We start from the raw sequence: 262,074 nt of genomic DNA, 5'->3' as shown, positions 1-262,074 counted from the left end.
CTTCTTTCCTGTGGCCTTTATTTCACCACTAAGTCATCACCAAAGGAGAGTCATCCTGGATGCCTTGCTGTTCCTCACCCACAACCAAGTCCTTTAGATTCTCTTATCCATCTCATCTTCATTTCATCTAAGTAATTTAGGGCCTCACCATTTTTTATCACATTATTAAGTAGCCTTCTAATTTCTGCCTTACTTGTGACACAGGATTTTTTTTTTTTTTTTTTTTTTCACGTTGCTTTGCCAACCGGAGACCTCCGCAGCCAGAGACCTACCCAGGCCTTTCTTGGGCTGGCATTGCCACAGGAGGTGCCCTGCACAACTGGCCCACTGGGCCACTCCTGGCTTGCATGCAGGCATGGATCCTGTGGCCACCTGACTGTGGGCTCAGCCCCTGGCAGGAGAGGGTGTCTGAGCTAGCGAGTGCAGAGTTGTGTGGCGTCCAGCTGGTTGCTCCAAGTGCCGGCACAGGAGCTGGCTCCATGCACGGTTTGCGACTGGACCAGGCATGTCACAAGTGACTCCCACAGTGGACTCTGGAGTCCAGACTAGGGGAAGGTGGTGGTGACCAAATGGGTCAGAAGCCCCAGAGGTGGGTGTTACAGCATGCTAACAGCTCTTTTAGACCTGCCATCTGCAGCCTGATGAACAGGGGCGTGTTAACAGCCCTATCAGTCTTGTTACCCCACTCCAGCCCACGGCTCTGGGGCTGACCTGGCCACCTGCTCTGCTTCTTGTTGCATGGGGTGGCCACCAGGTGCTGCTGGTGGGGCAGAGAGCTACTGTGTTACTGTCTTCTTCCTACCCATGTTTGGTGGCATTCTGAGCTCTTGTCCCATGTCCAAGAATGAGATTACACTAACAACTGGAGGGTGAGAAGGACAGAGAAGACTTTCATTGAGCAACTGAACAACTCTTGATGCAGGATTTTTGCTCTCAGCTAAGCTAGGTCTGAGTTTTTGTCTCACATCCAGGAAGAATTAGATGTGTGGACCCCAGAGAGTGAGTGGAGTAGAATTTATTTAGTGAAAGGAAAGCTCTCAGTAAAGAAAGGGGTCCTGAAAGCAGGTTGCTGGTTGCCCCCTTTACAGTTGAATACCTGGGCTTAACGTGCAAATTTCTGGAAGCTCCACCTCATCCTTCCAGTGTGCTTATGGGCCCTTAGTCTGAGCTACTCCATATTGATTATTTCCCTTACTGCGCATGTGTTAGGGAATGGAATTTTCTACTGTGGGCATGTTTAGGCAACCCCTCTGTGCAAGTTCCCTTATCTGCACTAAACATCTGGTGTAAGCACTTTTGAGGCAGGTTGTAGGTTCTTCATGGACCCTTCCCTTACTGTCTGCCTAAAGCAAGCTGGTTAACTCCTTTTATTCTCAGCCAAGGGGGGACGCAAGGGTGGTCCCCCACCCAAAGTAGGGTGGCCTCTTTGCCAGCATGGCTGGGTCTGGGGCTTTTATGGGCTCAGAATAGGGAAGTGCCAGGTGATTGATTTGTGAGTATGCAAAAGAGGCTAAAACAAAGGCACCACTCAAAGGTGGGCACAACAGTATGAAAAAACAAATGAGAGAAGGGTGGGTATCAATCAGAGGAAAGTGTGCCAAATGGGAAGAGAGGTTCTCGATCTGGTCCTTAGATTTATTCAGGACATGTAGCTAGGCTTTAAACTGTCTTCAGCTTAAAGGTCAGGTTTCACTGGGGACCCGCCCCCATCTGCCTAGGATTTGTCTGCCTCCTGCTGCTATCATTTGGGTACTTTTAATTCCAGCCCTCCTCCATACAGGTGCCAGAGTGATTTTCCTAAAGCACAACCTGTCACTTGCCTGTTGCATTGTTTCAGTGGCTGCAAACACCCATAGCAGAATTTCTTATATATTTATTTATTTATATTACACTGTAAGTTCTGGGGTACATGTGTAGAATGTGCAGTTTTGTTACATAGGTATACACGTGCCATGGTGATTTGCTGCACCCATCAACCTGTCACCTACATTAGGTATTTCTCCTAATGCTATCCCTCCCCTAGTCCCTAGACAGGCCCCTTTTTTGTTGCTGTTTTTGTTTTTAGTTTTTGAGATGGAGTCTTGCTCTGTCGCCCAGGCTGGAGTACAGTGAGGCGATCTCAGCTCACTGCAGTCTCCACCTCCCAGGTTCAAGTGATTCTCCTGCCTCAGCCTCCCCGGTTGCTGGGATTGCAGGTGTGCACCCCCACACTTGGCTAATTTTAATATTTTTAGTAAAGACGGGGTTTTGCCATGTTGACCAGGCTGGTCATGAACTCCTGACCTCAGATGATCCCCCCAGCTTGGCCTCCCAAAGTGGTGGGATTACAGGCATAAGCTACCACTCCTGGCCCATAGCAGAATTTCTTTCTCTTTTTTTTTTTTTGAGATGGAGTTTTTTGCTCTTGTTACCCAGACTGGAGTGCAATGGCATGATCTCGGCTCACTGCAACCTCTGCTTCCCGGGTTAAAGTGATTCTCCTGTCTCAGCCTCCCAAGTAGCTGGGATTACAGGCGCATACCACCACACCCGGTTAATTTTTGTATTTTTAGTAGAGATGGGGTTTCATCATATTGGTCGGGCTGGTCTCAAACTCCTGACCTCAGGTGATCCGCCCGCTTCTGCCTCCCAAAGTACTGGGATTACAGGCATGAGCCACCACACCCAGCCGAGCAGTATTTCTTATACCCAAATAAGATACCCAGGATCTTCCATTGTTAACTTAAAACCTTTTTTAGTATGTCACATATATGCAAAGATAAAACTAGGTATAAACTCTTCGTGTTGTCTCTTTCTTTTTTTTTGTCTTTTTAATTTGTGTGTGTATGTGTTGTATCTTTTATACACCGATAACACCCAAACATCTACAAGGTAAATGAAACAAAGCTATAAAACCAGTAAATTCAAATGATTGTGAGCAATGAGACTTTAGTTGGACCTAAAAAGCTCTAATCATGAATGTCCTCTGTGGCGTACCTTCCTTAAAGAAAGGTCTGCCCATGTTGCTCTTGTGTTGAGAGATTACTTGATGCCTTCACCTCTTTTCTTTATTTAAATCACCACAAAACCTTCCTTTGTTCAATATGTCATGGCTTCATTTGTCCTTCACTTGACAAACAACATTATTTACATATAGTAGTCCCCATTTCATTCTCGTTAACATGCACCAATGACAAACAGCACCACTTGTTTAGCAATACACTCCTAAACACACATGTGTGAATTCAAATCTTGTGACAGCACTCAATTAAAAGTGCTCATTCAGATGATCCAGTGTCCTTTTGTTAATATTCTTTTTTTAAAAGATTTTTATCAAATTGAAAATGAAAGGTTTCTCCTACAGAAATCTCATAGCCTTGAAGATATGTGTACAAAATCCCTAGGGGTTCACATAAGGTATACCTTATAGTACAAAATCTGAATCTCTTTGGGTAGAGTAGCGGGCACTTCATTATCTTCCCACATTTTCATGATCTTGCCCATATTTTCAGCTTCATTTCTTTGGCCATCCCTCATGTTTGCTTTTGTGGTTCTGACATGTTTGCCGACTTTCTCAAGCCCATGTGCCTTTATATTTGAGATTTTTTTTTTTTTTTATCTGAAGCTTCCTTTCCTCTCCTCTTATCAGTTTATCTCAAGACTCATCCCAGGTATCCGAGCTCCACTGAGACCCTTCCCCTAACTCCTCCAGCTTACTTAGTAGCCTTTTCTGTGCTTCCATGTTACTGTCTACACTGTTGTGGCACTATATTAGAATTGTCATTTGTCTGTCTTCCCAACTAACCTGGGCAGAAACTGAGTAGTAATATAATTCTCCCTGCTTTACACTACCTAAAATGTGGTTAATGCATATGTATGTTGAATGAATGAATGGACTATAAAAAACAGTATGTTTGTATATAATCTATTATCAGCAGCTAAGTATCTTTTTTTTTTTACTTTATTTTATTTTCTTGGGAATAAATCTCAAAGGCTGGTCCTGAACTCCTGGGCTTAAGCAATCATCCTGCCTCAGCCTTCCGAGTAGCTGGGATGTATAGTGGGATTATAGGCATATACCACAATACCTGGCAATAGCAGCTACTTTTAGCTTAGATGCAGATATAGTCTCCACTTATTCTTTGAATCAGTAGGAAGTCACAATATTATTAAATAACTTTCAAAAAAACTTAAATCCTTAAGACTTCTACCTATAAAGTAGATATTTTCCATTTGTTGAAGGTAAAATGGCATAAATAGATACAGTTTTATGACTGGAAAATGACTTCTCTTGGTTTTGGGCATAGAACAAATATTGGTTCTTCTTTTTTTTTTTTCTATTCTTTGTCTGTGTTATGTTTACAGAATACTTAACCATCCTAGTCATGATATTTTAAAGACAAGAAAGAAGAAATACTAATTCAAAAGTTAATAAAATGCTTTTTGTTCATATACTTTGTTTAAAGAAGCATAATATAACTGAATAAATGTATAAAATACTCAGGTTATTAAACTTGAACATTTATTCAGAGACAAATTTTAACCAAGCTATAGGAAGTCATTTATTCAACATGTTTTTGTTTTTCATCCATAATGTGCAGGAAAAAAATTTTGGCTTAGCGTATAGCTGTAAACAGGATAGACAAGGTCCCTACATGTGGGAGGAGATAGACAATAAATAAATAGATGAAAAAAATAAGATTTTCAGGTAGCGATAAGTGCTGTGAAGAAAATAAAACAGAGTGATGTGCTGGAGGGTGGTTGAACACCCTGCTTTAGCCAGAGTGGAAGAGAATACTTGTAAGCTGAGCCCTGAATGATGAGGAGGAGCTGATCTGCAACAGTCCAGAGTAGTAGTCCAGGCAAAGGGATGCTTGAGTTCAGGATCCCTAAGGCTTATAATAAGAAGTCAAAAACTCTCAGAAGGCCAGTGTGACTCTTTAGTGTGCAGGAGGGAGGTAAATTTGGAGCAGTCGAATGGGACCAAGACATGTCAAGCTTTGTAGGCCATGGTATGGAATTTTGGATTTTATTCTGTTATGATAGGAGGCTTTGAAGAGGGGAGTGACGTGATCTATTTTGTGTTACAAAAAGGTCATTATGGCTATAGAGTGGAAAAAATATTGTGGAGGGAAAGAATAGTTAGAAGGAGACAGGTGGCTATTGTGTTCATCCAGGTAAGAGATTATAGTGTTTTGGACTAGAGTGGTAACAGGAGAGATGGAAAGAAGTGAACAAGATTCAAGATAAATTTTGGAAGTAGAGTTGACAGGACTTCTGATATAGTGGATATTAAGGATGAGGAAAAGAAAAGAATCAAGTGAAATCCTAATAAAACAGAAACACAATAAAAATTCCCAAACTCCTCAAAACAAATTGGAAACATGATGTGATGCCAAAGAAACAATGCCTGGATTTTATTAAAGGTGTACATCAGCATTATACATTAGTGCTAAGGAATGTTAGGATTTGTTATGTGGCTAGGGCATGTGGGAAAGGGGAATAAAATCGGATCCTAAAAGTACGTAGGGGTCAGACCATGTGGAACTATGGAAATGTGATGAAAAACCATTAGAGTGATATGACATTCTTTTTAAACAGATACTTGGCTGCAGCATCAAGAACAAGGGTAAAATATGAGAGACCACTTAGCAGGTAATTGTAGTAGTCCAGGTGCAAGTCACTTTTGGAAATTTATTTTGAAGTTATTGAACCTTTTGACCACAAGTTTGGTTCTTATGTTTTCTTTCCTCTCTATATTTTAATGATGTGTGTCTGAACACACAGTGTATTAATGCATATACGAAGTTTTCAGAAAGATTTAGGTTTAAAGGATTGATAGTAAAGCTTGCAGACTCACCCTCTTATTTTAAACAATATTTATTCAAAAGAATATCAATCCTTTTATGCTATGTTACAGATAACATAGCATAATATACAAATAACAGTTATAAAATGAACACCCGTATACTTATCATCAACTTAAAAAGAAACAGAATATTACCTAAAACTTTGACATCTCTTATGTGCCCTGCTGGTTCCCAGATCCCTCTTTCTTCTTTAGATAAATAAAAAATTGTTTTAAATGTTTTTGAACATCATTCAAATGTGTACTCTTCTATAGCTTGTCTGTATTTTTCTCAACATTACATTTTACGATGTTCATTCATTTTTACTACTGTATTGTATTTCCTTGTATGAATTTGTTATAATTAATTTATCCCCTTTCTACTAGCTAGGCTTTTTGTTTCTTTCAGGTTTTTTGTTTTTCTTTCTGTGTTTTTTGAAATAGAATCTCACTCTGTTGCCCAGGCTGGAGTACAGTGGCGCAATCTCAGCTCACTGCAACCTCTGCCTTCTGGGTTCAAGCAGTTCTCCTGCCTCAGCCTCCCGAGTTGCTGGGATTACTAGTGCCTGCCACCATGCCTGGCTAATTTTTATATTTTTAGGAGACATGAGGTTTCACTATGTTGGCTAGGCTGGTCTCGAACACCTGACCTCATGATCCGCCTGCCTCGGCCCCCCAAAGTGCTGGGATTACAGACGTGAGGCACCGTGCCTGGCCTCTTTCGGGTTTTTTATTTCTAGAAAAGTGCTGTTATAGACATTCTTATCCCTGTCTCCTGGCACACATGTTAAAGAATGCATTAGTTTTCTTTTGCTGTGTAACAAATTACTACAGTTTTAGTAACTTAAATTAACACCCATTAATTACCTCAAAGTCCTTTAGAAGTCCTAAAACAGCATAGCCTAATTCTCTGCTCAGGATCTCACCAGGCTGAAATTGTGGTGTCAGCCTGGGCTGTGGTCTCATCTGCGACTCACAGTCCTGTTCTACCCTCACTGGATATTGACACAATTCCATTCCTAGCAGCTATAGGACTGAAGCCCTCAGCTCTGAGACTAATGTATAACTATTCCCTGCCACATGGCCCTTTTCACAACCTGGCAGTCTGCTTCTTCAAGGCAAATAAGAGAATGTCTCTCTGGCCTCCTCTGCTAAGATGAGGTCTTACATAAAAGTAACCTATGAAGGAGATGACTGTCCATCATTTTCACAGGTCCCATCCACACTGGTGGACTATGCAGAGGATGAGGGGTTGAGTATCTTGGGGACTGTGCTATAATTCTGCTGCCACAAAGAGTTGCTCCAGAGTATATACCTAGGTACTTAATTGCTGAATTATGTGGTATATGCATTGTATTAGTCCGTTCTCACACTGCTAATAAAGATACCTGAGACTGGGTAATTTATAAAGGGAAGAGGTTTAATTGACTCACAATTCCTCATGGCTGGGGAGGCCTCAGGAAATTTACAGTCATGGCAGAAGGAGAAGCAAACATGTCCAGAAGCAGCAAGAAGTGCAGAGCAAAGTGGAGGAAAAGCCTTTTATAAAACCATCAGATCTCGTGAGAGCACACTCACTATCATGAGAACAGCATGAGGGTAACCACCCCCATGATTCAGTTACCTCCCACTGGGTCCCTCCCACAACATGTGGAGATTATGAGAACTACAATTCAAGATGAGATTTGGGTGGGGACACAGCCAAACCATATTCTGCCCCTGGCCCCTCCCAGAGCTCATGTCCTCACATTTCAAAACACAATTATGTCCTTCCAACTGTCCCCCAAAGTCTTATTCCAGCATTTACTCAAAAATGTAAGTCCAACATCTCATCTGAGACAAGGCAAGTCCCTTATGCCTATGAGCCTGTAAAATCAAAAGCAAGCTATTTATTTCCTAGATACAATGGGGGTACAGGCATTGGGTAAATACACCTAATCCAAATGGGAGAAATTGGCCAAAACAAAGGGGCTACAAGCCCTATGCAAGTCTGAAATCCAATAGAGCAGTCATTAAACCTTAAAGTTCCAAAATGATCTCCTTTGACTCCATGTCTCATATCCAGGGCATGCTGATACAAGAGGTGGGCTCCTATGGCCTTGGGCAGCTCCACACCTGTGGCTTTGCAGGGCACAGCTTCTGTCCTGGCTGCTTTCATGGGCTGGTGTTGAGTGTCTGAGGCTTTTCCAGGCACACGGTGCAAGCTGTCGGTGGATCTACCATTCTGGGGTCTGGAGGACAGGGGCCCTCTTCTCACATTTCCACTAGGCAGTGCCCCAGTAGGGACTCTGTGTGGGGGCTCCATCCCACATTTCCCTTCAACACTGCCATAGCAGAGGTTCTCCATGAGGGCTCCACCCATGCAGCAAACTTCTGCTTGGACATCCAGACATTTCTATACTTCTTCTGAAATCTAGGCAGAGGTTCCCCAAACTCAATTCTTGACTTCTGTGCACCCACAGGCCCAATACCATGTGGAAGCTGCCAAGGCTTGGGGCTTGCCCCCTCTGAAGCCATGGCCTGAGCTGTGCCTTGGCCCCTTTTAGCCACAGTTGGAGCAGCTGGGGTGCAGGGCACCAAGTCCTGAGGCTGCACACAGTAGGGGGTCCCTGCACCCAGCCTCAGAAACCATTTTTCCCTGCTAGACCTCTGGGCCTGTGATGGGAGGAGCTGCCTCAAAATTCTCTGACATGCCCTGGAGACATTTTCCCCATTGTCTTGGTGATTAGCATTTGGCTCTTCGTTACTTATGCAAATTTCTGCAGCTGGCTTGAATTTCTCCCCAGAATATGGGTTTTTCATTTCTACTGCATTATCAGGCTGCACATTTTTCAAACTTTTATGCTCTGCTTCCTCTTGAGCACTTTGCTGCTTAGAAATTTCTTTCTACAGATACCCTAAATCATCTCTTTCAAAAGTTCAAAGTTCCACAGATCTCTAGGGCGGGGGCAAAATGCCTCCAGTATCTTTGTATAGCAAGAATGACTTTTAGCCCAGTTCCCAACAAGTTCCTCATTTCCATCTGAGACGACCTCAGGTAGGACTTTATTGTCCATATCACTATCAATATTTTGGTCAAAGCCATTCAGCAGGTCTGTAGGAAGTTCCAAACTTTCCCACATCTTCCTGTCTTCTGAGCCCTACACGTCTCTAGGAAGTTCCAAACTTTCTCACATTTTCCTGTCTTTTGAGCCCTCCAAACAGTTCCACCCTTTGCCTGTTACCCAATTCTTTTTTTTTTTTTTTTTTTGAGACGAAGTCTCACTCTGTTGCCCAGGCTGGAGTGCAGTGGCCGGATCTCAGTTCACTGCAAGCTCCGCCTCCTGGGTTCATGCCATTCTCCTGCCTCAGCCTCCCGTGTAGCTGGGACTACAGGCGCCCGCCACCGCGCCCGGCTAGTTTTTTGTATTTTTAGTAGAGATGGGGTTTCACCATGTCAGCCAGGATGGTCTCGATCTCCTGACCTCGTGATCCACCCGTCTCGGCCTCCCAAAGTGCTGGGATTACAGGCTTGAGCCACCGCGCCTGGCCCTGTTACCCAATTTTATTACTTCCACATTTTTGGGTATCTTTATAGCAGCACCCCATTCCTGGTACCAATTCACTATATTAGTCTGTTCTCATGCTACTGTTCTCATAGTACAGTTCTCATGCTACAGTTCTCATACCTGAGACTGGGTAATTTATAAAGGGAAGAGGTTTAATTGTCTCACAGTTCCACAGGACTCAAGAGGCTTCAAGAAACTTACAATCAGAAGGGGAAGCAAACATGTCCTTCTTCACATGGCAGCAGCAAGGAGACATGCTGAGTGAAGCAGGGGAGAAGTCCCTTATAAACCCTCAGATCTCATGAGAACTCACTATCATGAGATCAGCATGAGTATAACCACCCCCCATAATTCAGTTACCTCCCACTGGGTCCCTCCCATGACATGTGGAGATTATGGGAACCACAATTCAAGATGAGATGTGGCTGAGGACACAGCCAAACCATATCACGCACATTCAGCTTTATTAGGTGATACCATGTTGACTCTATATGTCATTATAGTAATTTCTATCCTATTAGCTGACTTCCCATTACTTTACATCCTTGCCTGCATTTGTATTGTCAGACTTAAGTTTTTGGCAATGTGGTGAATGTAAGACTCTATCATGTTATGATTTTTAATGCATTTTCCGTATTATAAATACAGTTGAGCATCTTTTTTAATGTTACTAGGCATTCCTTTTTTCATTCTTGTGCAAAGCCTGATCTTGACTTTTGCCCATTTTCTATTAGATTGTGTGTCTTTTTCTTCTTAATGTTTACAATGTTTCTGCATGTTGGCCAGGTGTGGTGGCTCACACCTGTAATCCCAGCACTTTGGGAGGCCAAGGTGGGTGGATCACGAGACCAGGAGATCGAGACCATCCTGGCTAACACAGTGAAACCCTGTCTCTACTAAAAATATAAAAACTTAGCTGGGCGTGGTGGCAGGCGTCTGTAGTCCCAGCTACTCTGGAGGCTGAGGCAGGAGAATGGTGTGAACCCGGGAGGCAGAGGTTGCAGTGAGCCGAGATCGCGTCACTGCATTCCAGCCTGGGCAACAGAGCAAGACTCTGTCTCAAAAAAAAAGAATGTTTCGAATGTTTCTGCATGTTTCTCCATACCAATCCTTCATCATAATATGTGTCACAAATATCTTCTCCCAATTTGTGGCTTATTTGATACTATATCAAAAAAGAAGCTCACATTAAATGTGGTAAAAGTAATTAGTATTTCCTTTTATGGTTATAATTTTACTCTTGTTTAAGAATTGCTTAATTTGAGGTTATAAAGATATCCTCTTATTCTTTTTCTAGGTTTTAAAGTTTTAACTTTCCCACTTAAGTCTTCAATCAGTAATGAAATTGATTTGAGATATGGTATAAATTAGAGATCCTTTCATTATTATTATTTTTTAAATATGAATAATCACTTGTTCCAGACCCACTTATTGAATAGTCCCTTCATTTCTTCACAGATCTGCGGTGCTAGTTCTGTTGTAGATAAGTTACCTATCTGGTCAAGTCTATTTCTATGCTCTGTTTTCTGTTCCATTATCCTATTTTTCTTTCCCCAGTGGTGATAAGTCACCACTTATTCACTGCGGTTTTATCATAAGGCTTGAGAGCTGGTAGGGGAAGTGTTCCATCTTACTCCTCTTCTTTAGGAGTGTCTTATTTCTTTTTTGCCATTGGCACTTTCATATACCTTTTAAAATCAGCTTGGGCTTCCCCAAAACCTTATTGAAATTTTGATTGGGATGGCATTAAATCTGTGTATCAGTTTGAAGAGAACTGACGTCTTTACCATATCAAATAATCCTATCTATGAAGACTATAGAGTCTTTCCTCAGATTACTAGGGAGTTTGGTTCCAGGATGCCCCATATAGCAAAATCCACAAATCCTCAAGTCTTTCAATTGACCCTGTGGAACCCAAGTATATGAAAAGTTGGCCCTCCTTATATGCAGATTTCACATCCCCCAAATACTGTATTTCCAATCCGAGTTTGGTTAAAAAAATCCTCATATAAGTGGACCCATGAAGTTTAAACCCATTGTATTCAAGAGTCACTATGTAACTCTCCATTTATTTAGTTAGATCTTCATGAGTGGCTTAGTGAAGTTTTATAATTTTTTCTTTAAAGGACTTGCATATTTTACAACTTCCTAAGTATATTTTTCATCATTGTTATAAATATGTGTTTGTGTGTGTATATATGTGTGTATGTATTTTTTTTAGAAGTAGGGTCTCACTGTGCTGCCCAGGCTGGAGTGCAGTGGCTATTCACAGGTGTGATCATCATGCATTACGATCTCAAACTCCTAGGCTCAAGTGATCCTCCTGCCTCGGCCTCCTGAGTAGCTGGGACTACAAGTGGTACCACTGTGTCCTGCTAAATAGTATATTTTAAAATTAGGTTTTCTAACTATATGTTTGCTAGTATATGAAAATATAATTGTCTATTTGTATATTGATCTTTTATTTGGCAATCTTGCCAAACTTTCCATTTAATAGTAATAATTGTCATTTGTAGGGTTTAGGGGATTTTTTTCTGTGTAGATAATCATATCCTTAGGAAATTGTGACAGTTTGTTACTTCCTTCTCTACCTTTTACTTTTTATTTTTCTTTCCTTTCTTACTGTCCTGGCCAGGACCTCCAGTGCAGTGTTGAGTAGGACCATTGATAATGGACATCCTTGTCTTATTCATGTTTATAAAGGGAATACTTCTAATATTTCACCATTAAGGATGACATTGTAAGTTTTTGGCAGCTACCCTCTATCAAGTTAATGAAATTGTCTTCCATTTCACAGTAACTAAAAGTTTTGATTTTTAATCATGAGTGAATGTTGAATTTTATCAGATGCCTTTTCTGTATCTGCTGAGGTCATTATACGATCTTTTATTTTAATCTGGTAATGTGGCACATTACATTGATATACTTTCTATTGTTAAACCAAACTTGGGTTTATTTAGATCAATTTTTGTGACATATTTTGTTTTTTATACATCGTAAGCTTTGGGTGGCTGCTAACCTCAGTGCTCATTCAGCTCTGGACTTTTGCTAGCTTTTGGTCTCTGAGGATTTCTCTTTCTTGCTGGCTCAGGGGTATGTTTAACAGGATTTCTTTTTAAAACATATTAATCCAGCCATTTAGGGGTGGTTGATAGCAGAAAGGAGTTTGGAGTGTCAAGTTCACCTAATTTGCGGAACTAAAATTCCACTTTATTATACTTTTAGTTTAAAAGCTTCTGTTAATATAAGATATGCTTTAAATAATCACTTACCACCTTGTCTGCCTCCTCTTCTTTTTCTTCCTCTTGTCTCTCTGCATAACCACGCCACTCTCTACTGAAAAGACAAAAGAATAGTCTAGCGGGAAGAGCATCATACCAGGAGTCAAAAGCTACAAGTTCTAGTGCCAGCACCATCACTTCCTGAGATCTTGACCAAGCCGCTTTCTTTTGCTGTTTTTAAATAAAATTATTGTATTTTTTGTAGAGACAGGGTTTCACCACGTTGCCCAGGCTGGTCTTGAACTCCTGAGTTCAAGTGATCCGCCCACCTTGGCCTCCCAAAGTGCTGGGATTATAGGTGTGAGCCACAGCGCCCGGCCAACACTTTCTTTCTCTAAGTTTTACTCAGTCATCCGCTTGGTGGAAACACTCAGGATTGAAGTGAGATCACATATTTATAAATGTGAACATGTTGTAAGGGGAAAGGATGAGAAGCAATGATATACAGTACATTCTCTGTTTAGAAATGTAACAGAAACAGAGTTTGAGGAAAGGAGAGGTTTAAATCAGTCACATGGGAACTATTTTGTCTGAGACTATAATGGTGGGTACATGACACCATGCTTGTCTTAAAACCCATAGAGCTTTAAAGCACAGAGTGAAATTTAATATATTCAAAAATTTTAAAATAATATCAGGAGTGTGGGGATTCCAGGATGGAATGCAGAGTGACAAAAATAATCTAGCTGTATTACAAATGTGTGCAATAACCTCACTGAAAGGGGCCAGAGAAAAGGTGTTGGCCTGAGTAACTTTGGAAATGAGACTGTAAGACTAAAGGCAATGGGAACTGTACATAAGCACCGTACTGCAGTTGATAAAGTTTCCTGTGGTGATATGGGGTAATAATTCTGAAACCACTATACAAGTGTACTGGAATTGAACAATTAATAACTGGATGGTGATTAAACCAGGTTTCTTACTGTTAGAGTAGAAGGCTATAGACAAGCAAGAAGGAAAGGTTGGAGTGATCTGCGTGGTAATGGATTAGAGTTGGAGATACTAGTATGAACTCGTTTAATATAGATACAGATGGATGCATATAGAAACACATTATATATATAGATATGTGTATATACTTGGTTTATTATGCACACCTATATTTCCTTGCTTTGTCCCTTGAGAGGACTGAGAAGCAAGGACAACCTAGTAGCAAGGAACACACCTGGTACCCAGACCATTCTCTAATAAAAGGGACAAAGATTCTTTGGAGAAATGGCTGTTTCTAGGACTAGATCAAGGAATACACAAAATGAGTGCCAGAAAGTAAGGAAGTGCTGAAAACAAAAACACAGTGATGGAACTATGTCAAAAGGAATATAGGAGCCAACTGAAAGGATTTTCCTTTTTTTTTTTTTTTTTTTTTTTGAGACAGGGTCTCACTCTGTCATGCTGGAGTCCAGTATGAGGGTAGTCACCCAGGCTGGAGAGCAGTGGCATGATCTCAGCTCACTGCAGCCGCCGCCTCCAGGGGTCAAGCAGTCTTCCCACCTCAGCCTCCCAAGTAGCTGGGGCCACAGGCATAAAAAATTATGCCTGGCTAATTTTTTGTATTTTGGGTAGAGATGGGGTTTCACCATGTTGCCCAGGCTGGTCTTGAACTCCTGAGCTTAGGTGATCCTCCAGCTTCAGCTTCCCGAAGTGCTGGGATTATAGGCATAAGCCACCATGCCTGGCCTGAATGCCTGGCCTGAAAGAGCTCTTACTGGCCAAAGCTCAAAACAATTTGAGCAGCAAAATAACTAAGTTAGTATTTAGTTATAACCTGAAGTGTAACATAAATATCCCTGGTCTGTACTGATATAAATAAAGGATTGAATAAATAAATGAATGGGAGAGAAGAGACAAATCATCCATACAAAAGAATTCCAAGCATTTTGTGTAGATATTCTGCCCTTAAGGAGGTAGAGCTTAACTGCCCGTTTCTTAAATGTGGGCTCTGCATAGTGATTTCCTTCCAAAGAGTACACTATGTAAAAGGGGCATATACCTTAACAGTGGAGAGAAACCTGTTAAACCCTGACCAGTATACCTCAAAATTCTTCATAAACAAGGAAAATCTGAGATACTGTCAGAATAAATAGGAGGCTAAGAAGACATGATGACATGGCTGGGCGTGGTGGCTCACACCTGTAATCCCAGCACTTTGGGAGGCCAAGGCGGGTGGATCATGAGATCAGGATATCGAGACTCCTGGTTAACACGGTGAAACCCTGTCTCTACTAAAAATACAAAAAATTAGCCAGGTGTGGTGGCAGGCACCTGTAATCCCAGCTACTCGGGAGGCTGAGGCAGGAGAATGGCATGAACCCAGGAGGTGGAGGTTGCAGTGAGCTGAGATTGCGCCACTGTACTCCAGCCTGGATGACAGAGTGAGACTCTGTCTCAAAAAAAAAAAAAAAAAAAAGACACGATCTCATGTAATAAGGGATCCCGGAACAGAAAAAGGACATTAGGTAAAAATTAAGGAAATGGAATAAAGTATGGACTTAAGTTTATAATAATATACTACTATGGAGTTGTTAATTATGATAAATATACCATAATAATGTAAGATTTAATAGTGGGGGAAACTATATCAGAAATATGGAAACTCTCTATACTATCTGTAACATTTTTGTAAATCTGAAATTAAAATTTACTTTAAAAATGCAACAAGAATATGGTAGACACCACTGTATAGGGGTAGCACAACTTAGTAATTAAGAAGATGAACTCATGTACCAGCCTGCCTGGCTTCAGATCTCAGCCTCACTGCTTACTATCTGTGTAACCCTAGTTACCTTAAGTAACTAGAACTACTTAACTTCTCTGTGCCTCAATTTCTTTATCTATTAGTGAAGATTCTCGGAAGGTCTAAATGAATTTGTGTGTGTGTGCATGTGTATGACTTAGAGTAGTGCCTAGCACAAAGCAAACCCTATACAATTGTTTGAATCTATTTATTATTACTACTTTTTTTCTTTAGTTTTGGGGATTATGGCTAAATTTCGCTGCATCTCTCTTCTTCAGCGTACTGATTTTTAGCTTGGCAGTCCAACAGAACAGTATCCATAATGCTTTGTTCTCATGGGGAAAATCATCGAGATTATAAAGATTCAAGGGAAAGCAGGACCAGAACTTGAGAATCCCCAACCCAGTTTCATGCTTCATATATAGCACTGACTTAGTGAACACTACAAAGCCTGACAGGATCTACTTTTTATGGGCATAGACATGCCACACATAGAAATTCCGAGTTAACTTTATTTGGTTTTCAGTAGATTCCTTACTAAGATATCCACTTGCCTTGTTAAGCTGATGTTCTTTTTGGGAAAAGCACTGCCTGCAATGCAAACCCCTCATATGTAGGGTTCAGCATCTAAAATTTAGATGACATTTGAAGCAAAAATGGGATGTATTATGGAAACATGCATTTCAGGTCTTTTACCTCTCTGCTAAAATAGATGCCAACTCTTTAGAAAACCTCTTACGGATCAGCAGCTCAGATGGAATAGCGTACTGAGTAGAACATAGAATTTGGAGTCAGGAGCCTGCTTGGAGAGTGGGCTTTTGTGGCTGTGTGACCAAGTGCTCGAGCCTCAGCTCCTGCATCTGTACAACAGTGATAACAGAAATGCTTTTCCCACCTTTGTCCCTCACTTACAGGATAGTTGAAGATCAGTTGTGAAAATGAATGTGAGAGCTTTTGTAAGTTATAAAATCTATACAAATATGATCTGTTAGAGTGGTTCTCAGATTTTTCAACTAGAGTAAATGCTAATGGAGCTTTATAGCCTTATTAAGTGTTGCAGCCATCTGGACACCTTTAATTATTAAGGAATAAGGTGAAATCATTGAACTTAAAATGCTCTTGATGGAAAATTTTCTCACAGCACTTTAGTTTTTAGGATATTTCTCTTTGGCATAACAAAGGAAGGCATTGTTTTAGTCTGGAATTGTCTGTTTGAGGTGGCAGTTTGAGGAAATGGTTCCCAAAGTCTTCACTGAAATTAGCTGGAGAATACAAAGGTAAATCCCTGTGATATGGGAAGCTACCTACCTCCTTTGGACACAGATCCTCTTGTCCTGGTGTAGAGATGACCAGCAGAGGGTGCACGAGCTTTCCTAGGAGCTGACTCCAGCTTCAGCAGCAAGGCTAGGCAGACCTGACTGGTACCATCTGTGTTTGCTGTCTGATGATTAACAAGTACTATAAATGAAACGATCCTGGTGCGTCAGAAACACAGTCACCAAATGGAAAGAGAGAGCAGCCATAATGTCAAACGACAGTGTAGCAAGTGCCTGCTATAGTTGATGAATAGGAAGTTTCTCGATAACTGGAATTCAGCATTCTAGCATGGGCTGTTTGTTTCTCACATTCTCCTGTTACCCTTTTCCATTTCTAATAATTTCTTTCTACTTCCTGTTTCTTTGCTCCACCATAATCAGCATCCATAATCATCTGCTTTACCTGTTCGGACAATTCGGGGTCTTTTAAGCAACCCTTCTCTGGGCATTGACCCTTGGGTATTTGGGTCCGGAATCCAGCATTCTAGTGTGGCTGTCACCTACTGCCTATTATACCATCTTTTATTCCCTAGAATGGATCCTCTACTCATAAATATTATATAGAATTTGTATACTTAATGATTTAAAAATATTTTTATATTTTCAAATTATAAAGGTAATTTCGGTTTACATAGAAAAAAGAATATTTTAGGCCAGGCATGGTGGCTAATGCCTATAATCCCAGCACTTTGGGAGGCCGAGGCGGGTGGATCACAAGGTCAGGAGTTCAAGACCAGCCTGGCCAACATGGTGAAACCCTGTCTCTACTAAAAATACAAAAATTAGTGGAGCGTGGTGGCAGGTGCCTATAATCCCAGCTACTTGGGAGGCTGAGGCAGAGAATTGCTTGAACTTAGGTGGCGGAGGTTGCAGTGAGCCAAGAATGCGCCACTGCGCTCCAGCCTGGGCAACAGAGTGAGACTCTGTCTTAAAAAAAAAAGAAGATTTTGAGATATATTAAGAAAATGTAAGGAAGATCTGTGAGCCTTTCAATCAGTGATAACTGCTATAAATTCTACTAGACTTTCCCTATGCATATGCATGTTTCTTGGTATACAGACATTAATTTTTTAAGATGAGACCATGCTATAAATACTATTTTGTACCTGACTTTTTTTTCTACCTAATAAATCATGGACATCTTTTCACACTGTGTTACTTCATTTTCATGCTGCTGATAAAGACATACCCAAGACTAGGTAATTTATAAGGAAAAAGAGGTTTAATAGACTCACAGTTCCATGTGGCTGGGGAGGCCTCACAATCATGGCAGAAGGCAAAAGGCATGTCTTACATGACAGCAGGCAAGAGAGAATGAGACCCAAGTGAAAGGGGTTTCCCCTTATAAAACCACCAGATCTCGTGAGACTTATTCACTACCACGAGAACAGTATGGGAGAAGCCGCCCCACATGATTCATTTATCTCCCACCAGATCCCTCCCACACCATGTGGGAATTATGAGAGCTGCAATTCAAGATAAGATTTGGGTAGAGACACAGCCAAACCGTATCACATACCAATAAATTTAGGGTTTTAGCAACCTTTTTTTTTTTTTTTTTTTTTTTTTTTTTTAAGAAACAGAGCCTTACTCTGTCACCTAGGCTAGAGTGCAGTGGTGTGCTTATGGCTTACTGCAGTTTCAACCTCCCAGATTCCTGTCATCCTCCTGCCTCAGCCTCCCAAGAAGCTGGGACCACAGGTACACACCACCATGCACAGCTAATTTTTTTTATTTTTTGTAGAGATGGGGGTCTCACTATGTTTCCCAGGCTGGTCTTTAACTCCTGGCCTCAAATGAACTGCCTGTCTTGGCCTCCCAAAGTGCTGGGATTACAGGTGTGAAGCCACTGGGGTCAGACTTCAGCAAGATTTTATTATTATTATTTTTTTTTGAGACGGAGTTTCACTCTTGTTGCCCAGGCTGCAGTGCAGTGGTGCGATCTCAGCTCCCCGCAACCCCCGCCTCCTGGGTTCAAGCGATTCTCCTCCCTCTGCCTCCCAAGTAACTGGGATTATGGGCATGCACCACCACACCTGGCTAATTTTGTATTTTTAGTAGAGAAGAGGTTTCTCCATGTTGGTCAGGCTGGTCTCAAACTCCTGACCTCAGGTGATCCACCCGCCTCGGCCTCCCAAAGGGCTGGGATTAGAGGCATGAGCCACTGTGCCTGGCTTTAGCAACATTTTTAAGCAGCTACGTAATTTTCCTTTCTATGGATGTACAATAATTTAGTCAGTCTTCTGAAGATTAATATTTGCATTGTAGTTTTTCAGTATAATGTACAAATAATGCTGTGACAAATACTTAATATATTCTTCTGATTATATCAATAGGATATAGTTTTAGAAATGAAATTTTCTGTCTAATTTTTTCTTTAAAATTTTCATATGTATTACCAAAGCCCCCTCAGGAAAGGTCTCTCAGTTCACAGCCCCCTCAGTTTGCGAGAATGCCTGTTCCTGCACACCATTTATCACAGTGTTTTCACCTTTACCAAAATGACAGAAGATTATTTTACTGTTTTCTGGGTGATGGGCTTTCTGCTATCCATATCACCCAGAAAATTAATCTAAGGCAGTGAGTCTCCAGCTTTTTGGTCTCAGGACCTCTTGACACTGAAAAATTATAAAGGCTCCAAAGAATATTTGTTTATGTGGCTTGTAGCTATGGATATTTACCACATTTGAAACGTAACCTAAGAAAATATTAATTGTTTAAATATGTATTAAGTCTTTTATCACACCACCTATAAAAACTGCATTATTAAGTGATTTTAAAAATAAGACTAATAAACCCATTGCGTGTTAGTATGGCATTTTTTATAAAGAATATTTTCCAAAAGAAAAAAATTAGAAGAGTGTCATTGTTTTACATTTTTTGCAAATCTTAATGTCTGGCCTAAGAGATGACTGGATTCTTACATCTGTTTCTGCATTAAGTCTGTTGTGATATGTTGTTCTGGTTGATATATGTGAAGAAATCTGATCTCACACAGATAATATAAGTGGTTAGAAAGGGGAGGAGTGCTTTGTCTCTTCAGATGAGTATGGGTATTCTACTTTGATACCACACCAAATTCCAGTAAGTGGTAGTATCTTAAAGGTTAATTGCAATATACAATTTGAAGCCTTGTCAGTGAATTTTTCATATTCTCCTACATTTAAATCCATTGGTCTCTCTTGTATTATACTTTGACTGGATCTTTAACCCTTGCGTGATTTTGTAACACTATATGTTGGTCATCTGGAAAATATTGACTCATTGAGTTGTATAGGTCTTCCAAATGTTGACATATTTCATTTTATAGTATCAAAAATATCTTATTCTTATCTGAACAGTGTTAAAGAATTAGAAAGCTGATAGGTTCATAGTGGTGGACACAGGTTTTCCAGAATTCTAATTTTTGCTTAAAAGCTTAAATTTTATCAAAGGCAACAAATGCTGTCAGTTTTTTGACAGTCTTACTTCATTTATTTTTGAGAAGATACCAAAGTTAAAATGATGCTCCGTGAAAACAATTTTTATTGCTTCATCAAGGAAATGCTTACATGAATCTGCCTTTTTTTTTCTTTGAGTCCATAGTTGGTGAAGAAGACAGTGATCTTCTGTATAGTTTGATGCCACTGTTTTGATTCAGGCAAAGGTGCTAATGCTTTTATCCACATGGCTGTGCACCATCAGTGCAAATGGCACTACAGTTGTTGTTGTTTTTTTTAAGGCAAATAATATGTTGATATTATCATGAAAATAATTGTAACCTTTTGAAGACCACCTAAAGCGGGGTAGGGGTCCCCAGGAATTCATGGCCCATACTCTGAGAACTTCTAGCTTAAGATTCCCTTACCAGACAGAGATTGATGTGGGAATAGTTTGTGACCAAATTCTGGCCAGTGAAATCTGAGAGCAAGTCTGGCTAGGAAGTTGTGGATAAGTTTCCTCCTCCCTAAAAAGAGACACAAGAGATGGTCCTTTTCTTTTGCTGGATGTTGCCATGTCTGTGTGATGCTTGGAACTGCTGCAGCCATTTTATAACTGACAAAGGGACTTAGCCTTAGGATGAAGGTGATGCTGCAGAGAGGAAGATTGAGAAATGGCAGGAACCTGGATCCTTGACGACATTGTAGAATGGCAGATGAAACCTTACCTGGAACTTGCCCAACCTTTGGGCTTCCAGTTATGACAGATATTATTTCCTTATCATTTAAGCCACTTTGAGTAGTGCCTTCTGTTATTTGCAGTCAAAAGAATCCTAAAGAGACATTTATTATTAGTGTGATGAACAGTTTCAAGTGTCTAGTGGCCATCTGCATTTCTTTAGTAAATGCTTATTCATAGCATTAGCACATTTCCTACTGAGGTCATTTCTACTTTTTATTTTCTAAGCATTCCTTATAAATTAACACATTGTAATATTTTGTAGGTTATTTCTACCAGTGTCTTTTATAGCATATTTTCCCATACATTTAAATGTAAGCAATCTATGTGTCGTGTTCTCTTTTTTTAAATAGTTCATGGTTTTGGTGTCATGTTTAAGAGTCTTTTTTATCCCATTTTTTGGGTAAATATTCACTTTTTGTCTAGACTTACAAAGATGTAATTTTTTGCATTTAAAAGTTTAACTCATCTGGAATTTATTTTGATGTTAGATATGGAGTAGCGATGTACCTTTTTTTCCCAAATGGGTGGCCCATTTTCTTAATATGCATCTTTTAATAGGCCAGCTCTAACCCACTAATTTGAAATACTAGCTTTATTACAAATGGAATCTTATATATGTATTCTAACTCATTTCTGGACTTTCTGTTCTGTTCCATTTGCTTTGACTATATCTCCTGCATTAGAGGTATGCCCAGGACTTATTTGTTTGACAGTGTGTTGTAATGTCTGGAAGAACAAGTATACACCATCCCCCAGCTCCACCCAACACAATCACATCACTCTTTCTCCCTCTAGTATTTATCTGGTGCTTCCTGCATGTTTATTTGTCCAGGTGAACTTTTAAATTATTTGTTAAAAGTTCCCCCAAAACATTTTTGGAATTTCTATTGGAATTAATTTAATTTCATAGATGATTTGGTGAGAATTTATATTTTTACAGTATTGAATCTTCAGCCCCAGAAACCCATGTAAACTGTCTTCCTACTTAATAAAATTGTCTTCCGTGTCCCTCTGTACAGTTGTATAGCTTTCTTCATGTTGATCTTATACATTTCTGGCTAGGTTTATTCCTAGGTATTTCACATTATTTTGTGTTGAATTTGTAGAGGGATCTTTCCCACTGTATATGTCCCATTTAAATAAAAACACTTTTTAAAAACATCAGCTCATATTTCCAGATAACTTTGGTTCTTAGAAAAGAGTAATATCTAAGGCTATTATCTAAGTAATATCTAAAGATACTATCATTTGTGGTATTACAGTATGGACTATGTGAACTGGATTTATGAGGTATGACTGCTTAAGACTGTTCAAGGAAACAACATACCAGAAGCTGTATCTTAATGAGTATTATTCCAAGCTGTTTATGTTGGGAGTTTATACATTTATGGCAACAAGAACAACACCTTACTCTGAAAGCAAAATATATTCTTCTAAAGTAAAGAGTTTGCCATCATTGAGGATATGAAAAAGAACAATAGCTTGCTATGAGGACATTATCTGAAAATGGAATTTCAAAAGTGTTTTGCTATTATTGGAATAAATAGTAATCTCTTAAAGTGACTTATTTGAAGGGACAACACTTATTTTGAGGTACAGGTCTAGTTTTTAACTAAACAACACTAGTACCTTCTAGACATATCTTATGTTGTCAGGTGGCAAGGAGATGGTTGACAGGTTTTATGTGTTTTGTTGTTGATTGGAAAGAATCATATTTAATCAGATTGTTTTTGTATTAAATAAGATTCAAGTTGCCCCAGGCAGTGTGGATTGGCAATGTTTCAGCTATTTGGGAAAATAGGATTTGCCAGTTTTCTAAGACCATTTAAAATAAACAAGCACATTTCTTTTCATCTACATTATGGATTTAAAAAGCATGTGTGGACTGGCCTGGTTTCTTAATCACCATTTAAAATGTTCCTATAGAAAATGTGGTTCTGAGCTCTTAACAGCTGTCTTACAAATGAGCGTGGGAGTAAGACCTTTCATAGGTGAAAGATTACTAAGGTTTCTCTATATGATGTGTTCCTTGGAGATTAAGAACAAAATTAATATTCTCAATTATTCTTCAGCTGCTTGCTGTGACATTATTATTCATGGACTTTTCTAAACCTTTCTTAAATTTATTGATTTTTTTAAAGTTTATATAGTTTCCTGGGATAAAGTTTACTTCTTTGCGGGTGAGGAGTCTGGCTGTAGGTCGAAATTCCACATGTGATCTTTCCAGCCTGACCATAGACAATTACAAGGCTCTGCCTGGAGGACCTCATGGGGAGAAGCTGCCTTCCCTACACCGTAGTTGGTGCACAGCTAGAACATTGCAGTTTCCTGGAGGGACTGTAGTCTAGGAATCAGCCCCCTGCATTCCTAACCCAGATGCCTCCATTCAGAGGACTTCCTTCCATTCCAGGCTCCCTCCTCTGCCCTCCTACGTCCCTGACCACCTTCACCCCAGGGGTCCATTTAGAAAAGTGAGAGCCTTCTCCCACCCCTCCTTGACAGGAAGACAGTTTCCCCATCTATGCCGTGTCTACTTGATCCTCACCTAGTGCTACCATTCAGTGGGGGAGAATGGAAAGCTGGGGAGCTAGCACTTCTTTTTGCCTCCTGCTTAGACTGTTGCAGAAAGTAAGACTTGATTGTTACTTTCATTTTAGCTTGTGGTCCTAACTGACTGCCTCAGCACTTGATTGCCAGACAGTGGGAGGTGGGATGGTGTTCCTATTTATTAATTTTATTTTGTGGGGTTTTTTTTTTTTTTTTTTCTGTTTTAGGTTTTAAGAGGTGCGCCTTAGAAATGTTTCCGGAATTTGTTGAATAATAATTTGACTTTACATTTGTAAGGCACTATGTAGTTTATAATTTTCTTTGTAAGAACTTTGTGACTTAAGAATTCTTTCCGTTTTACAAATGCACTGATAGGCTTAAGCAGAGTGACTTTCCCTAAAAAATCATGAACTGACGACAGACTTAATCTCAACTTCAAGTCCTGGCTCAGCCACCTATTAAGTGACTTGAACTTGAGACTAAGCCTGTTGTCGGTTCAGCCCTCTACTATACCATCCTGCTTCATTGGTAAATTAGTCTTTTGCCTTCTTGAAAAGTTGGGACTACCTAGGGCTGTTCAAACTAAGCAGCATCTTAGTGGAAGGCTTGATCCTGTGGTATTCACAAAGTCCTTTGGAAATCGTGAGGAGAGGCAGACTAGTGATAACAGCAAATGAGTTAACACTGATTGAATACTCACCACGCACCCAGCACTAAGCTACATGTGTTACCTCCCAGAAGCTTCCTATCTTTGGAAATAACCTTATTAGCCACATTTTATTACAGAAATTGAGACTAGCAAAGTTAAATATCATGCCAGAGGTTGTAAAACTAAGACAACCTCTGGTAGTGATACAGCCTGTGGTAGTAAGTGGCAGATCCTGAATCAACCTAGTCCAAACCCTTCAGCGCCACCTGAAATTGCTTTCTGTGGAGAATTGAGGTGACTCTGCCCTACTTAGGGATATTTCTGCTATTAAGGAGGAGTAAGAGTAGAATTCCCAGCGGCTGGGCATGGTGGCTCACGCCTGTAATCCCAGCACTTTAGGAGGCCGAGGTGGGTGGATCACCTGAGATTGGGAGTTCCAGACCATTCTGATCAACATGGAGAAACCACCTCTCTACTAAAAATACAAAATTAGCCAGGCGTGGTGGTGCATGCCTATAATCCCAGCTACTCTGGAGGCTGAGGCAGGAGAATCACTTGAACCCGGTAGGCAGAGGTTGCGGTGAGCCAAGATCGTGCCCTTGCACTCCAGCCTGGGGAACAAGAGCGAAACTCCATCTCAAAAAAAAAAAAAAAATTCTGGAACAGAATTTTCTAATACTATTTCTAAATGCTGAGAAATAAATCTCTGTTTAAAGGAAAAATATTTTCAGTTCCCTCAGTTGACTTACAATATTCTTACTGTGTTGTTTATGAACACAAATCTAGGTATAAGCTCCTTATGCATAGAGCTCCTATTCAGCCACAAAATCAAAATAAGTAGAAGTACAACCACAAAACCAATAAAACTCAAATTAACAGCAGTATAGTGTGACTGCTGATGTTTTACTGAAAATAAATTGCAACTCTCATTGTAAAGAAGCTACTGACCATCATCACACAGGTTCTTTTGACTTCAGCCAATCTGTGCTGTTGTGTGCTATGTGTCTTCCCAGTTCCCTCACCACTTTTCTCTATCCAAAATACTGCAGAATCTTTTTACAGTGTGCTGTATACTCAGATGCATCATTATGTGTTACATCTGTGCTGCTTATTGCCAACAAGATCATAAATGCAAACAGACACTGAAATCAAGTAGCAGTTATACATGGCTCCTATTGAATTTTGGATTATTATCATAATAAAAACACAATTTAAATAATTGTCATAAGACCTTGGTTTGACAAACCCTTTTTTAGCAGATGTGTCCAGTGGGGGACTGTTTCTGAAGGGCAAGGGAGGGAGATCTATTATAATGACTTTTCAGAAGATTAGCATAAGATGGTGGATGGGAGTCCATGTTTTAGCTTTTGTCAATACTGAAAGCATTCTCTTTCATAGGCATTTGTGGCCTTGTGGTTTTGGCCACACTGTAAGAGCCTCTTGTTCAAAGCAGTAGTTCCTTCTCATTGTTACAGTGTTTACTGTTTTTGTTACTAAGTGACATGGGTTAACAAAAAAACTTAGAAGGTGTCATTCCTAACCAGTACCTCCTATCTGTCTTCTCCATCCCCTGTTTCTTTCCATTTCCCCCTCCTTTTAGAGTCGGGGTCTTGCCCTGTCGCCTAGCCATGATCATGGTTCACTGCAGCCTCCAAATCCTGGGCTCAGGCGATCCTCCCACCTCAGTCTCCCAAGTTGCTGGGTCCCTCCCCTTGTTTCTTTTAAACCCAGACTCCAGCCACTTCAAGTCCATCAGCTCCTCCAATTCCTTCTACCCTCCTCTTCTCTTTTTATTATTTTTTTCCCAGTCAGCGTGGGCTTACTCTGTGGTTACTAGTTATATTTTCCTTCACTTCCACCATCTTAAATCACCATTGCTTTCCATACTACAAGCCTAAATAGTCCTAATCCAGATCAAATCAAATATTTTGCCCCACAAACTAGGTAGTAGAGGAAATCAGTAACTGCCCTATCAGTGATGTTACTTTTGGTTGCAGATAACAGAAAACTCAGACTGGCTTAAATAATTAAGAAATATATTGGCTCAATAACTAAAAAAAAACCAGAGGAATTTAATCCAACTAGTTAACAGTGGGACTTATTAACCTCTTTTTAGCTTCCCAGTTTTCTTGCCTCATAGTTGGCTTCATCCTACATTTGTACCATGCATTCCTAACGCTAGGCCCACTCATGGCTCCAAGGTGGCTTTTGTTATGGACTGCATTGTGTCCCCCTAAATTCATATGCTGAAGGCCTACTCCGCAATGTGACTATATTTAGAAATGGGCCTTTATGGAGGTAATAAAGGTTAAGTGAGGTTTTAGGGGTGAGGCCCTAATTCAATAGAACTGGTGTCCTTATAAAGAGGAGAAGATATCAAAGATCTCTCTCTCTCTCTCTCTGCGAATGTACAGAGGCCACTGGAGGACACAATGAGAAGGTGGCTGTTTACAAGGAACCAAATCGGCCAGCACTTTGGTATGGGACTTCTAGCCTCCAGATCTGTGAGAAAATAAAATTTCTGTTGTTTAAGCAACCCAGTCTATGATATTTTCTGTGGCAGCCCAAGCTGACTAATATAGCTTTCAACAGCTTTGGGGCTGTTGAAAAAGCCCCTCTTTCATCATAACAGGTGCTTCCTTTTTCATACCTAATAGGTATTAGAAATTATCTTTGTTCCCAGATCTCTAGCAGTAAAACAGAAAGGTACTCTGTTGGACAGGTTTGGCCACATGCCCACTTCCTAACCAATCACTATGCCCAGAGGTATAGAATGTGCCGATTGGCTTAGCATAGGGTATAAGTTCCCCTCTGGCTTCAATCAGATCCACTCTGGCCTCTCAGAAAATGTACAGATTTCAAGTCCATGAGCTATGGGAAGTAGGGAGTGAATACTTGAGAGACAACCAATAAATAACCACTAATTTGAGCTGCATCCTTAGATAGGTAACTTATGTTCATTGGCATTCCTTTATTCAAATGTTGTTAGTATCCTTTCCCATTTTTTTCTGTTCCTCCTTTTCTTGTGCCCCCTACCTTACAGCCTCTTACTTCATGAAGAAGAGCGCGTTGGGAAAGGACTGTCTTAGCCATCTTCTCTTCCACTACAAACTCACCTGTTCTTACTCTTCAGAGCATGAAGTTGTTCTAGATACCTCACATAGCTGATGTGTTTTCTGTGTACTTATTTCCTCTTTCTTTGGCCTACTTATTCTCAAAACTTGTTTTGTCAGCAATTTTCTCTTTTCAGTATCTTCAGTCTGTGTGTGTGTTTTCTCTCATCCTACAATGATACTCAAGATGCTTTGCAGCTTAACAAATACCCTTCTTTGACCTACATGATCCCTCAAAAGACAGCCCAACTTCTCTCCTTTTCTCTCCTCTGCCTATCAGTCATCTACATTCATTACCTCCTTTACTCCAATGACTTATATATTCATTAAACTGTATTCTGCTGGCAAAGCCAGGGTTCAAATCACCTTGATAAAGGTCATCACTGATCTCCTATATTTCCAAAAGTAATTGTTAATTTTTGGCTTCTTTTAGTATTCAGTCCCATAAACTAACTCCTCTTCTTCCTAAATGTCAGTATTACCATTAGTTCCATCTGCCCTATTTTTTTTTTTCTTGATCAGTTCCTCTTGACTTCATCCACCACCTGTAAACCCAGGACTTGACTCCCAGATACACATCTTTAGCACCTACCACTCACATGGATTGTTTCTAACTACTTATTGGGGATATCCATTTGAATATATTGTAGGATCCTTAAAGTTCATCATGTGCAAATTGAACTCATTATCTTCCCTTCCCTACCTTCATCCCACCATTATCCAGCCTTTGTGTGTGTGTGTGAACTCTGTTTTGAATACCATCAACATCTACTCAGCTAGTAAGCCAGAAACCTTGTCTCCTATTTCACTGTAGGCAACTTTTACATCTAGTCACTGCAAGAAATTCATTGATTCTGTCTCTGAAATGTGACTTGAATGTGTGCCCTGGTTGATACTCATGGCCACTGTTTTCTTTAGCTCTCATGATCTGATAGACTTAGTGTGTAGCCCTGGGCCTCTTTCTCTTCTCATTAATTCTGTGTCTGAGTGGTTCTCAATCCTCAGTGTACACCAAGATTGTATGTGGAGATTTTAAATGCTATGCATGTCCTGGTCCCAGAACTTTGATTTTCACTGATCAGTCATTGGTAGTTTTAAGGCCATTATAATTGATATAAATACATTTTATAAATCTTTATAATCTTTATAAATAATGTCCCTCATTGTCCATGGTTTCACTTTCCATGGTTGATTTACCCACTGTCAACCATGGTCTGAAAATATTACATGGAAAATTCCAGAAGTAAACAAGGCAGAAGTTTTAGACTGCATGCCATTCTGAGTAGCATGATGAAATATCACACCATCTCACTCTGTCCTGCCCAGGAAGTGAATCACTCTTTTGTCCAGTGTATCTACTCTGTAAATTCTAACTCCCCGGTAGTCATCATCTGCTCCTGACAGCCAACCATTGACACCGTATGGCTTCATGATCCAGGATTACCTGAAGCAGCTGATCCTCCTTCAGATGTAGGTCAATTGTAGCTTAACACTATGTCACGATGCCTGCATCATTCACCTCACTACATCTTATCATGCAAGCATTTTATCATCTCACATCAACACAGGAAGGGTTAATACAATATAATAAGCTATTTTGAGAGAGAGGGAGAGACTACATTCACATAACTTATTGTATATTGTTATAACTGTTCTATTTTATTAGTTGTTAATCTCTTATGCCTAATTTGTAAAGTATCATATATATATATATATATGAAAAACCACAATATATATAGGGTTTGTTACTATTCACAGTTTCACGCATCCACTAGGGATCTTGGAACCTATCCCCTGCAGACAGGATGGGGGGGGACTACTGAACAGATCTCATCACCTTGCTCTCTTATTTAAAATTCTGTTTGTTGCATTGCCTACGAGAAAATATTCAAACTGCTTAATTTGGTATACATAAAGATTCCTATCTGGCCTCTGCCTAACTTTCCAGCCTTATAACTACCTCCCCACTCCACCTGTCTGCCCCTTACATCATGGTCTGTAGTCATACAAAATTATTTTGTTTTATTTTAATTTTAGAACACTTTTAGATTTATGAAGAAACTGTGAAGTTAGTATAGAGAGTTTCCATATAGTCCATACCCCGTCTCCCTTATTAGTAACAGATTCCTGTGGTACATTTGTTACAGTTAATGAACCAATATTGATACATTATTGTTAACCAAAGTCTATATTTTATTCAGATTTCCTTACTTTTTACCTAATGACTTTTTTGAGTTCCAGGATTCCATCCAGGACACCACATTACATGTAGTTATCATGTCTCCTTATTTTGCTTGGCTCTGGCAGTCTCTCAGACTTTGTTTTTGATGACCTTGACAGTTTGGGGAGTATTAGTCATATTTTATAGAATGTCTGTCAACTGGGGTTTATCTGATAGTTTTCTTATGATTAGACTGAAGTTATGGGGGTTGGGGAGAAAGAACACAGAGGTAAAGTGCTGTTTTTATCACATCAAAGCAAGAATACATACTATCAGCACTATCACTGTTTTTGTTAACCTTGATCACCTGGCTGAGGAAGTCTTTGTCAAGTTACTCCGCTGCAGAGTTATTTTTTCCCCCTTTCCACACTGAACTCTTTAGAAAGAAGTCACTATGTGCTGCCCACACTTAATGAGGAGTTATGTTCCACCTCCTTAAGGGAAGAGTGTTTATTTACATAAATTATTTAGTAACTGTTTGCATGGACGATTTCTCTCTTCTCCCTCATTTATTTGTTTAATCATTTATATGAGTATGGATACCTGGATATTTATTTTATTCTTTGGGTTGTAATCCAAAACTACTTTTTATTTTGTTGGTCAGAGTGTTCTAGCTTTGGCCATTGGGTGCACGTTCAGTTGGCTCCCGTGTCCTTTTGACAATACCCTCAGCACTGTAGGTTTTTTGTTTTTTGGGGTGTGTGTGTGCACTTCCTTACTTTCTGGCACTATAAGACGCTCTTGGCTCATCTTATATTCTCTGCCTCAATCCTAGAATCAGCCATTTCTCCAAGGAGCCATGGTTCTGTTTTATTAGAGAATGGTTAGAAATGAAGATCTGGGTACTGGGTGTGCTTGTTGCCACCGGGATGTGGTGACTTCTAGGCCCTCTCAGATGACAGAGTAAGGAAATATATGTGTGTATACTAATCAATGTATACATACATATCTACAAATATTTCTATATGTAACCTATGTATATTAAGCTAAATAAGAGGGCATACAAATGACTCACATTCTAAGCCATCACCATATAGATTATTCTAGCCTTTTCTTCCCTTTGTTTGTAACCTCCCACTCCAACAATGAGAAACCTGGCTTCTACCAAGTATCACCTACTTACTAATTGTTCAATTCTGATTTCCTTGTGTACTGATTTCAGAATTGTTAACCCTTTTTCAACTAGAGTACAGTGCTTATTACCATTCCTATTGCCTTTAGTTTTATAGACACTATTAATATCCAGAATTATTTAGGTCAGCACCTTTTTCTATATTACTTTTTATTCTCTGAATATTCCATGTTTTCATACCTGTTTAATCTTTATCTGTGCTAATCATCCTGCCTGAAATTCCCTGGCTTTTACCCTTTTCTCCGTGGAATGTTACTCATTTTTCTATACCCAGCACAAATATTGCCTCCACCAGAAAGCTTCTCAGAGCCACCACTAGTAGACTTAATCATTCACTCCTCTGTGCTCCAATAGCATTTTGTACTTACCTTTACTATATATAATGTCAGGACTCTTTGTTTGCATCTCTTTCTTCTTCACTTAATGGTAATTCTTGAGAGCAGAAAACAGATGGATTTGTCTCTGAAATCCCAGGACTTAACAATAATACATATTACATAACAGAAAATCTAATAGTGGCTAAAATACAAAAGGATTTACTTTTTTCACCTAGCAAGAAGTCCAGAGATAGACTATCACTGGTTTACCTGTTCAATGATGCCATCAAGAATCCAGGCTTTTTTCCTCTTCTGTACACAGAAGTCTAAATGTGAAATGCCAGGTAAATAAGTTAAAACCAATTTCATTCTGGCCCAGTATAACGTGTTTAGAAACAATGTCCAGAGAAATAAGAATAGTTCAGATATTTTAGATTGAGATGGCTTTGAGATGAGCTTACATTAAATCCCTTAGAGAGTTAACTTCTGAGTCCCAGTTGCCTCTTTTTGTGTGAGTGAGTGTATCATGTAGCCACCATTCAGGGCAGTCATGGAGAACAAATACTAAGCATGAGATTCCCATTTTGAAGCTGCAGAGTTACTGACGTCATAGTGTGATCAAAGTGCTCTGCAAATACTTACTGTAATTATTGTTGTTGTTCTGTTCTTGCTAATAACCTTATTTATACCCTGAAATTATAATCATCCAAAGAAAGATTAAAACAAGATGCATGAGTTGCCTAAGCTGTTTGCCTGGCAGATGGTCACCCTCTGAGTTCTCTGAAATTGCCAGGGTTAATTGAAGCTTCAGTTTTCACTGCAGTGTAGTTGATACTTAAGTGTTTCTTACCTGTCAGCTTTCACTCTCCAAAAAAGTACAGCAGTAGCGCTTAATTTGTTCTCATTAATGCTAGCCTCTCAGGTAATGTTTAGTGCAACTTAATTTTAGATGATGTTTGCTCCTCTGAATGAAAACCTTTGTACCAGCTTCCCCGATGAGAAGAAATGCTAAACAGTTACAGAGGTGAAAACATGAATGTCTCACTTATTTATTTAAAGGATACTCAGAAGTCAGGAAACATTGAAGGGAAGTTAACTTTTAAATGGTGGACTGGCATTTAGTGTATGGTTAATAGCAGTTCCTCTCCCTGGGGTTGCAGCAAGCTGAGACAACTGGGAATCATCCTTGGGGAATTTTACAAATAGTTTATCTTAGAGCTAGCTAAGTGCCCCAAGGATAATTGTTATAGATTCATACAAACAGCAGTACGATTTGCTCTATTTCTTTGGTGTTCCTCTAGTAGTATTAAAATGCAAGAAAGCAGTCTTAGGAACCAGCTTAAAAAGCAAGGGAACTAAGAAGTCGTTCTTTGTCTCTACTGCTCAGCTCTGCAAAATCAAACCAGTGAAAAGACCTGGGTGTTAAAATGTTACATTATTTAGGTGATGCAAGAGCCCTTTGTCTGCACCTTGAGATTTGAGTACATATTATACATATTGTTATATATGGGTTCAGCATTTATAGTAATGTGACAAGCCAAATAAGAGAATGACTGTGCTCTCCTAAATCTGGGGACTGCTGGCTACCAATGGCATTGCTTGCTTGCTATTCGATTAAGGCCCAAGAGAAAAACAGTTGAGAGAGATGAAGGGAGAGAAGGAATTCTGGGCCTCCCGAAATCAGTTACAACAAATTAGCAACCCCATTAAAGACTGGGGAATCAGTAACATGATCCTTCTTGTATATGTGGTATACAAAAGTAGAAGGCAAATGGGGTATATGTATGTGAATAATAATGCTGTTCAAAAAAGCAAAAACAAAAAATCCAAAAAGGTAGAATGTGGATTCTTTAATAAGATGCTTGGACTGGAATTGAATCTCTGTCAATTTTTAGCTGGGTGATTTTAGGCCTGTTAGTTTACTTCGTCCTTTATAGGCTTTTTCCTTAAAACAGTACCCCTTGATAGGGAATGGAAGCTAAATAAGATAATATACTCTATATAAGTGCTGAGGATAGGTCATCACACATGGTACCTATTTAACTTTTCTAAAAAAAAAATGAAATTTACATGGAAGATATATTGGAATTGATGCTTTATTTCCTTTTATTTATTTATTTTTATTTTGAGATGAGGTCTGTCTATGTTGCCCAGGCTAATCTTAAACTCCTGGGCTTAAGCAGTCCTCCTGCCTTGGCCTCCAAAAGTGCTGAGATTACAGACATGAGCCACTGTGTTCAGCCTTTACTTTCTAAAGTATTTTTTCAATTTGCAAAATATACTATGGAGTCTTTCCTTTTATTAAAATCCTTCTTTAAAAAAAAACAGTATTACTCAAAACTGTTGCTCCCCAAAAGCAAAATTTGCAGTTAAGAGGTATTTTGTCATGTGCATTACACACATTTTACCTATTCCTGTAGCATATGTTATAGTTTGTTGATATGGTCAGGCAGATGTATGAATCATTGTGAAAAGGACTCCATTTTAGTGGTAGGCAAAGCATCTAGCCAAAATTTGTAGCTGGGGAGAGAGCTGCTCCCCACACGTTGGCCTTCTGTATCAAGGCTGCTGCTTTTGCCCCTGTGCTCATTGTGGTGGTAGTCTGCTCAGGAAACTGGAACCTATTAAAACCACCTTCCCCTTGGCTTGTCAGATTACTATGTATGCTGAACCCAAGTCCTTTTATACATTTGTTCTTTTCCTTACATTCTAAAATAGGCACATACCTACCTACACCTAGAGCTGGCAGGAAGTCTGTCAGCTTTTCTTGGTATGCTTTATATTTGGTAGCGTAATAAATGCGATTTTTAACGACACTGTCAATCTAATACTTGAATGAGTTTCGTTTTCTTTCTTGTCTGTTCCTTAGTGATTGCTTTAGCCATTGCCTATTCATGACTGAACCTTAGCGTTAAGATCTCACGCGGCATGCCCCTAAAGTCATGCTTTTTCTGTTTCATTTTGGCCTTCTTAGGATTCAAGAGGAAGGAGCTTCATAGGATGGTGAGCTGAAAATGGGAACCTGTGGGCAAAGTTGGTACAATGTATGCCTTTTATGTGACATTAGTTTGAGTTAAGTGAAGGGTCAGGACCACGTTCTCAGATTTTTCACATAGTAAATTTAAAAAAACTGAAACACCTTATCAGGAATTGTGGAAATTTCTGTTGCCTTCTATATACTGTTTTGTTTTTCGTTTTTTTTTTTTTTTTTGTGACGGAGTCTCACTCTGTCACCCAGGCTGGAGTGCAATGGCGCCATCTCAGCTTACTGCAAGTTCTGCCTTCCGGGGTTCACGCCGTTCTCCTGCCTCAGCCTCCCGAGTAGCTGGAACTACAGGCGCCCGCCACCACGCCGGGCTAATTTTTTTTTCGTATTTTTTAGTAGAGACGGGGTTTCACCGAGTCAGCCAGGATGGTCTCCATCTCCTGACCTCGTGATCCTGCCGCCTCGGCCTCCCAAAGTGCTGGGATTATAGGCTTGAGCCACCGCGCCTGGCCGCCTTCTTCATACTCTTAGACTTCATCCATCTCCAGAACTTTTTCATCTTCCCTAAATGAAACTCTTTATTTATTTTTTACTTTTTTGGTGTCTAGCGTCTCTTCTTTAATTGTATATATCAGGTATACAAGAAGATGTTTTAATACATATATACACAGTGAAGTGGTTGCCATAGGCAAGTAGATTAACAAATATATCATCTCACATAGTTATCTTTGTGTGTATGTGTGGCAAGTGTACCTAAAATCTACTCTTTCAGCAAAAATCCCAAATATAATAAAATATTGACTGTAACCCTCGCATTGTACATTAGATCTCTGGACATGTTCATCCTACTTATCTGCAACTTTGTATCCTTTGATCTGCATCTCCCCATTTCCTCTCGCCCCTTCCCATATCCATTAGAAACTTAATTCTCCATTCCCCAGCCTCTGCCAAACATCACTCCACTTCCTGTCTCTGTCAGTTTGACTACTCTAGGAACCTTATACAAGAGGAATCATACAATATATGTCCTTTTATGACTGGCTTATTTCACTTATCATAATATCTTTAAGATTCATCCATGGTTGTAGCATGTGTCAAAATTTCCTTTCAAGGCTGGATAACGTTCCATTGTACATATATATATGTATGTATGTATGTATCACATTTTGTTCATTTATCTTCAGTGACACGTGGGTTGCTTCTACCTTTTGTCTATTGTGAATGATGTTGCTATGAATATGGGTGTACATATATCTCTTTGGTCTCTGCTTTCACTTCTTTTGGGTATATACCCAGAAGTAGAATTGCTGAATTGTATGGTAATTCTATGTTAATTTTTGAGGATTCACCATAATGTTTTTTCATAGCAGCTGTATCATCTTATATTTCAATAGCAATGAGTAAGGGCTCGAATTTCCCAATTTCTCCACATCCTCACCAATACTTGTTATATTCTGGGCTGTTGCTGCTGTTTTTAAATACCAGCCATCCTATTAGGTGTGTTGTTTGTTTCGATTTTAATTACAAATGTAATTAATAAATTTAGGGCTATTCAGATTTTCTCTTGTGTTATTTTGTTATTATTAGTAAGTTATGGTTTTCAAGGACTTTGTCCCATCTAATGAATGCAATAAAATTGTCCATAATATCCCAGTATTAGATTTTCAATGTCTGTAAGGTCTGTGGTGATATCTCATTTCTCATTCCTATTATTGGAAGTTTGTGTTTTGTGAAATGCATGTTTGATATCAGTCTTGCCAGAAGTTTATCAGTTTTATTAATCTTTCCAAAGAACTAACTTTTGACTGATTTTTCCCTGCTTTGCTCATTTTCCCTCCTTCCCTCCCTCCCTCTCTCTCTTTTTTTTTTTTTTTTTTTTTTTTGAGATAGGGTATTGCTCTGTCGCCCAGGATGCAGTGCAATAGCATGATCATAGCTCACTGCAGCCTTGAACTCCTGAACTCAAGTGATCCTCCCTCGTTGGCCTCCCAAGTAGCTGGGACTACAGACAATGGCTAATTTTGTTTGTTTGAAGTTTTTGTTTGTTTGTTTTTTTGTTTTTTTAGAGATAAGGTCTCACTATTTTGCCTAGGCTAGTCTCAAAGTCTTGGCCTCAAGTGATCTGCCCACCTTGACCTCTCTTCCACAGCTCTGAGATTACAGGCATGAACCACCATGCCTGGCCCCATTTTCTATTTCATTGCTTTCTGTTTTATTATTTCCTTCTCTCTACTTACTTTGGGTCTAATTTATTCTTATTTTTCTAGCTTGCGAAGCTAGAAGCTGAGGCCAGGCAAGGTGGCTGATGCTTGTAAATCTCAGCACTTTGGGAGGCCGAGGTGGGAGGATCCCTTGAGCCCAAGAGTTCAAGACTAGCTTGAGCAACATAGGCAGACCTTGTCTCTTAAAAAAAAAAAAAAAAAAAAGAAAAGTAGCTAGGTGTGGGTGGCACATGAGTGTAGTCCTAGCTACTTGGGAGGCCAAAGCAGGAGGATCACTTGACCCCAGGAATTCAAGGCTGCAGTGAGCTATGATCGTGCCATTGTACTCTAGTCTGGGTGATAGAGCAAGACCTTGTCAAAAAAAAAAAAAAAAAAAAAAAAAAGCTGAGATTAATGGTTTGACATCTTTCTCCTTTCTAATAAAAATGTTTAAAACTATAAATTTCTCTCTATACACTGCTTTAGTTGCATCCCATAAATTTTGATATTTTGAAATTTTGTTATTCAGTTCAAAATATATTCTAATTTCAGATTTGTTCTTTTACTCATAGGTTATTTATAGCTGTGTTGCTTAGTTCCTTAACATTTGGAAACTTTTGTAGCTATCATTATTATTTTGAATTTGGATAAAAAAGCAAGGATTGACAATATGCTGCCTATCAGAAAAGCACTTTAAATGTAAACATACAAATAAGGCCGGGTGTGATGGTTCACCCCTGTAATCCCAGCACTTTGCAAGGCCGAGACGAGCAGATCACAGGGTCGGGAGATCGAGACCATGCTGGCTAACACGGTGAAACCCCGTCTCCACTAAAAATACACACACACAAAAAAATTAGCCAGGCGTGGTGGCAGGTGCCTGTAGTCCCAGCTACTCGGGAGGCTGAGGCAGGAGAATGGCGTGAACCCGGGAGGCAGAGCTTGCAGTGAGCCGAGATCGCACCACTGCACTCCACTCCAGCCTGGGCGATACAGCAAGACTCTGTCTCAAAAAATAAAATTAAATTAAAAATAAAATAAAAAATAAAAACACACAAATAGACTAAAATTTTTTTAAAAGATACACAACATGCCATACACAACATTACATTAGACACCTGGTAGGCCTGTGTTAATATCAGACAAAGTAGACCTCAAGAAAATGACTATTACCAGAGATAAGAAGGGACATTTATTAATACAAGTTAGTTCATCAAGATATTAACATTTAATATTATTGTAGCCAAAAAGCACACTGTATGATTTAATACTTTGGGATTTATTTTTATTTATTTATCTATTTTTTGAGACAGAGTCCCACTCTGTCGCACAGGCTGAAGTGCAGTGGCGCGATCTCGGCTCACTGCAACCTCCGCCTCCCGGGTTCAAGTGATTCTTGTGCCTCAGCCAATTGTAGGCACCCACCACCATACTCAGCTAATTTTTTTTTTTTTTTTTTTTTTGTATTTTTAGTAGAGACAGTTTTTCACCATGTTGGCCAGGCTGGTCTCAAACTCCTGACCACAGGTGATCCACCCTCCTCAGCCTCCCAAAGTGCTAGGATTACAGGCATAAGCCACTGTGCCTAGCCAGCCAAATTTATCTATTTATTGAGACTTGTTTTATAGCCCAGCATATGGTCTACCTTGGTGAATACTCCATGTTCATTTGAAAAGAATGTGTATTCTTGCTATTGCTACATATGATGTTCTTTCTATAAATATCATCTAGGTCAAGTTAATAATGTTCAAATCTTCTTTATCCTTTTTGATTTTTTGATAGCTCGTTGCTGATTATTTTTGTATTTATTACTGAAAAAGGGTTGTTAAAATCTCCAAGTATTACTGTGAATTTGTTAAGTTCTCCTTTTAGAAAGTTCTGTCTTTTTGCTTCATTTATTTTACAGCTTTGTTATTAGGTACATGCATATTTAAGACTGCTATGTTGTCTTGATGAATTGGCTTATTATCATTATTAAATGTCCCTCTTTTTCTCTGTAATAGTCTTTTCATTGAAGTCTACTTTGTCTGTTAATATAGCCCCACCAGCTTTCTTATGCAGTGTTTGCATGGTATACCTTTTTTTTATGCTGATCTGTTTGTTTCTTTATATTTAAAGTGCTTGCCTTATAAACAGTATATTGCTGGGTCTTACTTTTTTTAATCCAAGTTCATAATCTGCTTTTTAATTAGAACCCATTTACATTTATTGTAAGTATTGATATGGTTGGGTTTAAACATGCCATCTTGGTATTTGTTTTCTATTTGTCCTATTTGTTTTTATTTGTTGTATTTGTTTCTATTTGTCCTATTTGTTTTTCATTCCTCTGTTCTTCCTTTCTTGCCGTTTTTTGGATGAATGGAATATTTTAACTGTACCTCTTTGTGTTGTTTCAAATAAAAATACTACTTATTCACACAGTTTTGTGTGAATAAGATATTATGCAAATAATATCTGAGTTAAACTGGTATTCAAATTAGAGTATGCCAAAAAAGAGCTAAGAGAAGGTACATAAAGGGATTGGGTCATTCTGGTGGCAGAAACCTACTTTTTCTACCAGAATTTTATTTGGGGCTGGCCCTGCCCTTCTTTTCCCACAAAATTGAACCATGACCTAGCAAACCTTAGGCTAACATGGTAGTAATAATACAAAGCACATATTTGTTAATCATTGTAGTTAATATAATTGGATAGCTACCTGTATATTGTCACATTCTTGTGTCACTTCCTTCGCACTGCAAGGATCTTAGTTAGGATCCACCCTGGAAAATATGAAGTAACTTCCATCCAATGAGATTTATGTCAGACAAATACCATTTTTATGTAATCAGTCAAACAATTCATGAGCAGCTTGGTGCTGCCTCTAGAAGCTTGCAATTTAAGTAAGAAGGCATTTATATAATTTTATTATGTGTTTATATTATATAGTCTCCTATATATGTTTATTATATATTTATGTAATAAGATAAATAGCAATGCAAGGCTATGCATAACTGTTATGGATAAGTAAATGAAATATAGGTGTTTGTGTGGTTAATTAAAGAAACAGCTGCCTAAGTAGGGAAATTGCCACATATTTAGACCCTGGTCACACTATGCTTTCTCCCCAGACTAGCAGCCTGCAAGATTCACATTTCTCTGACACTTTCCTGAATTGCCTAATAATCCAATCTGGTTGTATCTTTTTGTCTCTGTCTACAGAGGCTCTTGGTCATTTATAGTGAGAGAAATTCTTACTTTTTTTTCCTTCCCTCTTCTGTATATAGATGGGTATAGATAAGTATCACGTGATTATTTAAAAGATTGAAATTCCATTTTGATTTGCCTTTCCTGGGTAGGAAACGTTTATATCATTTTATACTTTTGAGCATGAATTGCCTCTCTTTCTAGGTGTAATCAATTTCTACTCTTCAGCATACAGAAGATTTTGTGAATACTATTCACTGCAGAAAGAGCTCTAAAAATAATTTTGCAGGTAGGGTTTTATAGAACACTGATAGTCTTATGTGGAACATTGGCAGGCAAAAAGAACAAAGGCACATCAGGGTAAAGGTGGTAGTAGGTGGAGCATTTCATTTCATTTGCCTCCACCAAAGAGCTGCATTTACTGGAGAAGGAAAACAAATAAGAAACAGGAGCATCTGCACTTGCTGTTGAAGGTTTCATTTCTCATCACTGTTAAGTCACATTTGAATGGAACCATTACAGTCTTGTTGGTATGTGTAACTATGCCCCCACTTTTTTTTTTCCAAAAGGAAAATCTTGAATTTTATGTTTAAAAGTACAAAGAGCTGTTTTTGACATTCTGCAGTTCATTTTGGAATTCACAGTCTTAAACCTATTCATTTTCAGTAGGGTGGTAAAGAGTGCACAGTATATGGCATTTTTACGCCTAATAGCACCTCCAATAATCTGTGATGCATATTACATACACACACCTTTTAGCATCTGTTTCCACCTGACAGCTGATAGCATTAGGCTGAACGTTGTGATGAACAACTGAAATGTCAAGCAGTATTACAATGGTTTCTTATTGGAAAAAGTAAGCTCCTTAGAGCTTCTTTTTAATACTTTTCCATAAAGATTTTAAAGTGACACATTTACAAGTATGTAATTAAGATGACATATTCTTTAAATGTTTGTTATTCTTCCAGAAATGGAGATGGATTTGGGCTAATCAGCAGATGATTCTCCTCTCGAGCTAGGGTGTAAACATGCTTTTTTTTTTTTTCCTTTTTTTAAGACAGGGTCTTGCTCTATGACGCAAGCCAGAATGCAGTGGCACAATCATGGCTCACTACAGCCTCATCCTCTAGGCTCGGCCTCTCATGTAGCTGGAACCACAGACGTGCACCACCACCCTCGAGTAATTTTTTTTTTTTTTTTTTTTTTTTTGTGGAGACAGGGTGTCACTATGTTGCCCAGGCTGGTCTCGAACTCTTGGATTCAAGTAACTCTCTCGCCTTGGGCTCCCAAAATGTTGGGATTACAGGCGTGAGGCACTGCACCTGGCCTTAAGCATGCATTTTTGTTTTGTTTTGTTTTGAGACAGAGTCTTGTTCTGTTGTCCAGGTGGGAGTGCAGTGACACAATCTCGGCTCACTGCAGTCTCTGCCTCCTGGGTTCAAGCGATTTTCTTGCCTCAGCCTCCAAGTGGCTGGGATTACAGGAGCATACCATCACTCCTTGATAATTTTTTCTTTTTTTTGTGTGTGTTTTCAGTAGAGATGGGGTTTTCCTATGTTGGCCAGGCTGGTCTCAAACTCCTGACCTCAAGTGATCCACCCTCCTTGGCCTCCCAAACTGCTGGGATTACAGGCATGAGCCACCGTGCCCAGCAAAGCATGCATTTTGTTCAGGGAAATCTATTTTGCATCCATATTGCTGACTATTCTTAAAAATATATGTATATAGTATTGTTAGAATTAAGAATTGCTGTGATTCTGTCTTAATATTTATTTATTTGACTGATTTTCATATTATTCATTTCAGCACAGAGAATGAGAGTTACAGGTTTGCTTTTTTATTCTTCTACCATACTTGGGATTTTTGTCTAGTGGTCACAGAATATTTCCTAGAAATATGTTTTCCTAGAATTACCCCCCCAAAAATAAAATTACTTAAAAAAAAAAAAAACTGTCTTTAGTATACAGATTCAGATTTTGGACTTACATGCTTTGGTCATGCACTAAAAATTAAATGAACAAATAAAATGTCTAACAAAACAAAGTTGGTTAAGGCTATGGCTTTCACAAAAAAGCCAGCCAGTGTTGCCCACCCTAAATATTTCTTTCCCATCTCTTGGCCTGAATATACTTCAGGAGAGAAGCTATTATGCTCATCTTTCATTAAAAAGTTTCTAGTTTTCCTGTGCTTTCTCAGATTGAAAACCTTTAGAACCAGGTTTTGGGTGTTAGGTAAACAATACACTGTTTAATCTATGTTTACTAATTAATCATTTGTAACTTTTTAGGTACTGCTTAGGATGAACATGATTTGGAGAAATTCCATTTCCTGTCTAAGGCTAGGAAAGGTGCCACACAGATACCAAAGTGGTTACCACCCAGTGGCCCCTCTGGGATCAAGGATTTTAACTGACCCAGCCAAAGTTTTTGAACACAACATGTGGTGAGTTTTCTTTTTAAGTCTGATACTATGTGTATTTCTTAAATATCACCAGTGGTATTATTTTCATTTAGAACTAAGAAAGGGTTTTTTTTTTTTTTTTTTTTTTGGAGACGGAGTCTCGCTCTGTCACCCAGGCTGGAGTGCAGTGGCCGGATCTCAGCTCACTGCAAGCTCCGCCTCCCGGGTTCACGCCATTCTCCTGCCTCAGCCTCCCGAGTAGCTGGGACTACAGGCGCCTGCCACCTCGCCCGGCTAAGTTTTCGTATTTTTAGTAGAGACGGGGTTTCACTGTGTTACCCAGGATGGTCTCGATCTCCTGACCTCGTGATCCGCCCGTCTCGGCCTCCCAAAGTGCTGGGATTACAGGCTTGAGCCACCGCGCCCGGCCAAGAAAGGGTTTTTAAAGCTCATGACCTAACTCATATTGTAGAGGTCCAAAAGCTAGGGTAACCAATCCTGACGTAAGTGTTGCCGAGTCTGAATTTCATTGCAAATGGAATTGGAAAAGTGAAACTTCCCATGTGCTTTTAGTAGCCTTGAAGTTCTTGCAGGCCCTTCCTGCTTACCTCTGATCCTGATTTGCCTGCTGTCACTGGGTGGGGGTGAGGATTCTTTCCTAGGTGGGGCCCTCCTGCAGCTCCACAGTCCCTTCCCTCTTTTTCATACTTGTCATCCGGCAAATGCGTATCAGTACCTGCGGCTTACTGAACACCAGGGAGATCACATTGATATGATTCTCGCCCATGCTTTCAGGGAATCCACACTATTTGGAAAGATAGATATTTACAGAAAAAGCTGATAATTACCCATACAAGGCAGTAAATTGTGAGAGCTCAATGAGTGTTACAGACTATGTGCCGTATGAGAACAACTCTGTAATGCAAAACCACTCCTGTTTGGGCATAGTCAGAAAGTCTTAAAGTGAGGGAAACTGAGGTTAGGATTACAGGCATACCTCAAAAATGTTGTAAGTTTGGTTGAGACCACTGCAGTAAAGCAAATATTGCAATAAAGTGAGTCACACAATTTTTTTGGTTTCCCAGTGCATATAAAACTCATGTTTACACCATACTGTAGTCTCTTAAGTATACAATAGCATTATGTCTAAGAAACCAATGTACAAACCTAATTAAGTAATTTCTTGCTAAAAAATGCTAACAGTCATCTGAGCCTTCAGTGAGTCATAATCTTTTTGTTGGCAGAGGGTCTTACCTCAATGTTGATGGCTGCTGACTGATCAGGGTGGTGGTTGGAGTGGCTGTAGCAGTTTCTTAAAATAAGACAACAATGCAGTTTGCCTCATCAGCTGACTCTTCCTTTCATGGAAGATTTCTCTGTAGCATGTGATGCTGTTTGATAAGATTTTACCTACAGTAGAACTTTCAAAATAAGTCCTCACAGATTCTGCCACTGTTTTATCAACTAAGTATATGTAATATTCTAAATATTTTTTTTAATATTTAGAATTATGTCTAAATTCTTTGTTGTCTAAATTATGTCTAAATTCTATTGGGGGAACCCACCCCCAATAATTCCACATAAGTTGTTTTTTATTTCCCTAAATGTTGGCCGGTCTGAGAAATAAAGGGAAAGAGTACAAAAGAAAGAAATTTTAAAGCTGGGTTTCCAGGGGAGACGTCACATGTCGGCAGATTCTGTGATGCCCCGCAAGCCGCAAAACCAGCAAGTTTTTATTAGTGATTTTCAAAGGGGAGGGAGTGTAAGAATAGGGTATGGGTCATAGAGATCACTTGCTTTACAAGGCAATAAAATATCACAAGGCAAATGGGCGCAGAGTGAGATCACAGGATCGGGGCGAAATTAAAATTGCTAATGAAGTTTTGGGCACGCATTGTCATTGATAACATCTTATCAGGAGACAGGGTTTGAGAGCAGACAACCAGTCTGACTAAAATTTACTAGGCGGGAATTTCCTCATCTTAATAGGCCTGGGAGCGCTATGGAAGACCGGAGCTTATTTCATCCCTTATCTGCAACCGTGTAAGACAGACATTCCCAGAGCAACCATTTTAGAGACCTACCCCTAGGAAAGCATTCTCTTTCTCAGGGCTGTTCCTTGCTGAGAAAAAGAATTCAGTGATATTTCTCCTATTTGGTTTTGTAAGAAGAGAAATATGACTCTGTTCTGCCCGGCTCTCAGGCAATCACACCTGATGGTTATCTCCCTTGTTCTCTGAACATCACTGTTATCCTTTTCTTTTTTCAAGGTGCCCAGATTTCATGTTGTTTAAACACACATGCTTTACGAACAATTTGTGCAGTTAACGCAATCATCACAGGGTCCTGAGGCCACATACATCCTCAGCTTACGAAGATGATGGGGTTAAGAGATTAAAGTAAAGACAGGCATAGGAAATTACAAGAGTATTGATTAGGGAAGTGATAAATGTCCATGAAATCTTCACAATTTATGTTCAGAGATTGCAGTAAAGACAGGCATAAAAAATTATAAAAGTATTAATTTGGGGAACTAATATATGTCCATGAAATCTTCACAATTTATGTTCTTCTGCCATGGCTTCAGCCGGTCCCTCTGTTCAGGGTCCCTGACTTCCCGCAACATAATTCTTTGTTGTAATTTCCACAGTGTTCACAGTGTCTTCACCCCAAGTAGATTCTATCTCAAGAAGCTACTTTAATTTGCTCATCCCTACAAAGGAACTCCTCATCTGTTCAAGTTTTATCATGAGATTGCAGCAATTCAGCCTAAATCTTTAGGCCCCACTTTTAATTCTAGTTCTCTTGCTGTTTCCACCATATCTGCTGTTACTTTTTCCACTGAAGTCTTGAACCCCTCAGAATCATCCATTAGAATCAACTTCTTCCAAACTCCTATTGATGTTGTTATTTTGACCTCCTCCCATGAATCACAAATGTTCTTAATGGCGTGTAGATTAGTGAATCCTTTCCAGAATGTTTTCAGTTTACTTTGCCCAGATCCACTAGAGGAATTACTATTTATGGCAGCTGTAGCTTTACGAAATGTAGTTCTTAAGTAAGTCTTGAAAGTTGAAATTACTCCTTGATCCATGGGCTGCAGAATGGATATTGTATTAGTTGGCATGAAAACAACATTAATATCCTTGTACATTTCCATCAGAACTGTGGGGTGACAAGGCATATTGTCAGTGAGCAGTAATATTTTTCAAGGAATTCTTTCTTCTGAGCATTAGGTCTCAACAGTGGGCTTAAAACATTCAGTAAACCATGCTATAAACAGATATGTTGTCATCTAGGCTTTGTTGTTTCATTTATAGAGTATAGGCAGAGTAGATTCAGCATCATTTTTCAGGGCCCTAGGATTTTTGGAATAGTAAATAAGCACTGGCTTCAACTTAAAGTCACCAGCTGCCTTAGCCCTTAACGAGAGAGTCAGCCTGTCCTTTGAAGCTTTGAAGCCAGGCATTGACTTATCCTTTCTGACTATGAAAGTCTTAGATGGCATCTGGCCGGGTACGGTGGCTCACGCCTGTAATCCCAACACTTTGGGAGGCCAAGGCAGGCAGATCACGAGGTCAGGAGATCAAGACCATCCTGGCTAACATGGTGAAACCCCGTCTCTACTAAAAATTAAAAAAAAATTAGCCAGGCATGGTGGCGGGCGCCTGTAGTCCCAGCTACTCTGGAGGCTGAGGCAGGAGAATGGCTTGAACCCAGGAGACAAAGCCTGCAATGAGCCGAGATTGCGCCACTGCACTCCAGCCTGGGCAACAGAGTGAGACTCCGTCTCAAAAAAAAAAAAAAGAAAGTCTTAGATGGCGTCTTCTTCCAATAGAAAACTGTTTTATTTACATTGAAAATTTGTTTTTTAGTGTAACCACCTTCATCAGTGATCTTAGCTGGATCTTTTGGATAACTTGATGCTACAGCTTCTCCATCAGCACTTACTGCTTTGCTTTGCACTTTTATGCTATGGAGATGGCTTGTTTCCTTAAACCTCATGAACCAACCTCCACTAGCTTCACTTTTCTTCTGCAGCTACCTCATCTCTCTGAGCCTTCATAGAATCAAAGAAAGTTAGGGCCTTGCTCTGGATTAGGCTTTGGCTTATGGGAATATTGTGACTGGTTTTATCTTTTATGCATACCACTAAACCTTTATTCATATCAGTAATGCTATTTCATGAGAAATAGCATGTGTTCATTCATGTATTCACTGGAGTAGCATCTTTTCATTTTTTATTTTATTTTATTTTTTTCAGACAGGGAGACTCTGTCACCCAAGCTGGAGTGCAGTGGTGCAGTGGTGTGGTCACAGTTCACTGCAGCCTCAACCTCCTCCGGGGTCAAGTGATTCTCTGGCCTCAGCCTCCCAAGTAGCTGGGACTATAGGCATTCACTGCCATGCCTGGCTAATTTTTGTATTTTTTGTAGAGATGGGGTTTCACCATGTTGCCCAGGCTGGTCTTGAACTCCTGAGCTCAAGTGATCTTCCCAACTCAGCCTCCCAAAGTGCTGGAATTACAGGTGTGAGCCATAGCACTCAACCTGGAGCAGCATCTTTAATTTCCTTTAAGAACATTTCCTTTGCATGTCACAAGTTGACTAGGGCTAGAGACCTAGGTTTTGGCCTATCTCAGCTTGCAATAGGCCTTCCTCACTAAGCTTAGTCTTTTCTAGCTTTTGATTTAAAGTGAGAGACATGTAACTCTTCCTTTCACTTGAACATGTAGAGGCTACTGTAGGTAATCAACTGGACTCATTTCATATTGTTTTGTCTCAGGGAATAGGGGAGCCTGAAGAGAGGGAAAGAGACAGGCAAAGCCGGGTCAGTGGAGCAGTCAGAACACACATAATATTTATCAATTAAATTCGCTGTTTTATATGGGGATGGTTCATGGTGCTCTAAAACAATTACAATAGTAACATCAAAGATCACTGATGACAGCTCATAACAGATATAATAATAATGAAATAGTTTGAAATATTGCAAGAATTACCAAAGTGTAACAGAGACATGAGGTGAGCACATGCTGTTGGAGAAATGGTGCCAATAGACTTGCTCAATGCAGGGTTGCCACAAACCTTCAATTTGTAAAAAATGCAGTAACTGTAAAATGTGATAAAGCAAAGCATAATTATACAAGATATGCCCCTATTTATATTGCCTCCAGTACATAGCACAATGCCTGACACACAAATATTTGTTGAATTAATGCTTTGAATAGGTAAACTGAAATAAGGGCATTCTAGTTGGATAGAAAATCATAAAGCACTGAGATGAGGAAATATAAGGCATTTTTAGGAGAGAGAGCATAGGATAGTTTGCCTTAACAAAGGCTTTCCCAGGAGATTGGTGAAAGATAAAGTCAGAATGACATAGGCCAGATGAGGGGGTAGGTTTACGATTGTGCATGGTCCTGAATTCATAGCTGAAGTATAAGGCATTACAGAGCCACTGAAGATAAATGACATTATAGCTAGTGTATTAAGTGTATATATTTGGTAACACTATACTAGACTGATCAGCAGGAAGAATTAGAAGCAGGAAAGGTCCAGTGAGCAAGAGATCATGACAGAAGAATAAATAGAACTTGGTGCTTGTGCAGAGTAAAGAAAAAGGAAGAAGTTGACTCTGAAGTTTTGATCTTAAGTAACTAATAGAAATAGGAAAATCAAGAGGTAAATGTATTTGTTTTATTTTGGAAGAAAGATGGTGAATTTGGTTTTAGACATTTTGAATAGGCTTTGTGAGCAGGACATTCAGGTGTAAATGTCCAGCACGCAGACACTGCTGCTGGGAAGAGGGAGAGTGGTCAGAGCTGAAAAAGTCAAGTCGAGTATGATATCTGCAGACAAAATTGTTATCAGACTAGCCTCTGGAACAGCATCTCTGGGGCTAGGAAAGTGATTCACGGGCCTTTTATGTTTTGATTGCAACTGAATCTCAATTTTGAAAGGGAATATATTGATTTTTTAATTAATTAGTTCTACACTGTACAATATGGTAGCCACTAGCCACATGTGGTTATTGAGCACTTGAAATATATTAATAACAGGGCTGAATTGAGATGTACTGTAAGATTTTTAAAACTTAGTACAAAAAATGGTAAAGAATCTCATTAATAATTTTTATATTGAATTATATGTTAAAAATGAATGAAAATTTGGATATATGCAGTTAAATTATATATACACACATACGTACATATATACACATATGTACATATATATTATATATACACATACGTACATGTATATTTTTTAATATATATATATATTTTTTTTTTAATAAGACAGTTTCACTCTGTCGCCCCGGATGGAGTGCAGTGATGGAATCTCAGCTCACTGCAACCTCTGCCTCCCAGGTTCAAGCAATTCTCCTGCCTCAGCCTTCTGAGTATCTGGGATTATAAACATGCACCACTGAAACGGGAAAAGCTCCCATGTCCCCCTCGCAGGATGTGCGATGGGGGTGTGGCTCACTTCCTCAGTGACCCACTGCTCAAACCTCTAGGGGAGCATACAGATGGGCAGGCTGTGGGGCTCTGACCCCCTGACAGTGTTTAGGGGTGAGTGTTTACAGCTCCTGAAGCCCCAGCGGGCGTGTGTTACAGGGTGCTCTTTTAGTTTAGCCATCCATAGGCAGCTTGTGTTAGCTCAATTATACCCCTGCCTTGTCGTAAAGACAGAGGACTTTCTGTATCCCTGGGTTCTTGCCTTGTTGTACAGGAAGAATCAGATCACTTACGAGCTTGGAGAATGAGTGCAAGGTTTTACTGAGTGGAAGTAGCTCTCAGCAGATGGGGGAGCCAGAAGGGAGATGGTTTTCCCCTGGAGTCGGACCGCTCGTTGGACTGGGCTCTCCTCTGGCTGCCCTGGCCAAATGTCGTTCTGCTGGTTGGTGGCCTGCTGGTGTGCTGGTTCCTGCTGATGTGCTTCTCGCGATGTCCAGCCACCTATGTGTCTGCCTGCTAGGGTCTGGGGGATAGGGGGTGTTTATAGGCATAGGATGGGGATGTGGCGGGCCAGGGCGGTCTGGGGAAAATACAACATTTGGGCAGGAAATGCCTGTCCTCACCTAGGTTTGTGTGGGTGAAGCCCTAGCCAGGGACCATGTTCTCCTCTAGCTAGCACTTCCCTTCCCCGCTTCTGTATCATTTAAAGGGACCACGCTCTTCTCTTCCATATCGCCACCATGCCCAGCTAATTTTTGTATTTTTTGTAGAGACAAGGTTTCACTGTGTTGGCCAGGCTGGTCTCAAACTCCTGACCTCAGGTGAACTGCCCACCTCGGACTCCCAAAGTGCTGGGATTACAGGCGTGAGCCACTGTGCCTGGCCTAAATAAAATGTATTTTTAAAATTGGTTTCACCTCTTTATTTTCACTTTTCTTTACCATGGCTACTAGAAATTTTAAAACTACATATGTGGTTCACATTATACTTTTTTGGACAGCTGCTCCATTAAACCATTTTGACTACCATCACCAATATGGATAGTTATCACAGGCTATGAGTTGAAATGGGCCCTTTGCCAGGCAATTAAATCTCCAGAGCAACTTCTGATCTTAGGCAAGCTCCTCATTTACCAATTTTTTTGTTTTCTTCATTAGACCCTAGTGATTTAGCTATCTATATTCTCTTTTTCCATCTGCTACCATGTGCTCTCTTGCCTGAGATTCTTGCCTACTGATTTAAGTCGTTTTGTCATAGACTCAGGAAAGCAAAGATCATCTGGTCCCGCGCTTCTCAAACACATGGGCTAGCTTTGGGCTGGCTGCACAAGAATCCTTCAGGGAGTTACTATTTCAGTAGGTCTAGAGGTATGACCCAGGAATTCCTAACTTGAAAAGGCTCTTTTAGTAATTCTGTTGAGGAGCCAGGTTTGGGAACCCTTGATCCAGTCCAATGGTTTTTATAATTTTCTTTAGCAACAGAACTATTTTCAAGTGAAGCTTTAACATGGAATCCTAGGATTTAAAAGATAAAAGCAAACCTGCCCTGAATGAAGTTGGCATAGAGGCCTGGAGCATCAACAGCACAACTTCCTTTTCCCTCTCACTTCTCTTCACTTACTCTAGCAGCCTAAAGGACCCTTAGGGCTCTGTTACTCAGTTTGAAAAACATTGATCTAGTCTAGACAGCCATCTGTCTTCATAGCATACCCCCCAAGGGGTTGGCCAGTCTGCACCTGACACCTGTGGTGAACTCTCTACCAACACAAATACACACTGTAAGAGCAGTAATAAAAATTGTTTCACCCAGGGAAGAGGAAGGTAGTTGATTCACATTATCTTCCCACACACCTTTTTTACATATTTGTCTTCTTGAAGAGAAGATTTGTAAATTAAACGAAATGTGGTTTTGTCTCCCCATCCTTCAAGTCCAAAATTCTGTTCAAAAGTTTTTGTTTTCTTCCTTATTTTCTCCTTTATATTTAAGAATAGTATTTCCTCTCTTGCGGAATTTGATTTTTTTTGTTTGTTTGTTTGAGACAGGGTCTTGCTTTGTCACCCAAGCTGAAGTACAATGGCACCATAGTGGCTAATTTTTTATTTTGTCTTATTTTATTTTTTTTAGAGAGGGGTCTTGCCATGTTACCCAGGCTGATCTTGAACTCCTGGCCTCAAGCAGTCCTCCTGCCTTGGCCTCCCAAAATGCTGGGATTATAGGCACGAGCCACCACACCCAGCCTGAATTTGGTTTTTTAAAGATGTTTCTAGAAAAGTACATGTCAATTTTCTCTTAGAGGTGTTGCTCAGAATTATCTACAATTCATTTTTCCATTTAGCCTTTGGTTTGTAAGGATGATTTACTCTCCGTATGACAATATTTTTTTTTTAATTTTAAGAAAAAATAAAGATACTCTTTTTTATTTAGTTTCTAATATCCTGAGAAAGATTTGCCTTCCAGATTCTGGGTGTTTATATTACTAGTACTTATAACTGCCTATAGTCTTTTACTTTCTTACTTACTTAATTAATTTAAAGACAGCATCTCGCTCTGTCACCCAGACTGGAGTGCAGTGGCACAGTCACAGCTCATTGCAGTTTTGACCTCCTGGGCTCAAGTGATCTTCCTGCCTCAGCCCCCCAGGTAGCTGAGATTACAAGTGTGTGCTACCACACCTGGCTAATTTTTTATTTTTTATAGAGATGGGGTCTCACTATGTTGCCCGGACTGGTCTTGAACTCCTGGGCTGAAGTAATCCTCCTGCCTCAGCCTCCTAAAGTGCTGAAAGTACAGGAATGAGCCACCACAGTTGGTCTAGTCTTTCATTTTTTGTCTGTCTGTTTGCTTATTTGAGACAGGTTCTTGCCCTGTCACCCAGACTGGAGTGCAGTGGCATGGTAACAGCTTACTGCAGCCTCGACCACCTGGACTTAAGTGATCCTCCCACCTCAGCCTCCCAAGTAACTGGGACTACAGGCGTGTGCCACCATGGCTGCCTAATTTTTTGTATTTTTAGTATAGACGGGGTTTTACCATGTTGCCCATGCTGGTCTTGAACTCCTAGGCTCAAGTGATCCACTTGCCTCAGCCTCCAGTGTGCTGGGATTATAGACGTAAGCCTCTGCACCCAGTCATTCTGGATGTTTCATAGACATGGAATCATACAATGTGACCTTTTATGTCTGACATCTTTCACTTAGCATAATATCTTGGAGGGTCATATACCTTGTAGCATGTATTGGCCCTTCGTTCTTTTTATGGCTGAATGATATTCCATCATTTGTATACATCACAGTTGGTTTATTCATTCATCTACCAATGGACATTTGGGCTGTTCCACTGTTTTGCCTCTTGTGAATAGTGCTGCTATGAACATGGGTGAACTATGTTCTTGTTTGGGTCCTTGCTTTCATTTCTTTGGAATATATACCTAAGAGTGGAATTGCAGGGTCATGTTTTAATTCTGTGTTTAATTAAGTTTTTGAGAAACTCAGATTGTTTTCCACAGTGACTGAACCATTTTACATTCTGCCTATTGTCTTTTAGTTATACTTAGTACATTTATCAATTTTGGAGGGTGGTGACAGGAAACGATATTCAAAATGCTTTTGAGACATGGCCCTGAGATCTGTCTATATTAAGGAACTTACACGGTTACTTGGAAAAATCATTCCTTATTCCACAATGTTCTTGGTTTAAGCATATAGAAACTTTTCAAGGGATCTCAGCCATTTATAAGGAAGCACTAAGCACTTGTATTACGTGACTACATCAGCTAGGCCATTGGCATGCTCCCAGTAAGGAACACACTTTCCATCATGGACCAGCACATGTGTACATAACATATACACATATATCAAACAGGAACAAAAGTTTCCAGTACAGTTTTTACCATGTGAGGTGTGTACACAGTATTTTCCATTTATTTTATTCTACTCTGTTTCTGTTTCTTTCTTCACGGGTTGCTTAGAGTAACTAAATTGATTTCAGGACTCACCAAGGTTTATGACCTTTAGTTTAAAAACACTGAGCTAAGCCTTTTTTTTGTAGATCCAAGGTAAGACTGTGTGTTGCAACATGATTTCTATTATGTAACCCACTTAAATAATAGACAGTTTCCAGAATCTTAATGGGGTTCAGATCCCAAGAATTCTTCATTATATAATTTTTCTTATATAAAAATTTTACTTATCATCTGATTCCTCTTACCCTGTTTCTTACATAGTTCTTTTTGTTTTTTACATGTTCAGTACACATGTGTGTGTTTTGGGGTTTTTGTGTTTGTTTGTTTTTTTCAGACAGAGTCTCGCTCTGTTGCCCAGGCTGGAGTACAATGGCTCGATCTCAGCTCACTGCAAACTCTGCCTCTCAGATTCAAGTGATTCTCCTGCCTCAGCCTCCCAAGTAGCTGGGATTACAGGCGCCCGCCACCACACCCGGCTAATTTTTTGTATTTTTATTAGAGATGAGGTTTCACCATGTTGGCCAGGATGGTCTTGAACTGCTGACGTCAGGTGATCCACCCTCCTCAGCCTCCCAAAATGCTGGGATTACAGGCGTGAGCCACTGCGCCTGGCCCAAATATGTGTGTGTGTGTGTGTATTTTTTTTTTCTTGTAGTCTTCTTTTCTTTTTTTCTTCTTTTTTTTTTTTTAATTTTACTTTGAGTTCTGGGATACATGTGCAGAATGTGCAGGTTTGTTACATAGGTATACATGTGCCATGTGATTTGCTGCACCTATCACATGCTGCACCTGCATCTAGGTTTTAGGCCCTGCATGCATTAGGGATTTGTCCTAATGCTGTCTCTCCCCTTGCCCTCCACCCGCCGACAGGCCCCTGTGTATGTTGTTCCCCTCCCTGTGTCCATGTGTTCTCATTGTTCAACTCCTACTTATGAGGGAGAACATGCAGTGTCTGGTTTTCTTGTCCTGTGTTAGTTTGCTGAGGATGATGGCTTCCAACTTCATCCATGTCCCTGCAACGGACATGATCTCATTCTTTTTTATGACTGCATAGTATTCCATGGTGTATATGTACCACATTTTCTTTATCCAGTCTATCATTGATTGACATTTGGGTTGGTTCCATGCCTTTGCTATTGTAAATAATGCTGCAGTAAGCACATATGTGCATGTGTCTTTATAGTAGAATGATTTATATTCCTTTGGGTGTATACCCAGTAATGGGATTACTGGGTCAAATGATATTTCTGGTTCTAGATCCTTGAGGAATCGCCACACTGTCTTCCACAATGGTTGAACTAATTTACATGCCCACCAACAGTGTAAAAGCATTCCTAGCTGGGCGTGGTGGCTCATGCATGTAATCCCAGCACTTTGGGAGGCCAAGGTGGGCGGATCATAAGGTCAGGAGATGGAGACCATCCTGGCCAACATGGTGAAACTCTGTCTCTACTAAAAATACAAAAAAATGAACTGGGTGTGGTGGTGTGTGCCTATAGTCCTAGCTACTCAGAAGGCCGAGGCAGGAGAATCACTTGAACCTGGGAGGTGGAGGTTACAGTGAGCCAAGATCATGCTGCTGCACTCCAGCCTGGCAACAGAGCAAGACTCCATGTCAAAAAAAAAAAAAAAAAAAGAAAAAAGTGTTCCTATTTCTCCACAGCCTTGTCAGCATCTATTGTTTCCTTTTTAATACTCGCCATTCTGACTGGCGTGAGATACCTCATTGCAGTTTTGATTTGCATTTCTCTAATGATCAGTGATTATGAGCTTTTTTTCATATGTTTATTGGCTGCATAAATGTCTTCTTTTGAGAAGTGTCTGCTCATATCCTTTGCCCACTTTTTGATTTTTTTTTCTTGTAAATTTGTTTAAATACCTTGTAGATTCTGGATATTAGACCTTTGTCAGATGGGTAGATTGCAAAAATTTTCTCCCATTCTGTAGGTTCCCTGTTCACTCTGATGCTAGTTTCTTTGGCTGTGCAAGAAGCCCTTTAGTTTAATTAGATCCCATTTGTCGACTTTGGCTTTTGTTGCAGTTGCTTTTGGTGTTTTGTCATGAAGTCTTTGCCCATGCTATGTCCTGAATGGTATTGCCTAGGTTTTCTTCTAGGGTTTTTATGGTTTTTGGTTTTACATTTAAGTCTTAAATCCACCTTGAGTTAATTTTTGAATAAGGTGTAAGGAAGGAGTCCGGTTTCAGTTTTCTGCATATGGCTGGCCAGTTTTCCCAGCACCATTTATGAAGTAGGGAATCCTTTCCCCATTGCTTGTTTTTGTCAGTTTTGTTGAAGATCAGATGGTTGTAGACGTGTGGAATTATTTCTCTGTTTAACAGAGGTCTCTGTTCTGTTCCATTGGTCTATATGTCTGTTTTGATACCAGTACCATGCTGTTTTGGTTACTGTAGCCCTGTTGTATAGTTTGAAGTCAGGTAGCATGATGCCTCCAGCTTTGTTCTTTTTGCTTAGGATTGTCTTCACTATGTGGGCTCTTTTTTAGTTCCATATGAAATTTAAAGTAGTTTTTTCTAATTCTGTGAAGAAAGTCAACAGTAGTTTGATGGGAATAACATAGAATCAATCTATAAATTACTTTGGGCAGTATGGCCATTTTCATGATGTTGATTCTTCCTATCTGTGAGCATGGAATGTTCTTCCATTTGTTTGTGTCCTCTCTTATTTCTTTGAACAGTGGTTTGTAGTTCATCTTGAAGAGGTCCTTCATGTCCCTTATTAGCTGTATTCCTAGGTATTTTATTCACTTTGTAGCAATTGTGAATGGGGGTTCATTCATGATTTGGCTCTCTGCTAGTCTGTTGTTGATGTGTAGGAACGCTTGTGATTTTTGCACATTGATTTTGTATCCCAAGACTTTGCTGAAGTCGTTTATCAGCTAAAGGAGTTTTTGGGCTGAGACGATGGGGTTTTCTAAATATAGGATCATGTCATCTGCAAACAGAGACAATTTGGCTTGCTCTTTTCCTATTTGAATACTCTTTATTTCTTTCTCTTGCCTTATTGCCCTGGTCAGCACTTCCAATACTATGTTGAATAGGAGTGGTGAGAGAGGGCATCCTTGTCTTACGCCAGTTTTCAAAGGGAATGCTTTCAGCTTTTGCCTATTCAGTATGATATTGGCCATGGATTTGTCATAAATAGCTCTTATTATTCTGAGATACATCCCATCAATACCTAGTTCATTGAGAGTTTTTAACATGAAGTGATGTTGAATTTTATTGAAGGCCTTTTCTGCATCTATTGAAATAATCATGTAATTTTTGTCATTGGTTCTGTTTATGTGATGGATTACGCTTATTAATTTGCATACGTTGAACCAGCCTTGCATCCCAGACATGAAGCCAACTTAATTGGTGGATAAGCTTTTTGATGTGCTGCTGGATTCAGTTTGCCGGTATTTTATTGAGGATTTTTGCATCGATGTTCATCAGGGATATTGGCCTGAAGTTTTCTTTTTTTTGTTGTGTTTCTGCCAAGTTTTGGTATCAGGATGATGCTGGCCTCATAAAATGACTCAGGGAGGAGTCCCTCCTTTTCAATTGTTTGGAATAGTTTCAGAAGGAATGGTACCAGCTCCTCTTTGTACCTCTGGTAGAATTTAGCTGTGAATCTACCTGGTCCTGGGCTTTTTTTGGTTGGTAGGCTATTACTACCTCAATTTCAGAACTTGTTATTGGTCTATTCAAGGATTGAACTTCTTCCTGGTTTAGTGTTGGGAGGGTGTATGTGTCTAGGAATTTATCAGTTTCTTTAGATTTTCTAGTTTATTTGCCTAGAAGTGTTTATAGTACTGTCTGATGGTAGTTTGTATTTCCATGGGTCAGTGGCAATATCCCCTTTATCATTTTTTGTCTATTTGATTCTTCTCTCTTTTCTTCTTAGTCTAGTTAGCAGTCTATCTGTTTTATCAGTTTTTTTCAAAAAACTGGCTCCTGGATTCATTGATTTTTTTTTTGAAAGATTTTTTGTGTCTCTATCTCCTTCGGTTCTGCTCTGGTCTTAGTTATTTCTTGTCTTCCTCTAGCTTTTAGATTTGTTTGCTCTTGCTTCTCTAGTTCTTTTAATTGTGATGTTAGGGTTTTGATTTGAAATCTTTCTAGCTTTCCAATGTGGGCATTTAGTGTTATAAATTTCCCTCTTAACACTGCTTTAGCTGCATCCCAGAAATTCTGGTACATTGTCACTTTGTTCTTATTGGTTTTAAAGAACTTTTTGATTTCTGTCTTAATTTCATTATTTACCCAGGAGTCATTCAGGAGCAGATTGTTCAATTTCCATGTAGTTGTATGGTTATGAGAGAGTTTTTAAATCTCGAGTTCTAATTTGATTGTACTGCGGTCTGAGAGACCATTCGTTATGATTTCAATTCTTTTGCATTTGCTGAGGAATGTTGTATTTCTAATTATGTGGTCTATTTTAGAGGAATGTGTATATTCTGTTGTCTTGGGGTGGAGAGTTCTGTAGATATCCATCAGGTCCACTTGATCCAGAGCTGAGTTCAAGTCTTGAATATCCTTGTTCATTTTCTGTCTTGTTGATCTGTCCAGTATTGACACTGGGGTGTTAAAACTGCCACCACTATTGTGTGGCAGTTTAAGTCTCCTTGTAGGTCTCTAAGAACTTGTTTTATGGATCTGGGTCCTCCCGTATTGGGTTTATATATATATATTCTGGGGATTCTGTAACTGTAGTGTAAAAAAAAATCTGTTCTGCAGGAACTTAGGATTTAATATTCCCCTCACTTAGCAGTTAAGAAAATGAAGTAACATAAAGAACCGGGTAAGGAAGTTACAGTTAAAATATATATATATATATATTTATATTTTTTTTTTTTTTTTTTTTTTTTTTTTTTGAGACGGAGTCTCACTCTGTCGCCCAGGCTGGAGTGCAGTGGCACAATCTCGGCTCACTGCAAGCTCTGCCTTCCGGGTTCACGCCATTCTCCTGCCTCAGCCTCCCGAGTAGCTGGGACTACAAGCGTTCATCACCACGCCTGGCTAATTTTTTGTATTTTTAGTAGAGACGGGGTTTCACCATGTTAGCCAGGATGGTCTCGATCTCCTGACCTTGTGATCTGCCTGCCTCGGCCTATAATTCCAGCTACATAGGAGGCTGAGGTAGGAGAATCACTCAAAATTTTGAGTTCTACCAAATCTTCTCATCTATGTGTCCCCAGTTCACAGGCCCAGTGCCTGATAGATATGGGTTCCCACTGAATACTTAATGAGGGAGGTGGGTATTGGTTTCTTCAGCAGCTGTGACCTCCATCCCATTGTGTGCAAAGTAGGAAGGCATTGGCTCTATGTTTGTATTTTTTGTTAGTCACACAATTAAGGAACTCAGGCAGGTGTGGTGGCTCACTCATGCCTGTAATCCCAGCAGTATGGGAGGCCAAGGCAGGAGGATCGCTTGATGAGGGAGTTGGAGACCAGCCTGGGCAACAAAGCAAAACCCGTCTCTACAAAAAAAAAAAAAAAAAAAAAAATTAATTGAAAAATTTTAAAAATTAGCTGGGCACAGTGGTATACACTTATAGTCCCAGCTACTCAGGAGGCTGAGGCTGAAGGATTGGTTGAACTCAGGAGTTTGAGGCTGTCAAAGGTTTTTCCAAAGGCTAAAAAGGTTTTTTTAAAACTTGTTATAGGCTGGGCACGGTGGCTCACGTCTGTAATCCTAGCGCTTTAGGAGGCCAAGGCAGGTGGATCACCTGATGTCAGGAGTTCAAGACCAGCCTGGCCAATATGGTGAAACCCCATCTCTACTAAAAATACAAAAATTAGCTGGGCATGGGGGCACATGCCTGTAATCCCAGCTACTCGGGAGGCTGAGGCAGGAGAATCGCTTGAACACAGGAGGCAGAGGTTGCAGTGAGCCAAGATTGTGCAATTGCACTCCAGCCTGGGCAACAGAGCAACTCCATCTAAAAAAAAAAAAAGATATATATACATAAAATTTGGGGATCTACTTTTTTAACCTCATGTTATTTTATAAATACTTTTCCATATTGTCATGTAATAGTCATATTTATTATCTTAATGTCTGCATAATATTCCTTTGATTTACTATAATTTTTTCATTTCCCTATCACTGAAGTTGTTTCTCATTTTTTGCTACTAATATTATATTTAGTGTTCCAGTGAATATCTTCATACAAATATTTCCCTGTACAGAATTTCTTAGTTCTTTTGAGTTACTTCATTTCAGTAAGTTCCCAGAAGTACAATTTATTGGTCAAACTCTATAAACCACTTTTTTCCTTTGGTTTTTGTTGCTGTTAAATACTTGATTATTTTCAGTTTGTTTATTATTTGTTTCTGTGCTTAAATTCTATTGTAGTTGTATTATTACTAATAAAAAGTTGTATGATTCTTATTGCCAGCTGTTGGGTTTTGGGATACATGAATCCAGTTCCTCCAAAATAAAGAACTGCCATAAAGCAGCAGGGCTGGAGGAGGTCCCCATAAATACAGTAGGAACATTTTATAGGTTTCTGTGGGGATTCTGTAACTGTAGTGTAAAAAAAAATCTGTTCTGCAGGAACTTAGGATTTAATATTCCCCTCACTTAGCAGTTAAGAAAATGAAGTAACATAAAGAACCGGGTAAGGAAGTTACAGTTAAAAAATAACTGTATCTATTAAATACTTAAGAAATAGCAAGTTAAACTAAAAGCTTAAATGCTTAAAGTGGAAGACCACATATACTCTTATTGTCTTACAGCTTGATTCTTTCCAGGGAAATAGATTGTTCTATTTTCTTTCCTATATGTGGTAGAAATTTGTAGATGAAAAACTCATCCCTAACCTTAGAAATACTATTTTTTCAATAAATAACTTGTTGCCTTTAATTTCACAACTGTCGTGTAATTGTATTCAATATAGTATATTTAATATATACAGAATTTAAAGTATAGTTGCCAGCCCCAATTTGTATGTGATTGCTCGCATATGTTAAAGTAAGTCAAAATAAGTCAAAGAAAAAAAAAAACCTATTCTAATCTCATTTGTTAAAGCAAGAGACAAAGCTGTTTATGATTATTTGGCTTGTACATGATTGAGTTTTATTTAAATACTGGCAGTTAAACTTTTATCTATGAAACTCTGAAAACATTCTCATTCACGTTTCCTGGAGACTGCAGCATACCAGTTTTGATTGATTGATTGATTTAGTTATTTAGTTAGTTAGTTAGTTAAGGAAAGCTGTTTCTCACCTTCAGTATTTATAGCCAGGTCACTGGAATATACCCTCTCATATCTGATTGTATAAGCATTACTTAAAATAGTACCATGCTTATCATCATTCCACCCAATGCAACTCCACATTCTGTCATTGTTACCCCCACTTTCCTAGATACTCAGTTTTAAGACCTTGGAATCATTCATAGCTCTTACACTTCTCTCCAATATCTAGTTAATCTCTAGGTCTTAATTTCAGTGTTTTCAGTGAAACTGAAACTCCCTCTCCCCCTTTCCTTCCTGTTCTCCATTGCTACCACTTTAGTCCTGGGACTCATTACTCCTAGACCATTCCAACAGTCTAATTGGTCGCTTTTCCTCCAGTCCATCCCCACTTCATTGTGTCTTGCACACTACTTAACTGTTCAGCCCCACATTTAAGATCCTCTGAAATCTGACCATTATCCAGCTCCCAACTTCATCTGCAGTAGTCCAAGAGAACCAGTCAAAATGGAGTTTCTTTTAACTGTTCCCTGTATGCACTGTCTGTATTGTCAGCTTCTGAGTGACATGAATTTGCTCCACCACTTTTCCTCCTAACCTGAGCCCAAACCTACCTTCTCTCAAGTCTTCCTATTTGCCCCAGCTGCATTAATTGGCTGCACTCCCCTTCATCAGGTGCTAGCCGTTCATGCTCCACTGTATTATCATTTACTTATTGTTTACTTGCCTGTACTAGCAGAATATAAACCCAAGATGGGCAAACATTACATCTTAAGTCTCTCTGTGTCCCCCACTGCCATGGTAGAAAATAATAGACTAATAGTTGAGAAGATGGACTTTTAAGTGACACAAACCTAGGTGAATTCTGTTTCTGCCACTTCCTGGCTATATAACCTTGAATAAGTTATTACATTTCTGTTAGCCACTATGCAAAGTGGGCATGATTATAACCCTACCAAAGGATTTTTGAAAGGATTAAATAAGACATATGTATGCAATGTGCTTATTACAATACCTGATATGTAATAAATAAATGATGGTAATTATTATGATGATGATGATGATGATCATGCTGACTGCTCAGTGTTAGTTGGTCACAGCATGATGCACTTTCAAGAACTGTATAATTTATCCCTTGTCATCAGTCAGGTGACTACATATATCATATGATAATAGTGTTAGAGGTTTTTCTTTTAGGCTACATGCAACTTGAATATGGGGTATGTAATTTTTTTATTGTTTAGTGACAAAAATTATTCCTGGTTTATTCCAGGAAATTGCTTTACCTAGAGTCTAACCTATTGCAAAAAAAAATGCAAACTTTGTGAAAACAAAACTTAAAAAAAATTACCTTTCTTGCATACAGTTGTTGCTTCTATTCCAAGAAAGACATTTTTTTTTTGCAGCAGAAAATATCTTCTCACATAGGGAGAGTAGATTCTGAAACTAAAAATACTTATAGAAAGTGCCAGAACTTAGAAAGGTGACCTTTTCACATGCTATATCAAGTACTCTATCACTTAAATGCAAAGGAATCCTTTTACAGAATTTAAAGTAGCTAATAAGAAAAATAAATCTAAAGTTACTTTAAAAATTGCAGGCTAAGTACAAAACATTTTTAAACTTTCATCTCTTTGACAGCAAAGTGTTAGAATACAAGTGTTGTAAGAGGAGCGTTTAAAAACTACTGAAGAATGTTCTGTTCATAAATTAACAAAAAGGCAAATAAATTTAGCCTTAGAGTAAAAACCAGCAAACCATACCAGCACCCAAATAGTCATACACCAGGGTGTTCTGAGGACATTACTTTAGCAGCCATTTCCCAGAGGTAGTTGGGGCTTGCAGCACAACCAGATTTAAACAGAAGAATCGTAGGAGTTCCAGGGTTGTACCAGCGCTATCAGTAGGAACATCTGACACAAAATGTATTCATTCCATGTGGAATTAGTCTGTATCATTTGTCTTCAGCTAATCTAGAATGAAAGATGTGGTTCCCTGTCACCTTTTTTCTGTCTTCTTCAATGATAAAGCATATTTTACAATCTTTTTATTTTTATTTGTTTAATAGGGATCACATGCAGTGGTCTAAGGAAGAAGCAGCAGCAGCCAGAAAAAAAGTAAAGGAAAACTCAGCTGTGCGAGTCCTTCTCAAAGAGCAGGGTAGCCAACTGTATGCTGTAGCTCCTAGAGCCAGAGCTTTAGTCACTTTTCCTCCTCCTCATGTCATTGCTTCTGAGAGTTCTTAGCCTCTCCTGATTTCCTCCTCTTGTTCCATTTGGTAAAATTCCCAGTTCTTCCAGTGTAGTGGGACCAAAGTTAATGAAATTTGTATTCACCCTATAATTGGGTCTTTGAGTAGTCATATTATTGCTTTTTCTGGGAGATATACACATGGGTGGCATTTCAAATAAAATATGAAAACATAATTTTAAACTTTTCCACTTGCTATGCTGCTATTACTATGCTATTATGCATTTCACTTCCTAGGATCTTTGAACAAATTTATAAACTTTGAGCAAAGAAGATAAAGTCACATCAAAATGGTGCTGAAGTTTTAGGATAAATATAAAGTTTCAGTAAGGATTGAAGGCAGTTTTCTTGAAGGCCTTTATATTTGAGTTTAATTTAGGTAAAGCCTTGTCAACCTTCATAAATGGCTTTTTAAAACTTGGCCTATGCTACCATGAAAAAAACTCAAGAGCCGGGCGCTATAGCTCACACCTGTAATCCCAGCACTTTGGGTGACCGAGGTGGGCAGATCATGAGGTCAAGAGATTGAGACCATCCTGGCCAACATGGTGAAACCGTGTCTCTACTAAAAATAACAAAGATTAGCTGGGTGTGGTGACGCATGCCTGTAGTCCCAGCTACTCCGGAGGCTGAGGCAGGAGAATCACTTGAACTCGGGAGGCAGAGGTTTCAGTGAGCCAAGATTGCGCCACTGTACTCCAGCCAGGCAATAGAGCGAGACTCCATCTCAAAAAAAAAAAAAAAAAAAAACAGGAAATGTTCATTCCATGTTATGGCTGCTATGAATAGAGCTGCAGTAGACATGGGAGTGCAGTTATCTCTTTGATATACTGATGTCCTTTCTTTTGGATAAATACCTAGCAGTGGCATTGCTAGATGATATGGTAGTTCTATTTTTAGTTTTTTGAGGAAACTCCACACTATTTTCCATAGCGGTCATACTAATTTACATTCCCACCAATAGTGTGTGAAGGTTCTCCTTCTTCCACATCCTCACCAGCATCAATTCATTATTCCATGTCTTTTTGATGTATGCCATTTTAGCTGAGGTGAGATGATATCTCATTGTGGTTTTGATTTGCATTTCTCTGATGATTAGTGATATTGAGCATTTTTTCATATAGCTGTTGGCCATTTGTACGTCTTCTTTTGAGAAATATCTATTCAGATCTTTTGCTTTTTTTTTTTTTTTTTTTTTTTTGAGACAGGGTCTTGTTGCCCAGTCTGGAGTACAGTGATGAGATCATGGCTCACTGCAGCTTTAATTTGCCCGGGATCAGGTGATCCTCCCACCTCAGCCCAGGTTGGTCTGAAACTCCTCATCCTCCCAAAGTGCTGGTGTTATGGGAGTGAACCACTGCCCCAACCTTGCACATTTTTAAATCTGATTTTTTTTTTTTTTTGGCTATTGAGTTGTTTGAGCTCCTTAATATACTCCAGTCATTAATCCCTTGTCAAATGGGTAGTTTGCAAATATTTTCTTCCATTCTGTGGGTTTTCTCTTCACTTTGTTCATTGTTTCTTTGCTGTACAGGCACTTGTTAGCGTGACATAATCCCATTTTCTATTTTTGCTTTGCTTGGTTTTGCTTTTGAAATCTTTTGACAAATGACAAAATAGACAAATAAAAATGCTCCAATGTCCTGGAGCATTTCCCCCAATGTTTTCTTCTAGTAGTTTCATAGTTTCAGGTCATAGATTTAAGTCTGTAGTCCATTTTGATTTGATTTTTGTATATAGTAAATGAGAGCCTAGTTTCATTCTTCTGCTTATAGTTTTCCAGTTTTCCCAGCACCATTTATTGAAGAGACTGTCCTTTCCCCATTGTATGTACTTGATACCTTTGTCAAAAATGGGTTGGTTGTAAATGCATGGATTTATATTTGGGTTCTCTATTCTCTTCCATCAGTAAATGTGTCTGTTTTTATGCCAGTACCATGCCAATTTGGTTACTGTAGCTTTGTAATATGTTTTTAAGTCAGATGCCTCCAGCTTTTTTTTTTTTTTTTTTTTTTTTTTTTTCCAGAGACGGAGTTTTTCTCTGTTGCTCAGGCTGGAATGCAATGGCACAACTCTCGGCTCACTGCAACCTCTGCCTCCCAGGCTCAAGCAATTTTCCTGTCTCAGCCTCCCCAGTAGCTGGGATTACAGGTGCCTACCACCACACCCAGCTAATTTTTGTATTTTTAATAGAGATAGGGTTTTGGCCAAGCTGGTCTTGAACTCCTGACCTCAGGTGATCCCCCACCTCTGCCTCCCAAAGTGCTGGGATTACAGGTGTGAGCCACCACACCTGGCCTCAGCTTTGTCCATTTTGCTCAGGATTGCTTTGGCTATTCTGGATCTTTTGTGGTTCTATAAAAATTGTAGGGGCCAGGCACAAGTGGCTCACACTTGTAATCCCAGCATTTTGGGAAACCTAGACTGAAGGACTGCTTGAGCCCAGGAGTTCAAGACCAGCTTGGGCAATGTGGCAAAAACCTGTCTCTACAGAAAACAAGTGTTGTGGTCATGCGCCTGTAGTCCCAGCTACTCATGGGGCTACAGCTGGAGGATCATTTGAACCCGGGAGTTTGAGGCTGCAGTAAGCTGTCATTGTGCCACTGTACTCCAGACTGGGTGACAGAGTGAGAACCTGTCTCAAAAAAAAAAAAAAGAAAAGAAAAAAAAATTTCAGGATTTTGTTATTTTGTTTTCTATTTCTGTGAAGAATATCATAGGTATTTTGATTGGGATTCCATTAAATCTATAAATTGCTTTGGGTAGAGTTGTCATTTTAACAATATTAATTATTTGGACCCATCAGCATGGAATATCTTCCCATTTTTTAATGTCCTCTTTAATTTCTTTTATGAATGTTTTATAGTTTTCCTTGTATAGATCTTTCACGTCTCTGATTAAATTGTTTTCTAGGTATCTTATATTCTTTGTAGCTATTGGAAATGGGATTACTTTCTTGATTTCTTTTTCAGATTGTTCACTGTTGGCATATTTAAGTGCTACTGATTTTTGTGTGTTTATTTTGTATCCTGTAATTTTACTAAATGTATCAGTTCTAACAGTGTTTTGGTAGTCTTTGGGTTTTTCTAAGTATAAGATCATATTGTAGGCTGGGCACAGTGGCTCACGCCTGTAATCCCAGAACTTTGGGGGGCCAGAGTGGGCAGATCACTTGAGGCCAGGAGTTCAAGACCAGCCTGGCCAACATGGCAAAACCTTATCTCTACTAAAAATACAAAAAATTAGCCAGGAGTGGTGGTGCATCCCTGTAGTCCCAGCTACTCAGGAGGCTGAGGTGGGAGAATTGCTTGAACCCAGGATGCAGAGGTTGTAGTGAGCCAAGATCACCTTTGCACCACTGCACTGCAGCCTGGGTGACAGAGTGAGACCCTGTCTCAAAAAAAAAAAAAAAATTGTCTTTGAACAAGGCTAATTTGACTTCTTCCTTTCCAACTGGGCTACACTTTATTTCTTTCTCTTGCCTGATTTCTCTGGCCAGGACTTCTGGTATTATGTTAAATTAAAGTGGTAAAAGTGGGCATCATTTCCTGTTCCAGATGGATAAATGGATAAAGAAAATGTGGTATATATACACAATGGAATATTATTCAGCCATAAAAAAAGAATGAAATCTTATCATTTGCAGCAACATGGAGGAACTGGAAGTCCTTATGTTAAGTTAAATAAGTCAAGCACAGAAAGACAAATATTGCATGTTCTTATCCATATGTGGGAGCTAAAACAGTGGATGTTATGAAAATAGAGAATAGATTGGTAATTACCAGAGGCCGGGAAGGGGTGGGAGGTGAAGAGAGATTGATTAATGGGTACAAATATACAGTTAGATAGAAGGAATAAGACCTCATGTTCAATGGATCAGTAGGGTGACTAGTTCACAATAATTTACTGAACATTTCAAAATAGCTAGAAGAGGCCGGATGAGGTGGCATATGCCTATAATCCCAGCACTTTGGTAGCCCAAGGTGAGGGGATCACCTGAGATCAGGAGTTCAAGACCAGCCTGGCCAACATAGTGAAACCCCATCTCTACCAGAAATATAAAATTAGCCAGGTCTGGTGGCACACACCTGTAGTCCCTGCTACTTGGGAGGCTGAGGCAGGAGAATCACTTGAACTCAGGAGGTGGAGGTTGCAGTGAGTCAAGATCACGCCATTGCACTCCAGCCTGGGTGATTGTCTCCAAAAAAAAAAAAAATAGCTAGAAGAGAATAAATGTTTCTAGCATGAAGAAAAGACAAATAGGTGCAGTTCCAAGATGGCTGAATAGGAACAGCTCCAGTCTACAGCTCTCAGCGTGAGCAACGCAGAAGATGGGTGATTTCTGCATTTCCAACTGAGGTACCAGGTTCATCTTACTGGGGCTTGTCCAACAGTGGGTGCAGGACAGTGGGTGCAGCCCACAGAGTGTGAGCTAAAGCAGGGAGAGGCATCACCTCACCCAGGAAGCGCAAGGGGTCAGTGAATTCCCTTTCCTAGCCAAGGGAAGCCGTGACAGACGGCACCTGGAAAATCAGGTCACTCCCACCCTAACACTGCGCTTTTCCAACGGTCTTAGCAAACGGCACACCAGGAGATTATATCCTGCACCTGGCTTGGAGGGTCCCACACCCACGGAGTCTCACTCATTGCTAGCACAGCAGTCTGAGATCCAACTGCAATGCGGCAGTGAGGCTGGGGGAAGGGTGCCCGCCATTGCTGAGGCTTGAGTAGGTTAACAAAGCAGCCGGGAAACGCAAACTGGGTGGAGCCCACTGCAGCTCAAGGAGACCTGCCTGCCTCTGTAGACTCCACCTCTGAGGGCAGGGCATAGCTGAACAAAAGGCAGCAGAAACTTCTGCAGACTTAAACATCCCTGTCTGACAGCTATGAAGACAGTAGTGGTTCTCCCAGCATGGAGTTTGAGATCTGAGAACGGACAGACTGCCTCCTCAAGTGGGTCCCTGAACTCTGAGTAGCCTAACTGGGAGGCACCTCCCAGTAGGGGCTGACTGACACCTCATATGGCCGGGTGTCCCTCTGAGATGAAGCCTCCAGAGGAACAATCAGACAGCAACATTTGCTGTTCTGCAATATTTGCTGTTCTGCAGACTCCGCTGGTGATACCCAGGCAAACAGGGTCCGGAGTGGACCTCCTGCAAACTCCAACAGACCTGCAGCTGAGGGTCCTGACTGTTAGAAGGAAAACTAACAAACAGAAAGGACATCCACACCAAAACCCCATCTGTATGTCACTATCATCAAAGACCAAAGGTAGATAAAACCACAAAGATGGGGAAAAACCAGAGCAGAAAAGCTGAAAATTCTAAAAATCAGAGTGCCTCTTCTCCTTCAAAGGAACACAGCTCCTCGCCAGCAACGGAACAAAGCTGGACGGAGAATTACTTTGACAAGTTGAGAGAAGAAGGCTGCAGAAGATCGGTAATTAGAAGCTTCTCTGAGCTAAAGGAGGATGTTTGAACCCATCGCAAAGAAGCTAAAAACCTTGAAAAAAGTTTAGACGAATGGCTAACTAGAATAAACAGCATAGAGAAGACCTTAAATGACCTGATGGGGCTGAAAACCATGGCATGAGAACTACGTGACACATACACAAGCTTCAGTAGCCGATTCGATCAACTGGAAAAAAGGGTATCAGTGATTGAAGATCAAATGAATGAAATGAAGTGAGAAGAGAAGTTTAGAGGAAAAAAAGTAAAAAGAAATGAAGCCTCCAAGAAATATGGAACTATGTGAAAAGACTAAACCTACATCTTATTGGTGTACCTGAAAGTGATGGGGAGAATGGAACCAAGTTGGAAAACACTCTTCAGGATATTTTCCAGGATAACTTCTGCAACCTAGCAAGGCAGGCCAACATTTAAATTCAGGAAATACAGAGAACGCGACAAAGATACTCCTCAAGAAGAGCAACTCTAAGACACAGAATTTTCAGATTCACCAAAGTTGAAATGAAGGAAAAAATGTTAAGGTCAGCTAGAGAGAAAGGTCGGGTTACCCACAAAGGGAAGCCCATCAGACTAACAGCAGATCTCTCAGCAGAAACTCTATAAGCCAGAAGACAGTGGGGGCCAATTTTCAACATTCTTAAAGAAAATAATTTTCAACCCAGAATTTCATATCCAGCCAAACTAAGCTTCATAAGTGAAGGAGAAATAAAATCCTTTACAGACAAGCAAATGCTGAGAGATTTTGTCACCACCAGGCGTGCCTTACAAGAGCTCCTGAAGAAAGCACTAAACGTGGAAAGGAACAACCGATACCAGCCACTGCAAAAACATACCAAATTGTAAACACCATTGATGCTAGGAAGAAACTACATCAACTAACGAACAAAATAACCAGCTAACATCATAATGACAGGATCAAATTCACACATAACAATATTAACCTTAAATGTAAATGGGCTAAATGCTCCAATTAAAAGACGCAGACTGGCAAATCGGATAAAGAGTCAAGACCCATCGGTGTGCTGTATTCAGGAGACCCATCTCACATGAGAGACACACATAGGCTCAAAATAAAGGGAAAGAGGAAGATCTACCAAGCAAATGGAAAACAAACAAACAAAAAAAGCAGGGGTTGTAATCCTAGTCTCTGATAAAACACACTTTAAACCAACAAAGATCAAAAGAGGCAAAGAAGGCCATTACATAATAGTAAAGGGATCAATTCAACAAGAAGAGCTAACTATCCTAAATATATATGCACCCAATACAGGAGCACCCAAATTCATAAAGCAAGTCCTTAGAGATGTACAAAGAGACTTAGACTCCCACACAATAATAATGGGAGACTTTAACACCCCACTGTCAACATTAGACAGATCAATGAGACAGAAAATTAACAAGGACATCCAGGAATTACACTTAGCTCTACACTAAGCGGCCCTAATAGACATCTACAGAACTCTCCACCCCAAATCAACAGAATATACGTTCTTCTCAGCACCACATCACAGTTATTCCAAAATTGACCACATAGTTGGAAGTAAAGCACTCCTTAGCAAATGTAAAAGAACAGAAATTTTAACAAACTGTCTCTCAGGCCACAGTGCAATCAAACTAGAATTCAGGATTAAGAAACTCACTGAAAACCACTCAACTACATGGAAACTGAACAACCTGCTCCTGAGTGACTACTGGGTACGTAACAAAATGAAAGCAGAAATAAAGATGTTCTTTGAAACCAATGAGAACAAAGACACAACATACCAGAATCTCTGGGACACATTTAAAGCAGTGTGTAGAGGGAAATTTATAGCACTAAATGCCCACAAGAGAAAGCAGGAAAGATCTAAAATTGACACCCTAACATCACAATTAAAAGAACTAGAGAGACAAGAGCAAACACATTCAAAAGCTAGCAGAAGGCAAGAAATAACTAAGATCAGAGCAGAACTGAAGGAGATAGAGACACAAAAAACCCTTCAAAAAAATCAATGAATCCAGCAGCTGGTTTTTTGAAATGATCAACAAAACTGATAGACTGCTATCAAGACTAATAAAGAAGAAAAGAGAGAAGAATCAAATAGACTCAATAAAAAATGATAAAGGGGATATCACCACCGATCCCACAGAAATACAAACTGCCATCAGAGAATACTATAATCACCTAAATGAAAATCAACTAGAAAATCTAGAAGAAATGGATAAATTCCTGGACACATACACCCTCCCAAGACTAAACCAGGAAGAAGTTGAATCCCTGAATAGACCAATAACAGGCTCTGAAATTGAGGCAATAATTAATAGCCTACCAACAAAAAAAAGTCCAGGACCAGACGGATTCACAGTCGAGTTCTACCAGAGGTACCAAGAGGAGCTGGTACCATTCCTTCTGAAACTATTCCAATCAATAGAAAAAGAGGGACTCCTCCTTAACTCATTTTATGAGGCCAGCATCATCCTGATACAAAAGCTTGGCAGAGACACAACAAAAAACGAGAATTTTAGACCAATATTCCTCATGAACATCGATGCAAAAATCCTCGATAAAACACTGGCAAACCGAATCCAGCAGCACATCAAAAAGTTTATCCACCATGATCAACTGGGCTTCATCCCTGGGATGCAAGGCTGGTTCAACATATGCAAATCAAACGTAATCCATCATATAAACAGAACCAAAGACAAAAACCACATGATTATCTCAATAGATGTAGAAAAGACTTTGACAAAATTCAGCAGCCCTTCATGCTAAAAACTCTCAATAAATTTGGTATTGATGGGACATATCTCAAAATAATAAGAGCTATTTATGACAAACCCACAGCCAATATCATACTGAATGGGCTAAAACTGGAAGCATTCCCTTTGAAAACTGGCACAAGACAGGGATGCCCTCTCTCACCACTCCTATTCAACATAGTGTTGGAAGTTCTGGCCAGGACAATCAGGCAGGAGAAAGAAATAAAGGGTATTCAATTAGGAAAAGAGGAAATCAAATTGTCCCTCTGTGCAGATGACATGATTGTATATTTAGAAAACCCCATTGTCTCAGCCCAAAATCTCCTTAAGCTGATAAAGCAACTTTAGAAAAGTCTCAGGATAGAAAATCAATGTGCAAAAATCACAAGCATTCCTATACATCAATAACAGACAAACAGAGAGCCAAATCATGAGTGAACTCCCATTCACAATTGCTTCAAAGAGAATAAAATACCTAGAAATCTAACTTACAAGGGATGTGAAGGACCTTTTCAAGGAGAACTACAAACCACTGCTCAACAAAATAAAAGAGGACACAAACAAATGGAAGAACATTCCATGCTCATGGATAGGAAGAATCAATATTGTGAAAATGGCCATACTGCCCAAGGTAATTTATAGATTCAATGCCGTTCCCATCAAGCTACCAATGACTTTCTTCACAGAAGTGGAAAAAACTTTAAAGTTCATATGGAACCAAAAAAGAGCCCACATTGCCAAGACAATCCTAAGCCAAAAGAACAAAACTGGAGGCATCATGCTACCTGACTTCAAACTGTACTACAAGACTGCAGTAACCAAAACAGCACGGTACTGGTACCAAAACAGAGATATAGACCAATGGAACAGAACAGAGCCCTCAGAAATAATACCACACCTCTACAACCATCTGATCTTTGACAAACCTGACAAAAACAAGAAATGGGGAAAGGATACCCTATTTAATAAACGGTGCTGGGAAAACTGGCTAGCCATATGTAGAAAGCTGAAACTGGATCTCTTCCTTATACCTTATACAAAAATTAATTCAAGATGGATTAGAGACTTAAATGTTAGACCTAAAACCATAAAAACCCTAGAAGAAAACCTAGGCAATACCATTCAGGACATAGGCATGTGCAAGGACTTCATGTCTAAAACGCCAAAAGCAATGGCAACAAAAGCCAAAATTGACAAATGGGATCTAATTAAGCTAAAGAGCTTCTGCACAGCAAAAGAAATTACCATCAGAGTGAACAGGCAACCTACAGAATGGGAGAAAATTTTTGCAATTTACCCATCTGACAAAGGGCTAATATCCAGAATCTACAAAGAACTTAAACAAATTTACAAGAAAAAATCAAACAACCCCATCAAAAAGTGGGCAACAGATGTGAACAGACACTTCTCAAAAGAAGATATTTATGCAGCCAACAGACACATGAAAAAATGCTCATCATCACTGGCCATCAGAGAAATGCAAATCAAAACCACAATGAGATACCATCTCATACCAGTTAGAATGGCGATCATTAAATGTCAGGAAACAACAGGTGCTGGAGAGGATGTGGAGAATTAGGAACACTTTTACACTGTTGGTGGGACTGTAAACTAGTTTAACCATTGTGGAAGACAGTATGGCGATTCCTCAAGGATCTAGAACTAGAAATACCATTTCACCCAGCCATTCCCATTACTGGGTATATACCCAAAGGATTATAAATCATGCTGCTATAAGGACACATGCATATGTATGTTTATTGTGGCACTATTCACAATAGCAAAGACTTGGAACCAACCCACATGTCCATCAGTGATAGACTGGATTAAGAAAATGTGGCACATGTACACCATGGAATACTATGCAGCCATAAAAAAGGATGAGTTCATGTCTTTTGTAGGGACATGGATGAAGATGGAAACCATCATTCTGAGCAACTATCGCAAGGACAGAAAACCAAACACCACATGTTCTGACTCATAGGTGGGAATTGAACAGTGAGAACACTTGGACACAGGATGGGGAACATCACACACCGGGGCCTGCTGAGGAGTGAGAGGAGGGGGGAAGGATAGCATTAGGAGATATACCTAATGTAAATGACAAGTTAATGGGTGCAGCACACCAACATGGCACCTGTATACATATGTAACAAACCTGCACATTGTGCACATGTACCCTAGAACTTAAAGTATAATAATAATAAAAAAAAGAAAAGACAAATATTTAGGTTGATGGATATCCCAATTACACTCATTAGAAGGTATTAAATTATCACATGTACTCTGAAAATATTTATATCTATTATATATCAATAAAAATAAATGTTTTATAAACTTGACAATGACAAGCATTGACAAGGCTTTGGAGAAATTGGAGCCCTTGTGTATTGTTGGCAAGATTGTAAAATGATGTGGCTGCTATGGAAAACAGTATGGAAGTTCCTAAAAAAATAAAAAGTAGAACCTGCCATATGACCCAGCAATCCCACCTCTGTGTTATATGCAAAAGAATTGAAAGCAAAGTCTCAAAGAGATATTTGCACACCTATGTTCGTAGCAGCACTATTCACAATAGGCAAAAAGTGGAAGTACCCTAAAATGCCCATTGTCAGATGAATGGTTAAAACAAATGTGGTGTATACATAAAATGGAATCATATTCTGGCTTAAAAAGGAAAGAAATCCTGTCACATACTACAACATGGATGAACCTTGAGGACATTATGCTAAGTGAAATAAGCCATCGCAAAAAGACAAGCACTGTATGATTCCACTTATTTAAGACATCAAAAGTAGTAAAATTCATAGAACGAAAAATGGTGGTTGCCAAGGGCTCAGGAAAGGGGGGAAATGTAGAAAATTTAAGACAATTCCCTCTTAATCCTACTGTTGTAACATAATTGTTTTTAGTTCACCATTTAGAACTTTTACCTAATGTGTACATAATTTTAAGCAGTTGTAATTATAATACATATATAATTTGGGCATCTACTTTTTTAACCTCATATTATTTCATAAACACTTTTTCCATAACAGGGGGAGTTGTCATTTAATTGGTATATAGTTAAAGTTTAGCAAGATAAAAACATCCTGGAGGTCTGTTTCACAACAATACGAATATACTTAACGGTACTGAACTATACATTTTAAAATAGTTAAGATGTTAAATTTTACATTATGTGGTTTTTAATCACAATTAAAAAAAAAAAAAGCACACTACAAACAAAAGAACTTGGCCTGTGTCGTCCTCATTGCGTAGCTGGGAACCCACAGACACTTTGCCCAACTCTTATATTCTCTTCATAGGACTTTCTGCCTTATTTTTCTTAAAATGATTTCTCCCTTGGAACATATTGGTTCTTTTTTTTTCTTTTTAAAAATAGTTTATAAAATAGACACAGAAATTTATACAACTCATAAATGAATTCTCGCATAGTTCAATTAATTTTCACAAAGTGAGCACACCTATGTAAACATCACCCACCTCAAGAAACAGAATATTACTATTAACCCAGAAGCTTCCATGTGCTCCTTCCTAATTACAGTACTCCCCCTGACCCCTGACCCCACTAATCCCACAAATAGTGGCCCATAAGGGCTGCTATTCTGGCTTCTAATACAGTAGATTAGTCTTGCCAGAACAACTTGGTTCTGGTCATCGTTTTTTGGTCACTGTTGTGGCAATATCAGTGTAACCGTTAGATAAAGCAAGGGTCAGCAAACTATAGTCTGTGGTCCAAATCCAGCCTGCTGCCTGTTTTTGTAAATAAAGTTTATTGGAACACAGACACACTCATTTGTTGACATGCTGTCTGTGGTCACTTTTGAGCTATAGTCACGGTATTGAGTAGTTGCAACAAAGACTGTTGCAACTGGCCCACAGAGACTAAAATACTATCTGGCCCATTACAGAAAAAAAGTTTCCAACCCCTGAGATCCAGTTTTGTTTCTAGATTGATCAACTGTCCTGGAACTCCCCAGGGAAAGATGTTAGCATTCCTCTGTGTAAACCAAGTATAGGGAAGATCACTAATCCCACTGGTAGTTAACTTTGGTTCTGGTGACTTTAGTCTACAAATTGAGGCCAAAGTTTGAAGCAGTGGTAGCTGGGGAGCCTAAGCTAATGAGACTGCCCTCATTAGCTGCCCTTATCTAGTGAAGAGGGCAGTGTCTACCTATCTTATCTTCTGGTATCATTTGCTATTCTATAGAGCCAGTTCTCCATCCTCCTCCTAAGCTCCCTATTGTATCCTGGAGGATGGACAGAAAACGAAGAGCACCTGATCCACAATGACATCATTCTATTTTTATGAGCTTCAACCATGAAGTCCTTGAGGGAATACAGCCAGGGAGTATTAGAGTTGGATTTGAGGGTGCATACCAGTGGCAGTACTGCTTACAAATCAGCCAATATTGCATTCCTTTGCAGGAACTCTATCGCGCTGTTTCTGAGGAAGTATAACTTTGCTTCTTTGCCAGCAGCTACACGGACATATTTTCTGCATTACTCAAGCTTCTGCTAGTGGCCACCTGGATGTGACAGACAGAGTCAAGCCTAAACTGAATTAAAAGTTGTCAGCCATCTTAATTCATTTCCAGGAAGTTAAAAATTATCCACAATATATTTCCTGATAATAGGAAAAACCAAGGATTTTTTTGCCCTATTTTGAATATTTCTGTTTAGAACATAAATAGATGAGCAGTGCTGATAATGTTCCCTTAAAGTCCTCTGTATGTGGCTGCCTATTTTGTCCTATTTATGTTAACAATGAACTTGAGTGAAGCTAATGAGAAGGTTATTTTAGGGCCTTGGAAACCACAGTAAAGGAAAATGACAGTTCCCATAGAACCGTAGTGTGACTGAAATAGAAAGGTGGTGACTGGCCTCTCTCTGTAGAAGCAGGAAAAGCAGGCAGGAGAGGGTTGATGATACCACTTTGAAGCATTTGATTTGCTTATTAGTATGTCCAGTCTCTTTCTGTGCAAGTTTTCTGACTGCTGTGGAGACACAGAACAAAAAATTCCATTTCAAAATGACTCAAAGAGGTAGAGGCTTCTGCTAGGTCCCTTCTGCATCCCCTCTGTAACACTTCAGTGTGGTGGACTTCATACCTCTCAGGGGACCACTGCAGGGAGAAGGAACGCATTATGGGGGTGACCATCTTATCACACGTAAGCAAGAGCGCACTGAGCAATAACTGAGGCTGCCCGGAGGGTGGCAAAGGAAGAATATTTTTGTTCTGAGGAACCATGTTGAGTGGCAGGACGTTACAGTGAGAGCCATCCAGTGCAGTTTCTGCTAGGGATCACAGACGTGCCAGTCTGCAGCACCCTGGGTGAGGCTTCGAGTTTGATATTTAATGTCTCTGATGAATATGGGTCAAGGCAAATAGATTGTTTAAAAGCTCTACTTTCAAACACTGTGAGAACCCGGAGGAAGCCATGACTTGGCTCTTTGGCAAGTGCCTCTGTGAACCACCATCTTTTCTTATCTAGGCAATCCTAAGTCTTTGAAAGAGCCAGTGTTGTCCCATCACAGAGTATTCTATATGCAGATTATTATACAGCAGAAGCACTGTTTATTGATCTTATCTCACTTTATTTTAATGCAACGGGGAGGAAGTACTAGTTGTTCTCCCATGCTGGCCAACTCTCTGGCACATTTCTTTTGGTCTCTGTGTGTCTCAGGCTCTCCTGTCACTCCCATTTCCCATTTCTCACATATTGTCTCAGCTGTTGGTGAGAACTGAAGTCAGGAAACACTCTCACAATCTGAAAGTAAGAAATTATGCATCACAAATAATAGTCTTGCTGCAGGATGGTTGACATTTCATTTTTGTTATTAAAATGTATATGGCATCTAGGACCGGATGCAGTGACTCACACCTGTAATCCCAACACTTTGGGAGGCCGAGGTGGGAGGATCTCTTGAACCCAGGAATTTGAGACCAGCCTGAGCAACAGTGAGACCCCATCTCTACAAAAAATTTGAAAGTTAACTAGGCGTGGTTACATGTGCTTGTAGTCCCAGCTACTTGGGAGGCTGAGATGGGAGGATCACTTGAGCTCAGGAGGTAGAGGCTGCACTGTGAGCTATGATTGCACCACTGCACTCCAGGCTGGGCGCAGAGTAAGCCCCTGTCTCAAAAAAAAAAAAAGTATAGCATCCAGGCCCTCATTTCTTTCAATAAGATTGCCCAGATTAATGATTTTTATTTCCACATTTCCTTTTTGTAATTTATTTTCAATTTTACTATAGCTCAAATTTATTTTAAAAGCAAGTTAATTCAGAGAAATGAAAGATACATTTGGCAATTTTTGAGTTAACATAATTATATTTTATAATTTCCTAAAAAATATCTCCAGTGTGTCATATCTCAGTTATTTAGCAAATATAATGAGTCTTTTTAACTGAATAACAAAAGCAGCTGCTATTTTTACTTTAAAATATCCTGTAATTAACTGTCTACCTATGGAAAGTTATCTATGTCAAGCAAAAGAATGAGTCTCACTATACTTCACTTTGTGAATATCTTACCATTGAGAGGATGTTCTATGTGAAAAAAAAAAAATATGGAGAGAGTAGCTAAAAGTTTTATGCTTATAAATTTAGGTTATTTGTTTATAAGCTGACTTTGTTTAAAATTTTATGCAGTGCTCTTAGAAACATACTTTTAATTTCATAAGTTTAAAGAGTTTTCTTTTATTAGACAATGAATTTTCTCACTGATGTGTGGAAATTTCCAACTTTGAGAGCTCAAGTATTTGCGTAATTGATGTGCAAAAATAACTTTAAATTGCTTTTTGTTACATGGAAACCTAGAATAAATTTTCATAATTCATATTAATCATATTATGTCATACATAAATGGTTTAATTCAATTTCTTAGTTGTGATGTTCAGTGTGATTCAAAATGAATTCTGAATATTTAAGGATGGTTAGTGTGCATATTCCTTCTTTCCCTCAGCAATATTGAATTTAATAAGTGAAAAATTGAGAATTTGCTTCATTGGGCTGTACTTAAACAGATCGCTACATCCCTCTTACTGCCACTGGCATAAAGCAATTAACTCTGAATCACCAACCTAGGAAAGAAAAAAGAAAAAAAATTTTCCTCCAAGAAAAATTGATCATTAATATACCTGTTTAGAAAGTCAGTTAGACAAGATGAAGACAGGGCAGATTTCTCCACACTATATTATTTTATCATTACTGACCTGCCTTACCAGCAGCTTAATACTGAATATTTCACTCATGGTCAGAGCAGTAATTCCTCCAATTCCCCTGTTAACACAGATACTCTTGCAGTTCAGGAAATTAAATCATACACTGAAGGTGTTTGTTGTCTCATAATCATAATTATGATGATTGACCAAGCCATGGGGTCTCAGAAGCTCTCACACATTAATGGGAACTATGGAGTTGTCAGCACTGATTGGAGAAGCTGCTGAAAGCCAAATTGCAGACTCTGGTGCTGCTTCTCTGTTTTGTTTCTGTCCCACAAACCCATATATTCTCATAGAGCATTTAATGTTCCTGTTGCTCATCATTTCATCATATAACTTTGCATCGTTTATATTTCTTATAATTCAAAGTATGAGTTTAATTAATTATGTATTTCTGATCTATCTTAATGAAGGGTAACTCCAATCAGCATTATTTTTACAATGTATTTACACTGTAAGCCACAATGAGGTTTTAATTTCAACTTGATACTTCATAATCGAGAAGAAAGTATGAATCAGAAAAGCAGAGATTATTTTCAGGGGTTTCATATTGACTTTGTGTTAGGGAGGCAGTGTAGTGTAATGGGAGAGAGCCTGGGCTTTAGAGTTTAGCAGACTTAGGCTAGGTTCTGACTCTGCTCTTTCTGACTGGGTGACCTTGGGGAAATTCTTTATTCCCTCTGACACTGAATTTCTTTCTCTGCAAATTGGAATAATAAAATCTATCTGAGAGATACTGCTAGGATTAAATGGGGGAAAAATCCAAGTAAAGCATTTGACGTAGTGCGTAGCCCATAATAAACATGTAATATGTGTTATTGTTGTCATTTTTAATGCTATTATCGGTATAATTTATGTAATTATCTGATTTCTTTTCTCCTAATTCCTGAGTGGGAAATAGTTGGAAAAGGCTTGAAAATATGTATATTAGCAAACCCCGACTATTGTCTTCTAATAGTAATCGAGCTCTTTTTATGGATTACATAGGCTAGAGTTGAATTTAGATGCTTGACATGTTTGGTTTCTGAACCAGATTGCAGTCACGTCACTACAGATTCATTTTCTCTTTAAATTGTAAAAATTAAAACAGTAGTACAGACTCATGTTTAAAACAGCAATCTGATCCAAGATTTTGTAGTCTGTAGAACTGATAATGTTTAATGTTCTCCATAAATTCATGGGGCTTAATAGGAAAGTACACAGAATTTTTAGAGCTTAAACAGACTTTAGAGATACTACTCTAATTCAAACCCTTCATCAAATGAGGAAACTCTGTAGGCAATTTGAATGAAGAATTCAGCTAAGATTCTTTATCTTTGTGTAAGAAGTAGATACAGCTTTGCAAAAGAAAGAGCTACCTAATAATGATTAAATTGTTATCATTGCTTCAAATTTTCATCTTATTGTTATGAATGACTATAAAATAAATTTTAGAGCTGCCATCAATGTACATACTGTTCTGTGTATTTTCTCTTAATATTATTTTCCTTTATTTTATTTTTTATTTTTATTTTATTTATTTATTTATTTATTGAGACGGAGTTTCACTCCTGTTGCCCAGGCTGGAGTGCAATGGAGTGATCTCAGCTCACTGCAACCTCTGCCTCCCAGGTTCAAGCAATTCTCCCGCCTCAGCCTCCTGAGTAGCTGGGATTACAGGCATGTACCACCATGCCTGACTAATTTTGTAGTTTTAGTAGAGATGGGGTTTCTCCGTGTTGGTCAGGCTGGTCTCCAGCTCCCAACCTCAGGTGATCTGCCCTCCTTGGCCTCCCAAAGTGCTGGTATTACAGGGATGAGCCATCACACCTGGCCTATTATCTTTTATTTTTAAATTGCTACATAAGGTTACCCTCTTTGAACTGCATGGTTTGCTTGCTCATTCCCATGTTGTTGGGCATTTGAGTTTTCCTCACTTTTTCCTAATATAAATAGAACTGCTATACACATCTTCTGTTTTTGTGTTTTTTTTTTTAAAGTAGAGACAGGGTCTTGCTTTGTTGTCCAGGCTCATCTTAATTCCTAGCCTCAAGCAGTCTTTCTGCTTGGGTCTTCCAGTGTCGGGATTACAGGCATGAGCCACCTCGCCTGGCCGCTATGCACGTCTTTTATTAGGTTACTCCCCTGCACTTCTCCCACCCCACTTAATTCTTACAGGAATATTCCCACAAATTAATCAAGATAGAGTATTACAGTACATTCTAGTTACTGGTAATTGGGCTCAAACTCACTTCACAGGTAGCTTGATATTGTAAACTCAAATACTATAGATTTCACTAAATATAGGTCTTCTTAGGTGGCTGCTTTTTGTTAGGCAGAAAATCTTTTACCTGCATGGAATGAGTTACAAAGAGATTTTTTTTTTTTCAAGGTAAAGGAAGAAGGGAAGGCTTGAGAAGACCCTGGGGAAATTTGACTCCTTTATAATTTCTCCTGAGTCTGATTTTCAGAGTGTCATTTTGTTTTCTTACACAGTATATCAGGCATACTCCAATTTTTAAAAGTGGAGATATACCAATGTTATTGAAAAAGAAGGAAAATAGAGATAGAAATATTTAAAAGACAAATATATAGTTTTAGATTAACCATAAATAGGTTTCTTTCCATTAGTGCAGAGGTGAGCATGTTTTGGACTTAACATCACATAATTCTTTTGTTACAGAGATCTACTTTCATTTCTCAGACCTTAAATACAGATGGGAGTTTCAGTCTTTATAGCAGTCTTGCTGCCAGATACAATTCAGTCTTGATGGGAAGGAAGTCTTGTGGCCAGATGGGTGGCGATCCATGGTACAAGGCCATAAAGATAAAATTGGAAAGAAGAAAATTAAAACTATAAGGGCCTCAGGACAGGTCTTTGTAACAAAGATGAACCTGATTACAGGCAACTGCTTGTTCTGAGAGTAGGGGCTTCTTTAAAATTGTGAAGGAAATGCATCTCTTATTTTTATTTTTAGTTTAATTTATTTTTGGAATATATAATAAATTCACATAGATCAAAATTCAAATGAAAATTCTCCTTCCAACTGTGATCCCCAGCCACTCCTTTCCTCTCCCTAGAGCCAACCAGTATTACTGATTATGTGATGATCCTTCCAGAAGTATTTTGTACCTTCTACAAGTGTGTGTGTGTGTGTGTGTACATGAATATTGTACATGTAACCATACACGTGTATTTTCTTCTTATTTTAATGAGTGGTTACAGAATATAGACACTGTTATATACCTTGCTTTTTCACCTAACACCAAATCTTGGAAATTATTCTGTATTCCTAGAAAGAAAGCTTTTGCATTCTTTGAAAATACTTTTAAAATGGCATGTGTCTACAGTAGGTTAAAGTAATTTCTAATGCGTGGATTAGGCCTATTACATAATAGCACTCAAGAAATTGTTGTTGCCTGTAGCACTGCCCAAGAATACAAAAAAAAAAAAAAAAAAGCGGCGGGCTGGGGAAGGAATTTGCCAGGTGCAGTAGCTCATGCCTGTAATCCCAGCAGTTTGGGAGGTGGAGGCAGGCAGATCACTTGAGATCAGGAGTTCGAGACCAGCTTGGCCCACATGGTGAAACCCTCTCTCTACTAAAAATACAAAAATAAAATAAAAGGAATGTTTGCTGAATAAATGAGGGAGAGAGTGAGTTACTTTATTAATTTAAGGAGCAAATAGGAAGAGACAGAAAGCTAAGAATTACCTGAAGCTCTAAGACTGTTGACCTAACCCTGACCTCAGGATGACATCATAAAATGCATATTTGTTTTAAGAGAATCAGAAATTTTCTTTAAGGCTTCATCTTGGGACATGTCAGTGGGAAGAGATGCCTTGGAGGTTGGGGGAAGAATGGAGTTATGGGATGGCCTCCAGATTCCAAAAGTCAGGAGACATGGCCATGGATTCACTGTGATGGGGCTCTAGGACTTAGAACAAGTGAATTTAGGTCCTTTCTTCAAATGCAAAAAGAGGGGGTTGGAGTAAATTATTCCAATGGATCCTTTTAGCTCTTAAATTGTGTTGTTTATAATTTTGAAATTTCCTGTCTGATCACCAATTAGGACATTTGTTATGCTGAAATTGTATTTGTAAATACATTAAAAATGAGGTATCCTTTCTTTTTTATATTTATTTATGAGACAGGGTCTCACTCTGTTGCCCAGGCTGGAGTGCAGTGGCACAATTATTGCTCATTGCAGCCTTAAACTCCTGGGCTCAAGCAGTCCTCCTGCCCCAGCCTCCTGAGTCACTTGGACTACAGGGCATGAACCACTTGCACCAGGCTCTTTTTTTTTTTTTTTTTTTTTTTTTTTTTGAGACGGAGTCTTGCTCTGTTGTCTGCTGGAGTGCGACGATGTATTCTCTGCTCACTGTAAATTCCTCCTCCTGGGTTCAAGCATTTCTCTTCCCTCGGCCTCCTGAGTAGCTGCGATTACAGGTGTCTGCCACCACACCTGGCTAATTTTTGTATTTTTAGTAGAGATGGGGTTTCAACATGTTGGCCAGGCTGGTCTCGAACTCCTTACCTCAAGTGTCCATCTGCCTCATCCTCCCAAAGTGCTGGGATTACAGGTGTGAGCCACCACGCCCAGCCCTTATCCTTTCTTTTTTTTGAGACAGAGTTTCACTCTTTTTGCCTAGGCTGGAGTGCAATGGTGCAATCTCACCTCACTACAACCTCCACCTCCCAGGTACAAGTGATTCTCCTGCCGCAACCTCCTGAGTCGCTGGAATTACAGGCACCCGCCACCACCCCCAGCTAACTTTTTGTATTTTTAGTAGAGACAGGGTTTCAGTATATTGGCCAGGCTGGTCTTGAACTCCTGACCTCGTGAGCCACCACACCAGGCCCTTTCTTTAAAAAAACCACACAGGTTATTGGTAACAATGTGATTTTTTTTTTTTTTTTTTTTTTTTTTTTTTTTTTTTTGAGACGGAGTCTCGCTCTGTCGCCAAGGCTGGAGTGCAGTGGCGCGATCGACTCACTGTAAGCTCCGCTTCCCGGGTTCACGCCATTCTTCTGCCTCAGCCTCCCGAGTAGCTGGGACTACAGGCGCCGCCACCTCGCCCGGCTAATGATTTTTGTATTTTTAGTAGAGACGAGGTTTCACCGTGTTAGCCAGGATGGTCTCGATCTCCTGACCTCGTGATCCGCCCGTCTCGGCCTCCCAAAGTGCTGGGATTACAGGCGTGATTGTTAAGATAACAAAATTAGGCTGGGCGCGGTGGCTTATGCCTGTAATCCCAGCACTTTGGGAGGCCAAAGTGGGCAGATTATGAGGTCAGGAGATTGAGACCACGGTGAACCCCGTCTCTACTAAAAATACAAAAAATTAGCTGGGCCCAATGGCGGGGGCCTGTAATCCCAGCTACTTGGGAGGCTGAGGCAGAATGGCATGAACCTGGGAGGCAGAGCTTGCAGTGAGCCAAGATCATGCCACTGCACTCCAGCCCGGGCGACAGAGTGAGACTCCGTCTCAAAAAAAAAAAAAAAGATAACAAAATTAGAAAGTTGTTTGCCATGATTATATTTCTCACAAAAATTGGCTAAACTATTAAGATAGAAGCAGATTTACAGGGATAGGACTAAATATCCCACATTTTGACACATTTTGAGAGAATTAAAGCTCTGTAGTTTCAACCTTTTATCAAAATATAATATTAAAGTTATTCACTAGTAAATATAATTGTCATAAATGATAATGTATATGTTTAACAATATTTAATTATCAAGATAGTAGCTAATAGTAAATATAATTCATAGTGAAATAAATCTTTCTTTTTCCTCTTTATTTTAGTTAAGTATGAGAGAGAAGCTAGTAAATACTGGGACACATTTTACAAGATTCATAAGAATAAGTTTTTCAAGGATCGTAATTGGCTGTTGAGGGAATTTCCTGAAATTCTTCCAGTAGATCAAAAACCTGAAGAGAAGGCGAGAGAATCATCATGGGATCTTGTAAATACGAGTGCTACAAATTGTTTCTCAAGAATGCACTGTCCTACTATGCCTGAAGAAAAAAAATCATTATGAGAAAAGTTCTGGCTCTTCAGAAGGTCAAAGCAAAACAGAATCTGATTTTTCCAACCTAGACTGGATTGTTTCCCGGTAGCAATGCCACTTTCAGGATACTAGAGGTACTGTGCTTAAGGGACAAAAATGGGAGGTGACAAATAATTTGAAAATGTACATTCTGTATTACTTTATTGATAATGCAGATTTTTTTTCGGTAGAGAACTATCAAATCTAAATAAGCATTCAGTATACTTTGGTGCATAAATAATATTTAAGGGACTCATGTCTTTTAATCAGTCAAGTTTTAAGCTTGTGGTTTAAATTTGGTTTTGTTGTGCTTTTTTTTAAAAAAAAATTGTCTGTTTTCATTTTAATCTGAGGTTAGTTTTAAGTACTAATGAAGTTTTGGCCTTAATTTTTACTCTTTGTTATTACCCCTTTTTAGGCGAAATAGAAATAAGTGAGATATATAATTTGCTATAATCTGGTGTAACCTTGGTTTTCTATTTTTACAACTAAACCCTGTCTTTCTGATTTTAAAGGCAATGTATACTGATTAGAGAAAATTTGCTAACGAGGAGATAAATTATCACCAATCCTACGAACAAAGGATTTAACCACCATTAACATTTTAGTGACCTTTTTCTTCTTCTTCTTTTTTTTTTTTTTTTAGTTTTTGTTTTTTTTTTTTTTTTTGAGACGGAGTCTCGCTCTGTCACCCAGGCTGGAGTGCAGTGGCCGGATCTCAGCTCACTGCAAGCTCCGCCTCCCGGGTTCACGCCATTCTCCTGCCTCAGCCTCCCGAGTAGCTGGGACTACAGGCGCCTGCCACCTCGCCTGGCTAAGTTTTTGTATTTTTAGTAGAGACGGAGTTTCACTGTGTTAGCCAGGATGGTCTCGATCTCCTGACCTCGTGATCCGCCCGTCTTGGCCTCCCAAAGTGCTGGGATTACAGGCTTGAGCCACCGCGCCCGGCCTTTTTTTTTTTTTTTTGAGACAAGAGTTTTGTTCTTGTTGCCCAGGCTGGAGTGCAGTGGTGCCATCTTAGCTCACTGCAGCTTCTGCCTCCTGGGTTCAAGCGATTCTCCTGCCTCAGCTTCCCGAGTAGCTGGGATTACAGGCGCCTGCCACCACACCCAGCTAATTTTTTTGTATTTTTAGTAGAGACAGGGTTTCGCCATGTTGGCCAGGCTGGTTTTGAACTCCTGACCTCAGGTGATCCGCCCGCCTTAGACTCCCAAAGTGCTGGGATTACCGGCAGGAGCCATGGCGCCCGGCTGACCTTTTTCTTCTTTTGTTTATTACTGTACATGTATTCTAAGTTTTGTTTGTTTCTATTTAACATGGTATCATAAGCAGTTTTCACTATCTTTAAAAATTCTCTATATTTTCATGGCTAGAAAATATTTTACTATGTGGAGTACTATAATTTTACCTATCTATTTTCACACTACTGGACATTTTAGTTTTTTCAGGTTTTCTGAAGCAAACATCTTTGGGTATAGACTTTAGCTGCATTTTCTTTTATTGTTTTAGCTTAGATTTTCTAGTTCATAATTTATGAAGTTTTTGATACTTTTAAAACATATTGCCCACTTGCTTTCTAAGAAGTTGTACTAATACCATTCCATGATGGTGTATGTCTGTTTCATCACACCCTCATTGATTGAAATATTATTTTAATGTTTCCCACTTTGTTAGACAAAAATTGTGCCTTGTTTTAATATGCATTTCTTTGATTACTAAGTAGGTCACATAATTCAAATGTTTAGAATCATTTGTACTTCTTTTGTGTTTTGTCCATTTTTTTTCTCTGCTTATCCTTTTCTTTCTAATGAGCCCTGCCCTTTATCATATATATTGCAGTTTTCTTCACAGAGTATTGGTTATTTTTTAATTTGGTTTATTTTGGGTTTTGTTGTGTAAAAATTTTAAACGTTTCCATAGTCAGATTTCTTAATGTTTATTCCTGTGATTTATTTCATTGCTTTTGAGTTTAGCAAACTCTACTGAACCCAGAGATCCAATGAGTCTAATTGTTTTTTTGTTTAATAGAAAATCTGACATTGGTGACAAAAATTTAACCTTGCTTTTTTGATATTTGCTTGTTCTTTTGATTTTAGGTTGGTTGTGGAGCTGGAAATAGTGTGTTTCCAATTTTGAACACTTTGCAGTGAGTTTTAAGAGTTTTCTTTCTACAGAATTTTACATATTTATGGAATGTTGAGAAATTCTGGGAAAATATTGTCATGTGTGTGCCAGTAGTGTTTCTAATTCTTATATGAACAGTGGCTCAAGCAAATTTCAAAAGAAATGTCTTAATCTCAATGTCTACTTTCATGTGAACTGGGAATTACTCTGAACATAGTGTTTCATAGCCATGGGTTGTCCATCATTGTTTTGAAGTAATTTTTTAAGCTTATGTGTATATGTATGAGAGAATAAGAAAAGAGGAAGCGGACCAGGCATGGTGGCTCATGCCTGTAATCCCAGCACTTTGGGTGACTGAGGTGGGTGGATCACTTGAGGTCCGGAGTTCGAGACCAGCCTGACCAACACAGTGAAACCCCGCCTCTACTAAAAATACAAAATTAGCCAGGCATGGTGGCACATGCCTGTAATCCCAGCTATTTGGGAGGGTGAGGCAGGAGAATCTGCTTGAACCAGGAGGCGGAGGTTGCAGTGACCCAACTGCATCATTGCACTCCAGTCTGGGCAACAAGTGCAAAACTCAGACTCAAAAAAAAAAAAAAAAAAAAAGAGGAAGTGAGTTCATCCTTCCACTGAGCTGTGAACTGCTAAACTTCAGAGCTTATTTACTCTTCCTGGATACTTAGATGTCATTTTACATATAGAGAACTGAATGTAAAGCTTACAACTTAACCCTCATTTTGTCATCCCTTCTGAAGCAACACCCTATGTAAGATGTTTGCATGCCAAATCATTGTGTCTAGGCTTAAAATTATTTGGAGGTAGCAGCAACTCATCCTAAGACTCAAAAAAGCAGCTGGGCGCAGTGACTCGTGCCTGTAATCCCAGCACTTTGGGAGGCTGAGGCAGGCAAATCACAAGGTCGGGAGTTCAAAACCAGCCTGGCCAATATGGTAAAACCCCATCTCTACTAAAAATACAAAAAATTAGCTGGGTGTGGTGGCAGGCACCTGTAATCCCAGCTACTCGGGAAGCTGAGACAGGAGAATCACTTGAACCCATGAGGTGGAGCTTGCAGTGAGCTGAGATGCACCACTGTACTCCAGCCCAGGCAACAGTGCAGGACTTCGTCTCACGAGAAAAAAAAAAAAAAAAAAAGCAGAGTTTGACTACAGAGACAGAGATTTGCTCCAGGCTCACCCTTCCTGTTCAGCATTTCACCTCTGTCTTTTACTCTTTCCATGATGAACACACAAAACTCTTCAAACACCTTTTATCTATGGCCAGTCTGCCAAGCTCTGTTCTTTTTTAAGTTTACACATTATTTTTCCATTATAAAATCAGCATTAGCACGTTGCAGAACATTTTCATTAGAGGGAAAGGGGAGGGAGGGAATCACTCATCCCCATCATCCTAACATAGCCAATGACAAAATTTTTGTTTTAATTCCTTTCAGTCTTTATGCATATTTTTAAATGATGTGATCTTTTAAATTTTTTATTATGAAAATGTAAAAGCATCTGGGGCCTGGTGCGGTGGCTCATACCCGTAATCCCAACACTTTGGGAGGACAAGGCAGGCAGATCACTTGAGGTCAGGAGTTCAAGACCCCCTGGCCAACATGATGAAACCCTGTCTCTACTAAAATTACAAAAATTAGCTGAGTGTGGTGGTGCACACTTGTAATCCTAGCTACTCAGGAGGCTGACGCAGGAGAATCGCTTGAACCCGGAAGGCAGAGGTTGCAGTGAGCTGAGATCACACCCACTCCAGCCTGGGTGACAGAGCAAGAGACTCTGTCTCAAAAAAAAATTTTTTAATAAAAAATAAAGCATTCAGAAAAGCAAAGAGTACAGTGAATTTCCATATGCCCACCACCTCAATTCAACAATTACCAATATAATGCCAACATCATGACACTTTGTCTTTGATTATTTGGGATATAGTTCCCAAAACTTAGTATACTCTCTAATATTGTTGTAAATCTAACATAATGAATAGCGAGTAATTCCCTACTATTATTTAATAACCAGCTAATGTGGCCAGGCATGTGTGATACTGGTAAATTTACAGTTCTGAATGTCCTTTCTCTTTGTGTTTTTGTTAGTTTTGTTTTCCTTTTTCTAGTTTCTGGGCTGAAATTTCCAATTTCCTTATGTCACATACCCATATTCCTTTACCCCAGTGATCTCTGAGCTTATAATACACATAAATACACTACAATGGCAGTTGATTGTGTGTTACTTTATGACTGATCTCAAGGTATTATTTAGCGTGTCATTTCTTTATGCCTTGTCTCTCCAACCACTTTTTATATTCCTTAAGGCAGAGGACATATTTTATCCTAATCTGATTTCCCAGGTTGCCTAACAGTACAGCATAGTTAGAGCTCAATACATATTACCTGATTAATATCTCTGATTCCCCCACTTGCTAGTTACATTTTTCACCTCTCTGCTTCTCCCTTCAGCTTGTAATTGCAAGCTCTTGGTTCCTCACTCCCTAACTCCTTCTTTTTGGCTGTGTCTTTCTTTCCCTCTTACCCGTGTTTTAGAAATTACTGTAGCTCAATAACCTGAGATAATTAATTCATCTTTAAAAGGCAACCAGTGATTAGCCTTCCAAAGGAATGATTAGACTTTTTTTTTTCTGCTTAAGAAATTATGTTTTACTACTTTTAGAGAGTATAGGATTAATGTTTTACATTTTCAGAATATTTTACCATAATTAGACCTCTAAAATGAAGAGGTCATATCATTCTCCAAGGATCATTTAATTCATAAACCCCTGCCAAGAGAGTCCTTGGTGGTGTGATGGTAGTAGTGATATTTACACCTGTTTGCTGGGAGAAGGGCCAAGGTAGTCAGCTGATTTTACAGAAAGGTTCTGGGAAGTCATTGAGTGGTCACAAGACATCAACCTGGGCTGCTGATGCAGTGGGAATTCCATTTCAGAGGTCATGCTGCCACCCTGGCAGGACACATGGCAAATAGCACATGCTTTCCTTTAGCTCCTAGACTGTTCTATATCTTATGGGTATTCGGTTTTTTACTGCCCACAGGTAGACTGCAAACCTTTTATAATGAGCTAGACATACCAGTGTCCAGAAAAGCATTTTGAGCTATATGGAAGTTTTTTGGGTTTTGTTTAGTTTTGTTTTGTTTTGTTTTGTTTTAGAGGACTATGTTAGTGTTTAAGTTCCTGGAAGGCAAAAGCAATCTCCTTTAATAATAATAGTGACGATAATAATAGCAACAACAATTATAATAATGACTAACATTTATTGAGTGCTTACTCTGAGTCAGACACCTTTCTGGAAACTTTAGCTATAAGAATCCATTCACTTCAAACAACCATCTTAGATGCCATGTTTATCTCTTTTTTAAAGATGAGGGGACTGAATTAAAGAAGAGATTAAGCAACTAGCCCAAGGTCACGCAACTAAGTAGTAAAGCTGAGAATCAAACCTTAGGCAGTCTGGTTCCAAAGCCCTTGCCCTTAACCTTTAGCCACATAGTGCTACATGTATCTGAGTGTTTGCTGATAACATTTCAAATATATTTCAAACCACCCAGCAAATTACAAGTCACAATTACATGGATTTCATAGGAAACAACAGGGGAACATGTAGAAGTAAAGTGCTATTTTTGTTTGACAGATGAGAAAAGACCAAGCAGTACAAGTTTTAACTTTGATTCAGTAACTTTGATTTAACTTTGATTCAGGTTAGCTTTTCATAAACAAATCCTATTCATCATACTTTAACTTATTTGGATAGATCTTAAAATGAATGCAAATCCCTAGTGCCATAGAATGAGTGAATTATATGTTAACATAGTTATTCATCAATGAGTTGCCTTTAAGAATATAATCTGAGGCCAGGCACAGTGGCTCACTCCTGTAATCCCAGCACTTTGGGAGTCCGAGGTGGGTGGATCACCTGAGGTCAGGAGTTTAAGACCAGCCTTACCAACATGGTGAAACCCCATCTCTACTAAAAATACAAAATTAGCCGGCTGTGGTAGTGCATGCCTGTAATCTCAGCTACTTGGGAGGCGAGGCAGGAGAATTGCTTGAACCCAGGAGGCAGAGACTGCAGTGAGCCGAGATCGTGCCATTGCACTCCAGCCTGGGCAACAAGAGCGAAACTTCATCTCAAAAATAAAAAAAAGAGTATAACCTGAGCCTGGGTCAGATTTTGCTAAATGCATATTTGGGCTTGTATTCCATATTTATTTAGAAGTTCGCCTTGCTTGGAATGCTTCTTGAGTCAGATTAGAAGTCTTAATGATATGCTTCAAGGCCCACCTTTTTATCCTGCCATATACCAGTTTGGGCTCTCAGGATTAGTGCTGCTTCTCATCCCTGCATGTTACTCCCACTTCTAAACTCTTCAACCATTTCCCCTTCTTGTCACTTAACGATATTAACCTCCTCCTTCAGAAATTTTAAGACTTATACCTCAGGGTGCTGGCCCTCTCCACACCCCTGTAGAAGTTGTATAAAACCAATTATGTTGCCAACTAGACTAGAAAACCCATGAGAGCCAGGACCATCCTTACTGTTTAATGACATGCTGAACTCTTTCTGTAGTTCAGACATGGTACTAAGCAACATGATGCAATGATTATTTGATACCAGCATACACAGTATAATCAGGAGGAGTACTGGCCTACAAATTTCAGAGTATATGACTGCCTTAGTAACCATGAACCAGCCATCATTACTGAATTTCAAATAAAGGCCAAACAGAACATATTTAAGTTAAGAAGAGGCCAATTAAAAATCATATCGCCTATTGGCCAGGCACAGTGGCATGCATCTGTAGTTCCAGCTACTCAGGAGGATGAGGCGGGAGAATCACTTGAGCCCCAGAGGTCGAGGCTGCAGTGACCTGTGATTGTGCCACTGTGCTCCAGCCTGGGTGACAGAGCGAGACCCTGTCTCAAAAAAAAGCTGAGGGGTGGGGGTGGAAATACTTATTAACGAGTCAGACCTACAGTTTCCTTTCTTCTCTAGTTTGAGCATTTCTGGACTCCAGATGTAAATATTTCTCCTGGCCGAGCACAGGGGCTTACACCTATGATCCTGACAGTTTGAGAGACTGAGGCAGGAGGATCATTTGAGAACAATAGTTCAAGACCAGCCTGGGCAACATGGTGAGACCCCATCTCTACAAAAAAATCTAAAATTAGCTGGGCATGGTAAGGCACATCTGTAGTCCTAGCTACTCAGGAGGCTGAGGAAGGACAATCGCTAGAGCCCAAGAGCTCAAGGTTATAGTGAGCTATGGTCGCGTTACTGTACTCCAACCTGGGGAACAGAGCAAGACCTTGTCTCCAAAAAAATAAATAAATATTTCTTCCATCTTCATAGGAACTCTCCAGAGTCCTTTCTGTATTGTTGTGATTTTGCTTCTGGAGCTGGGGAGCTCATAAAGGTATGCTACTCCCAGGAATCATACCAACTGATGCCTAAGGTATTACCCCAGAAAAATAAAGTTGTTTTGATTTTAAGATCACTAGAGGTGGGGCGTGGTGGCTCATGCCTGTAATCCCAGCACTTTGGGAGGCCGAGGTGGGCAGATCACCTGAGGTCAGGAGTTCGAGACCAGGCTGGCCAACATGGTGAAACCCATCTCTACTAAAAATAAAAAAATTAGCTGGGTGTGGTGGCACATGCCTGTAGTCACAGCTATTCGGGAGGCTGAGGCAGGAGAATGGCTTGAACCCGGGAGGCAGAGGTTGCAGTGAGCCAAGATCACACCATTGCACTCCAGCCTGGTGACATAGAAAGAATCTGTCTGAAAGAAAGAAAGAAAGAGAGAGAGAGAGAGAGAGAGAGAGAGAAAGAAAGAAAGAGAAAGAAAGGCCAACAGCACATAAGAAATGACCAGAAAGGGTACTGACCTACAAAATTTAGAATGTATACCTGCCCATGAATAATTGTAGTCCAAGCAGAACGTCTTTAAGTTCAGAAACAGCAACCCAGAGCAGACCTCTAATAATACTATCTGCTAACTCAGAATACCCTCCTCTACTTTTAAAGTTAAAAAGGGATTGCGAAGGATATTTGTTATCAAGGCCAAGAGCTAGCCTTAATTTTTTTAGGGCAGCTGGAAATAAGCTAACAATACTGAATTGGAAAAAAGTGTTCAGATTGACAGAGGAAAGGCTTTTGGGAGAAAAGGTTAAAATTTTGACCTTTTTATTAAAAAAAAAAAAACCCGGAAGTCTACTAAGTCCTCTTTTTGCTTTCTGTTCCTTTATCATGACAGTCACACTCGTCCTACAGAGCAGCCCAGTGTTTTGCCTTTGTTCATGATGTATGTGATGATGGCTTACCTTACCCTTTTCCAGATGGGATCCTGGATGTCATTCTCCCTGTCTTTGTGCTCTCTTCTATTCATCCTGACAGGTAAATGAAGACGAAAGGGCAAAGCAGATGTGTAAAGCTCCTTTATCAGTAGTGGTTTTCAGAACTATCAAAGCAAAAATGACAATTTTTGAATTTATTATTTAGTGAGCGACATTATGTATAATATGGAGCCTTTTAATGGCAGTTTTTCCTTTCTTCGTACTTTTAGACAGAAACTGGTCAGACTACTTCATTAATGAGCTTTCTGTCACTGTCAGAATGAAGTGAGCATATTCTGGCAAGACACATACCTATTAAAAGTGACAGTGCTTCAAGGAAATTACAAATTCAGAACAATCTAATAGACTCCCAAGAGGGAAATTGTACTTGGCGATCAGAAACAAACATCTTTAGTGTAGTGTCTTCCTGAATGTTCATGAAGAGGTGGGCTTGGGATCTGTTTGGCTTCACACAGGCCTGTTGATGGGCTTTAAAAATTTTGTTCTAAAGAAGCACACTAGGGAATTAGGAGTTATTAAGATTTGCCAGATTATCCTTGGACCTTTATGATCTAAGGTTAGCCTGATGCCATCATTTAAATATTTATGACTTAAAGTTTCATACAGTGTTTTAAAACTATAAACATAGCTTTTCTCCAGAGAGAAAACATAAAGAGATATTACCAGCAATTAAAATGATTACCTTTCTTAAATCTTGCCACCTTCTATGTATTAAAGGGTAAGTATCAGGTCTGTGCTTTCATAAGGTTTCTTAACATTGGGTTCTCATAGTTTCCTGGTAGGAGATACAGACTTGGCGTCAACCACTTTTTGTTTGATGAGTATGATGACCTTTTTCCATAGAAACTGAGTCACCATGTGCTTATTTCTTTGCAATTAAAAGGCCACTAGGACCTTTATAATTCTTTTACTTCCCATTGAGAAGTGAGCACTTTGATTACTTGTAGAAGAATAAATTCCATTTCCAAATAAATCTGAAATAAGATACATTAGCACCTAGTGAGGTATGTCAGGTTTTATGAAGCTACTGTTTCCTCCCAGTTTCTATAACCTATTTCTTTCTGCTAATCTGTTTAGACTGTAGGCATTGTTCAGGTACTAATAGAAAGATGTCATCTATGTGTTTGGTATCCTCATATGAACAGTTAAAAGGATGGAGGAGGCGGATAGAGAACAAGATTTCCCATTTGATACCCATAACAAGAAACATTTAAATTCTACACATAGCCACAAAAAGACTATTTGAAATTAGTTCAGATAATGTATTTTCTCGTGATTTGAATTGAATGTTAAAGAGAAGAGAAAGGCTGGGTGCAGTGGTTCATGCCTATAATCTCAGCACTTTGGGAGGCCGAGGTGGGTGGATCACCTGAGGTCAGGAGTTCCAGACCAGCCTGGTCAACATGGTGAAACGTCGTCTTTACTGAAAAATATAAAAATTAGCCAGGCATGGTGGTGGGTGCCTGTAATCCCAGCGACTTGGGAGGCTGAGGCAGGAGAATTGCTTGAACTCAGGAGGTGGAGGTTGCAGTGAGCTGAGACTGTGCCATTGCACTTCAGTCTAGGCAATGAGAGTGAAACTCTGTCTCAAAAAAAAAAGAGAAGAGAAAGCAGATGCCTTGGGAAGATTGTGTCTATCATATAGCATTTCATTCTATTTATTATAAAATGAATTTAGATGTATCATGACAGTGACCACTGTCTTACCTACATAGAAATGATCGAAAAATAAGGTGAATGAATAGAAAAGGGACAATAGTAAATTTTTTTAAAAGGCAAGGCAGGCCGGGCCGGGCACGGTGGCTCACCCCTGTAATCCCAGCACTCTGGGAGGCCGAGGTGAGCGGATCACGAGGTCAGGAGATGGAGACCATCCTGGCTACCACAGTGAAACCCCATCTCTACTAAAAATATTTTTAAAAATTAGCCGGGCATGGTGGTGGGTGCCTGTAGTCCCAGCTACTCGGGAGACTGAGGCAGGAGAATGGCGTGAACTTAGGAGGCAGAGGTTGCAGTGAACCGAGATGACACCACTGCACACTGCCCTGGGCAACAGAGCAAGACTCCATCTCAAAAAAAAAAAAAAAAAAAAAAAGGCAAGGCAGGCCAGGAGCAGTGGCTCACACTTGTAATCCCAACACTTTGGGAGGCCGAGGCAGGAGGATCACTTGAGGCCAGGAGTCCAAGACCAGCCTGGCCAACATGGTGAAACCCCCATCTCTACTAAAAATAGAAAAATTAGCTGGTTGTGGTGGCACAGGCCTGTGATCCTAGCTACTGGGGAGGCTGAGGCAGAAGGGTCGTTTGAACCCAGGAGGTGAAGGTTGCAGTGTGCCAAGATTGCACCACTGCACTCCAGCCTGGGCGACAAAGCAAGACCTTGTCTCAAAAAACAAATAAAAAGCTGGGTGCTGTGGCTCATGCCTGTAATCCCAGTACTTTGGGAGGCCAAGGCAGGTGGATCACCTGAGGTCAGGAATTCAAGACCAGCCTGGCCAACATAGTGAAACCCCGTCTCTACCAAAAATACAAAATTAGCCGGGTGTGGTGGCACACACCTGTAGTCCCAGCTACTTGCGAGGCTGAGACAGGAGAATTGCTTGAAACTGGAAGGCAGAGACTGCACTGTGCAGAGATCGTGCCACTGTATTCCAGCCTTGAGCAAGACAGAGTGAGACTCCATCTCAAAAAAATAAATAAATAATAAAAATACAAAAATTAGCTGGGCGTGGTACCACACGCCTTTGATCCCAGCTACTTTGGAGGCTGAGGCAGGAGAATCGCTGGAACCTGGGAGATGGAGGTTGCAGTGAGCCAAGATCACGCCACTGTACTCTAGCCTGGGTGACAGTGAGTAAGACCCTGTCTCAAAAAAAGAAAAAACTAAAGGCAAGGCAATGTCTATAGTGTCACTTAGGACTATAGTAGTAGATTCAACCCCAGAAAAGTTCTAGAAAAGTAGCATCTTGGTAGCTTGGAAAATTCAGGCACAAGTAAGTGGCAAGCAATTTGGCTAGATCCTGAGTCTGGAGGACCCAGCTTAAATGGGAATAAATTGTAGGTGGTTACAAAAGAAGAGTGAGTTGTCCTTCTTGTCACTGAAATGGAAGTACACAATATTACAGAGCTGGCCGGGCGCAGTGGTTCACACCTCTAATCCCAGCACTTTGGGAGGCTGAGGCAGGCAGATCACAAGGTCAGGAGATCGAGACCGTCCTAGCTAACACGGTGAAACCCTGTCTCTACTAAAGATACAAAAAATTAGCCGGGCGTGGTGGCAGGCGCCTGTAATCCCAGCTACTCGGGAGGCTGAGGCAGGAGAATGGCGTGAACCCAGGAGGCGGAGCTTGCAGTGAGCCGAGATCATAGCCACTGCACTCCAGCCTGGGCGATAGAGTGAGACTCTGTCTCAAAAAAAATAAATAAAATAAAATAAAATAAAATAAAATATTACAGAGCCAAGCATAAAGCAGGCAGTCTATACATTTTTTGTCTCTTCTTTTCCTTTTCCTCTCCCTCTATCCAGAGATAAGTGAAGACAGCAGAGTTGGCCCAAGTAGGGTGAAGAAAGAAAAGGGGCTTCATACCATTCCTGTCTTGTCCATCTCACCCCCAGCCCACCCCCACCTGCAGTTCTCAGGAATTGTATCGGGAGCTGCACTATGAACCAAGATGAGATTATCAAGAAAAGTAGCTCCCCTTCCTTACCTTTATCCTCAACCCCAGACATTAAAGGATAGCTGAGAGGAAAGGATGTGCAGGAGGAGGCAGCTACATTTTAAAGTGTTTGTTTATTTTTCTGCATTTTAGTTTCATGCTTGTTTTACTAACAATTACAGAAAGATTTTGCTATGTACATAAAATATTTATCCTGAAAGTGAATATTTTAAGGTTTAGATATGATTTTCCTTCATTGGCAAAGCCTACGATATAAGCACAGTGTGAAAATAACCTGTAATAAAACAAACAAAAAATACGTTTCTTTTTTTCTTTTATGTCCTTATGTTCTAGTTCTTTAAAAAGGGCTTTTCACCTAATCATGCCACCTCCTTCTGTCCTACTTCTCTCTTATTTTATAGTTGCTTTCATTTTCTCAGTATCTGCTTCCTTCGTAATATGACATAATCTGAGTTTTACCTCACTATTCCACTGAACAATGTCTTAATTGAAAGGAATTTACAGATTATCTGATTCAAACTTTTCATTTTTTTCAAATAAGAAAACCTCAGCAGCTTTAAGTAGCTTAGATAAGGCAGAGACAACAAGGACTTAGCACACAAGCTTGCATTTACCATTCTCTGCCCATGGCAGACATTGATAATCGATTTTGTACTCTGTAACTCCCAATGAGCTTTATGAGTCCTTCTCAGAGCTCTGTAGGCAGCCAATGCCGTCACTCAGAATGAATATGAGATCTGAAATCTATGCCATCCCTGGCCCATAATCACACATAAAGCCATGAACACTTAGCGAAAAACACTAAATCAAGAGCAGCTATAAGGGATTACATTTGACTGAAAGCCAGATAAGTAGAATAAACAGTAAAGGAGAAAAGCAAAGGCTCCCTGATGTTGAACTAGGCTTGGAATGTGAATAAAATTTAAATAGGCAGACAGTAAGGAGGAGAGGATTCTTTGAGGAAGAACCATGTGAGCAAAGGCAGAGGCTGCTCAGGGCCAAGCATGACAGTTTGGCTAGGGGAGCTGCTTCAGATTGGAAAACTGTTGGAAAGATTAATTGGGGTCAGTAGTAGGAGATCTTAAGAGCTCAACTAAGATACTAAAATTTTATCCTATGGATTAAAATCATGAAAGTTTTTGAGCAAGGAGATGATTTGACAAAATTATCATTTTAAACAGAATTATTCATCGGTAACATGCAGGAAGGATTGACAGGGAGAATAATACAGCGTGTTAGGAAGCAGATTTGTTTCCAGGCCTCAGGATATAGAGGTTGGTACTAAGGGAGTACCAATGGGAAACAAAAAAGACAGGAAATATCAAAGATGTCATTAAAAATAAAAATTAAAGAGGACATAGAATTTTATGGCCAATGGAGAGGATAGTGGAAGAAAAATAATTTCTCTTCATGAGGTGAATGATGGTGGTACCTCTGAACTAAATAAAGAAGTCAAAAGGAGAATGAGCTCATTTTGGAGGAAAGATATTCCCTCTTTAGATATGTACAACTTGGGATGGCTTTGTCATATTTTTTATCTTGCAAGAAAAATGAAGCACACTCAGTTTTTATCTGTCTCAGAACTACCTTCATTTTCTGTAAGTACCAGGAAACATCTGTGGTTTTGAAGTTTAGCTTTGACATCATACATCAAGCTCTGTGAAGTTACACTCTGGCCATTTGGGTGATTTCTTGATACTCTAGGACTTTTGAATCTAGTCATTTAGCAAGTTGGTATTCTTTTTTCCTTCTTTACAAAATATTTTTATTTTTGTTAGCCTTACGTTTATGGTTTAGATTTCTTTGGCCTTATCAAGCTTTTCTTATTTTGTCTTCAACAAAGTTAAAGCTAGCATATAAAACAAGATTTCCACAAACTGGGTATCTTTTTAATACTTTGTTTTCAAAGGATGCAAGGTGTTGTAAACCGACTGTCCAAGTTACTGAAACCTGGGGGAATGCTGTTATTTCGAGACTATGGAAGATATGATAAGACTCAGCTTCGTTTTAAAAAGGGTAATAGTATATTCAGTTTGAGGTTATTTTTAAGTGTTCTAAAGATGCCTTGATTATATTTCACATCAAAGTATTTAGTTGTTGTTTCTTTTTTTTAAGGAATACCCTTAAAAGTCTCTCTTTTCACAATTTTTTTCAGAATGTTGTTTATCTGAAAATTTTTATGTTCGAGGAGATGGTACCAGAGCATATTTCTTTATAAAAGGTATGCTAATCTACAAGAGGAAATGATTGGTCATAATTGTTCTTGTTATTATCTCATAGATTATAGCTCAGAAGCTATAAAACTGAGGCTTCTATCATTGATTAAGCATTAGATGTCTTCATACTTTGATGCTTATAACTGGTCTACATAAAAGGTTGAAAATGGCCGTTTATTTTTTAATCTTTTTCCAGTTGAAACTGCTTTAAAGAGGCTCTTGTTTTACCCTCATACCCAGATGAAGGTGAAGGCTGTTCCATTTTGGAGATATTGTTAGCCTAGATATGAAAAAAATTGATGATATACCACAACCAGAGGAGGACATTTGATAAGTTTATAGAAAATTACTTATCTTGGCCCATCACAGGGGTGCTCACCTGTAATTCCATCACTTTGGGAGGTGAAAGTGAGAAGATTGCTTGAAGCCAGGAATTTGAGACCAGCCTAGACGAGACTCTGTCTCTACAAAACAAATTTTTTTAAATTAGCTGGGCTGGTGGTGCATACCTGTAGTCCCAGCTACTTGGGAGGCTAAGGTGGGAGGATCACTTGAGCCAGGGCAGATGAGGCTACAGTGAGGTATGATTGGACCACTGTGCTCCAGCCTGGGCAGCAGAATGAACCTTATGTCTAAAAAAACAGTACATTTTCAAAATAGAAAGAAGGAAAATTACTCATCTTTAGCTAATTTCTCTCTTTTTTTTTTTTTTGAGATAGAGTCTCCCTCTGTTGCCTAGGCTGGAGTGCAGTGGCACAATCTCAGCTCACTGCAGTCTCCACTTCTCCAGTTCAAACGATTCTCCCACCTCAGCCTCCCAAGTAGTTGGGATTACAGGCACCCACCTCCATACCTAGGTAATTTTTGTATTTTTATTAGAGATGGGGTTTCACCAGGGTGGTCTCTAACTCCTGACCTCAGGTGATTTGCCTGTTTCAGCCTCTGAAAGTGCTGGGATTACAGGCATGAGCCACTATGCCCAACGAATTTCTCATTTTTAAAAATGCATTTCTGACAGTGCCAAGTAAATGCTGCATTCAAGGATTTTCCCAAATTTATGTGAGTACTTTTATAATCTGCCATTTTGGGTTTTTGTAAACCAACAAAAACTCAGAAAGGGAGCACCTTTCAAAATATTGAAAGCTGCAACCAATAGTTTTATATATCTGTTGATGTCTGCCGTGGCAGTCTGTAAACAGGTGTATTTTTATATGCATGGTGTATTTTTGTGAAGTAGAAGAAACTCGCTTGGTTTCATTGGTTTCCTTCACCAAATTGTTCTAAAGAGTGTTTCTTGTATAAATGAAATTTAGATGGTCAGTTACTCCATCAATGTTCTATTCCTTACCTCCCCCATCCCTAGTCACATGTCATATCTTTTATTGCCATTTTTGTCTCACAGGGGAAGTCCACAGTATGTTTTGCAAAGCCAGTTTAGATGAAAAGCAAAATCTGGTTGATCGCCGCTTACAAGTTAATAGGAAAAAACAAGTGAAAATGCACCGAGTGTGGGTTCAAGGCAAATTCCAGAAACCATTGCACCAGACCCAGAATAGCTCCAATATGGTATCTACACTCCTTTCTCAAGACTGAACTTTGTAACATGTTAAGGTACAAAGCCAGAGGACTGCTATTCAAGGACTACTATAAGTCTTTCGTTTCTCAAAAGACAATGAGAAAAAAAGAAGAGAATTTGTGTTTCCTGCTGTTTTGTCATAGGTGAGCTCCTTTGTACATTTTAAGCACATGTAAGTGGTTTGGCACAGTGTGCCTTTTTCTGTGCTTTGAAAACTTGATATGCCGAGCTTGTTTGAATTTATTACATCTAACCATTTTGCTTATTTCTTGAATTTTATAAGCATTCAATTAAATTAGTATTATGTCAGGTAATTTTGAGAAATCGTAACTTGACATTTTTTGCAAGTAAAAAAAATTGTTTGTTTGTTTGGGCTGAGAAAACCAGTTCCCAAACACAGTCTGACTCTTCCCATTGTCATCTGATTGCAGAGAGAAAGCACACCTTGTTTCCAGGGAAAGCTACAACAAGCCCAAAGTCAAAGTGTATTATTTTTTGTCTTGTTGTTGTCTATTTTCTCCCACTTTTTTTTCTTTAATTCAGGGGCTGACACCTGAAATCGAATTTTAGTTCCTCTTTCCTTTCCTAAAATTGGGGAAGTATAGCCCATGCTAACATTATTTTCAGGCTATTCTTAGATGTACATGTTGTTAGGCCAGGTGTAGTGGCTCACACTTGTAATCCCAGCACTTTGGGAGATTGAGGCAGGCAGATCGCTTCAGGTCAGGAGTTCGAGACCAGCCTGGACATGGCGAAACCCTGTCTCTACCAAAAATACAAAAATTAGCCAGGCATGGTGGCACATACCTGTGGTCCCAGCTACTCGGGAGACTGATGTGGGAGGATCGCTTGAGCCTGGGAGGCAGAGGTTGCAGTGAGCTGAGATCGTACCACTGCACTCCAAACTGAATGACAGGGTAAGACCTCATCTCAAAATTTTTTAAAAAAAGATATGTAAGCTGACAAGCTCTTGTATCAGGGACTTTTGACCAGCGCAACTTCATCTTGAATAGGGACTGTGTAAAATGAGGCTGAGACCTACTGGGCTGCAATCCCAGGAGGTTAAGGCATTCTTAGTCACAGGATGAGATAGGAAGTCAATACAAGATACAGGTCATGCAGACCTTGCTGATAAAACAGGTTGCAGTGAAGAAGCCGGCCAAATGCCACCAAAACCAAGATGGCAATGAGAGTGTCCTCTGGCTATCCTCACTGCTACACTCCCACCAGTGCCATGACAATTTACAAATGTCATGGCAACATCAGGAAGTTACCTATATGGTCTACAAAGGGGAGGCCTGAATAATCCATCCCTTGTTTAGCATATAATCAAGAAATAACCATAAAAATGGGCAACCAGTAGCCCTTGGGGCTGCTCTGCCTATGGAGTAGCCATGCTTTACTTTTTTTCTTTTTCTTTTTCTTTTTTTTTTTTTGAGATGGAGTCTCGCTCTGGCACCCAGACTGGAGTGCCGTGACATGATCTCAGCTCACTGCCAGCTCTGCCTCCCGGGTTCACGCCATTCTTCTGCCTCAGCCTCCTGAGTAGCTGGGACTACAGGCGCCCACCACCATGCCCGGCTAATTTTTTTTTTTGTATTTTTAGTAGAGACGGGGTTTCACCATGTTAGCCAGGATGGTCTCAATCTCCTGACCTCATGATCCGCCTGCCTCGGCCTCCCAAAGTGCTGGGATTACAGATGTGAGCCACCATACCGGCCTATTCTTTACTTTTTTTTTTTTTTTTTTTTTGAGACGGAGTCTGGCTCTGTCGCCCAGGCTGGAGTGCAGTGGCCAGATCTCAGATCACTGCAAGCTCCGCCTCCCAGGTTCACGCCATTCTCCTGCCTCAGCCTCCCGAGTAGCTGGGACTGCAGGCGCCTGCCACCTCGCCCTGCTAGTTTTTTGTATTTTTTAGTAGAGACGGCTTTTCACCGTGTTAGCCAGGATGGTCTCGGCCTCCCAAAGTGCTGGGATTACAGGCTTGAGCCACTATTCTTTACTTTCTTGATAAACTTGTTTTCACTTTACTGTATGGACTCAATTCTTTCTTGCACAAGATCCAAGAATCCTCTCTTGGCGGCTGAATCCAGACCCTTTCTGGTATCAGTGGTAAGCTCTGTTTAAGACAACTGTCATACCCAAGAAAATTCTTAAATTGTGGCAGTTAAAAATGTATTTATCCCCTTGAGGGCCAGGCGCAGTCACTCAAGCCTGTAATCCCAGCACTTTGGGAGGCCAAGGAAGCAGATCACGAGGTCAGGAGTTCAAAACCAGCCTGACCAACACTGAAAAATCCCATCTCTACTGAAAATACAAAAAAAATTAGTCAGGCGTGGTGATGGGCACCTATAATCCCAGCTACTTGGCAGGCTGAGGCAGGAGAATCACTTGAACCCGGGAAGCAGAGGTTGCAGTGAGCCGAGATCAATCACACCACTGCACTCCAGCCTGGGTGACAGTGCAAGACTCCGTCTCAAAAAAAAAAAAATTTATTTACTCCCTTGCTTCAAAAAGGACATAAGTTGACTTGCAAATCACATTTTGTAGAAATGAAGTTTTTAAGATTGGTCTCGTACTCATTACATAATATTTATTGACTACTTACATATTGAGTGCTGAATTCTATGCAATAATACAAACAATAAAGACCCAGCCTTGTTTATGCTCTTCAGGGAGCATAAATAGAGTCCAGCTGGCAAAACAAAATGTGTATATCCCAAACCTGTAAATCATGATATAAGACAATATACAAACAAATACTCAAATAGGGAACTTACAGCAGAATTTGATTATGAATCACAGAACCTAGAAGACATGAATACTCTCTTGAAAGAACCATCATTGGAATAATTCAGTTCCAACTGTTTTTTCTTTCTGAATTCACTTAAAATCCAATTTTCTAGAATATCATTGGTCCAGCTTTAGTCATTGGTTCATCTCTTAACAGGCTGGGGCAGGGCAGCTTAATTGATGGTGCCACCAGAATGGGCAACATGGCGAAAACCCTGTCTCTCCCAAAAATACAAAAATTAGCCAGGGATAGTGGCACGCACCTGTGGTCCCAGCTACTCAGGAGTCTGAGGCGGGAGGATCTTTTGAGCCTGGGAGGCAGAGGTTGCAGTGAGCTGAGATTGCACCACTGCACTCCAACCTGGAATGGAAGGAAATTTCACTTCCTGGAATGGAAGAAAGTTCTTCAAAGGAAAATGAAGACACTGCTATCAAAAAAAGAAACAGGGGAGGGATGCTGTCCAGTCACACCCAACACATCCTATAGCAGTGGTAGCGGTAGTAATAGTGGTTCCAGAGAGAGTGAGAGAGATCAGCTCTGAAAAAGAATGGAAAAGAATCAGGTTTCTTGGGGGAGGTAGGTTTAGGCTAGTTCTTGAGTCTACGTTCTCAGCAGATGGTGAGAAAACAAGTGTGGTGTGGGATATTAATGATGAGGAATAGGTAGAAAAGACGGGGAGGGGGTCATCTTGTTGATAACCTAGAATAGCAGGTATATTGACTTCTCGTCTCTGAACTGGAGCCATCTGAGATCAGTTTGTTTTTGCTTTATCCTAGACATGGTGTCTTATAAATGTATTGAGAGAGGTTGAGGAGTTGTCTATAGAATGGAATGGAGTGAGGTCAGAGATCAATGGCAAGGAAGAGCACATAAAGGTTTTTCCACAAACTTGCCTTGATGGCAAGTCCGCAAAAGTACAGTTATCAAGCTTTCTGTTGAAACATGGATAAGTCAGTAAATATAAATGTTAAAATTTGTCCAAGACTCTTAACTCAGTTGTATTTCATAATTAAAGTGTACATTAACAAGCCAAACTAGTCATGAAAGTATTACATACAATAAGGGTAGTTTAGATAAGTTAATGTTGCTATGGGAACCCCAGCAGATCTCCTTGTGTCTCCATTTAAAAATCATGGCCCAAGGTGGTTTTAAAAACAACAGAAGGTAAAATTATTCTCACATTCTCACACATGTAAATTGTACTGTCTCTCTCAGTTCTAAATAGCGGATTCAAGCCAGCCTCTTGACTGGCACAGTAAAATTCAGCTTCGTGTCTTTCTATAATGTATTACAGCATGTGAGTTAACCTTTAGAAGCTTCAAAAATACATCAACCAAATTTGGACTGTGAGACACAAACTGGTCTCTTTTGGGCTCTGTCCAGCATAGCCTTCCTATTCCACATGGCTGCGCAGCAGGGCCATTTCCACCAGTGTCTTCTGCTTGCCTGGTCAGTCTTTCTCTCTCTTAACCTACCTACAGCTTCCTTCTCAGGGTTTGCTGCTAGACGGAAGTGTAGATTTTGGCACAGAAAGAAAAGGGAAAGACCTATTTGGAATTTTGTCTATAGATGTTAAGAAATCATGAAGTGTTGCAAATGTAACTGCTTGGTATTAGTTTAAAATATTTGATAACTGCATGAAATTCTAATTTACCCCTCACATCCATAAAGCTAGGACAGCAGTTGGTTAGGCAGAGTTTGATACTTAAAAATTCATCTTCTGAGAGAGCTGAATTTCAAACGGACCATTTTCTTTCCAGCAGTAAAAGGTGTATTATTTCATCTTCTTACAATACAGAAACAATGGAATATATTGTTTAAATGCACCCTTCATTTTTTTTCTCCATTTCTAAAAATTCACTTTTGAGCATCGTCCAAATGTAAAAATTCTCACACATGAGGAACTATTTCCAAAGGTTGTGAGAAAGTTAAGATAACAGTTTCTATTATTAAAAGTTTTGCATTCGGTATGACACATTTGCCTGTATTGAAACACCCATTTAACATTGACTTCTGAGAACTTATTTGCTTTGCCTCTCTCGGTTCCATATGCTTTGTCTCCAAATTGTGAACACGTCCCTGTTTCTATCCGGGTGTGATTCTATGTCGTTGCTGTACTCTAGTTGGTACGTGAAAATTCACCCATATGCAGATAGCTGCCCTCTTGGAGGCAAAACTTAAAGCTATCAGAACCATCTGGATTGTTACACCCCAAAACTTCCAACTCATCAAAGTCCCGAAGCCTGAATAGATCATACATTGTTACTTCTAATTGGTTTTGATGTTTGTTATGCTCCTCACAAGTGCAGATAACTTCACATTTGCATCGCTAATAGACCTCTTCAAAGCCTCTGCTCCTCCTGCTTCCTGCCTCTATTAGTCATCGGGAGACTCAGTGTTGGCGTGGGTATTTTCCCCGCTTGTGAAAGTGCACTGTCAATTCTAGAGCATCGAATATATGTGAGGTATTGTTATTAATCTACAAGGCAGTACACACAGTATTCCAGCAACAGAGACTTTTTCAAAGGTTTTATGAGACATTGTAAGAAAGACAGTGTCTTTCCATGGAAAAGAAAGTGTTGCCTCAGAGTCAAACAGGAAGCATGGGTCCTAGTGCCTATTGAACTGCTTAGCTGATCTTAATTTAGCTCTGAATGCTAGATTTTGTGTATACTATACACATTATTAATCCTCAAACTCCTACAAATTCATTTTGATGATAACCATTTACAGAAGAGATATTGGGTAACTTGCTCAGGATATCATATCTAATAAATAACAGAGTCACAACTCGGACCCAGAACTCTCTGATTCCAAAACCTCTACTCGCTGCACTTGTAATGGATGGGCCCAAATGCTGCTGGGAAAGGCACCAGGGAAGAAAGATCTTCTGAGTCAAGCAGAAAACAATAGCAGTGGAGAGGAGTTTGTTTCAGATGACCTTCAAGGTTATGGCTCATTCTAGATCCAATCATTCTAGGAAATAAGTAGGTTACACTTGTCCACAATTACAAATTGGAAAGGAAGAGAAGGAAAGGAACTGAGAGGAATGACAAAGCAAAAAGCTTTCAATCAGTTCTTTTCAGCATTCTGCTTCTGCCTAGTTCTGCACTCGCCCCACCCCCTCAGACTTCAGCCTTCCACTTGGCATCCCTCCTCGCAGAGCACTCTCACTTGCATACTCCTCACTTAAAGAAAAAAAGCATTCTGTACTGCAAGGGGGAAAAAAAAAAACCCTTAAAATGTCTTCATAAGGATTCAGCTCTAGGGTAATATAAAATATGTGAAATCAGGAGGTGTCCATAAAAAAAAATGAGTGAAAACATCATTATTTAAAACATTGTATGTACATTAATGCCACATTAATACCAATTCAAGCATGAAATGTTGAGCATTTCTTGGAATACAGTTTCTTGGAATATGGTTGGGGATTTGAGAGGCACAAAGGTACCCACAAGATGGCTTTGGTGTAGTTGTAAATATAAATAGAAGTAAAATAACAGTTGCATCTTTTATAATGAATCTATATTGTGGCCTCAAAGCTACAGAAAAAAGTGGATGCCAAAATCTGTCTTTCATTAACATATGTCTTAAATGACAGGGAAGAGGTGTTGAAGATAAAATTACTTTTTCCTAAGAGTATGAATCAGCAACATGCAGTAACAAGCAAGTAATAATAGTTCTGCGTGTGAGTGCCTACAGAGGGTAAGAAAAATAGCATCAGATTGAAAAAGCAAGTGCACCTGCAGGAGGGACCCAGGAGGCTGCAGAGCACAGCTCCCTTGAGCACCATCTCAAAGTATCTCAGAGCACAGTGACCCTAATTCTGGCAAGTCAGGCTGGCATGAGATGGATGGAGCACACTGAAACCTCCAGATGGTCAGACAGCCCACCCTCAGCTGCCCCTGGAGCTCGGCAGAGGCAAGCTACAAGGCATTGCTACTTGGCCAAGAGTTTAAAACAACAGCTCCTGATTCTACAGTGTCTGTGGTTTCACAACCACTTAACCTTAAGTAAGGAACAGCTAGAAGCAGCTGAATGAATAAATACATGTTAACGTTACATAAAGAGGAAAAAAAGCAATACTTGAGCACATGGACTTAAAATAGTGTCCAGGTAGCTGTGTCCTTGGCATCCCAGTGATCTGGGTCTTTATCTTTGATTTTCTCCGGCAGGTAGACACTAAGTAGATCCAGGCCCCAGGGCGGGAAATGCTTCTCTATCAGATGTTACCTATCAAATAAAATGAGCCTTTGATTGCCTCCTAAAAAAAAGCCCTGGCATCATCTTTCCTAGTTGGGCTGATGAGGTTTGGTCCAGGAAAATGGAATTTTGTTATGCTTATAAAAATTATTTGGCCAAATGTTTTCAATCCATTGCTCCTAGTTCATTGCAGAAAACGCAGAAATTTTTTCCTCAGTTAATCTTTACCAAGTATTGGTTGTTTCAAAAAACACTGGAGGACATTCACCCTTTGGGTTTTTAAGGCTCTTCCACTGGAAACAAGCACTAAACCTGTGTGACTTCCTAAAATTAGCAATGAGCCCGCTGCTGAGTCCATTGGATTAGTGGGGCTTTCTTTTTTTTTTTAAATGCTCTGTACTTAGCACAAGCAACACTATGTAATTGCTGCCTCATTTCTCTCACCTTCTGCCTCCTGAGAGCAACTTGTGTTCCTCCTGAGGCGGTCCTGCTGAACAGAATGTTTGGCATAAAGAATGCGATCGCTCTCCTTACATCTTTAGTTGTGCCCTGCTCCCTCAGGTGAGCAGAGACATATCCCCCTAAGCAGCATTTGGCACTAGCACTGAAAATTGCCTGAAAGAGAATGGCTGGAATTGCCAGCATCACATGCTGCATCGAAACAGGAAAGAAATTTCTGCCTCCAAGGATAATTGCTTTTCTCATTGCTCATACTTTTTCTTTCACAGCCCTCATTTATTTTAATATTTATATTTTTACTTTGACTTTCTAGAAGATATTTTTTAAGTTTCTTTTTAATCCAAATGAAAGATGAAATTCAGGATCCCAAAAAGCATGGAAAAATCTATCCTTTCCATGAATATATTCTTAATCCACCACTCTTTCAGAGTGTCTCTTCATTTGCAGCTTTGTTTCTTAATAGAACACCTGGGCTCTGGAGATTAGTGAGACAAAGCTTCATTATAACCTTCCTTGTTTTACTCCCATTTCTTCCATGCTTTCTCTCCCTAACTCACTCTCCAGGTGCTTCTTTCTCTTGCCAAATAGTGCAAGGAAATACTTTTGCAGATCTTTTGTTTACTTTAGGAAAAAAACATGGATCCAGGCTTTCCCATTCGGCACTGCTGCTCATTTCCTGACTGGCCTTTAAAGTTTGGCTCAGTAGCAATTTGGGGACTTGTTTTCTACCCACAGTGAAAGGAGCTGGGTGCCCAGCAGCCCCATGCCGGCATGAGAATTAAGTTCTGCTCATTCCCTGGATAAGCAAGCTGACGTTTTCCTCATAGATTTTCTTTTTCATTTCTCAAAGCTTTATTGCATACTCATTTAGCTTTGACTTTTAAAAAGACATTTTAATAGTGTTGTTTTTCCTCCAAGCGTGTGCAGAAGCTGATCATGTGCACGAGGAAGCTCTCGAGAATAAATAATTACCTCTTTGCTGTTTTTCACGTACTGCCTCACACACTATACAACACACCCAGGGCTTACCCCTACTCCAATTTCATTAGCAAGTGCCTGACCTGGTATAGGAGGAACTGTGACACCAAAGGAATTTGACTTGGGTTACCTCACTTTCTAGGTTCCCAAGATTCCCAAGTTAAGGAAGCTTTGGTTATTACATAGTTGAACATTTTCTTATTTCATGTAAGTTTTGTAAATCTTCTGTGATTTCTTCTCCTCTTTGGCACATTTACATTAAATTTTATTCTAGTTATGTAACTGTATAGTATAATTATGTTTATATATGGATATAAATTGCTCGGTTCATCCTACTTTGGGGAGTTTATTCATAGTTTGCTATGAGGTCAGTAACTTTCCAAAGAGACAGGCTTTCTAAACTTGAAGACTATACTTTTATATATTAATGCATTTTTTTTTTACATTAGAAGATAGTTAACCTAAGAAAGTTGAATGATAAGGCCGGGCGCAGTGGCTCAAGCCTGTAATCCCAGCACTTTGGGAGGCTAAGACGGGTGGATCATGAGGTCAGGAGATCGAGACCATCCTGGCTAATATGGTGAAACCCTGTCTCTACTAAAAAATACAAAAAACTAGCCAGGCGAGGTGGCGGGCACCTGTAGTCCCAGCTACTCGGGAGGCTGAGGCAGGAGAATGGCGTAAACCCGGGAGGCGGAGCTTGCAGTGAGCCGAGATCCCGCCACTGCACCACAGCCTGGGGCAACAGAGCAAGACTCCGTCTCAAAAAAAAAAAAAAAAAAAGAGAAAGTTGAATGATAAGTAGAATGAAAGTAGAAAGCACTGACTTACAAATCAAAGATCTTCAGTACATCAGGGATGAGTGTTGTCTTTCTTAAGGACTTAATCTGTAATATAAAATGTCAAATCAAATACCATATTCGGCCAGGTGTAGTGGCTCACGCCTGTAATCCCAACACTTTGGGAGGCTGAGGCCGGTGGATCACCTGAGGTCAGGAGTTTGAGACCAGCCTGGCTAACATGGTGAAACCCCATCTCTACTAAAAATACAAAAAATTATCTGGGCATGGTGGTGTACACCTGTAATCCCAGCTAGTCAGGAGGCTGAGGCAAAAGAATCACTTGAACCCAGGAGGCAGAGGTTGCAGTGAGCCGAGATCACGCCACCACACTCCAGCCTGGGCAACAAGAGCAAAACTCTGTCTCAAAAAAAAAAAAAAAAAAAAAAAAAAAAGAACAATAAATACCGTATTTGTGGTGGTACAGACAAAGACTAAGCTATTGGCATAGACAAGGTCCAACTGAGGATGCACACTGTGTCACTGGTGATGAAGAATCCAGAGCTGGTCATTCCTCTAAAGCTCAGCGATGAGCAGTCACCTCCAGGGAAGGCTACCAGCAGAAGCCAGCAGCACTCTGACCTTATGGAAAGTGGACACACTTACACACAGACACATTAGCCAAATGCTGCTTCAGTGACCCAAAGAAAAACACAAAGTCACAGAAGATTGTTGCAAGAGTGACTTATGACTGAATCTCAGAGAACTGGACGGTAGGCTTAACTGTCCCCTGCCTAAGCTCAGAGAAAGAACCCAAGAAAGAGCACTGGTGGAGCTTTGGAAATAGGAAAGCGAGAGGCTGTCAGCTTTTTTCTGCTTACCTGAAACACCATTTCCGGTGTTTTTGTAGCACAGAAATGGCTACCAAAAGTATTAGGGTGCAGAAAACAATAGTCCAAAGGATGGTTCTTCAGCATGCTGAGCACACTGAACTAAAGGAAATTAAAACGCCATCAAAGCTGCCTCAGAACCAAGGAGTTGGCCGGGTGCAGTGGCTCACACTCCCAGCACTTTGGGAGGCCAAGGCAGGCAGATCATTTGAGGTCAGGAGTTCGAGACCAGCCTGACCAACATGTAGAAATCCCATCTCTACTAAAAATGCAAAATTAGCCAGGTGTGGTGGCACATGCGTATAATCCCAGCTACTCGGGAGGCTGAGGCAGGAGAATCGCTTGAACCCAGGAGGCGGAGGTTACAGTGAGTCGATATTGTGCCATTGCACTCCAGCCTGGGCAACAAGAGTGAAACTCTGTCTCAAAAAAAAAAAAAAAAAGAACCAAGGACTCTTGGTTTCTTCACCCCACATCAAGCGCAGGAAGGGGTTCTCTGTGGAAGTTTCCTTATCTGACTGAGTAGAGTTCTTCCAAAAGAAACGCTATTGGCCCAAAACCCCCTCCCTAAGAAATCTCATTAAATAACCAGAGAAGATTAACCACCAGAAAAGATTGAAAGTCACCTTGCCCAGACAGACTTTTCATCTGTTTTTCTGAGGGCAGTTCCAAGAGGTTACCGGGGAGACTTTATCTGCATAATAAGACAACCTTTGGTCACAATGAAGTTCTGCCTCTTGCCTTCCTAAAATTTGTTGCCACCTCTCACAGAGCACAAAAAAACTTTGTTGCAGGCCATTATTTCTTCTCTGGTCCCATTTAGTTTTCAAAGTTTCATTTATAAACTACTGTCTGCCCTTTGGGTCCACTCAATTCTCCTAAAAATCATTCACTGCCTGTTTTAGTTTGTTCTCACACTGCTAATAAAGACATACCTGGCCAGACATGGTCTCTCACACCTGTAATCCTGGCACTTTGCAAGGCAGAGGTGGGTGGATCACCTGAGGTCAGGAATTTGAACCTCCACCTCCAAGGGTTCAATCAATTCTCCAGCCTCAGCCTCCCAAGTAGCTGGGATTACAGGCACCTGCCACCATGCCCGGCTAATTTTTATATTTTTAGTAGAGATGGGATTTCACCACATTGGCCAGGCTAGTCTCGAACTCCTGACCACAGGTGATCCGCCCACCTCAGCCTCCCAAAGTGTTGGGATTACAGGCGTGAGCCACTGCACTGTGCCCAGCCTGCAAGTTAGTTATTTTCTAGATACAATGGGGGTACAGGCATTAGGTAAATACACCCATTCCAAATGGGAGAAATTGGCCAAAATGAAGGGGCTACAGGCCCCATGCAAGTCCAAAATCCAATGAGGCAGTCAGATCTTAAAGCTGCAAAATTACCTCCTTTGACTCCATATCTCACATTCAAGTCATGCTGGTATAGATTCCCATGGTCTTGAGCAGCCCTGTCCCTGTGGCTTTGCAGGGTACAGCCCCTCTCCCAGCTGTTTTCATGGGCTGGTGTTGAGTGTCTGTGGCTTTTCCAGGCGCACAGTGCAAGCTGTTGGTGGATTTACCATTCTGGGGTCTGGAGGATGGTGGTCCTCTTCTCCCAGCTACACTAGGCAGTGTCCCAGTAGGGACTCTGTGTGGGGGCTCCCACTCCACATTTCCCTTCTGCACTGCCCTAGCAGAGGTTCTCCATGAGGGCTCTGCCCCTGCAACACACCTCTGTCTGGACATCCAGGTGTGTCCATACAACCTCTGAAATGTAGGCAGAGGTTCCCAAACCTCAGTTCTTGGCTTCTGTGCACCTGCAGGCTCAACACCATGTGGATGCTGCAAAGGCTTGGGGCTTGCACCTTCTGAAGCCATGGCCCCAGCTGTACCTTGATTCCTACTAGCCATGGCTGAACCAGCTGGGATGCAGGGCACCAAATCCCGAGGCTGCACACAGCAGGGGGTCCCTGGTCCCAGCCCTGGAAACCATTTTTCCCTCCTAGGCCTCTGGGCCCATGATGGGAGGGGCTGCCACAAAGGTCTCTGACATGCCCTGGGGACATTTTCCCCATTGTCTTGGTGATTAACATTTGGCTCCTTATTACGTATGCAAATTTCTGCAGCTGGCTTGAATTTCTCCCCAAAAATGGGGTTTTCTTTTCTATCACATTGTCGGGCTGTAAATTTTCCAAACTTTTATGCTCTGCTTCCTCTTGACACTTTACCACTTAGAAATTTCCTCCACCTGATACTTTAAGTCCTCTCTCTCAAGTTCAAAGTTCCACAGACCTCTAGGGCAGGCAAAATGCCACCAGACTCTTTGCATAGCAAGAGTGATCTTTACTCCAATTCCCAATATGTTTCTCATCTCCATCTGAGACCACCTCTGCCTGGACTTTATTGTCCATATCACCATCAGCATTTTGGTCAGAGCCATTCAACAAGTCTCTAGGAGGTTCCAAACTTTCCCACATTTTCCTGTCTTCTTCTGAGTCCTCCAAACTGTTCCAACCTCTGCCTGTTACCCATTTCCAAAGTTGCTTCCACATTCTCAGGTATCTTTACAGCAGCACCACACTCCTGGTACCAATTTACTGTATTAGTCTGTTCTCATGCTACTAATGAAGACATAACTGAGACTGGGTAATTTATAAAGGAAAGAGGTTTGATTGACTCACAGTTCCACATGGCTGGGGAGGCCTCACAATCATGACTGAAGGCAAATGAAGAGCAAAGTCACATCTTACATGGCAGCAGGCAAGAGAGCTTGTACAAGGGAACTCCTATTTATAAAACCATCAGATCTCATGAGACTTATTCACTACCACGAGAACAGTATGGGGGAAACTGCCCCCATGATTCAATTATCTCCACCTGGCCCAGCCCTTGACACATGGGGATTATTACAATTCAAGGTGAGATTTGCGTGGGGACACAGTCAAACCATGTTATTATCCTTCAAAATAGGCTGTATTGCCCCATCCCCTCTTTTCTGTGAAGAGGGAACTATGTAAGCTCCATCTGGCCTTTCCTTGAGTCTCATATTTTATGTGGCTCCGTGCTTATGCAAGTTAATAAATTTGTATGCTTTTCTCCTGTTAATTTGTCTATTGTCAGTTTATTTCAGTGAGATGACTCACTTATTGAACCTTCAGAGGGAAAGTTTAAACTTCCCTACATAAAACACTTTTTTCTTGACACTGTTTTGAAGAGCAGTGACTCACCTTTACCTGATTCTTTGTTTGATTCCAGAGCCCTTGGACTTTTATATTTGTTTTCTACCATGATATCACAAACCATGAGTTTGTTGATGCTTCATAAATCTGGAAAGATGTGGCATGGATTTAGGGGAAATATACCCAGAGATGTAAAGGGGAAGGAGACACTGGCCAACCAGAAGGTCACCCTCATTCCTCAGTGAAGGAGAAAGGCCTGACTCCTACCTTGTATAAGGGAACTAAGGGAACTGGGTAGGTATCAGTATAATGGAGTCAAGAAGTGATTCAGGATTTACTGCCCCCATCTGAGGAAATAAACAGAGGGAATCAAAGAATACAGGGCAGAATAGTCTACTAGACAAGACCCCAGTGTGGAATCACAGCCATCCAGTGAGGTTTGAGAGAAACCCAATAAATAATATCCCTATGTTCTCTGCCCAAGTTTTAAACCAATCAAATAGATTAAGGTGTCAATAAATGAAGATTAAAATGTCAGCTCACCCTGGGCACAGTGGCTCTTGCCTGTAATCCCAGCACTTTGGGAGGCTGAGGCAGGTGGATCACCTGAGATCAGGAGTTTGAAACCAGCCTGGGCAACATGACGAAACCCCGTCTCTACTAAAAATACAGAAATTAGCTGGGGGTGGTGGTGGGAGCCTGTAATCCCAGCTACCCGGAAGGCTGAGGCAGGAGAATCACTTGAACCCGGGAGGTGGAGGTAGCTGTGAGCCGAGATTGTGCCATTGGCCTCCAGCCTAGGCAACAGAGCAAGACTGTGTCTCAAAAAAGAAAAGAAAAAGAAAAAAAAATAGCTCAATTACTGATGAAGCTGGTACTGGAAAAAATGGACTTCGGGTACAAGGAATTAGTGTCTTCCTAATACTGAACCCCAGAATCAGGGCTCACAGCTAGACAGCCAAGGACTCTACACAGGGCGCCCTGCCCCTTTGAGGCCTATTGCAGCACACTTTCCTCCAACAGAAAACAAAGAAGAGCTGGATTAAACAAGCCTAAGTAACCGCCCATATTCACTGATGAGAGAAATCACTCCACCTCTCCCAGGAATGAGGAGGGTGGGATTAAAGAGGCTGGCAGTCTTAAATCAGTTGCTGTCCCTCCACATGGCAGGAAAGAACAGGAGTGGGAATTACCTAAACCTTTTATAAGTGTTGGGTAAAGCATATGCTACATAGACCAAATCTAGAGCAGTGTGGGGGTAGACTCTGCTTTATCCTTCTGCTATTTGCTGAGTAGTCTGCTCAGAGATGCACTTGTCAATGGTTCTTCAGCATCTCACCACCTAGCTCTCACCAGGGGTCTGGGTAGTTATGATTCCTTTTATTTGTTCACTTTCTAAAAAAATTTGAATTTTTGTGAATATTTGAATAGTTACAAAATAGTTTCTATGCTGATTTAACATGGAAAGGGAGATGGTTGTATTTTTGTTGACATTACAATGCATACACACGTGTGTGTGTGTGTCACACTGAATGATACTGTCAATGCTGGGCTGATGCTAAATTTAAGGAACATAGAGAACTTGGGAAAAGGCCAGAGATGGAGAAAAGACTGTTAGTGGTTTGTTTATAGGGAAGAAATGGGTTTGCCCTAAAATAAATGCATGCTAGAAGATGAAAATAATAGTGCCCAGGTAGAAACAGGCAAAAAGGGTTCTCAAAGCAGAAACATGGGACCCATTTTGGATATAAATCCTAACTTCACTATTGGTGGTTTTGTAACCTTAAGCAAGACACTTGAAATCTCCAAGGTTCAGTGCACTAACTATGAAATGGAAATAATGCTTACCTGCAGATTGTTGCAAGGACTAAATATAATGCACATCAAATGCTAGGTATGATGCCTGGAGATAACTGGTGCTTAATAAGTGGTAATTAATATTGTTATTAATATATATAATATATGATATTTTATAATATATGACATATATTTATAAAATATATATTGTTATTTAGATAGATAGATAGATAGATAGATAGATAGATAGATAGATAGATATTTTTTTAAGGATGACGTGATGGTTAACTTTAGGTGTCAACTTGGCTGGATTAAGGGATACCTAAATAGCCGGTAAAGCATTATTTCTGGAGATTGGTATGTGAGTCAGTGAACCGAGTGGGGAAGAGCTGCCCTCAATGTGGGCGACCTGAATAGAATAAGGTAGAGGGAAGGTGAATTTTCTCTCTCTCCTGGAACTAGGACACCCCCTTCTTCTCCTGCCTTTGAACTCCAGGTTATCTGGCCTTTGGACTCTGGAACTTGCACAAGCAGCATCTTTGGTTTTTAGGCCTTCAGCCTCAGACTGAGAGTTACACTGTTGACTTCCCTGGTGCCGAGATGTTTGTACTTGGACTGAGCTATGCCACTGGCTTCCGTGGGTCTCCTGTTTGTAGATGGCCTATCATGGGACTTCTCAGTCTCCATAATTCTGTGAGGCAATTCCCCTAATAAATCCTCTCTTCTCTTTATCTTTCTCTCTCTCGTTTCTCTCTCTGTCTCTCTCTCCCCTATTGGTTCTATCTCTCTGGAGAACCTTGACTAATACAGATGGTGAACAAGTCTTTGTCTCTTTGAGAAGAATAAATAATTACAGGATAAATAATGTAAATATTATTTAAGTATTTATATCTAATATAAATATATGTAATATAAAAATTATTTAAATAATTATTTAAAAATAATTAGCCTTAAACTTGCTAACTGAAAAGTTGAGTTTTCTTATTTAGGAAAGTCATTGCTGTTTCTTTGGCTTATGTTTAATTCAGATAATCAGATGCTTATTAAGCATCTACTGTGTGCCAGAACTGTGCTGCATACTGAGAATACTGAAATGCACGTGGCTTATGAAATGAACCCCTGCTCTTTAGATGCCTGCAGTTCAGGATAGATGCCCATTTGTCTGAAATGTGGTAAGCACCTCCTACTTAAATCTTTGGCTCCAGCAGGCCACCACTATTTGGCCACCATAGTTTTGCCAACCTCAGCTTATTAATTGGTATCCTCATTTTTTAGACCCTTTTCAAGAATCTCAGAGAACAAATCTAGCCATGTGCTTATCCAGCAAAAGCCAAACAAAGCATGTGAAATGGGTCCTTACCGTATAGCTTTTGTACCATCTACGCTTTGGCATCCAAGGTCACTTTTAATAATGCTGCCCATAACTCTATGCAGAATGCCTCCTGCCACAGCATTTAGGACTTCCACTCACAATACCTAGCAGCACCTCTAAGTATCACCACTGTCCATTCAACTGGTCACAATTAAGATAAGATCTGAGCTGCTTTCCGAAGATCTGTAAGATTCTCCAAAATAGGCCAAAGACGGCTATAAAGCCTCACACTGTGCATCATTTACTCGAGGTGGTCATCCGAGCATAGAACCTGATCTGACTCACCTTTACCACAGTTATCTCCTGATCCTCGCATGAACTCAACAAATAGCCCTTTTGGAGTCCAGAAATAAACACCTGCACATATGACCAAATGATTTTCCATAAGGGTGCCAAAACCATCCAATGGGGCAAGGACAGTTTTTTCAACAAATAACATTGGGAAAACTGGGTATCAACTTGCAAGAGAAATTGGACCCCCATTTTATGCCAGATATAAAAATTAAATCAAAATGGATTAAAAACCTAGATGTAAGACCTAAAACTATAAAACTCTTAGAAGAAAACAGAGGAAAAACTTCATAACATTGGGTATGGCAATAATTTCTTGGATACGACAACAAAAGAAAAAGAAAAGTTGGACTACATCAACATTAAAAGGTTCTGTGCATTAAAGGACACATCAGCAGAGTAAAAGGCATCCCACACAATGGGAGAAAATGTTTGCAAATCATACGTCTGATAAGGGTTTAGTATCCAGAATGTATGAAGAACTCTTACACTGGGCATGGTGGCTCATGCCTGTAATCCTAGCACTTTGGGAAGCTGAGGTGGGAGGGTTGCTTGAGCCCAGGAGTTCAAGACCAGCTTGGGCAACATAGTGAGACCCCTGTCTCTACAAAAAAAAAAAAAAAAAACATAAATAAATAAAATAAAGAACAAAATTAGCTGAGCGTGGCGGTGTTCATCTGTAGTCCCAGCTACCTAGGAGGCTGGTGTGGAAGGATCGCTTGGGCCTTGGAGGTCAATAGTGCAGTGAGCTGTGATTGCATCACTGCACTCTAGCTGGGGTGACAGAGTGAGATCCTGCCTCAAAACAAAAAACAAAGCAAAACAAAACAAAACTCTCACAACTCAACAATAAAACCTTCAATTTTAAGATGGGCAAAGAATTTGAATAGATATTTCTCAAAAAATGTTATACAAATGGCAATAGCATATGAAAAAAATGCTCAATGTCATTAATCATTAGGGAAATACAAATCAAAACCACAATGGGGTACCACCTCAAACCCATTAGGATGGCTACTACCAAAAACCAGAAAATAGTAAATGTTGACAAAGGTATGCAGAAATTGGAACTCTTGTGCACTGTTGATGGGAACGTAAAACGGTGCAATAGCTATAGAAAACAGTATGGTGGGCCCCCAAAAAATTAAAAATAGAATTATCATGTGATTCAGCAATTCTTAGTATATACCCAAAATAACTGAAAGCATGGACCTGAGGAGATATTTGTACATGCATGTTCATAGTAGCATTTTTCACAATAGCCAAAAGGTGAAAGCAATCCAAGTGTTTTGTCCGTTTTGTGTTGCTGTATCAGAATGCCTGAGACTGGGTAATTTATAAAGAAAAGAAATGTATTTGGCTCATGGTTCTGGAAACTGGGAAGTCCAAGGGCAGAGTACTGGCAAATACTTGACATCTGGTGAGAGCCTTCTTGCTGTGCCATTCCACGGTGGAAGGTGGAAGGGCAAGAGAGCATAAGAGGGAGAAAAGGAGGTCAAACAAATCCTTTTATCAGGAACCCACTCGTGTGATAACTGCTTTAATCCATTCATAAGGGGAGAGCCCTCATGACCTACTCACCTCTTAAAGGTCTCAACACTGTTGAATTGGGAATTAAGTTTCCAACCCATGAGCTTGGGGAATACATTCAAACAATGGCACCAAGTGTCCATCATCAGATGAATGGATAAGCAAAATGCAGTATATACATAAAGTGGAATATTATTCAGCCTTAAAAAGGAAGGAAATTCTGACACATGCTACAATATGAATGAACCTTGAGGACATCATGCCAAGTGAAATAAGCCAATCACAAAAGGAAAAATATAGTATGATTCCACTTACATGGGGTACCTGGAATAGTCAAATTCGTAGAGATGGAAAGTAGAATGGTCGTCGCCAGGGCTGGGCGACAGGGGGATGGGGAATTGTCACTTAATGGGTACAGAGTTTTAGTTTTGCAAGATGAAAAGGGTTCTATGGATGGTATTGATGGGCCCGATATTGATGGTAGCACAACAATGTGAAAGTACTAATGTTACTGAATTGTGCACTTAAAAATGGTTAAGATGGTAAATTTTATGATATGTGTATTTTTTTTTTTTTTTTTTTTTTTTTTTTTTTTTTTTTGAGACGGAGTCTTGCTCTGCCGCCAAGGCTGGGGTGCAGTGGCCGGATCTCAGCTCACTGCAAGCTCCGCCTCCCAGGTTTACGCCATTCTCCTGCCTCAGCCTCCCGAGTAGCTGGGACTACAGGCGCCCGCCACCTCACCCGGCTAGTTTTTTGTATTTTTTAGTAGAGACGGGGTTTCACCGTGTTAGCCAGGATGGTCTCGATCTCCTGACCTCGTGATCCGCCCGTCTCGGCCTCCCAAAGTGCTGGGATTACAGGCTTGAGCCACCGCGCCCGGCCGATATGTGTATTTTACCACAATGTTTAAAAAATCAACTAGCGGCCAGATGCAGTGACTCGTGCCGGTAATCCCAGCACTTTGGGAGGTCGAGGCGGGTGGATCGCGAGGTCAGGAGTTCAAGACCAGCCTGGCAAATATGGTGAAACCCCATCTCTACTAAAAATACAAAAATTAGGTGGGCATGGTGGCACGTCTGTAGTCCCAGCTACTCAGGAGGCTGAGGCAGAAGAATTGCTTGAACCCGGGAAGTGGAGGTTGCAGTGAGCCAAGATCTCACCACTGCACTCCAGCCTGGGTGACAGAATGAGACAGTGTCTCAAAAAAAAAAAAAAAAAATGCAACTAGCCCAGTGTTCAGTCTGGCCTCTCAAAACTATGAACTTTTGCCCTCTATTTCTAGTTCCCTGGCCTTGCCATCCACTTTTTTTCTTTCTTTCTTTCTTTTTTCTTTTTTGAGACAGTCTCACCCTATTGCCAGGCTGGAGTGCAGTGGCGTGACCTCGGCTCACTGCAACCTCCACCTCCTGAGTTCAAGGGATTCTCCTGCCCCAGCGCCTGCAGGTGGGACTATAGGCGTGCGCCACCATGCCCAGCTAATTTTTGTATTTTTAGTAGAGATGGGGTTTTACCATGTTGGCCAGGATGGTCTCAATCTCTTGACCTCATGATCAGCCCGCCTTAGCCTCCCAAAGTGCTGGGATTACAGGCGTGTTCCACCGTGCCTGGCCGCCATCCACTTTTTATATATACCACCCTGTTTTCCACCGTTTCTCACTATGGCCAGCCCATGTGGACTCTGCCTGGCACTGTGCATATACTCTTGTCATCCAGTGCAAGAGGAAGGACTTAATTGCAAGATATCCTGGACTCCCACCGCCACAGAACCTTCTCATAACACTCCACCCCACAGTATGCTCTGGGATCATCACAACTCTTTGCCAAGCAAACCTGGGAAAGTTCAGCCCTTCCATTACTCCTTGTGGTTGGTGATGGACAAGTAGAGAGAGCCTGAAGCAAAGGAGTTACACATGACCTCCCCACTCAGTGTGCTTGGCACACCATAGGAGAAAAACCTCAACATTCTTTGAGGGCCCAGTTTGGCATTTTAAAAACTATATTTTTTTCTGTCTCTCCAGCCTCTTACGTTTTTTTTTGGTTTTTGTTTTTTGTTTCAGACAGTCTCATTCTTTTTCCCAGGCTGGAGTGCAGTTGTGTGATCACAGCTCACTGCCACCTCAAATCCCTGGGCAGAAGCAATCCTCCTGCCTCAGCCTCCTGACTATTAAGGACTACAGGCACATACCACCAAACCTGGCTAATTTTTAATTTTTTTTTTTTTTTGGTAGAGATGGGATCTCACTTTGTTGCCCAGGCTGATCTCAAACTCCTAGGCTCAAGCAGTCCTCCCGCCTCAGCCTCCTCAAGTTCTGGGATTACAGGCATGAGCCACTGCACCTAGCTGCCTCTTGACCTCTGACCAAAGTGCTCATTTCCCATTTTCTGGTCTTAAATCTCCCTTCAGAGTTGCGTGCTCATCTTCTTACCTATTACTTCAGCTTCTCTGTTATTTCAATCCAAATGTCACCTCCAACTGCATAGCCTAAAGCTTGGTCCTAGGGAGTGTCACTCACAGCAGGCCCCTCTAGACTGTTATGACATAACTACGGCCACATACAGCAAACTTGGGAGGTAGGAGGCAATGTAGGTATGTCCACGCTATCAATTTAGCATTTTCTTGACTTTAATTCATATTTAGATGAGGTGACTGTCTTAGTCCATTTGGGTTGCTATAACAACAGAAATGTATTTCTCACAGTTAGGGAAGCTGGGAAATCCAAGATCAAGGCACTGGAGGATTTGGTCAGATATGCTGGCTCACACCTGTAATCCCAGAACTTTGGGAGGCTGAGGTGGGCAGATCGCTTGAGCCCAGGAGTTCATGACCATCCTGGGCAACATGGTGAAACCCTGTCTCTAAAAAAAAAAAAAAGGCACTGGCAGATTTGGTGTCTGGTGAGAGCCTACTTCATAGAAGGCACATTTCAATGTGTCCTCACATGGTGCAAGGGACAACTGAGCTCCCTCAGCACTCTTTTATGATGACACTAATCCCTTTAGTTCTCATGACCTAATTACCTCCCAACAGCCCACCTTCTAATACCATCACTTTAGGGGTTAGGATTTCAACATATGAATATTAGAGGGATACAAACATTCCAACTATAGCAGTGACCAAGTTAAAAATTTGGGTCATAGGCTGGGCACAGTGGCTCAAGCCTGTAATCCCAGAACTTTGGGAGGCTGAAGTGGGATCACCTGAGGGCGGGAGCTTGAGACCAGCCTGACCAACATGGAGAAACCCGTCTCTACTAAAAATACAAAAATTAGCCAGGCATGGTGGTACATGCCTGTAATTCCATCTACTCGGGAGGCTAAGGCAGGAGAATCACTTGAAGCCATGAGGAGGAGGTTGCAGTGAGCCGAGATTGCGCCATTGCACTCCAACTTGGGCAACAAGAGTGAAACTCCATCTCAAAAAAAAAAAAAAAAAAATTGGGTTGTATTAGAAGAAGTCCTGGCCGGGTGTGGTGGCTCATGCCTGTAATCCCAGCACTTTGGGAGGCCGAGGTGGGTGGATCACGAGCTCAGGAGTTCAAGACCAGCCTAGCCAACATGGTGAAACCTCCTCTCTACTAAAACCATAAAAACTTAGCTGGGTGTGGTGGTGGACACCTGTTATCCCAGCTACTTGGGAGGCTGAGGCAGGAGAATTGCTTGAACCTGGGAGGTGGAAGTTGCAGTGAGCTGAGATTGCACCACTGCACTCCAGCCTGGGTGACAGAACAAGACTCAGTCTTGGAAAAAAATAAAATAAAATAAAATAAAATAGTTCCTATATACTTTTGTTTTTACCCTTTTGTTAACATTAAAAATTTTTTTTTGTTTTTTTTTTGTTGTTGTTGTTAGTTGTCTCTGACCCCTCTACTCTGGAATTAACCACCTGTTTTAATTTTCCTAGATCCTTTTAAAACTTAAAGGTGGTTTGCAGACTATTAGCGTTAGCATCACCAGGAGAGGTTGTTAGCAATTCAACATCGCAGTCTCCAGCTCAGGCCTAGCAAATCAAGATCTGCAGCTTAATAAGATCCCCAGGTGATTTGTATGTACATTAAAATTAGAACTGTACCAGAAAGATTCTAACTGCTCTTGTTGGAACAATGGGTCTCTACCCTCACTGTTCATTAGAAGAATCTCAGAAGCGTTTAAAACATACTGATTTGGCCTGGCACAGTGGCTCATGCCTATCATCCCAGAACTTTGGGAGGCTGAGGAGGAGAATTGCTTAAGATCAGGAGTTTGAGACCAGCCTGGGCAACATAGCGAGACTCCTCTCTACACACACCCTCAACCCCCTCCCTGTCACCCCTACCCCACCGCCACCCCCAGGCAAAAAAAAATTAGTCAAGCATGGTGGCATGTGCCTGTAGTCCCAGCTACTTGGGAGGCTGAGGTGGGAAGATTGTTGGAGCCCAGGAGTTCACGGCTGCAGTGAGCCATGATTGCTCTGCTGCACTGCATCCTTGGCAACAGAGACCCTGTCTCTCTCTAAAAACAACAAGCATAGCTACTGATTCCTGTGATCCACCACCAGATTCTGATTTCATCCATCTATGGGAGGCCTAGGCATTGGTGTTTGTTATGTTTTTTTCATTTCTTGTGTGTGTTTTTGTTTGTTTGTTTCCTCTGTACAGATGATGTCTTTTATTCTCTAGGAGATCTTGATAGTTAGCCAGGCTTGAGAACCACTGAGTTGTGACTAAGAGAAAAATATCATGGAGAATACCATAGGTTGTGAGCTCGTTTACAGTTGTGAAAAACAGATTATTAAATTTGAGTAGGTCTTAACCTTAATATATGACTTGTTTTCTATTTCCTTAGTCCCTAGGGTATGTGTCTCAACAGCTCTTAACTTCTATTAAGTAGTGTCCAGGACTTCCAACCAAGTCTCATGAGAGGGTCATGCTCCTGTCCCAGTGCCCAGAGCTGGTGCTGCTTCCTGCTGCTGCTGAAGCCCCAGCTGCAGAGCACTGATGGGATCAGCCATCACCACCACCTTGGTTGCTGGTGCGATGTTTGGTTGATGCCCCTAGAGACTCACGTGCCCTGAAATGAGCACATGATGCTTTTACATACTCCCTGAAAATCAACCCTGTGGCCGTGACATACCAGCCCCAACAACCAAAACAACTTTGGTAGCCCCATCAGTCTGTGACTTCTAAATTTTCTTTAGCATCTTCCCATTTTTTTCCTTTTTTTTTTTTTTTTTTGTGAGACAGAGTCTTGCTCTGTCGCCCAGGCTGAAGTGCAGTGGTGCAATCTCAGCTCACTGCAACCTCCACCTCCCAGGTTCAAGCGATTCTCCTGCCTCAGCCTCCTGAGTAGCTGGGATTACAGGTACAGGCCACCACGACTGGCTTTTTTTTTTTTTTTTTTTTTTGGATTTTTAGTAGAGACGGGGTTTTGCCATGTTGGCCCGGCTGGCCTCGAACTCCTGACCTCAAGTGATCTGCTGGCCTTGGCCTCCCAAAGTGCTGGGGTTACAGGCGTGAGCCACCGTGCCTGGCCTCCATTTTCCTCTGTTTTTTCAGAGAGCCCAGGCGCCTGGCCTCCATTTTCCTGTTCTTTCAGAGAGCGCAGGCAGAAGCTATTATCATCAAAAGTGAGTTTAAGACTAGTGAGCCTCCCTTGCCACCTGGGTCTCACCTTTCCTGAGGACATGCTTTGCTTTTTGTCATCACAGGTAAGTAGATGAAGGTCTCCCTGTAAGGCTATGTACATATTTACATATTCACTCATATTCTTCCTTTGCATCCCAGAAACTAATTTTTAGCAGATTTAAAGCAGATTTTTTAGTCAATGTTAGAAAACATTTTTTAATGTATGAAAGTGAAATTCAATGTAATTAAAAATTTATTAAATCTTAATTGAATTCCTGCTGTCTCCATCACCAGAAAATGACTGCTACGTTTTCTATTGTTATTCGAAATACTCATCTTCTTTATAAATATTTTGACATTTTTTGAAATGCCAAAAATATGCATGGTGTGTGCTATGTAGTCAAGAATTAGCACTTTTGCTTTGGCATAAAGCAAATTTCAGGTGGGGAAAGGAGGCAGTTGATAATGAAGATTTTAAAAAGTAGAATTAGGTTAAAATGGTTATTTTTATTAACATAATCTGTTTCAAGATAGGGTCCTAACAACTTGATTTCTCTATAAGAAATGTCCCCTAAATGATGGTGGGTCACTTTTGGAGTTGAAAATTCTGGCTTCTAATTAAATATGTGTGGTTGAGCAAGTCAGTCTTTTTCTGCCTCTCAGAGTATTTATCTGTAAAATTAGGAAGTTGCACCAAGAGTCTGATAAAGCACCTTCCAGCTCTGAAAGTCAATGATTCTATGAATGCTCAGCTACATTCTATATCACCAAAAGGTAGAAACGGTGTCTTCTATTTTTTCCTAACTCCCGATTTTGCCATCATATGGAAAACAACAAAAATAAAGGTAATTAAAAATAGGAAAGAAATGGACTTAAAATTATGCCATCTGATGTCTCAGGCATTTTCATTTTATGTTCCATTCTGGTCCTTGAACATATGTATACATAATTTTACATAGTTGCAATCATAAAATAGGTAAAATGTTATATTTGGCCTACTTCACTTAACATTATGTAACTTTAATATCACCATTATCACTGATAATTATAGTTTAAATGGCCACATGGTATTCCGTTTCATTGATGTATCATAGTTTACTTTAAAAGTCCCTATATTTGGAACTTTAGACTGCTTTCAATGTTTGATACCATAAAGAAGCTACAGCAAATTTTTTATTCATATGGCTCTTTCTTTTGAATAACTTTCTAAGAATAAATTTCTAGGAGTGTAATTACTGAATTAAAGGGAGCCTCTTTACCATTGTTTATAAGTATTAGCAAATGGCTTTCCTGAAAGCTTACACTGATTTACATTGTTGCCACCACATCTGAGAGTGATAGTTTAAGCCTCCCCAAAGGTGTGGTATGAAATTAATTAATGTTTTAATTTACATTTCTCTGATAACTGGCAATCTTGAACATTTTTTCATTTGAGATTGCATTTTATCTTATGCGAATTGTCTGCTTGTACCCTTTTCCATTTATCTGACTGTGAAACCATAGGTGAGTCACTTAACCTCTCTGCGGCTTGGTTTTCTCATCAATAAGCAGGATAATAATAATTTCTATCTCAGAAATGTTGTATGGATTTCTCGATGTAAAGTATATAGAATAGTACTTGATATATGGAGAACCTTTTAAAAAATGTTAGTACTAGTTGTATTAGAACATTCCTGATTTTCGTTACAATTTATGATTTCCTCTGGTATTTGTATAAATGCATAAATATCTTTGATTAACTTAGAAGTCTTTATAAAACATAGATGTAATCATTTGGTCTGCTGGGTTTGGCTAAGTGTCTTTCTCTGTTGTTTTAATTACTGTATTGGTTTTGTGTGTATGTTCAGGCATGCACATATGAGCGTACGAGTATGTATTTTCTCACAAGTCCAGAAACACAGAGTCTATGCCAAAGGGGCAGCTCATAAAAATGTTAACTGCCTGACAGTGCTCAGAATGGTGCATCATCTCTGTTGAATAACTGTTCAACCAAATCATTTAGAAAAATACCAAACAAGCAAAATCAAACCACATACATACACGCACTCACAAAATCAAAACCAAACCCAAACCATGCACATACTCACGTGCACATTACAAACAAAATGTTTTAAGCCAGAGAGAGAAAAGATATTGTAAACCATATAAATTATTTCTCTTTAAGAATAACTGATTCTTTTTCTTTTTTTTTTTTTTTTTGAGACTGAGTCTTGCTCTGTCGCCAGGCTGCAGTGCAGTGGCACGATCTCGGCTCACTGCAACCTCTGCCTCCTGGGTTCAAGCGATTCCCCTGCCTCAGCCTCCTGAGTAGCTGGGACTACAGGTGCCCGCCACCATGCCCAGCTAATTTTTTGTATTTTAGTAGAGACGGAGTTTCACCTTGTTGGCCAGGATGGTCTCGATTTCCTGACCTCGTGATCCGTTCGCCTCGGCCTCCCAAAGTGCCAGGATTATAGGCGTGAGCCACCGTGCCTGGCCATAACTGATTCTGTATATACAATTGTTGCCTAATTCCTAGCGTACTGAGATCCTATTTATTTATGTATTTATTTTCTGAGATCTAATTTAGACCATGGAGAGGAAAAACATAAAGGTGGTATTAATAAACTGCTTTGGGGAGTAAAAGAACCTCTTAGAATCCACGACATCATGGATGGAAGAGATCCTTGAGGAGGGAATGAAGCACAGCTCAGAGTGGGAAGGTTAGCAGTGTTGAAGACCAAAGTTATTCATCCCTACATGAGTCAATTGAAAGAAAAGAATTAAAAGCATTAAAAAAAAACAATATGAGTAATGGGAGGAACTGATGAAGCCTGCTGCCCAGATGAGGATTGGAAACTATTTAAACTGGATAATACAGTGTGTGTTTTGGCTCTGAGAAAACAGAAGTTGAACTTTTGAGTAGTAATCAAGGGCATGGTCTCAAAGTGTTTGCAAATAGTGCTGGTATGGAGAACAGATGCCGACATTATTGCCAATGGGAATCACAATAAGAGACTAAAAGAAACCACAGGAAATTTTTGCAGAAAGCTTGGCATTGAGAATGATTTATGGTTGATTTAAGAAGGAGACAAGGAAAATAAGGCTACAGTGTATACCATCTGACTGCTGTAGACCAAGGATGTAAACAGTTAGCCATGGCTTTCCAGCCTCCTGGAAATCAGGATTCTGCTCATACAGAAAGGCGCCAGAATGTTTGTCTGAGTTAAGTGCATACTTCTTTTTTAGTATCTAAGAATAGTTATCCTCCTTTCCTCTCCCATTACTGCTTGGGTATCCTTAAAAATCCTCACCAGCTATTAAGTATCATGGAGTTACGCAAAGAGGTCTGCAGGGAACTTGATGGCTTCCCAAAGCAGATCAGAGAAACTCCCAGGAGGCCCTAGGCTTGAAAGGTGAGCAGCTCTATTTTGTTGCTGTTATGTGTGTGATGTACTTTTATGTTAGAAAACTGAGGTTTGGAGGATTTAGGAGAGTGAGGTGAATCTTCCAAAAATATCTAACAAAGTATGCTGAGAAGGTAAGTTAGAGCGGAAAACACGTGACCATTCCTTGGCCTTGGGTCACTTAAGTTATAACCTCCCTTCAGAGAGTAGAGAACAAACATTGCCTCTGAGACAAAAATAAGAACTTCTTTTTGTTTGTTGGTTTGTTTGTTGTGAGAGAGGGTCTCGCTCTGTCACCCAGGATAAAGTGCGGTGACGTGATCATGGCTCACTGCAGCCTCAACCTCCTGGGCTCAGGTGATCCTTCCACTTCAGCCTCCTGAGTAGCTGGGACCACAGGTGCGTGCCAGTACACCTGGCTACTTTTTAAATTTTTTTTAGAGACAGGGTCTCCTTATGTGGCCCAGGCTGTTCTCAAACTCCTGTCCTCAAGCCATCCTCCCACCTCGGCCTCCCCAAGTGCCGGCATTATAGGCGTGAACCGCCATGCCTGGCCAAAATAAGAAGTTTTTGAGCTATCCTATAGGGTGTCTGAGTTTTGAAATGGGAAAAGAGAGATATATTTGACTAAAAGTAGTAGGATTTTCATATGAGAGAGATAGTCTAGAGGGAGGTCAGTGCTGGTCCTCAAGTCCTTGGGACTACTAGAGAAATATAAGGGGAGAAGATGAAAAACAGTAACAACCAAAATGTTGCCAAAGGTTAAAAACAATGAGCCTGTGACAATGCTTTCTGAATAGCAAAGGAAGCAGATTAGATGAGGAAAATTATGTTAGGCTTTGTGCCCAGAAACCTGAGCCAATGAAGCCTATCAGTGACCAGAGTTCCATTACCTTAGGAAACTGACTCCAGGCTCTCTCGTCATGTCTGTTTATAGGCATTCTCCCCACATTCATATCTCGCCCTTATTTCCTAGTTGTGTTTCCTTTGAAAACTTATACTCCTTGAGCCTGTGCTAAGACTGCAGAGGTCCATCCAAACCTGGACCACAGTAGCTAGCGAGATCCAAGTGTACCCTTGGTGTGCAGGGTGCCCGTCTCAGGAGCATAGTCAGAGAAGAGCTGTTACAGCAAGGGTAGATGGAAAGGTGAGGATTCTCTCTGTCTGCCTGCATTGTCCTCTCCACCCTCTTGTTTTCTTGGCAGAATCCTTGATCATTCAGGATCTACTCAAATGTTATTATCTATTATCTCTCTGTAAACCCCATTGATGGAAAGAGCTCTATTCCCATGGCATCTTGTACACAGCATTAATTACGCATTTGCTGCATTGTTTTCTAATAGTTTGTGTGTCCATCTTTCTTACAGGACCATCATCTCTAAGATGTTAGGGACTGTATTTTGCATCTATCTCCAGCCCTGAAGCAGTATCCAGAAGTACCTTGTGCTGTATGGAAGCTGTCAGCTACATGTGGGTATTGAGCACTTGAAATGTGATAAATTCCAACTGAGATTGTTGCGAGTGTAAAACACACATCGGGTTTTGTCAACCTAATATGAATAAGAGAATGTAGGCTGGGTACAGTAGCTTATACCTGTAATCCCAGCATTTTTGGAGGCTGAGGCAGGCAGATCACTTGAGGCCGGGAGTTCGAGACCAGTCTGGCCAACATGGCAAAACCCTGTCTACTAAAAATACAAAAAATTGGCCAGGCGTAGTGGTGAATGTCTGTAATCCCAGCTACTTGGGAGGCTGAGGCTCAAGAATCACTTGAACCTGAGATGCAGAGGTTGCAGTAGGCCGAGATCGCACCCCTGCACTCCAGCCTGGGCAACACAGTAAGACTCTGTCTCAACGAAAAAAAAAAAAAAAAAAAGAGCCAGGCATGGTGGCTCATGCCTGTAATCCCAGCACTTTGGGAGGCCGAGGCGAGTGGATCACCTGAGGTCAGGAGTTCGAGACCGTGCTGGCCAACATGGGGAAACCCTGACTCTACTGAAAATGCAGAAATTAGCCAGGCATGATACAGGCACCTGTAATCCCAGCTACTCAGGAGGCTAAGGCAGGAGAACCATTTGAACTCAGGAGACGGAGGTTGCAGTGAGCTGAGATCTCACCACTGCACTCTAGCCTGGGCGACAGACAGAGACTGTCTCAAAAAAAAAAAAAAAAAAAGAGAGACAGAGAATGTAAACTATCTCACTAATAAATTTTTATGATTACATGTTAAAATGATAATATTTGGGATGTATTGTGTTAAATAGGATATATTATTAAAATTAATTGTATCTGCATCTTTTTACTGTCTTACATGGCTACTAGAAAATTTAAAAGTATATATATGGCTCCTGTTATACTTTTATTGGACAGGGATGGTCTAGAACATAGTAGAGGCTCGTTTGAGTCAGGGTCTTAGCAGGCAAAAGAAAATACATTCATTTTGGATTTTGAAGAGATGTTAATGAAGGGGCAATTTATAGAAGTGTGGGCAAGGTTAAGGAAACCCACAAAGGATGCTGAGGCACCAAGAGACTAGCAAAAGAGGGGAGCAGTTAGCCTACAAAGGAGAGGAAAAGCCATTACTAGAGCTGGTGAGCACTGGAGGTGCCTAAGAGGAGCACCCAGCAGGAGCTCTAGTTCCCGTCACTGCCAGAACCATATCTTGCTCCCACTGGCTGTAGGGAATCAGAAGCCAGAGGGCAGAGATCCTGGATGATGTAGCCCTTAGGGGACCACTCCCACCACCCCCGGGCAGAGAAGAATGGAGAATAGGTGAGGGCAGGAGGAGAGCATGGGATAAAGAGTAATGAGCACAGAGCTCAGTACATTTGTTCAGTGAATGAATGAAATGAAACTAGTCACTAAGGAGAGAATGGAGGATGGTGCAAAATTAACTTTTTCCCATCTGGGATTATTTTGCAGTAGTCCTTTTCAAACTGTTCTGTGACACTGAAGAGTTTAATGAAATTATGTTAGGGGTTCCACAGACATTTCTTTCCTGTTCTAAATATATGTATTTCTAACTATTAAAATACTGCCCTCGAGGATGGGCACGGTGGCTCACATCTGTAATCCCAGCACTTTAGGAGGCCAAGGCAGGTGGATCACTTGAGGTCAGGAGTTTGAGACCAACCTGGCCAACATAGTGAAACCCCATCTCTACTTAAAATATAAAAATTAGCTGGGCATGGTGGCACATGCCTGTAGTCCCAGCTATTCGGGAGGCTGAGGCAGGATAATTGCTTGAACATCGGAGGCAGAGGTTGCAGTGAGCTGAGATTGCACCACTCCGTTCCAGCTTGGGCAACAGAATGAGACTCCATCTCAAAAAAAAAAAAAAAAAAGAACTCGCCTAAAGCACAGGAACATGCACATCCAAACGTGTTATATATCAAAATTTTTAACACATGGGAAACAGGTCACACATCAACTTGTGCTGCCAGGTGAATTTTTGTGCAAGCCTAAAAACAAGAGTTCCTCCTGTGTCTTTTGTGGTTTTATTTGAATATTATTTTTTATTCTTTTAATTTTTCTAGTCAGTTTCTGCTTATCCATTAATTGAATATCTTAAATGTGTCACTTATTAACGTTTAGGTCTGCATTAGTGCTTTAGAAAAATTCAGGTCTACACGTGTCCATTTATATAAAATTGCACACATTAGTATACCATTGTAACACATGGGCACAGCTCAATTAAATGCTGAGCAATGTTCAGGAATGTGTATTTGACACATGTTCTTGTCTCATCACGTATCTCACTTGCTATCATGTTTATGTAAAAATGATACATTCATGTTAAGGAATTCTACAATAGCAGATATTGTAGGAATTCAATCTGAAATGCATTTCTGGCCATTTGCATTTGATGTTCCCTATGCTTTGAAAGTATTTCCTCACTTTGGGAGGCCGAGACGGGCGGATCACGAGGTCAGGAGATCGAGACCATCCTGGCTAACACGGTGAAACCCCATCTCCACTAAAAAATACAAAAAACTAGCCGGGCGAAGTGGCGGGCGCCTGTGGTCCCAGCTACTCGGGAGACTGAGGCAGGAGAATGGCGTAAACCCGGGAGGCAGAGCTTGCAGTGAGCTGAGATCCGGCCACTGCACTCCAGCCTGGGCGACAGAGCCAGACTCAGTCTCAAAAAAAAAAAAAAAAAGAAAGAAAGTATTTCCTTCAGCTCTTGGTAAGGCTGAGATTAAGATGTTCCTTAGTTCTATTTATCCTTTTATCCTTTAGCTTTTAGCTGAAATGTTTCCTCCTTGGGAAAGGCTTCCCTGACCACCTAATCACTTAAGTAGGTTCCCCTCCCCATTCTTTCTTTAAGCATTATTTCAGCCTTCATAGCACTTACCACAATTGGTAACTATTTTGCATAATTACCTCTTTATTGGTTTTTGCCTGTTTCCCTAACAAGAATTTAAATTTCATCAGTGTAGGGATGGGGTCTCTACTTAGCATGGGTCAGGGACTATTTGAGCTTTACCCATATTCATTCATCTACTCACAATCACCTTGTGAGGGCACCTTTGAGAGACAAGGACACTGAGATGCAGAGAGGGTAAGTGGCCCGGTCAAGGTCTCCTAAGCTATCATATGAGAGAGCCAGGATTCAAACCCAGGAATCAGTGGGGGCCCAAGAGTACAGCAGCATGTTTAACATTAAAGGCTTCCAACTCCAGGCCCCAAAGTGCTAACAAAAACACTGGATTTTTGTTTTTCTTTTCTTTTTTTTTGAGACAGAGTCTCGCTCTGTCACCCAGGCTGGAGTGCAGTGGCACCAACTCCACTCACCGCAAGCTCCACCTCCCAGGTTCAAGCGATTCTCCTGCCTCAGCCTCCCGAGTAGCTGGGATTACAGGTGCCTTGGCCTCCCAAAGTGCTGGGATTACAGGCATGAGCCACTGCACCCGGCCCAGCAAATACATATTCTTCCAACTCATGGATGAGAAACTGATGTCCACGCATGGTCTGAGACATGGTACTATGTAGCACGTAGGAGAATCGGAATTCCAGGCAGGTGATAGGGCATGATGGTTAGGAGGATAGGTTCAAATCTTCATTCTGCCATTTTTGGGCTGGGTGATCTTTGGAAAGGTACTTAATTTCTCTAGGTCTCAACTCATTTGTAAAATGGGGATAATAGTACCTACCTCATAAGGTTATTGTAATAGTTATAATAATTCACATAACCCAGCACCGTAGGAAGCTTTCAAAAAATGTTAGCCTGGTCAGGCACGGTGGCTCATGCCTGTAATCCCAGCACTTTGAGAGGCCAAGGTGGGAAGATCACGAGGTCAGGAGTTCAAGACCAGCCTGGCCAGCATGGTGAAACCCTGTCTCTACTAAAAATACAAAAAAATTAGTCGGGAATGGTGGTGTGCACCTGTAGCCCCAGCTACTCGGGAGGCTGAGGCAGGAGAATTGCTTGAACCTGGGAGGTGGAGGTTGCAGTGAGCCGAGATCATGCCACTGTACTCCAGCCAACAGAGTGAGACACCATCTCAAAAAAAAAAAAAAAAAAAAGTATTTGCTGAGCGCATCTGTGTTCTCTGGGTGGAGAGCTGGAGGGCAGGTGTATGTAGACGAGTTCATTCTTAGCAGAGGTCACCAGGAAACCTTTTGCTCATTCTGAACTATGTCCTGTCCTCTCCAAATGGTGTTCTTTTTGGGCCTCTCAGTTTAACATTGTCATTTTCCTGTGGAAATGCTGGGAAACACAATATGTGGAAGTTAAACAACATACTCCTAAATAACTCATGGGTCAAAGAACAAAGAAGAAATCAAAAGAGAATCTGAAAATAATTTGAGAGGCAAAAAGTACTTTGAAAGGAGGAAAAATGAAGACACAACATACCAAAACTTAGGGGATATAACTGAAGCCTCCTGTGTACAGAATAGAGGGGACTTCAAAAAGTTCATGGAAAATTATTAAATTAAAAGATAAAAATGAAAAATATAAGCTTTATTTTTCAACATAAGCTCCATCAAGTCCAAGACACTTTTGTAAACAATGATACCAGCCATTTAATCTTTTCCTAAAGAACGCAGGGTCCTGGGAATGTAACCATGTCAAGGCAGTCTTTTTTTTTCTTTTGAAATGGAGTCTCACTCTGTCACCCAGGCTGGAGTGCAGTGGCATTATCTCAGCTCACTCCAACCTCCACCTCCTGTGTTTAAGCAATTCTCCTGCTTCAGCCTCCCAAGTGACTGAGATTACAGGCATGCACCACTATGCCAGGCTAATTTTTTTTTTTATTTTATTTTTATTTTTAGTAGAGACAGGGTTCACCACGTTGACCCACCATATTGACCAGGCTGGTCTCGAACTCCTGGCCTCAAGTGACCCGCCTGCCTCGGCCTCCCAAAGTGCTGGGATTACAGGCGTGAACCACTGCACTCAGCCAGGGCAATCTTTTTTGCATTGTCATCTGAAGAAAAATGGATGCCCTGTAAAGGATATTTTTAATTTTTATTTTTAGAGACAGAGTCTCACTCTGTTGCCAGGCTGGAGTGCAGTGGTGAGATCATAGCTCACTGCAACCTTGAACTTCTGGGCTCAAGCAGTCCTCCTGCCTCAGCCTCTCAAGTAGTTAAGAGTACAGGTGCATGCTGCCACACCCAGCTAATTTATTAAATTTGTAGTAGAAATGAGGTCTCGCTATGTTGCTCAGGCTGGTCTCGAACTCCGGGCCTTAAGCAGTCCTTCCACCTCAACGTCCCAAAGTGTTGGAATTACAGGTGTAAGACACCAGGCTTGGCTAAAGACTTTTTAAGATTACAAAACAAAAATAATTTCAGGGCTGGACACGGTGGCTCACCCTGTAATTCCAGCACTTTGGGAGGCCAAGGCAGAAGTATTGCTTGTGTCCAGGAGTTCAAGGCCAGCTTGGGCAACATAGAAAGACCCCTGCTGATCTCTTTGGGACATTGTCTCCATAAACTTTTTGTAAAGCATCAATGATTTCACTATTTTTCTACCCAAACCATACATTTGATGTTAGTTCTTTTTTTTTTTTTTTTTTTTTTTTTTAGACGGAGTCTCGCTCTGTCCCAAGCAGGAATGTAGTGGCGTTATCTCGGCTCGCTGCAACCTCCACCTCCCCGATTCAAGCGATTCTCCTGCCTCAGCCTCCCGAGTACCTGGGATTACAGGTGCGTGCCACCATGCCCTGCTAATTTTTGTATTTTTAGTAGAGACGGGGTTTCACCATGTTGGCCAGGCTGGTCTTGATCTCCTGACCTCAGGTGATCCGCCCATGTCAACCTCCCAAAGTGCTGGGATTATAGGTATGAGCCACTGTGCCCAGCCTTGACGTTAGTTGTTGCTTCAGTTTTATTAATAGAATTCATGTTGCTCTGATGGGGACTGTTCTCAAACTGATGTCTTATCCTTCTTAGTGCCCCAAACTAGATCCTGTTCAGACATGCTATAACAAATTAGTATGAGTTTATTTTTGTGCACACATTTTGAATTATCTGTGTAGGTTTTTCATAATACACATTTTCCCTGAATTTTTTTGAAGAGCTCCTCATCTATTTGTGTGTTTAACTTCCTTCTATCCTCTCTTTCACATGATTCACTTTTTTTTTTTTTAATTTATTTAAGCAACACTTACTGAAGGCCAACTCTGGGCCAGACACTGTGCTGAGGTTTGGAGACATGGATGACCAGAGCACGGTCACAGTCCTCTAGGGATGCTAGGCAGATGGAGCCCATAAACTAATGATTACACCAATTAATTGGCTAAGGATTTGAACCAGGATTCTAGTCAGCAGGACCAGAGGAAAGATATTACCCTTTTGGCCTGTTACTGTCTCATTTTGTTTTTTATTATATCTTTCTCCAGCTTTCCTTTTCTCTCAAAGACTTTCTTTTCTGGCTATCTCATATTTCCTTTTTTTCCTACTTTTTAATTATTTATACAGCCAATTCCAGGTGACCTCTTTTGTGAATTTTATACAATTAATGCTTGGTCCCCCAACTGCTGGAATCTGGATTTAATCCTCCACAATCAGCCCCCCACTCCCCAGAATGATGAATGCTCAGGGAACAGGGATTAATTGTAACATTAGCCTAAGGAAAGCTGAACGAGGCAGTCATTAGTTCTTTACCACTCCCTATTTCTCTGCTTTCCACAAAATTTAGGATTTCTTCCCAACCCACATAGAAATAACTTTTAAAAAAAATTTCTCAATTCTCTGCTCCATCTCTAGAGGCACAAACATTACAAATAGGTGTCTGTGACTTCTTTCCTGCTACCCCTGGAATTGTGGAATGTTGTTTTGAAATTCTTCTTTGGATTTTTGTATCCAGAGTTATATCCCCAATTCTTAGCATACTGCCTGACACATAATAGGTTTTTGATAAATATATGTGAAAATAAATGCAAAGTTAAAAGAGAGAAAAATATTAGTACATGATTTTTGCACGAACAGTGTTGCTATGTTTTTATTTAGAAGTTTATGCATCCATTTGACCCCTAAATTATATGGTCCTCAAGAATAAGGGGACCAGTTTTTCTTCTTCTTTGTATTCTCTCCTGCCCTGTGCCTAAAATAATGCCTGGTAGGATACAAAACCATAATCTATATTTGTTGAATGAAGAATGAGTAAAGACTAGACAGCTGATATCTGTGATTGATGTGGATGAGGATTTATATTACTAATGTTGTCTTAACTATTTTCTGGAACAAAGTGTAAATAACTTGGGTAAATAAACTATAAATGAGATTAGAGGAAGGTCTTGGAGAAGAAACATCATGGGTGGCACTAACGCCGGGGGAGCCCCTGCTTAAGATGGCTGCACCTGCCACTGTTTCACTCCCCTGGAGATAGAACTCTGGAGACAGCTTTGCACGTGGAATGGGGGTACAAGAGTGTGAACATGTGGCTGTGGGATTTTGTTAATGTAGTAATTTCCTTCCAAACACTTGAAAAAGACTTTTCTAATTCTATTCTATTGCTATTGCCTCTGTGCTGTCGCCTCATATCACATTTAAATTCTATGACTTGTCTAGTTAATATGGACATGCATAACAAGTGGGCCCAGATCTTATTCTAAATGGAAGTCAGAGCCAGTGTCCAGACACTAGAAAAGCGTGATTACCCCAAGAGCAGAGTTGTGTTTTCTGAGAGGGCTTTGAACAGTGTCTATGGAACTCCAGATGTAAATTTCTGCATTAAACAAGTAAAAAGATTTATGAAACACGTTTATCCTCTTTCTTGGAGAAAAAAAAAACTTCTCTTTTGCGAAAAGACTTAGTGTTTGAGTACTTCTTGACCCTTAAGGGAAAGGAAGAAAATTGTATCAGAAATCTATGCATGCTAAAATAATATTCATTCAAAATGAGAAATGATTGATTCTTTCCATATGTTCTTAGACTATTTCAATTTAAGTTAATTTTGCGGGAGTCATTAACCGTCTCCACAAAATTTGTTTGGATTTTCTCCGAATGCTGGCTTTGGCACACCTGCAGCCAGTGCATGTCTTTATGGTTAATCCGTAGGAATCAAAATTAATTTCAGTGAAACAGCTAAATTGTCCTCAAGAGTCCTTACTCATGTGTCTGGTTAGCATTCACCAGAGGCAGTAAACACAGCCTGACAAGGGTGATAGAAATGTTTCAAGGGACCTTTCCAAGTTTTCTTGCTATCTTTTTTCTTTTTAATTTGCAGGTGCAAAAATTCCATTTATAATTCTTTAATTCCAAGGGCAATGGGTATCTTGGGGTCTCAGATTCAGAACAAGTGGCCAGCTGGGATACAATATTCTGCTTGCAAGTCATGGCAGGTGCAAAAGGAGGGCAAGCCATTAAAAGTTTGGCCTGTTCTCCTTTTCTCTCTTTTTGTGCTTCCTTTTCCTCTTCTAGACGGGTGTACAATTACATGAGCTGAATTAGTTATCTCCCAAAGCTGTGCTGTTGTACATCCAGGAAAAGGACTTGATTACTCAACCCATGGTTCCAGGAGCGTTATTTGGGTTCTTTTGTGCAGCAGAAGAAAAAAGTGCTGAGTGCACCCTCTATTTGTTTTGCGATTTGCCTGCTGGGCACATTGCTTGCTATCACTCTGGTTTCAATAGATGTCTTTCCACAGAGGTTTTAGCGCGTCTATATTTAGAAAACAATAAAAGATGTATAAGATGGAAAAATTAGGGGAAAGCAGAAGTGCACTGAGGAGGAGAGAAAAGGGCAAGAGACAATCATGGATCCTTCTCATGACAGGAGCTGTCCCTAGCATCCAGGCTTGATTTCTTTCTTGCCTTGCCAAGTGTTCCACTGTGCAATGTGGAGTTATTAAGTGTGGAGATGAGGGGAGGAACAAGAGACAAGGAAAACATAGCTCCAATACTCTGTGGTGTCTTTGGAGTGAGTTTTGCCAAGGCGTGTACGAGACACTGTGTGAGAATCCAGGAAGGGAGAGACATGTCAGCTGTGAGAGGCATATCCATGCAGTTATGACGGCCACATGTGGTCTCCTTTGTTGGGCTTTGTCAGCATATGAGCTGCTGATGAGAATGACTTCTTTCCCAACCAGGAATGGTTTGTATGGCTTTTCTGCAAGCTATTGTTGAGAGCTTAGGTTTGGGGATTCCTGAGGTGGGTGTAACTAGAGCGGGCTCTGGTCTATCTTCACTCAGACTTTGATGCTTTGAAAAGATTAACAGGCAAAATACTCAGAGATTAAAAACAAACAAACAGATGGAAAAAGAAAGGAAGGATGGAGAAGTTGAAAGCAAGGAAGAAATGACTTTGAGATGGTCTAGTCTCTTGACCTGTGTAGCTATAATGACTTCATTGCACATGATCTCAGATAGTAGGTTTATTTGATTGTGGGCCTGGTATATGTTTGTTCAATTTTACATGATCTCCTTAATGCTGTGTGGAATATTGTGAACTTGTAGTTATTTATGTATGTATGTATATATCTACTTACTTATTTAACTGTACACCTAGCATGGAGACACAGCTAGTTGGGTACTTAACAAATAGATATATGAGTTGCCATAGCTACAAACTACTACTAACAGTAAGATGTTCATAGCCATTTTCTTTATTTTGAGATGGAGTTTTGCTCTTGTTGCCCAGGCTGGAGTGCAATGGCGCGATCTCAGCTCACTGCAACCTCCGCCTCCTAGGCGATTTTCCTGCCTCAGCCTCCTGAAGAGTTGAGAATACAGGTGCCCACCACCAAGTCCAGCTAATTTTTGTATTTTTAGTAGAGATGGGGTTTCGCCATGTTGGCCAGGCTGGTCTTGAACTCCCGACCTCAGGTGATCCACCCGCCTCAGCCTCCGAAAGTGTTGGGATTATAGGCATGAGCCACCACGCCCAGCCCCCATTTTTTTGATGTTAAAAATGCAATGAAAAAAGAGAAGAAAAGGTTTTTTTGGCCAAAAAAATCATAATGACTTTAAGATATATAATTTAACACCAATTTCTTCCTTAAAAAGTTAAAGGCCCATGACCATTTTAAGTGATATGATTAGGAAAAATACAATTGTGTGATGAAGTACCACTATCAGGTTTCAGCTGCCTGGTTAGACTTCACCACAGGACTAGCCCTGTCTCAAAACATCAGATTCCAGTGTTGTGAATAAGAAAGTAGCCCCCAGTAGTCCATCCTTCTATCGGGGGACGTAACTTTCCTCCAGCGTTGAATCGCTTTTCTAGGTGGAAAGTTTTGGATATAACTCCTTCGGACCTGTTCCTCTCCAGGCCAGACCCCTGAACTTTCCTGAGAAAAGGAAGCAGCCCACAACCTATCTCTGCCTCATGGTCTCCATACAGACTGGAAAAAAGAAAATAATACTGCCAGAAAACTTGAGTTCCGCTTCTGGCCCAGTCACTCGTGTGCAATGTAGAAAAATTAACTTCATTTCCCTGGACCTCAGGTCCTCATGGATGTAAAGAAGTGTGCTACTTGCTCTGATACTTCAAAAGACAGTTTATGGAGTAGGAAATGATGTCATGAAAAGAATGAAGGCTTTGGAGTCAGCCAGATCTGGTTCATTATTCAACAAATCTTTATTTAGCATCTACTATATGGCAGGCGCTATTATTGGTGCCAGATGCTGCTATGTGAAGCTCACATTTTAATGTGTGGACCAATACTAGTTAGTCTGTGGCCTTGGGCAAATCATTTAGCCCCTCTAAGCTTGTTTTTTCCACCTATAAAATCGCATTATAATAACATTTCAAGATGCGTTGTCAGGATTAGATACAATGATATTCAAAGCACCTATTATACAGTAGAGGCTCAATGAATGGTATGTAAATAATACTATATAATATATGAGAAAACACTTTTTTCAATTGTACAATTCTATTCAGATATGCAAATTATTATTTTTTTATCTCTATACTGTGTGACTCTAAAGCCATAGACAATCACAAAATTACACTGCAGATTTAATAAATTTCCTTCTCTTTACTGCCTTAAAAGCAACTTCATTTATCAAAGAAATATTTTTTGAGTCTCTACTATGCATTAAATACCAGGCTAGCACTAGGGATATGGAAATAAATTTGACTTCCCTGCCCTTACTTAGGATCATAACAGTAAATGTTTGGATTTCACCAGGGTCCTCACTTTTGGAGAGCTTATTCTTCCAGAGTTTATATTAGTTATTGACTGCTTAGAAAGAAATCAAGAAAGGAAAACAACTCTCTACTTGGCAAGTGGGTTAAGCTAAGGTGTTATTAGAGAGACCTAAAGCTCTATATATAAGACCCCTGGCAATCTCACTCTACTCAAAATGAAACAGGAGAACACATCTTCCTATAGCTGCCTTAGAGGTAAAATTTCAATCTACCAACATCTTTTGCAACAGAAGAAAATCAATTAAGTTATTTACTATACCCCGCCACGTGACCAATGTTGTTACACATGTTTCAGAAATGTAAATGAAAATAAGGAGATGTTCCTAGAGATCAGCAGGAGACATGACACCTGCCCTTGAGGTAGGAGGTAGAATGTGTTCATTTATTTACTCATTTATTTAGACATGAACAATCTGTTTAGTAGCCATGGCGTTTGAGGAATCACACTGAGTGCTGGGAACACTAAGTGGGAGAACCAATAAAGTGGAAGAACAGTTATTGAGCACCTATTGTGCACCAGGCACTGCCCATCATTTCACTTTCATCATCTCAATGCATTTCCATCAATCCTAAAATAATTTTTTTTTAAAAAAAGGTTGTATGCTTCGACCTAAAGGCGTTCATTGGGGTGTGATAGGACAGAAAGCATCAATCCACAGCAAGAAGGAATGCCATGGAGGAAAAGGTCCCGAGCCAGTGAGCTCAGTAGAGGAGAGAATGGTTCACTGTCCCCAGAGGGTAGGGGCAAGCTTTGCAGAGGTTGTGGCATTCTAGTTTTTAAGCAGGAGCAACACAGGTGAAAGAGATCACTACGAGGTAGGCAGGGATACAGATGACAGAGAGATAGGGATTGACAGCACAGACCATTCGTGCTACAGGAGCTGGCCAAACCCCAAGGCTCTCAGAGCACCAGGTTACCAGTTGTTTCCCAAGCATTCACCCAGAGTAGTTGCTCATCTGAGAAACTCTGTTTCCCTGAAATAATGACACTGGGATTCAGATTTCTAGCCCAATTCATGGTGCACTTGGGGCCTCACTTATAATTCATTCTTGGTTTTATGAAGAAAACAGTTTCCTTCTGCTCTGTGCTCTGTTTTAGAGTCAAGAGCTGATCTTTGCACGGATGCCATGCTAGATCTTTATTTGTTTTGTGCTGATAAGATTTAGGAGTGAGAAGTGGAAAACAAACTGATCCTCTCTATCTCCCACTACTGGGTTTTGATAGATAAAGTGATCCTCTTGAAGTTTTTCTTCTTTCATTTGGAAAGTGTCATAAGATATAGGTTAAGCTGGGTGCGGTGGCTCACACCTGTAATCCCAGCACTTTGGGAGGCTGAGGCGGGCATATCATGAGATCAAGAGATCCAGACCATCCTGGCCAACTTGGTGAAACCCCGTCTCTACTAAAAATACAAAAATTAGCTGGGCGTGATGGTGTGAGCCTGTAATCCCAGCTACTCAGGAGGCTGAGGCGGGAGAATCGCTGGAACCCAGGAGGTGGAGGTTGCAGTCAGTGAGCCGAGATCGCTCCACTGCACTCCAGCCTGGTGACAGTGCAAGACTCCATCTAAAAAACAAACAAACAAACTACATATATATAGGTTAAGCACTAAGGTACGGTGTCAAGCTGGGAATGATGGCTTACGCTTGTAATCCCAGAACTTTGTGAAGCCAAGGGGAGGGTGGATCACCTGAGGTCAGGAGTTTGAAACCGTCCTGGCCAACACGGTGAAACCCCATCTCTACTAAAAATACAAAAATTAACAGGGTGTGGTGTCGTACACCTGTAGTCCCAGCTACCCAGGAGGCTGAGGCAGAAGAATCGCTTAACCATGGGAGGCAGAGGTTGCACTGAGCCAAGATTGTGCCACTGCACTCCACCCTGGGCTACAGAGTGAGACGCCATCTCAAAAAAAAAAAAGTGTGGCACCAGATATAAGTTCAAATCCCAGATCTACTTCTTATTAGTTGGGTAATCTTGAGTATTGACTTTTCACCCAAATTTGGACCCAAATTCTGAGAGGTGAGATACAACTATAAATGTGGAGTGCACCAAGGAAAAATTTAGAGAGCTCTTCTTTACCCCTCTGTTGTTTGAATAAACTGGTATAACTCAGTGATCACATCTACAGCATCAAGGCCATAGAGAAAGAAAAAAGCAACCACAGGCTGGCTCTCTAACTGGTTTGCTCTTCACTGCCTAATACAGCAAGCTAATTTACCGGATCCACAAGGAAATTTTTGAGAGTTTTCTTGCCATAAATATGGTATACAGGCTCCACTTTGTCTTGGAGGTCTGTGATTATGTTCAGAAAACAGCTTTTATTGGAAAGCTAAACTTGTGAATAGGTAGGAGGCTAGAACTTTCAACTTACAATAATAATAATAGCAATAATAATAACTTTGGGAGGCATTTACTATATGCCTGGCACGATTTTAAGCACTTTATTATTAATTGATTCATTTAATCTTATAGTCATCCTATGAAATGGGTACTATCATTATCTCTATTTTAAGATCAGGAAATTAGGCCAGGCACGATGGCTCATGTCTGTAATCCCAACACTTTGGGAAGCCAAAGTGGAAGGATCCCTTGAGACCAGGAGATTGAGACCAGCCTGGGCAAAAACGTGAGACCCTGTCTCTACAAAAAATTTTAAAAATTAACCAGGCATGGTGGCATGTGCCTATAGTCCCAGCTGCTTGGGAGGCTGAGGCAGAAGGATTGCTTGAGCCTGGGAGGTCAAGGCTTACAGTGAGCCATGATAATGCCACTGCACTCTAGCCTAGGCAACAGAGCAAGACTCTGTCTCAAAAAAAAGAAAAAGAAAATTGAGCCACAGAGAGGGACAGTGGCTTGCTGACTTGTCGGAGCCAGGATTTTTACCTACGCTGTCTGCTTTAGAGCCTGTGTCATGAACCTCTCTCCAGTTCTATAAGCCAACTTCTTTTAAAATAATTATAATAATAACATTTTGTGTTCTAATTATAAAACTAAGTCATGGTAGGAATTTTTAAAAATAGAGAAAGGGGTAAAGAAACTGAAATTATTTATATTTTTATTACCCAGGGATAACATTTATTAACATTTGGGTCTATTTCCTTTTGGAAATTAAATTGCATATATAATTCTCTTCTCAAATAGCATAACACCATATATGACTTTTTAAATTTAATGTTACAATTTGAGCATTTTCCCATGTTATTAAATATTTTTATAAACCGTAGATTTTAATGGCTGCAAATATTCCAATTATCTGGCGGTCCCATAATTTACTTAAAAAATCACATAATATTGGGCCATTCGGTTGTTTCCAGTGTTCTTGAGAAATGTTGGTTGTATTTCTGTGTTGGTTTCCGGAGGATGCCGTAGCCTGGTATTTTCAAGAGCTGCCCGGGCTGTTCGAAGAGTGGCTAATTTTCTACTGAAGGGACTGTGCCCGAATCCCTGTCCCCCAAGTAAGAACACCCTATGCCACTGAAGACAGGTGAGAATTTTGAAAAGTCTCTTGAGGCCGGGCGTGGTGGCCCAAGCCTGTAATCCCAGCACTTTGGGAGGCCGAGACAGGCGGATCACGAGGTCAGGAGATCGAGACCATCCTGACTAACACGGTGAAACCCCGTCTCTACTAAAAAATACAAAAAACTAGCCGGGCGAGGTGGCGGGCGCCTGTAGTCCCAGCTGCTCGGGAGGCTGAGGCAGGAGAATGGCGTAAACCCAGGAGGTGGAGCTTGCAGTGAGCTGAGATCCGGCCACTGCACTCCAGCCTGGGCGACAGAGTGAGACTCCGTCTCAAAAAAAAAAAAAAGAAAGAAAAAGAAAAGTCTCTTGAGTATCTGAATTCTCAGTGAGGGTCCAGAATCTTATTCAATTTTTTAAAAACTCGTATTATTTCCCCCTAGTTTAGTAAGTAAAACGTATCTTCTGTTAAAAAAAAAAAAAAAAAGTAGTACATGAAAATGAACAAACAAGAAAAATAAAATTAATCTAAAATCACACCGCAGCTTGTCAAGTATTTATCTTTGCACACTACACACTATCTTATTACCTGTTGTTTTACTCAGTGACATAATATGCACATTTTCCTATTAATAAATGTAGGTCATCATACCAGATGGTAGCTGATCTCTGCCCAACTGCTCTCCCACCCTCAGGCCTGATCCCTACAGGCAATTGCTTTTCACTGATTTATGTTTGCATGAATATAAAGCGTGGTTCCTCCTTCTCCATTGTGCCACACTTACCAGAGACTAGTTCTTGTACTTTACGAACTCAAAGCAGCTGCCCTGCCATCAAGGAGTTGGCCTTCTATTGGAGAAGTATATTATTGAAAAAAATAAATAAATAAAATAAATATGTTAAAAAGTGACCCAAAGTGGTGTTTTTAATAAGGGGGAATAAGGAAATGTGGGAATAAGGAAATATCCAGACCACTTTACAAACCCAAACCCCTTTTCCTATTTATGACACAGCCTATGGTGTTGAGTTTTTCTTGTGTTTCTCTACCTTGAGCTGGTAGAGACAGGACCTATTGAGTTAGCTATGCCCATCTATGATCCCCCGGTTAAATTTCTGCCTCTGACTTTTAAGAAGACACTTTTACCTCATCTTCTTCCTAATTTTCCCAAAAAGGAGAGTCCTATCCAAGTTGAGTCAGAAGCTAAGTCTAAACTTATTTTAAATGACTGTGTTTGAAATTAGTAAAGACAGGACTCTGAGCCCCTCCAGTCTGCCCAGACAGACTTTTTTTGTTTTTGTTTTTGAGATGGAGTCTCACCCTGTTGCCCAGGCTGGAGTGCAGTGGCACCATCACGGCTCATTGCAGCCTTGACCTCCCTGGGCTCACGTGTCCTTCCACCTCAGCCTCCTGAGTAGCTGGGATTACGGGCGTGCGCCAGCACACCTGGCTTCTTGTTTTGTATTTTTTACAGACAGGGTTTCACCATGTTTCCCAGTCTGGTCTCAAACTCCTGGGCTTAAGCCATCAGCCCGCCTTGGCCTCCCAAAGTGCTAACATTACAGGCATGAGCCACCACACTCAGCTCAGACGGACTAAAGGGATCTTTATACTATAAAGGGATCTTATACCCGGAGGAACTGTGTGCTTAGATATTACTATACTAAGACCACAAGTGGTAAAAATCAGATAAAGCAGTAGTCATCTTAGTTTGTGATAAAATTAATGCAGAAAAAGTAAAAAATGGTTCGACGTTATAAGCTCTCTGAGGAAATAGGCAGTTTCAGTTAACACTGCTGCAGCAATCCCTATCTCACAGCTTCAGCTTAATCCCATAGCAACACTCAGAACTCATTTATATTATAATTACAGTTGACCCTCAAACAATGCAAGGGTTAGGGGCACTGCCCTCCCCTTTCATCTTGTACAATAGAAAATTCTCCTATAGCTTTTGACTTCCCCTAAGCTGAACTAACTTAACTACTAATAGCCTCTATTGACCAGAAGCCTTACTGATAACCTAAACAATTGATTAACACATATTTTATATATATATTATACACTGTATTTCTACAATACAGTAAGATAAAAGACAATGTTAAGAAAATCATAAAGAAGAGAACATACATTGTCAGTACTGTACTATATTTATCCATACCAGAAGTTCACACCATCCATTTACAAGATATATCATCTATCTGAAATGGTGGCAACTGCAGTGTCTGACTGCAAACGGTGGTACATATCAAGCCATTCAACTTTTTCTTTTAATGTCATGACTTTTCTCTTCTTCTTGGGAGCACTTCCAGAATCACTAGTGGCACTTTGTATGGGTCCCATGATGTTATTCAAGGTTTATGGTATTGTACTAAACACAATGAAAAATAGCGAGAACCAGGGGAGATCACTTTTTACTGCAATATGCAATTTACTGAAGAGACAACTGCTCATAAGGAGATTAGGGTCATGTGGTGTTTTAAGCAGATACTCCCAATACTTGAGCTCACAATAGCAACATAGTAGTACAGTATGTACTGCTGTTAATTTTATGCAGCTATGATTTAATACTGCATTCTTATATTTGCTTACATTTTACTCGACTTCAAATGGTGCCATGTATGGTCTGTGTTTGTGTGCGTAAGTTTTGATAAATTTTAACTTTTTATAATAGATTTGTGTATCTTTTATGGTAGTAAATGATAAAGGCTTAGTATCTACATATATTTTATGCATTCATGATATGACTTTTTCTTAATTGTTTTAATATTTCTAGATATGCACGCAGTTCATCTGTTTTTTCAAATTGTCTCAAATCTCCAAAAATGTTTTCAATATATTTATTTTTAGAAATCTCTGTATGTGGAGTCACACAGTCTAAACTCATGTGTTTCAAGGGTCAACTGTACTTATTATAGTCCCACAATATCTTATTATTTTTGCTTTAAATGGTCAATTACACTTTAAAGAGGTTTTTCTAAATAACAAAAGAGTCTTTTATTACTACTCAAATAGGTACCACTTCTGATTCTCTTCTTTCCTTTGTATAAATCTAGATTTCCATCTGATATCATTTTCCTTCTGCCTCAAGGACTTCCTTTAACATTTCTTATAGTACAGATTTGCTGGTGAAAAGCTTTTAGCTTTTATATGTCTGAAGAAGTCTTTATAAGGTTTTCACTGGGTATAAAATTCTACGTTGACAATTTTTTTCTGTCAGTACTTTAAAGATGTTGCTTCACTTTCTTCTGGTTTGCATTGTTTCTGACAAGAAGTCTTTCTACTTTCATTCTTATCTTGTTTATTCCATACATAATAAACCTTTTTTTTTTTTTCCTGACTGCTTTTAAGGTTTTTCTCGTTGTCTCTGGCTTTGGACCATTTGTCATGTGCCGTGGTATCGTTTTCTTCTTGTGTCTTGTGCCTGGGTTTGTTGAGCTTCTTGGATCTCTGGGTTTAGAATTTTCATCAAAACTGGACAATTTTCAGACATTATTTCTTCAAAAAAATTTTTGTTCTCGTATTTCTTTCCTGTCTGTTAATGGATTGCATTCATACGTTGAAACTAACCCCTTTCAATCTGCTTTTGAAGATGGGGCCTTTAAAGGGGTAATTAAGGTTAACAAAGTTCTAAGGGTGGGGCCCTAATCCAGTATGACTGGTGTCCATATAAGAACAGGAAGAGATAACAGGGAGGCACACATAAAGAAAAGGCCTTCAGACGAGACAGCAAGAAGGTGGCTGTCCACTGGCCAAAGAGAGAGGCCTCAGGAGAAACAGAACCTGTCAGCACTTTGATCTTAGACTTACAGCCTCCAGGAACGTGAGAAAATACATTTTTATTTAAGCTACCCAGTCTGTGGTATTTTGTTATGGCAGCCCTAGCAAATTAATATACTCTCTCTCAGGACTTCAATTACATATATATTAGGTTACTTGCAGTTATTCCACTGCTTATTGAAACTGGTTTTTTTTTTTTTTGACTTTTTTTCTCCCTATGTTTCATTGTGAACTTTTTTTTTTTAGTTTCCTTCAAGAAAATATTTATTGCACATTATTAGTGATTATGTTTTATAGCAAAATTAAATATATATGCTTTTCACAAACACAAAATGGGAAGCAAGGCATCTATCAAATTTCAATGTTGAACCAAATCCTGGTTTTCAGAATTCAGCCGCCAGTCATGGTTCTGCACCAAGGCCTCCAGTCCATGATTTCCAGTTGTTGAGGATCTTTTCAGTAATTGGAACAAAATCTTCTTTATATGTAACAATTGTTTCCACATAAAACCCTTTTGGGGGTTCAGATAGTTCACTGGGTACTCCACTTGTTGAGCCATCCTTTTGCTGTACTTCAATACCTGATGGCTTTGCCATTTTCCAGCCAAAGCAAAGCACTGAGCCCACCAGAGACCAGGTGCCGATCCCATAGACCACCAACATTCGCTGGTACCGGGCCGTGAACTGGTTTTGATACTTGGGTACGCTGGCGAGGGCCTCGATTCTCGCAGGCCCACTGTGGAGGCGGCTCATTGTGAAATTTCTATTGCTGTGTCTTCAAAATCCATAAGTTTTTCTTCTGCGTGGTTTAATCTGCCATTATTCCCACCCAACGTATTTTCATCTCAGATGTATTTTTATCTCTAAAAGTTTGGTTTGGGTATCTAAATTTTTAAAAAAATTTTTGTGAGTACATAGTAGGTATATATATTTATGGGATATATGAAATATTTTAGTACAGACAGGCAATGCATAATACTCACATCAGGGTAAATGGGGTATTTATGACCTAAAGCACTTATCCTTTGTGTTACAAAAAATTCAATTATATTCTTTTAGTTATTTTTAAATGTACAATGAATTATTGTTGACTGTAATCACCCTGTTGTGCTATCAAATACTAGATCTTATTCATTCTAACTATATTTTTGTACCCATTAACCATGCCCACACTCCACCCCGCCCCCAACTACCATTCCCAGCCTCTGTTAACCATCCTTCTACTCTCTATCTCAATGAGTTCAATTGTTTTAATTTTTAGTTTCCACAAATCAGTGAGAATATCTGAAGTTTGTCTTTCTGTGCCTGGATTATTTCACTTAACATAATGATCTCCAGTTCCATCCATGCAAATGACAGGATCTCATTCTCTATTTATGGCTGTATAGTACTTTATTGTGATATGTACCACATTTTCATTGTCCATTTGTCTGTTAATGGACACTTAGGTTGCTTAGGGAATCTAAATATTTTATTAATGCATTTTATATTTTAGAACAGTTCTAGATTTACAAAAAACTGAGAAGAGTCAGGGCACAGTGGCTCAGCCTGTAATCCCAGAACTTTGGGAGGCCGAGGTGGGTGGATCACCTGAGGTCGAGAGTTCGAGACCAGCCTGACCAACATGGAGAAAACCCATCTCTACTAAAAATACAGAATTAGCCAGGTGTGATGGCACATGCCTATAGTCCCAGCTATTCAGGAGGCTAAGGCAGGAGAATCGCTTGAACTCAGGAGGTGGAGATGGCGGTGAGCCGAGATCATGCCATTGCACTCCAGCCTGGGCAACAAGAGTGAAACTCCATCTAAAAAAAACAAAAACAAACAAAAAAAAACTGAGAAGATAGTTGTTATGAACTGACTCATGTCCTCTCAAAATTTATACGTTGAGGCCCTAGCTTCCAAAGTGACTGTATTTGGAGACAGGGCTTTTAGGGAGGTAATTAAGGTTAAATGAGGTCAGAAGGATGAGGCCCTAATCCAATAAGACTGATGTCCTTATTTTTAAAAAGGGAAAAGACACCCCTCTGTCACTCTCCTTCTCTACAAGTGTAGAGAAGAGGCCGTGTGATGACTCAGTGAGAGGTAGCTGCCTACAAGCCAGGAGGGGAGTCCTCAACAGAAACCAGCCCTGATAACTCCTTGATCTTGGACTTCTTGCCTCCAGAACTTAAAGAAAATAAATTTTTGTTGTTTAAGCCACCCAGACTGTGATGGTTTTTATGGCAGTCTGAGCTGATTAATACAGAGCACAGGCTGGGCACGGTGGCTCACACCTGTAATCCCAGCACTTTGAGAGGCTGAGGTGGGAGGATCACTTGAGGCCAGGGGTTTGAGACCAGCCTGGGAAACATAGGGAGATCCCATCTCTACACAAAGTAAAAATAAATGAGCCAGACATGATGGCACATGCCTGTGGTCCCAACTACTCAGGAGGCTGAGGTGGGAGGATTGCTTGAGCTCAGGAGGTCCAGGCTGCCGTGAGCTGTGATCACGCCACTGCACTCTAGCTGGGCAACAGCAAGACCCTGTCTCAAAATAAATAAATAAATAAATAAATAAATACAGTGTACAAATATATCTGTTCAAGCCATGCTTTCAATTCTTTGGGGGCATATACCAGAAGTAGAATTGCCAGTAGTTCTATATTTAATTTTTGGAATAACTGCCATACTGTTTTACATGTGATTAATTATTAGTAATAATAAAAACAAGGCAACGGTATGTTGTTTAAAAAAATAATAAAACTAGAATTTTAGTCATGCCTTTGCTACCAGCTCACTTCACTATGTGACCCTGACAAAATATTAAATCTCTTGGGGCCTCAGTGTCCTCATCTGATATAAGAGTTGTGCTGAATGATTTCATGGTCACATCAGTGCCAAAGTTTCTTGGCTCTATGATTCTAGGTGCTAGGATACCTGGTATCCCGAGTTGTGCATACTTGACAATACTACTGCTTTTTAAGTTGCTTGCTATTAAGGGCTGAGACAGGGTAAGGTCCCTAGTGGACTGAATTGAGTGTGGTGATCTCCAGAATGGCCAAAGGCAAAAGGCACATCGAAGATTGGGACAATAAGGGTAATGCTAGTCATCAAAACTAAGGGTCAGGAACAAGGGCTTTGTGTAGGAGCCAGGGATACCAGGAAGAGGTCAGGCTAGAGGTTGCCTAGCTAGACTGCAAAGCTGAGTGGTGACTGGCTTCCTTATGTTGGTCATAGGTGATGCTGGACCCCAGAGTTCTGTTAGACTTCCCTGTGTCTCAGTCTCCCTTGCTGTAAAACAGTGCTATTAATTGCTGTTTTTCTACCAGTTAGGCTAGAGATAAATGGAAATACAAACTTTGAAAAGAACTAGACCTTAATTTTTTCTCTCAAATAAAAAACTAAATGTGAAATTTATTTAAGTTGGAGTAAAAATAAAAATTGGTGAATTTGAGTAAGAGTATATGGGAGTTCTTTGCACTATTCTTGCAACTTTTCTGTAAGTTTAAAATTACATAATTGGATTAATGTGGACATAAAGATGGGAACAACAGACACTGGAGACTCTAAAAGGAGGAAGGGAGAGAGGGTGGGCAAGGCTGAAAACCTTCCTGTTGGGGGCTATGTTCACTATCTGGGTAATGGGACCAATAGAAAGAAGCCCAAACCCCAGCCCCATATGACATACGCTTGTAACAAACTTACACATGGGCCCCCTGAATCGAAAATAAAAATGAAAATTTAAAGATAAAATTACATCAAAACTATAAGTTACCAAGGAAAAGAGGAAAAACTTATTTAAGAAGGAGAATGAGGCCAGGTGCAGTGGCTCACACCCTATCATCCCAACATTTTGAGAGGCCTAGGCAGGAGGATCACTTGAGCCCAGGAATTAGAGACCAGCCTGAGCCCAGGAGTTAGAGACCAGCCTGGGCAACGTAGTGAGACCTTGTCTCTACTAAAAATTTAAAAAAAAAATTAGCTGGGCATATGCCACACACCTATAGTCCCAGTTACTCAGGAGCTGAGGCAGGAGAATAGCTTGAACCCAGGAGTTCGAAGCTGCAGTGAGCTGTAATTGTGCAACTGCACTCTAGCCTGGGTGACAGAATGAGACCCTGTCTAAAAAAGAAGAGAAAAGAAATTTACCCACAGCTTCTTTAGAGTTGATTTTGGCCCAGCATGGTGGTATGTGTCTGTAGTCTCAGCTACTCTGGAGGCTGAGGCAGGAGGATCATTTGAGCCCAGAAGTCTGAGGCTGTAGTGTGTTATGGTCATAACTGTGAATAACCCCACTGCAGGCCAGCCTGGGCAACGTAGGGAGATCCGTCTCTAAAAACAAACAAACAAAAAAGGATTGATTTTGTATGCATAGATGAACTGCTTCCAAGGCAAAACATCCAAATCATCTTATTAAAATGTCTTTCGACATTGACCCTAGAAGTACATCCAAATACCAATGTATTCATATTAACAACTCTAATTTGTCATTAGAAATTCAAGCAGCCACACTTCCAGATTTATCAGCTGATGATAAACCCTTGCATTGTACACTTAAATATTGTGAATTTTATTATGTCAATTATAATCAATAATTTTTTTAAAAAAGAAAACTATAAAAATAAGTCATTCCTTTTTATTGCCCCAATATGTTTATCCCAGTGGACATCTGGTGTTAGGATCACAGTAACTGCCATTGGTAATAAATAATAAACAGCATCAATTGATAAATGCTGAACATGGGACGCTTAGAATGACCTAAATTCCCACCTTCTCTCTTTTGTCAGTATAAATTAAAAATAAGAGAGAGCAGGTGGTTAACATAATGGAATTTGCTTCACCAGGAGGCTGCTATGGTGAATTATTTGATCTGAAATAAAAAGGTGATAACGATGGGGATCATTTGAGATCAGATGTATCAACTCTCCTTTGTATTCTAGAGCAAATATTAGAGGGTTGAATGATTCTCAAGCTGTAGATATTTCTCAGGTCTATTTTTAAGCTCAAACTGGCTCTTTCCCAGAAAGAAGAGAAACAAAAATCTACTGGCAGTAAAGCCTTTACCTTTTTTCATTGAATTTTCTGAGGGGATTAAAAAAAATCTTCTGAAAATCCAGGACAGATGGAGCATTATGAAGAACACTGCAAAATAGAATACTTTCAGAGAGTACTTAGAAGAAAATAAAATGTTCAAAAAGACCTTGTCTTCAAAAAAAAAAAATCGGTTGACTAAAGACAAAGTATCTGATGTAGTAAGTATTTGCCTTTCTTTGAAGGAACTGGAAACAATAAAACCCAGTCACATTAAATTGTTCTCAAACTCGGTGTATTAGGCACCAGTCCAAAGGATTTCCACCTGAAAAGTTGGTAGAATTCCTTTTAGCAATAAAATAGTTGAATGATTTGGGTAATGTTGGAGAGAATTGATAAAAATGTGCTCATTAACATTCATTCTCTCTTTTTCCTAACTCTGAAACTATTCCTTAGATATCAGAAAAGTTAAATTTAATACAGTGGAAATTCTCCAAGGGGAAAGGAATAGCAGAAAAAATCCAGATGTGGCAGCCCTGTTGTGTGCTCACAGAGGCTGCACAATCTCCACTTGTAGATGGGTGAACAGGTATTAGAATCAGTTACCTGGCTCTTTGTAACACGTACAGAATGTGAGGTGGCCTATGCCAGGCTGGAGGGAGAGTGAGAAGGGCTCTGACACTGCTTCCCAGTTCGCCATGACTCATTGCTACCAAACCACTGGGAATGAGCCAGTATAAGGGAACATGTTACAGCAGCCAGTGAAATAGACCAAAAAACTGTCAGTCCCAGGAAAGTACTGGAGAGGAGAATTGCAAGTGTGGCAGCGAATCTTTGCCAAACAGATACAGTTGATTTTTTTTTTTTTTCTTAAAAAGTCACACTTGACAAATCCTTCCGAAGTTTCAAGGGGAAAAGACATAAACTTCCATTTTGCTATCAATAAAGGTAGCAGGATATAACGGGCTTAAATACCATCTTAAGAATAAAACATAGAGGCAACATGGCAAGCTATAGCAAGAAAAGAAAAAAAAAAAAACAATGAAGAAAAAGAAGTGCAGTGAAAAACAACAAAAGCAAAATCTTCCTTGAAGGGAAACTGGGAGCATATTTCCTTGGCTGAAGATCCAGTGTGAATAAAAGGGGAAAAAAATAACATCTTGATAAGGCCAAATGAAATGGTAAACGAACCTTTAGTATTAACGAGATTGTCAAGAGATCTTTAGATGGGTGATTTGGAGTGCTGGCATTTTGACACCTGAAGCTGTTTACCAAGCTTAAAGAAATTGGCAAAATCTCAAAATGCTTTCAAAATCACTTCATCGTGATTCTCTTCAGATCAGCAAAAATCAAATAGATGCCTATAGCTCATAGATGAGGGGGTACTAAAAAGCATGAGTGTGGTATTGTAACAAATCCGAAGTGTTTGTAAACCATTGTCTGTGTCTTTGAATGTTTGGAATTGCAGGATGATTGCAGAAAGGATGACCTAAAAGTGGATGGTCAGGCCTGGCTGCAAACGGATGTCTAAAAGAAAATGGGGATCCTAGGTAACCCATCACAGCCCTCTATGCGCTTCAGAAACCAGCATGGTTTGATTATGTCATTGCCTCTAAGTGAATGCAGGTGACATTGTTTTGATCATTTGATGAACATGCCTCCTCCAGGGACAGTGTGATCCAAGATGCCAGGTCCATTTCAGGGCCTGAATCAGATGTCCAGAATCTCAAAAAGACTGGGAATTAGACCTGAGTTCTCAAGGGGGAGGACTTCTTAAGGGAAATTTTTTTTCTTGGCTAAAGAGGCACTCAGGAGGAAATGTCTCTTGCTGCCATTGAATGACTAGATCATCTATCTATCTCTCTATCTCTCTATCTATCTATCTATCTATCTATCTATCTATCTATCTACCTATCTATCTATTGTTATATTCAAAAAATATTTTCTCAGCATCTACTATGTGCCAGGGATTATGGTAGGTGTTGGGGATAAGATTAGTTAATAAGATCCTCATGGAGTTTACATTCTAATGAGAGTTCCACATAAACAAGTACACAGATAAATATTATACTTACAGATTCTGAAGAGTTCTGAAGAAGAAAAAAAGGGGTGATGAAGAGTGCATGGAAAGGGGACTAAATTGAATGAAGGTCCCTTTAGTCAGAGTGGTCAAGTCATGGAGAGCCAAGTCTTGAGTGAGAAAAAGCTAGACCTATAGATGGAAAACAGTGACAAGGAAGGAAAGAGTATTTCAGTTAAAGGGAACAGCAAGCACAAAGCCTATGAAGTAGAAAAGAAGAGGCATGCTCTAATGTGGTTGACTCAAGGGAAGAGTGATAGTAGATGAGGTTGCAGGGACAAGAAATTAGGATTTTATTCTGAGTGCACTGGGAAATCATTAGTGGCTTTTAAGCCACAGAATAAGGTTAGACTATTTTATTATTTTTTTGTTTTTATTTTTACTTTTTTTTTTTCGAGACAGAGTCTCACTCTGTTGCCCAGTATGGAGTGCAGTGGTGCCATCTCGGCTCACTGCAAGCCCCACCTCCCGGGTTCACGCCATTTTGCTTCCTCAGCCTCCCTAGTAGCTGGGACTACAAGCGCCCGCCACCGTGCCCGGCTAATTTTTTGTATTTTTAGTAGAGATGGGGTTTCACCGTATTGGCCCGGATGGTCTTGAACTCCTGACCTCATGATCTGCCCGCCTCAGCCTTCCAAAGTGTTGGGATTACAGGTGTGAGCCTCCGCTCCCGGCTAGACATATTTTAGTAAGATCACTTTGACTGTTACATGAAAAATGTATTGGAGGAGGACAAATACGGAAGCAGTTATACCAATTAGTTGGTACCAGGTGATAGTGACTTGTGCTATTTATCCCACTAATATGGTTTGGATCTGTGTTCCCACCCAAATCTTGTGTTGAATTGTAATCCCCAGGGTTGGAGGTGGGGCCTTGTGGGAGGTGATTGGATCATGGGGGTGGTCCTTCATGAATGGTTTAGCACCATATCCTGGCACTGCTCTCCTGACAGTGAGTGAGTTCTCGTGAGTTCTACTTGTTTAAAATTGTGTGGCACTTTATCCTCCCTTGCCCCACCCCTGGCACTTCATCCTGCTCTGGCCATGTGAAGCTCTTCATTCGCCTTTTGCCTTCTGCCATGACTGGAAGCTTCCCCAGCCCTCCCCGGAAGCAAATGTTGTCATGCTTCCTGTATAGCCTGTGGAACCATGAGCCAATTAAACCTGTTTTCTTTATAAATTACCCAGTCTCAGGTACAGGTATTTCTTTATAGTAGTGTGAGAACAGAGTAATACACCCACTAAGAAGGAATCTCTACACCTCCTTCTCTTGACTCTGGACATGCATGTGGCTGCTTCTACCAATAGAATAGCAGTGGAACCAACCCTGGGATGTCCACATTTAGACCATAAAAGGCCATGTGAAGCCTCTGCCTTGTCTACTAGGACATTGCATGATCTATTACATGAGAAGTCCACCTCAGGCCAGGCGCTGTGGCTCACACCTGTAATCCCAGCACTTTGGGAGGCTGAGGTGGGCAGATCACTTGAGGCCAGGAGTTTTTGCTTTTTTTTTTTTTTTGAGACAGAGTTTCACTCTTGTTGCCCAGACTGGAGTACAATGGCACGGTCTCGGCTCACTGCAACCTCCGCCTCCCAGGTTCAAGTGATTCTCTTGCCTCAGCGTCCTGAGTAGCTGGAATTACAGGCACCCACCACCACACCAGGCTAAGTTTTGTATTTTTAGTAGAGTTGGGGTTTCACCATGTTGGCCAGGCTGGTCTCGAACTCCTGACCTCAGGTGATCCACCCACCTCGGCTTCCCAAGTACTGGGATTACAGGCATGAGCCACCACTCCCAGCCCGAGGTCAGGAGTTCTAGACCAGCCTGGCCAACATGGCAAAACCCTGTCTCAACTACAAACACAAAAATTAGCTGGGCATGGTGGAACGTGCCTGTAATCCCAGCTACTCGGGGGGCTGAGGCAGGAGAATTGCTTGAACCCACAAAGCAGAGGTTGCAGTGAGCTGAGACCTTGCCACTGCACTCAGCCTGAGGCAACAGTGAGACGCTGTCTTAAAAAAAAAAAATACAAGTCCACTTCAGCTGAGGATGGTGGCTCACATCTATAGTCCCAGCTACTAGAAAGTCTGAGGAGAGAGGATCACTTGAGCCCAGGGGTTCAAAGCTGCAGGAGCCATAATCACACCTCTGCATTCCCATTCTAGCCTGGGGAACAGAGTGAGACCTCATATAAATAAGAATAAGGAAGCCCACCTATCCTGAGGCTGCCTTGCTATGAAGGAATCCAAGTCACATGAAGTGTAAATGTTCCAGTCAACAGTCCCAGCTTAGGTCCCGGTCAGCAGCCAGCATTGACCACCAGATGTGTGAATGAAGAGGCCTTCAGATGATTCCAGCCCCTATTGTTAAGGCAATCCCAATCCCCGAGTCTTCCCAGCAGAAGATTCAGCTACTATAAAGTCAAGATAAGTCATTCCCACTGTGCTGTGTCTGAGGTCCTGACACAGGAAGGTTGGAAGTGGTTTGTCACATAGCAATAGTAACTGAAACACTGGGAGAGGGACATCTTTAAGAGGAGAAATTAAGTTCCCAATGAGATTTTAAAGATGTACTAATGAAACAAGTAGAGACATCAAGTAGTTAGTTGGACATGTGAGTGTAAGCAGACTTCTTGACTGGAGATATACCAATGGCAAACAGCATATGGATGTCGTTTAATTTCCCAGGCCTGGGTGAGATCACCTACAGCAGGAGGTGGACAGAGAAGAGGAGCTGGTTCAAGACCTCATTCTGAGGAAGCCCAGTATTTAGAGGTAGGGAAGAGAAGGAAGAGCCAGAAAAGGGAATTGAGACAGAGTGCCCAGGGAGGCGAGGAAAAAAAAAAAAAACCCAAGAGAATGGTTTGTCACAAAAGCTGAGAGAGAACATTATTTCCAGAACAAAGACAGCGGTCAACTTTGTGGGAAACTATTGAGAGTCAAAAAAGATAAGAGAAAAATGGTCATTAGATTTGGCAGCAAAGAGATCACTTGGGACCTTGAAAAGAACAATTTCAGTGGGAGTGGATGGGGCAGACACATAATGGGGGTTTTGATCTCTCAGGGAAAGAAGAGCAGTCTATTATTTCAGAAAAAGTTGGATCAGCCATGCCATATGCAGCTAGCTTAAGTGCTACTGAAATGACACAATTTACCTGCTTAGAAGGATAGCATAATATAGTAAACAGCATAAAGTTTTAGCATCAGACAGAACGGGGTTGAAATTCTACACACAAATTACATAAACTCATTAAGGTTCAGTTTGTTTATCTGTAAACTGCAGAGGAAAAAGCACTTTTCTTCTATTCTCTTAGGTTCTGCAGTTAGGAACCTAGAAATTGAACTGACAAAAGACAGGTTAACAAGAGAAAAACAGAGTTTATGAATGTGTGCAATGCACATGCATGTGGGATAAACTCAGTGATGAGTAACTTGCAGGAGTAGTTGGAACTTGGGGCTTATGTAGCACCATAACAAAGAATGGTGAATTTGCAGAGATGTGGCAAAATGAAGGAAAAGGGGTTTAAACTTTTGGACTGACAAATTATGGGGAGGTAAATATGTGGAGAGAAACTAATGGAAAATAGGAGTTATTTTATTAGAGTTTACTATGAGGTACCTTTTGGTGCTATCTGTGGGCTAGAGTTATCTCCTCGTCTCTAGTGATTATAAGTCTAAGAGTTTCCTCTTCCTGGTATGCGACAGAGAGACAGAGATAGAGAGACCTTTGCAAATTTTTTTTTTTTTTAATTAAAAAAATTGTTAATTGCAGAGATGGGTGTCTTGCTATATTGCCCAGGCCGGTCTCAAACTCCTGGCCTCAAGTGATCCTTCTGCTTCGGCCTCCCAAAATGCTGGGATTACAGGTGTGAGCCACCAAACCTGGCACAAATGGAAATTTACGTCCTACTTTTAGGCAAGTAGGGAGGAGGGCAGAGATACTTCTTGTCATGTGCTGCTTCTCAACTGTTTTCATCTCAAAATAATCCTCATGCAAAAGTGCGTATTTTGGGGTGGCATATTCTAATCCCCCCCCAAATAAGAATAATACTTTTTCATAGGGTTGTTGTAAGCATAACATGAGAGACCATTTTAGCATAGTAGTAAGCATATGTAAGTTGCTTAAGCTCATTCATTTAAAACATACTTATTAAGTGTACTTAAGTGTACCAGGCCCTTTGCTGAGTGCCTGGCATACAAGGGTGAAGTCTCAGTTCGTGATCTGCAGAAATTTATCGACTAGTGAGGAGACAGACCTGCATACAGTTGCATTACAGTAAGATTATTGCTTCAGTGGGATTGTGACAAAGGAGAAGAAAACCTGAATGAGTCTGAGGGGATCAAGAAAGGCTTCACAGAAGAAGCAGTATTTTATCTGCGACTTGAAGACACGGGGTGGGTTTGCCAGGTGGACAAGCTGAGGAGGGTATTCCAAGTAGAGAGAACATTGTATGCAAAGCTTCAGGAATGGAACTGAGGATAGCATGTTCTGGAACGAGATAGCTGAGTGTTACTGGAGTAAAACTTGTGTGGCACAGGTGGGGGTGTGGTGGTAGGAAAATGGTGGGGGTGTGGTGGTAGGAAAATGGTGGGGGATGAGGCCAGACAGGTACAAAGAGGATGGAGAGTCTCATTTGTCATGAAGAGGAGTTTAGATTTTATCTGAAGGGATCAGGAGCCACTGAAGTACTTGGTAATAAGGAAGTGAAAAAAAACATTCTTTTTGTTGTTTTTCAGAAATGAGGTATCAGTCCATCACCCAGGCTGGAGGGCAGTAGTGCGATCACGGCTCAATGCAGCCTCAAACTGCTGGGTTCAAGGGGTCCTCTAGCCTTAGCCTCCCAAGTAGCTGGGATTACAGGCAGGAGCTGTGACCCCGACGACAAAATCATTCTTATGCATAGAAGGTGAACTGAGAGTTTGCTTAGCTTTGTAAAATGCCCTAATCTTTGCTCTTAAAAAATAACATTGGCCTCTGACCAATGCTCAGCAGTATATGTGCTATGATTTGTTTTTCCAAATGTTCCTCTGAACTATTCTCATTCTCTTGTAGGGAGATACTCACAGATCAATTGAACAGAATAGAGAATCCAGAAAGAGACCATCTAGAGGAAAGACGGAATTACCTTGCCATTCTTTCTATAGAGAATGATATCAATGTCATACAAAGTCACATCAGTGATCAAAGAGTACATATCCATCCTGGGCAACATAGTAAGACCCTGTCTCTACAAAAAATAAAAAATTAGCCCAGGAGTGGTGATGTGCACCTGTAGTGCCAACTACTTGAGAGGCTGAGGTGGAAGGATTGCTTGAGCCCAGGAGATTGAGGCTGCAGTGAGCTATAATCGCACTACTACACTCCACTCTGTCTCGAAAAAGAAAAAAAAAAAGTACATAGCTAAAAAACAATATACATATATATATATGGAAAAAAGTATTAAAGAGAGGTGATTGTGATATGATGACATTATCTAGATTTTATCATATTTGATACTTTATGATATTTTATGACAATTTTGATATTTATAGTCTTAGAAATTTGGTTTGATGTACTTTGTCATTCTAAATTCATTCTTTTTTTTTTTTAAGAGGTGGGGTCTTGCTGTGTTGTCCAGGCTGGAAAACAGTGGCTATTCACAAGTGTGATCATAGCACACTACAGCCTCAAACTCCTGGATTCAAGTGATCCTCCTGCCTTAGCCTCCAGAGTAGCTGGGCCTATAGGCATGTGCCACTGCATCCAGCTATTTAATTTTATTCTTGAACCTACTTTTGTGTCATAATTTTGCATTTTTTTCTTAAAGAAGTATATTCTTTTTCTTAAATAAGGTTCTAAAAACTGAATATTCATTAGGCCTCACAAAATCTAGATAAGTGTCTGAGTACTGCACTGTCCTTTATTGATTTCTCTAAACCTGCCTGCAATTTTGTAAACAGTCATTTTATTAAACTCTCTTCAGTTTCTCAGTTTGCCATGCCCTCTGTTTGTAGGACCATGATATTCAACAATGTTCATGTTAGTCATAATCTTTGTTCATCACTTATACAATAGATTCTCTTGTATGTATAAAGACATTCACAATAATAAAAAGGATATGTGATATATACATATATACATATACCATCTGTGTGTGTGTATATATATAATGTGTATGCCAGTGCCATGTATAGGTACTTAAGTAATTGTTAACAATACTTCCTGGAGAGAAACAGGGGAATAGGGGACAGAGATTAGATGAGGAATTATTTCGTTTTATTCCTCTTTCTTTTTTTCTTTTTTTTATAATTTTTTATTTTTGTAGAGATGGAGGTCTTGTTACATTGCCCAGGCTGGTCTCAAACTCCTGGGCTCAAGTGATCCTCCTGCCTCAGCCTCCCAAATTGTTGGGATTACAGACATAAGCCACTGTGCCCGGCCTATATTCCCCTTTCTTGCCTAACCTTTTCCATGTTTATATATTTGTTACTCAATTAAATTAAATTTTGATTTCATTTTTGTTCAAACAAATTCACTAGGTACTTTTTGAGGGGGAGAGGTCAAAACTTAAGAGTTAGGTTCCATTCAAGGTTAATCAATATAGTTTATTTTCATGTTCTCATGACAGTGTTCCCGTAGTTGGAGGACTTCTGGAACTGGTGAGCAGCCCCTAAAGAATAGGATAGCCTCATGTTGCCCATCAGGTAATGGGCATAAAAGTAGCACTTTTCACTTTATTCAGATCTTACCTTTGTTTGAAAATATTCTCTGAGATTTTCCTATGAGGACAGATTACATTACTAGAGGACTATGTTGATTTTTATTCACTTCAGGGGCACTCTCCAGAATTCCATGGGAATTTCTAGACATGTCATGAAGTGCCCATATTTATTTCACAGATCTCCCCAGCCATATAGCTGAGCCTCAGTGTTGCACCATCAGGAAACAAGAACGTGCGCCCTGGGAACATGGAAATAGAAAATAGATCCTAACCCCATCCAGCTGACTGAGACCAACGCCGGATTCCCCAGCAGGGCAACCTGCCAGGAGTAGAGTCTGTAGTACTGAGTAACTCCCCTGCGGAGGTTCCCCTCACACACTCCACTTGTGCAGAAGACTAGAAAGATGGCCAGAAACATCATAAAAAACATCACTCTGCAGAGTGGCCTGCCTTTCGGCCTGCTGGGGTGGCAGCCCTGGTGCCAGGGAGGCAGCTGAGGTATGGAAAGTTATATTAGGGAAGAGAGGAAAGGGAAATATAGCCCCACAAACCCAGAAAAGAAAGAATGGAGAAATAGGGCCTTCAAAGTTGAATTCCTAGCCAGGCATGGTAGCTCATGCCTGTAATCCCAGCACTTTGGGAGGCCAAGGCAGGCAGACCACCTGAGGTCAGTTCGAGACCAGCCTGACCAACATGGAGAAACCTCGTCTCTACCAAAAAAAAAATTCAAAATTAACCTGTCATGGTGGTGCATGCCTGTAATCTCAGCTACTCAGGAGGCTGAGGCAGGAGAATCACTTGAACCCAGGAGGTGGAGGTTGTGGTGAGCCGAGATCGCGCCACTGCACTCCAGCCTGGGCAACAAGAGTGAAACTCCATCTCAAAAAAACAAAAACAAAAACAAAGTTGAATTCCTGGCATGGTGAAACCCCATCTCTACTAAAATACAAAATTTAGCTGGGTATGGTGGCGGGTGCCTATAATCCCAGCTACTCAGGAGGCTGAGACACGAGAATCACTTGAACCCGAGAGGTGGAGGTTGTAGTGAGCTGAGATCACACCACTGCACTCCAGCCTGAGGGACAGAGAGAGACTCTGACTAAAAAAAAAAAAGTTGAATTCCTTGTTTCTTATAGTCATGTGCCTGCAATGTATCTGCTTCAGTCACCCAGTGCCTCAGGAAAGCAAATGATTTCTGGAATATGGTAGCTGACGATATTTGATGATATTCAGTTTCTTCACTACCCAAATGATTCCATCGTAGCCAGGGAAGTATGCAACCTTGTGACTTCCCTCCCCATAACCAAAATATTTCCCCTTCTCCCTGTGCCTCAAATTCTTTCAATAAGACAAAGCCTTTTATTCCACAATTAGGGACAAAGAGCCCAACTCTAAGAGCTGGAACATATTGGCTTAAATACACAGGAAGGTTGTTATGGGCTTCCCTTGGGAAAATCCCCCTTATGGGGCCTGAAGACCCTCTGACACTTCATTGTAAAAATTCTTTCTTCTTTTGGGAAGCAGATGGAGTTAACAGGCTGTAACATTTCTCTATTGTTCTTAAGCAAGGCACATACTAATCTCTTTGTCCTCTCTCAGAAGATAGGCTTTATATCTGCGTCAAGAGACAAGACCATCTACAAATACATTAATTTGTTTAGAATTTATGCTCACTCTTTGTTTCTGTGAAATAAAACAAAGGATCCTGCCCCATAGTGACTCAAGTAGGTCAAGAGAATTGTGATTGAAAAACCCCAAGGGTCTTTAATTTCTTCCTGGAACAAAGAGAAAAGCTCAACACTGTGGCCCCTATCCCCTTTCCATCACCTTTGATGGCTTGCAAAGAACTTGTCTGTAGAAGAACAGGCTTTTATCAGCTCCCTAACTCCACAAAAGAACTACTAGTTCCTAGGCCTGAACCATGTTGATGACTAAAAGAATATCAGCTTCAAAGAATCAAAAGGCCAGAGCGTGGTAAAGTCTAACATTGATTGATTGATTGATTGATTGATTGACTGACTGATTGATTTTTTGAGATGGAGTTTCGCTCTTGTTGGAGTATAGTGGCACAGTCTCAGCTCACTGCAACCTCTGCCTCCTGGGTTCAAGCAATTCTCCTGCCTCAGACTCCCGAGTAGCTGGGATTACAGGCACACGCCACCATGCCCGGCTAATTTTTGTATTTTTAGTAGAGACGGGGTTTTACCATGTTGCCCAGGCTGGTCTCAAACTCCTGACCTCAGGTGATCCGCCTGCCTCGGACTCCCAAAGTGCTGGGATTACAGGCGTGAGCCACCATGCCTGGCCCCTAACACTGATTTTCAAAAATAACTAATATTTATGTTTCTACAGCTTTATTGGGGTATAACTGACTTAGAATAAATAACTTATAGTTGAAATGTACAATTCGACAGGTTTTGACATATGTATATGTAAACCAAAAAGTATCTGAGACAGGTCTCAATCAATTTAGATGTTTATTTTGCCGAGGTTGAATAGACACCTAGGAAAAAGAGACACAAGCTGCAGTAGGATCTGTAACCCTTATTTTTTCTGCAGAGAATTTTGGGGGCTTCAATATTAAAGAGGAAAAGTGGGCAGAAGGGGAAAGAAAAAAAAAGAGGAAGGGTATGGTCACATTCTTGTGAAGTCACATGTTGTACATGAAAAGGAAGGGGTGGGGAAAAATCAATGATGTATTTGACTCAGTAAATCTGCACTTTTACATAAGATAAAGTAAACAGAGTGGAGAAGCAGTCAAACATGCATTCAGCTCAGGATGGGAGGGGATTTCGAATCTCCTCTTTCCCCTCACCCCCTCCCGCCCCCGAGTCCATGAAGATAAGCTGTTCATTTACATTGTCAAGGTAAGGGAGGTCCCCTGTGGCCTTCTCTCTGTAGCTAGCAGTTTAGGAACAAAAATAAAGGCAGTTTTTGGTTTTTTTTTCATGACTCAGCTTCCAAGCTTAACTTTTCCCTTTTGTCTTCATGAATTTGGGGTTCCAAGATTTTTATCTTCCTTTCATGTATGCAACTATGAAACCATTGCCACAATTAATGTACTGAAAATACCTCTAAAAGTCTTTTTGCTTTTGTAACACTTTCTTCCTATTTTTCCACATCTCCTCATCCACCAGGAAACCACTGATCTGCTTTCTGTCACTATACATTAGTTTGCGTTTCCTAGAATGTTGTATAAATGAACTCATACAGTGCATACTCTTTTTCTGGTCTGGCTTCTTTTGCTCAGCATTAATTATTTGGGGATTCATCCATGTTGTTGAATGTATCAGTAGTTCATTCCTTTGTATGGCTGGGTAGTATCCCACTGGGTGGATATACCAGTTTGTTTCACCTGTACATGGACATTTGGGTTGTTTCCAGTTTGGGGCTGTTACCAATGAAGATTCTATGAACATTTATGCATAATTCTGTATAGATGCATGTTTTCTTTTCTCTTATACCTAAGAGTGAATGGCTGGATAAAATGGTAGGTTTATGTTTAACTTTCTAAGAAACTGACAGACTTTTCCAGAGTGGTTGTACTATTTATACTTTGCCCAGCAAGGTATAAGAGTTCAAGTTCCTCTGCCTCCTCACCAACACCTGGTATGGTCAGTCTTTAATTTTAGCCATTCAGTAGTTATGGTTTTAATTTGCATTTTCCTAATGACTAATGATGCTGAGCATCTTTCTACATGCTTCATATGCTTATTTGTCACCCGTTCATTTGATTCTTTTGCTTAGTTTTAATTGTGTTGTTTTCTTATTATGGAGCCTTTTTTTCTTTTTCTTTTTTCTTTTTTGAGAATCTTGCACTGTTGCCCAGGCTGGAATGCAGTGGCACAATCTCCACTCACTGCAACCTCTGCCTCCCAGGTTCAAGCGATTTTCCTGCCTCAGTCTCCAAAGTAGCTGGGATTACAGGCGCCCGCTACCACACCCAGCTGATTTTTTGTATTTTTAGTAGAGATGGGGTTTCACTATGTTGGCCAGGCTGGTCTTGAACTTCTGAGCTCGGCCTCGCAAAGTGCTAGGATTACAGGTGTGAGCCACCATACCAGGCCTTTTTTTCTTTTTCTTTTTGAGATGGAGTCTCACTCTATTGCCCAAGCTGGAGTACAGTGGCACCATCTCAGCTGACTGCAACCTCTACGTCCTGGGTTCAAGCGATTCTCATGCCTCAGCCTCCCAAGTATCTGAGATTTCAGATGCATGCCATCATGCCGGGCTAATTTTTGTATTTTTAGTAGAGATGATTCTTCTGCCCCAGCCTCCCAAGTAACTGGGACTACAGGCGCCCAGCAGCACACCCAGCTCATTTTTATATTTTTAGTAGAGACGGGGTTTCACCATGTTGGCCAGGCTGGTCTTGAACTCCTGACCTCAAGTGATCTGCCTGCCTCAGCCTCCCAAAGTGTTGGATTACAAGCGTGAGTCACGGTGCCCAGCCACAGAATTTTATAATTATATACCTCCATTTTTCCCTCCCAGCACTTAGGCTACTGTTTTCTTCATGCATATGTTGTAATCCCCACAACACATTGTTATTATTTTTGTTTAAACAAGTAATTATATTTTAAAGATATTCAAATTATAAGAGAAAAAGTCTTACATACTTGCCCATGTAGTTGTCATTTTTGTTACTGTGAATTTTCTGTATAATCATATTTCCATCAGGTGTTATTTTCCTTCTGCCTGAAAGATTTTCTTTAACACTTCTTATATTGCAGATCTGTTAGTGACACATTATTCCAGCTTTGGTATATCTGAAAAAGTATTTATTCCACCTTCATCTTTGAAAAATATTTTTGCTGGGTATAAATTTCTAGGTAACAGTTTATTTTTCTTTTAGCTTAAAGCTCCACTGCCTTGTCACTTATATCGTTGTTTCCTATGAGGAGTCTTCTGTCATCCTTATCCTTGGTCTTCTGTACATAATGTGTCTTTTCTTCTCTGGCTGCTTTTAGTATTATCTCTTCATCACTAATTTTGAGCAGTTTGATTCTGATGTGCCTTAGTGTACTCGTTTTCTTCATATTTTTGTGCTCAGGATTTATTGACTTTCTTATACGTGTAAATTTTTAGTTTTCATCAAAATTAGAAAATTTTCAGCTACTATTCATTTGAATAGCTTTTCTGTCCCTCCCCCTACTTTAGGGACAACAATTACATATAAATCAAACTGCTTAAAGTTTTCCCACAGCTCACTGATGCTCTTTTTGTTCTTGTTTTTAATTCTCTTTTCTCTTTGTGTTTTACTTTTGGATCAGTTATATTGCTATGTCTTCAGATTCACTAATCTTTTCTTTTGCCATTAATTTCATCAGTGTAATTTTAATCTCAGATATTATAGTTTTTATCTATAGAAATCTGATTTATGTTTTTAAAATAGTTCATGTCTCTCCTTAACTTTTCAAATATCTGGAATATAATAATAACTACTATTTTAATATCCTTGTTACTAATTCCTATATCTGTGTTAGTTTTTTTTATCAGTTTCAAATAGTTTATTTTCCTCCTCCTTATTGGTTATATTTTCCTGCTTCTTTGCATGCCTAGTGAGGTTTGTTAATGCATAATATTGTGAATTTTAATCTATTGGGTGCAGGATATTTTTGTAATCTTATAAATATTCCTGATCTTTGTTCTGGGATGCAATTAAATTATTTGGAAACATTGAACATTTTGCATCTTGCTTTTAAGATTTATGAAGTGGTTGTTTTCGGAGCTAAAAATTGAAACAATTGAACTCATGGAAATAGGGAATAGAATGATGGTTCCCAGAGGCTGGGAAGGGTAGTTGGGAGGAGTAGGGGCAAGTGGGGATGATTAGTGTGTATTAAAAAATTGAACAAATGAATAAGATCTAGTATTTGACAGCAAATAGGATGACTTTGGGAGGCTGAGGCAGGCAGATCACTTGAGCTCAGGAGTTCGAGACCAGCCTGGGCAACATGATGAGACCCTGTCTCTACAAAAAATACAAAAATTAGCAGGGCATTGGCCAGGTGCAGTGGCTCACCCCTCTAATCCCAGCACTTTGGGAGGCTGAGGCCGGTGAATCACCTGAGGTTGGGAGTTCGCAACCAACCTGACCAACATAGAGAAACCCCGTCTCTACTAAAAATATAAAATTAGCTGGACTTGGTGGCACATGCCTGTAATCCCAGCTACTCAGGAGGCCAAGGCAGGAGAATTGCTTGAACCTTGGAGGCAGAGGTTGTAGTGAGCCGAGATCGCATCATTGCACTCCAGCCTGGGCAACAAGAGCGAAACTCCGTCTCAAAAACAAAACAACAACAACAACAACAATTAGCTGGGCATGTTGGTTCACGCCTATAGTCCCAGCTATTCAGGAGGCTTAGGTAGGAGGATCACTTGAGCCTGGAGGCAGAGGTTGCAGTGAGCCAAGATCACACTGCTGCACTCCAGCCTGGGCGACAAAGTGAGACGAGATCTTGTCTCACACACACACACACACACACACACACACACACACACACACACACACAGAATTTTTTTCTTTTTTTCTTTTTTTGAGACAGAGTCTTGCTCTGTCGCCCCAGGCTGGAATGCAGTGGAGCAATCTCGGCTCACTGTGACTTCTGCCTCCCCAGTTCGAGCAATTCTCTTGCCTCAGCCTGTTAGCCAGGATGGTCTCAATCTCTTGACCTTGTGATCCGCCTGCCTCAGACTCCCAAAGTGCTGGGATTACAGGCGTGAGCCACCGTGCCCGGCCAAGGTAGTATTTAAAAAAAATGAAAGTGTGTTCAATTCCAGAGAAAGGAGGTAAATTCAAAATTCAAAGTGGGAAAGACTGATAACAGCTCATCTCTGGAGAAGAGAATTTAGTAAGAGAAAGAGGGAGACACAACAAGCATATTGTAGGAAAATTTAAACTTTCGCTCTGAAGATTCAATAATTGAGTCATCCTGCAAAATAAACAGACAATAGACAGATTGGCAGGAGAAAAAGCATGCAAGTTCATTAATATGCACGTGGACATGGGAGTCCCACAAATATAAGACTCAAAAGGCCAGGTAGCTGAAGCTTAGATAGCACCAATTTCATAGGGAAGAGAGAAATGGAAAATGTAGGCAATTATGAAGGACAGAAATTATTTTCAAGGGAAATGAATGAGTCCAGAAAACAGACAATGGCTTGGGACAAAGTTCCTCTGAGCTCTGGGGGAGGTGGCAGGAAGATGAGGGGTGGAACTTTACTGTGAACAAAGGTTGTCTTATTACGTAAAGTCTCCCAGGTATTCTCTCAGAGTGCCCTCAGAAGAATAGATGGAGTCTGTGTGGGCATGATGACTTTTAGTCTTTTTCCCTTTTCTAGTGGTTCATCTTTTCTGGTCTTAAGACAATTGCATTTCTTTTCTTTTTTTCTTTTTTCTTTTTTTTCTTTTTTCTTTTTTTTCTTTTTTGAGACAGAGTCTCACTCTGTCACCCAGGCTGGAGTGCAGTTGCACAATCTTGGCTCACTGCAACCTCCATCTCCTGGGTTCAAGTGATTCTCCTGCCTCGGCCTCCTGAGTAGCTAGGATTACAGGTGCGCAGCACCATGCCCGGCTAATTTTTGTATTTTTAGTAGGGATGGAGTTTCACCATGTTGGCCAGGCTGGTCTTGAACTCCTGACCTCGTGATCTGGCCACCTCAGCCTCCCAAATTGCTGGGATTACAGGCCTGAGCCACCATACCAGGCCCGACAATTACATTTCTTTTGGAAGAAGTTTTCCTCAGATAAGGGAATGTCCAGAGAGAGCCTCTCCCTGCACTTGAGGGGAGGAGACAAGAGAAGGTTAGAAAGTCCTTGGTTCTGAGGCAGCTTCTAAGGCTTTCCAATTTCTTTTAACTCAAAAGTGCTCAGCAAGCTGAAGCTTTATACTTTGGGGCATCATTCTCCGTGACCCAACCATGTCATGCCACTGCAGAGAGGTTCCTAATCATTAAGTCAGGCTTTTGCCCATTTTATCAAGAACAGTCTCTTGACCCAGGAAGGCTTTGTTCAATATTGGGATGCCACATGGCTATACTTCCCAAAGAGAGCAAGTGTTCATTCAAGGCAGTTCTGATAACAATTCTCTGGGAAAATAGTGGAAGGGAAACAATGTAGGAACAAGTCATTTTAACACTGTGACTTGCTATTAGAGGGTATCTCTACATATTTAGGGAATTCCCCACAATATGGGTTCCCACCCCATCACTGCAAAAGCCAGACACTCATTGTTCCAGCCTCCTTTGTAGCTGTAACACAGACATGTGATCTGGGATTCATCTATCAGATCCACCAGTACCAGAATCCAAAGCTTGTATACAAGTAGCAGGCGCTGGCTGAATCCATTCTGGTGAGGTGGAAAAGTGACATTCCAGTTTACAGAGGCGGCAATGCCAAGGTTCCTACAGTCCTGTCCAGTGTTGGGAGTATTAGCAGGACCTTGGGTGGTGCAAGTGAAATCTCCCTGAATCAGCAGTGTGAAGTGTAATTTTATGAATTTCCTGGCTCTGTTTCCTGAGACTAGTTTTCTGGTCCCCTTGGAGAGTCTGCATGTGTCCTAATATTCTTTAATACAAGAATTGACAAACTTTTTCTATAAAGGGTTAGCTAGTTGCTACGAACTGAGCTGTGTCCGCCCAAAATTCATATGTCGACACTCTAACTCTAATGTGATGGTATTTGAGGATGGGGCCTTTGGTAGATGAGGTTATGAGGTGGGGCCCTTATGATGAAATTAGAAGAAATAACAGAGTTTGCTATCTCTCTCTGTCTTTGCTGTGCAGGGCACAGCAGAAAGGTAATCATCTGCAACCCAGGGAGAGAGCCCTCACCAGAAACCAACCATGCTGACATCTTGATCTTATATTTCCAGTCTCCAGAACTGTGAAAAAAATATATTTCTGTTGTTTAAGCCACCTAGTCTATGTCATTTTAGTATAGCAGCCTTAGCCAACTAAGACATTAATAAATATTTTAGGCTTTGTAGGCCATATATGAGAATCTTTATTGCAATTACTCAGTCCTGCCACTATAGCATGAAAGCAACAAGAGACAGTACTTAAGCAAGTGAGTGTGACTGTGCTCCAATAACATTTTATTTATGGATACTGAAATGTGAATTTCATATACTTTTCATGGGTCGTGAATATCCATCTTTTAAAATGTTCTTTGTCCAACTAATTTTTACATATATGTTAAATATGTAAAAATTATTGTTAGCCTGTGGGCCATACAAAAATAAGTGCCAGGTCACATTTGCTGACTTCTGCAAAAACATGCCTTTTCTGCTTAAATGACCTAACGTTGGTTTCTGATTTGCGACTAAGAACCCTGACTAATACATTTAGTCTATGCCTGTTTTGGGAGAAGGTTATTCTTAAGCCACTGAGAAAGACAAACACTCATTCTGCTTTTCTTCAACTGCCAGAGAAGAATTTTTTACATAAACCTCTATGGGTCACCTGCTACAATTTTTAGCAACTCATAGGCTCCTCGAACTGTCTGATATAATCGCAGAGTCTCCTCACAAGGAAAGATTTGAAATATATAGTTTTTGTTCCTCTCCTATAGATTACCTTGCTCTGGAGAGCCTATGCTCATCTGAGTGAGCTATTTGTTTCGTTGTCACTTGAACCACATGACTGTGGATAGACACAGCTCAGTGGCCATAGCTATAGCTCAGTCTTTCTGTAACTGACAGGAAAGATATGTGAAATAAGACACACAGACATGGCAATAAAATGAAGTAGGCTGCAAGATGAAAGCAGGTCATTCCCTGGACTTCTTTGTAAGGTGGATTTAGGAAACTGTACCACAGCATTCTGGAAGTTCACACTGACCAAAATCATTGACATTTAGACTCTCCCTTTTTACCCAGGCACTTCACTACAAGACCCAGGCTCTGTTTGCATTTTCAAATAGAGTACCTTGGCTAATAAAAATATGGTGCTTAGCAACAGAAATGCATTGCAACTATATTTAGCCAAACCAAAGCTGTCTAGAAATGTACTGGACAATATGATTGACACAATTGGCAATGCCTCGTGTCCTTTATCACCTGCTTTACATTCTGATGTGAGAAGAGTCTCGTCAGTCTGAGATGATTTGATTTTTCAGGGCAGCAAAGAAAAGGTAGAGGCTGAGATAGACAAAGAGTCATCTCCTTGGTTATGTTTATAATTTGTAGAATTCTCTCCACCTTTGAATATTTGATCCCCAATTTCACTTTCAAAATTACAATAATTAATCAAAAGAGAAAGCAAAGGCTGGGCATGATGGTTCATGCCTATAATCCCAACTCTTTGGGAGGCCAAGGTATGTGGATTGCTTGAGCCCAGGAGTTCAAGACCAGCCTGAGCAACCTGGCAAAACTCCATCTCTACAAAAAATACAAAAATTAGTCAAGTGGCTGGGCATGGTGGCTCACACCTATAATCCCAGCACTTTGGGAGGCCGAGGTGGGCAGATCACCTGAGGTCAGGAGTTTGAGACCAGCCTGGCCAACATGGTGAAACACTGTCTCTCCTAAAAATACAAAAAAATTAGCTGGGCATAGTGGTACACACCTGTAGTCTCAGCTACCTGGGAGGCTGAGGCGGGAGAATTGCTTGAACCCAGGAGGCGGAGGTTGCAGTGAGCTGAGATGGTGCCATTGCACTCCAGCCTCCATAACAAGAGCAAGACTCCGTCTCAAAAAAAAAAAAATTAGTCAAGTGTGGTGGCACACTCACCCGTAGTCCCAGCTACTCAAGAGCCTAAGGTAGGTGGATCGCTTAAGCCCGGGAGGTGGAGGTTGCAGTGAGTTGTGATCGCGCCACTGCACTCCAGCCTGGGTGACAAAGCGAGACTCTGTCTCAAAAAAAAAAAAAAAATTACGTACACACAAAGAGAGAGAAGTCAGTGTTACCTGGGGACCTGGAATAAGGTCCCTGAGATTGAGAGGAAGAAAGGGGCTCCCAAACATAAACAGTAGTAAGTCATGTTAACAGTATGTACCATTGGTATGATATGAAGAAAGGGGCATTTTGCCTCTGTGGTCCTCCTCCCCAAAACCCATAACCTTATACTAATTATGAAAAAAACCACACACATCTCAGTTGAAGAACATCCCACAAAATGCCTGACCAGTACTCCTCAAATGGTCCTCACAAACAAGGAAAGACTGAGGAACTGTCACAGCCAAGGAGACATGACAGCTAAACGTAATGTGCTGTCCTGGATGGGATTCTGGAATAGAAAAAGGACATTAGAAAAAAACTGAGGAAATCTGAATGAACTCTGGACTTCTGTTGATAATAGCACCAATATTGGTTCATTAATTGTAGCAAATGTACTATTCTAATGTAAGATGTTAGCAACTGGGGCATATGAGAACTCTCTGTACTATCTTAACAAAAATTCTGTCAATCAGAAACTGATTTAAAATAATAAGCTTATTAGAAAGAAAAAAAGTGGACCTTTCCTTTTGCTAGACTTACTCCCCAGCCTTCCACAAACAACCAGAGATTCACTCTGCACTGAGCTCAATCTGTGTTCCATTGTCTGCGTCTGGGTAATAAAGGACGTAAATAATCAACTAAACATTTTTTTAACCAAATCTAAACAAAGATTGGAATTAAAATAGTGTACACAAAAGAATAACTTTCCAAAGAATTTTGTTATTTGTCGATGCGAATAGAACATAATCTGAGAAACTCCCAAGATTGAATTTGACCTTTTATTTTTAACACAACAGCTGAACTCTCAGTGGTTGCCTGCAACAACTACCATCATTGCCTATAGAAAGCACCTCTTTCAAATTAAGGAACATTCCTTGAGGTTCTCATTAAATGCACATTAGTGTTTGGGGTTTGATATCCTGGGAGTGATGATGGTTCAAGTTACTCCGTACAGAGTTGAATTCTTATATGAAGCAGAAGCATTATGAGGAATCTGAAATGGATTCTGCAGAACAGGTTTGTTTTAAGTGTGCTATTCGGTACAAATACCTCCTTTGGGAATTTTATGAGAGAAAGTAAAATTATGACTGATTACGACTCTGTGGCTATGATTTTAGCAGTCATTTCTCCTCTTAATATAACCTCACAGAGGTCATTCTTAAACAGAGAAAAATTGGTGAGTGATTATCTTGTCACTGCCCCTCACAATTGGTCACAATCTAAGGGGGCTCAAAAGCCTTTTTCTGCTGCTTCCAGGTCCTGTATTTGAGATTTGGAAGCTGTATCAGGTCATTTTGATGACCTTTCTGATCTTTATTTGAATTGAGTTCTGATCATGTGCCTTTCTCTCTGCTTTTCTTTTGTCTGCATGATAAAGATTTACAAAGGAGGCTGGGCGTGATGGCTTACATCTGTAATCCCAGCACTTTGGGAGGCCAAGGCAGGTAGATCACCTAAGGTCAAGAGTTTGAGACCAGCCTGGCCAACATGGTGAAACTACATCTGTACTAAATATACAAAAATTAGCTAGGTGTGGTGGCGGGCACCTGTAATCCCAGTTACTCAGGAGGCTGAGCCAGGAGAATCTGTTGAACCTGGGAGGCAGAGGTTGCAGTGATCCAGGATCACGCCACCGCACTCCAGCCTGGGTGACAAGAGTGAGACTCCATCTCCAAAAAAAAAAAAAAAAAGATTTATGAAGGCAAGAAGAGAAAGATCACAGGACTGGATATCAACATCCCCAGCTTTGCCATTAAATGAGTTTTGTCACCTGGACAGGGCACTTTGGCTCTCTGTGCCTCATTTTCCTAAGCTATAAAATTGGATTCCTAATACTTGCTCCAGTTTCACTGTTACTATGAAGATCAATGATCCTAACAGATGTTAACAAGATCTTGATGTATCACTCAGACTGGAGTGTGGTGGTGCAGTCATAGCTCACTGTAGCCTCCAACTCCTAGGCTCAATCTATCCTTCTGCTTCAGCCTCCTGAGTAGCTGGGACCACAGGCACACACCAACACATATGGCTTTTTTTTTCTTTTTTTTAAGTTGAGACAGAGTTTGTTATGTTGCCCAGGCTGGGCTTGAACTTCTGGGCTCAACTATCCTCCCACCTCATTCCCAAAGTGCTAGGATTATAGGCATGAGGTACCACACCCAGCCTAAAATTTAAAATGCAGCCCAAAGTCATATTTGAATACTTAAAGGGAACTACTCAGGATTTCAAAGTGCCCTTCAAGCCCCCTAAAATGGCATTTTACTAGTGACCAAGGTGTCAGAAGCTATAATTTGGTCACAAGTTTCACTGACAGAAACGAGTTCTGGCTGATTTAAGAAGGAAACAAAAAAAAGGATTCTCTGCAGTATCTATGTCCTGTGTCACTGATTCAAAGTCGAAGGCAGATATTTCTAATTGGCTTTGCTCACATTGTGTAACACCATCTTCCAGTATGGGAGCTGGGAAATGAAGATCTGGCATTTTCTGCTTTTGAAGCGGGAAGTAGGCACTTTTTCCCATTAAGACTCATAAAGTAGGATTCCCCAAACATAGGAAGAAGTTTCAGATGCTGAGTAGTACCCCAAGAATAATAAATATCTCTTATGTGGAATTTTTAGTTGGGTGAGGGACTGCCTACTATTGGAGAAACTGCAAATATACATCCAACACAATCGGCCTCTACCCTGGGTGTGTTTCTGGCGCTCCTATCTGTGACCCCTTATCCATTCTATAGCCTATTTCCATGAACTTAGTTTTCTCAAACTTTGCGAAATTTGCTTCTGCTAGCCAACTCTGAGGCTCACTTCTGACTCCCAGCTAAGTCACAACCCTTTTCCCATAAATCCCAACTCGGGGCACAACTCAGAATTGAAGCTATAAGAGAAAAATAAGCCACACAGCAATGTTGACCTCTACCATACTTGGTGAAATTAGCAAATAGCTTGTTTTTTAGGTAGGACATCAGTAGCCCAAATTATTAGAATGGAATGTATTTTTATATGTACTCTTAAAGTTAGTTATTCTTTCAGATTTTGGAAATGTTGGTTCTTCTTCTTATCAGAAGTGTTCCCTAAACAGTTTGTGCAGGCATTCTCCTGATGGTGCCTGTGAGTGCCAATGACATTTTTAAAAGCTTCTTTTCACTTTTTAATTTGATGAATGTAGAACTTAAGCCCTGATCTGAAGATGAGAAAGGCCTTTTCAAATCAAAGTTTCTAAAGAATGCCCCCAAATGATCAAGATGCTCGTCAGGGTATTGAGGCAAAGTGACTTGCGGGATGATGGAGTTGGGGGGGTGGATATTCAAAATGAAGGCAGCAGGGAGGTTGGAGGCCTCCTTATTACCCAGTGGATTTGCCAGCCCTCTCTGCTTTTAGGCAGCAAGGAGAGACTATGAGGTATGTGCTGCAAAAGTTATTTTCAGAGCTGTAAAGATTTAATCATTTCACTGTTTTTAACCAGAGGAACCTTTTATTTCTTCTACTACATTGGAACAAATTTTAAAAGGAAAGCACACAGTCCCTGACTTAGAGTAATGGACTCAAAGCACTTACTCACTCCTTCCCTGCGCATGCTATCATTATTGCTCTTCGACAGGCTGCACGCAGATGAACTCTCATTCGTGCACTCTACAAACACTTGTAAAGTACCTATTTTGTGACTACTACCGTGTGAGGCAGGCAGGAATCTGACATGAAGCCAGTAAATCTCTAGCTTCAAAGACCCTCAGTGTCATGTGCCTCTTCCAAGAGGGCACCTAGCAATATATTTATGTGGTTATATGTTTTTGCAAAATTTGCAGAGGTAAGATACTCTAACCACAATTGATTAAGATTATTATCTCTTTCCACTTTGACATCCCCTTTACTACAGTTCTCCCTTGTGTCTAGTGGCATTGGAGATTCACAGTCATTTTGAGATTCCTCTAAGGTAATTTGGACTAGGAATACATTTAGTTCAGCTTTAGTGGGATACGTTTATGTGTTTGGCAGCCATTTCTGTAAATAGTTAAGCTATGCTGGCCATCCCAGCTTAGGAATGGCTGATAGGAATACTTCTACTCTTCAACATGACAAGTCATCTGATGTTGTGACCTGATGGTGCAAGGCATTGATGATACACTGGTTAATAGGAGTATAGTCAATACAAAGAACAGTTAAGTTTAGTCACTGTCTATCATAATTTGAAATGCTCTGAAATGTTATAACCCATATATGTAAGACACTTGGTAGAGGCTTTCAAAATTTGATAGCATTGTGAAAATTTACATGACTTAGCAGTAATGAATTGGGGAACTGAAATAAGCTTTTCTAGGAAATATTAGAAAACATGTTGATCAACCATGCTAGAGAAAAGCATGAACGACCTTTCTAATCAGTACAGGAAATGATCTTATTATTGTCATATAAAAGAGGAAATCGAAGGCTGGAGCCAGTGGCTCATGCCTGTAATCCCAGGACTTTGGGAGGCTGAGACAGGTGGATCACCTGAGGTCAGGAGTTTGAGACCAGCATGACCAACATGGTGAAACCCCATCTGTATTTAAAATACAAAATTAGCCAGGTGTGGTGGTGCACGCCTATAATCCCAGCTACTTGGGAGGCTGAGGCAGGAGAATCACTTGAACTCAGGAAGTGGAGATTGCAGTGAGCTGAGACCAAGCCATTGCACTCCAGCCTGGGCAACAAGAGTGAAACTCTGTCTCAAAAAAAAAAAAAAAAAAAGAAGAAGAAGAAAAGAAAAAGAAAGAGGTAACCGAAGAGTACAAGTCGAAAAAGCAGGAAAAAAAGATAGAGATGTGTCAGGCAGTTAATAAAGAAAAATATTTCATTTTCAGAGATGTCATAGTGTTTATTAGCTTTTTATACTTGTAATTTGTGATTTCTTCATACCTAATTTTGTATTCTTTTGAAAAATCCTTCCTTCCCCAAACTATGTAAGCTTCAGGCCCACAGACCTGGATTTCCCCCTGGTAAGTGAATGAAGATGCATTAAGGCCCATCTTAGTCTTGCAAGTGCTCACAGTCTAATAGAACAGACAGACAAGGAAACAAGCAGTTCCACATAGTGTGAGAAGTGCTACAATATGACATCATCTAACCAACTGGGGGAAAATTGATCCTAACCTTGCATATATCCATGTGTGAGTTTTTTCTGACACCAAATGTGTGGTGTTGAAACCGCCTTTGCAAAATTATGACTGAGATAGCAAAAGAGATCTAACTTAATTGACTCCATCTTCCTTCTAACCTCTGAGCAGTCCTTGTTCATTCCTGGACGTGGACTGACCTAACTTTGGGAGGAACTTAATTTATAGTTAAAAACAAAGATGATAACATCCCTTTCCCAAAACAAACCTCCTTCTTTTCTGGGGACTAGACTGCCTTTGTAGGACTAAGAAATTAGCCACAAGATTAGAAATTATGGTTTAGGAGTCATGCATCTGGAGGCTACAAGATTCTGACCCTCTCTAAACTGCTCCTAAGATCAGCGCCTGAGATTTTGCACATTCTGCACTTGATGGATCAGCTGGCACCACCCAGTTCAATAAACTGGCTCATTTGATCTTGTGCCCCCTCCCCACCAGGAACTGACTCAGCACAAGAAGACAGCTTCAACTCCCTATGATTTCATCTCTGACCTGACCAATCAGCACTCCCAGCTCACTGGCTTCCCCCCATCCACAAGTTGTCCTTAAAAACTCTGATCCCCGAATACCCAAATGCTCAGGAAGATTGATTTGAGTAATAATAAAACTCTGGTCTCCTACACAGCCGGCTCTGTGTGAATTACACTTTCTCTATTGCAATTCCCCTGTCTTTAGAAATTGGCTCTGTCGGCCGGGCGCGGTGGCTCAAGCCTGTAATCCCAGCACTTTGGGAGGCCGAGACGGGCGGATCATGAGGTCAGGAGATCGAGACCATCCTGGCTAATACGGTGAAACCCCGTCTCTACTAAAAAATACAAAAAACTAGCCGGGCGAAGTGGCGGGTGCCTGTAGTCCCAGCTACTTGGGAGGCTGAGGCAGGAGAATGGCGTGAACCCGAGAGGAGGAGCTTGCAGTGAGCTGAGATCCGGCCACTGCACTCCAGCCTGGGTGACAGAGCAAGACTCCGTCTCAAAAAAAAAAAAAAAAGAAATTGGCTCTGTCTAGGCAGTGGCCAAAGCGAAACCATTGGGTGGTTACAGTGTCTTTTCCAACACATTGTTCCAACACCCATTCACCAATTACCTCTCACCAAGTGGGTGTTATTCAATTCCATTCAACTCTGATGCTAACTACCCAGAGTTAGTGCAAACCCCACACGTTAAAGTCATGGTCCCACAAGACTGCCCTCACTTCAGATGCTAGGTAGAAGTCTTGTGTTTCCAGGCTATTCACACTTCTATCCTATTTGGCTGCAAATTTGGGGTTTCCCATGACCCTCCCTCATGTTTGATAATTTGTTAGAACAAATTGCAGAACTCAGGGAAGCACCTTGCTTATGATTACTGTTTTATTATAAAGGATGCAATTCAGGAACAGCCATATGTAAGAGATGCATAGGACAAGGCTGTGGGTGAATGGAAGTGGAGGACTTCTGAAACTGTCCTTGTACCATCACCCAATGGGTGCTTCCAGCTTGCTGCACAGACAAAACAATTCACTGAGACCATGGTATTGCAGTAAAGAAAGAGCTTAATTAACCCAAGACAGCCAAGCAGAAGGACTGATGTTATCATTCAAATCACTCTCTCCAAGAACTCAGGCTCGGGTGTTTATGGATAGTTTGGCAGGCAGGGGGCTAAGGAATGGGTGCTGCTGATTGGTTGGGGATAAAAGCTAAGAGTGTGGAAAACAGTCCCCATGTGCTGAGTCTGCCTCTGGGTGGGGCTACAGGACCAGTTGAGTCATAAGTCACTAGTCCAGTTGGAATTAATCAGTTGCCTGAATACAAAAGTTTGAAAAACATCTCAAAACACCAATCTTAGGTTCCACAACAGGAATGTTTCCTACAGGAGCAATTGGGGAAGTCACAAGACTTGTGACCTCTGGCCACATGACTCCTGAGCAGTAAGAGATTAAAGAAATTATGCCTACATTTTAGCAGAATTCAGGCCCCTTCCATTACAAAGGCAGTTTCAGTCTCTGAACAAAGAAGGGATCAGTTTCAGGGAGGGACTCTTCTCATTCTTGCTTTAAACTATGAACTATATTCCTCCCACAGTTACCTTGCCCTAGGCTGTGAGACTAGAAGCAAGGTGGAGTGAGCCATGTTAGATTTCTCTCATTGTCATAATCTTTGCAAAGGTGGTTTCAATCACAGAGTTAACAAGAATTACATGCCAGGTTCTGGACAGAAATATAGTTATAATTAAGCATGAGTCAGGCTGCATTTTGGCCTACTTACTTGTAACTGAAAGTCACATAGCACTGGATAATGACCATTTGCATCCCCATTGTTTCTATAGGTGGGATTTTTGGATGTTAGAATCATGAGGCTTTTGTTTAAGAGTTGCTTAAGATGTTCTTCAGATCCTGAATTCCAGCAGAACAGCTGACATCCACAATCAGTTTGAGGATCCCCACAGAAGAGCTGAATCAACATGAGAATGCAGTTTCTTCATCTCTCCAGTCCATGACTTCTCCCTTCAATCCCCACACCTCAGCCCACTCCAAACCCCTTACAAACTCCTCAGGGAGGTAAGTTTGAGGTTTCCTTCCGTCTCCTTGTTCAGATGCCCTATGATTATTAAACTCTTTCTCTGCTGCAATCCTTGAGGTCAGTGTGTCGACTTGCCATGCTTTGGGTAAGGAACCTGTTACAGTCACACTTCCATGTCCTCTTCGGCGGTGCCACTCTCCCACCATATCAATGTTACCAACCCAGAAGCTCTCGAAATCTCATTGTTGAAGACTTTTTATCAAAGCTTTGTTATATAGGTGTGATTGATCAAATCATTGGCCATTGGTGATTGAGCTCAATCTCCAACCTTTCTCCCCTCCCCGGAGGTTGGAGGGTAGGGCTAAATGTTCAACCCTCTGATCCCATGTTTGGTCTTTCTGGGGACCAGTCCCCAACCTGAATCTGTCTAAGGTCACCCTGAGTCACTTCGTTAACATAAACTCTAGTATGGTCAAAAGGGGCTCATTATGAATAACAAAAGATACGCCTATCACTCAAGAAATTCCCAGAATTTAGGAGCTCTGTGCCGGGAACCGGAGGCAAATAAAGACCAACTATACTTTATTATACCACAACTCAACACCATTAATTTGATTTATAAAGCTATGAAGTTAGACGATGAGACAAACTTTTCTGAACCATGTACCCAAAGACTACCCCCAAAATTTCCCCTGAAGTTACTTCCCCAAGAAGCTTTGTCAAAATTTCCATTAGAATTTATTTTCGGCCGGGTGTGGTGGCTCATGCCTATAATCCCAGTTCTTTGGGAGGCTGAGGCAGGCAGATCACAAGGGCAGGACTTTGAGACGAGCGTGATCAACATGGTGAAAGCCTGTCTCTACTAAAAATACAAAATTAGCCGGGCGTGGTGGCATGCACCTGTAATCCCAGCTACTAGGGAGGCTGAGGCAGGAGAATCACTTGAACCTGGGAGGCAGAGGTTGCAGTGAGCCGAGATTGCGCCATTGCACTCCAGCCTGGGCAACAGAGCGAGACTCCATCTCAAAAAAAGAAAAAAGAAGAAAAGAGAAGTTATTTTCAGTTCCTTGGCCCAAAGTTCCTTGCAACAATCCTTTCATTTTTGCTTTGCTACAATCAAAACAAGGAACAAATTATGAAGAATATTAAAATAGACTTTCTATAGTGTATGCATAAGTTATGAAATTTGAAGTTGTGTGTGATGAATTACTATTTAGAGTACACTATTCAGCATTAGATATATAATTTATTGACTATAGAGTATGAGGTTGCTATTCCATATTTGTAAAATAGAAGAATTGGAGTCTCTGGATGGTTTTAAAGTTCCTTCCAGTTTTTTGCTTCTTTCATTTTAATAAATACCCAGCATTCATTAAATCATGGGCTTCAGGGCCTTAGATGCTTCATCTCCTTCTTACAGCTTCAAAAGGGAAAACCAAATTCCATTTACATCATTTTAATTAACACCATTTTTGAGAATATAAATCAATTGAATTGTATGGACTTCCTACAGCTATGCCTTTATCATGGTATAACTTATGTTTACATAGTTCTGAGAAAAGGAAAACAGCTCAAAGAGATCTCAGCTCTGTGAGATTTGCAGGCCCAGAGAGACACAGTGTGGGGCTTGTAGTCATCCCCTACTCATGCCTGGGGGTAATTGTTTTAAGGCATTTTGTTCCTGACTAGCTGCCTCACCTACTGTCTTCATGTTCATGTTTCTGGAATTCCTGATACCAAGGACAGTGTATAGCCAATCAATAGCTTATTTTATTATATTTATCTCTTTTTTTCCTTTTTTTTAAGAGACAGGGTATCACTATGTTGGCCAGGCTGGTCTTGAACTCCTGAGCTAAAGCATCTTCCCACCTTGGCCTCCCAAAGTGCGGGATTACAGGCATAAGCCACCATGCCCATCCTACTTAAGTTATTTGAATAGAAATTCTTTTCCTTTTTGACGAGCAGATTAAAAACAACAACAACAAAAATAATGGAAATTCTTGGTAACCAACTCAGGAAGTGTCTCTTCTTTTCCTTTTAAAATCCTTGGCCAGGCACGATGGCTCACACCTGTAATCTCAGCACTTTGGGAGGCTGAGGCAGGCAGATCATCAGAGGTCAGGAGTTCAAGACCAGCCTGGCCAACGTGGTAAAACCCTGTCTCTACTAAAAATAAAAAAAAATTAGCTGGGCATGGTGGTGGGCGCCTGTAGTCCCAGCTACTCAGGAGGCTGACCCACTAGAACTGCTTGAACCCAGGAGGCGGGGTTGCAGTGAGCTGAGATTGCACCACTGCACTCTATCTAGCCTGGGCAACAGAGTGAGACTCCGTTTCAAAAAAAAAAAAAAAGTATTTAAAGTGTTTTATTTTCTTTTTGTTTTTTTAATTGGGCAGCCCCAGAACCAGAATAGATCCAGAGAGACCCCCCCTGATTTTTTGTAAGTTTCTCTGAAGATGCAGGTTAGCTACAGCAGATTGTAAAACTGCAGGGTTTAGCAAAGAAATCACTTAAGCTAATTGAGAAGCGATTAAGGAGAAGGTTAACTGAATGAATTAGGAATTTAGTTACTAGAGTAAATTTTTTCTGATTGAAAGGAAATAGTGCCAGACACAGTGGCCCATGCCTGTAATCCCAGCACTTTGGGAGGCTGAGATGGGAGAATTGCTTGAGGCCAAGAGTTCCAGACCAGCCTGGGCAACACAGTGAGATCTCTGTCTCTGCAAAAACAACTTAAAACATTAGTTGGGCATGGTGGGACATGCCTGTAGTCCTGGCTACTCAGCAGTCTGAGGTGGGAGAATCACTTAAGTCTAGGAGTATGGGGCTGCAGTGAGCTATGATCATACCACTGCACTCCAACCTGGTTGACAGAGCAAGCTTTGTCTCCAAATAAAAGGAAAATAAGTAAACAAGTTTAAAAAAATACATAAATAAATAAGAAAGGAAACAAAGTGGTTAGACAGAGACTTCAGATAGTAGTAGAAGGGAAAAAAGGAGGGTGAGGGGAGAATAATTTTTCCTGAACAGAAAGAAGAAAGAGCAAGGAAAAGAGGTATTAGAGAAAGACTATTGCCTTTAAGGACATAGAAGTCATACTCCACAAGATTCTGAATTAACATATACAGTGGGAGAAACCCTATAATATCTATTAGGACTTTCGAAGAGTGATTTATTCCTAGCATGTCATAGGCCTGGAAGCTTTAAAACTGAGAGAAAAAGAAGGATTTTTTTGAAAACTAGAAGAGAAAAATCAAGATTTTGTTATGAAGTGTCAACTAAATGACATAGTAACAAAAGTGTGTATCAAGTCCTGTTTGACTATTTTAAAAGTTTGTTTGATTTTATATAGCGCCTAAATATGTTGATACATTTATAATCAGTGTTTCAGTGTCATAAAATGATTAAGAACACAATATTCAAGACAGATAAGACTGGATTCTATTAGAATTAAGACTGGCATCTTAAATTCTCTGAGCCTCAGTTCTTCATTTGTAAAGGTAGAGTAATATTTGATACTAGCCTGCCGAGAGGATTCAATAATGGAAAGAAAGCCTTGACAATGTCTGGTGGGTCGGGATACCCCAGGAAGAACTGATTTCCTCCTGAGTCTTTGGACAAGCAATCAGAATCAAGTAGCTCTCTAGACCACTGATTGTCAGAGCACAGCTCTCCCTTAGTCCCATTGAATGCCATGGGATTGTGGAAAGTCTAGAGGTCACCTAGTCCTTTCTCCCCACCGAGGCAGGAATTCACTCTACAATATTGTTACTTATGCCTAAACATGTCTACTTTGGAGAAATTACTTCTTATTATGGCAGCCTATCTTGTTTTAGAATAACTCTATTAGGAAACTTTACCTTATATTGAACCAACATACACAAATCTGCCTCTCACTTCTATTCCTGGGTCTTTGTTCTGCTACCTGGAGTTCACACAGTCAGTCGTGTCCTTATTTCTTTTTCTTTTTCTTTTTTATTTCTTTTGGGGGGCAGGAAGGGAACGGAGTTTTGCTCTTGTTGCCTAGGCTGGGGTGCAGTGGCGAGATCTCGGCTCACTGCAGCCTCCGCCTCCTGGGTTCAAGTGATTCTCCTGCCTCAGCCTCCCAAGTAGCTGGAGCTGGGATTATAGGCGCCTGCCACCATGCCCAGCTAATTTTTTTAATTTTTAATTTTTATTTTTGTATTTTTAGTACAGATGGGTTTTCACCATGTTGGCCAAGTTGGTTTTGAACTCCTGACCTCAGGCGATCCACCCGCCTCAGACTCCCAAAGTGCTGGGATTACAGGCATGAGCCACTGCTCCCGACCCGCTTCCTTATTTCAATCAGCAAACGGGCTCCACTTGCACTGCCATGGGCCTTTCCTTTCCCAGGCTCTTTTCTCTCCAGTCCCACTGTTGCGTTTTGTCCAAAATGCAACATGAGGAAAAGCCTCATGGGGAGGCTACCTCTCCTCTGAGCATAGTGATTTGAACAGAGGACCTTTTGCAAATTTTTGTCTAGGGTCAGGACAGAGGGCATAATTTAAACTGACACAATGACTGTTCACTTTATCGATCATCTGTTACATAATACAATCGAAACAGAGCTTCTCTCTCCTCCGAGAAGGTGCCAGCTGAAGAGCATATGGACTCCTCTTGCCACTGACCTAGCCCTTCACTATGAAAATCAAATAATGTTAGATTCTTTAGTCAAGTAGAGCCTAATCTGGAGCATGGGAAAATAGAGCAGAAACGGGCCACTTGTTCACCAAAGGACTGAGAAAACACTTGAATGAGGCTCATAGTCTGTCTCTCTTCTCTCTCTCTTTTTTTTTTTTTTTTGAAATGGAGTCTCGCTTTGTCACCCAGGCTGGAGTGCAGTGGTACGATCTTGGCTCACTGCAACCTCCACCTCCCGGGTTCAAGCAATTCTCCTGCCTCAGCCTCCTGAGTAGCTGGGACTACAGGCACATGCCACCATGCCTGGCTAATTTTTGTATTTTTAGTAGAGATGGTGTTTCACCACATAGGCCAGGCTGGTCTCGAACTCCTGACCTCGTGATCCACCCACCTTGGCCTCCCAAAGTGCTGAGATTATAGGTGTGAGCCACCGCACCTGGTCTCCTCTCTTCTCTTTTCTTCTCTTCCTTTCTCACTCTTTGTCTCTTCATTTTACTCAGAAGAGATCTTTTGATAGAGAAAAGTATCAAGAATTAGAGCACATGAATGGCTGGGCACAGTGGCTCACATTTGTAATCCTAGCACTTTGGGAGGCTGAGGCCGGAAGATCACTGGAGCCCAGGAGTTCAAGACCACCCAGGGCAAGATAGAGAGATCTCGTCTCTACAAAAAATAAAATTAAAAAAATTAACTGAGTATGGTGGCATGCTCCTGTAGTCCCAGCCATTTAGGAAGCTAAGGTGGAAGGATCGCTTGAGCCCAGGAGGTCAGGCTGCAGTGAGCCATGATTGTCCCATTGCACTCCAGCCTGGGTAACCAGAGTGAAAATCTGTTGAAAGCAAAGAAAGTAAGGAAGAGAGGGAGGAAAGAAAGAAAGAAGGAAAGGAAGGCAGGGAGGCAGGCAGGCAGGCAGGCAGGCAGGCAGTCAGGCAGAGAGAGAAAAAGAGAGAGAGAGAAAGAGCTATCATTGGGAAACAGGCTATTATTATTCTGTTTACAAATAAAAAAATAGGGAAGGAAATGGTAGATGGCAAGTGGCCAAATGAAACCTCAGACTCAGATTATACAACTCCAGTAGCTACACATTGCCCATCAATATTCTCTTCCCTGTAAAGCAGCTGTACCCAACATTTTGATGCCAGTGACTGGTCTCATGAAAGATAATTTTTCCATGGACAGTGGGGGCGATGGTTTCAGGATGAAATTCTTCCACCTCAGATCATCAGACATTAGATTCTCATAAGGAGTATGCAACCCTCGCACATGTAGTTCACAATAGGGTTTGTGCTCCAGTGCGAATCAAATGCCGCCGTTGATCTGAGGGGGCAGAGCTCAGGTGGTAACACTCGCTCACCCACAGCTCACCTCCTGCCGTGTGGCCCAGTTCCTAACTGGGCCTGCGGGTTGGGGACCCCTGCTGTAAAGGAGAATTTTTTTCTAAGCCCTAGCCTTACAAAGTTACCAAATGATTATGACAAATTGTACATTTCATGGCAAGGGATAGGATATCTACGATATCCAACTTGAGCTTTGCTTTGACAGAATCTTCTACTGGAGTTCAATTTATTTATGTAACCACCATAAAGTTTGTATAATGACCCTGGTCGAGTATTTTTGTTTGCTGAAAGAAATTGCTCGAGGAACAGTTATCCTGAAATAACATTTCTAAAGTTGTATGTTTCTTTGAGGTCAAGTAAAGTAGATTTTATTTTACCCCAGGCTCAACACATTATGAGGTTCTTAAGACACTCAAATAAGGTGCCTTTGCAAGTTCTCCATTTATTGCCTCGCAGCTCCAAATTCACTCTTCATTGCCTGCTCTGCAAAAATGGAACTGGGCCCCTTAAATATTTTTCCTTCTCCAACTGGTAAATGTTAAGTTTTGTCACTAGGAGTCTTTGGTAAGATATCGCAAGATGAACAGGGTTTCCTTCCTGGTTCCTGTGTGTCTTGTAGCCATCTCCTGCAGTGTAAGTGGCTTCTCTGACAACCGGTAATGGATGTGGCTTCTCCATCCCTGAGCTCCTGCTGTGCACGGGGTGGTCAGCAGTACCAGAAGCCAGCAACTTCCCCTGGCACCCCTCTTATGTGGTTTTGTAGTGGAACATCTCCAGCAAGATACCTCCTCCTTAACAGCTCTCCTTGGCAGGATGAATTTCCAGCAAGTTACACTAACCTGGCACCACACCGACTTCTCCATTCAGGGAGTCACATGCCCATGCCCTCCCTAACAAGGTCTGGCTCTCAAACTAGAGGGGCAGGGAGACTCTTCCTTAGTGATTTTATCTCAGCCCTAGAGGTAGTGGCTGCTACTTTTATCTAATATTCCTATATTGTTTAGAAATTTTTTTTACTTCTTACTAGACTTCTCTAATTATTCCAATCTTCTGTTATGATTACTAGTTCTTTATATTAAACTTCACCCCAGGTGCAATGGCTCACACCTGTAATCCCAGCACTTTAGAAGGCCAAGGCAGGCGGATTACCTGAGGTCAGGAGTTCGAGACCTGCCTGGCCAACCATGACCAACATGGTGAAACCCTGCCTCTACTAAAAACACAAAAATTAGCTAGGCGTGGTGCCAGGCACCTGTAATCCCAGCTACTCGGGAGGCTGAGGCAGGAGAACTGCTTCTTAACCTGGGAGGCAGAGGTTGCAGTGAGCCGAGATCACACCACTGTACTCCAGCCTGGGTGACAGAGTGAGACTCTGTCTCAAAAAAAAAATTAAATAAATAAACTTCACCTGTTTGAATTACTGTGTGGTTTCTGCCCCATGATTGACCTTTGACTTAAATAGTACCTGTATTGTACAATTTAAATGTTGGCCCTCCTCAACTATATAGTTTAGATTATTGAAATACTCTGTTTAGTGAGGACTCTTCCTGCTGCAATTAAGAATAATCCAGTACATATTAGCTTAAACAAAAAATACTTTATTGGTTAAAAGCACAAAACCTCAGAAAGGACAGGAATGGTGGGTTCAGAGAATCAAACACTATCATATCTATGTCTCTGTCTTTCTTTTCTCTCTCCTTCCTCTGTTATTGCCTCTATTTTTTGCATCTTTTTTTTTTTTCTGTGTGTGGCTTCATTGTCTCAGGTCTTCTATAACTGTGCAGCCAGAATTGTGGCCACATTTGTGTCCAGGCTTTATAATTCTGTGCTTGGGAGGAGACCCTCATCCCACTTCAAAAAAAAAAAAAAAAGTATCATTTTCTTTCGTCTCCAGTTAGAAAAGTCTTGAGAAAGACTTGACTTGACCTGAGTCATGTGCTTATCTATAGATTAATCAGTGTGGCCAAAGAGGTAGGAAAAACTGGCCCATCCTGGGCTACATGCTCACCTTTATTCCCAGAGGAGTGGGTACAGTGATTAGCGGCGCCCAAAAGATTCACTTGTGTAGAATGGTGAAACTTCTGATTGTCCAAAATCATGAGGGATGCTGTTCTAGGCAAACAAAGCTATAGTCTTTAAAGATATAGGCTCAAGCTTCGTGTACGGAAAAAGATAAAATTTTTCTGGTAAAAGCAATGGTCATTCATAGCAGTTTGATGGTTAAATAATGGCAGTAGGTCCCCCTTCTTTAACCAATCGATCACGGTAATAATTGTTAGCATATTTCCTCAGTCCAACAGGACTTAAGTGTGGCAGATATTGTTGACCGCCTGTCAGCAGCCAGTTCTTCCCACGTTGTTTATCAACAGAATCCGGATTTGGTGTGCCCTCACCATGGCCACATGCTCAGTGAAGGAGCCCCTCCTCAGCACCAAAGGGTGAGTCTCTGTTAGCAAAGTCTATTGTGGCAATTCCATTTTTATTGCCATTGATTCTTTGTTTTGTTTGTGTGTGTGTGTGTGTGTGTGTGTTTTGAGATAGGGTCTTGCTCTGTCATCCAGGCTGGAGTACAGTGACATGACCTCAGCTCACTGCAACCTCTGCCGCCTAAGCTCAAGCCTCCCTCCCACCTCAGCCTCTTAAGTAGCTGGGACTACAGGTGCTCGTCACCACACCTGGCTACTTTTTGTATTTTCAGTAGAGATGGGGTTTCACCATGTTGTCCAGGCTAGTCTCGAACTCCTGACCTGAACTGATCCACTTGCCTCGGCCTCTCAAAGTGCTGGGATTATAGGCATGAGCCACCACGCTCAGCTGCCATTGATTCTTTAGAATGAGCATGTGAGGTAATTCTAGAGAATGAGACTTGAAAGAAATTTTTCTGGGATAAGTAGTAGCTTCTGGAAAGTTTTCCTCCAATTGGGAGGGCAAAGTGCCCTGTTGGGATGTTTCAACATTGCTGTATGAGAAGAAGATCCCTGGAGATGGGCAGCCAGCCTGCAACCATGATGAGATAACCCGGGGACAAAACCTAGCACACTGGGGACAGGAGCAAGAAAACGTGGCGAGAGACAGGATCCCTGATGGCGCTGTCGAGCTTGCTGGGGCTCAGAGCACGATAGCCCAAAGTATGGCACCTTGGCATGCTGAGTACTTTCAACTGAGGGACATTGTAAAGGCCCCAGAAGCAAGGTGTCTCTGACTGTCTCCTGTCCCCCTGTCTCCTGCATAGAAGCCAAATTCCTCTTTCCTAAGGTGAGTCATAGAAACTAGAACCCTTCTCCCTCAAAGCAAGCTATGAAGCCTAGAAAGGTCACTCTCTCCATTTTCCCTTGAAACCCTCATTCCAGAGGGTCCTGCCCCATGCCCGGGAGGAAAGAATACTACACAGAGAGGCCGAGAAGAATCTGAACAGACAGGCTTTGCTGGGTTTCCCCTATCAGTCTGTTACCATTAGATTGTCCAGCCACATTTCTACATTCTGTCTATTCTTCATGGAACCTCAGTGTAAAAACAGACAGTTTCCTCTGCATCTTTGGGTCTTCATTTCTGAAGGTTCCTAACCAAAGTCACATAAATCTTTGGTTAAATAAATTGGCTATGCTTTTTTGTTAACCAGTCTTTTGCTATCACAGTCTCAGCTGTGACCCTCATGGTGGATGAGGAAAAATAGCTCACCTTCCTGCCCCTACAATTTCTTAAATTAACTGATCTGAAAAATCACTCTGTCTCCAGAATTCCTAGGTGGAAAAAAATAAATTCCTTACTGTTTAACCCATTTTTAGCTGGGTTTTCTGTTATAAACGATCAAAAGAGTTAGAATTGAAATCTGGGACTTCATTTATCATCAGATTTACATCAGGAAATAGCATATTTATTTGGAAAATCAGATTTCTTTATCTTAGGAAAAAATGAAGAATGGGAATATTAGGAATTCTAAACTCAGCTAGAGCACCTCTAACTTCAGAATCACCCAGTATTGTTAGGTCAGCTGCCACCCATAAGCTGATATTGACATAGATTTAGATCAAATCCAAACAAGGCAGATGTGCATCTCTTTATACATGGATATAGCCTTGAAAATATATTTCTACCTTTTCAAAGCAATGTCACTTGCCAGAGACAGACATAGACATTTGAAATGCATTATAGCCTTCACAGTCCATGTGGGCATCTCTCATTTGGAATGCCATCTGCTGAGCTCTTCCAAAACTGTGCTCGACAGGTAATTCTATCTGTGAGGAATGCATTCAACTGACATGCAGCTATTTGGTTTCCCTCTACGGGAATGAAGATACACACACAGACACACACACACACACACACACACACACACACACTCCACATTGATAGTTTCCTTTTATAGTTTTTTCATTTTGGTCCTTAAATATACTCTGATTATTTCATTTTACCTTTTTAAAATGTCTCTTCTTGTTACAATTTCTGACGAGGCCACATAGTAGAGAAAATATGTGCTTTGAGACCTCAGAATCAGCCTAAATTCTTGGTTCTGCCACTTAATGCTTTGCAACTTTGGGCAAGTTCCTTTGCTTCTGAGCCTCAGTTTCTCGTCTATAAAATGTGAATACTAACGTGTCTTCTCACACTGGCATCACTCACTTTTATATAACATTTTAATCTATAAGTTGTCACATTTTAAAAATCACACTGATCTTAAGTCACACAGGGATTTTGGCTGGAAGAGAATGTTATTCCTTGATTCTTAGTGCTAGGGTTCTCGGTGGAAAGCAGTTGGCTCTTCAGTTCTTCTTTATGATCTCACAGAAGAGTAAAGAGGATTCAGGACCTTCTGACTGATCACTATGGAGGACAGAGCTGACAAAGAACCTCTTCCCAATATAAACACATACAAATGCTAGATAAAATATTACTACATCATTTTTTTAAGTGGAAGAAATGAAGAGAGAAAAAGGTAAGAGAAATAAAGCAGTCCATTCTAGAAATGAAGCGAAAACTCACAGCCAAAGTAGTAAGATTCAGGAGTTACCAACAGTTCAGGGGAAGACTAAACCAGGATGTCAGCCCTGTGAGATGGATGCTGAGTGGCAGCCTCCACACAGCCCTGGGACTCTACAAGAATCTCAAGTCCAGGGTCAATAAATACAGTTCTACCCAGAGAATCATAATGAATAACATAACATTAAAGATAAGGGGAAAAAATCTTAAAACAAACAAGGAAAGGCAGATTGTCTACACTGGATCAACAGGCAACAAAATAGAGGTGAGGGACAAAAGCCATGAACATCTTAAAAGTACTAGGAAAAAATCACTGTCATCCTTCTATATGCCTAATAAGCAAACCTTAAAATATACAAAGCAAAAGCAAATGGGAACATGAGAAAATTTTACAAATCCAGAGTCATAGTAGAAGATTTTAGTGCCTGTATCCAAAACTGATAGATTAAAGGGTCAAAAAATCAGTAAGCTTCTAGAAAATTTGAACCACACAATTATCAATTTCATATATAAATAGTACCCTACCACCAATAATATAATATGCAATATTATGTTCACTTTTTAAGCATGCATGAATTTTTTAAAAAATGAATTACATACTAGGCCATAAAAGAAGAGAAATACCAAACATTGGTGTATTTTCTCTGAACAAAATGTAATATAATTAAAACTGAATGATTAAAAAGATGCTAAATAAAACCTTAATGTTTATAAAAACTAAAAAGTACACTTTTAAATAATTTACTTTTCAAATAAAATATGATAAAAATAAAAACATGTTGAACTAAATGACAGTAAAATGACTACTTATTAAAATTTGGATACAGCTAGGAGAGTTAAAGCCTTAAATGTATGTACATCAGAATTAAAAAATATTAAAAATCGATACGATTAATATTCGGTTAAGGAAGTTAGAAAAAGAGCAACAGAGTACATTCAAAAATGGTAGCAGGAAGAAGAAAGAAAAGCAAAAGTAGAGATTAATAAAATAAAAAATAAACAATAAAGATTAATCTTATGTTTTGAAAGACTAGAGAAGTGTCTGGTGACAAACCAAAATATACAGGAGGCACAATTAATAATATTGGGAATGAAAGAGACTCATAATTACAGTTAAAGAAGGAAAATTTAAACCACAGAAATTATTATGTTGAGTAACATTAAATTGCTGATATTCAACCTTTTGACTTTACAAAACTGCAATTTGATGTTAATATGAACAATCATAAGTCCTAACATTTGAAAACATAAAGTGGATAATTTTTCAGATAAATGACAAAAATTTGCTAAAGAGGAAATTTTAAAACTTTAATATACTTATAATCATTAAAGAAATTGAATTATAATAAAAAAAATTTCCCCAAACAGCATCACTCAGTTTACAACCTAGTGTTAGCAAACCTTCAAGAAATAACAGTTTGTACCTACCTTATTGTCTTCCAAAGAATAGAAAGATAGAGAAAAGAAATTATTGGTTCATTTCAAAGTATCAATCTTAGAGAAATTCTCACACATGTATATAAGGATAGTAAGACAACATCCAAGCATGTTCATAATCACAAAGTTTATAATATCCAAAATCATAAATAACTAAATGTCTTTCAATAAAGAACATATAAGTAAATTAAGGGATATTCATATCATAGTCAAAATAAATAAATCAGAGGTATATGTATTAGCATAGAAAAATCTTTTCTTTTCTTTTCTTTTTTTTTCTTTTTCTTTTTTTGGAGTCTCGCTCTTGTTGCCCAGGCTGGAGGGCAATGACACCATCTTGGCTCACCGCAACCTCCACCTCCTGGGTTCAAGCGATTCTCCTGCCTCAGCCTCCCAAGTAGCTGGGATTAGAGTTATGTGCCACCATGCCCGGCTAATTTTGTATTTTCACTAGAGACAGGGTTTCTCCATGTTGTCAGGCTGGTCTCAAACTCCTGACCTCAAGTGATCCACTCGCCTTGGCCTCCCAAAGTGCTGGGATTACAGGTGTGAGCCACCATGCCCAGCCTGAAAAATCTTTAACTATTAAAGATCAGTTTAAAAACAAGTGGCAAAAGAAAATGTACAAGGTGATATCATTTATAAAAATATTTTCATCTTATAAAGGTGGTATTTGTATAAAAATAACTACAAGTTCGTTGTGGATATAGAGATAGTAAAAGTATGAAACATACATGACAGTGACACTGAGGATAGTTGCTATATCTGGGGATGAAGGGAAGTAGATGGGAGGGGCTTGAGGAGGGAATTTCAATATCTGTCACTGTTTATTTGTGAGGGTTAAAGTAAATACTTGTAGTGGGTGGAATGGTGGTCCTCCAAAAGCTATGTCCACCAAAAGCCTGTGAATATGACCCTATTTGGAAAAAGGGTCTTTGCAGATATAATCAAGTTAAGGGTTTTGACATGAGATCATACTGGGTTAGGGCGGGCTCTCAATGCAATGATCAGTGTCCTAGAAGAGAAGAGAGGGAGAAGGCACACTAAGGAATGCCAAGGACTGCCAGCAGCCACCAGAAGCTAGGAGAGAGGCACAGAACAGATAGACTCTCCCTCTGAGCCTCCAGGAAGAACCAACCCCAGTGACATCTTGATTTTGGACTTCTGGCATCAGAACTGTGAGAGAATAAATTTCTGTTATTTTTAAGCCATCCAATTTAGGGTAATTTGCAATATTGTATTTCTTTCCTAGAACTGCTGTAACAAAAGTTATTATATGTCAAACCTGGGAGGTTTATGTGTATTGTTTACTGTATTTCTCTTCATATTTTAAATACCCGAGAAGGACGTTTGCAGGTGTAAACCTGCAGTAAAATGCCCTTTAATGTCTCTCAGCTGCTTTTGCCTCCAGATATACAGGTAGACTTAATAGTGGAAAGTGAAGTCAGTTCTCTGTTCCATTTTCTCCTTTGCCTCACTCTGGCCATTTACCAAAGAGTTGCTAGAGTCTTGGCTTTTGGTGTTCTCTACAGCATGTTTAAAAGTTCTGACATCCAGCCCAGAATCAACATTTTCCAGAATGTATGTAACTGTAGTAGCTCTGTTGCCCAATGAATGGGGCAGGTCAGTATGCCCAGACACCAGGTTGCAGAAGAGAAAGCAGTTTAATTGTACAGCTGCTGAACAAGGAGACAGGAGGAAATCTCAAATCTACCTTCCTGAGGAGTTTGGGGCTAGGGTGTTTAAGGGTTTTAGAGTGGTCCAAAGTGTGGAGATTGTTGATTGGTGGAAGGGTGCAGGGTGGTCTCGGAACAGGGGGATGAAGAAACTGTATTCTCTTGCGGATTCCATTCCTCTATAGGGGCCTTCAAACTGGGTGGTGTCAGCTAGTTCACTGGAATTTGGAATTTGGAAAACATCTTAAGCAAGTCTTTAAAAAGTCTTATGACTCTAATGTCACAGATCTTATCTATGGGGACAGTGGGGATGCAAATGGGCAGTATCTGGAGCTACATAGTTTTTGGTTGCAAGGAAGTGGGTCAAAGTATAGCCTGACTAATGCTTAATTACAACTATATTTCTGCCCAGGATTCTTGTTAACTGTGTGAGGATGGCTTCAATCACAAAGTCTTTTATTGTTTCTTTGTTATTTGTGCAAAACAATGAAGTGTCATTTAATGTATTTTGTAGCAGTTAATGGATAAAAAGAGTTAGATGGTGGGCTTCTGGAAATAAGTATTAGCTTTTCAAATGAATAATTATGGAAGTAATCACTTTTTATTAGTCCTTTTTTTACTGTAATTTGCATTTTCCTGGAATATAAATTTGACTTGCAATGGGAACTCCTACTAAACAGAGGTAGTACCTTACTAACATGGGTGTAACCTAAGGAAGGGCAAAAACAGCAAGGCCTTGTGCATGGTAGAACCTGGAGCTTTGTGCAAAGTCAGAAAGCCTTTCTCTCTTTCAGTCAGCTTCCTCTGCTAACTCGCCATGCCAATGACCCAAGATGGCACAGCATGCCTGGTGAGGTACGATTTTTAAAAATTGATTGAGAGGTGTCTGTGTTCGTAGGTGGAGACAATACCTAAGCCAGGAGAAAGGATTTGTTTTTATGAGAGGGCTCTCTTGAATGCTCCTACTTAGTTGTGCAAATGCAAAGTTGGCACCCTATCTCTTGAGGAAAGGACTTCCTAGGACTGAAGAACAGAGACTCTACCAATCTTTCCTTAGAATTGAAGTCCAGTAGTTCATCAGGGTCAACCAAAGTGGTTCTGTCCTCTGGCAGAACAGGATACCACAGCTTCCAAAAGGGATGGCACCCAGAAGGAAGAGTGAGTTTAAGCTGGCAGCTTGGACTAAACACAAAATGCCAATAGCTGGATTCTCTGAGGCTCAGCTCTCCTGGCGTTGAGTTGAATATGTGAATGCAAGTCAGAAAAGTTCTGATCTTGGAGGCCAAGCATTAGACTCTGGGCTGAGGAAAACAGGCAAATATCCATTAGCCTGCACAAGACTGGCACTGAATGTTGAGGCTGCATGGCAGGGATCAGACTCATACTGCTGTGAGCTCATGAGATTTCCCATTCTTCCTTTTTGAGGTTTGATAGCGCCAATTCTTTTGCACCCAGAAAGACACTCTCTTTTGTCCAAGAAAGTCTTGGACAATTAAGTGGGAGGGCCTCACTGGGCAGATCCTGGAAAATAACATGTGACGACTTGAGTAAAATATTGGAAAACAAAAGATGTAAGACCATATTGTTCCTTAAGGTGGAGAGGTGTGTCTTATAGGTCATGCATGTGCCCTTTCAGTTCAAGAATCTACCACTGAGTGGAAATTCCCAAGTGCATAAATCTAATTAGCTTGACCAGGTCAGATGTCCAATTCTGGTCCATGCAGCTGGGACCTCCTGAGCAGGGAGGCCAGTTGGCAGAGGTGAGTAGGCAGGCGTTGACAGAAAGGTTATCCTGCATGCAACACAGAATTTTTTTTGATTGCAGTTAAACCACTAGCTTAGTAAAATATATCTCCAGAGTACAAAATGCTACCTTCACAGATTCAAACAACCATTATCTAATAATATAGGCTAAAAAAGAGACAGTCACTGTTGCTCAGAACAACACAGAAAACTCCAGAAAGACATGAGTTAAAATGTTGTCAGCTGAACTGAATCACTTGGGAAAATTAATCAATCTGAACCTCAACTCTCCCATCTGTAAAGTGACCATAATAATACCTACTTAATAAAAGACTTCTAAATATTATTTATTTTGGGGTTTTTTTTAGAGACAAGGTCTTACTCTGTCATCTAAGCTGGAGTGCAGTGGCACAATCATAGCTCACTGCAGCCTTGAACTCCTGGGCTCAAGCAATCCTCCCACCTCAGCCTCCCAAGTAACTGGGGCTATAGGTGTGCACCATGCTTAGCTAATTTAAAACATTATTTTAGAGATGAGGTCTTTCAGTGTTGCTCAGGCTGGTCTCTAATTCCTAGCCTTAGGTGATCCTCCCACCTCAGACTCCAGAGTAGCTGGGATTACAGGCATGCCTAACAGGTTGTGAATATTAAATATGGTAACATCTACAAAATGCCTTGTCCCTGACTTATAGCCTATGCTCAGGAAAAGGTCAATGTTCTTTTATTGATTGATTGATTGATTGATTGGTTGAGATGGAGTCTTGCTCTGTCACCCAGGCTGGAGTGCAGTGGCACAATCTCAGCTCACTGCAACCTCCGCCTCCTGGGTTCAAGTGATTCTCTTGTCTCAGCCTCCCAAGTAGGTGGGATAACAGGCGTGTGCCACCACACCAGCTAATTTTTTTATTTTTAGTAGGATGGGGTTTCTCCAGGTTGGCCAGGTTGGTCTTGAACTCCTGACCTCAAGTGATCCACCCGCCTCAGCTTCCCAAAGTGCTGGGATTACAGGCGTGAGCCACCGCGCCTGGCCTTCAATGCTATTTTTAACTATACCAACAAGAGTTAGCAGTGTTCTTCCAGTGTCTAATATAGTCCAGGGTATTGTTCTCTGAAATTTTTAAGTGCTTTCAGATTCTTTGGGAAAATGTACTGTACTGGAAAGAAATTTTATTTGTGTTGTGTTTCTGGTTTACTGACTAAGTTGTAGAGGTAAGACCAGGGAGGGCTGTAATATTTTTCTGGCTGTTTGACTGTTCTAAAATGGGGAGTGAATTAGTCACAACTTTTACAGTTGCAAGTGAAAGAAATCCAACTGGCTTAAACCAAAAAAAAAAAAAAAAGGAGATTTACTAACTCATGTAAATGAAAAAGCCCAGGGGTATGGTGACTTCCAGATTATTTGGATTCAAGTACACAAAAGTCAAAGCTAGAAAGCTTTTGGTCCTGCTTTCCCCTGCATGGATGCATTGTTAGACAAGCTCTCTTGCAGTTGTGACAAATATTCCAGAAGCAACTCCAGGCTGTCATTCTATTCACTGAAAAGAGATCATCTCTTTCCTATTAGTTTCAGCAAAAAACTGGAAGAAGTTTCTCATTGGCCCAAGCTGAGTCACACGCCCACCTCTGAACCAATCATGAGGTCAGGAGATATGCTATTCTAATTAGCCAGGGCTGGGTCATGTATTTATCATTAGAACTTGGGGCTGGGGTGAGGGTGAGCTCCACCTCAACTACGTGGAGGGGTGGTAGGAGTCTCAAAGCTTGATTGGGACACTTTTACCAATAGAAAGAGGGTGGGGATGGTATGCCAGAGAGGCGTCAAACAAACAAACAGTCCCTGCAGAAGGAACTGCAGCTGTAGGAGAAACGTTAAAACGAAATGACTATTCTCTGATTGTTTTGCTGCTACAAAATGATTTTGTATCTACCTCATGGTGGCCACTGAAATTTATTTTCTAATTCCATTTTAAAAAATTATGTAAATCTGTCTGAGAATGTATTCTAGGATGTCAAAAATGAGGCCAACTACATGAAGATTAACTTATCAGAAGCTGCAAATAAATTGATTATTTTACATAAGAGTAGTTTCATTCTAGCTGGATGATTTTTGTATGCATGACCACTACCCTAACCATCCTATTATAACAAAGGAAATTGCCATCTGTCACTTTGCTTGTATGAAATATTTCTGGAGGTGGCTTGCCAACTTCAGCCAGAATTATAAAACTAATGAGTTTTTAGCTACCATATGCACAGAGTGTAATAATAGCAGGTTCTAGGCAAATGTTGTCTACTTGCTTCTGGAAGTGCTTTCCCTCCATGATAGGAGCAGATGCCCAAGGCTCTATTAAGAATTCTGTTTTCTTCATAAATCTGTACAGTGACATGGAGTCCTCATATTCTCATGAAGTGATTTTTATATGGAAAACATGGCCCTCCTTACCCTGTTTCTCATGGGGTTTTCAGCCTCTGTTTTGTGGAGACTGGCCCTTATTATGTCAGGATTGAGTACCAGATGCCTTTTAGGAAATTTGGCCAGTTTGAAATTTTCAATAGATCTTCTGCTCTTTTGATGCTTTACTGATTTCTGTGAAGGCAAACAAGATTTTAATTTCCTAATACTACTTGCTATTTATATTAAAATGTCTGTTTGTACCTACCCCAGTGCTTTATGCTGTAACAGTCAGAATAGGTTAGATTATGTGGTTATAACAAAGGCCGCTGAATGTCAGTGGTTTACAATAAAGCCTTATTTCTCATTCTCACTACATGTTTCACCATTTTCCACAGATTAACATGCAATTTGTTTCCTTGGGGTTCTAGTACACGGGACTCACCAAGGAAAATCCGTTAATACTCACAGGAGAATATTAGGGGGGTGGTGAGAGAGTATTATATCAATTTGTAATTTAGGATGCTTAAAATAAACAAACCTAATACCAGAAAATCCAGCTCTGTCTACTGAGAGTTCTTAGAAGCAATTACAGCCCGTAAGAATAAGCACACCTAGACGTTGGTTTCTAAATTCCATTCAGCAACGATGAAAGAAATCAGGGCTCATTGGAAAAATGGCTGATTCTCAGTTTAGGTCAGGGAAAGATTGTTTCAGAAAATAAGGACACATTAAGGAACTGAAAATGATGTGTGTATGCACTCAACAATTGATGGACATTTGGATTGTTTTCACTTTTTTGCTATTATAAGTAATAATGTATGAACATTCATTTGTAAATAATAATGTATAAACATTAGGGGTTTTTTTTGTGGACATACATTTTCAGTTCTCTTGTATGTATAGAGTGGAAAATCTGGGTCGCAGTAACTCTGTGTTTAAGTTTTTAAGGAATTGCAAGACTGTTTTCCAAAGCAGTCATGCCATTGTACCTTCCTACCAGCAGTGTACAAAGGTTCCAACTTCTCCATATCCTTGCTGACACTTGCCTTTTTCCTTTATTTTCCCCTTATAGTCATCCTGGTGGGTGGCTGTCTCATTGTGGTTTTGAGTCCCTAATGACTAATGATGTTAGGCATCTTTAATATGCTTATTGGCCATTTGTATATCTTATTTGGGGAAATGTTTGTGCAGATCCTTTGCCTGTTTTTAAATTGGGTTTTCTTTACACTGTTGAATTGTAAGAGTTATTATATATTCTGCATATAAGACCCTTATTAGACATATGATTTGCAAGTATTTTCTCCCAATTTGTGGGTTGCTTCTCACTTTCTCACTGATGTCCTTTGAAGCAGAAAAGTTTTTAATTGTGATGATATCCAATGTATTTTTTCTCATTACCTGTGCTTTTAGGGTCATATTTAGTGCCTGCCTTTAGATATTTGATTCATTTTGAGTTAATTTTTATATATGATGTGAGGTAGGGGTCTATAATAAATTCATTCCTTTGTATACAAATATCCAATTGTTCCAGAAACTTTTAAAAAAGACTATTCTTTCCTCATTAAATTGTCATGAAACCCTTGTTGAAAAATCAATTAACTGTAAATGTGAGGATTTATTTCTGAATTATCAATTATATTTCATCGATATACACATATGTCTATCACTAAGCCAGTATCACTGTCTTGATTGCCATAGCTTTGTAGTGAGTTTTGAAATTGAGAAATGTGACTTTTCCACAGTTTTGTTCTTTAAGATTTTTCCGGATCTTCTGGGTCTCTTGCATTTCCATATAAATTTTAGGATGAGTTTGTCAAATTTTGCAAAAATTTAAAAAGTAGCTGGGATTTTTATAGGGATTTTGTTGAATCTGTAGATCAAGTTGGGGAATATTGCCATCTTAATGCTATTAAGACTTTAGATCCATCAACATGGAATATCTGTCCATTTATTTAGTAGTTTACTATAATAGAAGGATAAGGTTTAAGAATTAGGACCATACAAAGCAATCTAAAGTTTCAATGCAATCCCTATCAAAATACCAGTGGCATTTTTCTTTTTTTTTTTTTTTTTTTTTTTTTTTGAGACGGAGTCTTGCTCTGTCACCCAGGCTGGAGTGCAGTGGCCAGATCTCAGCTCACTGCAAGCTCCTCCTCCCGGGTTCACGCCATTCTCCTGCCTCAGCCTCCCGAGTAGCTGGGACTACAGGCACCCGCCACTTCGCCCGGCTAGTTTTTTGTATTTTTTAGTAGAGACGGGGTTTCACCGTATTAGCCAGGATGGTCTCGATCTCCTGACCTAGTGATCCGCCCGTCTCGGCCTCCCAAAGTGCTGGGATTACAGGCTTGAGCCACCGCGCCCGGCCTCCAGTGGCATTTTTCTTGGGGAAAAAAACAAATTCTAAAATTTAAAGACCCAGAATAATCAAAGCAATCCTGAGCAAAAAGAACAAAATGTTAGGCATCACATTACCTGACTTAAATTATACTACAAAGCTATAGTAACCCAAACAGCACAGGGCTGACATAAAAACATCAACCAATGGAACAGAATACAGAACCCAGAAATAAGTCTACACATGTATAGCCAATTGATTTTTTACATCAGTGCCAAGATCATATATTGAGGAAAAGACAGTCTGTTCAAAAAATGGTGCTAGAAAAACTAGATAGCCATATGTGGAAGAATGAAACCAAGCCCCTATCTCTCACATATACAAAAATCAAAACAAAATGGAGTAAAGACTTAAATCTAAGACCTCCAACTATAAAACTACTAGAAAAAAATGAGGAAATGCTCCATAGCATTGGTCTGGGCAAAAATAGACAGATAGGATCACATCAAACTAAAAAGCTTTTGGACAGCAAAGAAAAAAAGTCAACAAAGTGAAGAGACGACACAGAATGGGAAAAGATATAACTACCCATCTAACAAGTGATGAATAACCAGAATATATAAGGAGCTCAAACAACTCAATAGCAAAAAAAAAAAAAAAAAAAAAATTGATTTAAAAATGTGCACTGCCAGGAGTGGTGGCTCAGGCCTATAATCCCAGCACTTTGGGAGGCTAAGGCAAGTGGATCACCTGAGGGCAGAAGTTCGAGACCATCCTGGCCAACATGGCAAAACCCTGTCTCTACTAAAAATACAAAAATTAGCTGGGTGTGGTGGTGGGTGCCTATAATCCCAGCTACTCAGGAGGCTGAGGCAGGAGAATCGCTTGAACTCGGGAGGTGGAGGTTGCAGCGAGCTGAGATCATGCCACTACACTCCAGTCTGGGCAACAGAGTGAGAGTCCTTCCAAAAAAACAAAATGTGCAAAATATCTGAATAGACATTTATCAAAAGAAGACATAAAATGGCCAACAGGTATGTGAAAGAAAAACGATCAACATCACTAATCATCAGATAAATGCAAATTAAAACTACAATGAGATATCATCTCACTCCAATTAAAATGGCTTTTAGCAAAAAGACAAAAAATAATGGATGCTGGTGAGGATGAAGAGAAAGAGGAATCCTTGTACACTGTTGGTGGAAATGTAAATTAGTACAATCACTATGGCAAACAGTATGGAGGTTCCTCTAAAAACTAAAAATAGAACTACCATATGATCCAGCAATCCCACTTCTGGGTATATATCCAAAAGAAAGGAAATCAGAATATCAAAGAGATATCTTAGGCCGGGCACAGTGGCTCATGCCTGTAATTTCAGCACTTTGGGAGGCCGAGGCAGGCGGATCATTTGAGGTCAGGAGTTCGAAACGAGCCTGGCCAACATGGTAAAACCTTGTCTCTACTAAAAATACAAAAATTAGCCGGGCATGGTGGTGCATGCCTGTGATCCCAGCTACTCAGGAGGCTGAGGCAAGAGAATCACTTGAACCTGGGAAGCAGAAGTTGCAGTGAGCCAAGATTGCACCACTGTACTCCAGCCTGGGTGACAGAGCGAGACTCCATCTCAAAAATAAATAAATAAATAGACTATAGTTAATAATTTCTATTGTATATCTCAAAATAACTAGAAGAGTAGAATTGGAATGTTTCTAACACAAAGAAATGATAAATGCTTGAGGTGATGGATATCCACTTATCTTCATTTGATCATTACACATTATATGGTTGTATCAAAATTTCACATGTCCCCCATAAATATGTAAACTATTATGTAGCCATAAAAATTAAAAAGAGCACTTTGGGAGGCAGAGGCCAGTGGATCACTTGAGCCCAGGAGTTCAAGACTAGCCTGAGCAACATGGCAAAACCCTATCTCTACAAAATACAAAAAAAATTAGACAGGCATGGTGATGTACGCCTTTGGTCCCAGCTACTGGGCAGGCTGAGATAGGAGGATGGCTTGAGCCTGGAGATGTTAAGGCTGCAGAGAGCTGTGATCGTGCCACTGCACTCCAGCCTAGGCAACAGGGCAAGAACCTGTCTCAAAAATAAAGAAAGAAAGAAAAAAGAATTAGGAAATGGCAGGTTTTGCTTAATTACAAATTTACCCTGAAATCCCAAAGACTTAACACCACAAAGGTTTCTTTTTAATTTGTGATGCATGCCCAGTGCAAGTGGACTGGGGCTGTGTTCCCACATAGCCATTCACGGACCCAGGCTAAGGGAGTCTACAGCATTTTATAGCTGACTTTTAGTTTGCCTTGAGAAAAGAAGGGAGAACTGAAGGATCATGCATCAGTATTTAAAAGCTTCACTCAAAAGGGACATATGTATTTTTTGTCAGCAGCTAATTGGCCAGAACCAGTCACATAATCCTGACTGACTATAAGAGGCCTGGGAAATGTTGAGGAACGCATGGGTATTTGGTGAGCTGTAAATGTGTCCTCCAAAAAATTCATATGCTGACGCCTTAACCCCCATGTGACTGTATTTGGATATGGTGACTTTAAGGAGGTAATAATGGTTAAATAAGGCCCAATAAGGGTACGGCCCTAACCTGACAGGACTAGTGCTCATATAAAAAGAGACAGAGACCCCAAAAATGTTTTTTCGCATGTGTACAAAGGAAAGGCCATGTGAGGACACAGTGAGAAGGAGGCTGTCTCCAAATCAGGAGGAAAGATCCTAACAAAAACCAACCTTACTGGCACTTTGATCTTGGTTTCCAGCCCCTAGAACTGTGAGAAAATAAATGTCTGTTATTTAAGTTACTCAGTCTGAGGTATCTCTTTAAGGCAGCCCGCGTTGAGTAATACGCGTCAGCCACAAAGAGGAAGGGAAGACTAGAAAAATAGATTGGACCATATTGTAGAATGCTTTAAATTAATCTATGTTTAATTTTTAGGCAATGGAAAGCTTTGGATTTTTAAAAAAAGCTTATAAAGCAATGCATCATCTTCTTCCCTCCAAGGCGTTCATGAAGTTTAGGTGAGGCGCAAGGCGGCGCCACAATAGGCACTCCTTTAAATGTTTGATTCATAAAGGATTATTGAAGTCATATGCCAAGCATCTAGCTCTGACCTCAAATCTAGTTCTTTTTCATTTTTTTGTTCCTTATGCTGTCCTTTCAGGGTAGTTCCCCAGAGGAAAAGTGGGACACTGTTACCAGAAGGAAAGCAAATGGACACTGTCTAAATAATGATAACAGATATTCATTACACTTCCTGGTAAAAGAAAATAAAGGGTAAGTATGACAAAACCAGAAATGTGCTCTCTGATCCCAGAAATGCGGAATGCTGTATGGCACTCAAGTCCATTACTTATTCCTAGAAATTATTAACATATAAGCCCCAATGTTTCTCTGTGGAAATTTGTTTCTTAAATTTTTTGTAGAGTCGGGCACTCACCATCTTGCCCAAGCTGATCTCAAACTCCTGGGCTCAAGCGATCCTCCCACCTTGGCTTCCGAAAGTGCTGGGATTACAGACATGAGCCTGGCCTCTCTGTGAACATTTTAAAAATATATAATTTTATTTAAATGCGTGAGTAGGATGAGGAGATTTTGTTTGTTTAGGATAGGGTTTTTGGGAGATGAGGGGGCAATGAAGGAGGCTTGGTTTCTCCTTCTCCCACATCGCTACCTATATTACAAATCACCTTCCCAACTTAATGACTCAAAACCAAACAAAACACTATCTTCATAGTTGTATGGGTGAGGGGAAGCTTGGCTGGCTAGTTGAGCCGTTCTAAGTCTGCAGTCATCTAAAGGCTTGCTTGAGGATCAAGGATCTACTTCCAAGGTGCCACACTGACATAATTGACAAGTTGGTGCTGGTTGTTGGTGGGAGGTGATAGTCCTCCCCATGTGAGTCTCTCCATGAGGCTGTCTGAGTGTCCCCACATGATGGCTTACCCTCAGAGCAAGCTACCAAAGACAGCAAGGCAGAAACCATAACATCCTTTATGACTTTGTCTGGAAATCATACACTGTCACTTCTGCCGTGTTACGTTGGTCACACAGACAGCTCTCATTCATTGTGGGAGCTGACTACAAAAAGGCATGAATATCAAGAGGCAAATCACCAGGGCTCATCTTGAAGGCTGACTGCCATGCTACTCTCTTCATATTGATGATGTAGTACATATCTTTTGGAGGCTGAAGAATGGTCCCCAAAAGATAGCAGGTCCTAATTCCCAGAACCTGTAAATGTTATCTTATATGGAAATGTTACCTTGTATTTTTTTGAGACGGAGTCTCGCCCTGTCGCCCGGGCTGGAGTGCAGTGGCGCGATCTCGGCTCACTGCAAGCTCCGCCTGCCGGGTTTACGCCATTCTCCTGCCTCAGCCTCCCGAGAAGCTGGGACTACAGGCGCCCGCCACCACGCCCGGCTAGTTTTTTTTGTATTTTTAGTAGAGACAAGGTTTCACCGTGTTCGCCAGGATGGTCTCCATCTCCTGACCTCGTGATCCGCCCGCCTCGGCCTCCCAAAGTGCTGGGATTACAGGCCTGAGCTACCGCGCCTGGCTGGAAATGTTATCTTAAATGGAAAAAGGGTCTTTGCAGATTTAACTAAATTAAGGATGTTGACATGGAAATATTATTCTGAGTTGTCCAGGTATGCCCTAAATGCAATCAGAGTCTTTCAAAAAGAGTACAATGGACAGAATGTTTGTGTCCTCCCCAAATTCCTATGTTGAAATCCTAGCTCCCAAAGTGATAATGTTGGGAGGTAGAGACTTTGGGAAGTAATTAGGTCATGAGGTTACAGCACTCATGAATTAAATTAGTGCCCTTAAAAAAAGACCCCAGAGGCCGGGTGTGGTGGCTCACACCCATAATCCCAGCACTTAGGGAAGGCAAGGTGGGCAGATCACTTGAGGTCAGGAGTTTGAGACCAGCCTGGTCAACACGGCAAAACCGTATTTCTACAAAAATATAGAAATTAACCAGGTGTGGTGGCACATGCTTGTAATTCCAGCTACTCAGGAGGCTGAGGCACGAGAATTGCTTGAACCCAGGAGATGGAGGTTGCCGGAAGCCAAGATGGCACCACTGTACTCCAGCCTGGGCGATAAAACAAGACCCTGTCTCAAAAAAAAAAAAAAAAAAAAAAAGAAAAAAAAGGAGGTGGGGAGGGACCCCAGAAAGCTCTCTTGACTCTTTCTGCCATGTGAAAATACAACAAGACGTTGGCAATCTGCAACCCAAAAGAGGGCCCTCACCAGAATGTGACCATGCTATCACCCTAATGCTGGACTCCCAGCCTCCAGAAGTATGAGAAATACATTTCTATTGCTTATAAGCCACCCAGCCTATGGTATTTTGTTATAGCAGCCTGAACTAAGACAGAGAGAGACAGAGGGAGACTTGATTCACACAGAAGAGAAGGCAGTGTGACCATGGAGGCAGAGATTGGAGCAATGCAGCCACAGGCCAAAGAATGCCAGCAGCCTCCATAATTTGAAAGAGGCAAGGAATGAACTCTCCTGGAGACTACAGAGGGAGTGCAGCCCTGCCAACACCTTGCTTTTGGCCTAGTGAAGCTGATTTCAAACTTCTGGTCTCCAGAACTGAAAGAAAATAATTTTATGGGTTTTTTTTATTGTTTTGTTTTAAAATTGGAGACTGTTTATTTTTCTTTCGGTATGATTAGGAGGAAGGCCTTTAGAGTCCAATCTTCCTGGATTTGAATCTATCATTGTGATCTTGGGCATATTCTTGCACCTTATTTATCTTCAAAATGGGGCTAGAAAACAGTACCTACCTCAAAGGTAAAGCTTTGAAAAACTGTGTTTTTTTTTTGGTAAAATACACAAAATATAAAATTTACCATGTGTTATGATTTGAATGTTTGAATTCCCTCTAAAATTTATGTTGAAACTTAATTTTTAATGCAAGGGTATTAAGAGGTAGGGCCTTTAGGAGATGATTAGGTAACGAGGACTCCTCTGTCATGAATGGGATTAAGGCTCTTACAAAAGAACTTCACACAGTATTTGCCCCTTTTTTGCCCTTCTGCCTCTCCACATGAGGACACTAACATGAGGGTTAGTCCCCTCCAGAGGATGCAGCAACAAGGTGCCATCTTGGAAGCAGAGAGCAGCCCTCACCAGACATGAAACCTGCTGACACCTTGGTCTTGGACTTCCCAGCCCCGAGAACTGCAAGAAATACATTTCCATTGTTTATAAATTACCCAGTCTCAGGTATTTTGTTATAGCAGCATAAATGAACTAAGACACCACCTTTTTAAGTGTATAGTACAGTAGTGTTAAGTACATTTTCATTGTTGTACTACCAGTCTCTTCCAGAACTCTTTTCATCTGGCAAAACTGAAACTTTATACCCATTAAACGACATTCCATTCCCCTCTGTCTTTAGCCCATGGGCAATCACCATTCTACTTTCCATCTCTATGAATTTGACTACTCTGTTTTTGTTTTTGTTGTTGTTGTTGTTTGTTTGTTTTGAGATGGAGTCTCACTCTGTCACCAGGATGGAGTGCAGTGGCACAATCTCAACTCACTGCAACCTCTGCCTCCCGGGTTTAAATGATCCTCCTGCCTCAGCCTCCCAAGTAGCTGGAACTACAGGCATGTGCCACCACACCCGGCTAATTTTTTTGTATTTTTAGTAGAGACAGGGTTTCACTATGTTGGCCAGGATGGTCTTGATCTCCTGACATTGTGATCTGCCTGCCTCTGCCTCCCAAAGTGCTGGGATTACAGGTGTGAACCACCGTGCCTGGCCTTACTCTATTGTTTTAATACACCAGGTTTGTACCGATACAAACGTGGTGTATTAAACTTGGTATTTCAATACACCAAGTGTGTAGTAATTTGTTATAGCAGCCATAGGAAACTAATACGGTATTCTTCCCCAACTTTCTCCATGTTCATACAACTTTAAATATTTATAGATGTACACAATTTTACTCACACATATATATGCAGGAATTTTTGTTATTGCTCTATAAAAATAAAACCATATTACATGTACTCTTCTTTGTTCTCTCTTTTCACTCAACATGTTTATTGAATTTGTGTTCAGAATAATCATTTCACTCTTTGACTTTGAGCTAACATGTTTCAAAGTACCTTTATAGGCTTTCATTAGATGTTAATGTCTGAAGCATGTTCAGAGTACTTTCTCTGCCATCTGACAGTGGTGTCCTCTCAATTATCCAAGCCCTCATGATCAGCTTTAGGAGTGTGCTCCTCCCTCCTGCTGTCTGCTTTTCATACCCTTCTCCATTCATTAGGGCCTCCACCAGACGGGGGGCAAGGAAATGGAAAAGAGGTGAAATACGACTCCAAAACTGACAAAGAGATCAATGGAACAGGAGGGTCCAGAAACCAGTTCTTAAAATGGTCATTTTTCCTTATGTTAGGGATGCTGGAAGAAACTTCAGTAATAATACTTACCAAGTTATCTGTGGATTTGAGAGGGAGAATGGTATCTACTGTCTACTCTTGATTTGTAAGTTGGTTTGTCCCATGTTTATATAATCATGGCAAAAAGCAATCCCTTCATAAATGTTGGAAGAATTCATTCAATCAACAAACACTTATTAAGTATCTATAATGTGGCAGGAATTATGCCAGGCTCTGAATGAATGAACAACTCAGGTTTTTGTTTCTTTCCCTAACAAGTGGGACTCCTGTTCTGTAGCACTGTTGTTGGAAGGTAGGAGGTAACAGTGAAAAAGTAGGGAGGATAAATGCATCAGTTCGGTATCAGTTTCCTAGGGCTGCCATAAAAACATACTACACACTGAGTGGCTTAAAATAACAGAAATGTGTTGCCTTATACTTCTGTGGGTTAGTAGTCTGAAATCAAGGCAGGGCCGCATTCCCTCTGAATCCTATAAGAAAATTCTTCCTTGGCTGTTCCAGCTTCTGGTGGTTTGCTGGCCGTCTTTGGCATTCCTTGTCTTGCAACTGCATAACTCCAATCTCTGTCTTTGCTGTCACATGACGTTTTCCCTGTGTATCTTTGTCTTTACATGGCTGTCTTTTAAGAACATCAGTTATATTGTATTGGGGGCCCATATACTCCAGTATGAGCTCATCTTAACTAATTACATCTGTAATGACCCTACTTCTAAATAAGGTCCTATTCTGAGGTACTAGGGGTTAGGACTTCAACATGTGTTTTAGGGGGTGAGGAGGGACACAATTCAACCCATAACAGTTTCTACTTGTCAAACAGACAAGTCAAATAAGACCTTGGAATTCTGGAGTTCGTTAATCTAGGAAGTTGTTGTTCTCTGGTTTTGTTTTGTTTTTTAAAGCAGCATAGTGGTTAGTGTGCAACTCTGGAGCCAGAATTAGTTTGAATAATATCTCTACCTCTTACTAACAGGTATGACCTTGGGCAAGTTAACTAATTCCTGGTGCCTCAGTTTGCTGTCTGTAAAATGGAGATAATAACAGAACTTATGGAATTGTTACAAGGATTAAATGAATCAATGCCAGGAAAGTCCTTAGAACAAGGCCTGGCACAAAGAGAATCTTGATATGTGTTAGCTAATTTTATTAAAAATGAGTAACCATGAGTTGATTATTCTTGTAATCAATTCCCACTAAAAGGGGGTGTTGGTGAGCATATTGTTAAAGGGAATAAAGTGTTCCAGTGTGTGCATGTACCCACTGGGGCCTCCTTCTAAGATGAACCGGACTTCCAAGGAGTGGACAGCTGCTCACTGCACATGCTACTAAAGTGCCTTTCTTAGCCTGTGACAGACTATAAAGTCAAGAGACTTCCAAAGCCCCCAGAGAAATATTTCTTCTTTTGGACAACCAACCTCTGAAAAACAATTGATTGAAATGTTTTCACGGAAAATATATCACTATTAGGGAAGCCTATATATATAATTTAAATTTCCTTTGGTTCCTTTTGGATTTCAACTTAAAATGACCTGTAGGCTCTATCGGAGTAAGAGCAATACATCACCGTGCCTGTCTTAGACATTCTTAGAGCAGATTTGCTCTGCCTGGTGTGACCTTCCTCCAGTCACAGCAGAGCCTGAATGTAGACTTGATTCCCTCAGATCCCTGAGGAAAAGAGAAAATTCTCATCACAACTGACAAGATTTGGAGAAGAGCACTGTGTTCTGTATTTGTGTTGGAAACTAAACACAATAAGCCATCCTCGTTTCCTATGAAAATGAATGTTAGCATCTTTATGTAGGTGGAGTGGAAGGTGAGGTGGAGGGGATACTGAAAGAGTTGAGAGAGAGAGTGGGTGCAGTGGCTCACGCCTGTAATCCCAGCATTTTGGGAGGCTGAGGTGGGCAGATCACTTGAGCCCAGGCGTTTGAGACTAGCCTGGGCAACACAGCAAGTGGCCGCCTCTACAAAAAATACAAAAATTAGCCAGGCATGGTGTTGCCAACCTGTAGTCCCAGCTACTCGGGAGACTAAGGTGGGAGAATTGCTTGAACCCAGGAGTTAGAGGTTACAATGGGCCATGATCATATAACTGCACACCAGCCTGGGAGACAGAGCAAAGCCCTGTCTCAAAAAAAAAAAAAAAAAAAGTTGAAAGAGAACCTCATTGCAGACGGAGTCAGGCTTCAATTGCTGAATCAAGACCCATTGTCTTGACTCACTTAAACATCACAGAATTCTTCAGCTGGAAGACCTTGAGGGGTTACTAATTCAGGAGTTGAAACAAAGTGTAGAAAGTAATTTGTTAGAAATAATAAAAGTGCAGTTTATGACTGTTGATTAGTTACTAAATTCCGGGGGATTCTAAGTTCTTATCATACAGTGGTCCTCAAAGTATGGTTCTTCCAAGACCAGCAACTTCGCATCACCTGGGAAACCTGGGAACTTAATAGAAATGCAAAATTTTCAGCCTCACTGAAGACTTAACTGAATCAGAAATTGTAGGGTGGGGCCTGGCAACCAATGATTAACAAGCCCTCAAGGCAATTCTGATGCCCACTCCAGTTTGAGAACCACTGTTAAAATTGTATCAATTTAATGCACCTGGCATTCAGGTGTGCTTTATCAAGGGAGTATGAATGGGTGAAGTTGTATACAACTAGTGCCTGGGGACTGGGGCACAGAGAGCCATGCATGTGCACATGTTATTCTCTGAAGTCCCATTAGGATAAAGGTAGACAATTCATGACCTTATCTAGACCCCATTGTACAGATTAAGAAGCTGAGGTGTAGAAGGGTTATGTGACTTACCCAAGCCACATGGATACTAAGAGGCAGAGAAGACACTAGGTCCCACCTTGCCCAGAGACCACCAGCTCAGAATTTTCTTCTGTCTTTTTTCTTGAGACAGGGTCTCACTCTGTTGCCCAGGCTGGAGTGCACTGGCTTGATAAAGCTCACTGCAGCCTTGAGCTCCTGGGCTCAAGCAATCTTCCTTCCTCAGCTTCCTGAGTAGCTGAAACTATAGGCATGTGCCACCATGCCTGGCTAATTTTTTTTTCGTTAAAAATTTTCTAAAACTATTCACCAGAGTCTGAAAGAAGATGATGGCTGCTATAGGTGGGCTCCAAACTCCTCAAGAAAGATATGGCTGGAGTTTGAGACCAGCCTGGGCAACAAAACAAGACCCTCTCTAAAAAAAATTTTTTTTTTAATTACTGGGCATGGTGGCATGTGCCTGTAGTCCCAGCTACTTGGGAGGCTGAGGTGGGAGGGTCATTTGAGCCCAGGATTTTGAGGCTGCAGTGAGCCATGATCATGCCAGTGCATTCTAGCGTGGGTGACAGAACTAGACCTTGTCTCTAAAAAACTACAAGCCTCAAACTCCAGGGCTCAAGTGATCCTCCCACCTCAGCCTCCCAACTAACTGGGCCTACAGGTGCATGCCATCATGTCCAGCTAATGTTTTTTACATGTTTTTGTAGAAAGTAATTTTATTATATTGCCCTCCTGCCTCAGCCTCCTAAAGTGTTGGGATTATAGGAATGAGGCGCCAGGCCCAACCTAAAATATATATATATATATTTTTAAAGATACAGGCCTGGTGTGGTGACTCATCACTGTAATCCTGGCACTTTGGCAGGTCGAGGTGAGAGGACTGCTTGAGCTCAGGAATTCAAAATCCACCTGGACAATATGGTAAAATACTATCTCCACAAAAAAAAATACATAAATTAGCTGGGCACAGTGGTGCATGCCTGTAGTCCCAGCTACCTAGCAGGCTGAGGTTGGGAGGATCACCTGAGCCCAGGAGGTCGAGGCTGCAGTGAGCCATGATCGTCATGCCGCTGTACTCTAGCCTGGGCAAAAGACCCTGTCTCAAAAAAAAAAAAAGAAAAAAGAAAAGAAAAAAAAAAAAGAAAAAGAAAGATATGGCCTGATATAGAGCCCTGTAGTCATCTAGTGGAGCCAGACTTGGAATTCACCCATTAGCAAAACCTTTTGGAGATAAAAATATTTTTTCTAAAAAAAAATTTTTTTAGAAAAGGCTTTATAACTTTTCATTTTGGTAAGAAGGACAATTTTACAAAGAAATGTCTACTCTGGCCATAATTTCATAAAAGAGATGACTTTTTTTACAGCAAAGATATAGATCAGATATGAAATTAGGATAAAAGACAAGTTTTTTTATGTTAAATACATTTTGCTTTTTTTTTAAAAACAAAACAAAAAAACCCAAAATGCTTTTTGCTGTTTTCCTCTTATTTCTTCATGAGCACAGAGCACTAAAACTAAAACGCTGTGTACAATCATAGGAAGCTCAAATGTCCTGCTAAAGACCCCTGATTAACAGGGGCTCTGACTGCCTGCCTTAGCCCAAATGCAAGCTCTCATCACCAAGCAGGCATTTAATAAATGTCCTTTGATAATAAAAATTATGAGGACAGAATGGGTTTATAATTTTTTTTTACAGTTAAGAAATTACATGCTAGAGGTAGAGAGGACTTAAATTGCTTTTCCAAAGTCACACAACCAGTTTTAAAAGGAGCTGGTGCTGGAACTGAAGTCTTCTATCTACTGGTTCCAAATCCTTTTCCCTTAGACTACACTGACATTGATAAAGGAAGTCTAAAATGATGTCTTTTATTTCCTTAGGGGGAACACGTTTATTTACTCAGGCAAAAGTATAATGAAATCAAACGTCAGGGACCTATTACCAGATATAAAGATATCAACTGAAGAGATGTTGAGAAAATTGGGGGTGTCAGGTTAATGTGACAAAAAGCAGCATAACAGGGAGTGAAGCTTCGGGGCGGGGAGGGGAGGTGAGGGAGGGGGCCGCGAGGGGTGAGCCAGGAATGTTTCTCTATGATAAAACAACTGCTGGAGTGGCCAGGCTGAGCTTATGTAGATGCTAATTGATTTCTTTGGAGGTCCAGAAAGGCTTGTTAGACAAGGTTTAAAATGAGAGGAGGACGGGCATGGTGGCTCATGCCCGTAATCCCAGCACTTTGGAGGGTAGGTGGATCACCTGAGGTCAGGAGTTCGAGACCAGCCTGGCCAAAATGGTGAAACCCTGTCTCTACAAAAAATACAATTAGCTGAGCGTGGTGGCATATGCCTGTAACTCCAGCTACTCGGATGGCTCACTTGGATGAACCCCGGAGGCAGCGGTTGCAGTGAGCCGAGATTGCGCCACTGCACTCCAGCCTGGGCGACAGAGTGAGACTCTGTCTCGAAAAAAACAAGAGGCCAGGCGCAGTGGCTCACGCCTGTAATCCCAGCACTTTGGGAGGCCGAGGCAGGTGGATCACGAGGTCAGGAGTTCGAGACCAGTCTGACCAACATGGTGAAACCCCATCTCTACTAAAAATACAAAAATTAGCCTGGCGTGGTGGGGTGCACCTATAATCCCAGCTATTCAGGGAGCTGAGGCAGAAGAATTGCTTGAACCCGGGAGGCGGAGGTTGCTGTGAGCCGAGATGGCACCACTGCACTCCAACCTGCGCGACAGAGCAAGACTACATCTCAAAAAAAAAAAAAAAAGAAAAAAAAAAAGGAAAAGAGAGGAAATGCAAACAGAGCATCAGCATCCATTTAACTCAGATATCACTAGATACATTTATGACTGAGGGTAGTCAGTGCAAAATAGCATTGAACAATTAAACTTTCATGTGCACCTCAATGAAGTATCTTTTATTATTATATTTCCTGTGTATTAAATAAGTATAGGGTAAGCCATGCATCTTAGGTGAGTTCAACTACACAAGAAAAGAAAGAGGAAGTGAACTTTCCATGACAAACGGTTTGATATAATTCGTGGTGAAAACCAAAAGGCTTCCTACAGTCCAAACAGGTTATAGAAAGGGAGCCAGTAAAAGTAAGTAATAAAACAATGCTTGTTTAAATTTTTGTCGCATGAAAGGCTCTACAGCAATGTAAACTGTGTTACAGGCACTAACAATCTTGTAGGATTCGAGGTCTCTGAATTGTTGAGCATCTGTCTTCAGAGCGCTTTTTAGTTTCTAAGAATGTAACATGGGGCAGGAAGCAGAGAAATCAACCAGAAGTAAGCTTTTCATTTGCCCAAAGGATGTCACTGCAAAGATCACAGGAGATAATGTAGACGTATCTGAAGAACTGCCTTCTGGGCTGGCTGCTTATGACTGCTGTCTCTGCCACATCCAGCTGCATATACCTGCTGGCTGAAGTTACTCTCTCAGCCTCCCGGATACATTCAGTTTCAAATGCACCTTCCTTTCTCCCTCCTGGTAAGTCAGAGAAGCCTAGATCCTGTTAGCAGTTCCTAAATTTCCTCTCAACATTTCATGGCATTCTCTCAATGAATTAACCTTGCCCTAATTTAATTAGCCGGCAAATTCTCCCTTGTAAATTGTCCTGGTTTAGTTTTGTCTCTGGATGATTCAGATATAAGGATGTTGCAATACAATGCAAAAAAGTCAGAGTCCGAAGTGTCCGTGAACATTAAGACTGGGTGTTTGTTTGTTTGTTTTGTTTGACTTTGTTTTTGCACAGAGCATTGTTTTTGTTTACTGTGGTTCTTAGCCCATTGGATGTATTAATTGGATATACTAATCAGAGATTTTTCTGATTATGTCTGAAATTGAAATTCTTTTATTTCCCAAATACTTGCCTAGATGTGGTCTTGGTGGGGAGCAGCCCCAGCCAGGGCTGTTACTCTTAAAGGGAAGATACTGATCATGGCTGGGTGTGGTGGTATGTGCCTGTAGTCTCAGCTACTCAGGAGGATTGCTTGAGCCCAGGAGTTCATTCTCTCTTATAGCCACATTCTAGCCTGAGGAACATAGTGAAACCCTTGTCTCTTATGAAAAAAACAAAACAAAAAAAAAACAAAAAAGAGAGACCGTGAAGGTGTGAGTGGCATTATAACCTTATTTCTCTTTCAGAGGGGCTGCTGTAATACACACCTTGGTTACCACATTCCAGTCCAGTTCTATTCATCTAAAAATAATCAGTTGCTTCACTGATCATGGTATTATAATGACATTCAAATTCATAACAGTAATACAACTTTTTAACATAAGGAAAATGTAAATAAACATAAATGAAGATATGACACTGTATTTTGATTTACCTAATTAGCTAGTAGGAGGTACAAAACAGGCATTCTCATACACTGCCTGTGCCTACAAGCTTCTAGAAATTTTAAGAATGTGTATCAGTGTTGTCATTAGTTTGCTAGGGCTGCTATAACAAAGTTCCATGGATTGTGTGGCTGAAATGACAAAAATTTATTTTCTCACAATTCTGGAGGCTAGAAGTCCAAAACCAAGGTGTAGGCAAGGTTAGTTTCTTTCGAGATCTCTCTCCTTGGCTTGTAGCTTGTAGATGACCGTCTTCTCTCTGTCTTTATATGGTCTTCACTTTGTACATATCTGTGTCCAAATTTCCTCTTCTTATAAGGACTCCAGTCATACTGGATTAGGGCCCACCTAATGACCTCACTGTAACTCATTATAATTACCTCCTTAAAGATCATATCTTCAAATACAGTCCCATTGTGAGGTATGGGAATTAGGACTTCAACAAATAGACTTACAAAAGGACCCATTACTGAGTCAGCTTTTAGTAAACCATACTAAATAAATGAATATAATTTCTTAAGTTATAGGAGTATATATTACTTTCTTAAAACCTGCTTTTCTTGCCCAATATATATTTGAACATTTTTGTGTATATTTAAACACAACATACATTTTCATCACTATCTAGGATTCTATCATGTAGACACCTAATAATTTATTTAGCAGTACTAACTTAAATTTAATTTTTTGAATAAGAAAAACATTCATAGGGTTCAAAATCAAAACAATATAAAAAGGTAAATACTTCCATCCTGCCCCTGTTCCATATAAGTAACCCCTTTTATTAGTTTCATGTGTATTCTTCCAATGTTTCCTTATGCAAATAAAAGCAAATGCAAATACATGCTCTTATTTCCCCTACTTTCTTTTTTTTTTTTTTTTTTTTTTTTTGAGACGGAGTCTCGCGCTGTGTCACCCAGGCTGGAGTGCAGTGGCGCGATCTCGGCTCACTGCAAGCTCCGTCTCCCAGGTTCACGCCATTCTCCTGCCTCAGCCTCCGAGTAGCTGGGACTACAGGCGCCCGCCACCACGCCTGGCTAGTTTTTTGTATTTTTAGTAGAGACGGGGTTTCACCATGTTAGCCAGGATGGTCTCGATCTCCTGACCTCGTGATCCACCCGCCTCGGCCTCCCAAAGTGCTGGGATTACAGGCTTGAGCCACCGCGCCCGGCCTCCCCTACTTTCTTATACAAAGGGAACACACTATTTGCACTGTGCTGCACCTTACTTTTTCTAAAAAGCAACATATTTCTGAAACTTCTCCATTATCAGTACATAAAGAGCTTCCTCATTCTCTCTTATAGCCACAATGTACAATTGTGAAGCTGAACCATGGTTTACTTAACCAGTGTCTTCTATACAAGGTTGTCTCTAATTTTTCTTCTGTTACAACCAGAGGGGCAAAGAATAAACTCATACATGTTATTTCCTACAAGTGCAGGTGTATTGCTAAGATAAATCCCTAGGAGTGGGACTGTTGAGTCAAAGTGCATTTATTATTTTGATAGACACTGCTAAAATGCTCTGCACTGGGCTTGCATCATTTTGCCATCCCACCTGCAGGGAACAGTAACTAATTTTTCACAGCTTCCCCAAGAGAATGAGTTGTAAACTTTGGGATAGGTGTCAATATCAAATGCGTCATTTTTGAATGTTTAAGTTGTTTCTACTTTTGCTACACTTAGCAGCACTAGGATTAATATCCTTAGAGCTACACCTTTGCTCATTTTAATTGTAGCCTTAAAATAAATTTCTTAAAGTTGATTATGTTGTTCTGGGAGTACATGCCTTTTTAGGGCTTTTGATCTGTACTATTTTGGGGATTCTTGAAGTCTCAGGGTTTTTAAAGCACAGAGAGGAGAACTCTCCACTCATAATGTAATTAATGCTCTAAGTTTATATAGCTAATAAACAAAACTCAGAAAATCAGTTTCCTTGAGCATTTAAACATTGATTCTAAACATAATTAATTAAAATTCCTTCAACAATGTAAAATTTAATTACAAATTTAATTTGAAGGATTATTTAGAATCCTTCAAATGCCTTAAACAACAGTGAGAATAAAACTTATACTTACAATTTAAAAATAGCAACACCATGAATTCAATTTCTTTTATAAAAAGTCTATTCTTATTCTTATACCCTCCTAAAGTTGCAATAATACTAATATCTATACTTTGCCAGGATTACATTAATTTTACTAAAGCCAAAAGTAAAAAAATAAGAAAAAAGAAGACTAAATCAGACTAATTTACGTTAGAGAGCCCGTGTTGTTAATTTAGTTGAGATATGCTTGTATCTTTGAAAGTGATTCAAGCCCTGGCCAGGCACAATGGCTTATGCCTGTAATCCCAGCACTTGGGGAGGCCGAGGTGGGCAGATCACTTGAGATCAGGAGTTTGAGACCAGCCTGGCCAACATGGCGAAACTCCATCGCTACTAAAAATACAAAAAATTAGCTGGCCGTGGTGGCGGACGCCTGTAATCCCAGCTACTTAGGAGGCTGAGATCTGAGAAGAGAATCACTTGGACCTGGGAGGCAGAGGTTGCAGTGAGCTGAGATCATGCCACTGCACTCCAGCCTGGGTGATAAAAAGAAAGTGATTCAATCCTGTATCAAGGACTAGTCTAGACCCCCCTCCCTTTCAAAAATAGATTTTATTTTTAGAGCTGTTTTAGCATCACAGCAAAATCAAACAGAAAGTACAAAGAGTTCCTATATCCCCCCATCCTCAAACATGCCCAGCCTCCCCTACTGTCAACATCCCACATCACAGTGGTACATTTGTTACAATAGATGAGCCAACATTGACGTATCATGATCACCCAAAGTCCATAGTTTGCATTAGGGTTCACTCTTGGTGTTGTACATTCTATGGGTTTGAACACATTTATGGTGACATATATCCACTGTTATAGAATCGTACAGAGTGGTTTTACTGCCCTAAAAATTCTCTGTGATCTGCTTACTCATCCCTCCTTCCCGCTAATACACTTACTGATCTTTTTAGTGTCTCCCTAGTTTTGACTTTTCCAGAATGTTGTATAGTTGGAATCACACAGTGTGTAGCCTTTTCAATTTGTCTTCTTTCACTTAGTGATATGTATTTTCGTTTCCTCCATGTCTTTTCATGGCTTGATAACTCATTTATTTTTAGTTCTGAAGAATATTCCCTTGTAGGATATCCCACTATTTATCCATTCATCTACTGAAGGACATCTTGATTGCTTCCAAATTTGGGCAATTATGAATAAAGTTTCTATAAACATCCATGTGCAGGTTTTTTGTAGACATAGATTTCAATTCATTTGGATAAATACCAAGGAGCATGACTGCTAGACTGTGTGGTAAGAGTATGTTTAATTTTATAAGAAACTGCCAAACTGTTTCAAAGTGGTTGTACCATTTTGCATTCCCACCAGCAATGAATGAACATTCCTGTTGCTCCACATCCTTGTCAGCACTTGGTGTTGTCAGTGTCTTGAATTCTGGCCATTCTAATAGGTGTGTAGTGGTATCTCATTGTTGTTTTAGTTTGCAATTCCCTGATGACATATAATGTTGAACATCTTTTAATATGCTTATTTGCCATCTGTAGATCTTCTTTGGTGAGATACGTCCCTTTTTATAGTAAGGTTTTCCTCATGTCAATGGGACTTTCGTGTCCAGTCCACACTTTTACATAGATTTTAGTTTCTAGCAAGCTGGTCTCTTTTCCTAAAATAATGCATTCTTTTTTATTTGCTTGGTCAGCATTACATAAACCAGTATCATGTCCCCATTAAATATCGACCTGGTCTTCTAGCACTGTTGGAACCTGTATATGCCCTACTAGGCCCTAGAAGTGATAGACCCCTTAAAGGTTTCATCTCCATGAAGACAAGGGGTAGAGATTTTATTGCCCAGCCTCCCTCTTTAGAACATTTGTCTAATCCATCACCTTTCTACCTCTCCTCTCTCATCCATCCTAATGTTGGTAGGGTTCTTACTGTTTTTCGTTATAATTTGGCTATCTCACCATTTCACAACTTTCTCTTTTCTTAATCAAATAGAGAAAAATGCATTCCATATTTTATTAAATGTAAGATGCTATTGATTGTCAGCTGCTTCATTATGTTATGTGCCTCTAGGAAAGAACAAAAACTAATTAAACTATGACACAATGTCTTACTGATAATCTTACATAGTTGAGGAATCAGTTAAAATAGCCTCTCATTACTCTGAAATTTCTTTCTATGAGAGATTTGGCCATTTGTCCCATCTTCAGTTGTATTTCTCGACATGTAATAATAATCTTTTTGCATGTATCTCAGTAACAAAATATAACATGGTTTCATTTACTGCAGGTAGCTTTTCTTTCTCGGGTCCCATAAAGCACTTAGTTGTTGCATTGGAAAAACAATATGGGAAATATGCTGACATTCTTCTAAAGATGAAGATTTGCTTCACTAATAGCAAATGTACATTCCACTGCTCTGTTTCGTTGCCTTTCTGTGTATACAATATTTTGTTTCAATACCAAAGTTACAGAGGAAACCTTTATTTTTAGACGTTTCAAATAGTGGTTTAAGTCAATCTGTAAAATAACAAACAATGAAACAGATTACTCAATTGAAGTGAAGAGAATGGACAGCTGTTACCAAGTGTGAACATGCCGCTCTCCACCCAACAGCAATTAAAAGGCCATCTACTGTAGAACCACTTCAATTTCAGAGATGTTAAAATACAAAAAACAGCTGTCTTGGCCTGGTGCCGTGGCTCACGCCTGTAATCCCAACACTTTGGGAGGCCAAGGTGGGAGGATCGCTTGAGCCCAGGAGTTGGAGACCAGCCTGGGCAACATGGCAAAACCTCATTTGTACATAAAAAATACAAAAATTAGCTGGGTGTAGTGGCATGAGCCTGTAGTCCCAGCTACTCAGAAGGCTGAAGTGGGAGGATCGCTTGAGCCTGGGTAGTCAAGGCTGCAGTAAGCTGAGACTGTGCCACTGCACTCCGGCCCTGATAACAGAGCAAGACTCTGTTGGGGGGAAAAAAAAAGCTGTCTTAGAATCAATAAGTATGTATCTTATAATTTCTATAATTTAACTGTCATATATTTAATAGACGATAGATGGAACACCTATGAATGTCAACATTCTACTATTTTTAGAGACAGGGTCTTGCTCTGTCTCCCAGGCTGGTGTGTGTGCAGTCACATGATCATGGCCCACTGTAACCTCTAACTCCTGGGCTCAAGCAATCCTCTCACCTCAGCCTCCCAAAGTGCTGCGATTATAGGCATGAGCCACCACACCTGCCTATTAAAAATGCATTTAAAAAATATAGCATATTCCATTCCATTCACCCTTATTTAACATCATAATTTCCTTTTGTTTTTTATTTACTTAAAATCTTTTTTTTTTTTTTTTTTTTTGGTGGAGTCTCATGGTATCGCCCAGGTTGGGGTGCAGTGGCACACTCTGACTGCAACCTCCAAATCCTGGGTTCAAGTGATTCTCCTGCCTCAGCCTCCTGAGTAGCTGGGATTACCTGCCACCATGCCCAGCTACTTTTTGTATTTTAGTAGAAACGGGGTTTCACCATGTTGGTCAGGCTGGTCTCAAACTCCTGACCTCAACTGATCTACCCACCTCAACCTCCCAAAGTGTTGGGATTACAGGCGTGAACCACCGTGCCCAGTCCATAATTTCCTTTTTATATAAAATACGTAGATTTTTCCTCTTTGGAGTGGCTTACAGATATGTAAATCATTTCAATTAGCCATAACTACCTTTTTTTGTTATTTTTTTTGGATGCTCAAATGACACAAAATGACACAAGTTGACCAGGCCTGCCTTTAAGCAGGCTCTTTTGTCCTTTCAACATGACTCTGACATTTTAAAAACATCTTTGCTTCCTGAAAACATTAAGATATTCTAAGTCTATCTTTATTTTTCTCCCTATCGTAGGACATGGCATTAGCTACTTTTGATGGCTACTAGAATTTAAAACCAAATCTGGGCATGCACTGGGGTTCCAACTTAGATTGTTCCATTTTAGTTTCAGTGTAGCCAGGACTATAGCACTGCAAAGTGCCAATTTAATGGCAGAGCTGGAAAAGGCATTTCTCTTGAAAATCTTGAGTTCATTTCTCCATGTGTAATGGAGAAATATTCTAGTCTAACTCTAAATCCCTTTAAATTCTGATCTAATCACAAGTTTTAAATTTGTTTTCTATACAAAATGCTTACTTAAATGTTTAACCTTTCACTTATCCATAATTTTATCATCTTTTCTTTTTTTTTCTGAGACAGAGTCTCGCTCTGTTACCCAGACTGGAGTGCAGTGGCGTGATCTCAGCTCACTGCAACCTCTGCCTCCCAGGTTCAAGTGATTCTCCTGCCTCAGCCTCCCAAGTAGTTGGGACTACATGCATGCGCCACCACCCCCCGCGAATTTTTGTATTTTTTTAGTAGAGATAGGGTTTTGCCACGTTGGCCAGGCTGGTCTTAAAATCCTGACCTCAGGTGATCCACCAGCTTCGGCCTCCCAAAGTGCTGAGATTACAGGCATGAGCCACTGCACATGGCCCATCTTTTCTTTTATAATTCTTATATGTCTCATGGATCACCAACCTGTAGTAATTTTATTGACACTGTAAAATTTCCTCCGATATATTTTGTATCAATTAATACTCTCAATGCTCATGCTCCTAGCAGCATTATTTACAGTAGCCAAAATGTGGAAGCCACCCAAGTGCCTGTCAATGAATGAATGGATAAACAAAATGTGGTTCATACATGTAATGAAATATTATCCAGCCTTGAAAAGGAAGGAAATTTTGACATATGCCACAAAGTGGATGAATCTGAAGGACATGATACATTACATAAGCCAGTCACAAAAAGACAAATACAATGTTATTCCACTTATATAGAGTGCCTAGAGTAGTCAAATTCATACAGACAAAAAGTAGATGGTGGTTGCTAGGGGCGGGGGATAAAGGGTATGGAGAGCTGTTGTTTCATGAGTATAGAGTTTTAGTTTTACAAGATGAATTCTGAAGACTGGTCACACAAAATGTGAATATACTTAACACTACTGAACTATACATTCTGTATACCATAAAAATGGCTAAGATGGTAAATTTTATATTGTGGGTTTTTTTTTAAACCACAATTAAACATTTAAAAAAAAATTACGCTCTCACCAAGAGGGCATGGGGACACTTATTTCTCCTAAAATTACATTTGCAGTAGAAAAAACAACTAGCTTTATTTTTTAAATTTTAAAGAAATTAATTGGAAGAATTAACAATACTTAACAATATATTAATATAGTGTATGTTCCCCCACCACCGAGAGAGAATCCATTGTTTACATCAAATTTCCAAAAACATATCTGACCCTAAAAGATGCTAAAAACCATTCTTCTACAGAAATGGAAATTTTCAAAAAGAACTTTGGAAATTAGATCAATATTTTGTCCAATAAAACTATGAGAATGATATTTATATGTGCCAGAATTAAGATTTGAAAATAACTTAAAATATTGTTAAGTAGTCCAGATCTAACAATTTAACAGATAAATAGAAAGTTCTATTTTTTTGTTTTGTTTTGTTTCGAGATGGAGTCTTGCTCTGTCACCGAGGCTGGAGTTCAGTGTTGCAATCTTGGCTCACTACAACCTCTGCCTCCCCGGCTCAAGCCATTCTCCTGCCTCAGCCTCCCGAGTAGCTGGGACTACAGGCGCACGCCACCACGCACAGCTAATTTTTGTATTTTTAGTAGAGACAGGGTTTCACCATATTGGCCAGGCTGGTCTTGAACTCTTGACCTTGTGATCTGCCCACCTCAGCCTCCCAAAGTGCTGGGATTACAGGCATGAGCCACTGCACCTGGCAGGGAAATTCTTACACCCAAAAATTATTTGTTGTTTGTCTGAAATTCAAATTTAACTGGGTATCCTGTATTTCATCTGCCAACTGTACGTTTTAGGTATAGGAAGAACTCAATAAACGTTAACAAAATCTAGTAACAGTTCCCAACTCCAGTTTCTCCATGAGCCCCTCTTCCCTGTGCAAGGCAAATTGCCTAGATAGATAGATAGATAATATATATGATTGATGATAGATAGATAGATAGATAGATAGATAGATAGATAGATAGATCGATAGATAGACAGATAGATAGATGCTAGCTGATAAAGTGGTCTTAGGCTAAGTTCATAGTCATAGTGGTATCTAGACCCAGCGAGCTGAGGTTCTCACTGCCCTCTCCAGTTTGTCACATCGAGCTGTAGTAAAGACCTGCAGAGACCGTGCATGAAGAGATGGAACTTCATGGTGATGGAACAGCTCCCTGTAAAGAACAGAAAACTTTAAGTGAAAGAATCACTGAGATTTCTTCAGAGTTGTACCAGAGCATTAGATGGGAACCAAGGTGGAACAGTTCCTTAGAAGCAGCTTTCAGCACACTATGAGGGAAATTCTCAGTGGTTAGAGCAGTCTAAAGAGCCAGTAAATGAAAACCTAAACAGTAGTGACCTTCTTGCCAATTGAGGCTGGATGATCACCTATCAAATGTGTCATGAATGGGATTTCCTAGTTGAGTGGCTGGATATATGGTCCAGCTGTCCTCAAAAAGGCTCTGAAGTGAGGTCAGGCAAGGTTCATGTTGATAGTGTGGCTCTTACTGAATGGCAGCTCTCTAGTCAGTAATTTCAAAGATGCTTGATAATGATTGATGACAAAATATTAAGTGTAAATCTGTAAATAATGAGATGGCATTTCAACAGTAATTAATTAACAAGCATTGGTAAAATGAATTTAAAATTAATCTCAAGCATACTCTATGAATGTAAAAACTTTTGTAATGAACTTAGGGTAAAGAAGACAGATAATATAAAAATGGGATTTGAGGCTGGGCGTGGTGGCTCACGCCTGTAATCCCAGCATTTTGGGAGGTTGAGGTGGGTGGATCACGAGGTCAGGAGATCGAGACCATCCTGGCTAAAAGGATGAAACCCATGGTGAAACCCCGTCTCTACTAAAAATACAAAAAATTAGCCGGGCATGTTGGCATGGACCTGTAGTCCCAGCTACTCGGGAGGCTGAGACAGGAGAATGGTTTGAATCCGGGAGACGGAGGTTGCAGTGAGCCAAGATCATGCCACTGTACTCCAGCCTGGGCTACAGAGAGAGACTCTGTCTCAGAAAAAAAAAAAAAAAAAAGAAGGGATTTGAGCCAAGTGCCTAATTTGACTTGTCAGGAGCAATTTTTAAATGATTTAGATTAATAAAAATAATATAAACTAAAATCCGGTTGATCCTAATATATTTATGATGCTAATTAAGACTCAGAAGGACCTAATATGAATCTCCCTAATAATTTGTAAAACTACAGATGGGGTCTCACTATATTGCTCAGTGTAGTGCTATTCACAAGTACTATCATGGCACACTGTAACCTCGAACTCCTGGGCTTGATCCTCCTGCCTCTGCCTCATGAGCAAATGGGATTACAGGCATGCAGCACCATCCCCAGATTCCAAATAATCTTGATTTTGATCCAGTTTTATTTAGCTTGCCTGAATTTTAAATTCCTAAGCTTAGGCCTACCTTAATGGATCCCAATACATTGCAGCAGGACTGTAAAAGCTGGGCTGTGCAAGTCATTCTAACAGTTCAGAGAAAGGAACCATGGCTTTCAGATAGTCATATGATAAAGATAATTCCAAACCACTGTTGTTGCACAGACCAAAATTTTAAACTCCTTTAAGTAACAATATCACGCAACTGAAATTTAATACAGGATGGTGGGGGGTAGCAAAAACAAGCACTTGAAGGATGAAGCAAAACACACTTTAAATAATGTAATATAACTGTGGAATGCTGACAAATGGTATCTTGATGGGAGGGGAAAGTAGAAACCCCACAATTTCTATTTCTACTATATTTTCCAAAGACACAATTTGCTTATGTTTGTATGTAAACAGGGCTTTATTTTCTAATAGTATTGGTTCTGATTTAATCAGGGGAAAAAACTCTTGCTTGGCCTCACCTTCCAGTCTCTCACATTTACGCTAGTGGTTTCCTGTTTTCTGGAAAAGGGAATTCTTGAGTCATTGGACATTATTGTAAGCCGTGTCGAAGGTGTGCCTTCTGCTCAGCAGTTACTAATGATCTATTGTGGGATAGCTTCTTTTTTTCCCTTACACTTGCTCTGTTGAAAATATCAACAAAATCTGAGTTTATTTGCTCACCAGTATTGTGCATGCTGGAGACACGAAAAGATCCAACCTCATATTCCTTGATTTCTACCTTGCAGAAACTTTTCAGTAAATGAGGCTCTGAAATTTTCAGATTCTAATTTGAATTTATAATATGATCCTCCTCCATAATTGAAAAGTTTTTCCCCAGCAAAAGGGCCCACTGGATTTACTACTTTGACTGTGCCCCATCCCAAACACACACTTACAGGAGGATCCACTGGCTGAGGGATCCCTCAAACTTCAGACTGATTCTGGGCTTTAGGACTCAAGGCTCAGAGGCTCAGACAGACTCCGCACTTTGTGGTTTGTTTGTTTCTGATTTCTTCCTTTCTTTTTTTTAACCAAGTCTCACTCTGTCACCCAGGACAGAGTACAGTGATGTGATCATGGCTCACTGCAGCCTCCATCTCCCAGGCTTTGGTGATCCTCTTTCCTCAGCTTCCCCAAAAGTGCTGGGATTATGAGTGCATGCCACCATACCCAGTTAGTTTTTAAATTATTTGTGGAGATAGGGTCTCCATATGTTTCCCAGGCTGGTCTGTAATTCCTGGGCTTAAGCAATCCTTTCACCTTGGCCTTGCAAAGTACTGGGATTATAGATGTGAGCCACTGCACTTGATGCTTTCGGCGAGTTTTGAGTTCAGAATGACCTTGGCATGATTTTATGGGCTAGCCTAGAAAACTGATCTGGCAGATACTCATGCACATTCCTAATATAACACTACTTTTAAAATAAATTAGTTCCAAGCCACAAACAACTTAGTTACAGATGGCTGTTTGGAAAACAATTCTTTCACTTTTTTGAAAAACAAATTTTGGGTACATGATTCTTTCATTAGAAACTTATTGGATGGACAGGACTTGATCTTTACTTTTAATAATTCATGTTATATATTACCAAAAATGTGATTCTGGTGATGTCAAAGTCATGCTTTGTTCATTTGAATCTATTAAATAAAGTACTTATATGGGAAATAAACTTACTTTAAAATTGATCAACAGGTAAATAGGAAAAGTCTTAAATAGTCATGAGTAAAAAACTAAAACAAGCAAACATTTGCTTTTCTAGGTTGGAAGATAAATTTATCAGAGTCGGATTTTCCTCACCATGCAGAGTTTAAAGGCCGTTTATAATTATTCCTCATCTCCATCCTTTAGTCTGTCAGACCTCTCTTCTAACACTTGGATGCTTGTCTAACTTGCCACTCTCATCACTGCCAACCCAACCACCAGCTCTGTCTAGTCCCAGCTGCTCTTACAACCTGCTAATTGAATAGTTTCAATGGCCCTTTTATACATCTATCCAAATCCACTCCAATCCTCTACTTTGTCACATTCATTCCTGGATTTTTTTCCTTGCAGTTTTGAATGTGCTAATATTTCTATTGAAAATTATTCTACTTATCCATAAGATGCAAATATTTTACATTATTTTTCTAATTGAGATATTGTGGCCATATTGAACCATTGATATTTCTTAAATGATGCCTCTGAGCAGAAAAGCTTCATGCTCTAATTAATTAGCTGACACATTTATAGAATATTAAATGTGCTTACACACATATATCACACATTAAATATGTACATCAAATACATTTATAATGTATTTCCAGCTGGCCAGCCCACGTTTCTTTGCCTTTATCATTTTTTTCTCTGTTCTTGTTTACCTCTGGTAACTATAGAACATAGATGAATACTTCAGTAAATGCTTGGATTTAAACTATGATTAAGAGGAGAAAGACCATCTCCCCTATGCAAGTTGTTCGTGTAAACATTTATTGACCGTCTACTGTAGGCCAGAAACCAGGGTAGGTACTGAGGATACAAAAATGGACACATCATATCTATCCACAAGAAACTTTGTCTGGTGCAGTTGTTTCATAAGTTAGTGTTCTTGTAAGAATCATGTAAGGGTACTAGCCAAAAATGCAGATTCTGGAACCCCTAATTACCCCACATTTTAATTTTAGAAGTTTGGAGTAGAGCCCAAGTATATGCATTTTAGCAAGTCCTCCAAGTGATTCTTTGTTGTTGTTGTTTGTTTGTTTGTTTTTGTTTTTGAGACAGAGTCTCACTCTGTCTCCCTGACTGGAGTACAGTGGTGTGATCTTGGCTCCCTACAACTTCTGCCTCCCGGGTTCAAGCCATTCTCTTGCCTCAGCCTCCTGAGTAGCTGGGATTACAAACCTGCACCACCACGCCCAGCTAATTTTTGTACTTTTAGTAGATACAGGGTTTCACCATGTTGGCCAGGCTGGTCTCGAACTCCTGACCTCAAGTGATCTGCCCATCTCAGCCTCTCATAGTGTTGGGATTGCAGGGATGAGCCACCATGTCCGGCCTGATGCTCCAAGTGATTCTGATGCAGGTAGTCCATTGATAACACTTTCAAAACATCACATTGAATACTACTGAATGTTTTATATTTGTGCCTATAGTTCTGTACTGTTATCTTACTTTTTGGGGGGTACTTTTGTTTTTTTGTAAAAAGCTATTTAAAAGAATATGTTATTTAACCAGTTTCCTTTTCCTCAAATGCTTTTTTCTCTTTCATTTTTAATTAAGAAATCTTTTCATATTCAGAGATTATCAGTCAAGTATAAGAAAATTTAATGTATGAGTGCTTTTCTAAAAACCTAGAAGTTTATCATATATTTTCCTTATTTTTTTCACCTCCATTAGACCATAACACAAAAACATAACACTGTTACAACAATATTATTACTTTACAAAAGTTTAGATTTCAAAGTTTACTACTGAGTATTTTTTTCTTCGTACTTTCCCCACACTTAGGGTTCTCCTGCTTCCAGGAGGAAAGAAACATTTAGTTTCTCTAGTCCAACTAAAGGCCCAAATGATGACTTATGTGAGATGTAACTTCTAGCTATATGCCCATTACTTTGAAACAGACTATGAAAGTAAGTTTAAGTAAAGCAAAACATGAAATAATCTTACTAAGTTTTTAGAGCTACATTCTTATAGGCATAGTTTGTTACTTTTTTAACTAATGCTTAAGTTTGATGGAATAGTCCTCCCAATCTGTCTTCAACTTTCTTTGCTAACTCACTGTGAAGTCTCTCGTAGAACCAGGCTGACAGTGGCCTCCAGACTGCTGCCTTCAGACACCATACCATTTTTTTAAATTTCCCCTGCAAAATGCTTAGTTTTTAGAGTCCATTGAAGGCATGCCCAAGCTCACCTTACAGAGAGGAAATCCATCCTTCTGCACTGACTTCTCTGTAACCTCTGTCCATGTAGCTGGGAAGGGGTTGCGAGAGCAGACATAGAAAAAACATACAGATATATGGCAACCCAAGTAACCATTTAAATTTTTTTTTTTTTTTTTTTTGAGACAGAATCTCACTCTGTCGCCCAGGCTGGAGTGCAATGCCACGATCTTGGCTCACTGCAAGCTTCGCCTCCTGGCTTCAGACCATTCTCCTGCCTCAGCCTCCTGAGTAGCTGGGATTACAGGCACCCGCCACCACGTCTGGCTAATTTTTTTGTATTTTTAGTAGAGACGGGGTTTCACCATGTTAGCCAGGATGGTCTCGATCTCCTGACCTCGTGATCTGCCTGCCTTGGCCTCCCAAAGTGCTAGGATTACAGGCGTGAGCCACTGTGCCCAGCCAACCATTTTAATTTTTTGAGAACATTTTTTAAAATCCCCATGGGTTTGATGTTTTCTAATTACCAGGAGATAATTATCCATATTACATTTAAATAAAATGAAAAGGTCACACCACTTCTGGCTACAAGGCCTGGCATGGTGGCTCATGCCTGTAATCCCAGCACTTTGGGAGGCCGAGGCGGGCGGATCACCTGAGGTCAGGAGTTTGAGACCAGCCTGGCCAACATGGTGAAACCTCGTCTCTATTAAAAATATCAAACTTTGCTGGACATGGTGGTGGGCACCTATAGCCCCAGCTACTTGGGAGGCTGAGGCAGGAAAATCACTTGAACCCGGGAGGTAGAGGTTTCAGTGAGCCAAGATCACACCACTGCACTCCAGCCTGGTAGGCAGAGTGAGACTCTCATCTCAAAAAAAAAAAACAGCTAATGCCCCTCCCTCCCTCCTTCCTTCCTTCCTCCCTTCCTCCCTCCCTCCCTCCCTCCCTTCCTTCCTTTTTCTTTCTTTTTTTGGATACAGAGTCTCACTCTGTTGCCCAAGCTGGAGTGCATTAGTGCAATCTCAGCTCACTGCAGCCTCCACCTTCTGGGTTCAAGTGAATCTCCCACCTCAGCCTCCCAAGTAGCTGGGACTACAGGCACACACCAATATGGCAAGACTGGGTTTTGCCATGTTGGCCAGGCTGGTCTTGAACTCTGGACCTCAGGTGATCTGCCCTCCTCAACCTCCCAAAATGTTGGTATTACAGGCGTGAGCCACTGCTTCCGGCCTACAATGCCTTTTAGCTCATTGGGATCTCAACAGAAAATCTTATAAATGTAATCATTTTAGGTGTTTATCCATATGCTCCACCAAAATGAGATGTAAGAAGACAATATTTTACAAAATGAACAGTGTTGATTATTTACGAACAATATACTTAATTTCAGGAACAAAAGACAATGACATATTTCATTATTTCCCAGTAGAAAATAATATATATTCAAATATAGAGCTTATTCATGGTGGATTATGTTTTATACAAGTACTGTATTCTTCTTAGTGTCTGACATCTTTTTATGAAAAGGGTGTTTTCAGTTGTGAAGAGTGTTTCATATCTTTAAGGTTTAGGGCTTGAAGGATTTCACTAGTTGAATCTTTACTGACAGCAAGTATATGAAAATGCGTATCAGAGAAATTTTGCTGCTGACTTCAACTTGCCAGCCACAGACATTCTGCGTTTTGAACTGATTGAGGAAAGGACTGTGTTAGAAAAGGAGCAGTGAATGAGCAGAGTAGTGATTCGTGTAGTGATTGCCAAGAACCTTGCGTTTCAATCCTCCCTCTTTTTTCTAATATAACCAAATGAATTTTTCTCTTAATGAAAAATAATTACAATGGCTTTTACCTTTTTTTTTTTTTTGAGACGGAGTCTCGCTCTGTCACTGAGGCTGGAGTGCAGTGGCGCGATCTCTGCTCACTGCAAGGTCTGCCTTCTGGGTTCGCGCCATTCTCTTGCCTCAGTCTCCTGAGTAGCTGGGACAACAGGTGCCCACCACCATGCCCGGCTAATTTTTTTTTTTTATGTTTAGTAGAGATGGGGTTTCACTGCGATAGCCAGGAGAGTCTCGATCCCCTGACCTCGTGATCCGCCCGCCTCGGCCTCCCAAAGTACCGGGATTACAGGCGTGAGCCACCGCACCCGGCCCACAGTGGCTTTTACTTTTAATTTTTATTCAAATTTTGTTTCACTGAACTTTTTCTCAACCCCAAAACTTTACTTTGTTTCATAATAAATGGTGGAGAACTTAAAGATACATAATAAATGATCAACCTTGCTCATGTATGGGAAGAAACATCACAGGATTTCATAAGATTTCTTTACATTCCTCTCTTCTTCAGTCAGTTTATTTCTGCAGGTATGGAAGATGAATTACAGGCCCCATTGAAGACTGCTTATAGTTGTTTGGGTTGTACAGTCCACAAATGGCACAATTATATGTAGCAGCCCTGACTGTTGAGGCTCATTTTTCTATACTTCCTAAGTGTTGTGTTCACAGTTTAATGTGAATAAGGATTAAAGAAATACATTTCGTCAATGGTGAGCCCCAACTATGCCCCCCATGTACTGGTGTGTAAGCCATTTGCTTTTAGCCTAAAAGGGAAAAACGATCTAGACATGCTAAGACAAGGGCAATCGCATTATTAAAACAAAAACGGCAGGGCACAGAGGCTCACACCTGTAATCCCAGCATTTTGGGAGGCCAAGGCGGGTGGATCACCTGAGGTCAGGAGTTCAAGATCAGCCTGGCCAACATGGTGAAACCCTGTCTTTACTAAAAATACAAAAATTAGCTGGGCATGAGGTGGCGGTGCCTGTAATCCCAGCTACTTGGGAGGCTGAGGCATGAGAATCACTTGAACTCAGGAGGTGAAGGTTACAATGAGCCGAGATTGCGCCACTGCACTGCAGCCTGGGCGACAAAGAGAGACTCCGTCTCAAAAAAATAAAAAACAAAAACAAACAAACAAAAAAAACCTAGGCAACAAGAGCGAAACCCTGTCACAAAAAAAAAAAAAAAAAAAAAAAAACAAAGTCCAGGCGCGGTGGCTCACGCCTGTAATCCCAGCACTTTGCAAGGCCGAGGCGGTGGATCACGAGGTCAGGAGATCGAGACTCTCCTGGCTAACATGGTGAAACCCCGTCTCTACTGAAAAACAAATACAAAAAATTAGCCGGGCGTGGTGGCGGGCGCCTGTAGTCCCAGCTACTCGGGAGGCTGAGGCAGGAGAATGGCGTGAACCCGGGAGGCGGAGCTTACAGTGAGCCGAGATCGCGCCACTGCACTCCAGCCTGGGCTACAAAGAGAGACTCTGTCTCAAAAAACAAAAAAAACCAACAACAATTAAAAAAACCCTAAGTGATAAAAGAAAACAGAAAACAAACAAAAAAATATTAATAGTCACTATGGAGACATATTTATGTCATCTAAGAAACAACGGTTTTGGTGAGGTTTATGAAGCCCTAGCGGGGGTGATTTTCACTCCTCCTAAAGTAGACTTTTCATTCTCTCCCAGTATTGATATTTCTAAGTGTGGCTGCTGGCCTCATGTATTTGATTTATGTCAGCATATGGTTGAGCTCACAGATTGCTTTCTTTTACCAAATGTGTGGTTACCAATACTATATAAGTCTGTACCTGAGCAGAAGGTTTTAAAGAGCTAATTTCAACAAGATTTCTTGTAGTGATTTACACCAGCTTTATTGTTAACCAAGGAAAATTAGCAGGCTTTACATCATAATCATTTAATAGATTCTGTAACTAAAAACTAAAATGTACATATGTTAAAGTATATCGATCCACTAGCAGCTAATTCCAAATCTGAGAAGAATAGCATGGAAACATGATCAAGTAACAACATTTTCCAAAATAATCCTCTCTTGTGAACAGGTTCAAGACCCTTCTTGTGAATGACTAGAACAGTCATCAAGATGCTGGAATTTGAAGCATGTACAGATGGCCCTAACTCTTAAACTATCTCTAACCTTTTGGCCATGACACCTTAAAGTCCAGTGGTTCAGACTGATTTCTTTTGTCACCAATAACTTCTTTTTTTCTTTTTTTCAAGATGGAGTCTCTCTGTCGCCCAGGCTGGAGTGCAGTGGTGTGATCTCGGCTCACTGCAACCTCTGCCTCCCAGGTTCAAGCCATTCTCCCACCTCAGCCTCCCAAGTAGCTGGGATTACAGGCACATGCCACCATGCCTGGCTAATTTTTTGTGTTTTTAGTAGAGATGAGGTTTCACCATGTTAGCCAGGATGGTCTCGATCTCCTGACCTCGTGATCCACCTGCCTCGGCCTCCCAAAGTGCTGGGATTACAGACGTGAGCCACCGCACCTGGCCCTGTTACCAATAACTTCTAAATCCAAATGCCCTTTGGAGGGTTGCCACTTGTATTATGAAAATAATCGTCAGTCACAGTGGCTCACGCGTGTAATTCCAGCACTTTAGGAGGCTGAGGCCTGCAGATCACTTGGGCCCAGGAGTTTGAGACCAGCTTGGATAACATGGCAAAACCCCGTCTGACAAAAAGTACAAAAAAGTTAGCCAACATGGTAGTGTGCACCTGTAGTCTCAGCTACCAAAGTGGCTGAGGTGGGAGGATCACCTGGGCCCGGGAGGTCAAAGCTGCAGTGAGCCAAGATCACACTACTGTACTCCAGCCTAGGCAACAGAGTGAGACTCTTTCTCCAAAATAATAATAATAATAATAAATGTGTGTTCATCTATTTAGAGCAAAAATTTTCAAAATGTATTCTGAGGTAAAAAGGATTCTGTGGTCAAATTAGATTGGGAAATGCTGAATTAAATCTGAACCTCTCAAAGCCTTGAAGATGCTACTATGCACTGGGAGTCTTCAGAGAAGATTCCAGTATTCAGCATCTCCTCAATTTTTATTACATCAAAGGATCAGAGTTTTTAAACTGATTACAGTTTATAGCACACATTTAGGAAAGTGTGTTGGCCTTGCTGGGTAAACCCCTTCTTACGTCTTGGTAGAAAGACTGCTAATATAGGTCAATGACAAAAAGAGAAGTTCTTAGGAAGGCAGTGGGACCAGGGATTTTAGTTTTCAGTGGCAGAAGTAAGATTATTTAAAACTCAATTTCCCTTTGTTTCCTCCCAAGGCCCTCTCCTGGCTGATGTGAGATGCCTAAAGATGGCCTTCATTGAGGAAGGAAATGAATTCAGGGTGTGGCTCAGGAGAAAGGGGTGGGTATCTCTGGCCAGTTCTAATTCTGACTTGAGAGAGACTTCTGGGCGCAACCAATCTTACTGCCGCAGTCCCTGGAGTAGCTGGGACTGTAGGCGCACACCACCATGCGGCTAATTTTATTTTTATTTTTTTAGAGATGTCGGGGGGTGGGTCCCACCATGTTGCCCAGGCTGGTCTCAAACTCCTGGCCTCAAGTGAACCTTCCACCTTGGCCTCTCAAAGTGTTGGGATTATAGGCATGAACCACCACTCCTGGCTAAGATTGCTTCTTGGTAGGGTTCTTGAGGCATAAGGGCAGATCCTGATTTTATGGGACTTGAAAGTTCCCCAATTTGGAGTTAGGGGGAACTTCTTTAAAAGAAGAACATAAACTTTTTTTTTTTGTTTTGTTTTGTTTGTTTTTGTTTTTTGAGACGGAGTCTCGCTCTGTTGCCCAGGCTGGAGTGCAGTGGCGCGATCTCGGCTCACTGCAAGCTCCGCCTCCTGGGTTTATGCCATTCTCCAGCCTCAGCCTCCTGAGTAGCTGGGACTACAGGCGCCCGCCACTGCGCCCGGCTAATTTTTTGTATTTTTAGTAGAGACGGGGTTTCACCGTGGTCTCGATCTCCTGACCTTGTGATCCGCCCGCCTCGGCCTCCCAAAGTGCTGGGATTACAGGCGTGAGCCACCGCGCCCGGCCTACTTTTTTTTTTTTTTTTTTTTTGAGACAGAGTCTCACTGTGTCACTCAGGCTGGAGTGCAGTGGCGTGATCTCGGCTCACTGCAACCTCCACCTCCTGGGTTCAAGCAATTCTCCTGCCTCAGCCTTCCTACTAGATGGAATTATAGGCACACACCACCACGCTCAGCTAATTTTTGTATTTTAATAGAGACGGGGTTTCACCATATTGGCCAGGCTAGTCTTGAACTCCTGACCTCAAGTGATCCACCTGCCTCTACCCCACAAAGTGCTGGGATTACAGGTGTGAGCCACCATGCCCAGCCAGAAGAACACAAAATTAAGGGCAAAAGTGACTATTTAAAATAAGGAAAGAAATCACAACAAATTAGATTTTAAAAACTGATAAATACCATTAAAAATCACAAAGACAATATAAATTTTATAAACTGCCTGACATATTCTTTAATTTTTAAAACTATTTTTTGCTGCATGCTTGTTGTTTGCCTCTTTATATGAAGGTTTCACATTTTGAAAGAATATTTTACATAGAATAGAAAGATAATCCAGGCTTTCCTCTAGCAAGTTTCTTTGAATTTTTTTTTTAATTGGTAATTTAGAAAACTTTCTTTCAGCATCATAACATGGAAATGTCATGTAAAATTTTAGGATTATTGTCAAACTTTGGAAAACTTTTACCTTGACTCTTTCATGTATCTGATTTGAGAGCATTTCAGATTTTCTTGTGAGTGACTAATGCAACTCCTCCTTGAATTGAAGACACTCATTTAACAGTTTGTCATCAATGTCCTAGTGTAGTGGCTTGAGAGTAAGCTTTATGTTGAGCCCTGTACCCTCACATCATGGTGCCAGGCGAGTTAGCACCATGGGCAGCAGGAGTTTTCCTGAAAATGATTCCTATACCTCCAAGGTTGGCACTAACTCAACTATACACAAAAGTGACTGTGTACCTCCTAAATAGATTCCACTGATTTTCCCCTTAGCTTCATCTCCCAAAAACCCATGCCACTCCAACAACACTCACTTTGTGTTGTGAGGATGGAGAAGTTCAAATGGAAAACTCATATTAATGATTGCAGCTAAAATATCTTAATTGTGCAAATTTGACAAAAATATATGACCTTGTGAACATATTGCCAGGGTCTCTTCCTCACTGAATGGAGATGTCTGATAGATCTCTTTCCGTGTTTTAGCTGGCACATGCCTTCTGCCCTTTTTTTTTCTTTTCTTTTGAGACAGGGTCTTGCTCTGTCGCCCAGGCTGGAGCGCAGTAGCATGATTTTGGCTCACTGCTTTCTGACCTTTTGATTTTCTTCCTGCTTGGAATTCAAATACAATGCTGGAGGTGGAGCAGCCATCTTGTGACCACAAAATGACAACATGAGGGCAAAAACCATATACAAAGGGAAAGGCACAGAAAGATGGAAGGCTCCCAGCTGATTTCACAGCCTATCTTCAGACTTCTTGGTACACAAAAAATATCTATCATATTTCCTGTTATTTGCTAATGAATGCAATCACAAATTGAATTGCTTCCCATGATAGTGATTTTCAATTAATGATATAGGTAACAGAATTTCTTTTGCCACCCTGTGGGACTTTGAACATTTTAAAAATCGGTTGGCCTATGCAATAAACAATGTGTGTTGTTTTCTCAAGTCTTTCCCATACCTCTTATGAACATTTTAAAATCAGGAAATATTTGAAATCTTAAAATTGTACTATCATAATCCCAGCACTTTGGGAGGCCAAGGAGGGCAGATCACGAGGTCAGGAGTTCGAGACCAGCCTGGCCAACACAGTGAAACCCGTCTCTACTAAAAGTACAAAAAATTAGCAAGTCATGGTGGTGGGTGCCTTTAATCCCAGCTACTCAGGAGGCTGAGGCAGGAGAATCGCTTGAACCCAGGAGGTGGAGGCTGTAGTGAGCCGAGATCACGCCATTGCACTCTAGCCTGGGCGACAAAGTGAGACTCCATCTCAAAAAAAAAAAAAACTGTGCTATCAATATTTGAGTTGATCTTTCGATGTTATTTAAATTCCCTCTCTATAGTCTGGTTGCATGGATATTTCACTTAAGATGTGATATTGATTTAAGATGATTTTCACAGCTGACTTATAATTCTTACATGTTTACTTTGTCCTTTTGTAAAATGAAAATAATTACTAGTTCTTATTAAGCACAAAGGATGTAAATGAGTCTGTTGTAATGTCTTTGTATGTCATGGATAATGTATCAAATGATTCTCCTATGAGGTATTTTGCTTGAATCTTTTTCTTTTTTTTTTTTTTTTGACACAGAATCTCGCTCTGTCGCCTAGGCTGGAGTACAGTGGCATGATCTTGGCTCATTGCAACCTCCACCTCCCTGGGTTCAAGAGATTCTCCTGCCTCAGCCTCCCAAGTAGTTGGGACCACGTGCCACCATGTCCTACTAATTTTTGTTTTGTTTTTTTTTTTTTGAGACAGAGTCTGGCACTGTTCCTGGGTTGGAGTGTAATGGCCTCCAACCTCCGCCTTCCAGGTTCACGCAATTCTCCTGCCTCAGCCTCCCTATTAGCTGGGAATACAGGTGCACACCACATACCTGGCTAATTTTTTGTATTTTTAGTAGAGATGGGGTTTCACTATGTTGGCCAAACTTGTCTCGAACTCCTGACCTCGTGATCTGCCCACTTTGACCTCCCAAAGTGCTGGGATTACAGGCATGAGCCACCGCACTCAGCCTAATTTTTGTATTTTTAGTAGAGATGGTGTTTCCCCATATTGGCCAGGCTGGTCTTGATTTTCTGACCTCAGGTCATCCACCCACCTTGGCCTCCCAAAGTGCTGGGATTATAGACATGAGCCACTGCACCCAGCCTGCTTAGGTCTTAATGCCCATATTAGGATCCTGTAAAATAAGATTTTAAGTGTGAACAGGATTATTGCTTAAGCTAAGAGACTTTGGACTATTTTCAGGGTACTGCTTTAGAATTGATCATGTTTTTGCTAAAAGCTTACCAGGTATTTTTCACCTAGATCTAACATAAGGGATGAGTGAATTTCACTTGACCTTTGAACCATGCTCATGTGTTCCTTATGATTTAGTTATATCTGTTTTTATATTTCATGTTATGCATGTGGATTCCTGCTTCTTGCCCCTCCCATGACTTTATAATTCAGTCCAGAGTTCATAATCTGTCATACTATCTCCCTTCCTTCAATATGAAGTTTCTTTTTATTGTAGAATATACCACTTTGTTGTTTTATTGGTATATAATTAAATCTGTACTTATAGTAAGTTACTTATTCATTCATTCATTCATTCATTCAACAAATATTTAATGAATGCCTCTATATAACAGATAGAGTTCTAGGCAGTGGAGATGTAGTATAAATAAGGGTAACAAGGTTCTTGTTCTCATGAAGCTGACATTCTATCAAAACCAGGCAGACAATAAACAATATTTTAAAACTAGGAATGGGTCTAGGGAATGGTGGAGAGCTGGCTTCCTAAAAAATCATGTTTGGAGGAACTCAAAAGCCAGTAGCTCAAAAAATATCTCTCACTTGACTGAGGTGATGTTATGCCCCCTTCTTAAAATTCTCTCTAACACTTCAGCTCATGGCATCTGACATTCTTCCCTTAAAGACTGTAAGTACTCATTAATAGCTAGAGTTAGAAGTAAGTTTAGGAAGGACTTTTGAAACTGTCATAGACTTTTAATGGTATTGAGTCATAGAATGTTAAAACTGGAAGGCAGATAGTTTAGAAATATTCTCTGGGAGTCACCTGAGTTATCAGGCCAAACAATTAAGACCTTGGACCCTGAAGAATGACGTGTCAAGTGTATATATTCCAGCTAGAATGTCTATTTCCTAGGATGATGCTAAATTGATGAGGCTCCTAGGAGTGGATGCCAAAACTCAAAGGAGACTCCTAGAGATGGGAGGATTGATGGAAGAAAGTAATGAAGATGAACTTTGCTCTTTCTGTTAGAATTACTCTTACCTGGACCAACCAAAAAAATAAAAATAAAAAGAAGTGCCTGGATTTAAATACTTTATTCTTTTTTTTTTTTTTTTTTTTTTTTTTGAGACAGAGTCTTGCCGTGTCACCCAGGCTGGAGTGTAATGGCATGATCTCGGCTCACTGCAGCCTCTGCCTCCCAGGTTCAAATGATTCTTCTGCCTCAGCCTCCCGAGTAGCTGGGATTACAGGTGCCCGCCACCATGCCCAGCCAATTTTTGTATTTTTAGTAGAGACAGGGTTTCACCATGTTGGCCACCATGTTCACCATGTTGGTCGAACTCTTGACCTCGTGATCCACCTGTCTCGGCCTCCCAAAGTACTGAGATTACAGGGATGAGCCATCACGCCTGGCCTAAAGACTTTATTCTTTTATCATTCATCTTTCATCAATTATATAAGAGACTAATATGGAAGTTACTATGAAAAGTGATTACAAAGTGATTATTTAAGCCCACACAACCTACAAAGCATGATGAGGTGTTCTGCCCACACTCCTTTGCAGTTTCAGTTCAGAGTGACTTTTAGTGCTGGGCTTCTCCTAGCCAATGAGAAATGGATGAGAAATAAAGTTTGCTTCTTAATTGAGTCACTGTGGGAATTCTGGGGAGAATAATTCTTGGTCATATAGGATTGTCCCACACATTGTAGGATATTTAGCATCTCTGGCTCCTAGACACTAAATGACAAGGGCACTTCCTCCCATCATTATGACAAAAATTTCCCCAAACATCCCTCCAGGGGAGGGGACTGTGTCATCTCCCTGACTGAGAATCACTGGTAATCAGGAAGAGATTCTTAAATGCGTCCCTTCCATGTGACATGGTATGTGTGAGGCTAGATGTTTGTGTTCATTGCTATGAGAACACAGAGGGAGAGGTATCTCACTGAATCTGGTGTTTCCTATAGGCATTTCGATGAGGATTATTCCTATCAAAATAATCCAACAATGCCATTCCTACTCAAAATATTTTAAAGCCTCCCCTCTGGGTTTACTTTTAGAGCCTGAGTCATATTCTTTTGAATTTGTTCAACAGAAGAAAGTTTCTTCCTTTGGAAGCATCCCAAAGTCACTTGTAGCCAAGCCTTGTGAGTAAGATGAGTGAACAAGCTGGACAATATTATTTTTAGTTAAAAACAGTTTCACAGAACATAAAATTATGAGCCAGCACTTAGTAGTTAGTGAATTATGAAAAGCACTTAGTCCAGGTTTTAATAAGATTTACCACTTAGTTCATTATTTTTCAAACTCTTATTATCACGAGATTGTTAGCACTCTGTTAGGTACTGCAGATATAGAAATGAAAAACAATTCCTGCCATTAAGGAATTCACTATCTAGGGAGAGAGCAAGAGAGAAAGATAAGTAAACCAATAACTGCAATAAAAATGTAAAAGTGTATGCTAGAAGAGGTATATTTGTGCTGCTATGGGAGTACAAAGGAAGGGCACTAGCCCGATCTAACAGCAATGTGGACAGTTTGCCACAGGAAGTTGATGCTTTATCTGAGTTTTGAATGTGCAGTGCTAATTGGCTTGAAGGAGGAATGGAAGATATTCTAGGCAGAAGCAGCAGCATATCCAAAGATACAAAGGATTGAAAGTGTGGTGCACTCTGCGAGCTTCAAGTTCTTTTGTGTCTGGAGCAGATGGTATCTATTAGGAGATGACACTGGTGAGATAGGCGGTGTCATGTGTCAATACTCTTTTTATTTGCCATACCAACGAATTTGGACTCTGTATTGAAGATGAAGGGTGACTATGAAGGATTTAAAGGGTAGAAATCTGATGATACTTACATTTTTACATCATCCTAGGAACAGAGTGGAAAATGAACTGGAGGAGGATAAAACCAGAGACAGCAGTTAAGATGCTAGGAAACATGGGAGAAATGATGAGATCCCAAATAAAGAGGCAAGGATGGGGATTAAATGGAGAGGGAAGATTCAATACATTTAAAAATATAAAGTCACAGTGATTAAAACATAATTATAAATGGTGAAAAGAGATCCTTTCTGATAAATGGATCAGGATACAGTTCAGAAACCAATGTTGAATAGGAATTATACATACAGTAAGGATGACATTTTAATTTAGTAGGAAGTGAATGGAATTTTTTTAAAAGATGTTGGTTAGAAAGATATACTAGTTTCTTTTTCTTTTCTTTCTTTCTTTTTTTTTTTTTTTTTTTTTTTTTTTTTTGAGACGGAGTTTCGTTCTTGTTGCCCAGGCTGGAGTGCAATGGCATGATCTCGGCTCACCGCAATCTCCGCCTCCCAGGTTCAAGTGATTCTCCTGCCCCAGCCTCCCTAGTAGCTGGGACTACAGGCATGTGCCAACACGCCCAGCTAATTTTGTATTTTTAGTAGAGACAGGGTTTCTGCATGTTGGTCAGGCTGGTCTCGAACTCCTGACCTCAGGTGATCCACCTGTCTCGGCCTCCCGAAGTGCTGGGATCACAGGCGTGAGCCACTACACCCGGCACTAGTTTTCTCATTATCAAACTATCAAAAACCTTATGGCTTAAATAATATATTTACATTTATTTTCTTACTGTTCAGTAGGTCAAAAACCTGACATGAGTCTCACTGGGCTAAAATCAAGGTGTCAGCAGGGCTTTCTGCTTTTTGGATTCTCTAGGTGAGAACCTAGTTCCCTGCCTTTTCTAGCTTCTAGAAGCCACCCTTGTTCCTTGGCTTTTGGCCTTCTCCTTGGTCTCCAAAGCCTGTAACATCGCACGTCTCTAACCATTCTTCTGTAGTCACATCGCCCTCTGACCACAGCTAGGAAAGTTTCTCTACTTTGAAGGACCTGTGTGATTAGATTGGACCCACACAGACAATCTGGGATAATCTTCTCATCTCTACAGTCCTAACCATATCTGGAACATCTCTTATGCTATGTAAGGTAACATACCCATAGGTCTTGGGTTTACGGCATGGACAGCTCTGTGGAGCCATTATTCTGCCTAATACAGATGAAAAAAAAATGTTAATTTAGAGTCCTACCTCATTACATAAATGAAGAATAAATTACTGATGTATTAAAGATCTAAACATCAAAACTAACGAAGTATGAAAAAAATGTAGGAGGATATCTTTAAATAAGGAAGACTTTCCTGGATAGGATAAGAAATCCAATGGTCATAAATTAAACTATTGACAGACTTGGCCCAATATTTAAATTATTTAAAGCATCCATACAATGAAAGACAAACAAAAAGTTACAAAGTTAACAGGCAAGCACTAGACTAGAAGACAATATTTGCAACATATATATATATATAAAATAGACAAAGATAATATCCATAGTATATAAAGAGTATCAAAAAATCAATGAAGAATAAAACCAACCAGATAGGAAAGTAAACAAAGGATAAAACAGATGATTTAGAAAAGAAAAAATAAAAGTAACTAATAGAAAGTAAGAAAGCTAAACCTCTTTCACTATTAGGGAGTATTAGGAATTTCTACATGTGTGGTAAATCTTTAAAGAAAAGCAAGGAAATGATAAGATATATTCAGGATATATCTTATCCAGTTTAGACTTATCTGTGGGTGGAGAGGAACACACTGGAAGCTTTAACATTATTGACAAATTCTCTATTTCTCAAACTTAGTAGTAAATTCATAGATGTTCATTTTTATTTTTAAATGTCATTATTGTATATTTATTACACTTATTCTTTTTTGTATATGTAATGTATCATGATTTTTAATATGGAAAAACAGGTTTTTAAACTTTATTTTTAGATAACTTATTTGAAACAACTTCAAACTTACAGAAAAGCTGCAAGAATTGTACAAATAACCCCCATAAACTCTTTGTCCTGAGACCCTATTCAAGTTTGTCCAGCGTCACAATGTTTTGTTTTGTTTTTTTGAGACAGGGTTTCGATCTGTCACCCAGGCTGGAGTACGGTGGCATAATCATAGCTCTCTGCAGCCTTGACTTCCTGGGCTCGAGCAAATCTTCCTGCCTCAACCTATGGATGAGCTGGGACTACAGGCATGTCCCCACCACACCTGGCTAATTTTTAAATTTTTTGTAGTGATAGGGTCTCACTGTGTTGTCCAGGCTGGTCTCATACTCCTGGGCTCAAGCAATCTTCCTGCCTCAGTCCCCCAAAGTGTTGGGATTACTGGTGTAAGCCACTGTGCCTGGCCTCAGTATATTCTTTTTGCTATAAAGCAAAAGGATCCATTCCATCTATTGTACCCAGTTATCATGTCTCTCTAGTCTCCTACTCTGAAATAGTTCTTCAATTTCCTTGTCTTCCAAGGCCTTGATATTTTTAAAGACTACAGGCCAATAATATTGTAGAATGTCTCTCAGTTTAGACTTATCTGAAGTGTCCTTTTGATTTGACCTAGATCCTGCTGGGACATCATAGAAGTGAAGCTAAGTTCTTACTGCATTCTAATAAGTAGCCCATAATGTCAATATGTCCCATTTCTGGTGGTATTAATTTGATCAGTTGATTAAGATGGTATATGCCAGGTTTCTGACTGAGAAATTATTCTTGTATTCCTTTGTAATTAATAAGAATTTGGGGGAAAGTACTTTGAGATTGGGTAAAATTCTCTTCCTCATTCTACTTTCACCCACTAAATTAGCATCCATTGAGGCTTTTTCTGTATTTTTATTATGCTGATTGCCAAAAAGTGATTTTCTAATTCCATCTACATTTGTTAGTACAGTGTGATTTCCATATGGCCCTATTCCCAGAGATAGTCATCACTAGCATTCCTTTTTGATAGTCTGATGGGGATTTTTCTCTACATGCTCAGGTATAGGAGTGAAAAGCCAGTGGATGGATTGATCCAGACTAGGTTCAGTAAGTGATCTCTCAAAGGAGTAAACAAGTTAATTGTCTTGGCAAGAGTAGGGTTGAAGAGATGGATTGTGGGGCGTAGCTGGATAAGGGAGGAAGTAAAGCCAGAGGCAGCTGACAGATTAGGAGGAGATGGAGAGAGACAAGGAATGCCATAGTTTGAATGCTCTACCCCTTGGAATCTCACATTGAAATCTGATCCCCAATGTTGGAGGTGGGGTCTAATGGGAGGTGTTTGGGTCATGGGAGTGGAACCCTCATGAAGACATTAATGCTGTCTCTCTATTTAGAGAGGAATAGGTTATTGCTCTATTAGTTCCCTTAAGAGCTGGCTATTAAAAAGAGCCAGGTGCCTCTCCTTCTCCTTATTTCCTTTCTTGCCACGTGATCTCTGCACACAACAGTTCCCTTTCGCTTTCCACCATGAGTGGAAGCAGCCTGAGGCTCCCACCAGAAGCAGATGCTGCCACCATGCTTCTTGTGTGGCCTGCAGAACCAGGAGCCAAATAAACCTCTTTTCTTTATAAATTACCCACCCTCAGGCATTCCTTTAGAGCAACACAAAATGGACTGAGATGAGGATGTAGAAACTCGTTGATGCTAATATGTGAGAAGGGAAGCTTTAGGAAGTACAAAAAAATTAGAGCACTTGGGTCCTGGCTTGATTTTTTACTTGGGATTTCTCAGATGCTTCAGAGTCTTTATATGGACACCTCATGGATTAAGCACATGGAATGATTCATACCGATTGAAGTCAAGAAACAAGTTTCACCATTTCACTTGCGAGTCTGACAATTTTGGGGTCTCGGTGATGGTGTTTTACAACTACCAACTTTGAAGTTTTGCTTCAAGATCATTAAAGGAACATGGAATTTTGTTTCAGCTACTGTTTCTCTCAATGAGACATTAATTCTTCTAGCTTCTGTTGAAAGATCAGAACAAATGGCAAACCTTTATTGTTTTTGTTCATTATACAAACAGAACCTTTCTTGTGCTCAAAGCTTTTTACAGAATGAATCTGTTCTAACTTTAACTCCTCAAACTTCATTATCAGAGTTAATCATATTTTAAAGCCCCAAGTCTCCGAACTTTTTAACATTTGCATTAGACCTACAGTCTTACTTCTCATGAAGAGTCATCTTCTCCAGCTTTGAACATTATGCTAAAGTGAAAAAAAAAAAAAAAAAAAAAAAGCATCCTCTTAACATTATTTGTATGCCCACATAGTCCTAACATGTCAAGTGATTCATTTGCAGCATTTACATGACTGAAAACGTAGTCTCAAATCAGTGTCTCAGTAACAGTCACTCATTTTAAAGCCAGTGCAGAAAACCCTCCTGGAGCACTGGAACTGTGTAACATCAGCGCAGAGCTTCAAACAGAGCAGATGTTCAGAACTCTGGAAAGAGTCATTCAAACCTGTGGCACTGAAGATGCACCGGATTATCCAATGCAATAAAAAGTATATATAAAATTTAATAGTCATCAGTGTAAAAGGCCATAACATATTGTAGTCTTCTTGGTTCTGACAGTTCCTCTTTTGTTTCCAGGAATCGTAAGGAGAAAACAATTGGTCTCCTTACTTTGTAGCACTCCCATGTTGCTAATCTATGATTTCGATTATTCATACTCAAGCAAAGAGATATCAATATGGGTAAAACAACTGTTAATATGCTAAGGCGTTCCTTCCTATCAGCTTAGGATCTGAATTTTGATGACAAATACTGCCTATTGAGACACAGGGACCTGGGGCACAATTTTTTTTTTTTTTTTTTTTGAGACGAAGTCTCGCTCTCACTCTGTCATCCAGGCCAGAGCCAGAGTTGAGTGGCCCTGAGTAGCTGGGATTACAGACGTCCACCCCCATGCCAGGCTAATTTTTTTTTTTTTTAAGACAGAATCTCACTCTATCACCCAGACTGGAGTGCAGTCGCGAGATCTCGGCTCACTGCAACCTCTGGCTCCCAGGTTCAAGTGATTCTCCTGCTTCAGCCTCCCGAGTAGCTGGGATTACAGTAACGCACCACCACACCTGGCTAGTTTTTTTTGTTTTTAGTAGAAATGGGGTTTCACCATATTGGCCAGGGCTGGTCTTGAACTCCTGACCTCAGGTGATCCACCAGCCTTGGCCTCTCAAAGTATTGGGATTACAGATGTGAGCCACCACACCTAGCCTAATTTTTGTATTTTTAGTAGAGACAGGGTTTTATCATGTTGGCCAGGCTGGTCTTGAACCCCTGACCTCAAGTGATCGCCCAGCCTTGGCCTCCCAAAGTGCTGGGATTACAGGTATGAGCCACTGCACCCGGCTGCTCCTGCTCCTTAATGTCTCCTTTACTTATTCCTTATTTATGAATAATGAAATTGATAAATAGAACAAGCTGGTCTGCTTGATTGTCAGACCAAAAACTGCTTCCTTTTTCTCCTCTTCGCTTACTCTTCATAAAAGGAATAGAAGGAGCTAACTGCTTAAATGTCAGACTCATAGCAATAAAGAGCCTATCATGTTTCAAAACCTCTGAAAGATCTCTAGAAGACAAATAGGGGGCATTGGGGAATCCACACCTTCTCTAACATTTTTATCCTCTTAGCCAAGATTCCATTTCATGTCTGTCTGATTCTCTTAACTGCTAGATTATGAAAAATTAGGTCTTTGAAATGAGAATGAGAAAGAAAAAAATGTCATCATGTATATTTATTTTGTTTGGGAATAAAAGGGTGCCCTGTAATTTAGAATAAGAGACAGGGATGACTCATTACAACGATGAGGATTATTAAGGAAATGAATAAATCAATCACACCACTCCAACTGTACTTGTCATCACAGTAGCATTGCCAATTTCCCTATACAGCTGGTAATTGTTATTCCATATCTTCTTACATCGAATATAAGGCCCATTCTGGTGTAACAAGAAATGTTAGAATAGTCTTCAAACCCATCATTAGATGGGGTATAAAAAGCACTAACTAGAGCAGGTGCAAGCTACCTCGGAACCCTGGAAAGAGTCATTCAAAATTACAGCACCAAAAATGCATTGAATTATCCAACATAATAAAAAGTATATATAAAATTTAATAGTCATCAGTGTAAGAGGCCATATACTTGAAAATTAAGACTGTTTTGATGTTAAGTTAAATTGATATCCCAAACCAGGAAAATGGTAGAATGCCTAAACTAACATTTAAATTTCTTCTGTTTAATAAGTCTATAACTGCTTGACAAAAAGAATAAGAGCAATATATATTGCAGCAGCTTTGTTTGACTGTATTTAGACAAGAAAAATCTTAAGCTTCCCTGTAGTTTTCCTTATAAAGCTGACTGATTCTCAGTTCATTTCAGCTAATGTTTTGCTTGATATGTCTTCGCTGCTTTGTCAGGCTTGGAGTTACTTTTCCACTGCTGTTTTTGCCTGCTTCCTAGCTGAGGTTACTATTGTTGTCATGAGGTGTCTTTACCCAAGCCTATCTGTCTTATATTGAGTCAATGAAGAGAGAAGATGGAGGAGAAGAAAGGGTGAGAAGCCAAAGAGCTTCCCTTAAGCTCCTGTCTGTAACTGAAAGTTCCATGACATTCCATCCAGAAATCAAGAAGCGTATCTGTGGAAACTGAAAGAAATAAAGGCCTATGCAGAACAGTTGAGAGCACAGACTTGGCCTCAAGCAGACCTGGGTTCCAATCCTGGTTTCTTCCCTTAATATCTGCATGATGTTGGACAAGCTCCCTAATCCCTCTAAATCTGAGTTTTCCTGCTTACAAAAATGAGAAGAACAATATTATCTATCTTATAGAGTTCATTGATAGGAGCATATTAGATAATGCATTTAAACACTCTGTATAGAACCTAGCATATAGTAAGCATTCAAAAATGCAAGGCCGGGTGCGGTGGCTCACGCCTGTAATCCCAGCACTTTGGGAGGCCAAGGCAGGCGGATCACCTGAGGTCGGGAGATCTCGGGACCAGCCTGGCCAACATGGAGAAACCCCGTCTCTACTAAAAAATACAAAATTAGCCAGGTGTGGTGGCGCATGCCTGTAATCCCAGCTACTCAGAAGGCTGAGGTAGGAGAATCGCTTAAACCTGGGAGGCAGGGGTTGCGGTGAGCCAAGATCGCGCCATTGCACTCCAGCCTGAGCAACATGAGCAAAACTCTGTCTCAAAATTAAAAAAAAAAAAAAATGCTAGGTAGTAAAATATGGATGCTATTAATATAAAAACTTTTTGTTCAAAAATGCACTATAGTCTTGGTAGGAGATGCTCCCATATCCTTTTGGGGGCCTTATTCAATAAGGACCTTGAGTCTAAAAATTGCTGTACTTCTATCACTTTGGTAGTTGAAAAGAGACAGGTTCTTTTCAAAATGGTAAAGTATATCCTTGATGACCAGTTCTGTTCCTAATTTGGTTTCTCTTTCCAATAACCACGCCCTTCCCTCCCCTCAAGACACTTAGGATTCTGTATGCCAAGGTCTCTCACAAGGGCTTTCTGTCTTGAGGTAGCAGTACTTGTTCTGTTTGAGAAATAGCTTTAAGAAGGCCAATGAGGTGGCTAACGCCTATAATCCCAGCACTTTGGGAGGCTGAAGCAGGTGGATCCCTTGAGCCTAGGCGTTCGAGACCAGCCTGACCAACGGTGCAAAAAAACCATCTCTACAAAAAATCAAAAAATTAGCCAGCATGGTGGTGTGTGCCTGTAGTACCAGCTACTCTGGAGACTGATGTGGGAGGATCCCTTAAACCTAGGAGGTCCACTGCACTCCAACCTGGGTGACTGTGATCGGGCAGTGAGCTGTGATCGGGCCACTGCACTCCAGCCTGGGTGACAGAGTGAGATCCTGCCTCAAAAAAGAAAAAAGGGGTCAGGTATACTGGCTCATACCTGTAATCCCAGCACTTTGGGAGGCAGAGGCAGACACATCACTTCAGGTCAGGAGTTCAAGACCAGCCTGGCCAACATGGCAAAACCCCATCTCTACTAAAAATACAAAGATTAACTGGGCATGGTGGCGGGCACCTGTAATCCCAGGCACTCAGTAGGGTGAGGCAGGAAAATTGCTTGAACCCAGGAGGTGGAGGTTGCAGTGAGCCGAGATTGTGCCACTGCACTCCAGCCTGGGTGACAGAGGGAGACTATGTCTCAAAAAAAAAAAAGGCCGATGAGATGAAGCAGAGAGTGAGCAAGGCAGAGAATGCTCAGAGAGGAGGCTGAAGCTCTAGAACAGAGGCCAAGTCATTGTGGACGCAGAGGGCAATGTAGGGCAGGAATAACTAGCTACGAGGTTATTGTTTTAGCTCAGTAAGAGATGATGGTAGCCTAGACTAGAGTGGTAGCCATGGAGAAAAGGAGAAATGGTAACTAAATTAGAGTGTGCTTTTAATGCGTAGCAGATCAGAACTTAATTACATGGATGTGGGAAATGTGGAATCAGACAACTCCTAGGATTTCAGCCTCAGCAACTACTAACTAATGGGGCCATTTACAGAGATGGGAAAACTGGGGAAAGAACAGGTTTGGGGGCAAAAATCATGAATTCCGTTTTGGATATGTGAGTTATTAGACAGCCCAAGAGAAGCCGTGCTAGCCGAGGTTGGAGCTCAGAGAGTGGTCAGGGCTGGAGAAGTGTATTCTGAATCAATCTGCATGGAGATGGTTTTTAAACCCACACAGTGTGCTGCTCAACACTGGTCCCAATTAGAATCATCTGGGCTGCTTTACCACCCTTGATATTCTGACTCCAGCCCCAGAGATTCTGTTACAAAAGGGGCCTGGATTTGGTATCTGTTGTTTTTAAAAGCTTCTCAGGTGAGTCTAATGTGCAGTCAAGGTTGAGAACCAGGGTCCACGGGAGGAAGGTGCGGGCATCAAGGTGGGAGGACAGTGTCCCAGAGGTCAAATAAAGACAGAGGTTTAAGAAGGAGGGAGCAATCAGCTGAATCAAATACTGCTAGGAGGGCTAGTTAGACAACGACTGAGAGGTAACTGTTAATTAGGCATGATGAAGGGTGTTACAGATAGAATGGGAGATAACAAATGGTCCTCTAGTTTTTCTTCATTGTGTATGTACAGTTGTCCCTTGGTATCCATAGGGGATTGGTTTAAGGACCACCTTCCCATACCAAAATTCAAGGATACTCAAGTCTCTTCTATAAAGCGGTATCATATTTACATACTTATAAACTTTAAATCATCTCTAGATTACTTATGATACCTAGTACAATGTAAATGCTCTGTAAATAGTTGCTACACACTATTGTTTAGGGAATAATGACAAAAAAGAAAAGTTTGTACATGTTCAGTATAGAATGCAACCACTACCATTTCTTTTTTTCAAATATTTTATTTTAAGCCTTTAGTTGATTAAATCTATGGATATAGATACCATGAACACAGAGGGCTGAGTGTACTTTTTCTTTCTTTTTTTTTTTTTTTTTGAAAAATCTCACTCGGTAGTCCAGGCTGGAGCGCAGTGGCACAATCATAGCTCACGGCAGCCTTGACCTCCTTGTGGGGCTCAAGCAATCCTCCCACATCAGCCTCCAAAGTAGCTGGGACTACAGGCTTGCACCACCGCACCTGGGGCTGATTTTATCCATTTTGTGTAGAGACAGGGCCTTGCCATGTTGCCCAGGCTGGTCTCAAACTCCTAGCCTCAAGCAATCCTCCCAACATGTTGGGATTATAGGCATGAGCTACTTCACCCAGCCTGGACTGTACTTATTAAGTGAAGTTGGGAGTCATAAGGCATTTTATAAATAAAAATCATTTAAAATGTTAAAGGTAATATTACTAAAAATTACATTCTAATCTTCTCCTTTAAAAAAAAAAAAAAAGAGATGGTGAATCTAAAGAATACATAGCCACAGAAAATTTGGGGAATTGAGAAAAGGAAAAAAAATGTTACCCAAAAGACTATTGTGTGAACATAATAACCATTACTTAGTCATTGACTCACTTTCATTTAGTGAATTCCTACTTTGCAGCAGGCTCTGTGCTAAGGATATAGAAATGAATATGACAAAGTATTTGCCCTCAAGGAACTCAGGGCCTAGTGGAGGAGGTGGACATGCAAAAATAATTATAAAACAAAGTGATAAGTGATATAATAAAAATTATACTAGTATACTATGGGAGCAAGGAGATAGCTTAATATTGCATGTTAAATAATAATTATGAAGAGCACCTTGGCAAATTAAAAAATTGCTCCGTTTTAATGTTAGTGATAAAAACAAGAAGGAGAATCAGTGTACCCCATGATTACAATCATATAAAAATGTGATTCCCCAAAGGTTCTCCAGCCAAGGAGAGAGGCTTGGGCTGTGTCTTGAATGGTGAGTTAAGCAAATAAGATTAGGAAAAGGGTATGGGAAAGAATAGGTAGGAGAAGGAAATTCCAAGCTGCAAGAAGGCAAAGGAAGTGAAACAGTGTATAACCTGTTTGGTCACTGTAATAACTTTGGTGTGGCTGCAGTGTAGGATTCCCATGAGGCAGCAACCAGATATAAAACTGGGGAGATAGGCAGGTGATAACAAGATTAAAAAGATAAAAAAGAATCACATAGTGCTAGAAAGACTAGTTGGAAAGCTTTTGGAATAATCCAGGAGGAAAAATAATAAAAGTTTGAACTAACACAATGGAAGAAGGATGGATGGATGGATAGATGAATGAATGGGAGGAGATGGATTCAAAAGGCCATTTAAGAGACACTGTAGCCTTAGGGAGTGGTAAGGGATGGAAGTATGGGAAATGGGGAGCTGGGGGGAAACAAGAATGACTCCCAGGTCTCTTGTTTGGATAACTAACTGGGTTCTTGTCTTGGTTCTTATTCCTGGTCCTGTTTCTACCCAAGATAGTGAATATAGGATGAAGACATTTGAGAAAACTGTGGAACATCCAAGGGGAGATGCATAGGGATGATTCTGAACATCCTGGAGCTCAGGAGAAAGATGTGGGCTGAAGATACAAATTTAAGAGTCATCATTAAGCTGGATGTGATGGCTCACACCTATAATACCAGTGCTTTGGGAAGCCGACGGGGGAGGATGCCTTGAGCCCAGGAGTTTGAGACCAGTCTGGGCAACATAGTGAGACCCTGCCTCTTCCAAAAAAAGAAAAAGAGAAAAAAAATTAGCAGGGTATGGTGGTGCACACCTGTAGTCCTAGCTACTCTGGAAGCTGAGGTGGGAGGATCCCTGGAGCCCAGGAGTTTGGGGCTGCAGTGAGATGTGATGACATCACTGCACTACAGCCTGGGCAACAGAGTGAGATCCTGTCTAGCTCTGTACATATGTGATCCATATGAGTCACAAGAGTAGATGAGATTGGGCAAGAAAGTTGCATATATATCATTTGTGTGTTTTCCTTTTTAGTTATGCTATTCTAACTGGTATATTTCCTTAGTTATAATAATAGCATACAATTTTCTGTTTCCTTTTTCACCCTACATTATATCAAAAGCTTTTGTCATGTTGCACTAGAGTTTTCAAAGTAGTCACAACTGGCTGAATAAAACTATACTAACAGGACATGCTATAGTTATAATTGACTTTGACTCTGTGATAAACATTTTTATTCATAGTATTTCTCCATATTTTGGATTTTTTTCTTAGGAAAGATTCTCAGAAATGGGAATATATGTATGCTACACAGTTAAAGTGGAGTATACATATATCCAAATCACTTTCCAAAATGTTTGTACCAGTTTACCAACAAGCTATGAGAATACTAGAGTATTAGTCTGCTCTCTCACTGCTATAAAGAAATACCTGAGACTGGGTAATTTATACAGAAAAGAGGTTTAATTGGCTCACAGTTCTGCAGGCTGTATAGGAAGCATGATGCTGGCATCTGTGTGGCTTCTGGGGAGGCCTCAGGTAACTTTTAGTCATGGCGGAAGGCGAAGGGGAAGTAGGCATGTCTTACATGGTCAGAATAAGAGCAAGAGAGAGAAATGAGGGAAGGTGGCACTTTTAAATGACCAGGTCTCATGAGATCTCACTCCCTATCACAAGAACAGTGCAGAGGAGGAAATTCACCCCCATGATCCAATCACCTCCCACCAGGACCCACCTCCAATACTGAGAATTACAATCCTACATGAGATTTGGGCAGGGACACAGATTCAAACCATATCAACTAGTTTAACTAGATACTTCCCATAATTTTATATTGTGTGTGTAGTGTGTCTATATTTTTATTGTATATGTTAAACATTTTATTGAAGTATAACATACATGTACCAAAGTATACAAATCTAAATGTATAGCTTGATGAATTTCCACAAAGTAAACGTACTGTGTAACCTGAACCTAAACTAAGAAACAGAACATTACCAGTCACTCAAAAGCCTCCCTCCTATCCTCTCAAGGGTAACCACTGTCCTGATTTTTAACCTACAGAATGATTTGCCTGTTTTTAAACTTTATATAAATGGAATCACATAGTATGTAATCTTTCATGTCTATCTTCCTTTGCCCAATATTATTTTTGTACAGTTCATCTACATCATTGTGTTTAGTTGTGATTTGTTAATTCTCATTTCTGCATAGTATTGTATTATGTGAATGTTCCACAATCTATTCTGATGAGTGCTTAGGTAATTTCTAGTTTGAGGCTATTACAAACAGTGCTGCTTTATGAACATTCCTGTCCATGTGCTTTTGATGAATATATATAATGCCTTTTTGTTGGGTATATACCTAGGAATGAAATTGATGGATCACAGATATGGACATTTCAACTTTAATGGTTACTGCTACCAGGTACCAATATCCACTTTCACCAGTGTGTGGGAGTTCCCAGTGTTGCACATATTTATTGACATTTCATATTTTTCATTTCAGCCTATCTGTTGAGTGGTATCTCATTTGCCTTATTTGCTTTGTTGTTGTTGACTAAATAAATTTAGCATTTTTTTTTTTTTTTGCATTTGGTTATTCTCTTTTGTGAGACAACCGTTCAAGTTTTTGTTTATGTTTCTACTATATTATCTGTCTTTTTCTTAAAGGTTTTGTTTTTTACATATTCTGAATACGAGTCCTTTGTCAGATATATGTATTGCAACTATCTTTTTCCACCCTGTGGTTGCCTTCACTGTCTTTTTTTTTTTTTTTTTTTTTTCTGAGATCGGGGCAGGGTAAGAGTCTCCTATTTTGCCCAGACTGATCTTGAACTTTCAATCTTCCCGTCTCAGCCTCCTCAGCAGCTAGGACTACCTACAGGTGCATACCACTGCACCCAGCATCCTTTCACTGTCTTTTTTTTTTTTTTTTTTTTTTCAGACAGGGTCTTGCTGTGTCATCCAAGCTGAAGTGCAGCAGTGTGATCTCAGTTCACTGTAGCTTTGACCTCCCTCCACCTGCCTTGACCTCCCAAAGTGCTGAGATTACAGGCATGAGCCACTGCACCGAGCTCCTTCACTGTCTTAAACCAAGTTTTTTGATGATCACAAGTTCTTTATCTTAATATTGTTTAACCAATCAAATATATCCCACATGGTTAGCACATTTCATGTCCTGTCCTGTATAAGAAATCTTTGCCTAACTTAAGATCATAAAAATATTTTTCTAATTTTAAGAGCTTTGTTTTAATTTTCATATTTACAGCTACAATTAATTTGGAATACATTTTTGTGTTTGGTGTGAGGTAAGGGTCAAAGTACATATTTTCCCCTCTGGATATCCGTTTGACCCAGCCTCATTTATTGAAAAGATTATTCTTTACCCCACTTCACTGACTATTAATATTCGAAGTTTTTCTTTCTAGTTTAATCGATGAAAAGTAGTACTTCATTGTTTAATTTAAATTTCTTGACTATTTGGGTGGTTTGACATTTGCCCACTGCATTAATCAAGACAGGATATGCTATGCTGTAATAGCAAATAAAGCACCAAACAACGTAGGTTTATTTCTCTACGTGCAAAGTCTGGTGCCAACTTATGGGGCAGCTACACTCCCTGCAGTGATTGGAAGATCCAGGGCACTTTCACCTTATGACTTCACATCCTTATCTGGTCTCTATAATCCCTACCAGAGGAGAAGAGAGAGTGTGATGGTGGCGCAATGACTCTTAAGTCTTTTGCCTGGAAGAGACACACCAGATGTCTGCTTACATTCCATTGTCTATACCCAATAACGTGGCCCCATCTCACTGAAAGGGGACTGGAAGTTATAGTTTTCCCATGTGCCCAGGAAGAAGAGGAAAACTGATACAGTGAGGTAGTGGTTCTGTAACACTCCCATAGTTAACGAATTTATTTTCAATTTTGTGAATTGTTGTATCTATTGCCATTTATCTTTTTTTGTATCTCATATTTATATTAAATCAAAATAACCTTTAAGCTTTGAATTCTATTTTAATCTAATAATGCTTTTTCTAATTTATTATAAGCTTGCTTACTACATATTTACCTATCCTTTTCTTTGCAGTCTTTTTGTGTTATTAAGATTTTTTTTTATAAGCAGTAAAGTATTGGATTTTAATTTTTAACACAATCTGGGAGGCTTTTTCTATTAATAGGGAATCTACATTTAATAACTTATCATGCTTAGTCTCACTGCTGCTATGTTTTTGTGCCTTTCTTTTCATGTGTGCATCCTGTTTCTTTTCAGTTTTGTCATTTGCTCTGCAGACTTAGTTTTGTTTGCTCTTATTTTCTACTGTGATTTTCAAAGATGGCCATTCCATTCCTCTGATTCTGCTAGTGGGTTCCTGAAAGCTGTCCACAAATACTTTTAAAATCTACCTTGGCTTAATTGAATCAATAAAAAGTCAAACAATAGCTTTTAACAGTGGAAAAAAAGGCACCACACATTTTGTTTTTCTTCTAGCCCCTGTTAATCCTTCTTTTTCTTGGTCTTCGCTAATTTAATCTGGGGTAGTAAACTCAGTCATTTGAAAAAATACAGCATTTGGGCCGGGCGCGGTGGCTCAAGCCTGTAATCCCAGCACTGTGGGAGGCCGAGGCGGGCGGATCACAAGGTCAGGAGATCGAGACCACAGTGAAACCCCGTCTCTACTAAAAATACAAAAAATTAGCCGGGCGCGGTGGCGGGCGCCTGTAGTCCCAGCTACTCAGGAGGCTGAGGCAGGAGAATGGCGGGAACCCGGGAGGCGGAGCTTGCAGTGAGCCGAGATCGCGCCACTGCACTCCAGCCTGGGCAACAGCGTGAGACTCCATCTCAAAAAAAAAAAAAAAAAAAAAAAAAAAAAGAAAAAATACAGCATTTGTTTTCCCATAAAGTAATTGCTGTTCCTATAAAACATTTGGAAAATATTGAAAAGTACAAAGGCCAGCAACAAAAATCTGCCATTATTTTACCACAGCAAGACAACCACTCGTAATACTTTGGTATATTTTCAACTTGGCCTGGTGGTGCATGCCTGTAATTCCAATTATGTGGAAGAATCCCTTGACCCAGGAGTTCAAGGCCAGCCTGGGCAAGATAGTGAGAACCGGTAATAAAAATATTTTGATATATTTCCTCTCCTTCTTTTTGTTATACACTTTTTATATGATCGAGACTATATTGTATATATATTTTTATGTTGCTTTATTCACTGAGATGCTCTTATAAGCAAACTATTGCTTTTGGTTATTATAAAATCTTCACAAACATTTTAATGGCCTTCTATAAGATAGATGAGCCATAATTTATTACTATATGCTTAATATTTTACATTTAGGTTATTTTCAATTTTATTGTTTTTATACATAATGTTGAATAGAATTATCTTTATGTACAAAGAGAAAAAGCACAGACATATTTTTTCGAATTTAAGATTGTTTCTTCCAGATAGATTCCCAGAATGAAATTAGTGGATCAAAAATAATTTTTTTTTTTGAGAAAGGGTCTCTGTTGCCCAGGCTGGTGTGCAGTGGCAAGATCTCGGCTCACTGCAACCTCTGCCTCCCAGGTTCAAGCGATTCTCCTGCCTCAGCCTCCCAAGTAGCTGGGATTACAGGCACATGCCACCATGCCCAGCTTTTTGTATTTGTTGTAGAGACGAGGTTTCACCATGTTGGTCAGGCTAGTCTCAAACTCCTTACCTCAAGTGATCTACCTGCCCCTGCTTCCCAAAGTGCTAGGATTACAGACGTGAGCCACTGCGCCCTGAGCACACACTTCCAGAATAACTCCCATCTTTATACATAAAATCTCAATGTAACTATATTATGATAGTTCTATTAACATTTTAGACTTAGCATCAACTTATCTCCCATTATTGGTGTTTATATTATCTTGTATCTATAGCTAGAGTCTGTTTTAGACATCAGCTCTTTCCAACCCCTATCTTCCAAACTATGAATTCTTTTTATGATTCAGTGATTCATGGTTCATTGAATTATGTCAAATCCATGGGAGAATGTTCCTGATTTGCCCCTAAAGTCCTGGGATTATAGGCATGAGCCACTGCACCCTGAACACACACTTCTAATCAGCACCTGGATCATGGAACAAAAAAATCACTTGCAGCTCAGAATCCCCGCTCTTACTTCATGGTGGCATTTTGACTGCTTTTTTTTTTTTTTTTTGAGGAAGAGGAGGAAGAAATTCTCATCAATATTTTACATTCCCATATTGTTTCAAAGTTTCTAAATACATATGAGGTTATATCGGTCTCCTTTGTCATGTATCTAATTAAGAAAGATTTGGCATTTAGTTTTTATTTTCTGGGAAGGCATTAAGTAATTTTGAAAATCTTTACTATGGAGTGGGAAAGATATTGTCAAAAATCAAAGACGTTTGATTTTTTTTTATGAAAAGAAACTTCCATTTCTTTTGCCTACGAAAAAATTTATGCTGCAGAAACAATGTCCAGAGTAAGATTTTGGGCATTTTTGTTTTTCCCTCTAATGTGATAAATTTATATTTTGGTTTAATCAGTAAAATTTAGGATGAGTAAAGTGTAACACTAGATTATAATTATAAATTATAATTTATATATTTTTAATTACTTTTCAAAGTTGCCTGCTTTATTAAGAGGTACACTGTTGATTCAAAATTTGTAATATGAGCACTGTTTGCTTGTTGTACTTTGTTTTTGTAAACATTTCATAATACCATGTCCTTGGAGGATAGCTTCTAGTGCACTTTGGGGGAGGGGATATTATTGTTCTGAAGTTGGTTACAATTTTTTAACCTCAGGTGAAATAAATCTAGTAATTCCAGTTTTTGTTTGAGAATCTAGTAATTCCAGTTTTTGTTATGTATGGACCAAGGTTTTCTTTTTTTTCAAATGGATTGACAAATCTGAGAGAAAACATTTCCATCACTGGAGAGAGCAGAGGAAGTGTAATCTAACCTATTATATACAAAAGCTTGGAACTATCCCTTCAGGATTTGGAAACCAAAACCTTCAAGCAGTGGTTTTGTGAATTGTACAATGAAGATAGAACCAACTTAATGAAATGAGAATTCTTCATAATCTAATGTAATGGAGCCATTTGTCTAAGCAACTAATCAAAAAAACTATTGAGGGGACCTGTTGAGATTGCAGGGTAGGCATCTTAAAAGCTCTGATCTGTATTCATACCTTTGGACAAAGAAGGAAACAAAAATCTGGAGGTGAGTCCAGGCAGAGGAGGCCATGTTGACATTTCAATTCACTCTGATAAGACGGAAGAAGGCCCAGTACTCCTCAATTCAACATTTGTAATGTAATAATTCATACATGTAAGAGTAGATCTAATATATATATGTAGTTTAAAGAGAAAGAATAGGACAAACATACCTCTGTACTCCCACCCAGCTTAACAAGTGGTGCTTTTAGCAGTGTTTTTGAAGTCCCTGTGAGTTCCCATCATCACATGTGCCCTTTTCCCTGAAGGAGGTAACCACTCTGATCCTGGCTTCTCATTTCCATTTTTTTCCTTGTAGTTTAATCACATATGTATTCCTGAACAATATATTACTTAGTTTTGAATGACTCTGCATATTTTAGGAGGAATCAAACTGACTTTGTTCTTCTGTAACTTGTTCTTTTTAATGAGCATTATATTTGTGAGCATTTTAATTATGTAGTATCCCACTGTATAAATATACATATCTCTAATTTATCCATTCTCTTGTTGATGGACATTTGGGTAGTTTCCAGGTTTTGACTACTACAAACAGTAGTGCTGCAGACATTCTTGTTCTATCTCCTGGTGCATAGCAGCAAGAATTCCTCTAGGATATATTCTTTGGAAGGGAACTGCCAGGTCACAAAATCTTCGTCTTTCATAGATACTACCTTCCGAACTATCTTTTTGCTTACTTCAAAAGGGCTTGGGTTGCCAGATTTAGCAAATTAAAATGCAGGATGCTCGGATAGTTTGAATTTCAAATAAATAAAAAACTTTTTAGGATAAATATGGCCTACACAATATTCATAGTTTAATCTGAAAACCCTGACAAGGTCAGTGAACTTTATCAAACCACAAACATTGGGCAATGAAGGATGAGTGTGAGGGGATGGTGGGGCATTTGGCCTATTCTTCCTCTGCTAGATGGCCAGCTCAGATGTTTATGAGCAGGTTAGCTCGGGGGACTCCAGTGCTTATTAACCAGCTGTGTAGGTAGTTGGTTGGCTCCACAACTGTATGCCAGGCAGGTGCTAGATGTTGGGTATTAATACAACTGTAAACATTACAGAGAAGGGTCCTTGACCTCCCTAGGCTTTCAGCCAAGAGGGGGAAAAAGAGAACAGAGAACAGTACAGCAATGACAAATGTATGATGGGAGCAGTGGTGTGCTGGTGAGTGCTTAATAACTGGCTCTGAGGTGGAGAAGCAGCTCTAACTTGTAGCTTTTGCTGACCTAGGAGTTATAAGTACTCTCACCATGGCTGACTTCAGGCTACAATTGTAACATGTAACATTACTGAAAGTGGAGTTGGGAAGCCATGTACATAATCTCCCAGGACATTACGAACAGGCTCCAGTATCCCACTGTATGGGAGTACTCAGAAAGGATACCTCATCCAGTCTCTGGGCTCATTTCTTTTCTTTTTTTTTTTTTGAGACGGAGTCTCCCTCTGTTGCCCAGGCTGGAGGTCAATGGTACAATCTCGGCTCACTGCAACCTCCGCCTCCTGGGTTCAAGCAATTCTCCTGCCTCAGCTTCCTGAGTAGCTGGGATTACAGGTGTGCACCACCATGCCTGGCTAATTTTTCTATTTTTAGTAGAGACGGGGCTTCACCATGTTGGTCAGGCTGGTCTCGAACTCCTGACCTTGTGATCCGCCCACTTCGGCCTCCCAAAATGCTGGGATTACAGGCATGAGCCATCGCGCCTGGCCTCTGGGCTCATTTCTTGTTGGTTTGGGGGAAAGGGGCTTAGGTGGCTCAGACATTAATCTTTTCCTTGAATTTAGAAGTAATCAAATGTTAAGAGTATAAAATGCATTTTAGTATGTCTATAATATTGGATGCTTTGTAAATATTTTTACTATAGTATAGAAATAGTAAAGAGTCTACTAAACATCATTGTAAATTATGATCATCCTACAGATCGGGGCTCAAACCTTCCACTTTTGCATCTGACCTTCCATCAGGAGACTACATGAAGACAGGAATCAAACATTTAATTGTCCTTCTAAGGAAGTATTCACAACAAAAATATAACTAAAGTAACTTGATCATGTATATGCTGTAATCCTCTAGTCATCATTGAAGACTTCTCCTGCATTGCCCTTTCACCTGAATCCCAGCTCATTGATCGTCATCATTCATTAATTCCACAACACTGACAGAGCCCTTGGTCTGTACTAGAGGCTTAAGGCCCTGTCCCCATGGAGCACTCAGAACGTTCTCTCCAGTCTCTTCCTGATTCTTTCTAGGCAGGTTTACTACCTTTTACTTGCTCAGTTCATTTTTGTGTTCTCAAGCTGGCTTTCCCTCTGGGAATATTCCTCCATGGAAGATTGCCAGAAAGCTTCCAATGATCTCTTCTTGCTCTTGAGATTTCTTCTTCCCTACAGAGTGGCAGGTGTCTCTTTCTGTCTGAATCTGGACTCTTCTGACTTTTCTATATTTTTTCCTATTGTGTAATCTATCACTGTAACTATCTAATCTTTTTCTTTTTTTAAAATAGAGATGGGGTCTTACTCTGTTGCCCAGGCTGGTCTTCAACTCCTAGGCTCAAGTGATCCTCCTGCCTCAGCCTCCCAAAGTGCTGGGATTACAGGTGTGAGGCACCATTCCCAGCCTTGATCTATTTTTTATCAGACATTTTTTGAATGCCCATATCCTAGCAAATGTCAAGGTTGTGGAGAAGCCTCTACTTGCCATTTAAAAGTTTTCATCTATTTGACATAATCATTTTATAAAATTATGTATTTGCACAACTTATGTCCAGAGGCCTTCTTTATGCTTCAATTACTTCAAAAGTATTCATTGAACTTTTTCTGAATGTAAAAAGAAATACATGATTTGTTTCACAAAATATGGAAAAGCATACATGAAGAAATAATAACTATGTAATCTCAAAGCCCAATGCTAGTTATTATTAACTTTTGGGGGCACATCCCTCCAGTTTTTCTTTTTTTTGAAGAGATGGGGTCTCATCATGTTGCCCAGGCTAGACTTGAACTCTTGTGTTCAAGTGATCCTCCCACCTTGGCCTCCTGAGTACTTCCAGTTGTTTTTGACGCATACTTAGGAATAAATCCAGATCATATCCATTTTTTCACTTACTATAGTGTGAAAATGTTATCTTCTTTGGTATTCTTTGAAGACATGATTTTAAATAATGGCATGACATTCCATTTTCAGGCTAAGCCACAGTTTGTTTAAATAACTCCCTATTGCCAGTAGGGGCCTTTATCTTTAAGGTTGGTGAGTACTGTCTTATCAAAAACTACATGAAGACAGGAATCAAACATTTAATTGTCCTTTTAAGGAAGTATTCACAACAAAAATATAATGAAAGTAACTTGATCATGTATATGCTGTAATCGTCTAGATATCATTAAAAATAAACGTAGCCAATCTGCATTAAATGTAACATGAGTTAGCCTGGATGTGGTGGCTCATGCCTGTAACCCTAGCACTTTAAGAGGCCAAGGTGGGTGTACTGCCTGAGCTCAGGAGTTTGAGACCACCCTAGGCAACATGGTGAAACCCCATCTCCACTAAAATACAAAAAATTAGCCAGGCATTGTGACGGGCACCTGCAGTTTCAGCTACTGAAGAGGCTGAGGCATGAGACTTGTTTGAATCTGGGAAGCAGAGGTTGCAGTAAGCTGAGATTGCACCACTGCACTCCAGCCTGGGTGACAACTGAAAAAAAAAAAAAAATGAATTGGTATAAGGGCAACTGAAAAGCTTGAAGCTCTGGAGAAGGTTGGGAGAGATAACCTACCATCATCAAACCTGTTTGGTTGGGCTTTATTTACCATTTTTGAGAGGAACTGAGCTCTGTATAGTCTCAGGTAGGAGCTTTAAAAATCACTCAGTGACTCTAACCTCTTTCTTGTAGATGAAGAAATTGAATCAAGTTACCTGCTGAGACTAATACTCAGGTCTCTTAACTTCCTTCCTGTCCCATATGCTTTTCACCACAATCTGCTGACTAAGCCTACTCTTAAAAATACAGAAAGAGCATACATTTATCAACATGTCATTACAGAAACTCTGTTCCTCTTCTAGTGCATGTACTCAGGTATAAAAATCGAATGGCAAGATCTTGGGTATGTATCCAAGGGAAAGGAAAGTCTATGTCCACAGGAATACTTGTACATGAATGTTCTTAGCACCATTATTCATAATAGCCAAAAAGTGAAAACAATGCAAATGTCCATCAATAGTTTAATGGATAAACAAGTGTGGTATACTCATTCACTGGAACGCTACTTAAAAATAAAAACTATTGATAATGCAACAATGTGGACGAATCTCTCAAAATAATGATGTTGAGTGAAAGAAGTCAGACAAGGCCGGGCACAGTGGCTCATGCCTGTAATCCCAGCACTTTGGGAGGCCAAACTGGGCGGATCACCTGAGGTCAGGTGATGGAGGCCAGCCTGGCCAACATGGTGAAACCCTGTCTCTACTAAAAATACACAATTAGCTGGGTGTAGGGGCACATGCCTGTAATTCCAGCTACTCAGGAGGTTGAGGCAGGAGAATCATTTGAACCTGGGAGGCAGAGGCTGCAGTGAGCCAAGATGGTACTCCAGCCTGGGCAAAACAAAAAAAAAGGGCAGACAAGAGTACAAATTGACTGTATGGCCAACATTTATCTAAAATTCTATGAAATGTAAAGCTACCCATATGACAGAAAGAAGATCTGTGGTTAGAGAGAATGGAAGTAGAGTGGAGGAGGAACCACAAAGGGATAGAGGAAACTTTGGAGGGTGATAGATACATTCACCACTTTCCTTGTCGAAGTGGTTTCAGGGATGTATATATATCAAAACTTATCAAATTGTACACTTTATTTTTATTTTTTTTTTTGAGACGGAGTCTAGGAGTCTCGCTCTGTCGTCCAGGCTGGAGTGCAATGGCGCGATCTTGGCTCACCGCAACCTCCGCCTCCCAGGTTCAAGCCATTCTCCTACCTCAGCCTCCCCAGTAGCTGGGACTCAGGCACGTGCCACCACACCCGGCTAATTTTTGTATTTTTAGTAGAGACGGGGTTTCACCATATTGGCCAGGCTGTTCTCAAATTCCTGACCTCATGATCCGCCCGCCTCAGCCTCCCAAAGTGCTGGGGTTACTGGTGTGAGCCATCGCGCCCGGCCAGAAATTGTACACTTTAAATATGTGCAGTTTATTTTGTCAATCATACCCCAATAAAGTTGTGAGATGTCACTCTTAAGTTTGAAAAGCAGACAAGACTAAAAACTCACTGAAGTATCTAAAGCACAAGGCAACTACAATTACTTTTGGAGATAACTGACAATCAAGGTTCTTTTCTAGTATGATAGTTTATCTGAACAAAACATTACTATGAGAAATGCAAAGTCATAAAAATAAAAAATAGAAACGACATTTTTGTCCCCCTGGTAATCATGCCATTTCCTCACGTCTGTGCAGTAGTGTTATGTTATAATCTTTTTAGTGCTCTATGCAATTTGGTTTTTTTTAGAGAGAAATAACCTTGTTGTACTTTTCCTGAACTAGACTGCTCTTTTATGTACAAGAAGCCCAGTCCCTGGTGTGAGTGTACTTGTGTGGGTCTGTAGAAAGCTACACTGTATCTATACATTTTAGCAAATGCTGTCATTTGTTTTGGGATTTTTGTAGTCGGGACTCAGCGGAGATACTAGAAACAAATTAGAAATTTCTAGAAACCATACCTTCTACAAGATGAACGCTGTTTTCCTAAATATGTGAATTCAGTAATCACATTTTTCATTTAGATTTTCCACT

At 40.3% G+C, this 262,074-nt stretch overlaps 2 protein-coding genes and 1 long non-coding RNA gene across 3 annotated transcripts; 1 reads left to right on the top strand and 2 right to left on the bottom strand.

Moving 5' to 3' along the window:
* Positions 1–10,298: 10,298 nt before the first annotated feature.
* On the bottom strand, positions 10,299–18,098 carry LOC139357140 (uncharacterized). Its single transcript, XR_011609852.1, has 3 exons — positions 17,942–18,098; positions 16,699–16,831; positions 10,299–12,711 (listed from the first exon to the last, which is right to left on the bottom strand). It is a non-coding gene; the product is annotated as an uncharacterized lncRNA (long non-coding RNA).
* A 10,797-nt stretch (positions 18,099–28,895) lies between these two features.
* LOC105483247 (methyltransferase 8, tRNA N3-cytidine) lies at positions 28,896–254,352 on the top strand. The gene is given in 18 exon segments (XM_071072927.1): positions 28,896–33,849; positions 41,507–41,661; positions 61,308–61,399; positions 82,713–82,933; positions 82,935–83,008; positions 83,010–83,052; positions 85,054–85,103; positions 90,458–90,521; positions 91,359–91,498; positions 97,046–97,152; positions 97,292–97,357; positions 98,755–99,071; positions 127,550–127,652; positions 133,218–133,337; positions 178,214–178,445; positions 186,698–186,843; positions 202,163–202,275; positions 249,567–254,352. Coding segments are annotated over 12 exon segments (1,278 nt in total). The 5' UTR covers positions 28,896–33,774; the 3' UTR covers positions 98,946–99,071; positions 127,550–127,652; positions 133,218–133,337; positions 178,214–178,445; positions 186,698–186,843; positions 202,163–202,275; positions 249,567–254,352.
* On the bottom strand, positions 146,425–146,775 carry LOC112426964 (small integral membrane protein 26-like). The gene has a single exon (XM_024793254.2). The coding sequence runs from the start codon at positions 146,773–146,775 to the stop codon at positions 146,425–146,427; it is 351 nt and encodes a 116-aa protein (XP_024649022.1).
* Positions 254,353–262,074: the final 7,722 nt, after the last annotated feature.

Source organism: Macaca nemestrina, chromosome 11 (genome assembly GCF_043159975.1).
Source record: "Macaca nemestrina isolate mMacNem1 chromosome 11, mMacNem.hap1, whole genome shotgun sequence".
Classification (NCBI taxonomy): Eukaryota; Metazoa; Chordata; class Mammalia; order Primates; family Cercopithecidae; genus Macaca; species Macaca nemestrina.
The sequence above is the reverse complement of the archived record's forward strand: the minus strand, read 5'-3'. Positions and strand labels throughout refer to the sequence as shown.

Excerpts from the sequence above, each read along its gene's own strand:
- LOC112426964 (XM_024793254.2), bottom strand. The coding sequence starts at position 146,775 with ATGAGCCGCCTCCACAGTGGGCCTGCGAGAATCGAGGCCCTCGCCAGC.